Source organism: Syzygium oleosum, unplaced genomic scaffold (assembly GCF_021117445.2).
Source record: "Syzygium oleosum isolate NSW1041296 unplaced genomic scaffold, Sole_v2.1 Sole_v2.03, whole genome shotgun sequence".
Classification (NCBI taxonomy): Eukaryota; Viridiplantae; Streptophyta; class Magnoliopsida; order Myrtales; family Myrtaceae; genus Syzygium; species Syzygium oleosum.
In genome coordinates, this window is record NW_026607487.1 from 8407227 (window position 1) to 8680037 (window position 272811).

Below are 272811 nucleotides of genomic sequence, written 5' to 3' on the forward strand. Positions count from 1 at the left end.
ACCAAATCCGTGGCTTGATCTCAACAACTAATATAGTCTCAAAGACAAGTTTGCACATGTCTGCTGTTATGCGAGCTTGACATTGCTTATACACAATGTCACTAAGAGATATGATCTCGCGTCAAATAAACAGAGGGTGTTATGGTGACGAGCATATAAGGGGGCTAACGTGGAGGCCACCCCATATGTCCAAAAAGTCTTTTATATTAGGTGAAAAAATTTTACCTACTAAAAAGAGTAATTACTCTCTTAAAACTCAAAATTTGAAATAAGAGTCCCCACGACTCATAAAAACAGCGGGACATACCCTCTTTTGTCCTCAGGTGAATCGATCACGTGGCAATATGCAAAGGGCCATAGTTTCCTATAATCTTGATAGGGAGAAACCATCTCCAACCAATTCTCTAATAGATGGGATAAAATGTGTGCGTCGTCCCATTTAAGTTTGTGCATAGGTGATGTCCATGATCCGTGACCCAATAATAAGAAGTATGGATGGCCGTGGAGTTTTTTAAAATCGGAAAATATGTACGGTGAAATTGTTACATTATCTCTCTGTATGTTCCTCTCTCTCTCTCTCCGTGACAAGATCTGGGCGTCTAGAACACAATCGGTGACCTTGGAAACTAACAACGGCCATCTCCTTGATTTCTGCACCGAATAGATCAGGACTACTTGCGTCGTGTCGTGTGGAAGAGTATTTTGGCTCACATATTAGCTAAATTCTCCGGGACGAATCCTTTAAAATACATAAGTCATGGGGCAACCATGTCGGAAGGAGTATTTTTATTCCACAGTAGTCGGCAACTGCACGTTAACCAGACAGCATGCATTGGACGCGCAAACCAGCTTTTCATTATTTAAATGCACGTTTCCAAGACACATATGGCCCCACAAATCTAAGAGGAAAAACAAAACTCTTCAAACGTTTTTGTACATTTGCGTTTGGTTCTTTGAAACATATTACTATACCTAGCATTATCATTACGAGTTTTGTGCTTGTAAGGGTTACCTGAGGTTCGCCTATCCAACGGAAGGGAACGGAAGAGAGGCCGACCTCCTGCTCGCGCGCGCTCTTGTGCCACCAATCGCTGAGCAAGAGGTTGAACTCGCCGTTGTAGTGGAAGGGCTCTTTCTCTCCTTCTCCCGGCAGCACTATCAGCGACCCATATAGACCCGCCGCTCTCTGCATCCCGTAATGCCCATGGTAGAAGTACGTCCCTACCTGCAATCCACTATCACTACAACTCCTCAGTTTTTAATAGTTTTTTGTCATTTAACAAATTGGAGTCGAACGATATATTTCGGTCTGATTATTTTGGAACCTTTCTCGGTATAAATACGGTTAGGCGATTCACTGGAAATGACTTTCTTGATATATATATGCATCATGATTGTGATGTGATCCTTCCAACGAAATAGATAATGTTTTTTTCTAGGGTTCCCACTTCCAAACTTCTGTAGCGGTTTCACCGATGGATAGTCTATATTAAATTCCACAAAGAATGGTAGTCCAAGCAAATTAAAAAAAAGCTTGTATACCTCAGTATACAGATAATCACCCCATCAACAGCAAATGGTGTTCGTTGTCTCGTTCAGCTTCCTACTTTCTCTTTCTTTCATGTAAGCAATTACATCATCATCCAATGGTCGACCCACTAGTGACTCAGGCACAGTGAGGACACTGAGATCAGACCTAGTGGCTAAATGGCGCATTGTTGTGCTGATCTCAGCGGCTTTTGGTTGGGCCAAGCACTGAAGACCAGGCACTTCTCAATGATTTCCTGAATCCTCTAAATGCTTCGTTTATACTCTATAATTATGGTATCAGTGTAATCATATTTCGAAAAAGAAGGTGCACAAAAGCTTGTTATTACTTGACAGACTAAGTGGTTTGTCGTGACATGAGCCTAATGTCACCTTGCATTATTGAAACAAATTGACAACCCACTTAGCCATGTGAGTTTTCTGTACTAAGTACTTATTTTTTGGGTATATTTTGTGTAAAGCTTTGTTTATACAGACTCATCTTGGTAAATGACATGTGTCTTTCCAAGATTGATGTAGTTTTGGAAGCAAAATACACTTCTTCTTTCACAAACTTATGACAGCAACTTCTTTCTCGGTAGGGAAGTTTACCAATGAGCTGGTTGAGAGAGAGCGAGAGAGAGAGAGAGTAATAACCTTGTCAACTTTGAATCTGTAAGTGAAAGTCTCTCCGGGGTTGATGGGGCACTGCGAGATGGAGGCTGTACCATCTGCCCATGGAGTCCCCAACTGAACAGTATAATAAAATAAGAGAGCGAATCATCATATCAAACTCAAGCCTTTCTTTCTACTTCAACTTCAAGCATTCATCATTCGTTCACAAACTTGAGAGAGAGAGAGAGAGAGAGAGAGAGAGAGAGAGAGAGAGAGAGAGAGAGAGAGAGAGAGAGGATAAACAAACATAATGACTAAACAAATTAACTACCTGTCTGATCCCATGCCAATGGATAACAACACCCTCGGTGCTGAGCTTGTTGGTGAGCTTGACGGAGATGGTGTCGCCAACCACAGCACTTATGGTCGGCCCCGGAAACTGCCCATTGATGCTCATCACGATGCCTTCGACACAGTCCGGAGACCAGAACTTGTACTCCACTTCCCATCTGAAGTGCATGGTTTTCGCAGCACAAGTGCTCGGCCCGACTAAAACCACTGAGATCAGCACAGCAATGCACCACTTGGCCACTAGATCTGATCTCAGTAGCCTTGTGTTACTTCCCAGGTCGCCCATCGGATAGTAATGTAATAACCTATGTAAGGCAAGAGTAAGTTGGGAGCTGAACGAGACAATGAAAACTATTTGCTGTTGGTGCGTGAGTACAGATATATATATATATATATATATATATATATATATATATATATATATATATATATATATGGTGTCAACTTTTTGAATTTGCTTGGACAATTATTTCTCGTGCCAATTTAATATGATTTCGTGCCTTTATATTATGACCCTCTTTTCGAAGGTCCATGTGAGGATGGGATTATTTAAATGAACCGTGCATATGGATGGATGCGCCGCTAATCAACGTGGATTAGGTTTTGCAAATTTAGAAGATTTTCCTTTTCTCTTTGAATGATTTCCTTAGTTAAGCAGACAAGTAGGCTCAAATATCTCATCCTGCTGAGTTCTCCCAGGGAGATCTGCCTCGAGCTCCAAAGCCATGTGAAGATATACATATACTAAGATTCTGGCCTTTGGACGAGACTCGGAGCACAGGATTAGCGACAATGATACGTTTATCGTATGCGTTATCCCAAAGATTCTCTCTGTATTAGTTTTAAAATGGGACTCGATCCAAACTCAGTGACCATGTTGCTGTGTCGACCCGCTTTTTGATTCTGAAATCATTAACACATCAAGAGACATACTTGGCGAAGAGGGCAGAAAAGAGCAGCCATGCCAAGCCTTTCTTTCCATGAAACTGTACAAAAAATGGCAAGTTCCTTGTACGTTAAGTATATATCATGGCCATGGGTAAGGGGAAAACATGATTCAGTGTACAATTCTAGCGATGAGGAAGGACCACAAAGACTATAGAGACTTCACCCGGCGATAATGGATGTTGTATTGTTCGAATCCATCACATAGTGAATAATATACACCGTTGACATTGCAATATAGATTTTGATTCCATTGGAAGTAACATGAATTCCCTCTGGCCCAAGACACAATGCTTTTCTTTTTATTGTACCGCTGAGAGTCAGACAAATTTCGTGTCCTAGACATTTGTTTGATCAAAATCAAGTTAATGTATCGTGGATAAGGGAAAACACGGTTCATTGTACCGTATAGGTTTGGCTAGCGGTAGCGAAGGATGACGAAAATAGAAACTTTACTCTAGAACTACTCATTGGGGGAGCTCAGGCTAGGCCTGCTCGGGGCCGAACCTTTAGAGATCCTACCCAGGCTCGAACTTGCGAGCTTGGGCAAGTACTGGAGCTCGCCCAATGGAAAAACATGGGTGGGCCCCATCCATCGGTTCGCTTTTTATTTTTTATTTTTTAAAGTTTCGGCTAAAAGATAAAAGAAGTATGAGAAAAATATGAAAAATTGCCCAAGCTTGGCCGACCCACTAACCGGGTATGGAATTTTTGCTCAAGCCCACCCAATGACCTAAGGAATTCGGCCAAGCTTGCTCATTCTAATTCACTCCCCAAGGTAACTCATTATAATGTGTCCATCACATAGAGTTAATACTAGGAATAGAGGTGATCAATGGACTGGTTCGGTCTGGTTTGGATCCACGAGTTAAGCTAAGATTACAGCCAAGCTCGCCCATCGGCTAGAAAATGTACAATAAAGTGGCCAGCTTAGCTCAAGCCCTACAACTATTGGGGCAGGCCCTACAACTTTTGTGGCTCGCCTAGGCTCGCCCAAAGATGCCTTTGGCTCTTGTGGTTAGGCATAAGCATGGGTAGGCTGGTCACTAGGCTCATGATCAAGTCTAACTAAGAGCGAATTATATTCATGAAAGTAATATGGTTTGACAACCTAAGAGTACCATTCAAAGTATGAGAGAGAGAGAGAGAGAGAGAGAGATATGACTTTGGCAAAGGAGACTTAAGAGCCAAACAACTTTGTTTGTTTTTAAAATTTGGCAATCAAGTCTAACTCATTTTTCGCACACCTCAACTAATTCGTGTTCCTGAAAGGTCTAAAGAGCGCATGCATTCTTCCTATTCGTCAAGCCTTGAAAGTTGATAGATTTACATTGTTCTAGCTATCTGTCTCATTAAATTCAAGTTAAGGGAAGATGTGATGCATTGATGAGAGTAAGTAATTGATCGATTCAATCTGAGGGGAGAACTACCAAACAAAATTTAAAAATATTGCAATTATGCTAATTCAGTCCTTTTTTTTTTTTTGTCAATTGAGTCTTAAAATTTTTGCCTTTGTGTCAATTCAATCCATCAGGCTAACTTTAGCTGAAAATCGCTGACGGGGATAATTTAAAAAAATATATATTTTTTTAAATTATCCCCGTCAGCGATTTTCAGCTAAAGTATATATTTTTTAAGAATTTTTACTATTATTTTATTTTTGTTCATGTTTTACTTTGACACTTAAACATAGACCCTGCAAATTAATGCACGTGTAAGGTATGATGAGCTCCGCATGGTGCACAAAATATTTAAGGGTTAATATCACAAAAAACCCCAAACTATATTCATTGTGACATATTTACCCTAAATTTTTTTTTTGTGACACCAAAAACTCCAAACTATGCCTATTGTGACACATTTACCCCAAACTCTTTTTTCTGACACAAAAAACCTCGAATTATGCATTTTGTGACACATTTACTCTCCGTTACAATGCCGTCCAAAATCACCGTTCATCGCACTATTCATCGTCTTCTTCATGAATTTTTTACTGTTCATCGTCTTCTCCACAGCTTTACAAATACTGTTCATCACGTTTGCTTGGCCAAACTCCTCTGATGCTCTTTGCTTCCCTGCCCACTGCTACCTAGCAAAAAAATTTATTGTTCATCGTCTTCTCTGCGAGGAAGAATGGTACTTTTTTGTCCAGAAAACGAAGCTTTGAGATGGTCGAGCTTGAGTGGGCACCATGACTGCTCTAGCTTGAAGCTTGGCTTGAGGGTCTGAACTCGACCTTCGAAGCTCGCGGGTAGTCGCAAGCGGCCAAGGCCAAGCTTCGAAGCTCGCGGGTGGTCGCAAGCCACCATGGCCAAGCTTCGAAGCTCACGACCGCCATGACCGCTCTAGCTCGAAGCTTAGCTTGAGGATCTGACCTCGACCTTCGAAGCTCACGGGTGGTTGCAAGCGGCCAAGCCCAAGCTTCGAAGTAGCTTGAAGATCGAGCTTCAAAGCTCGCGGCCACCATGGTCGCTCGACCTCAAAGCTTGGATTGACGGTCGGGTCTCACCTCAATCTTCGAAGCTCGTGGGTGGTCGGGCAAGCGCTGACGAGAGCCGCCAGAGGTCGAAGTAGCAGTGGGCAGCGAAGCAAGAGCGCTGGAGGAGGAAGAGCGCGACGAACAGTTCTTCGCAAAGCTATGGAGAAGACGATGAACAGTAAAAAAAATTTCATGAAGAAGACGCTGAACAGTGCGATGAACGGTGATTTTGGACGGAATTACGACGGAGGGTAAATATGTCACAAAATGCATAATTTGGGGATTTTGATATCACAAAAAAAAAATTTGGGTAATCGTGTCATAATGAGCATAATTTGAGATTTTTGGTGTCACAAAAAAAAAAGTTTAAAATAAATGTGTTACAATGGATATAATTTGGAGTTTTTGATGGTATTAACTCAAAATTTAAACATCAATAGGAATTCTTGTGCTTTCAATCAACTATAACTCTTCCGAACCAAAAAAAAAAAAACGACTATGACCTTGAGTAGGTGAGCTTTGAATTTTTATTCTTTGAATTTTTTTTTTGGGGGGGATCCGCCCCTCGAATTTCAATGGAAATACAGTGATTTTTAAATCGGTAGTGGGAGGAACGCGGACCCCTTGCCTTTACACCCTGGAAATGGAAGGAAGGAAGATGGCCACTTGGCAAAGTTGGCCGCCGTTCACTTTTCCCGAGTCGCGTTTACACCATGACCGGATTCAAAGCATTGACCATGAATCAAAATCACGTTATACCTTCAAAAAGACAAAGCAAAGTGTGTAGGGTCGTCGTGGACAGATGTATATAGTCGGTCGGTGGTTTATTCAATCGATCGCGCTTTAAATTGATCGAGTAAAATCAATCATTAAAGCCAGTCTCTGGAGACTTTTCTTACGTTAAACGATGTTGAAGAGACGGAAAAAGGCGACAGCAAATTGCTGTCCCGCGTTCGAATGTCGTATGTCTAGCAAAAGGACTCCGGCCTCGGAAAGTGTGACGTAAGAATTCAAACTGGGGAGAGAGCCTGGATTCCTATCGCGGGGAATCCAAAAAAAACGAGTATCGAGCGTACTTTCTAATAAGTCTCTTTCTTCGACGACGCGTACATGTTTCTTTACACTCGTGCTTCTTTGCGGCGCGAGATTATAATATCGACAAAAAGCCTCGAGATTCTTATAATTGAAGCCCTTGGTCTTGAATGACAATCGGATAACCTAATTAGTTGAGGCGCGAATCTGGCCTCGCGGAGCTTCGATCAAGAAACAGACCTGCACCCACTGATAATGGTTAAAGCGTTCCGGTTCGTGACTCGAATTGATCCTCCGATACTTAAATTGATAAGAGATATGAGGGCGAATAAACTTGATTGTCAAAACATAAATGTCTTGTGCATGTCAGGACATGGAAGGCCAATATATATAATAGTGAGATTATCCTTTCGATGGGAATTTCCTCTTGATGGTAGAAAGGCTTGCCGCCGCCTTATCCTGTCAGTGGGCAGGATGGTGGATGAACTGTCGTCGGGTTCTACATTACTAACTGGACAACGGTCCACAGGGAACTAATAGCCACTCCATTTTTGGATGGTGGATGAACCGTCGTCGGGTAGGCTGCCTACTCGACAAGTAAGAGCGATGTCAGCCATCAATGTAGAATGGCCTTCGAGTAGGCACATGCTATGAGGAAAGGACCTTAATACCATCGGGTCGCCGGTGGACACGTGTCGAATTCCCAGAGTCCACTCTCACCTCAATACAATGGAGAAAAATCATATCCAAACAAGAAGTATTCGAAGAGTTGCCCTCGCGTGCATGATGTATCCATAAGGGGGAACACAGAAGCATAAAAGTCGACGATCTTCCTGGCACGTAGCCTTTTTATGGTATTGGCAGTGGTTCCATTTCCATGGGGGGCCCTTGGCCAAACAAAGATCTGGTACCACCACCAGTTTGTTCATGCGTCGTGTTGGGTTTCCATTATGAACAGCATTTTCCTTCGTGATCGTTGCACTGTCCTCTCATGCTTTGCCGAGTGGGGTTTGACGTAAAGGACACGAGTTCTGGTTGGACTTAAAGCACAGTCGAGTGGTCGTGTCGTGCGAGTCCGTGGCCTTTTTTTTATCAATTGCAGTTTTCACGCCGGACCCCTTTAATTATTGGAGAGTGGATCGAGTCGGATCAAGCCTTTCGAGGTGGTTGGTAGGTTGCTTACGGTGTATTGACAATCATTTTGTTCTCGAAAACTGATTCTACTTAGAAATAATTCTTCTTGATTCCGTGTCCATGAATAATTTCTAAGCATTTGAAAGCGTTTGGTAATTGTTCAAAATTTCTATTCTTGAAATAGAAAAACAACATAAATGCGTTTGGTAACTGCATAAAATTTCTTTTTATTAATAATATTTTGAATTTTTTAATATTTATTTCTTCTTCTTTTTTATATTTTTTTTCTTCCCCTTCCCCATCCTTGACCATGGCCAGGTCGCCGGCGTCGGTGACCGGCCACAGGCTAGGGCCGACAAGGGCTAGACCCTCGTCGTCTGGGCGAGGGCCGCCCTCGCGGGATCTGGCGAAGGCGACGATGAGGGCGGCCCTCGCCCAGGCCAGGGCCGGCGAGGGCGGCTTGCCGGCCCTGGCCTATGGCCGGTCACCAGTGGCCGGCAGCCGGTGACCAGCCATAGGCCAGGAAGAAGAAAAAGAAAAAAAATTCTTTTCCATTTGTGATTCTTGTTCTCAAAATCAAGAATCAACTTTTTTTTGCTTCTTGATTCTATTACAAAACTGATTCTGGGAATAAATTTTTGCAAATTTGTGTCCGGGAACAAAAAATTTACCAAACGAATTTCTGTTCCAAAACTAATTCTGAAAATAAAAATATAAAAATTATTATTATTTGGCAACTTGCCAAACGCGCCTTAGAGGACAAAACTCCCACCTCCATGGATGGAGTTGGTGCGGTGAGATTATGAACGATCGTAACCATTCGCAGTGCACGAGCCACTCAGCAATGATTCGACCCTCATCGGACAGAGTGAGTAATGGGGTATTGCGAATGACGCTGGACTCGACTTGCAGCAGAAACACGTGCTGCCATCAGTTACCGATGCGACCATTAGCAATCCCATGCGATTTGCACAAAGATGGACACGCGGGTGAGCGAGCACGCCTAAGGACCCGTTTCTTGCCATTATGAATTGCCCAGACAAAGGAGGGAAAAGGAGCAGCCCTTTTTGCTGGAGACATTTGCTCGAATCAGAGTGAGTTCACATTCAGAAATCGGAGCCACTGGAGTTGTTGCTCGAGATGAATCTCCTTGTACAAGTGACATAAATTCGATCTCGCGAAATGCAATCCTTTGCGTGTGAGGAGTACCCACAAGGTCAAAGGGCCAGCATATTGGGGTGTGGTTTATACTTCCCATCGACAGGAAAACACGGGGATCCCGCTCTCCGATGAGCGAGCAGGGGTCCAAGGGGCCGCCCCGACGGGGGTCGAAATGAAAGCGACTAATGTTGCTGCACCGCATGACAACAGTATGCACTCGAGGATGCATGCTCAGATAGAATGCAATCTAGGCACTGTACATAGCATCAATCTGAGTCTCAAAAGAACCTCGAAACCTTGAACGCAACCCAGAACATATAACCAACAGATAACGTAGCCATTAACTGACCAGTATAGTACTGTTCGCTTCATGATCGAAAATATTCAGTTGAGCATGCCGATTGTACCAAAATATGAAGCTACCCAAGCCCGATCAACAACACAATTGAAATGATTTGAACTGTGGCTGAATCCTTCCTTGCACGTATTGTATCTTTACAATAAGACATGGACGAACAAAGGGAAAAGTACCAAAAAAGTCCTAAGCCTATTGCATTGGTACCAATTCAATCCTAAACATTTCAATTTGACCAATTTAATTTTAAATATTTTCACATTGGTACCAATTCAGTCCATCCGATCAATTTAGGCAGAAAATCGCTAACATGGACACTGGCGGTTCTACGTGGCACTGTCGGCTCTGACGTAGACAAATTTTATAATAGTTTAATGATTTTCAGATTTTTTTAATGTTTTTTTTCTTTTTTTCTCTTCTCTTTTCTTTTCCCAGAGCTGGTTGGCTGTCGAGGTGTCTGGCCGATCATCACCGGCCACAAGTTGGTCTGGGCGAGGTCCCCCGCGCCCTCGCCAACCACAAGTGAGGGCCGAAACCCTCGTCTGTTGGGTGGCGAGGGCATCGCAGCCCTCACTCAGCAACCCTCACCTACCATGAGTGAGGGCCGCGATGCCCTCGCCTGTGACTGGCGATGGTTGGAGTTCTAGGAAAAGAAAAAAGAAAAAAAAAAGAAAAGAGAAAAAAAATATTAAAAAATCTGAAAAAATTATTATAAAATTCGTCCAATTTAGTGCCGGCGGTGCCACGTAGGACCGCCGACGTCCACGTCAGCGATTTCTATTCTAAATTGGTCGGATGGACTCAATTGATACCAATATAAAAAGGGTTAGGACTAAATTGATCCAATTGAAAGGTTTAGAACTGAATTGGTATCAATACAATAGGTTTAAGACTTTTTTTGGTACTTTTCCCGATGAACAAAGAAACAAACACATGCAAGCAAACCACATCGAGCCCAACAGAGCTCAACACGTAAGATCCTAACATCCAGAAGAGTCCTTGAACTTATAAATGGGCTGGACCAGAGAGTTATTAAGAGAGATGGAATGCACTTTGATGTGAGATTGCCGCGAGGGAGTTCTCGACAGTCAGTTTCGATAGACAATAAGAAGTTCGCGGTGCTCGGCGTGCGCAATTAGATGGAGAGGTCGTGTATCGAGTTAATTAACGTGCTAGATATGCATTCCTCAGTTAGTTCTCTGGCAATCGGATTCTCAGAGAAACGATTTGTCTGACATTGGAGCATGAGTCACGAGTCCAATCGAAGTTCGGAGTGAGGCTAGAGCTCAGCGCTGTTGAGCGGCGCCTAGACCTTCATAACGCGATCTAGTAGGGGTGCCAACGGTTCTGGTTCTCAGGACACCCGAACCAAACCCGTTGGGGAGTGAATTAGCTTTGAACCAAATTGCGACCCGAATCGTATATAACCCGGAAAAACGAGTATCGAACGTACTTTTTAATAAGTCTCTTTCTTCAATGACGCGTACATGTTTCTTTACATTCGTGCTTCTTTGCGGCGCGAGATTATAATATCGACAAAAAGCCTTGAGATTCTTATAATTAAAGCCCTTGGTCTTGAATGACAATCGAATAACCTGATTAGTTGAGGCGCAAATCCGGCCTCGCGAAGCTTCGATCGAGAAACAAACCTGCACCCACTGATAATGGTTAAAGCATTCGGGTTCATGACTCGAATTGATCCTCCGATGCTTAAGTTGATAAAAGATACGAGGGCGAATAAACTTGGTAGTTATGCATACTTGGACATGGAAGGCCAATATATATAATAGTAAGTTTGTTCTTTCGATGGGAATTTCCTCTCGTTGGTAGAAAGGTTTGCCGCCGCCTTATCCTGTCAGTGGGCAAGATGGTGGATGAATCGTCATCGGGTTCTACATTACTGACTGCTGACTCGGCGGCAGTCCACGAGGAACCAATAGCCACTCCATTTTTGGATGATGGATGAACCGTCGTCGGGTAGGTTGCCTACTTGACAGGTAAGAGCGACGTTACTCATCAATGTGGAACAAACCTTGAAGTAGGTATATCCTCCGGGTAATGGACCTAATACTATCGGGTCACCGGTGGACACGTGTCGAATTCCCAGAGTCCACTCTCATCTCAATATAATGGAGTAAAATCATATCCAAACAAGAAGTATTCGAAGAGCTGCCCTCGCGTGCATGATGTATCCAGACGGGGGAAAACAGGAGCATAAAAGTCAACCTCCTTCCTGGTACGTAGCCTTTTTATGGTATTGGCATGTGGCTCCATTTCCATGGGGGGCCCTTGGCCAAACAAAGATCTGGTACCACCACCAGTTTGTTCATGCGTCGTGTTGGGTTTCGGTTATAAAGCGCATTTTCCTTCGTGATCGTTGCACTGTCCTCTCATGCTTTGCCGAGTAGGGTTTAACTTAAAGGACACGAGTTCTGGTTGGATTTAAAGCATAATTGAGTGGTCCTGTCGTGCGAGTCCGTGGCCTTTTTTAATCAATTGCCGTTTTCACGTTGGACCCTTTAATTATTGGAGAGTGGATCGAGCCGGATCGAGCTTTTCGCATCGGTTGATAGGTTGCTTAGGGTGCGTTGGCAACCATTCCGTTCTTGGAAACTGATTCTGCTTAGAAATTATTCTTTTCTATTCCGTACCCGGGAATAATTTTTAAGCATTTGGTAATTGTCCAAAATTTCTATTCTTGCAATAGAAAAAGAATAGAGATGTGTTTGGTAACCGCACAAAATTTCTTTTTATTAATAATATTTTAATAATTTTTTGAATTTTTTAATATTTATTTCTTCTTCTTCTTCTTCTTTCCTTCCCCTTCCCCTTTCTTGGCCATGGCCAGGTTGCCGGCGCTGGCAATCGACCACAGGCTAGGGTTGACGAGGGCGTCGCGGCCCTCGCCGGCTCCGACAAGGGCTAGACCCTCGCCGCCTAGGCAAGGGCAGCTCGCGGCCTGGGCGAGGGCCACCCTCGTCGAATCTGGCTAAGGTGACGGTGAAGGCGGCCCTCGCCCAAGCCGCAAGCCGCCCTGGCCTGTGGCCGGCAGCCGACAACCAGCCACAGGCCAGGAAGAAGAAGAAGAAAAAAAAATTCTTTTCCATTTCTGATTTTTGTTCTCAGAATTAAGAAGCAACTTGTTTTTGCTTCTTGATTCTGTTCCGAAACTGATTCTGATAATAAATTTTTGCAAATTTGTGTCCGGAAACAAAAAATTTACCAAACGGATTTCTGTTACAAAATTGATTCTAGGAACAAAAGAATAGAAATTGTTACTGCTTGGCAACTTGCCAAACGCGCCTTAGACGACAAAACTCCCACCTCCATGGATGGAGTTGGTGCGGTGAGATTATGAACGATCGTAACCATTCGCAGTGCACGAGCCACTCAGCAATGATTCGACCCTCATCGGACAGAGTGAGTAATGGGTATTGCGAATGACGCTGGACTCGACTTGCAGCAGAAACACGTGTTGCCATCAGTTACCGATGCGACCATTAGCAATCCCATGCGATTTGCACAAAGATGGACACGCGGGTGAGCAAGCACGCCTAAGGACCCGTTTCTTGCCATTATGAATTGCCCAGACAAAGGAGGGAAAAGGAGCAGCCCTTTTTGCTGGAGACATTTGCTCGAATCAGAGTGAGTTCACATTCAGAAATCGGAGCCACGGGAGTTGTTGCTCGAGATGAATCTCCTTGTACAAGTGACATTGTTTCGATCTCGCGAAATAAGGTCCTTTGCTAGCGAGGAGTACCCAAAAGGTCAAAGGGACGGCATGTTGGGTGTAGTTCATACTCCTCATCGATAGGAAAGCACGAGGGTTCCGCTTCCCGGTGAGCGGGCGGGGGTCCAGAGGGCTACCCCCATGGGGGTCGAAGTGAAAGCAGCTAATGTTGCTACACCACAAGACAACCGTATGCACTTGAGGATGCATGCTCAAATAGAATGCAATGTAGGCATTGTACATAGCGTCGATTTGACTCTCGAAAGAACTCCAAACCTTGAACGCGACATGCATGTGGCAGCTGCAATACCCAGAACATATAAACAACATATAATGTAGCTATTAAGAGCGCGAATGATAACCATTATGTTTTCCTGTTTTTTCTATCCTTTTATTTCTGGGAATAGGTTTGGAACAGAAATCCGTATGGTAAAATAATTTCATTTTTTTATTTCTAGGGCAAATTTTGGCCCATAAATAGATTTAGAACAAAAATAAGAAGTTAAAATTTTCTACTTTTCTGTTTCTGTTCCAGAAACAGAAATAACAACTCTCTTTTATTGCTCACTCTTACCGCCCACTCGTTGCTGGCCGCCCACGGCCGGCCGTCAGCCGCCGCTCAACCGCCGTTACCGCTCGCTCGCCTCTTGCACGCCGCCTATGCGCCGAGAACAGGAATTTAAGAATAACCTATCAAACGAATTTCTATTTAGAGAACATAAATTTTATGTTATTATCAAACGTAACTTTTTGTTCAGAAACTCATCCGGAAAAGAGAAATAGACTTTTTATTTTCAGCAAGAAATAGGGCCAGAGAAGAGAAATATTGTCATTCGCGCACTAATTAATCAGTACCGTTCGCTTCGTGATCGGGAATATTCGGTTGAGCATACCGATTGTACCAAAGTATGAAGCTACCCAAGCCCGATCGACACATCCGAAATGATTTGAACCGTAGCTGAATCCTTGCACGTTATCGTATCGTTACGATAGGACATGGACGAACAAATAAACAAACGCATGCAAGCAAACCAAATCAAGCCCAACAGAGCTCAACACGTAAGATCGCAACATCCAGAAGAGTCCTTGAACTCGTAAATGGGCTGGACCAGAGAGTTATTAAGAGATATGGAATGCACTTTGATGTGAGATTGCCGCGAGGGAGTTCTCGACAGTCAGTTTCGATAGACAATAAGAAGTTCGCCATGCTCGGCCCACGCAATTAGATGGAGAGGTCGTGTATCGAGTTAATTAACGTGCTAGATATGCATTCCTCAGTTAGTTCTCTGGCAATCGGATTCTCGGAGAAACGATTTGTCTGGCATTGGAGCATGAGTCACGAGTCCAATCGAACTTCAAAGCGAGGCAAGAGCTAAGCATTGTGAGTGACGCTTAGACCTTCGAAACGCGATCTAGTAGGGTGTCAACGGCTCGAATTTTCAGGACACCCGAACCGAAACGAACCGAACCGTTTGGGAGTGAATTAGCTTTGAACCGAACCGTATATAACCCGAATCCAATTTGGATTTCAAGTTAATCCTCGTGGAGCTCGGGATCCCAATAATGGGCTGGACCTTCGGAACGTTGTGCGTCCAATTCGGACTGGGCTCATCCCAGCATTCGGTCCCGACATTTTGTGGCATTACAGAACATGTCACCGAAGTTCTGGATTTGACAGGCCCGTGTAGGAGAGCCAGGCTCTTCTGTCTCCTTCCAAAATCCAAAAGACGACGCCTGATACTTCGAGTCCGGGATCTTCGTTTTCTTCCCGCAAGAGGAGGAGGAGGAGGAGGATCTTCTTCGATGGATCTCTCTCTCTCTCTCTCGTTCGTATTTAGTTCCGTTCGTTTTCAAATTCGAAAGGCGAGGAATTAATGGATTTCCTTCTTTTTTTCTTCGTTTGATTAAGGTGAATTTCGATTATGCTCGTCCACGATTGTATACGAGCATAATTTTGTCAGGACGTAGGGGCGAGCTTTGTATTGAGATATTTTGAAAAAGATTAGACACTTTAAAGAGTATGGAAGTGACTATGCACGCATGTAGCGTGTGCTCGAGAACTAGTTTAAGGAAATATAAAATGTTTCTCTCGTTTCCTTTTCGTGAATTAGGAATAAGGAGTTTACTTTTAGTTATTGATAAAATAGCCAAATATCCAATAAATATTTGCTTTCGATAAAAAGAAACCGTCAAGTATCTTACTATTCCACCTAAGTAAAGCTATTATTTTTATTGCGTTGAATAATAAATGGAAACTAATGGGGCACTTATGTAATCCACGTGGGAAAACGAGAAGTCCATTGGTTCTAATTATTATCCAACCCAAACTAACTAATTTCCATGTAATACAAATACAGCAATACAATATCTTATCCGATTTTTTTTTGTCTATGATACTCTAATTATTATCTCACTCTCTGACTTTTGCTCTACCTCTTTGTAGAGCATGGGAGTCGAACCCCACGCCTAAAACTGAACGCCCTTACCCCTGGTCCCTTGAGAATATGGAGAATCGAACTCCTTACCTCCCTTTTCTCAAGCGAAAGAGGGTGGTCACTGGGGTAGCCCCCAGTGGTTTCTAACCCGATTTATATTGCTAAAAAACACATCCAATATGAAAATTAATAAATAAACCGAGGCGAGAGCATAGAATGAACGAGCGACATCGAGTGAGGCGAGAGAAGAGCGAAGACGGTCATAGAAGTAGGTCATTTGTGACCTGTTTATTATACATAACTAACTCACATAACAACCTAATTTATTGAGTATGGGTTAAGAGATGGGTGTTCGACTTATTTTGACAAGTCCACGTTCACTCGCCCTACCTAATAATTTATCGTTTGGAGGGGCGGCTCATCTTTTTTCAATTTTTTTTTTTCTTGTCCCACGAAGTTTCGGGTACAAATAAAGTATTTATCTTAATCACTTCCGCCAACAGACACCGATTGAAACTTTTCGCGGGAAATAGGAAAGGCATTAGGATTGATAAAATAAAAAAAGAAAAAAAAGAAAAAGGGGGTCGGAATCGGTCTTCGGAATAGAAATTTCGGATTCCCCGCCCCGTTGCAAATTTTTTTTACATCGGCTGCTTCGGATCACATTTATTACCTCGCGGGCCCCACGCGCCTCTTCCGATAATGACCCTCGCTCGCCTTTTTCACCCTGCCTTTTCTTTTTTCCCGTTTTTTTTTTCCTTCTTTTTTTTTAATTATTACTTCCAGGCGAAAATTGCGTGGGCGTCGTCGCGGTCGCTCCCGCGAGCCTCGGAAATTACCATTTGCTCCCCCCGGGGCACCATCGAGTTGTTTTCGCAAAAATAAACACGGATTTTTAGGATTGTTGAATTAAAAAACGTATAAGCCACATTTTATACCCTTTTTCTTTTGAATTAAAGTATTTTAGGATATGGGAATCTTATTGTGAGACCTCCGTGGTCGATCAAAACATCATCCCGGATTAGATATCTTATGGTAGAGATTGAAAATCTCTGCAATGGATATGTTATGGCGCAGATGAAAATCTCCGCAATGGATATCTTTTTCTCGTTTCTTAAATAACCCAAATTTCGAAATGGGCCGAATGAGATTACAATCGCTCGGTTTGAATTCGACACGCGATCAACACTACTGGGCTCTGCACTCTGCAGTGCTCTCGCTCGATGTGGGTGACACGATTCTTGAATGTGAAATAAGAGCACGACTCAAATATGACTTGCTCAAAATCATCATGAGTTGGCACGTGAATTCCTAATAAAAAATCAATTTTCCAGTTACAAGTCGAATCTCTTTTGTGGTAACTAAATTAAGAAAATGACACCGATGGTCCTTAAATCATGACCCAATATGCAACGTGATCATTAAATTTCAAATTTGTTCAATGCGGTTCTCGAACTTTATCCCAACGTGTAATGCTGTCCCTGGACTTTTAATTCGTTTGATGTGGTCCGTGAATTTTTTGTACATATTCAGAGTAGTTATTAGATTATATAAAAATGTTCAATTTTGTCTATGAATTTAAATTAACGTCGGCTATTTTCAAATAATTTAGGGATTAGGTGAACAATCGCTATAAACAAGGTGACAAAATGAATGGCACGAAACGGGGACAAAACGGGCATAAAGGAGATTCATCGGGGGCCAAACCGGCCATCGGAAAATCGGGGACGTTGCTACGGAGGAGACGACGGTGTGACCGAGGCGCAGTATGACGCTGTCAGTGCGCTTTGAGCGTGCGCTTTGATTCGCGGGGGTGACGTGGGGCGCCCGTTATCGCCTGCGCGCGCGTCCAGATTAAGGCTCTGCGAACCTCGCTACCTGATCGTCCGATGAGTCGCGATGGGCGAACGATTAGGGTCGAAGGCAGGCAAGTGAAATCTCGCCGAGAAAATGGAGACGAGCCAGACGAGTGGGAAAAGGAACGGGATGGAATAGCTACGAGACGAGATTAGCTCGCCGCTTTATCGGAGAGAAAGTTGTGACGAACGCTAGGAAAAGTTAAAGTTGGGCCCTTTGCCTTGAAACCTTCTGAGAATTTGATATTCTTGGGGTCAATGAACTATTTATTTGATTTTAGAAGGTAGGTTTATTCCGATAGCTAACATTAACCGGAGGGTATTATTCTATTATTTTTAAAATTGTACCGGAGGTCGAACCATTTTGGCAAGCGGTATTATGTTCAGCCAGTTCAATCGATTGAGTACCGTTAACGACGGCATTTTCTCGTTATGAATGTTAATTTTATGTTGGATATATAGACAAATACCCAAAAATTAAAAATAAAAACATTCAACGGGACCTTATTCCATTAATGGGCCCTTTGGGACCTTGGGTCATTAAGTAAATGGGTCGATGTAAATTTTCATCCAATTAATTATTCTTTGATATGAATTTTCTTATACTTACATCTAGTTCGATTTTGACTAGAAAGAGTAGGAGTATGAACTGTTCCAAAGGATAGACTAGTTCCTGATTGAATTGGCCGTCTCGGTATTGTTTCAAAATGCCGGATTGCAATAACAAATTGTAGCTCCATTATCTAGCTTGGAATTCAAGGAATATAATAAATTTATATACAAATTTTCAAGTGTGTTGAAAATTAAATGTATCACGAGAGAAAACAGCAATGGCTACATTCAAAACTCAAAAGCAATGGGTTTTCGACTCGAGGGTTTATTCAAAGAAATTGATTTAATTTAAGCTATCGAAATCATGACATGTTGGCTTAGTAAATTGTTAAGACGCATTTGACAAGTCATGATCATAAATCGAAAGAATCAAGTTGGGAGATCTTTATATTTAAGGATCTATCAAACTCTCGAGAATATAAATAAAGTCTCATCAAATTTATCATTAGAGCAATGAAAAATCGTAGCGAGTGCTTAATATGGTAAGAATTCGGAGTATCTAAGTATATTGGTAATATCTATTCTTTCGCAAAACAATTGAGCAAGAATTACGAAAAAAAAGGAACAAATCAAAGCAAAATAACAAGCTAGATACGATTTTCCTTAAATTAGTCAAGTGCCCACTCACGGGGCACCGTCTATTCAAGCAGCAAAACATAGATATTCAAATAACATTTTTCGTTCGGATCAGATTGCACATTCAGGTAGATAAAGTTGCAAATTTTACTGAAAACTTTGATGTAAATTTTAAATTTTCAATTGAATAGAAAAACATTTAACGGCGGATTTAGATTTAACACGAGAAAATAATTTATCAACTTCGAAAAGAAGAACACCGATCGCAAGTTGATTAGGCGCCAAAAAATTTAATACGGATTTTCTTGGGTCATCTCTTTCAATATAAGAGTCAAATTCATGCGCTCACCGTTGGATTATGAACAAAAGCTCAAACACACACGTCACCCAAAACTGACGATGTACGTCCCATCCAGTGCAATCGCATCCCAACCTCGAGAATGTCGCGAGCAGAACAGAGAATAATATATCGCGGTACCTATCCAATCTCGAGCCGAGATCTCGCCGCCACGTGGAAGCTGTACGATCGAGGGCGCACGGGAGTCCCCCGGTACGCCGCGCCCCCACCGCAGCGGGCCTCCGACGGAGGGGACCTTAGGTTTTAACGGAGAGACATAACGTCGTGGGCCGTGTATAAAAAGCCGAGCGCACATCACTGTTTGCCCCCTCCCTCTTCAGAGAGTCGCTTTTGCCCAGTATAGAGAGTAAGCGCGGTCGTCAGTGCGAGCGAGAGGGAAGGTAGCGTTTCGGTACGGTCGACGAATTCGCGTCGACACGAGCTCCAGAAAATCTCTCTCCCCGCGCCTAGGGTTTCTCTCCGCCCTCCGCCTCATCAGGTAGCGCTCTTCTTCGTCTCCGGCCTCGCCGGAGAACGCTCTCGCGTGCTCCGAATCTCGCGGATTCCGTGGAATTTTGTGCCGTTGTCTTTGGTTGAGTGCTGTCGTCGGTGGCTTTTTGGGCGCTTCCGAGGCCTGAAATCTGCAATGCCGCTTCGGTCCGTGGTTGATCCGGGGACGGCTTTCGTGTTTCCTGTTCGTGCTGGCTTTTGCGAAAGTTTTTTATGCTCTGTTCGGTGGCTTTGCTTTTTGTCTTTTGTTTTTTTTGGTTGCCTTTTTGACTTCTTTTGAAGCAATTTTTTAATGATTTACTTCTTCTGTTTACCGGCTTTCGTGTCGCGTACGTCGCGCGAGCGCAGTGCTTCGACTGCGTGTATTGAGCACACTGTGGTTTTCGCCGTTCGAGCCGTCTGCATTCGCCGCCTCTCGAAGGGTGCTTCTTCCTCTTCTGTCCCCTCTGATTCCCCCCGTGTTTTGTGGTGTTCTTGGCTTGTTTTTAGGGCGTGCTGTTCTCGCTTGCTTCGTTCCCCTTGTACGCATGCGATGATTATGGCTCTCTGGTCGGATTAGCGCTTTCCTCGTCCTGTGTTTTTTTGGGTTTATTGCTATTTAATATTGGTTTTGTTTTCCGAGACTCGTCTGTCAGATGCGGTTTTTGGGTGACGTGGGTAACGAAATGTTGTTGTTCAGTATCTGTAATATTCGCCTGCCTGTTGGCTAGCCAGAGTAAATAGCTGCAGAAATTGCCCTGTGCATGTGGGTTTTCCTTGTTCTTGGGTTCCATTAGGCGTGATAATATGTTCGTTGCCTAATGGTTCCTTGTAGTGTTTTGATCCTGTCACATTGCTGACATCATCGGTTCTATTATTTTTGCTAAGTTTTGGTTTGGCCCTTTTGTTCGAGTTTTGAGTTACGATTGAGTAGAAAATTTTGTCAACTTGGGGTTTCACATTGATTACGCAACATTAAGTAGTCCTCTCGAGTCGCATGTGCATCATATGTATGGATTTTCGCTGGGATTTATTTGACAGAGAGATGATTAGACATTTGCGTCGATGTAGTAGTCAGTTGATCATTCTGCACTGCTGACATTACTGTCTGTTCTGGGAAATATGTCCCAGTAAAAGCATTTGGTTGCGTCTATTGCTTGTATAGTGTTTTACCCAGATTCTATGACCTGTGTCCACTGACCAGATATGGACTCGTCTGATGAGCCAAATGGAAATGGGGAGCATAATGATTTGCCGCCACCGCCGCCACCTCCTGCTATTATTCCACCAGATATTGTTCCTGAGCGAGTTGAACCCGAGAATCCACCCGAGAATCCGCCACAACCTGTAAAGAAGAAAGTTTCTCGGGTCCCCATTGCTAGACGGGGCCTTGGTTCTAAAGGCCAGAAGATACCTCTGCTAACTAATCACTTCAAAGTGAATGTTACCAATCTTGACGGTCAATTCTTCCATTATTCGGTATGTACTTTCTATTGCCTCTCCTGTTGATTCTGCCTCTGTTGATTTGCTTTGATAATTGAGTTATAGAGCAGTTTCACTTTTTTGTTCTACTGCATTAGGTATCTCTTTCTTATGAGGATGGCCGCCCTGTTGATGGCAAGGGAATTGGCAGAAAAGTAATCGATAAAGTACAAGGTACCTATAGTGGTGAGTTAGCTGGAAAGGACTTCGCATATGATGGTGAAAAGAGCTTGTTCACTGTTGGTCCCCTCCCTCGGAACAAACTCGAATTCACTGTTGTACTTGAGGATGTTACCTCTAGCAGGTATGCATGTGATTAGTAGGTTCTTTCCCTATATGTCCTCAAGTACTAAACTACGCTCATTATGCATAGAAATAACGGTAATGCTAGTTCCGATGGTCATGGAAGTCCCAATGAGAGTGATAGAAAGAGATTGCGACGCCCCTATCAGTCGAAGACCTTTAAAGTAGAGATTAGCTTTGCTGCGAAGATCCCTATGCAAGCAATTGCACATGCCCTGCGCGGTCAAGAATCAGAGAATTCTCAGGAAGCTCTCAGAGTGCTGGATATTGTATTAAGGCAACATGCGTCTAAGCAGTAAGAATCTCTTTGGCATCGACTCTCTGTTGCTTTGAGCTAGTTGTTATATCAAGACCTAAACTCAATTTGCTGTTTCAGGGGCTGCCTGCTTGTTCGTCAATCTTTCTTTCACAATGACCCGAGAAACTTCACAGATGTGGGCGGAGGTGTCCTTGGTTGCAGAGGATTTCACTCAAGTTTTAGGACGAGCCAGGGAGGATTGTCTCTTAACATTGGTGGGTTTGGTGTATTACCCCATTTTCTTTCTTTTCTTAATGGTATTTTTTAACTGAATGCTTGTTTTGTCAGATGTATCAACCACTATGATAATTCAGCCTGGACCAGTGGTGGAATTTTTGCTTGCGAACCAAAATGTGAACGATCCCTATTCTGTTGATTGGGCTAAGGTAAATAGCGTTTCTACATTAGATCAGAATGCAATACCTGTTCTATATTCTGGATTCTGAACATTTGCCTGCAGGCTAAACGAACCCTTAAAAATTTGAGGATCAAGGCAAGTCCTACCAACATGGAATACAAGATAACTGGCCTTAGTGAGAAGATCTGCAGGGACCAACTGTATGGTCCTCGTTCCTTCACGCCCCCTTCTCCCTATATGCTCTCTTATATTTTAGCGTTTAACATGCACCTTAAGCTATCATTTTGCAGGTTTTCTTTGAAGCAGAAAAGCAGAAAGGATGCTGATGGCGAGGCAGAGACCATAGAAGTGACGGTCTATGATTACTTTGTCAACCACCGCCACATAGAGTTGCGATTTTCTGGAGATTTCCCTTGCATCAATGTTGGCAAACCAAAGCGACCTACTTATATTCCTCTTGAGGTATAGGATAGGCTATATAATATACCAGTGGAAACTACAAAGAGTGTGATATTTTATAACCCTGATTTTGATCTTCTTAGCTATGCACGCTGGTATCCTTGCAACGCTACACCAAAGCTCTGACAAATCTTCAAAGGGCTTCTCTGGTCGAAAAATCACGGCAAAAGCCACAAGAGAGGATGAGAGTTCTGTCAGATGTAAGTGCTTTCCAATTTGATTATTGTTATATTTATGTACATATGTAGCGGATGGTAGTGTATTGTTATATTTCTATGTATTAAGTTTAAGGTTTTCTTGACAGGCTCTGAAATTGAACAAGTACGATGCTGAACCGATGCTGCGTTCATGTGGGGTATCGATCAGTACCCAGTTTACTCAAGTCGAAGGACGTGTTTTACCTGCGCCCAGGGTAGAATTGTCTGTAGTTAAACTTTTACTATCTGTTGGAACACTAGTCATCTTCCTCACTCTGAATACGTGTACCGTCATATCTGTGCAGCTGAAAGTGGGCAATGGGGAAGATTTCTTTCCTCGCAATGGGAGATGGAACTTCAACAATAAGGTTCGTTTGGTTCCTGTGGGCTGATCTCGACTTTGCAGACTGCCCTTTGCTCACGTATGAACTGCTTTTTCAGAAATTGGTTGAGCCAAGTAAGATAGAGAGGTGGGCTGTTGTGAACTTCTCTGCTCGTTGTGATGTTCGTGGCCTCGTCAGTAATCTCATCAAATGTGGCGACATGAAAGGAATTGTAGGTTTTATGTTCTGTCTTATTTTTTGGTCAAAAAGGTTTTATTTTCTGTTAGATTGTCGCATTTTGCATTTGCATTTCTGTTGGAAGTCTCTGCTCTACTTTTATGCTTACAGCAGATGCAAATTGTTTTTAAATCCTGAGTGCACCCTAAAAATATAATAGTAAATATGTCCTATCTGATAGTGATGAATGAATGTTTCTATGGAAATGCCCTACCTATTTTTGTTCCAGCAGCGGATGCAATTTTATAGTTCGTTTTGACACTTTGTATTGTGTTCAAAATACATAATCTGATAGTGCTAGGTGAATTCTTTTTCCTTTATGTAGCATATTGACCAACCATTTGAAGTAATTGAAGAGAGTCACCAGTTTAGGCGAGCTCCACCTGTTGTTAGAGTGGAGAAGATGTTTGAGGAGATACAGTCAAAGCTTCCTGGTGCACCGCAATTTCTTCTTTGCTTGCTTCCTGAGAGAAAGAATTCTGATCTCTATGGTTGGGTGTTCTCTTTCGTTAATCTTGCCAGTTTTATCTATCTGCCCTGATTCTTTGATGTAGAGTCTAATTTAATATCTAGGTCCATGGAAGAAAAAGAATCTTGCTGAATTTGGGATTGTTACTCAGTGCATTGCTCCTGTGAGGATTAATGATCAGTACCTCACTAATGTTCTCCTAAAGATCAATGCAAAGGTGAGAGTCCTCTCTCTACCCCCCTCTCTCACTCCCTCTCTCAACACTCACACACCCACCCACCCACCTTGTCATTTTCACCCTAGCTACTGATTAAATGTCATTGCAGCTTGGGGGCTTGAATTCAGTTCTGGCCGTTGAGCATTCCCCTTCTATACCCTTGGTGTCTAAATTACCCACTATAATCCTTGGAATGGATGTATCACATGGCTCTCCTGGGCAATCTGATATTCCATCAATTGCTGCGGTAACATACTGGCTCATTTTGCACTGTGAATATCTTGGATTGTTCTCAAGGTAACTTGATGTTTCCTGCTCCAGGTTGTTAGCTCCCGCCAATGGCCTTTGATTTCTCGCTATCGGGCTTCAGTGCGGACGCAGTCTCGGAAAGTCGAAATGATTGACAATTTGTTCAAGAAGGTGTCTGATATTGCGGATGAGGGGATAATAAGGTTTGTTCTTAGTTTCTTTAACTCAGTAGTATTTTTTCATTGCTTTCAGTTCCTTTTAAATAGAATTGTTCAATGGATTAGTGGCTATACATTCTTCAACATGCTTGTTATTCCATTTGTCTACAAGCTATATATGGTTTCACCTCTATTCTTTACCTCAGGGAACTTCTCCTCGACTTCTACGTGAGTTCGGGTAAGAGGAAACCCGACCAAATCATCATATTCAGGTATGGAGTTGGATGTCATATTGAATGAAATCGTGTATTGAAACCGTTAAAACTAATGTTCAAAACTTTCTTTATTATTTCTCGACTTTTATGCAAGTAGATTTCCAGGTAGTCTCCTTGATGATTGGGTGTGAGGATTCGACTGCACTCTTAGTTTCTTGCTATGCAGCTCACATCTTTCTCTTATTGTTCTTGCTCCAGGGATGGAGTCAGTGAGTCGCAATTTAATCAGGTTTTAAACATTGAACTGGATCAAATTATTGAGGTTAGCTTCCGAATGACTTAAATGCACAAAGTTTATCTGCAGAAATGGTTTAGTTTATGCTAAGAACTTTTCAGGCCTGCAAGTTTCTTGATGAGAAATGGTCCCCCAAGTTTGTTGTGATTGTTGCTCAGAAAAACCATCATACCAAGTTCTTCCAGTCCGGATCGCCAGATAATGTTCCTCCTGGTAAAAGCTTTTCTGCTACTATCAATAGGAATAAAGTGATTTTAAGACGTACCTAATTTTTGTTTTCCTGCAGGGACCATCATAGACAACAAAGTTTGTCATCCACGCAACCATGACTTCTATCTCTGTGCACATGCGGGAATGATTGTGAGTAAAACCAGAACATATTCATTGCGATAGTTGCTTCTCCTAAGAATCGATTGCCTTTCAATCCTGTAAATTTCGTCTCATCTAGTTGAGCTCTGAATTGGAAAGAATGTTCATGTAATAGCACCAACCTGAAAATGCCAATCTTTGTTTCATGTTATATTTCTTTTGTGTACTTTTAATTCTAAAGTAATTACATTACAGGGGACGACCAGACCCACTCACTACCATGTGTTAATGGATGAGGTTGGTTTTTCAGCGGATGATCTGCAGGAGCTTGTTCATTCACTCTCTTACGTGTAAGTAAAAACTCTGAAAATCTGCTTAGATTGATTTTGAGCTTCTGCTTTTGGCGCATCTGTTGAGAAAATTTTGCTCGTCATATTGCAGGTATCAAAGAAGCACTACTGCTATATCCGTTGGTAAATAAACTCCTTGCAAATATTCTTTTAGGAACTGTTCATGATATTACAATGCCATACTTGCCCCAAAAAAAACGCATTGTTTAATAATTTCATGTTGGTAGTTGTGCCATATATCCTAGGATATTGTCAGTGGCAAATGGAACTCTCTGATTGCTTTACAGTTGTTTGAATCACGATCTTAATTGTCTCTCTGTTTCTCCCCCTAAATCCAGTTGCTCCGATTTGCTATGCTCACTTGGCGGCTTCTCAAATGGGTCAGTTCATGAAATTCGAGGATGCTTCCGAGACTTCATCTAGCCAAGGCGGGCTGACATCCGCAGGACCAGTTGCCGTTCCTCAGCTGCCCAGATTGCAGGAGAAAGTGTGCAACTCCATGTTTTTCTGTTGAAGGCTTTACTTGCCCTTTCCTTCGGACACCTTTCAGGAAAGGTGGCTTTTTTTAACCCGTACAGGCTTTTTTGTACTCCGGGTCTTGAAGACTCCTATCATCTTGTTTTGTGGCGGCTGAGCTCCGGCTTTATCCATCTGGATATTTTCCGAGACTTGGCCAGAGATGGTGGTTTCTTTTTCTGTATATATTATGCGTAGGTACTTTAAATGCGGCCTTCCACTAGGGGAAAGTCCAGCCATGAAAACTATATACGGCGGTAAAAGACTGGCATGAACACTTGGTTATCTTATTATCTGAACTTGTTTCTATCACCTAGTTATCACTTGAAGATTCAACGTTGTGGTATGGCTGTTGTATGTTTGGCAACACTTTGCCTTTTTCCTGAGCGAAGGCTTGACCTGGGTAACAAAAAACACCAGCAGATCGAGAATGTTCGGATTCATTTATATTCACTCGGCTTTCTCCGGCCTCGTCCATTGGTCTTGAGCATAGGAGAACGTGTTGATTTTTCTCATCTCTAGACAGTAACGGCGATCGTGTATGTTTATCAATTTCCAGAAAATTAAGGCGACTGTCATCGATGAGACGTTTAAGTTTCATTTTTGGAAGTCTAGAAATATGCCGTGGATCCAATTTAGAGCAGTCCTTTCTTGAAAGGTGAAATGAGGGGAAGGCATGCAAATCATTAACTCTGAGATAACATTGCATCAAACATAACTGCCAGCTAACCCTGGTTTGTTTCATTTAAACGGGAAGAATGCAGTTTCACCATAGAAGGCGAGATCAGCTGTAGGGGTAATTCGATTACCTGGAAAGTTGACATTAGCTTCCAGTAGGAGGCACTTTCGGGTACAAGGTGCCATCATTTTCTATAATTATGTACTGCCAACGGTCATTAACACGAGCACAATATCTAATCGATTAATTTGTCCTTTCACTATATCCGGTCAGATAGTTATACCTATCTTGTTCAGGGTCACATACAAAGGACTCGACACAATAAACCATATTCCGAGAGGAGCCCCAAAGAAGTCGTCGCTAATTGCGAGACCTCTTGCTTTGTCTGCCCCACAATTGAAAATCAATCAAAGGTCCAGAGCAAGCGGAGGACAAGCAGAGCTTTCGGAATGCAAACTAATCTGACGATTCTGCATATAAACCCAACCTCAAGATCACTGATCACAAATGCGTAAATCACAACAAAAAAGCGTGATTTAGGGAAGACTAACCAAAAGAGAAAGGAGGCTACCAAAAACACCAGCATCGCAATCTCTTATTGTTCCATTCTGGACGAGATTTAAAACAGCCTTATTTTTCTTTTCTTTTTTTTTGGTTCTTTTTCTATTTTTTTTTTTTTTTGGGTTTTGGTTTTCGGTTTTTCCCCTCTATATACAAATTACAACCGAGAGGATATGCACAGAAGGGCACCTCTCTAAGCCTGTGGACATGAATAAAGACACGACGTGAGAGCTGAAAGAACTGTCCAAGGGAAAAAAAATGCCTCGGCGACCAGTGACTGCTCATAGCTCGTAGCGGAGCAAAGGCTGCCCCGAGGACACGATAAAAAAAAACCACAGGAACCACTTCTTTGCATCCAAGCCAAAAACAGGAGCTTCCATTTCTCAAACTCCTCAGTCAAAATTCGTTAGCCATGCTCTTTCAAAATTGGATGTTGCCACGCTGGAACACGAGCAAACTGCTCCCTAATGGCCCTCCTCCTTCGCGGTGTTAGCTCTCTCTTTAGTGCGGAAATCGTCCAAGGTGCGGTATTCCTCTAAGAGCAACCTCTCCAAGTCCTGTTGCTTCTTGATTGGATCTTTCTGGTGGCGATAATGGTGAAATGCCCTGCCACACCAAGTTACTTCCACATTATAATTTAGGAAGAAAAGAATTTCTACACCTATTAATAATGCAACGTACAGAACACAACCTCCTGAATTCAGAAGCATGAAGTCACATCAAGGCATATATCCGTGTATTAATGTAAGATAAACTTAGCAACGATACTTGAATTGCACACCAACTCACTATCATTATAGCAAAGGGGGAGATATTTAAGAATATCAAGGTTCGTGCTTCCAAAACAATCAGAAAGCATGTGATTTTCTCATGTTCGGATGAGGATAATCTGGCAACAAATTTCCAGCTTATGATGTCTTAACAAAACAAACTGAGAAAAATGGCCTTACATTAAAAAGAGAGGGGATAAAGAACTGCAGACTTTCGTCTGAAGCAGCCCTACAAATAGCCACTCCACAATTTATCAATTAGAACTTTAGTAAACAAATGCAGATTCTCTTAGCATTTTCTATCTCAGCTTCATTACCAAGGCTAATGTCTCCTAAAAAGGAAAGGTGCCGAGAATGTACTAAAGGCACTGGGAGAGTGCTCTCTACATGCCTGAAGAACTTGGAAATCTAATTTACCATATTCAAAGCTCTTATTCCCCTTGATGTTATTAATAAAGTTAAAGACCAGAAAGATCATTTAATTTTCCCCTGATGATAATTAGTTCAACAACTCCTTTAACAGGCTAGCTCAAGCTATTCCATGACATCCTTGCATGTTAGAAGTTAACAGACCGCAGCTTCCAGCGTAAAAAGTTTCACATCACATCAAGAAATTTCAACAGGTCAGTTTAACTTAGATAATTCTTAAGCATATCAATAATATCCAAGGGGTTGTCATTCCCACGTCTTCTAAAGAGGAGCGAAGCCACTTTTGAAAAATTGGTGAAGGAGAGTGAAGAAAGTGGAATTGTGAACATGGTGACCAAGGAAAAGAAACAAATGGCAGTAACTTGATATAAATATTTCAGAGTTAATCAAATAAGCAAAATAGAGGAAGAAAACCTGTTTACTTATGCAAATTCTTGACAATGCTGATACACGACAGAAGGTATGAAGGCAGAGAAGAAAGCTTCTAACTAACTTGTGCAGCAGAGAAGAAAGCTTATAACTAACTTACGTATCAATTAAGAAGAAAAAAAAGCCTCTTAATAAACCTATTTATGGTGCAATAACTAAGCTAAATATTAGATCGCTTTATTGGTCAATGCAAAGATCACACAATGAGCCAAATAAAAAGGCACAAATAAAGTTTAATATATCTGAATAAAAAGCTAAAGACTGCTTGGGAAAAAAATTACCAGTATTTCTCAAGGCCATAAAGGTTGCCTTTATGGTAAAAGTCGAGGGTGAGCTTTTCAAAATCCTTATACAGATCCTCCCTGAATTCCTTCTCCAAGCCATAACTACAACGGGCAAAGTTTCATAAGACAAGATCAAAGTACAACGTGATTTTCAATGGCCTATAAAGTATAGGCAAGACATGTTACAAGGATGTGCTAACTACCATAGCGCAGTCTCTAGTACACCAATCAGCTGGTTAGGCCCGCTGGATCTTAAATTTTATCAACTCAATAAATTTCAGTACCATTGTAGTTTAAGCAAAGTGACTATAACATTAGAAAAGGCGACTACCATAGATTTCTAGAGTGAGTAAGTGAATCGACACTACTGTCAATGAGTGTCTAATCAATTCAAAAAAAGACAGGTTGAAGCAAAATATAAACAAGTTGCTTGAAACAATTAAAGAATAGAACAAAAGGATATTTGGCAGTAATACCTATAGAACCTGAAAAGGCACTCCAGTCCATAATTGTAGTTAGCTGCAGCATCTTCAAGTGCAAGTTTGCAGAACTCTTCATACATATAAGGGACGAACATGTCTCTAAGAAAGTATGACCAAAACCGGTACAGTGTGTTCATTTCCTGCACATAAAAGTCAGTTGTCTCCAAGGAAAAGTAGTTGAAAAGGCTGCAGATACCAAACCCCAAATTAATCAACTGCATAAGCTGGCACTAAGAAAGCCAAATGATTCGTTCTTAGAGGAATTAAGCTCATGCAGATTGGCCATCACACTGCAGCAAAAGGGTTCTGCAAGTAAAGCTCCTAGAAGCATGATAAAGCATCGAAATTGGGAAGCCATAAACATTGAGTTCCTAGGAAACCAAAGGCGTTCATATAATAACAGACAGAAGGGAAAGCAGAAAAGGCATGATAAGCTAGCCCTTTGTCTTATCTTCCTACATTGACCCAACGTAATTGTGGGTTTCCTAATGAGTTCTCAAAAATAACCTTCGGAATCAGCAAGAAAACCGTGGCTTCTCTACCAACTAATGGGGAAAAGGCCTACAAAAGACAAGGTCAAAGAGGAAAGGTTGCACCATTCTAATCTCAATGTTAAACAGGATAGATAAAACACTCTTCCAACAAAAACATGAAAGTAGGTATATCATAAGAAAGAAGGATGAGCACACAGTTCCCGAGCCTTCACAAACCTGGTCTCAAACGACAATGACTTCTGCAATCAACATATACAGCTCATATTCACCTCTTAAGATATAAAGAGCAAAAAAGCAGACGGACACACCTCACTGCAACCGATTCCTGACTTCTTTCTGTCATTCAAGCACCGTTTGCGATACTTCAGGTACCTTAAGGGTAGAGCAACTGTGTGAGTCAAACCTCAAATTAAACAAAGCATATTTAACAGGGAGCCCTTACATTTGCTGTTTAAAACCATTTTCCTCCAAAAGACGGTGACTCGGATGCTGAAATGGTGGAAATGACTTTGGCATCGAACCAACGGGTGGACTACAGCCAGAGAGATTTCCATGAGGTGAATTACTCAATTTTGAAGACCTGGGCCTGTATTTGTCACCATTAGGTTTGTGTTACACTTGCAAAAACTAGACAACCAGCGAGACCACCAAAACCTCGAGTCAGATGGCACAACGGAAGAGATAAATTTCCTTCCACAACATGCTGATGGAGAAAGTACTAAGAGACCACAAAGATGGTAGCAAAAATTTCAAACTAACCCATGATTTTCAGGAGGAGTAGACCCAAAGAAATAACCAAAGGAATTGCTTGGCGGACTCTCTGATATCACTCCTATAGTGCTTCGAGCGGTACCATGATTTCTAAAGTTGCTGGAAAAAAAACGCTGTTGAAAGGATGTGTGTTGCTTAGAGGAACTCTTATTTTGCTTTCTGCGGGGATTAGTAATGCCAGATTCACCAGGACTGCTGGACGCAGCAAAATGTTCCCCCGGCTTGAAGTTTGATACTCCAGGGCCACATTTTCCAGACCCATTTTCCGAACAGTTGTTCTTTCGACGATTGGATTGCTTTTTTTCTAGTTCCTGTCAGCAATGAAAAAAACCATTATCCGTGATGTAAACTTCAAGTTAGCGATAAAAGACTAAAATACAAGAATTACTCTCCACCTGCTCATAGTAGTAAAGACCCTCATCAATTGCAGAAGCAAGTTCACTAGAGATTGACTTCGATTCATTGCCTCCAGTTTCATAACATCTGCCAATCCTGCCATTCTGCATTGCACAAAGAAAGGATTCAGCAACTTCCAAATCCAGAGCACTGGTCAGAGTTCTTGAGAGAATCATTATCAGATGGTGAAAGATCAGAGAGAGAAAAAAAGAGTTTCTTTTGAAAGGCCGTTGTTTCTAGTAAAATCGATGAACATTTCTCCCTATATGAGGAAAGAGAGACAATGAAGAAAAAGGTGAGCTTCTGTTTGTCTTTGGATACTCACTGCTTCCTATCATGACTATTTCTCGAAAAGTAACACCCCAGACAAAATGGACAATACTTTAGAGCACCAAACACAATCTCAAACTCCTAATAAACTGCAAACTTTCTAATGCTATTTTCCCTGTTATCAACTGAAACCATAAGAGAGAGAGAGCATATGGACCTAGAATAAAAACAACAGTTATATATTTTATTATCTGAAATAAAAATAACATGTAGTTTAGATACAGATAGAGACTTTATAAATACAAGCTAACCTCTCTCAAATTTTCCTGAATCAGACCTCAGCTAGGTGCTTAAAGAAAAAATGGAAGATAACCAAAGCAGCTTCCCAACCCTAAGCTAACAACGGAGTGGGAGACTAAAAGTCAGTAAGATGGTTTCTTTACAAAAGTATGCACTTCTTGCACAAGCACGTCAAAATTGTGTCCAGCTAATGACATCTGTTTGCGAACTTTAGGCACATTTATGCATGAGAAATCATTAGCAAAGGCAATTAACAGCATTTTAAGTCCAGTACTCCATACTTCCAGACAAAGCATGTTTTAAGCAGAGTACTACCGGAAAAAAAACGCAATTGTCTAAAACCACAGGAAACATAGATAAGTGACTGAGGACACCTTGACTCACAGATTAAACAGCAATGCACGTGTTCTTTTTTTTTTGTTTAAACATTTCTTCTTGCTAAAAAAGTAGCATACCTGTGTTACTATCACTAGTCTCTGAACATCATGATCATAGCCTATGTCATCATCTTCATCATCAACTCTGCGAAAACATAAGCCCAAACCAGAAAAAGAAAGTTAGAACAAGGATCTATTACCCAAGATGAAAAAGTGGTCCAAAAATGCCAAACAAAAGGCCTTAAATTTTATTTATCTGACAAAAGTTGTGCGGTCAGAAATATAAGATCGAACAAAGAGGAATTATCAGAACTCAGCTGGTTTAAAGAAACGTTATCTCGATATGGTTAACAAGTACTGGAACCAACATAGTTATTTCTTGTTTAGCACAGAAATAAGTTTGAAAATGACAATATTCAGATGGTGATAAGACATCGAAAGTTAACCATGCTTAAGTACTAGAGGATCGATTTAAAAAAAAAAAAACAGAAACTTTAATCTCTGCTCTTAAGCAGCAGATCCATAAGTGAGAATTTTATATAAAAATGCCTAAGAAAACACCGTAACAAGGTTATTCTGCAGTCTCCATTTTCCACAAACCAAATGAAGTTTCTAAAGTAAGTCCCTAATAAGTTTCCTGAGTTTTTCTTTCCCAAGTGAAAACTAAGATAAACTCAGCCATGGGTCCAATAAGAGCATACAGATAGGAGGGGGTGAGATAAATTCATTGACTAGCAAAACATCATCAAAAGATACTATCTACCATTTCAAGGTTCCAACTTTCCCTTTATAATTCCCAGTCGCTTGTAGCTATGGATGTTTTACTCACTGCACAACAATATATTACATAGTCCTCTCCCAGGTCAAAAGAATTATCATATTTAATAAGACATAGAAACATTGTTTTTAGTTGTCAAGGATATTGAACAGATCACTAGATATAATCAGAACCCCTTGGTGCTGCATCTTATATTATCCATTTAAAAAGTGCTCAGTTTGACCTACTTTTTCTAAAGACTGATGTCAGTTAGCATTAGTTCCTTTCTCACATCTTTCAAGAAAAATAAACATCTCCCCACATATTTGTGTCCTCATAATTAATGCATAGGTGCTCTTTCCCATGGATATGTATCACATAGTCTACTAATGCTTGAGATCCTTTTTAGTTTCATTAGTAACATTTCCAAAAGCGGAATTTACATGCTAAAATCCCTGATGCCTAAAACCATTTCAGAAGACTGCCAACAATCCCATCTGCCGTAAACACACTTTCTTGGGCAAATAATATTTTTGAACTGCATATGAAAGGAGCAAGAAGAATAAAGCATGTGGCACCTTCTAATTAGAGAAAGATCGTCTCTTTTCACAGTATTTTGCTCTAGCTCCAGCTCTTCATCAAGCATAAATGTGCTAGAGAAGTCATCAGATAAGTCAGAAACATTAATGTTTCTAGATGTAATTGATGGCGCTTGGTTTCTCTGTTTCACATAATTGCCCCATGTTGTTGACTCTGTCTCTTGTATATCATCAGGAAAAGGAGAAGGAGTGCCAGTAGCATGGTTTACGCACTTGACAGTTGATTGAGAAGTTTTCCCATTCGAATTACACTCCGCATCACAAGATGGATGTGCGGCACAGCTTCCCTGTGAGAGACTCTCTGCTTTATCCTCAGTTGCATCGCTATCCTCAAAAGAATCAACACCAAGTTGACTTTTAGGAGTCTCAGCTTTTGATGTAAGTTCATTCCTCTTGTGAATCCACTTTGACCACTCATCTCGCTTTCTTATATTGTCACCCTGCATGTTCAATAATGGAAATTGGCCCATGAATTCTCGAAAAAATGAAAGGGCATTAAGCTCGGACAACATGTCCTTCAGAACAACTGAAGAAGAAAAATCAAATCATGCATAACTGTCGGAAAGCCACTTTGTAAGCATTTGAAGTTTTCCGTCATAGTCCAACCAAAAAGAAAAGGTTATCTAGCAAAAAAACCATTTCATAATCCTGTCAGCATACATTTTTCATCAACTATTGAACACCAAAATCAGACCTTCACTTCAATAGTGCTCGAACTTTGCAAAGCATAGAGGATAAATTGTATGTCGGTGCACATTTTCTGTACCTGCAACCACACATCAAACAAAGAATAGCCTTTTCACTATTAAAGGTGTTTCATCCAACAATATTAAGCAAAAACTAATGTGCATTATTTTGTAACATAAACTTAACTGATGCACATTGCACACGCATTGGATACAGCATTAGTGTACCTTCCAAGCAAAATAAAATAGAATTATTGTATCAAAACATACCCTTCTGAAGTTAGCAATTTTGGATATTGAAACCCATCCTTGTTCATCCATCAACTCAATTAGATAGTTGTCATTCTGCAAATTCTCATCACTGCAAGAAGTAAAAGTCAACAATTACACTAGCAGAAACATGTTCTGCAAGCAAGCAAACAATCATGCAACTGCGATGACCATAAGATATTTTAACAGCATTTTCTGGATCAAGTCTGTCATGTCGTGCACAGCACACGGAGCACACCCTCAAGTACATTTCTAAGGCAAGCACACAAAAAAGCAATGTCAAAGGAGCATTAAGAAGATGAGAGCAAATTCCACGTGCTGCTGATTAAATATTATAGATTTCTATGTACACATACTCTGTCATGTGATAGAAATTTTAGTTTATCGGAGAGCACTACTAACAGCATGAACACTGTTAATGTTTGTGCACCTGATAGCAATGGGATGGATAATGCTCAGATTCTTTGTCATAAGAGGAGGAAATCAATGGTCCATGGACAGTGGTTTAATTTGCAAAAGTAATGAAGGATCAATACCTGAAGTAATACTCAATTTGTTTAATAATGCTTGACTTCAACGCCAGTGTTTCTGGGGGTAGTGTGCTAGCCCCTGGATTTACAGGATGGGAAAAAAGGTGTGGAGGATACGGTCCTCGAGAAGCAAAAGGAACATAGCATATGGATGTAGGTCCTGTAACAGAGACAGACTATTTAATTCGAAGGTAATAAAACACCTGGCAAAAATATAATATCCAAATGACCAAGCAATCTAAGTGACCCAAATGAACAATATAAAGCAGATAACAAATAGCATGGAGATAAGAAAGAAATCATTCCCTACTAGGATTTTTTTTAGCTTCATCTCTCATATACTACAGTAAACATCATTTATAAGTCTAAACAAATAAATCTTTTTGATAATGTCAGAGTTTTCTGTGGACCTCACTGAGTATGAGCACACTTGCACTAACTAGAAGCCATTGTTAGAGAAGAAGCCTTAGCTAGCTAAGATCCATGACACGAAGAAGAGGACATTTTGACTAAGCTAGCCATAAGCTAATGCAGAAATGTCGAACCTAGAGGATAAAATATACATCATATAACGCTCTGAAAATTCACATTCACGAAGATTAGAAGAAAGAGGGCAAGAGTTAGTTTCAACTTTCTAAAAAACTTTATATACATCACTTGTTTGAACAAAATGAAGGGTGGACCTCGCTCTTCTTCAAGCTTACGTTTCTGGATTATACATCTTGTATACTTTGATAATGCACCTATTCGTATCCACTGAATCTGTCATGGCTTTATTAAGAAAATCCAGATTGGAAATACAGGGTAAAAGCCAGGTCTTGAAAGGTTCTTACTATTCCAAGCACCTCATAGAAAACAAGAAAGGATCCAGCAACCTATTCCCTAAAGAGATTCCAATTACGGCTTTGGATGACATCTCAATTTTAGCAATATTTCAATTCTAAGTATCATTCATGAACTTCTTTTCTACCATCATTACAGCAGCTGATTACCTCTCACAACAAGGCTCTCCAGGTGCCAGGTCACTGGCCAGTCAAAAAGTCCAAGATGAACTACATGAACAGATTCAAGAACATCTATTGCCACCATGAAAAGGAACAAGGCGTAAATCCATACCTATTTCAATGAAATAACTAGAATATTGCGGATTGACATATAATATACCTAAACCATGCACCTTGACAAATAACTAAGACAGAAATGGGAATAAAAGCCAAACGTCCTTTCTGGGTTCATTCTCTCAATGCTGAATAGATCATCTGATAATCCTTTGCCTTATGCGAGGACGGACTGAAGGATTGATTAACAAATACAGCGAGTGTCTAGAATGACTTTGACTACTCACTTTTTGCTTTTTTTCAAATCTAGCGCTTACACATTTTGACCTTTAATTAAACCCAGAACTTGAAAATTTCGCACCTTCCAAATCTTGACATGTATATTCAGATATAATCTGTTCATATATCGATTTGAATACTATCATAACTTTTGGTAGGATGACAAAACAAGTTCTATTTATTTCTATGACTAAAAAACAAATGCACCAAGATAAAGCTAAGAAACCATGGTTGTATAATTACCTGGGAAGCCTGGACCAACCATAAATCCAGGAGCTGGACCATAGAATGGAGCCCTAAAATACGTTCTTGGTCCAACAACCTGTTGCATTGGAATGGTCTCTCCAGGGCCAAATGCTCGATGATTCCACGGTTGGGAAGGACCACCAGGCTGCTGCATATTAGGTCTTCTATTCGCAAAATTCACAGCACGAGCATTAGGATCTCCTTGTGGTAAAGGTTGACTTCTACTGGGATTAACGCCACTAGCAGCAGGAATAAAAGGCTGTCCAGGTGTTTCACCTCCTGACTTCACCAAAGGAGTCTCAACGCTTGGAAAAGGTCCAGCACACGGATGGCAAACATATCCCGGGATGCCCATATGGGGGGCAGGAACCATAGTATGATATATGGGGGGAGTAGGAAATTGACCATATGGTAATTGTACAGGGAAAGGAGGCCCACCATTTGGGTTGCGCTTAGAACCTGATTTTTGATGACGTGTTGATGAATGCTTCTGTGAGTTATAGTTTCCAGACCCTTGAGACTTAGGCTGCATGAATGGTGAATGTAAAAGGAACAGAAAATGCAGCGGGTTACGAAATGTAGTTCCACCAAAGCAAAGGAAAAGGAAACACTTAGCAATCACACACAGAACAACAAAGTACAATTTTTTTGAAGTACATTCCAGCATCAAAATCACTACATCCATGAGTTTTCCTGCATATACCGGGTGCATGCACTTCTTTAAAACAATAGTTTTGAAAACTTTGGACTTCTCAAGCAATTAGTGATTAAACATTCACACTTTATCATCAGATCAAATTCAAATGTTCAAACACAAAAGGACAGAAACAATAGAAGAAATATTCTTAATGCAAAACCAACAACAGGTCTGTACTGTCACTGCTTTGAGTGCCAAAAAAGACGTCATTGCATGTATAGTTCAAAGTAGGGAGGTGCGTATTACTGAAACCACTGAGAACTAGCAATTTATCACAAGTGTTAATAACAATCTGCAAACCAAAAGAAATTAACACCTTATTTGTCGATCATTTCGTTTCAGCAATCTTGATAAAATGACACCCATTAAATGAGTTAATTATCTCGAACTTATTCCAAATAGGACAATGTATGATCCATGCATATGAATGGCATGGTATATATGAGCTTATATGTTCATTACCACTTTACACTTGTCTAAATCTGCTTATATCCACTTTGTTAAGTGCCAGCTGCAATTCTTTGACTCTTTCCATCCAAAGTTTCTTCACCAATCGAGGCTACTAAAGTACTCGATCACGCTTTGATATCATGATAGATGCCTCTGCATGTAGCAGGAGAGGAGGCAAACACAAACTCCTATTCTCCAACACACACGGTACTCCAAAACTGCAAGCAGCAGATTTTGATATTGTCTATCTACTTAAGAGAAGTCGGCTAATCATAAAAGGAAAATAGGAGGTCACCAACACTTCTACTATGCCAAACTCACTCCTAAGTCCTAACTCCTAAGCAGCACACTAAAACTTGTATTGGTTATCAAAATTACAATCCCCTTACTAATTCGACGTTCCACTGGGAAAGCATCCTTGATAAACCCATACAAAGAAAAAAAATGGCAAATTGAAGGCTTTCTGAGAACGAAATTAGGTAGCGCATAAAGATATAGCCTAAAACTGGAACATCCAATCAAAATCATCATTGAGAACATCTGTCAAGCCATCCCTCGTTAAGAACTTAAGTTTGAGTGTGGTCCCATGTCTTCGCGTTTTACGGCTAATCTGCTCCTAAAATGGCTTCACTTGTCAGGTACGTTTTAGGCGCTCGTGCAAATCAAGAGTGAATATGCTCCAGAATAAAATCCCAAATGCAACGAGCAACTCATAAAACGCCACGTCCAAATGACGCCACTATTAATACCGATCATCACAGCTCGAAACCGAAACGCCGATCAAGTACAGCCAGCGAGCTTAATCTATACGATCAGACAGAAGCTAAACCTGAGCAGCTGGTGGGGGAGCTCCCCTGTCAGAAGCAACCGATGGCGGAGGCTTCGCCGGAGATTCCGCGCTCTTCGTCCGCGGCGGTGCATCGCCGAGAGCAGGCCAAGACTCCGCGCCCATCACCGGCGCCTCCCCGTCGGCCGCCGCCGCCGCCGCCGCCGCCGCCGCCGCCGCCGCCGCCGGGGTCTTCCACGGCGACTTCGGCCCGCCGAGCTCCCTCTGCTCGTCGACGCTCTCGTTCTCGGCCGTCACCATCGCCTCGATCTCGGCCAGAAGCCGCGCAAGCCCCTCCTCAAATCACCCGACCGCACCGAAAATGCGGGATCAGCGTCGCCCCGTCAGCAAGCAAGGCAACGAGCGGTTCGGAGGGGAAGCGCCTTCACGAGTCTCTGTAAGCGAATCCTCCTCCGACGATCATATCGCGGGCATGCTTCGCCTGGTGATCACTAGCCGGACAGCTTCGCGAGGCTTATGGCTTGCAGCAGCTAGAGAGAGAGAGAGAGAGAGAGAGAGAGACGGTGGATGTGCGTGGGAGCGACGGAGACTAGGGTTGAAGACAGCGAGCAAGAGAGAGAGAGAGAGAGAGTGCGAGGGTTTTCGGGACGAGATTGACAGCAGCAGACGGAGTGTGGAAACTATGGATGGATTCAGAAGAAGCACTTCTTGCTCTCTCGCGAGTGAGGACTGTCGCTCTATGCGCTGCCCCGGCTCATTTTTTGGCTGTCTCCAGATACGGGGGGGCGCGCGATTCTCTGTTGCGTTTGGGACCGTTGGCGAGTGAGGGGACCGGAGAGTCGGGGTTTATCGGAGTGGAAGTAGCCAAAAAGGTGGTGTGCTCTCGAGAAAATCAAAGGGCGAACTTTTCTATCGGTCCCGCGTTCGATGCATAAACCCTAGGGACGAGTGGCAGTTGGGCTTCCGAGATGGGCCCGATGGGCCGAAGGCCCAATGCGTCCGGAGATTTGAAGCACTTAGAAGCGGGGAAGAAAATTTGCATGCATCCGATGCATGTGACCTATTGGGTGAGGCAGGCATCTCCCGGAATAGCTTGGAAGCATGATTTGTCAATTTCATTGTACTTTTTGAGCTCTCTGTCGACGAGTCCTCCCCTCTAGTCTTGGACTAGGGTTACCTTTGGATTGTTGGCTGCGCACCAAGCTCGAGCTTTGCTCACTAACAAAAAATTACGATATAGATTTGTTGGCTCGGCGTTAGGCCTGCCAAGTATGCCTTTAGACCAGACCGATCCTGGGTGGACCCTATATTGGCTTTCGAGTTTCTCCCCCTTAATGATGCAAACATATCTTAAAGGTTTACATTTTGATAAGGGAGTGCGATCACAGCACAAATTATTTTATTTTTTTCTGTTCTGATCTAGTTATTCATGCGAACTAATCGAACTAACGACGCTCCATCATTGCTTCGACAGATGAAGGGCCAATATCGGAAATCTCAATTTTTGTGGATTGGGTAATTTGTGTACCTCGTAACAACAACACGTGGAGAACACAGGCCTATCGACGATGGAAGTTGTTAATATTGAAAAGCAAAGTTAGTTGTCAAGCACGAAAGGGAAAAACAAACAAAAAAAACTAAAGAGCAGAAGGGCCAGGTTGCCTTGGACTAAGCCCAGAACTCTCACAGGTGCAGGCCCAAAACGACACACGATTCGGCCCACGGTTCGAGCATCATCGTCCCGTCGACATCGCTTCACGCTCGATTTTTCCTCCTTAGCTCGTGTCTCGCAGTTCCACTTATGCTCTGGCTGTCCGGAAGCACACGACGAACTCAGTCCGCCATCTCCTCGGCCGGAGCAAAACCCTAAGACCCATCAAGCCGACTCGTCGAATTCCATGGCCAAGAAGAGGAAAACCGTAGAACCCGAGCCCCAGCCACCTCCTCCGAAGGAGGAATCCGAAGAAGAAGAAGAAGAAGAAGAAGAAGAGGACGAGGATGAAGAAGAAGACGAAGAAGGGAGCGAATCGTCATCCGAAGAGCAGGAAGACGAAGAAGCGTCGGAATCAGAATCCTCCGAGGAAGAAGACGAGGCGTCGAAGCGAGAAACCATCAAGCAACTCCTCGAGCCATTCACCAAAGACCAGCTCATCGCCATCCTCAAGGAAGCCTCCGCGAACGACCCTTCTCTGCTCTCCGAGCTCATCAAATCGACCGAGTCGGACCCCGTTCACCGCAAGATCTTCGTCCACGGCCTCGCCTGGGACACCACGGACGAGGCCCTGACCTCCGCCTTCAAGCCGTTCGGCCCGATCGAGGAATGCAAGGCCGTAAATGATAAGGCCACCGGCCGGTGCAAGGGTTACGGCTTCGTCCTCTTCAAGACGCGCGCCGCGACGCGGAAGGCCCTCAAGGAGCCGCATAAGAAGATCGGCAACCGCATGGCCTCATGCCAGCTCGCGGCCGCCGGTCCCCCATCGGCGGCCCCAGTTTCGTCGGACGCGAGCTCGCGGAAGATGTACATTGCAAACGTGGCGCCACAGGTCAGCACGGAGAAGCTGCGGGCCTTCTTCGCGAAGTTCGGGGAGATTGAGGATGGGCCTTCGGGTATGGATAAAGTGACGGGTAAGTTTAGGGGTTTTGCTATAATTGTTTACAAGAGCCTAGAAGGTATTAATAAGGCATTGGAAGAGCCTGTCAAGGATTTTGAAGGCACGAGGTTGGAGTGCTCTCTTTTTGTGGAAGGTAGAAATTCCAAAACCGTCAAGAAGGCTGCGCCCGCTGCAGCAGCCGTGGGGGGCGGTGCAGTAGGTGGTGCGGGCGCTTCAACGGCCCCAAACAATATCGGGTTTCAGAATTTTCCGGCTGGGTTCAATCAGGGATTAGTCGGTCAGAATTATCACCCGGCGGCGGTTCTTTTGGGGCAGAATGCGGGTTTGGGTTTATTGAATCCTTTTTTGGGATTTGGCGGGGGTTCCTTAAACCAGGTGGTCATGAACCCGTCATTCCCAGGTGCAATTTCTGCTCCTTTGAGCAGAAACACCGGCGCATCAATGGGATTGAATTCTGGTTTTGGCCTGCAACAGGATATTAATAGCATAAGCCCGAGTGTGATCAGTGCATATAATACTCAGGCTGCTTTGCAAGGGTTGGGTGCTTATCAAAACTCCCAGTTGGGTCAGACCTCTGCTTTAGGGGCATCATCAGTAGGGAGAGGACAACCTGGTGCCGGATCTGGTGGGTCGAATTTAGGACGCTAGGTAGGTGATTAATTTTGTAATTTGGTTTTGAATGTTGTTTTATTGTCATTCTTTGCGTTTGATTTGCTTTGTAAACTTTGTTCTTAGGATGCTTAGAAGCATTGGATATATTTTATTAGTTTGTCATGGGTGCTTGAGAAGTTGATATATTTATCTACCATTTGTCCTTGTGGGCACCCAGTGCCCAGTGTTCAAGAAATAAGAACGCGGTTGGACTTAACTTGTGGGAAGCACATCTAACTTAAAGTGTCAATTTGTATTTTAGAATCGACCGTCGAATGCACACAGTAGTTTATTTCAGTTCATTGTGAAGTCTGAGAGCATTGCACAAGTAGCCATGCAATGTCGGGGCTACTTCTAATAATCTCACGGACCTTTCAGAATTTGTTATCAAATGACTCTTCTTACAAATGAAAAGTTTGTTTTTTGGTCGGATTACAAATAAAAGTTGATGTAGCACATTCTCTATGTGTCACGCGGCATGTACGCTGGCCTTCCATCAAATTTTTGACAGGTGGTTAATGGATCGTGAGTTTAAGTTATGTAAGAATAACCTGGTTGAAAATTTTCAAAGTAGAGTGACCTTTTCAAAGTAATCATCAAAGGATTGCGAAGCATGTGACTTTAAACATTTGATTGATCCTCGTTGAAGAAAGCATTTATGTCACAATTTTCTATGAGAGTTTCTGGCTGCTCGGTTAGGTCATGAAATGAGGGTTGAGATTGTGAATGATGGTTTGAGATCCAGTAATTTGAGAAAATTCATCATGTTGTCCATGGATGTCATATTCCCGAAAGAAATCTTTCCATACGAAATACTTGTTTTACTATTAGTGAGTTGTAGATTTCGAGTCTTTATTTTTCTGTTTGAATGAGAAGCTTTTGCCAGCAGAGAGATCAGTCACCAATTCTCATAGTGGCAGATATGCTAATGAGATGGAAGTATTAGAGTAACACTGTTGTCCTATTTCCAAGTGGCTTTATATGGCAAAATGGCGTTGGAGACGCTTTTCTTTGTCCATTTTTTTATTCGATAAGTGGCGTTGGAGACTTTTAGCACTGCGAGTTGTGTAAGGGCTAGAAATGTTAAAGCATGATAGGTCCAGGCCCTTGTGCACCCTGGCAAATATCTGGTTGAGAACTGTAATTGAACTGATGATAGTTATATAAAAGTCTAAATGCTGAAGTTACTTGAGAGTAGAAAGTTATATTGAGTTTACAGAGTAGCTTCAAGCAATATCCTCAGAGCTGCATCAGAAATTTTAGTGAGATTGTCCTTTTGCTTCAGGAGAGCAATCATGTATACAATTGCCTTTCTGTTGATTACAAAAATCTAGGTTTTGCACATGGCGAGTAACATGATACCTCTTTCAGGGGTTCGGGGTGGTTATGAGTCTGGAGGTCGTAATTTTAGACCAGGAAAGTCCATTAGGTGCTATTTACATTCTTTTAGCTCTAATGGTTATTATGAATGGTGTCTGACATCTTTTGGACAATACCCTAGATTACATTTTCTCCATGTTTGTCGTGATTCAATTTGGATGCTAAGGCATGTAAATAACAACTAGTGAGCAGCTTGTTCAAAGTTGGTTCTCCCTTTTCTTGCTTTATTCGGGATTTTTAATAACCCTACGGTACTTTCCTAATTCACTTCAACTCAGAACAACTCTGCCTCTGTGATTGCAGTGGTCAAAAGGATTTGTCAGTCAATGGGCCTTCACAGCTGCAATGCTGTCTCAAAAACCAACCGAGGAGGAGTCGTCTCAAGATGTTCACAAAATCGATCTGTACATTGATGCGACGATGCTGTCTCTAGTCTGAGGTGAAGATGCGTCGACGGTTACTTATTTGTGTTGAATTTGAAGTGTAGACCAACAATTGGCGAGCTGTTCATTGTGAGAAAGCTATATGATTCTTGTTAGTTCTCATTGGGACTCTCTCTCTCTCTCTCTCAAAAAAAAAAAAAAGGTGGATCTTGATTGACATGTAAACTTGTGTAAGCGGTGTGCTGTGCCGACTGTGCCATGTCGCGTCCAGCCACCTAATATTTTCTCGTGAGTGGTCTGGGACTATGCTGACGTGGAGGTCTTGGATCACCAAATATTTTCTCGTGAATTGATTTAGCCTTATAATGCATGTCTGAGGAATGAAAGCCGGAAAAAATCAGGCACGAGAGAAGAAAAATCGAGAGAGAGAGAGATCTCGCAAGTCTCCGCTCTCGAATTGAGCTCTTTTGATTCAGCCATGGCGGAGGGAACAACAAGTTTCCCCCACCAAAGTTTTTTTTCGGTCTTTCTTTTTTAGTTTTTCGGGTATCGCTGGTGCGGCTGGGAGGTGGTGGTGGACCGGTGGTGGAGGTGGAGGGGTTACTGATTGATGCTTGAGAGTGAACTTCGGAGAGCGAGAGCGACAGAGAGAGAGAACTACAAAAAGTAAGTAAAAGAAAATTCTAACAAAAAAAAAAGGGGAGGAGATAAAGGGAGAAATGTTTCCGTACCTGCGAGAGCACAGGCACACGTGTGAACCCCCGCTAGTCAATGTTAAGTTCTGACGTGGTGCTGATCCATCGACGCGTCTGGGTATCGGATCGATTTTAGGGCGAATAGGTTTTGAATCTAGAATTTGAAATCTATCTAGGATTGGTTCCCAATTTTGAAACATGAAACCTAATCTTATTTGTCCCGAGATGGACCTTATTTTTTCGATCCAGTTTCGAGGTGTACCGAAGTACTTGTGTTTCTTTTATTTATTTTTTTGATTTCATTTTTTTATAGTAGAATAATACGGGTAATAAAACGGTTTTCAAATTAAAAGACAACGAGGGCCAGTGAGCAAAGGCGAATTGAGAACGAGCCCCATTCTTGCACCTAACATTTTCTCGTGAGTGGTCCGGGACCACGCTTGACGTGGAGGTCCCGGACCACCTAATTTTTTCTCGTGAATTTGAGAATTTAGCCCTTATCTTGCATGTCTGAGGAATGAAAGCCGGAAAAAAAATCAGGCGCGAGAGAAGAAAAATCGAGACGTGCGACGAAAGACCGCCCGCAAGACGCCAAGGAGGTGGGAATCGGGAGTCGGGCGGCGGGTAACGTGGCATATCCCAAGTTTTTGACGGAACAGAACGCGACATGACGATCAGCGAAAAGCTCCGTTCTTTGTAGTTAACTCCCGACTTCGCTCTCCGCCGTTAATGTCCAGCTCGTCTTCCTCTTCGTCTTCGTCTTCGTTCCGGTAGGAGAGAGAGAGAGAGAGAGAGAGAGAGAGATATCGCGAGTCTCCGCTCTCGAATCGAGAGCTCTTTCGATTCGGCCATGGCGGAGGGGCCCGAGAGCAGCGACGCCGTCCCTCTGTTCGAGAAGGCTTATCACGCCAGCTGTCCCGGGTGCGAGGTCGACCGCCTCAAGCGGGAGCGGAGAGGGATCCCTTACAGGGACCTCTCTTTCATTTGGATCGTCTCCCTATGCACCGGTCAGCCCCGCCTGACTCTCTCTCTCCTTCGCTTTGACGAAACCCCGTCTTTCGTTCGAGTTCCCGCGGGAGTTTATGGAACCTTGTGGGTTTCAATGGCAAATTGATGGGTTGAAACTGTCGTGGCGCGCGAAACGGTTGTGCATGCTCTCGTCTTGTGTTGAAGGACAGTAACTTTGAGGGAGGTTCGACGCGAGTTTAGCTGTCGAGTTGAGCTAGTTTGCGATATGGCGCGTGTTGCTTTTTTAGTTAAGCACTGGACAATGAAATAGAGCGTGATCAGTTATACCATTTCACGCCCTCTGATGAATTTGAGTCTAACATGACTGGAATCTGTTGCAGCAGCAGCAGCAGTAAGTTTTAAAAAGTCTGTTGTTTTTAAGTAGTCAATCAACGGATTCGGTCGATTCAAATTTGAACGAGTGTCCATGTTAAACGATGAACGATATGAGAAGGTTTAATGAGGCATTGTATTGTTTGACGAGTATTTGAGTACTATTTTGTTTTCTTTACCTTCAACTTGTTGGTTCTAATGTTGTCACATTCGTCTCTTTTTCCCGAATGTGAGTAAAAGCGCCGGTTTTATTTAATTCCGAATCTGTTATCCGCGTTTAGATTTTGGGGGGGGGGGATCATCCTCTCTCCTGTAGTATGAAATGATATAATCGTGCTCTGATGATTCGTCTTCCCGCTTTTGTTTCAGCTCTGCCGATCTCGTCACTTTTTCCATTTCTGTACTTCATGGTACGCATCTCCATTCCTAATAAGAACTCACTTTAGTCATTGTACGATGAAGTGTGAAGCTTTTTCTTCTGCTGGTTTCTTAATTTTGCATGCATGCACAAAAAGATAGATTAAGTTGTTGTCACAGTCAGGCACTTCCTTCATTTTACGACTCAATTACAATTCCTACCGTAAAGTTTTCTGCACATTATTCTTGATCTCGCGTGTGTCATTCTGTCGGTACCAAATGCTTTGATTGGAGGACCTTGGTTAGGGTTGTCTCCACTCCAATTCGAATCTTGACAAAGGCTGATTAATCATGTCTCTGGAAGCTTTAATTAAAGCCCATATGGTCACTGTGATAGTAACTCCAACATGTAGAATTAGAATGAGTTACCTGTCGAGAGTGATCTGCCTTTTCCCATTTCGAGCTAGATCTCAAAGCTCCTCAGGAGCATAAATTTCTTCAACTCTGCCCTTGTGCTTCCCATTCTATATCTTCCCAGGACAATTAATCATGACTTCTACTGTCAGATCAGAGACTTCCATATTGCGAAGAGAGAGGAAGACATTGGTTTCTATGCTGGATTTGTAGGTAATGCTGAGAAATTAATTTGTTTTCATTTTAAGGGATCTTGTTTCCAGAAAAAAGATAGGTTAACCTATCTTGTTCCCAATATTCACTGAATCTTTATTACAGATTGATGAGGATCTTCTTTTTAGGGTCTTCATTCATGGTGGGAAGAGCTCTGACATCTGTTTTCTGGGGAGTACTAGCAGATAGATATGGTCGAAAACCAGTTATTCTCATCGGCACATTCTCAGTGTTAGCCTTTTTCCTCCTTTGGCAACTGCAATAGCAATGAAACTAGCTCATTCGAAAGCCTGTTAACATTCATTTGCCATCAGGGTTGTCCTCAATACTCTCTTTGGCCTGAGCACCAGCTTCTGGATGGCCCTTTGTACACGTTTTCTTCTGGGATGCTTCAACAGTCTACTCGGTACTATAAGGGTATGGTTTCTTTCTCTATGCTTAGCTTTTATTTGCATTATAGATGCTGTAGTGCAGGGTTATTTGGTTCCTTTTCCGCAAATGCTAATTTGCGGCTGTTCCTTTGGTTTGTTCTGATTTAGGCTTATGCCTCAGAGGTTTCTACAGAAGAACACCATGCTCTCACTCTATCAGTTGTAAGAAGTTTCGCCTGTTCTCTGGGTGATCATGACCCAAAACAGCATCTGATGCAGTAGCAATTTACTCAAGGGCTTTTCATTTCAGGTCAGTACATCAAGAGGCATGGGGCTCATCATAGGCCCTGCTATTGGAGGTTTCTTTGCACAGGTGTGGGCTTTGCTGCTGCTCAAGTTCCCTTGTCGTCATGCATGATGGTTTTACAAGCCCTATACTTTTTGCCTTATATATTTGAATTCATCAATAACACTGTCGTGGGATTGAATTACCCATAACATATTTTGGGAAAAACACTTTGTTGGATAATTCTCAATCTACCGGTTCATAATTTCGGAATCCAATGTTCAAGGAAATAATTTACCAGTAAGATAGAGCTCGAAAGGTGGAAGTTGGTGACCTGTGAAATGTTCTGGCAATTTTCGTACTTTTTCCTTATTGCTAATTTCACAAGCACGTATGATTTTCTGTCAATCTCCTTTTTCCATTGTTTTGCATGGTAAAATTAATCATCCTCCGGTGGTTTCTTTTCATAGAATTAATTATAACAAGGATTATTATTCAACAAACTAGGATTGATGAATCAGTGTCCTTCTATCATGCCAGGGCTAGAGCTTCAATTTTATGGAAGGCATCTCTGAATTTTCTCAATCTCATTCTTATCCCCCTTTAGCTGTCTGGAAGTCTTTTTGGACTTATTTCTTACAGTTTATCTTTGGGTGCATCAGCCTGCAGAAAAATATCCGGGTTTGTTCTCTCAGAGCTCTATCTTTGGAAGGTATATGACTATCATCTTGATCAGGATTCCATGGAGAACCTTTCTATCCATCTTTACATGCTGGTAATATAACCTCTCATGCATATATGCATCTTTGCAGATATCCCTACTTCTTGCCGTGCCTCCTAATATCGATTTATGCGGCAGGAGTATTCATTTCTTGCTGGTGGCTACCTGTAAGTTTCAAATAAAATTCTAGTAATCTTATTCATTCAGGAAATGGCAGTTTTCGGTCTTGTAAAGCTGAATCCATCGATTCAATGTCATATTTCAAAAGTCCAGCATGTTTTTGTCCCTTTGAAATTTGAGCAAAAACGAGCAGCATATAGGATTTTTTCCGATATGAAACCAAGAGGTTCATAGACTGGAGTAAAATCATAACTGTTGCGCATATGCATATGCTTTATGCGCACTGTTACTTTGTCCAAGTTGGTCGGTAAAATAATTCCTTTTGTAACTCAAGGACTTGATTTTTCTTTTATTGAATCATTGGAAGTCTGGATCAGCCCATCTGCTGAAGTAGAGTCATCAATAACTTCATTTGTGAGAAAAGTTGAAAGTAGGGGAAATGAAGCTGATAATAACTATACTTGTTTGAAATGGCCATTATTCTTCATGATAGTACTGAACTATGTTGTTTTGCCAAAATTGCCATTCCACTTGTAAATATGTCTCGGTTATAACTTAGAGGTAATTGCTTATGCAAAGTTGTCACAAAATATCTATGACAATGCAGGAAACACTGCACGTGCATGAAAGCACAGATGGTAGGGGCTCGTGTGATGAGGTGGAAATTTCGTGTGATTCATCTGATACTACAAAACATGATACAGAAGTTGAGGAACAGAAAACTTACGAAGAAAATCTCCTCAAGAATTGGCCACTGATGTCCACTATCATTGTTTATTGTGTTTTCTCGCTTCAAGAAATTGCTTACTCAGAGGTGAATTCTGTTCTTATCCGTTATATCTCTCTGATAGTGCTCACAAACACGGTGCATATTGCTATATTGATCCTCTTAAGTGATAGAATCTACTCAATTGTACGATTTGCAAGGTCAATGGTCTGCAACACGGATTGAGGTCATAGGCATCTGAGGCTGATCCTTTTATCTACCTAAGCTTATATAAGGTTAATGATCTGCAACTCAGATTAAGGTCATAGGTATCTGAGGCTGATCCTCTTATCTGCCTAAGCTTATATAAGGTCCAATATAAGTTCATGATTCGGGGTCTAACTTGTGTTTAGGGCATCTGCTTTCTGCTTCTGCGATTGTTCCAGACGTGTCTTTATTGCCTTCAGTTAGTTCATTTTGTTCGATGGTGAGTCATTGTTCGAACTTCGAACGTTAGGTGCATTCTCAGTCTCAAGAATTCTGTCTCGTCAAATTTCAGTCTTGTGGTCCATGACACTGAGCAAGATTGGGATCGGTTGGTTTTTTCGAGTTCTCAGTCTTGAGAAAAAAGGGAAGGTCTTGAAACATGCCATTAAATCAACTGCCCTTTCATTCATTCACAGATATTCTCACTGTGGGCTGTCAGTGAAAGAAAGTATGGAGGGCTGAACTTTTCATCTCAAGATGTTGGTGAAGTTCTAGCTATTTCAGGTACATACTTTTGTAGATCTGCACAACAGCTGAATTTCCCACCAGGAAAAGGTCCTTATGCAATGACAAAGGAAAGCTTCTTATTCTTGAGTAACTGGGTTGCTTTGTCACTGTGTCATCTTAACTTGTCTTCAAATCATTGGAGAAGTGGGAACAACTGGACTTACAAAGAAGGCTGGTTACTATTGGGTAGCAAGAGTGAAAGAGGGTGCTTGTTTCTTTTTTTGGGGGGGGGGGGGTGGGGTTGAATAGATGTCGAAGAAAGAGGCAACAACTTCGATATCATTTTAAGTTTATAATTCAAGTGTGGATTCTGATGTATCATCGAGTTCAGTACTCAATACTGTAAGCTTAGGTTGACTTGCATTTGCATCATCGGATTATATGGTTCAACAGTTTAGCTAACTATTGGGAATGGCAATGTCATCAGGGTTTGGTCTTTTACTGTTTCAACTTCTTCTATATCCCTGGGTCGAGAGAATTCTTGGGCCAGTAATGATCACTCAACTATCAGCTGTAAAGTTTGATCTTTCACCTAGTTTCCTCATTTCATTTTTTAAATGTAGTTTTTGCGATAGAGTTGAAAATTAATGTTTTTGGTTACTCGTTTCCAGGGCATATCTATCCCATTGCTGTCAAGTTACCCTTTTATAGCCATGCTTTCTGGATTAACGCTTCACATAGCAATAAATTTCGCATCCATATTAAGGAATGCTCTTTCTGTGAGTATCTGCTGCTCTTTCAAGTATAGGGGATAATCATTTATGCCTCAAGTCTTGTCTCTTTTTGTCATTTTCTAATTAGCCTTCGTTGTCAAAGTATGTAATCACTATTGTTTCATGTATTCTCTGGTTACATAACAATATTTTCGAACTTACTCAATGTCAAAGTGATTCCTTTCCAGGGAATTCACAGAATATTTACTTAATCAATAGATGTGCATATATGTATTATTTCTACATTTCTTGATGATTTGAGCCATTTATGACGAAGATGGATTGGAATAGCACTTACATTTTCACAATTTCATATCCACTTCATTTTAATTGTTCTATCAGCCTCTGTGTCCTTAGCTTAGTCTAAATCCTGAGGATATTTTGCTGGGCAGTTTGCAGACTAGAAATAATTTGACACTGATAAGGCCTCCTTTGAGAATTTCTTGCGATGACATATTTTGTGATGCTATTGTTCATGTTGTCATTGTAATTGAATGAGTTCTTCTTGAGTAGAAACCTTTTCATTGTATATCACACGATATGAATGTTATCCGACCTATGCAGGTATCTGGTGTCACTGGAATATTCATATTGCTCAACAATGCTGTTGTAAGTTTACCATCCGCGTTAATAAATAATTTGATAGGCATTCTGTTTCATCTGTTTTTTAGCGGGAGAACTACCTAAGCTTAGCACGATTGTTGTGCTTAGGACATTATCTTTTCACCTTCTACTGCTTTGCAGCCCCAGCACCAAAGAGGAGCTGCTAATGGTATTTCCATGACTGCAATGTCTATCTCAAAGGCATTTGGCCCTGCATGCGGAGGTGCCCTGTAAGTCAAGTTAATGTAATTAATATCTAGTTGATATCTGCTCATTGTAAAAAGTATGTATGGAGCTTGCAGTAGAGGCAGCAGCCAATTCACTGAAAGAGTAGTGCTAAGCAGCAGTCTGCCTCCCTTTTTCTTTATCAGATTATTGAGGTGCACCAAGGGGACACCTACCCATTTACAAAATCATTCACACTATATTGAGTCCACAAGGTCCAGAATAGCATTTACATCAGAGGTCATGCTATGTGATACCAAAAAATAAAGTACGAAGCCAAGTGACTCTAAATTCCGCAATCCAGCTCTCAGAATGTCAAAGTTTTTAGCGTTTTCCCTCCGTATCAGCCAAAAAGTTGCCAGAGAGATCAATGATTCATTTTCTCTACATTCCTTCTCATGCAGTGCTTCTGTATTCCTCATCTCCATTACTTTAGTAATTAGGTATTGGCTGTAAATTTTGAGTCTTCATAGAAATTTGTGCATGTTCTCGCAGAGTACTCTGCGAAGATGACTTCTGCAAAGGGGTGAGTAGCAGGGACAGATTTGCACAGACATATATTTTTTTTCTTCTTAGCTCTTCTTAAACATAGGCATCTGACTCCTCCTTTTGGCTTATCAATTGATTTTTTGATTTTTGGTATGTCTCTGTCCCAGAAAAATTGATCATCAGACACAATAAGAAAGCAATTGAAAATTGCCCTGTCAAATCTACGACACCCCTTTAAAAGGGGCATTAATGTACTTATTTTGCTAGCCTAGAATAAATCTAGATGTGACACTTCGTTCAATTAATTGATATAAATATTTGGATATATCTGTCAAAGTTTTAAGGAGTCTTGCAAATGTAATATCAATACTGTGGTATTCAAAAGCAATGGGCAGTGCTCACTGATACTGGATAAAGAGTTGCCTGTGGTAGCATCTGAACATGGACAACTGAGTCACGATGGGTCTGGGATCCACCGTCGAGCGTGTATAGTTCTTGTATTGTCTCTACTGTTAGTGTCTAGCCGGAAAAAGGCCAATGTGGATCTGGGACTGGGATAGCTTTCCTTTTCAGGTAAGAGTGTACTAGTTCCCCCATGTTCTCGTTATAAGTAGCTTCCATAGATCTCATTCATGTTATGATAATTAGATTTGTAGTGAATTCAGGATATTCCTAATATCTCATTTAGCCTTTCTGAAGCTTGCTCTCCTTTGAGTACAAATCATCTCATCTGAATGAACCAGCTTCTCTGGTTGGTGTCGCACATAAGTGCTTGTACTGTAAGTTCACTTGGTCAATGCTCAAAAAACATGGATATTAAGGTAGTATATCTGCCGGTATGTGAATGTCACTGCTTCAGTAACTTCTTTTTCTTAATCTCTTCTCTATTCTGCAGGTTTTCTTGGGCCCAGAGGCGGCAAGTAGCGACCTTCCTCCCTGGTATACACTTGTGCTCACATTGTCTACAGTCTTGTTTAAAACTAAATTCTTCCAGCACTTGTTTGAGTGGGAGGGCTTGGTGTAAACTCAGCATGCACCTTTACTATTGATGGATTGTGGATATTTATGTCCCCATATTCGAAAATTATCTAGTTGCACCGCTTTACGTAGCAGTATGGCAAGTTTAATTAGTTCTTGACTCTGCTTTCAGACAATGGGACGAGAAAACTATTGTTTTTTTAAGTTAGCTGTCCGTGCGTCACATTTTAAAGTAGTTAAAATCCCGTTTGCATCTGAGGATGTCAGTATCCCAAGAGGTAGAGCATAAGAAAGTAGAGATCTTAGCAAGGATCTCAAGCTGCTAGGACCATAAAGGATTGCAATTAAAAATCTCGATTCTGTGCATTTTTTGGAATGTATGAGCTCAGTTTTTTCATGAACTGGGATTACTTAAAATCCAGAGCTTACTTTACTAATTATTAATCTAGTGATTAACATATTTTGAAATTTTGGATTATGTAAATGTAGACTTAAATTCTAGGTTTATGGATGCTATCATCTTTTGTAGTTGCGATCTCACCAAAAGCTCATCATCCTAATTATTCAACTTTCCTTTGTAAGGTGCAAAATTTTCCATGATTTCAAGGATCTCTGTTCTCTGGTTTCCTGCCCTGACTTTGATTGAGCAGAATGCCAGAACATGTGCTGCTTCTTGTTTCAGATTAATCAGTTAATTGCAATATAATCCTATTTGTTCCGTCTCATTTCCACCCTACCACCGTCAACTTTGCTAATATAAATATTTATTATATCGCAACGGCATTTGCGAATGGTGACACACACTGATGTAAAGTTACTGATCAGCTCTTTGAGCTTTAAGATGGTTGTGACTGTACCACGAGTTATATCCGCATCTCTTCCACGGTGCTTCTGCATTCCATATGGCCGAATTGCTTCCTGCAGCCTATGCCTCATATTTCTCTGGAATGCAGGTGATCAAATGGTCTTCTTCGTATTGAACTTGCTTCAGATGATCGGGTTGATTCTCACCTTCAAGCCTTTCTTGGCCCAACCCCGTGAGCGAAGAGCAGCTTCCCTTACTTAAAGAGCAGCTTCCCTTACTTAAAGCAACGGGAGGTTCATATTCAAGTATACAAGCCTGCCCTTCTAGGCCTCAGACTTGAGTCTAGCAGTGGGCTTTATAGGTATAGCATAGCATAGCACACAAGGTCCCAACATGTGATGCACTGGAAAATGTCTAGATTAATAAGATTTACGCATACACGAATGTGTTCATACCGGACATGCCCACTTGTTCATTCGGTGCACATCATTATGCTTATTAAAGAAACACGACTTTGGCACGTTTGTTAAAAGCTGCCTTACATTCGAAGTGTTGGAGATAGGAAGCCATGATCGACACGGTGCGAATAAGGCGGTAGACGTGTTGGCTTTCAGAGGAAGAAGCACTCGAAAATGGGTCTCTTGCGACCGGGTTTCGTGGTTCCGTTGACTTTACCTCCCTTCGAGGGCACGCGCACGCAGCCACTCGTGCCGGTCAATTTGTTCATCTCCGCCCTCTTCTGCCTTCTCCTGCCATTAAAAGTTATAGAGATCGTTAAGGTGAGTAAAAAAGAACAAAAACCAAAGGCCATCTCTTTTCCTGCTTTCTTTCGTTACTTTTTTTTTTTTTACTGTTTTTGCGTCGAGGACAAGGATTGCCTTGGTAGATTTCACGAGGCATTACGACGCACAGCAAACAGAAAAGTGAGAAAGCAGATGTGGAATGACGCGTCAAGTAGCTTCAAAGTATCAAATTCCCCAACCATGAAAGTGGAGAACACGAGAAGCATGAAAGGCGATTGCAAAAGATAAAGACTCCCTTAGAAGAATTTTATTCGGGCGAACAAAAATGTCCTCTCGTATAAGAGCTATCGTATCCATCAAAAGGGGCGTGTCGTGCAATGGCTCCAGGCACCCCTTTTCCAGAAAAGGAGCGATTCTATACCAAGCTTTGATATAAGAAACACGTGATCAGACCAAAGAAAAGAGCAATAAAATATTCAATTAAAACATAAGAAGAAATATGAGATATTATATTCGAATAAATACTACTTACAGAGACTTTCGTCACAATAATTTGCATCCATATCTCTGCACTTAAGTGATTAGACCGTCCTATATGATTAGGCCTCTCGACCGTGGGTTTACTTGGGAAAATATTTCTAGCCTATATGCAAAACATCATTTAAAAAAAAAAAAACCCTTACTTACTTCAACAGTTTTGGACGAATGACATATTGAAATTTTTCTAACACTAATGCAGGACATAACAAAAATCCCAAAACTTTTATATGTTTTTCTCCATTTTCCACTTCCAAGGTTTTTCTTTTGAAGTGCGTACTCCACTGGGCCAATCAAGCTTCTTGTAACCAAAGTGGGCCCCGTCCACATAAAGATGCATTGATTTCTAGCTTATGGACCCCTTTCTTTGTTAACGACACTGATCTTATCACCAAACTTATCATCTAAAACCAAAGAAACACGTCCGCATCATCCCACTATATCCGCAGAGACGCCTTATACGACTCACAGAGGACCCACAAGGACAACACAAGTCTTAGATGTGCCCCCGTGACATCAGAAATGGGAAGAACAGCTCATAAATTTCTGAGGAAGGCGAAACGCTTCATCGATCCCTTGCCATAGATTTCCCTGGAAAATCGTACTTAGAGCCCACAGGGAACAAAGCTATCACGAGATCCTCTATCCTCACTTTCGCTTCTTTAGACCAGACGAATTGCACTTTTATTTGTATTACCGACTCTTTTGTTTATTTTGTGCGGTCATTGTAATTGCATGTACAAAAGTTAAAACTATCCTTAGAAAACAAGAAAAAAGTTTCCAAGGCTAATTAGAATCTCAAGGGTTGGCCAAGATTCACTGATCTTGGTACGCGAGAAAGGGTTACAAACAAATTCCCCAACGGAATTTTTTACGACGACAGCCCAACGAGGCCGAGAACAAAGTTTCACATCACCAAAGTATATTGTTAAAAAGCAACGGAATGAAGATTTAAGACCAGGGTAAATGATGCAATGCATCATCTCGAACGATGTGGCAAGTCTTTAGAAAGATTGGAATCCACGAGCCAGTGTCAAATAATGAACCAATTGTGATGCGCAGATAACTGTACTCTCCCCGTTCCCACCTTCATACGCCAGGAAGACCAAAAACATTCTGAATGACAACTTACCAAAGTGCGCAGAAGAACAGAATTGCCACGAGCCGATGACCGAATTTCCTCTGAATGGTTGCCTCCTTTGTCTCGCCTCTTACGCTACAAGCAAGAAGATGTCATCTAAGTGGCTGTTCTATGCGATTAACTGGACCAATGCTTCCTCTCATCGGAACTACGCATGATAATATCGATTTCCTGCTCATTGGTATCCCACTTTGGTTTTCATTTTAACCTTTATGGGGGTTACTTGAAGGAGACCAATTCCGTCTCACTAACATATTCAACCATTGCTACCCAAAGAACACGTAAAGTCCCTACTCAGCCCAAACGAAACTTACATGCACCTCCATTACTCCACAGAACAAGTAAGCACGTATCTACTCAACAGAACTCGCGACAGTTCTTGGATAAGGAAATCGATATTTTGGATACAGTAATTGGACAAATATGACCAGGAAGAGGATGGTTTACTGTCTCTCCAGCCCTCTATAAAGGTTGGGAGGATCTTGAAACTGAAGGGAATTTCCTTTTAGCAAATAATGTGAGCGCGCGAGATACGGGAGAATTGTGAATGGAACCAATTCTCCATTGTAATGTAAAAGAAGTGGCGAGACATGAAGAGGCAAAAGGTAGCAACCCAAAGTACACAATCGGACAAAGAACGAGTGATACGTATACCAAACGATGTCGGATATATCACCAAAAGGGGATAGGACGATCAAAATAGAAAGGAATCAAATCCAGCTTTCCGCATTACCTTTATCCAAAACCTGCTATTGTACGGCACATTTCCAAAGGAAATCCACCAACAAGTGGTCAACTGCGAAACCTGTTAGATGCCACACTACCACTGTCGATATGCAAGCAAAAGATCAAGCCACTGATGGAGAACATGAAACTCCAATTTCCTATAAGACAAGAAGTATTCACGCAAAAACTGCAAAGATCTAAACTAGCAACCAGAATTGCCATAGACAAGTGGGAAAACATACGGTTCTCCAATTGTTCTAGATTCATGTACCTAACTAAGGGGCATATAAGAAAAGGAGAAGGAAACTAAAGGTCCGACTAAACTAACATAGAAAGCAGACCAAACAAGTAAACATACAAACAAAGAGTGCCACTCAAGGATGCAAAATAAGTAAGAAAGAAACAGCCACCCAACAAAAGCTACTGACACAATTCATGAGGCCCTAGGAAATAAAGTGTCATCAACTTATCTGCCCTGTTCCCTTATCATTCAATCATACGCAATGAGAAGACTGGTTTAGGTGTGTTCTCACTTGGCCATCATGACTCTGACGAACTCCTCATAATTGATTTGGCCGTCACCATCAACATCAGCCTCACGGATCATTTCATCAACTTCCTCATCAGTCAGCTTCTCACCGAGATTTGTCATGACATGGCGGAGCTCAGCTGCCGAGATGAAGCCATTCTGGTCCTTGTCAAAAACTCGGAAGGCTTCCTTAAGCTCCTCTTCGGAGTCGGTATCCTTCATCTTCCGAGCCATCAAGTTGAGGAACTCTGGAAAATCAATCGTACCGTTTCCATCAGCATCAACCTCATTAATCATGTCCTGGAGCTCTGCCTCAGTTGGGTTCTGTCCAAGTGACCTCATTACAGTCCCAAGCTCCTTGGTGGTTATGCAACCTGCAATGAAACTGAACATCAGGCAGGACATCGGTGGAAGGTTCACCACGTAACAAAGAAATTATCACTAGAACTATTTCCTATTGTTGCTCGCATAATCTTCCCGCGCATTCACTTACTTCCAGCTCTGGACATTCCAGACTACGGACGTTCTGACAAAGAAATGTCATTGAATGACAAGAATGAAATGAAAACCCCCTTCCTAAGCAACCAGGTTGCAACAGCAAGTACTAAAGAACATAGGAGTGATGAACAACATGATCAAGCACCCAGCTACACTTTTTAACATCAACATGAACGTGTCGGCCAAAAAAGGAAATCGTGGAACATGACAGAGGCTGATGGCCTTCGGCAAGAGAAGATAACAAACTCAAGTATGGCGGGCACCAAACTACAAAATCGACCTTCAAACAAATTAATTTTACTGCTAATCATCGCTAATAGTTTAAGATCCTACTCCTACTATGTTGTTTTATCGATTTCTAGTCAAAGCACGAGAAGGGCCTACGATCGTCAATTTAGAGTAGATGAACACGTTTTTCTTAAATGGTATAAAGAGATCTCGACGCCATGCCATAAAGTACAAAAAAAAATGCTTCCTACTCCAGAAGATCTTCGAGAGCTAACACAAACAGGGAGACAGAGCTGAAAAGGAAAACACAGTTCGCACAACTACGTCATAAACAAATGCTACAAGAGAACCCCACACGCCCCAAAAGTCCATCTATGCGCGTACTGGAGTACCTAATTTTTCAGCTCGTGTTTCTGCCAATAATTCACGACACGGAATTCAAAGCCCCGGAAATTTTACTCCGCACAGATCGTGAAAGAAAAAGAAAAAGTCAAACTCCACAGCAACACATCAAACGGGAGCCAAATCCAATCACATATTGACCCAACAATCGGTAGACGAAGCGAACAACCTCCCGAATCCACCGTAAAATCACCAGAGATCATCGAAGCCCCAACACATCAAACGGAGCAGCAGGACCTGCCATCCCCTCCCCCCTTAAAAGGACATCAAACGAGCTCAAACACTTCAAAAACTTCAACCAAGAACAAACAACAGCCAAAAAATCAGACGCCGCCGCCCGCACGCCACGCCACGGCACGTCGGACCAAGCCGAGACCGACCCCGAGGAACCAAAAAACCAACACCAGAAAACGGATCCATCGATCGCCCGAACAGCTCCGAAAACCGGAATCGAAACAGTCGAGAGCGACGCAACGCCACAGCACAGCGAGGAAATCGAACCGGCCGCGAGCCGGCGAATCGAACGAGAATCGAAGGCAGCGAGAGAGAGAGAGAGAGAGAGAGACCGTCGCCGTCCTTGTCGAAGAGGCTGAAGGCCTCCTTGAACTCGGAGATCTGATCGTCGGTGAGCTGATCCGCCATGCTTCCCCTGGTCCCGGCGGCGAGATTTCTTCCCCCCGCACCACACGCGCGCACACACAACCCCGCGTCGCCGCCTGCCGAAAACGGGAGGAATTCCGAAAGGGAGAGAGGCGAAGAGCGAAGAAGGAGAAGGAGAAGGAGAAGGAGAAGGAGGAGGAGGTCGTGTCCGCGTCTGGCTCGTCTCGGCAGACTAGACGACGGAGAGTTGAATTAATACTAGTCGCAGCAGCAGCGGAGTGTGCGCAAATTACTCCTAAAATAAATAAAATAAAGTAAAGTGAAGGAAAAAGAACAAAAAATAAAATAAAATAAAAGATAAGGAGGGAAAAAGTTGCCCCCGCCCCCACAGCTTCTCCTTCGAGGAAAAGGCATCTCATTCTCTCGCTCGCTCTCTCTCTTCACGGAATCTTGTCCTCAATTTCCTGTAATCTTGCTTTGATCCTTTTCTTTTCCTAAGTGCCGCCGGCGCTGGGTGGGTGAAGCTTCTTTGCTTTTGCCCTTCTTCTTCTTTTTTTTTTATTTAATATCACGAAATATCTCAAATTAGTATACTTACGATAAATTTACCCCAGATTAATTTTTTAATCACCAAATATCATAAACCAGTATACCTGCGATGAGTTTACCCTCTGATAGTTTCGATTAAATTTTATCGTTAAATTGCTGTATTTAATGACACGTGGTTGTTAACGGGTGTACCGGTTTAGAGTTTTGCCCTCCGTTTGTCACAGGTGTACCAATCTGTGATTTTTCAGAAGGTAAATTTGCCACAAATGTACCAGTTTGGGGTTTTTGATGGTCAAAAAATGAGTTGTAGGTAAATTTGTCACATGTATACTAGTTTTGGGTTATTAAAGGTCAAAAAATTAGTTTTGGGTAAATTTATCGCAAGTGTATCGATTTAGGGTTTTTCATGATATTAACCATTTTTTTACGCCTTTCCTATTTTCCTATAAGAGAAATTTAAATTTCGATATGCCTGATGAATTTTCAAATTTACGGATCAAATTTATAAAGAGGGAGCGTGAAGCCCAGCTAAGAAAAAACCCTTTGGTTGATTCGGAATTTACTCGAACTCGATTGAGTTAGGAGTTAATTAGACTTAATGGATTGCTTTTTTTTTTCATAGCTCCATTTATATCTTGAATAGGTATTTAATATGGTTTCGTTCGCGCCTTGAATTGCACTTAATAAAGCTCCCCCTCGCACTCGTAAGCTTACCGCATTGTGCCGGCTCCTCGTCCATCCAAAATCCGTGATGCATCTATCGGCAGTAGCATTTTTTAACGGGATCGATAGTTTGTTACTGTAAATTGCAATACCAAACATTACATAAGTCGCACTTTTGTTTCTTTTTTTTTTTTTGGACAGAAAACATTATATCATATTCTCATTCAAGTGAAAGTCTGTGACAATATACGGGCTTCAGAACAAAGCAATTCCAAAAGACAAGTAGGAGGATAAGCAACCCAATTAACTGGTAAACATTTTTTGCGTTGGGCTTTGGCGACCCAATCCGCTACATGATTACTTTCTCTTCGACAATGGGCCAGCTTTAAATTGCTGAATAACTTTGCACGGGCCTAGGCTTCGGTGATCAGTGTATAAGCTTCCCAACTCACTTGATCTGCTCCCTCACTTATCATCTCCACTAGATCAATTCGATCTGTCTCCAATATGATATTCAGTTCACTTTTTGCTTCAAAGTGTTTTAGGGTTTCAAGCACAGCAGCGGCCTCTGCCTGGATCGCCGACGAGACTCTTACCGATCAAGCAAACCCATCTATTAAGATAACTTGGTGGTCTCGGCATACACACGTGATGCCCCCTTCCCCTGTTTCTGCAACAAAAGACCCATCGACGTTAATTTTAATCACCCCGAGGGGAGGAAGGGTCAAAATCGAAGGTAATTCGTTCTGTGGTTGCAGTTTTCCATTCATTTTCTCTAACCATCTACTGAAGTTTTTCTCCGCGGCGATGACTGAGGTGACGATGTGTTGGGTATTTAACTTCTGAGCTCTGAACACCAAGTCGTTCCAAGATTTCCATATCTGCCATAATAATAAAGCAAGGAGCTCAAAGGATATGGAGGTATGTTTAAAATTCAGCATCCATTCCTCTATTCGAGTCACTGAGCAACTATCAACTTTAATGTTTACTGATGGGTTGTTCCATATTTGCTGAGTCCAGGGGCATAGAAGAAAAAGATGCTCGATGGATTATGGATTCTGTTGACATATCAAGCAAGTGGCTTCAGGTATTATCTGTCTTCGAACTAGATTCTCCTCAGTTGCTAGGGCATTTTGGCAAACTTGCCAAAGAAAAAATCTGATTTTGGGTTGTAAGTTTGCCTTTCAAATTCTATTCCATAATTCTCCGGGGGTTTGGTGCGACGTTGATGCTTGATTCTAATTTGGTGTTTCTTTCTGTGCTTTGAGATTGTTGTACGCACTTTTCACTGTGAACTGCCCTGTTTTGGTTGGTGTCCACATCAATTTGTCCTGTGGAAGTTGGGGGTTAATGGGAATGGCTAAAATTTCCTGGGTTGTTACAAAGTCAAACAACTCTCTCACCCTATTTTCATTCCATTTGGCTTCCTCCCTAATCATTAGTTCGGATACCTGAGTTGGATCCTCTCTGTTTGCAGGCTCTCCAATCAAACCTCTAAACAACCACTGATCTTCTCTTATGTTGATTTTCTCACCATTTCCAACCACCCATCGAATCGACTGACTAATGACATTACGGCTAAGTTCTGCCATCCCCAGGAGGGACGTGAGCCTTTTTTCTGCATGTAATAAATCTGTACGAGGATAATACAATCCTTTAAAAAGTCGACTCCAGAAAGAGTATGGATTTTGGATTAGTCTCCATGCATATTGGCCCAACATTGCCTCATTAAATGTAATTAATTCTTGAAAACCTAGGCCACCTTCATCCTTTCTTGCTTTAAGAGTGTCCCAGTTTTCCAATGCAACCCCCTCCTGTTTTCAGAATTTTTCTATCGGAAAGCTGCAATTTTCCTTTCAATAGTTCAACAAATGGATAGGGGAATTTTGAAGATGGACATTGAATATTGTGGTAGAACTTGCACCACTGTTTTAAGGACGATTTCTTTCCAACCTTCCAATTTCTTATTGACTCTATCAAGGGTCCAAGCAAACATTTGTTTTTTTTTAGCAACCCTAGTTGGATGGTATTCCCAAATACTTCCCTGTCTTCTCTATCTCAGGAACTCTCATCTCGCATGTTTGATTTATTCTTAATTCACTTGGGCAGTCTTTGCTAAAAAACATACCCTGCTTGTTCAAATTTATTGCTTATCCGGACGCAAAACAGTATTGATTCAGAACCGCTGCCACATTCTGACACTCAACAATCTTTCCTTCAATGAAGAGTATTAAATCATCTACAAAAAGTAGGTGAGATAAAGTTGGGCAAAACTGGTTTAATTTTGATACTTCCATTTTCCACCACTTTCTTTAGCAAAACAGATAGCACATTAGCCATAATGATAAAGAGGTAGGGAGAAAGGGGGTCGCCTTGTCTTATTCCTCTAGTAGGCTGAAAGAAAGGCAAAGGTTCCCCATTCATTTTTACACTGTATGAGACTGTGGAGACACATTTCATAATCCAGGAGACCCATGTTTCACAGAATCCCATTTTCAACATACTCACTTCTAGAAAATGCCATTCCACCCGGTTATATGCCTTTTTCATGTCTAATTTGAGCACTGCATGAAATTTCTTTTTTCTCTTTCGACTTCGTAACTAATGGAGTACCTCCTGCACTATTAATATATTGTCTTGAATTTGTCGCTCACTAACAAAGGCACTTTGCTCCTTAGCTATCAAATCCAGAAGCCACAGTTTTAATCTATTAGCCATAACTTTTGAAATGATTTTGTAAGCGAAATTGCACAAGCTTATCGGCCAAAACTGATTTAACTTCTCTGGATTAGGAACTTTAGGAACGAGGGTGATAAAGGTTTTATTTAATTCAAGGTTAAGATTTCCTTAATTAAAGAAAAGTCTTACCTCTCTGAATACTTCTTCTTGGATGTCCTTCTAGTGATATTGAAAAAAATTTCTACTTAAGCCATCTGGTCCACTGGCCTTTAAGGTGCCTAGCTGGAAGGTTGCCTCAGTTACCTCCTCAAGAGTAACTTCCTCAATTAAAGCCTGGTTGACCTCCTCACTTATAAAGTATGGAATCTGATCAATTACTGATTTGAAAACTCTAGACCCTGTTGTGGTGGATAGCTCTTTGAAATAATTGACTGTCATGCGTTTCAATTGGTTGGGGTTTCGGCTCCATTCATCATTTTCATTTTTCAGCATTGCTATTTTGTTTCTTTGCCTCCTTTACACTGTAGTTGCATGGAAATACTTCATGTTTTTGTCCCCCCATTTCAGCCAATTAATCCTGGATCTCATTCCCCAATAAACCTCCTCCTGCCTCCGTAGTCTTTCCACCTCCATTTTCAGCCAATTCAATCTTTCTTTATCAAAGTTTAGGTTTTGACTATTTGTAATCTCCCGTATCTCTTTTTTCAGCATTGACATTTGTTTTTCAGCATTTGAATACCTCCTCTTACTCAATTGCACTTAAAATATGTCGTAAATTGAATCGCGATGACAATGAATCTCCCCCGACAATCAAGACGGCAATAAGAGATTTTTTATTGGAATACAATATCCACTATATCAGACATAAACATCTAGAGTTGTGGAAGTACAAAGGAAGGCCCCCGACCTTCAACTTGTTATCATACTTCATTGAATCAAAATTTACTTGGAAGTTCTAAGCCATCGAGTTAAGAGCTAAAAAGATGTATCAATTTCTCTTTCTCTTTTCAAACTTCAAACGCATGACACGAGATTGGTCATTTCACTCACACCTAACGTGTAAGACCTACTCTTCAGTGTATACGATTAGTATAATAGGTGGAATGAGCTCCAATAATTAACTGACGTGGACTTTAGGAAATGAAGTGCATACGTGACCTCAGCTTATCAATGAAAGTCCTTTAAACTTTAACTACTCACTTATTTGGGGGAAACTATTCTATTAGCCCAAAACTTATTATGCAGATGTCAATTCAATCAAATTTTTTTTTAATTTTATCATAAAATTTGCGCGAAATTTCGACGTAATCCTTTCCGGCAATTTTCATGAAATCACTAACACGACGGTGTATCATGAAGAATGGTCAGCGACGGCTGGACTGCCACTTCAACGATTTATGGCGAAAATTTACCGATAAGACTGCATTAGAATTTCATGCAAATTTATGAATAAATTGATCAAATTGAAAAGTTTAAAACTGAATTAGCATCCATACGATAAGTTTAGGACTAGCCGGATAATTTTCCTCATCTATTTCCACCTACAAGGATATACTATATAGGTTGGATAGCTCTAGCTAAAAAAAAGTAAAAACCCTAATTTTTCTGTCTAGGCCAAGGTTTTATATAAAGTTTTTGCACAATTAACTATGTTGTTTATTTTGTTCTCGGATGGTTAGAATTTGGAGCAATATTTTTAGATGAACGAGGTATTGAGTTTTATAATTTATGTTTTATATTGCATGTTTGAACCTTTTTTTCGTTTATAATTGTGCGTGACTACGTGTTCATCTTTTGGATTGCTGCTTTTGGCGGATAGGAATTTCTGTTTTTCATCTTTTACATTGAATCGTTTTATTGCTCATGTTATTTTGCCATAAAGAATGAAACCAGAAAAACAGATCGTCGGGTAAATCCTGAAACCGGACCGAAAAAAATAGGGTAAATTCCAGAATCGGTTGCAAGGAAAACATAGTAAGTTAAAGGTTTCACAAATTGAGAGCCAATTCTAGCAACGTAGGTTCCAGGTTTCAGTTCTGAAATCTGCCTACCTCGGAACCGATAACCCCTAATCTCTCTCTTCCTTTCCCTATCACGATTTCGGAATCTCCATTTTACCCCTTTTCTTTCTCTCCTCGGAACACGAAGACACAAGTCTTCTTTGCTTGTGAAAATAAATAAAGGCAAAGAATATTGCAAAAAAAACACACGTAGCTGTCGATCCGATGTCATTTCCTTGATAGATTCGATGTCCGTCGCTCTCGCTCGTGAAATATCTCCCCAACACGGCACCCGAAGAAAAATCGTATAAAATAAGAAGATTAAAAAGAAGAAGACGAAGAAGAAAATCCAGCCCATCTCGAAAGGGCCAAACCCGGGCCCGCCCGCCAAAGCCCGATTACCCGACAGAGATCCGCAAAACGACGTGCCGTTCAACGAAATGGCGCCAAAAATCAGAGCCGTCTTCCACGGTCGTTACGGTGCAAAGAAGTTGCGTACTTACTGTCAGTCGTAGATGCCGTCGGTATGACCGACGAGCTTCGAACGTGGAGTTTCTCTTCCTGTCCGACAGGACAAAGCCACGTCACACGTGTAGTCGAAGTACCGAAATCGGACGTATAGAATGGAAGAAGGAAACTGACTAATCTAGGGCTAGGGGGTTAAAGAGGCCGCCAATCGCGGTCTCGGATCCCACTCATCGCGAACTCTTGAAAACCCGGTGCGCCGATGGATTGGACAAGTCTCATGTCCCGTGCACCAAAAAACGAACGATGTTTGTGATGGCAAATTCGAAGATAAAGCTCCGGCAAATTTTCAACGTGGATGACTAGTGAAAGTTGACCGTTAGACTTTTTCAGTCAGGTGACCCACGAGATAGTACTGATTTAAATGATTGGACGAACTATATGTAATCTACTGGTGAAAGAACGTTTTTACCACCTTTCAAACTTAGTACTCCGTAGTAAATTTACAAGTGTTTTAATAGTCCCTTCCAATAAGGTAATGATTTTACCACACTCATATTGAATATAATTGATTTCCCAGTATTTTGGAATTTACAAGTAAGCACGTGAGTTATTTTGCAAGTTACCATTTAAAAAAGACACAATTTTAACGTCCTAAAATTTTGTGATAGATGACCAGATGTTGTAAAGGTTCATAATTGACCTGTCAAGCAATGAGTAAAATAATATCAAAATAGTGATTTTATCAGCCAGACACATGGTGATAGATCACAATGTGCTTTTAGATTTTACGAGTAGGATACATCAATATATAAATTAGTTCACGATTTATTAACGGTATAATAACTTTACCACGCCCACATGTAACAATAAATTACGAAAAAACATTGTAAATTTACAAGGGGGTAGAAATAAAGTAGTAACCCACCCCGGAAGTAACAGTACTACTGTACTCAAATCTAAGCAAATGTGAATGATACATGCAGAGGAAGACTGGAAACAAGGAATAGAACTGCGCCCACGCAGAAGGCAGTAGTAACACCGGCTGATGAAGTGAGGACTGCTCCGTTTTAACTCACTCATGTGCGACGAGAGATGGGTTGTCGCCGCTCGGCCAGTCGGTCATCATGAATCCGAGGAATTCCTCGTGGTTGATCTTGCCGTCACCGTCCATGTCGGCCGCGCGGATTAGTTCATCGGCTTCCTCGTCGGTCAGTTTCCCCCAGAGAGTCGTCAGGACCCGGCGGAGCTCATCCACGGATATGAAACCATCCCGGTTCAGGTCAGAGCCCCGGAAAGCTTCCTTGAGCTCCTCCATCCTTCGAGCCACGAACTTGAGGAAGTCCTGGAAATCGACGGCGCCGTCCCGATCGGAGTTGAACTGGTTTAAAATATCCTGGAGCTCCGCCTCGGTAGGGACCTGTCCAAACGCCTTCATTACAGTCCCTAGGTCCTTGGCAGTGATGTAACCTGTAAAACGGGTAGAAATTATTGTTGATTGGTCACCACTCGCGACCATACCCATTGATCACCTATGCAGTTAAAAATGAAAAATCGAACAGTGGATAATGAAGAAATTTCTCCGAAACAGCGAGAGCGATTCTCGCAACGAAGACAGTGTGACTTAAGAACGAAAGTTGTTGGAGACCTCTTCGTAAAATGAAGAGAACAAAAAAGCAGTACAGGGAGAGACCATCGCCGTCCTCGTCGAAGAGGCCGAAAGCCCGCCGGAACTCAGAGATCTGATCATCGGTGAACCGATCCGCCATGTTTACCGGTACGAAGTGGACGACAAACGGGCAAAGCTGGGTAGAGAGAGGCCGCACGATCACGCAACTGTGCATGTTGGTTTTTCAGTGACCAGAGGAGAGTGGACATAATAAAGAGTGCTCCGTGGTTGCTGAGTTCTGATGCCTTCTCTCTAGCTTTCTCTCTCTCTCTCGGCCGGCCTTTGGGTTTTTTTGTCCGACTCAAGAAGTGTGAAACCTCTCTTCTCGTCGACATTGCCTAGGATTTCTGTTATTCTCTCCTGTCCTCTCTCGACCCCTTGTCGCGTATCGCCCTTCGCCATTTCCGGCCACTTTCCCCCTCTCAGGATCATCACCTTCGTTCCCCCTTCCAGCATGTATGCGAGTCAGGGTACAGTCACTCGCGCCTGGCGTCGAAAAGCTCGATTCGTGAAAGCGACCACTTGACGAATCGAAAGGCAAATCAACAGAACAGAACCACGACGAAGAAGGAAGAGAGAACTCAGCCTGTCTTTGCTCATCCGGCTTCGTAGTTTTCATGTTCTTGTTCCCACGTCCAACGGTGCAACGGATTCTGCTGGTGGATTGTCGAAATGAATATACAAAGATTCGATCTTTGATGTCCTCGTCGTGATGGATAAAGTACAGTTTCAGGCTTTCAGCACTGATAAGTTCGGGCGATTTTGCAGTTTGGTACTCCGATTTGTATTTTTTTTTCAACTAAGTTCTTTAAACTTTCTTGATTTTTTGAATTCGACCCTTTGCGTTTTATTTCGTACAGCTAAGTCCTCTAGCTTTTTCGACTCGGGCATTTAAATCCTTCGATCAATTGCTCTCGCTAAAATGTCGGATTAATTAGTGACACGACATTATCATTGTGGCAGAAGATATGATACGGTGCTAAGATGGCACCAAATGAGCGCCAAATTAGCGAAAAACAAGTCGGTAAAAAATTGAAAAAGGAAACCTTCATCGCTCTAACGGGTAAATGAAGCACTTAATTGCACAATTCAAGTATGTTAAGGGGACTTGAATGAACAAAATGAAACTAAGAGGATCAAATCACGCAAATCGAGATTGATGGAGGACTTGATTGCATAAAAATAAAATAAAACTTAGAGAACCAAGTCTCGCGCGTGCTTAAACTTATAGGATTGAAATTATATATATTCGTTGCGGTGCAAGCAACTTGTATAGAACATTAAAGAGTACAATCACACCATGTAACGGTGATACATGTGGTGCAACAAGTCAAACAAAATTGAAGTGTCAATCAGGACGAGATACATATTGCATGAGCGGGGTGATTGATTGATCACACAATGTCAATCATGTAACCGACACATAAAATATATTCCCGACATGAAAGTAGTAATCTAATTAGGAAAGCCTGAATAAACACTGTCTAGACTTATTATATATGATGGCCTAAAAAGAAAAAAAAATTACGATTTGAAAATTGTGAGAAATTATACATAATTTTACTTATTAATATTCGTACATTTTGAAAGGTTTTGGATTTAGCATTTAGTCACTTGTATAAAATGTTGGATCAAGTCTAACTAATACCGATGGTGATTAGAGCGATTTCAATGATACCGTCAAGAAAACTTTCCTTACTTTTATGCGACAACAATATGAATAATGCTAACTAATGCCGATTAATAAAATTGGGATACTATTGATGTGTCAAATCGTGACCGATCCTTTAATAAATAAGTGGGACCCGCAAGTCTTGGATTTTTCTAACAGCGCAATACCTTCCTAAGCAAGGCAAAACACAAAAATGATTAAATTAATAAATAAAAAAATAGGAAAAAGTAAAATGTAGCACCCTCAGGCGGGCAAAACCCGGGCCCACACAGAGAGAATCGCAAAGACCCGATTTCGCGAAACGGCAGGCCGCTTTCGAAATTGCGCCGGCCACAGAGGGAGCCCCCGAGTCGCGCAAATGGCGGGCCTCACGAACGCCTTCGCCGTGCTGGGGCTGGACGCCGGCGACGACCGCCTCGACGACGGTTCCCCCGCCGCTCCGACCGCCGCGCGCGAGAAGAACGGCAGTTCAGGTGAACGTCACGCTCCCTCTCCTTGCCTGATCGCAGGTAACAGGAGCTCCCGATCGCTACCGCCTGGTCCGCCTCCTACTGCCTGCTGCAGTGGAGTCGCGTAGGGTTCCTGAGTGTTCCGAGCTCGACGAAGTCGCTGGGTGTCGGCGCCTAGGGCTTGGCGACTGCCGTCGTTGGTCGTCGACTAGCTGCTCTAGATGCGACGGGACTGTTTGTTTAGCAGATTCAGCTTAAAAAACAATGAAGTTTCACAAAGTTAACTTTTTGATGGCGACAAGTGAGAATTCGGATACAAAATTAACACTTTACATGAAGCGGTCGGTGAGTTTTGATGATCACTAGGATTTAGCCATGATCGAACTTCGGCAGAACACCCTTGTTCTTAACAAGGTATCGGAAGTGGCATGAACTTCAGTAGATTCTTGTCCCACGATGCATAATGCATTTTTTTTTTTTTTTAATTTACAACCTTTTTGTCTGCCGATAAAACTGGCAAGAGGTTCCTACAAATGGCATGAGACTCAAGTGAGTCAGTTCTAGGTGATGTGTTAATTATCACTAGATGTTTGCTAAGTTGTAATTGTTCCTACGGGATTGTTGGAGATTGGTGTCCTCACAATGTCGACTGCTGAGGGGTCTGTGTGTGTAAGTGGGGTTTCGGATGCATGTACAGTAGCTGAAGGCAGTAAGAGGAGCGAGACGACTATTAAAGTCGAACAAGAGATTGCGGATAGTGCTATCTTTTAATTGTCGTGATATGCAGATGAGGCAGTTTCAGAAACTTAGCACTTGCTTATACGTTTTTACACTATGTATGTATCAATTTCCACTATTATCTAAATCGAAATCGAAGATACTAATTTGAAGTGGTTTTTCGAATGATATGTAACTCTTATATTCAGCTAAGAAGAATAAAAAGGCTAACGGTTCTGGTAATGGTGTGCCAATGAAGAACGACAAACCAGACGAGGGAAGTTCAGTGGTGCCTTCGACTGAGTACAGGATGCCTCTTGTGTGGATCGACTTGGAAATGACTGGTAAGTTATGGTATAGTCAATAGTATTAATAGCAAAAATCGGTTCTGCCTCTGCTGCATTACCATTTGCTTAAGTCAAGACACGTGTAACCAGAGTTGCTCTTGTTCTTCTCTAGCTTTGGACATTTGTGGTGATTATATGTTGCTAATTGTATTTATTGACACAACACACTGGCTATTCGAAGAGCATGCTGAAGTTACTAGACGTTTGTTACTTCTTCCCTCTCACCCCTTTAGTTCTTCTGCTATGCAGGTTTAGATGTCGAAGTTGATAGGATTCTAGAAATTGCTTGTATAATAACGGATGGAAGTTTGAACAAATCTATTGAGGTACTTTGTTTCCCTCAAGTGGGTTTTTAAGGCTGGTGTGGCTTTCAAAGATACTACTCGCAGTCCATTTTGACTTTCTTGCCGAGTTGCTTATCATCATTAGCATCACATTTGTCATCCATGTTGGTATTAGAGCCAGAGAGCAAATGATGTTTACTATATGCTTTTTAATCTCGACCTGCCAGACAGGAGATTCTTCTCAAATCCTTCTTTCTGACTGCTTGCATTAGTCTGATATCTATCTCTCTTAGGTGCTTCTTTTATTCTAAACATTTCTCTCTTGTTAGGGTCCTGATCTAGTTATCCATCAAAGTAAAGAATGCCTGGATAGAATGGGAGAATGGTGTCGAGATCATCACGCAGCTAGTGGTGAGCACTTAAAAGACTGGCTTCTTTCATTGGATTTTTTTTCAGGTTCTGAAGGGAGCTGTCTGTTTTTGAGAAGTGTTGGGTTAAACCAGACTAACAAAATTAAACTTTATGCAGGGTTGACAAAAAGGGTCCTTGATAGTACGATAACAGAGAGAGAAGCTGAAATGCAGGTTAGGAAGATATACTCAAATTTATACGCGATGCAAACATAGGAAAAATCTTGGATTGTTTGCTTCAGTATGTTCAGATCAAACTAGTGCACTCATTACAAAATAGGTGCAAACACTTCGATTCTTCACCTTATGAACCCCATAGGAAAAATCTTGTCATTCTCGAATGTTGAAGCTTAACTTCAAAATTTTAGGCTTATCAGGTGTCATTAATGTGAAATATAGCAGATTTACTGAGCTTTTTGCTCCTTATATTTGACTTTGTAATGAGAAAGAAGACCGGAGGGCATATGTCATAGAAAATCATCCAACCAACATGAAAGTGTCACACTGGTGATATTGAAGGCTGCATCCTTAGTTATAAACAGAGTTCTATCTTTAGTTTACAACTCCATGCATAAACAGGGGAAGCATGAATTCTTGTGTTGCCAACAAATGTTTTTTGGTGGTATAACTTTATTCGTCTCGAGGACATTGTGATACAAATGGCTTATGGGTGGATAACTTTGCAAGTGTGAGGACATAAATATGGTCCGGCCATTTCCTTACCAAAAAAAAAAATATGGTCCGGCCATCTATAACAGTCAAGATTATGGCTCCCTGATTTTTTTTTTTTAATTTTGAATTGCGAGTCATATGTGATTGATGGCAGAACTATGCTTTTCCCCCTTCTTTATTATATGGATAGGTGCATATTAATATCATGATTTCTGATGGTGCAGGTTAAAGAATTTGTGAAGAAAAATGTGGGAAGTTATACACCCCATTTAGCTGGGAATTCTGTGTATGTTGATCTTATCTTTTTAAAGGTATAGTTATGATACGTGTATTGGCTGGAGTAGTATGTCAAGAGGCCATTGATTTCTTGCATTATGTATAAATTACTGCATAAGAACGTATGGTATAGATAGTGCTTTTCTTTGTATAACATCGGGTACTTTTTGCTGTACTTTTTTCTTTTAAGTTTCGGCATGATAATTCTGTTGTTTAAGTGCTCATCAATATTTATTGGATGCCAGTAATTAGAAATCTGAGTGACATGCACATGCTCAAGGCTGTTGCAAAGTTTTTTCAAGATACACGTTAACCTTTTAGTTGTTGACCCTTGATCTCTGGTCATTGGGCTCATTTTAAAACTTATTGTAGTAGGTGAAGAGAAAACTTGTCTTGTAAATTATTAGTCAGTTTGAAATTCTGAGTCACAACTAAATTTGGGGAGAGAGTTCTACCCAATTCCATATGACAAACCAATCATAGTAAAAAAATGCATCTGAGTGACATTTATGGATATTTAGATTCAGTGGGGACATCCTCTACAGAGGAATTTGTTCTTACGTATGAAACTTTTTTGACCCTAACAAAAGTGGGTTCCCCTCTAATTAACTACATTAACTTCTCAAAGGATGTGTAATAGACCATGATCATGAGCAGCACCACACGAATGACGTCTAGAATCCTCACCTCTTTTGCTGTATCCCGTCATTACCTAGTCAAGGTCTCCTTCTGCCAGTTTCATACTAATCCAGAATGACTTGGCATGTAAAATATTTCGTTCTTTTAAGTGTCGCCAATCTTGGAAAGAGGTCTAGTTTAATCTTGCTGTTGGGCTTGTTTTCTTGTTGGTTTGTTCTCAATGCATTCTTTACCTGTTGAATATCATCATCTTAAGCTCCTGTTCTTATTCTCTGAAACATCTAGTTGTTTTGTCTGCAGAAGTACATGCCTGATTTGGCTAGTCTTTTTCCCCATGTACTCGTTGATGTCAGTAGTGTCAAGGCTCTGTGTATCCGATGGTATCCTAGAGGTAATTTTGTGTGGTTCCTCTACATTTTTTAAATGCATCTTGTGGCTTGTTCACAACTTAAAAGTGAATTTGATACTTCATACAGACCTCAAGAAAGCCCCTTCGAAAGAAAACAGACACAGAGCAATGGATGACATCAGGGAAAGCATCTCGGAGCTGAAATACTACAAGGAAAATTTATTTAAGGCATCCAGGTCCAGAAAATGACGTAAATGATGTCTGCACCATGCAGAGTGCTTCATCTAGAGGTGTGATTTCTAAGTACCTCCCGGATGACTTTTATAATTGAATAGCATGTCCTCTTTGTGATTGGCGCAACTGTCTTTCTTCAGGGGTTTTTCATATCAATGTTTTACATGCAATATCAGGTATGATCCAGTCATTTGCCATGTAAGCCGATGTACTATAGATCTTGCCAACATTCCAGCGTCAATTATGTATAATGCAATTATTTATATTGGTGATTATTGGTCTGACAATGGGTGGATGAAGAAGGTTTCACATCCATACTCATGGCTGGCGTGTCAAACATCTTGGAGTTGAGCATCATCACATTGTAAGGAACAGAATACGATTTTACTGAAAATTTATCTACAGAGAACTCTGCACCCTTGATCGAGCGATACTTCAAAATAGCAGTAACGTCTTTAGACATTTCATGTTTTTCAATTTAATACAATCTTCCCGTTAAGGACAGTGAATTTGGATTCTTTCAGTTGCTAGATAAGAATGAGGAGTTCCATATCATCTCTAAAAAGACCATAGGCCCAACTTATGATTGATATTGAGTGGAGAGACTGGATAATTCTCGTTAGTCATACAAACAATACTTTTGTAATTGGTATTTTGGCGTGAAAATCTGAATAGTTTTGAGCTGAAATCACAAATTTGTTTGAAATGATTGGTAACTTTTCAATTATGTTAGTGATTTTCATTATTCCTTTAGTAAATTTCTAAATGCGTTGGTTAATCCCGGATTGTTATAGTCGTCCCTCATCGACCCGATCGATTTTTTGATAGTAAATTCATCGGATATTTGGTTATGATAAGTCCAAAACTGCTCTAAGTGGAATCGAACCAATGCCTGGACAATGCGGCAGTATCAATACCAGAATTACTGGAGAATTTCTGGCGATTTACTTGGGACAAAGTTGAGGTATACTTAAGCTAAAAGAAAATTTCAATAGAAGAGCTTGACGAGGGGAAGGAGACTTACATGTTCGAAGCGGACACCTCCTCATTGCCCGACAAGGATTCTATTCATTCTTTCGCTAACTCGCTAGGCCAGCGAGGGCGGCTTGGCCATTGTCGAGGCCTGGCGATGACCGCTAGAGAGAAAAAGGGAAAAGGAAAAAAAAGAAAAGAAGAGAAAAAAAGAATTACAAAAATTATCCATGTCAGCGTTGCTGTTCTACATAGGACCGTTGGCGCTGATTAGATCGTCACGTGAGCGATTTATGGTCAAAATTGGTTGGAATTATTAAAAGATTTAAAACTAAATTGGCAAATCATCAAAAGTTTTCTGACTAAATTGGCACAATTGAAAAGTTTATAACTGAATTGACCGTCGTATAATAAGTTCAGGATTTTTTGGACAATTTTCCTATTGAAAGGGGACGCCTCCTCATTGCTTAACAAGGATTCTATACATTCTTTGGCTAACTCGCCGTGGACTACTCAAACAATAAGACAGGCTTCGAACGAAAAAAAAGACGAGGACACCGAAGAAATTGTGACACCGTTTCTTAATCATGCAACATGATTACAATGATACGGCTGAAGTTTAGTTTTGTCTGATGATGCAATCCAAGAACGAAGATACAAAGCAAAAGCATGACAGTTGGGAAGGTGACAAGATGAAGTTAATCTCAAAAATTGTATACTCCGCCGAGCTTCTCTACTTCGTTTCTTGCATATCTTCCTCAGTTTTCCAAACAATGCCCTCGAGGCAGTTCGTAAGGCTCTTGTAGAACTGCAGGAAGTAAAGGAAAATCATGAGGTTCATAGCAAAATCTCAAATGAGACCAGATTTCCAGCATCCCTCTTCAGCTATTGATATAGCATGCTATTTGCAGGAGCCATGCACAAAGAAGCATCAAAATAGCATTATGAGTGACCAAGAAAAATATGAGTGGAGAACCTTATGGAACTCCAAGGTGTCTCCTTTTGCCTTTCGCACTTCAACCATATGAAGCGACGGTGCGACTTGGAAGATCTGAAAGCCATGTAGATATTGGAAGTTATGATAAGATATCAGCTCCATGTGTACCAAAATTGTAGTTCAGACGACGATACCTCCGTTGCAACGTTTAAGTTCCCCTTCCTCCCAGCTTTTGAATTTTCGAGCCGCATCTGAGGGACACAAGCAGAAAGTAGATCAAAATTCATCCAACTACTTCTAGTTTTTACTTGAACCACTCTATTATTGGGTATGCAGCATTATCAAATAAATCAGTAGCATCATGAACCTTGTAATTCTTCTTGTGAACACCGAAACCAAGGGGCTTTGCAGCTTCTTCAATCTTGTTTATGATCTCATTCGCAGCGCATTTGGATGTGAACCTTGTTTCTCTTGTAAATCCCTATAGCCATTGAGATCATAGACATTCTTTAAAATAGAAAATGATGAGGTAAAAAAAAAAAGAGACTACAAATTCCACATTGAGCTAAGTTACTGTGGAAAACAATACGTCTGATCCAGCTCAATCATGAACAACGATCCAGTCTGCTATTTTTTATATTCCTTACTCTACCTTTCCCCATCAGGCATCGAGTACAAAATAGGATGGTGTAATTCTTCCTCTCTACTACAGAGTTTTCAATGGCAAAAGGAACTCAAGTTTCAGATGGAACTGGACTTTGTGCAACTTCATTTTTTGTTTAACAAATGTGTATTTTTGAAGCACACAGAGGATTGATGATTTCATCATTTTTATATACATTATGCACTCTGTCTTCCATCAATTTCTTCTCAGAACATGGTGGAGAAGCATAACAAATCATATCATGGAAATTGCTTATCTGCGGACCACTTTCATCTAGTTGACACAGATTGGAAAGGTAGAAAAGAAACAAACCTCGTCTCACACACCTGTTCCCCATCAAATAAATTCCCAAGGTTTAGCCCTTTAGACATCGAAATCAAATCAAATGCATTCATGGGGGTTGGCGGTTCCTCCTTCTTCTCGGTCACATGGTGTGCCTGTATTGACAGATGCACTCCTCATCAGGCCACTAATCGAAAATGCCACAGGCACTTTGTCTAGATTATGTGTCCAACTCATAACATTTCAAAATTCCTGGAGGTCCACTCACCTCTGAATCCATAAAAACAGCTTCAACATCATCCAAGCTCGTGTCTTCTTTCTCGTAAAAAACGGCGGGCTTGTAATCCTTCTTGAACCATTCATCCTCCAAAATTTCAGGAAAGATAATACGCTGCAGTCAGAAAATAACATCTTTAAAAATGGTAACCAATCCAGCAATTTAAAGTGGAGCTGGAGCTACAGCAGATTCCATAGAATTGCTGATAGAGGTAGACTACACAAAGGAAGCGAAGCATTTGGAGCTGAAGATGAGTTTTGACACTTTTTTAGAGCCTTGGTGATAAATGAAGCTAAATGGCTTTAGCCAGTTTCAACACAGTCAGAGTTCTAAGGTGTCAACTAGTGCTATGTCGAACCAGTCCAAAGGGTATGGCTTGTAAAATGTAACAGAGGCAGGTATAGTCAATCTAACCTGCCTTATAGAGTTCCTCGAAAATGTTCTGTTTGCTGAGCATATTATAAAAAAATGTGATCTTTATGTCTCAATTTTCACCAAGTAATTAACCTGCCCTAGTTCTATAAATTGACCATACAATGGTGGCAACTGGCAAGTATGATACGATGGTCCTTTAATATCTACCATCAGGTATCCCCAAATCCTGAAAGATGATGGATGAGATTGTCATCACTCGTCTGAAAACTCAAACAAAGCTCATGCTTTGAGCACCATTTCAGAAATTCCTATATGCTTCATGAGATGCATACAAGCCTATCCCCTAACGGATGAATCAAACAATGAAAAGTCCAAAAGCATCGTCACTCACGGTCACGGGATTCGGGTCCAATAGACGAGTTATCAACTTCATGGCACCAAAAGAGAGCCAGGGGGGACAAGTAAACTCTGCAGCCAAAATCTGCAGAAAAGGGTAGCAATAGTGAGACAGTAAAGAAAGCTGGATTCATGGAGAGTAAAACTGTTAATTGTAAATAGAGCACAATGCTCACTTTTTTGTACAGATTCAGAATATTAGCATCATCAAAGGGCAAGTAACCTGCAAGCAATACAAAGAGTATTACTCCACATGACCACAAGTCTGCAGTTGCCCCATCATAGCCTCTATCATTTAGGACCTAAACAGCAAGATGGTAGATTACTACAAGCCTATTAATCAAAGTTTATCGATAATATAATACATCACAGGAAAGAAGTGAAGGTGAAGACCTCGGGAGCAACATAGTTTGGAGTTCCACAAGCCGTGTGAAAAAGTCCATCATCCTGTCAAGGCAAATGAATCTCAGATTGAAAGTTCTTCTAGGAGACATAAAGTGATGTCCCTAACATTGGTTATGTTCAGGAAGGGGAGAGAAAAACAAACTAAACTTCAGGAAAGCTAGAGCGCTCTTGGAATTGCTTTATCGTGCATAAAGAAAGGAGCAATATAACTATACCACAGGGTCTTCAAGTACAAGACCTCAGGTTACACTGATAAGACCACATAGATCATAAAAGAATGGAATTCTCAAAATTTAAGAGGTCAATATTACCCTGACTTCTTGTGACAATGCACTCAGTCCAAAATCAGAAACTTTAAGATTTCCACAACCATCCAGCAGCAAATTTTCTGGCTGCAATGAGAAAAATCAGCACAAGTAACATCATTAAGGTCTTTTATAACAAATTTCTGAGAAGACCAGAGGAGGCACCTTTAAGTCTCGGTGATAAACACCACGGCTATGACAATAGTCAACAGCATTAATTAGTTGCTGGAAGTACTTTCGTGCTTTATCCTCACTCATCCTTCCATGTTTGACCTTTATTGAAAGAAGAAAAGATAGTAAAGAAAACAGCAATGCAGGGCAGAAAAACAATCAAATTAAGATGCCCTTAGTTTGTGTGCCTCATTCAATTAACATCCTATGCATAGAAGAATGCTTCTGCATAGCCACAATGTCGAGCATAAGAGATTAGTATAGTTAGCATGGAGGTTTGTGGAAATTGACAGAGTCGTGAACCAAAAACCAATTAATTATAAACATAGATCATTAAAACATAAAAATCACACACGGAAAGCAGGACAACTTACAATTTTGTCAAAAAGCTCTCCCCCAGTCGCAAATTCTAAAATGATGTATATCTTTGTCCTGCTACCCATTACCTGCATTAGCAATTAAAAGAAAAGGAGTCTCTGAAGATCAAATTGGTTTGGATCAAACCAATCATTTGCTTTCGGATCATTTTCTAGTTTCTATTATGATGTAATCAAATGCCTTAGTCCTCCGGTGAATGCCCATCTACAGTCATTCCCCCCTTCTCTCTCTATTACCTTTCAACCTCAATCCAGGGGTTCGAGGTAAATCTCAAAGCCATATTCCAACTTAAATGACACAAACCACCCCACCCATCGCTTCCCTAGACCACAGTATGAACTCGCGGGCATGCAGAGAGAGAGAGAGAGAGACCTCATATAAGCGGACAACATTTGGATGCTTTATTAGCTTCATTGTTGCTATCTCCCTTTTTATCTGGAAACATAAGTATAAAGAATCAGAGAAAAACTGTCCAAAGACGAATTCAGATAAGCATTTCTGCTGAAAAAGCCAGGTGAAATAATTGAGTCACTTTTTTTTAGAAAAATGTCATCGTGTGAAAGTAAGGATTAGGAAGTCTACGGATATAGCAGCGCCATTGACCTTCCAAAGAATATTTTGAGATGGATAATGATTTACAGGGATGCAGAAGGGCATCAACAAAAGAGCTTAGAAGAGCAAATGCTTTTGAAAAAAGGAACTGTAAAATAAAGAGAACCATCAGAAATGACCTGCTCTGCCATTTTGTGTTTGAGGACCATCTCTTTGTCGAGGATCTTGACAGCCACAGCTTCCCCTGTCTCAGAATTCCGGGCGAACTTCACTTTTGCAAATGTTCCCTCGCCAATCGTCCTTCCCACTTCGTATTTACCGATCCGACGCTTGATTTTAGATGCATTCATCATTGATTTTTCTTACAGAGAGTGGTAGTTCCACTACTCTTATTCACCGTGCAAGCAGTGAAGTTTTTATCCGAAGAATTGCTGATTGTAAGACTAACCTTATCTGAACAAGTAGAATGGAGGTAAAATAAGACTTGATTACCCTAAAAATCAGATGGCATGATACTCAAATCCCACTTGATGACGATGATCATAAATGGGTAATCAGGGTGAGATAAACAATCACCAATTGTTGTCGAAGCTATGATATTGTGGTATGAACTATAATCAAAATATAGCAGGCAATATGCCAAGTCTCACCAGATGGTAATCCGAAATTGGAAGAGCAAATCAACGAGGACTCTGAGAAAAGAGCTCAGAAGACGAAGCTCTGAACATCAATTCAACTTCATAATTCAACGCTCAAGTAACTACAACAATACGTTTTTTATGGTGGCAATATAACCTTCAAGTGATTGGTATTTCCGTGGTCCCCTTACCATTATTTTGATCTATATGGAAACCTACTCTGGTCACTAAGTTACCATCAACCATCGTCAGCCAAAACCACTACCGCGCGTTGCAGAAGTTACTATGACGGGATACCATCTCCTTTTTTCAACATGGTGACGATGCATGAAAGCGAGTAAGACAGAGGATATACCTGAGCTTGGCGGAGGGAGATTCTGGATGCGGAGGAGGAGGAGGAGGAAGCCTAAAAGCACGGCCAATCAAGTTGGTATGAAAAGGGGGAGTGAGATTATGATAACCATGAATCATTGTCGCTGAGCTGGATCTTATGAGGCTGAACCCACAAGACAAAATGGGCACCCATCAGCGTCACTCCCGTTTCCCTGCACTACGGTCTGGAACAGAAGATTATTCGTACAGGTATGACGACAAAAGTCCGTTCCTCCAAACTACACAGACCACCCGATTAAAGTTCCATCATCGTTCTTGAAAAGCAAAATCGGATTTGACTACCCAGTTATCCATATCGGACGCAGAAAAACTCCCGCCTTTGGCCCGGCGAACATGTGAGGAAAAAGTCACGTTCGGAAGCCCGAGGAGGCTCGAGCTGAAGTAGATCAGTCGAGCTATACCGTGGAACGCGAATTTGTGTAATCAAGGTGGAAACTTTGAAGCCCAAAGAAGAAGAAGAAAACACGTGTTGGATATACACAACTGGTGTGTGGGCGGGCGTGAAAATGTGGTCCATGATCCACGTGACTGTGCTGGCGGGAGTCTGGTTTTTCTTTTTTGTCTCCGTCTGCTGTTGCTTTCTTACGGACGACAGAAACTAACGTTCGATAATGACCGGAGACCAGTCGGTTCCGTTTTCCTTACGGTTCTGTCTCTTTCTCCATAATTTGCATTTGGCATGTGTTTCGTCCCGGCGACTCCCCATCTTCATTAATTTACTCCCATCTTCATACGAGCTTGACCCAGTGGACCGATACTTCTGTTTCGAGTGGTTATTTGAATCTATCACTGCAAATTTGTAGGCTCGACGAGAGGTATAGTCGGGAGAAAACGCTTTCGACTCGCGGCCTTCGGATCACGGGACCCGTATGATATTTATTCGAGCCTCGTCTAACATTAGTAAAAAGAGAATTTGAATCAAATTTACTCCATGAAACTTGAATTTGATTCATTCGCCGAACTGATTGGGTTCTGAAAGACCCTTTTGTCTTTTTTTCCGGAACATGTGAATTGATCTCTCCAGCTCACAATGATTGAAGGTGGTCGTTTAAAGAGAGTTGACTGGCCTCACTGGAGACCATAAATCTTCACGTAGGCCCGCCAATAATCTCCATCTTTAATAATTGCAGCTCTTCATTTCTCTGTTCCAAATAATGCGATTGACGTTATGAAGTTAGGCGCACCAAAATTGGGGAGAGACTAGAGAAAGGATCGAAACGACCACCTGAAACTTTTGTTGTTCGGAGACACCTTAGCCAGCTTAGAGTATAGATTAAGATGGATGGCGCCGAATAGTCATCTGAGGAACAGGAGAAAGAAAAGATACAGCGAGAGAGAATTCCCAAAAGCTTCTGAACAATCGACAGTTTTATCTGTTCTACAAACAACTTTCAATTTTTATCACCATCAATCTCTTGCAATTAGTCATTTTGTACACATGATGCAATTACAAGAAGAGCCATGTCAAGGGCGATATCAAAACAAGAATCTCCCCATGGCGCTATTGAACAAATCACCCGATATTACAACTCCCCAAGTAGAAAAGCAGAAAAATTCAACCTCGACTCAAGCAAAGACAATATCGCTCAAAATGCCGGCCAATCGTCTATGCAGCAAAACTCAATACACTCTGTTGTTTATAGTGTGGTAGAGAGACTTCAGCTGTGTGTTCCACTTATCAATGGCAGCGTACTTCTTCATTCCCTTTGACCTGGTTTGGATTTTGGAAACAGACATCCAGGAGTTTCAGATTCAAGTACACAGGAGAATGGCATAAAAGACAAACGACTTGTAACATTGCGAGGTGCACCAGAAAGATGAAATGGTACCTGTCACCACGCTCCAACAACCGATTTACTTGATCAATGTGCCCATCAATACGGTTGTCCAGAATTAGAGAAACCAACAACTGCTCGACATCCTTCTCTGGCACGTTAAGTTCCTGCAAGTAACAAGTTTCAGTAGGCCAGTAAGTAGGAAGGTAAAGAGAATAAAAGAGGTAGATACAAGTAAAGATATATCATTAACATATTGATTGACCAATTAAATATCACTATGGTTATCAGCAAAAAAGGACTTGCTTACAAGTTTGTATCTACGTAAGTGAATCTGCAGCTAAATCATATTAGCAATGAAGATCTAACACCTATTCTGAAGAATAAAATAACCAGTGAAACTAAACCTGAGCCTTTACCTTCGAGATGAAAGGGATGCGGATTCTGGTATAAGGCTTGATAAGTTTAAGCAATACTTGAGTCCTGATATTCTTCAGAAGATCTTCAATATAATTCCGGATGAATGGGTCATCCATTATAGTTCTTCTGTTGCTCTGGAAAATGTGCCAATGGTAACTTAATTAAGGAAGAAAGGAACCGGTGAAAAACATGAACAAATCGTTAATAAATATAGACAAAAAAGTTAAACATACCTTAAGGATTTTCTCAAATTCTAGAATCTCATTTCGTTGATATGCAGCTATAAGATTTGTCATGGCTAAAATTTCAGGGTCATTCTTATACCTACAGAGTGCCAGACCATTAAAAAAAGTGAGGGAGGAACAGAGGCATTGTTTGGCGGAGGGAGGATGTAGTGAGAAGAAAGAGCACTTACGGCTTTGCTTCTTGGCCATCAAATGGATTAACTTCAGACTCCATCAGCATATTAGCCAGAACCAAATATCTGCCACATAATGCAAATAGACACTATAGTGGACTCAAGTTACACAAAAGCACAAACTCGGCACTCCACAAAAATGGTAAAGTAACAGTAAGCTAAGAAAAGAGTATCTTCCGTTCTTAATATCTGATCATCAAGTGGTTTCTTCTTGCTTATACAAGGAAAAAGTTCATAGCCCACAAACAGCGGCAGGGTAGCCAAGGATCACAGTTCAAACTATAGAAACTTGTGAAACAAAACAAAAGACATTTATATCCTAAATTTTTAAATTTCCTCCACTCTCTTAATGGAAGACTTTCAAACATATAAGAAGGTGAGGTTCAGTTGATAATCTTATTTAAGGTCCCCCCTCTAACACTTCTTTCAGAAACATCAATTGTTGCGTTCCTACTAATTTGTAGGGTGAAAAAAGTTTTTCCTCCTCACCCAAAAGTTCCAATTCAATCCATCAACTAGCAGTGGAAGGATAGCCAAAGTGCACTTTGCCTAGATAACCAAAGGGACACCTATGTTTCCCTCAAAAAAGCCTACCATACTTGCTCCAACATGAGCCATCCAATGAGACAAATGAAAATAATTCCTACTGAATCCATCGAAATCATCAGCAATTCAATCAAGAGAAGATGGAAGGATAAGTAAACATACTTTAGACATTGGATTCGCCTTTGGTTCCCAGCTTCATCATAATTTTTGAAGGCTTCAAAGAAATCGGTTGCCGCGTCAGCCCACTGGCGCTCGGCCATATGCATCTTACCTCCACATTCCCGAATTATACCCATAATTCTTGGATGGGGTATAGCTGACTTGATCGCAAGTGCCTTCTGATACAATTGCTGCAGTCATCAATAATTTCAGTAACTTAATGTCCAAGAATAATTTATAAATGGACAATTTACAGAACAGCTTACAAGATAATTACCGCACAAGATTTAAAAGTGGTAAAAATAATGCCAACCAGCATAGATCATTAATCAAAAGAAATATTAATTTTTCTGGTCATTGCTCGATTGCTGAAAGAGTTCCTTTTATCGGCTTGATAAGAACGCTGACATTAAATAAAGATGGAAAATCTACAGCATTGGAAGGTCAAACCATGAATAGATGAACCATTTCACAAAAACTTTGATGCACCACTAGGAGAAAGTAGAAATTACCTTAAGCTTCTTATTATTCTTAGTCTCAGTGTACATTTGGATCTCAATAGCGTACACTTCAAGAAGCTGACTTCCTTTCTTGTGGTCATCTGTACCATCCTCTCTTTGGCAAGATTTGTGGAGCTCCTTCAAAATCTAGTTGTTTACAGAAGATTATAAGCATAGCTTGCCATTGACAAATTATGTCAGCCATACTGTGCTAATACTATCCAATAAAATGGCACCTTATTCATTCTTCCATATTCACCCATATCAAACCAAATCTTGCAAAGCTTGAGATTTGTCTTGAACCAAAGTCTCTGCAGAATTATGAAAAGCATAAATTTTACAAGAAAAATGGCATTGTAGCAGCAGAGAGTGGTTAGACAAGATTGGTGACCTCATTCTTTGCCTCTTCAAGAGCCTTCAGAGTGGTCTGATAAAACTCCTGTAGAAGACTAAAATTCTGACTGGCTGATCCCGAAACAAAATCCATCACATTGTTTATACATTTTTCGCTGTAATTTCTTGTCACCGCCGATTTGATGTATGTAAGCATCACTCTGTAAGAATCCATCATTTCTTTATACTTCCCCAACCGATAATATAGCTTGACAGTTTGCTTAAGAGCTTTAAATCCCCTATAAAACAAGTTAAGAGAAAAAATGATCAATAACACAGTAGAACTCACAGTAATTGAGAAGTGTGAAAGGGAAATTCTTGAACTGCAAAATTGAAAGCTATAAGATTTATGTAGACATCTCCTATCAGTTCATCACTCCACTAACATCGCATGCAAAATATGGAAACCATGACTATGGAACACCTAGAAACACGTGCTTTGCATAGAGGAAAGTGGTCACAGTCCAATGCCCTTCCCTTTACCCAAGAAAAACCTCTTCAGACAAAATGACGGACAGATATGGAATGGATCCTATATTAGAGCTTCCATTCAACTTCTAAAATCTTGCCTTAAGTTGTTCTCTTTTATTCATTCATATAAAACCAATGATCTTCCAATTCATCGGAGAGCAGCTTTTCTCCTGTCAAATATCATTTCAAGAAAGCTGACTCGGGGTATGTAAAAGAAATTCTTTCTTCTCAATGTTTTAGCTGTTATTTGTGGTTTGCAGGCTCAACGCTGGCTAAAAAATTTTCATCTTCGTTTTATTTTGTGCGTGTGAAGTTGAATATGTCTGCATCATCTCCAAACTTGATGGAAGGAACCACATGTAACTTCACTTGCAATTTGAAGTGAACTGAAAGTTTCTTCTACAGAATTGATTGTGCCGCAAGTATAAAAAACCTATAGTACTCACCATTCAGCCTTCTCAGGTTCCATGCGAACAACCTCAGCAAAGCCTGCAAGTGCTCCTTCTGGATCAGTTTCTATGAGGCCTACATTGCAAAATCAAACAGTCAAGCTACATTAAGGATAAAGAGTTAAAAAATATTAAAAAAATTTGCACGTTATTTGATCACGTACGTCTCTGCTAACAGAATAAATCTAGATATTTTAAGTTTCCTTAAAAGCAAAAAACTTTCCCGAGTTGAAAAAACGGAAGTATGCTGCTGTTGATACAAGAACAAATTGGAAACCTTAACAAGGACAATGAATGAATAATTAAATAAGAGTGCAGGAAACTAAAATTATCTCCGCCCATCACTTTTGGTGACATGATTATGCTCAAACATTAATCTAAAGGACGTTGCCAGTAAAGGGACATGGCTCCCCAACTCTCCCGGAAAATAAACAAGGGTGTAATCCGAGCTCCGTCGCAGAACGCACTGCAAATGATTCATCTCCCGGAATAGAAGCTACGCGCCACGGAATCCGCTAATCCGGTCAAATGGGCGGTAATCAAAACATTCCTCTTTCGACAACAAAGATTCACCTAATCGGAAAGAACTCCCCAAACGACATAAAAACGATGCAAAGCGCAAGCCAATTAGGGACACGAAAGAAGAGTGCCCAACAGACCAGGTTGCCTAAAAGATGTCGAGAATACCTTTCGAGTTGTAATACTGATTCTCAATGTCAACGTCCTGTTCCTCAGGCTCCTCATCCGAGTATTCAAAACCATAATCCTCCATATCTGCATCTGGGAATCCAGCAAACCAGTAAAATAACCAACACCGACCTTAAAACAGTTAGCCATAGCCAGAAGAACAACAACGCCAACAGGACTCCCCTTAAGCACACAAATTAAAAAGAAAAAGCAAACATTCACGACACCACCGAGAACATCCGTCCGTCCCTTAAACGTCATCGAGAACGAAAGCGTTAGGACCAAACCCTAGTGCAACGATTATTTTTCTGTTGTCCCCGTTTTGTCAGGAGAGCGATCAGACCGAGGCAGTAAAAAACCGACAATCAAAGAACCCTAGGCGTAGGGAGGCCGGACCTGAAGCCATTGCTGCTTGGCGAAGGTAAAGAGAAATCCCCCCAGCAATGAACCGCGATGAGGAGTAGAGCTGTATGATGATTTGATTTTCGTTTTGCTCGGGACAGTGGTGGAAGCAGAAGAAGATGGAGCCAAGTAGTAGAGTCGATTCGATCGTTCCGATCCAGATCCAGTACTTTCTGGGTCCATGAAGTGTTTTGGTCCAGAGATTTTCAAGCCCAACAGACCGAAGAAGAGGGCTAAGACAGCCCATGAATTGGCATCTTGGCCCAGTGTTTAAGAATCGTCTTCTTTGTATCTAGGGTTTCAAGAGACTCTAAAGAGATGATATGAAAAATGTATCCGTGAGAATTCTAGAGTATTCCGAGGAACTATATGTGTAATATCCACTGGTATCTAAAGAGATGATTAGATGTTTATAGCATAAATTAGATTCTTTTCTTTCATTTGGATAACCAGGGAGATAAACAGTTGCTCTGTACGAGTCTCTCCAGAATTACCTGTGTTCTAATATGGAAAAGAGTTTCATTGCACAGTAAGGAAACACTAGAATAGCTTGTGACAAACGAGAGACGTGATGGCATCTCGTTCTGACATGATGTCCAGCCAGCAGTAAGGTCATTGACAAACAAGGTGAGAAGGCCGCGGATCGACAAGGCGAAGAAGGGCCACGGGAGTTCGAGGAATGTTTTGTTGCCCGCCTGGCGAAAGTGGAACTTGCCATAGACAAGGTCGAGGACACGTTCGGTAGCATCAAGTGCTCCACTGCCGGGATGGAGGAGCTCCGCAAGCAGATGCAGGGCACCTGGAGCTAGGGCAGGCCACATGACTGGAGATTATGGAGCTCCAGGCAGAGCTACGTGCAAGCAGTATGATAGAGAACATTCGATCGTTGCTCAAACAATGGAGAAGGAAGAAACTAATGACTTCACGAGTTTAGCTGATAGTTCGGCTTTGAATTATCATCCTCAAACAATGTTGGAGACATTGTTATCTTCTAGTTAGGTTTTGAATGTTTAGGTGACCGTTTGCAGTAACTAATGACTTCGCGAGTTTAGGCCCCCTAAAGAAAAAATGGCGAGAGAGAGACAGGCCGCAATTCAAATTAAAGAACAAGTAGAAAACCATAGGCCTCTCAGATGAGAAATTCACTTAGATGTTGATCAATCTCTGATCGTTCCTTGCACGAAACCACCCAAAGAATTCCTTAAAAGACCATCCCTCGTACTGTCAATATCACAACAGTAAAATCATGCATTGAAAGGGTGTTGTTCATCCCATTGAATATTTAATCAGCATCCATCTCTTCCAATGCCAATCGAGCTGCAGCCTTTGCTTCCTCTAGGAGGTTGTCAGGAACCTGTGATTGGGTGGGCAATGGTGAACGACTCAGCCAGACAACATGCGAATTTAAAGTAAGGACGGTTCTGAGAGCATCATATAAGTAGAAGGCAATGTCCTTCCGCAAATGAAAAGAAGAATGGAGAGAGATGATAATACCTTCTCATGCTGCCTCTTTGACTCATCGCAGACCCAGCTCATTTCTAGTTCAAATGCCTTGTCCTTTGCCTCATCGTGCACCTTGTAGATGCTGCTCAGAGGCAAACCAAGAATATAAGGAATTTACCATTCTTGATTTCCCATAAAACAAACTTCACATGCTCTCTTCCCAAAAAAGAAACAGAAAAGGGAGAAAAAAAAACAGGCCATCTCCCTGCTTACTATTTAAACCCTCTCCCTCTCCACACACAACTGCCAAATCCCGGGTCAGCTAATTTCTAATACCACTATGACTGCATATACCTCTCCATTATATTTAGGAGTGATGTGAGTTAACTACTTGTGCTTGGTGAAGATATAGTTCCAGCAAATTGATCCTGCTGCTTCACTCAAAATGGATAGTTCTATGGGATTCTAGTACTTCATCTGCAGTTAAGCTGCAATTTCAAATTCAAGCAATTATACTCTAACACAGCAACTCACTAAGCCAAGCCTGAGGGGAAAAAACTAAATAATTCATGCCATGGAGCAAGAGTCAAGGATGGTGCAGTGAGGTTCACTCGACGTCAAAACAGAAACAGTACAAAAGGGATATATTTCAACATATTAATCAACAGCTTCGAACAACATAAACAGAAAAGAAGCAGGCTACAAACTACAAAGGATAAATTAAGAGAAATTCGAACTTAAGCACTATATGAGAAAAAAATTCAGAGTATCTATACCATAAGAAACTAGGAGGAAAACTTACATCTTAGCTACTTCAATAACTCCTTCCCTGCACGTCATCTCTGCGAGCTTCAACTTTTCAATTTCTCTGTTAACACCAATTAAGTCACATTAGACAACAGAACCTTAAACGAGTTCTTTCAGTAAGATTATTAAAACAGACTAGCATAGCCGAACACAAGTGGTAACTTTTTTTTATCAGAAACACAAGTGATACTGTTGACCTGATATAAAAAATGAACTCTTTATAATATTCCCAGGCGCCCCCCCCCCCCCCCCTCCAAAAAAATAAAATAAAATAAAATATAAAAGAAAACAAAAATTTGCACTATAGAGATGTAATGATAGTTTACCACTTATATATCAATTAGATCCAGGGGAATCATATGCTGGCTCCAAAGTTCTACTTGGCAAAAAGGGAAAAGCATTAAATGAAAGAGTACGAGATTAACTTTGATCCCATAATTTTGCCTCTCCCATATGACATCTTTCAATAGCCAGCAAAAGTTTGAAGTCTCATTACCTAATAGGCCATAACAGGTTAATAAAATTGGCCACAACATAGTGCAATTCGTGCTAATAGGTCACAAATCCACTCCAGATTATTATGCGAAAGGTGCTACGTAGAGGCTTTCATAACAGAGGGACCAAACCAATTAAAATAAAGAGATAGCAGTGGCAGCTTTGGGACAGTTGACTCTTGCCCAAGCCCGAAACCCATTAGTCATGAATATAACCCTAATCAATTAAAACAATGTAAGGTATAGCAGCAAGCAGGTTTGGGACAGTTGACCCTAGCCAACACATGAACCAGAAAATGAGCTACACCCGCCACAAACCAAATACAAGATTTCAAATGGAGTCCCAAAACCGAGAAAATGACACATGTCATAACTTTCATACAGTGCTCACTTGAGTGCCATCACATTTTTTTCCAATCATTTAGTGTCATATAACTTTTCAATCGATCACTTGAGTGCTATAACTTTTTGAAAACGGTCACAAAAATGCCATGCCATGTCAGATTTTGGCACTTAGGTGAACCCTTTTTAAAAGTTATGGCACTCAAGCGGTCAAAAAAAAAAAGTTATTACACTCAAGTGAGCACCGTTCAAAATTATGGCACTTTTGCTATCCTTATCCTCCCAAAACCTGTACAATTGAGTACAAGGGAAACCAAAACCAGCATAATTGTGTCCAATTTGAATATTCTGAATTAATAGATATATCAAATGCAAATTAAATAACAAAATTACATAAACAGCCTTAGTGTACTTCTCTAGCAAGTAAACAACCTTGGGTACTTTTCGAACAAAAAAAAAAAACAACCTAGTGTATTTGAAAAGATTATTGTATTAATGATTAGCCAAGTTTCGGATACCCGCCATCTAAATCTCAAACCTATTCCAAACCCTATAGAGTCTTGTAAAAGGAAACCAAGCACATCAATGATGCCCGCCCTAGCAAAAGTATGAAATGCTATTTATTCCAAACAGAAGTAGAGTTTGAGTGAACACATTGACATAAAACACTATAGATATCATTGCAGAAGTTAGACACATAAAAATAAAGCCACAGAAATCTCTCTTTCATTTGCTTTTCCATTTAGTTGCTAACACTTTTCCTGCACAAATGAGCAAGAGACTTACGTCTTTGCAGCTTGTTTTCCCTTGCCGATTGCAGCCCCGAAGTATCTCTACAACAAAATTCAAGAGTAAGAATGTTCAGAACAGAGTGACTAACAAAATGAACCAGGGACACATTTATATAACATTGAACAAGTAACCATAAAAGCAACTTGGAGGAACAACGTGAAAAAAAAAACGGGAGAATTTGGAATGGGGCCACTCACATAGGAAATACCAGACGGTTCAATCATGTATAATTGAGGTCCGTCTCTGTCATAACCTCCGAGAATAACTCCACAACCAAAAGGCCTGCAGAAACAACAGAGAAAATCTAAATATCCTGCACTCATAAGAAAAGGAGCCATGCACAGGAAAGAGGCAGAAAAGAGTACGAGCAACTCCAAGGGCGTCATTAATCTCAACCTGAGCCACCAATAGAGGGTGCACAGATGCACATAATTAGCAACACGTTCGGCGAGCTCCTTTACAGGAATGGCGTCACCATAAACACTGCACTTGAGGACATGATGATGATGAGTTAGCAAACCATCCAATCCACAAGGAAAGGCTAATCAGCGATTAATTCATGTCTACAGCTTAAAGCAACACATTCACCAGAATTTAACACAGTTAGACAACTATCTGAATCATGAGCCCAAGAAAAAACTTTATTTCACTAAAGAATCCAAAGACGAGGACTAGAAGATGATTAGAAGTTAGAATCAGCACAAAATTATTCATTCATATCTGCAGCTTCATTACAATCATAAGCCGAAATTGTATATGCTCATGAACAATCTGAAAGTCTCTTGCTCTAACACAATTTTACAATATTACGCAACAAGAACATGAAAGAGTACCATAAGACCAGTATGCAGCTCAGATTTGATCATTAAGAAATTTGCACCGATACTTGAACTCTCATCTACCTTATAGAAAAGAGATGCTCTTTGCAGCTAACTACATCATCGAGAGGAGTTAGTCTACTTCTAAGAAGCTACCACAACGTCAGTATGACAATGGGAAAATGTCTGAAAGCCGAAAAAAGGAGCCAGAAGATTTCAATTTACTGAACGACTTATGCATCATTTTCATCCTCACTGTATTTTCGTATAATAATTGTCGCTGCATGCATTTTACAGCCTCAATGATACATGTGCTCCGGAAATTTAAACCCTTCTCAAATATGGAGCTAAATCACACCAAAGGACCAACAAACAACTAAATACTTGCTAAAACAGGAGGTAAACTGATAAAGCTGTTTCTCAATAAATATAAGCAGCTCCACAGCGATTAAGGTTTCAGATGGGCGTGCATCCAGTGCAAACCTCTCATAATTAGTTGCCTCGGACTTTGCTCGTGCAACAATTTGTCTCCCATCTGCTGCTAATCCGGCAACAGCCTGATTCAGAGAGAGAGAGAGAGAGAAACATAATTAGCAAATTACCCTTAAAACACATTACCAGTGGATTACACACAAGATGCAGGCATGTGATTCTAAGAAACGATTGTCCCAAAAGGACACGGGCTTATGCTTGACACTTGGTCATTTTAAGTGATAGAGACTACAAAAGCACAAGGACACCTTTAAAACATTAATTACTACCAAAAAGAGGACAATTTAAAAAATGACAGCACTCTTTTTGGAAGTAAAAAGAACGGTTGATCACTTGAACAGCAGCTTCGTAAAGGTACCATATGGAGAACATGATTACAAAAAATCGTTTCCTCTCGCAAAGTATGAGGTGGTACACAAGCTAAATTAAAAAACCTCAAAAATGCATTTTAATGCTTTCAAAATGTGCTCTAACAAACATGGTTTTGCCATCCGGATCAATATGGTAGCCCTTGGTCGTTTCGTGATATCATGGTAAACTTGCAAATTCCCTCTAATCATATGGGTGGAATGTACATATGATCGCAGGAAAAATAGTAATAATACATCGAACAGGGTGAACACGTCCGACCCCATAATTTGCATCAAATCCTACATGAAAAGGCAGTCTTATAGACAGCTTAATTAGCATGTTAGAAGTCTTAAAAGTATCTTCTTGTTCTCAATTCACACAACAGAAGTCTCATCCAAAATGCACCAAACTAGTTATTGAGAAGCAACGCTGAGAAACATTTTAATGTATCAAATGCTCAAGCTACAGATGTTCAAATCCAGGAAGAAAGAAACAGAAACGATATGTATAGAAAAGCCATAGTGGCTGTATGTAACTAAGTCGACAGCAAGAAAGCGTAGAAAATATGCTGTTTTGACACCTTCTAAGTCAGATAATGAAGAAGATTGAAGCGTGGCCAAGAGTTAAAGCGAAAGTACCATGCCGGAATGACGGTGGACGGAGTGGATGCGCCGATTGGAACCGGGCAACATCATTTTCGACGTTATCAGCTTCTCGACGCCCTAATCGAAGCCCCAACACATTCAACCAACACCATCAATTTCCACAAATTGTACGGGATTGGCAAGAAAAATCATCGATAAAGAACATGCTTCGGCAAAGAAACCTACCATGACAATCCCGTCCTTGCACTTGATACCAATCACAGTACTGCGAACCGCGACGAAAAAAAACCCCAAATGTAACAAATCCAAACCGAAGAGAAACCGAACCACAGAATGAAACAATCTAGAGAGAGAGAGAGAGAGGGGAGACCCGCTGTTGTCGACGGCCTTGGCGGCGTATTCGATCTGGAAGACGCGGCCATCGGGGGAGAAAGTGGTGACCGAGAGGTCGTAACCCGTCCCGATGCTGCTCATGCTTCTTCCCGCTGGAGTTCAAGCTCTGCGATTTTCTTCGTTCCGTTCCGTGTTTCGCTGCGCGGAGTGGTGGAGGAAGAAGAAGAACAAGAACAAGAAGCAGCAGCAGCAGCAGCAGCAGGAGGTGTTTATGAAGCTCCTCTTGCTTGAATCTCAAGACAGCGATGAAGAACGAAGCTTTAAGGGACCCCCTTTTTCTTTTTCGTTCCTTTTTTCTTTTTCCTTTTCTATTTCTTTTTGGGCCTGCGACTCGGTTAGTATGGGCCTGAGGAACGTGGTGCTTAAGAGGCCCATCTAGCTTTGGCCCAAGTATCAATAGCCCGTTTTTCGAATGAGCAACGAGTCTCAAATCAAACCACCACGAGAAATGGAGATACCTATACTTCGATTCTGCCCATCGAAAAGGAACGTCGGAAACCAATCATTCAGAGTTCCTAAACCTCCTTGGAAGGCTTATTGGAAGACTCGTTGTCAGACTTGATTGGCGGACAAGGTATAACTAGAAGTAGACATGTCAAAATGGGTGATTGAATAACCCATGTTTGATGGACTGAGTTTACTTTAATTCAGTATATAGATTATAAAGGGGTTTAAAATGATAAAGCAAGCAATAAGTTGGATATTAAATGGGTTCACAACTCATTCAAACCCAACCCACCTCTATGACTCTCTCTTCACTCTCTCTCTCGTCCTCACGCGATTTCAAGCTTGCTCACTCTGCGCCCTAACCTAGATTTTGGTATGAGTTTTCCTAAATCGAGTTAAATGTTGAAGTATGTTTAGTATTAATGGTCAGGTCAGTATATGTAGGGTATTGGTAACTAAATTTGTATTGCACAAAAATTAATCAATTTGAGTTGGACTATTTTCGATTCGACCCGATCCACATCTTTGACGGGTTTACAAAGAAGTGTGGAGCTTCCGGTGGTAATTGAAATCAATTTCCATAAGGAGCAATGATCTCAAGATTCAAAGTAATACTTCAACTATTCATAATTGTTTAATGTAATTCTTAAACTTTTAATCTATTCAATCCAATCCTCAACTTTCTATAACAACGTCAAATCAATCATTCGATGCTATTCACAAGCTTTCATAGTTATATGATTACTCGGATTTTACAAAATCGTTTTATTTCAATTTATTTCCAAAATCAACAAAAAAAAAACTATCTTTTTATTAAAAGTCAAAGGATAACATTGCGCAATCACACAAATTTAAGGATATAGCGTCATTTTCCTGCCAATGTTTATACTAAGTATGAAGCAAAATTTTGAATTTGATGTCAACTGCCATATTTGCAAAAACGTCCTTAGCTTTTCTATCTTTTATCATTTTGCTAAAAACTTTTATTGGAATCAAACTCTTGCCACCAGCCAAATGTTCACAAATGTAAAATAAGATAACCACCCACAATTCTTGACTCTACTTATCCATTCGTTCCTCTCATTCGCTAATCCATGAGATGATAGCTGCACAAAATTTCAGGTAGGGATAGGTTGCTACCAACCTATTGCTTCATAATGTCTTTTTATGAGCTTTGAATTTTGATTTACTATTCGGAAAGTTTTCATCGTCCACAAAAATAATAGACATAAATTGTTATTGATAATAAAACATTTCTCATTGACTAATTATTTCATGCGATATAAGTGATTACTTTTAGAAAAATGTTTTCCGAATTATTCATTTTTCGTAAAACAAACGGACTCTCAATGTCTTCTAAATTCACGCCATTCGCAGTCATTTGCTTTTAAATTTAACCGTTCATCTTCTATGTCACGCTAATTCAATTCTTGTCCAAAATCAGCACGAAACCCATCTAACAAAAAAAGAAGGGAAAATGACACAAACAGTCATTGAATTTTGACTCAATATGCAATTTGGTCCTGAACTTTTAATTTGTTCAATGTAGTCTCTGAACTTTCAATTTGTTCAATATAGTCCCCGAACTTTTAGTACATGTTCAATATAGTCCATGAACTTTATAAAAATGTTCAGTGTAATCCTTCAATTAATTTAAGTTCATGGACTATATTATACATTTTCATATAGTTCAGAGACTAAATTGAACATGTATCAAAATTTTAAGGACTACATTGAATAAATTAAAAGTTCATAGATCACATTGAACATCAGGCTAAACTTCAGAGACTATATTGAACAAATTAAAAGTTCATGGATCACATTGAACATTAGGCTAAAGTTCATGGACTATATTAAATAAATTAAAAATTCAGGGATGAAATTGTACATTGAGTCAAGTTTAGGGACTGTTTGCTTCGTTACTCAAAAAAAAAAAAAATAGAGAAAAAAGAAAATCAGAGATCAACTTACCTATCTGGGTCAACGCCCATTTCCAGTGAAACAATGGCGGAGAAAATATTTCGCCTTCTTCGCTAAGAAGAGGCTTGTCTTGTCTGGACCCACCGGGCATTAACCAGCCACGTTGCTCAATTATCCGTTTTGACGGGGAAGCAGCGGCTAAGCGCAGGCGGGTCAGCTTGTCGGGGCACGTCGACACCGTCTGCATCGCCGGTCCACCTCTTTCCCCTCCTTTTCACATCGATGCACGGCTTTGAATTTTCCACAAGAAGCCTCGCTCCACCCATTACATAATAATAACAGGGGAAAAACGTGCAAATTCCATTCTCTTAATAAATAATCACTTAAAAAAATGAAAGCGACGTGGAAAATCACAAATTAGTTAGATCACTATTCTCGTGATAGTAAAAGTACATTCGTCGATAAACGATTATCGGAACCATCTTGACTTCCCTTTTTGGATATGCAATACGAAAAGTACCCGTTTTCGCCATTAATATTTTAGACTTCATATTTTTCGACATTAGTCTCGTGATCTTAGATCATTTGCAAAACCAATTGATAAGTATTTTTATAATTTTTAGGTGCCATATAAGACGAGAATCATATAATTCGAAAAAAATGTGATTGGTCGATCATGTCAGTGAGCCTCGACACATAAAGTTAATGAACGCTCGTGGGGTGCTTGTGATATGCACTTTTCGGATAAGGTTTCGATTTCCAAAGCACCGATCCTGTATTCTGTCGATGCATTAAATTTCATGATCAAAATTAGTTCGTTGATGCTGATTTTATTAGTTCAGAGCTTATGATTGATAATACTTGCCCTACTTTACTTAAAGATATCATTAAAAATAGTGCCGTATGTTCTTATTTTGAGTTTAAAGTGCATCATAACTTTCGAGAAGAAAATCGCTTTGCCAATTAGCTTACTAATCTTGGAATCCATACGCTAGTTTCTTTTCATCATCTCCTGCAGAGTTCATTCGTGTTTTATAAAGTGGTAAAATAGAAATAGTAGATTTATTGTATTCGGCTTGTCAAGCCTTTTTCACACTCAAAAACAAAAGGAAGTTCGTTAACTAAAGCGACCCCTTAGCACATTCCTAGAAGGAAAATACAAAAACCAGTTTGTCAAAAGGAAACTTGGAAACGTAAGTCGCTTTGAACGGTCCCGAAGCGCACAGGATGCACGACCCGGTCATCGTTCGCCGCACGAAAGCAATAATCATGAACCTCCATCACCGTCGTCGTCGTCGTCGTCGTCACAGTCACCATCATCTCCCTCCCCCGAGTCAAACGAAGCCCTCAATGTCAGGGAGCAGTGGGACCAGAGATACCGTTCGGAGTCCGATCTATCCAGGAGCAATGGAATCCTCAACCCCGTCGCTTTCGATGGAGAATTCCCATCTCATCTTCCTTGACTCACCGCCCCCCGGCTCATGCACAGGCAAAGTCCAACACTCATTATTTTTACTGTCAGCGGCCTTTATATGTCCGCTGCTCGAGCGCCTCGGTTTGACCGTCTTCGTGCTGGGGGGTGTTATTTCGTTCCGTTCTTGGAGTTTTGAGAGCAGCAGATCCTCCTCCTCCTCCTCCTCCTCGCTGTTGGGAAGCCGCCCGGCATGGGAATCTGCGGTGGGAAGCCTGCGAAGTGTGCTCATGCTTCGTCCATCACCTTCGCCGGTTTGTGCTCGAGGTCTTTGTTTCGTCTTGTGTTTCTGTTTGCGATGGTCGCGGTCGCTGCGCGAGTGATCGAGCTGCGTTGGTGGTGATCAGTGGCCGTATAGGGATGTTGTTATGCCGTTTAATGTGTTGGAAATGCGGGTTTGTTGGGTTATTCTCGGGTTTTGATCGAGGCGCATTATTGGCGAATTAGTGCTTTTCTTGTTTTGATGGACCAGAATGTTTACTGATTTGCAAGGTGAATATAGTTCTAGGTAGGGTGCTTGAACAAGGCTATAGTTCTCAATCTTCCCGTTGTTATTCCTGAATTGGCTGTCATGTTGTGGGAGTTTAATTTTGGAGTTTGTTCTTGTTCTGTGGTTCTGCTTACATGATTAATCGGTTCAGAATTTTGCGTCTGGTATACCTCTCTGGTGTTTGATAAATGCTGCAAGCACCATTGAACTGTAGAAATGTGTGACACTAGCGATACCTTTTGATTAAGGTCACGATCTCGACTGCATATTAAATTTCTATCCGATTTTAAGCTCTTTATTATTCTGTTATGTGGCAACAATATTGGGCGTCTCTTTATGTTATAACGTTGAGCTTAACTAATGGCTTCCTTGGTAATTTTGTTTCAGAAGCTAAAAGATCTCTTAGCAATGTTAGGCGGGATCCGCCCCCTCTCAACTGGCAAAAGGCTATACCGGGCTTGGAGAAATCTCTGATGATTACCAAGCTTGATTCCTCGGTCTCCAACAATCTCAAGTCCTTTAGCTTCAGCGATCTCAAGAATGCCACCAGAAACTTCCGCTCTGAAACTATGCTTGGAGAGGGAGGGTTTGGTTGTGTGTTCAAAGGATGGATTGACGCGAATACACTATCTCCTGCTAAACCTGGAAGCGGGATGGTGGTGGCTATAAAGAAACTGAAGTCTGAGAGCTTTCAAGGCCACAAAGAATGGCTTGTATGTGGATTGCTCTTCTGATGTTGTCTTCGCTATCTTCTTGAGTGTCTTGTTCGTTTCGCAGTTAACTTAGTTCTGTTTCATTGGCAGGCAGAAGTAAATTATTTGGGCCAACTTCACCATGAGAATCTAGTTAAGCTTATTGGCTATTGCTGTGAGTCGGATAACAGACTACTCGTGTATGAATTTATGCCAAAGGGTAGCTTGGAGAATCATTTATTCAGAAGTAAGTCCATATTCTTTAAAGGCCCAGCGTTTTTTGACTTCTGGACTTCTCTTCCGGGAAAATTGTATGTACGATAACATTGGTGGGTTGGAGAAAAGACAGAGAACCAAATGTTAAGGAAGGGTCTGTGAATTGTGCCCCTTCTCTTTTCTATCTCAAATGCTTATTCCACTTGATTTGTCAACAAGGCCTAGAAAGGCTGGGCAGATTCCTGCTTCGTTTATGTCAAAGGATGACAGTTTTAGTTTTTTAAGGGCTGGACATGTTATATGCGGAACATAGTCACTCGATGAGGAAAGGAAATATGACTAGAGAGCACTTGTTAAACACCCTGAATTGTCCACGAGATCCTGAAGACTGGTTGGAAAATTATTTGGGAAAATCCATATGATGCTGTTTAATTTCTGTATTTGGGAAAACTATTTGGGGAGCAAGGTTGAGGATTATTCTAGGAGAGTCACCACAGACGGCTAACAGTATATCTGAGTTACTAACACAGGAAAATTTCATACCCTCTAATCTACATCTTAAAATGTGTTAGTGGATGGGATGTATTATTGGTTGAACTTAATTTGGAAACATCAAGTTTGGATGCACATAACTACTTGCTGAGCTTTATCTATTTCTGCAGAATGCGTTGAACCCATTCCTTGGGCTACAAGGATGAACATTGCCATCAGTGTTGCACGAGGATTGTCTTTCTTGCATGGCTTAGATGCTAATGTCATCTACCGTGATTTAAAGGCTTCCAATATTCTGCTTGATTCGGTGAGCTGAAACTTACTAAATGTTTTCATTTGTTAATCATATAAGTGGGTGGTTCCAGTAGAAGCTTTTGTTTATGCTTAATGAAGTTGGGATTAATTTTGCAGGATTTTAATGCCAAACTTTCAGATTTTGGCTTGGCAAGGGATGGGCCTACTGGGGATAAAACTCATGTTTCAACACGAGTAGTGGGAACCCGGGGCTATGCAGCTCCAGAGTACGTGGCAACAGGTTAGTCTAATCTTCCTGTCATGTTGGACTTTTTATTTATAAAGAATTCATGATTTCATGGAAAATTGTACAACCAGTACAGCCTGCCATGTTTGAATTGAGATACAGACAATGGTTGGGTGACTGGTCAACTAATAACAAATAAATGCTGTGTATTTTCAATAAAAAATTCTGTCTTGCCAGCTTGGCTCGCTTATCTTGAGACTTTGGAAGCTTCAGCTTCTACACCTGATTCATTCTTGCTGCTTGAATGTCTGAAGCTGTTAATGAATCAATAGTCCAGATTTTTCTTTTTTTTTGGGTTGTAGCAATTTCAGGAAATAATGATTATAGAGCGCTATTCAAGAAGTGGAAAAATATGTGTTGAATGAAGAGTTTGGATGTTATTGAGTTTTAAGAGTTCCTTGTCTATTCCTCTTCCATTATCTGAGAGACATATGATAACTTGATCTGTTTGTCTAATGACCCCGATTAACATGAAACAGGTCACCTAACACCAAAGAGCGATGTCTACAGCTTTGGTGTTGTTTTGTTAGAATTACTCAGTGGAAGACGAGCTCTGGATGACGAGAGGCCTGGATTTCTCGAGGAGACCTTGGTCGAGTGGGCAAAGCCTTTCTTAAGCGACAGCAGGCGGATCTTTAGAATCATGGACACAAGATTGGGCGGTCAATACTCTAAGAAACAAGCCCAAGCTGCCTCTGCTCTTGCTTTGCAATGCCTCCATACGGATCCGAAGAGTAGGCCACCGATGGTTGACATTCTGGCGACTCTAGAAGAGCTTCATACAACGAAGGAAGGGCTGAGAACGCCACGTTCCAAGCTCAACCGCCATGGGAATTGGAGCTAAGCATCTCGAGTCGTGCTTGCAAGTAACGATATGAGGTCGTCACATCTGTAGCCACGTTCGCATTATTAGTTTGAATACCTGCATCAGTGTGAGAACCCAATAATTTAGGCGACACCATAGTTATTCTGGACGCACCATGTGATTCTTTTGTATAGGCGAAGGTTTTCTCTTCCATAAACTCGGGGTCGTCTTCAGTAAAACAGAAAGACATACTGTTGGACACTTGTATATTACCGTCAAAGAGTTAGTTAGCTGAATGAAATCGCAACATCTCAAGAGACCCTGATAAATTTGAGTCGAAACATTTAGACGGGCAAACTGAATTTGGAAGCTAAATAGCTGATAATGTTTTTGTGTCTATCCCTGAAGACATTATTCATCCGTTTAGTCATGATCGGCGATGGCGGACTTATGCTGCAACAAACCATCGACGAAGTCCGATCGCTGACCTTGTTTGGTTTTTGGGACGACGCTCGTGAACAGAGTTTTGACTAGAAAATGTCTGAATGGCCCAACAACACGTTCTTAAGTCAAGCTTAGCTAGCTTTCTGGGTTCTAGAGTTTAGGGGAGACATGTCAAAAGATCATCAAAAGTACTTCGTTTCCCTACTACGAACAGGAGAAAATCAGAACCGCGAGTTGTGTGGACTCGAATTCGCACCTCAAGAAATGCTGGACCAAGAAGAGGTCATGGGACGACTTGGGCTAAGATGCTGACTCCCGAAGGGTGGTCTGAAATCTGACGCACACCCAATCACAATCGCCGCAGATCTTGAAAAAAACCCTTTAAGCTTTTCGTATTCAAGGTCCTTAAGTATTGTAATCTATAGAAATCTGAAATGTGAAACGAAAAGGGTAAGCTTTCGATTGACTTTTTCGTTTTGTCTGCATGAAAGTAATGGCCTAAATATTCAATAGGCCTTGTGGTCCAGTTCTCTCCAAAAACTCGCACGTTCTCTGCCCCTACTCCAAGTGGGTGCGACTCGGCGACCATCGAGGCAGCTCTCCCTTGACCCTTCTGGGTCTCGGTCCGAATCAGCCGGTTGAGCTGAGTCCGCTTCGCATGCGTTTTGAGAGATCGGCAAGCGCGACTACATCCTGGTAAGATTGGTTGATGTCGAAATCAGTTGTCTCCCCATGTTTAGCGCCTCGGTATGCCGATTTTTAGCTCTTTTTTTTGAGTTCTCCTCGTTCCTCTTGGTCGCTGCGTCGGCATGTTTTGATGAGCACTCGTCTATCATTCGTCGGAAGGGGCGGTGATTTCGAGATAATTTGTCTGGGTTGTTGCCTGACTTGACACTTTACTGTGATTAGCGGAGGAAGGGAATGAGATTTGCTGCGACTGTTTTGGAAAAAACCTCGCATCATTCATGTGATGTGATTCGCGATGATTTGTAAACGTCATCAACGTGGGGTCGAGTTTGATTTGATGAAAATGGTCAAAGGCTCCATTACGCGCCTGTCTAGAGATCTTTGATGAATAAATGAATCGGTTTCGTTGTGTCTATGGAGGACCTGGATCTCGCAATCTGTTTTGTTAAGTAGTGCGGAAGAGAGTTTGCTGAAACATTTTGAAGTTGACTTGTGTCCGAATGTGGAAATAATTTTAATCACTCGAAGCTCTTGTTCTGAGAATCATAAGCACTTGTTTTGGCAGAAACGGGTATAATCTGGGGCCTCCTTATTCCTTGTGTTAAATGTAGCATATGCTTTCGATTCTTTGTTTCCAGAATGACGACTCTTTGTTTCCAGAATGACGACGATGGAGATTGATATGGAAAGGAACAATAATCGGAAACGATCCGCTTCTACCAACTTGCCCCAACAGTGGAGCCAGTGGCAGCTGCTTGATTCCATCCTTCCGACAGGGGGATTTGCGCATTCGCTTGGTCTAGAGGCGGCAATACAAACCCGCGTGATCAGTGGGCCTGAAGATCTTCATACCTTTGTAGTACATGTGTTGGAGAACACTGGCAGTTTACTTCTTCCTTTTGTCTACACTGCAAGCAAAGAGCCAAGTGCAGATACATTGTGTAAGCTTGACAGAATGCTTGATGCGATGCTAACTAATGAAGTGGGCCGAAAAGCATCTGTAGCTCAAGGTTCAGCACTTATGAGGGTGGCTGCATCTGTGTTTTCTGAAATCCCATTGCTTAAAATGATGAGAGAGAACTTTTTGAGTTCGGGAGTCGTTTCTTTTCACCATGCTCCAATCTTCGGGCTTGTATGTGGACTTCTTGGGCTCGAGAGTGAGACATGTCAGAGAGCCTTCATGTTCATTACTTTGAGAGATATTATTTCTGCTGCAACTAGGCTGAACGTAATTGGGCCGCTGGGAGCTGCTGTGTTGCAGCACCAGATCGCTCATGCTGCCGAAGCTATTACAGAGAAATGGAGTAACCGTGGTGTTGAAGAAGCATGCCAAACAGTTCCTTTGCTTGACACTGTGCAGGGATGCCATGGCTACTTGTTTTCGAGGCTGTTCTGCTCCTAATGACCATTCGTCCAAGTCCATAATGATCAATTCCTTTTTTATGCTCACCTGCTGATATTGGATGTTGAATTAGAAATGCTTGCATCTTCTTCAGCCAGGAGGATCCTTGCTCATGTTTGATGTCAAGTGGGGAAATGTAGATGGATCCATGTAATCATTCGATTGCTTTGACACCGAATACTTTCATGATGTTTTTGAAAGTTTAAGATGATCTCAATTTCGAATGTGGTTTCATGGCAAGTCAATTCTGTTGTTGTAGTGGACTGAAGCATCGTCTAGCTCATTAGTCACATCTCTAACTAAATTTTTGCTTGTAGAGTTGGCAGTGTGACAATTTCTACGTCATCTGATATGGTTTTACATTGAAGATACTGCATCAGAGACCCAATGTCCAAAAAGAACTTCCCCAATCGAAGATTTCCCGATTGCTCTGTGTAAACCTCGGATCTGTAGTTTGCTTTGTTCCTCTTTCTTTGGTGCCATGCCTTTCATCTAACAGCGCAGACATGATGTTCACTGAATTTCTCCGTGTTGGCCAGATTCTCCTGTTCGGCGAGGTCGCTATCGTTGTCAAAGGAATTCTTAACAGAAATCTTGTCTTCCCCGCTTGGAAAGTTTTCAGTGGCAGTGATAACTGGTGACTGTCAAGGGGTGAGTGCTCCATTTTTTGGTACTGGACTTGCAGTACTCGTTTTCTCTTGTGCAATTCGCAAGTTACCATTTCGTTGCCTGTCTCGGCAGGCCATCGTCGCTCTCTATGTTAACTTGGTTGCCAAGGCATTGGATGGCGATCATTGACATTTGTTTCTGGCATCATGTGCATTCGGGAGTGACCTCTGCGCGCCCATGGGAGACAATCCCGTTTGCCATTTGCCTTGGAATTTGAAAAGTTTGACACGGTCGAGTTGGGTCTGACATGCCATGCCTTTTCCTATACTCTGTGGCTTGATCGAACCAAGCCTCCGCAATTTCAAAATCTCCCTGTCGAACGGCCTGTTCTCCCCCGTCGGAGTAGGTGGGTCAATTTCGCCCTGTTTCTTTGTCAGCTCACATGGAATGGGTAGCCTTGAAATTTGTGTTTGGGCTAGGATGAAGCTGCAATGAGAAATACCCAAAGAGAATTTATGAAGGTCCGCCGTGTTAATTACTCCATGAATGAATTTTCCAAGCCCGATGAAACGCCTATGACAAGTCGAAGTTGACGAGATTTGCGTGGATCTCACTTGATCTAATGGCCGTGATCGACTATGATTGTCTCCTATTTGTAGACCCGACATAGGCTGTTAGCTCCCTTGATTCATAATAAGAGGCGTGATGGTAACACGAGATATTACTATGAAAAATAAAAGACCACTATGAGGTAAATAGTATCTGCCCCCCTTAGGCATTAGCCAATAATTACACATTTACTAAGTCGAGAGTCCACATTCGTAGGTTGGTTGACGTGTAATAAATTTAAACTTGTTTTTCTCTAATTTCCTCGATAATAGATATCTTCTCTAATTTTGAAAATTTTTGTTACAATAATCATTGACGATCACTGATTTGACATCAAGGTCACCCAAAATTGCGAATCAAGTTTCAAATGGGAGGCGAGAGGGAGTACTAGCACCATCAACTTAGGCACCTATTTTCTCATCAAATCGCCGTGAATTATATGTACTATTCATTGTCATCTTCCACATTAGTCTTTTGCTTTGTTACTTATCGTTAAAACTTAACAGATTAAAAGATAATGCCGGCTTAGCTCGAACTTATTAACATAATTTAGGGACTAGCTTTGAATATTTAGAAATAATCCAGGGTTCAATATATAAAAAATTCAAAAAAAACGATAGGGATTTAGTTTTGTTTTCCTCCAAAGAATAATATCCTCCCTTCAAGTCGCCCTTTTGACTTGGCTGAGAAATCGCCGCTCTTTTTCTGCAGCTTCGGCGTACAGATAGCAAGACTCAAAACTCCCCCACGCTCCACGGCCCGCCCGTGCGTGCCACGGATCCGCCGCGATCCGCCACCTGTAACCCGCGCAGGCCACGCGCCACCTCTCTCCTCCTCCACCTGCGCCGCGCTTCATTATCGGGAAGCAAAGCGCCAGCCTCTGACTCGATCAAATGATTAGCATTCAATTTTTTCTTTCTTCTTCTTTTTTTTTTTGCCTGCTCGCTTTCGGGGATTAATAATAATCGAATCGAGGGATCATCGCGAGGCTCGAGCGCGATCGAGATCAGGTGGGGGCCAAGAAAGATCTCCATCGATCCATCACTGATCTGCACTCCCCCTCTCTCTCTCGCTACTCCGCAAAACCTCCCTGCTCGCCTTCTCTCTCCTCGAGCTCAGAGAGGGAGAGCAGTCGAGAGCGTGCGCGAATGGCGCGGAGGCGACGCGGCGGTTGCCCGGAGTTTCCGACGGAAGCGTAGATCGGAGCGCGCGCGGGGGAGAGGTTTTGGCGCTCGTCGCCGGAATCCGGTGTCTCTGGTGAAGTTGCGCGGGGGTTCGTTTCTGAAACCGCTGCTGGTTTCTGTCCGCGCGCGAGGGAGCCGGCGAGCTGATTTGATTGGCGAATCGAGTTTCGTTTTTTCTCTGGTAATCGGTTTTCTGGAGAGGAAGTTTCGCGAGGATCGGGGTTGGGGTTTTCTGGGAGTGAGGCTCGCTCTCGCTCGCTTGCTCTCAAGATTCGAGCCGAGTGAGCTTCGAATGGGCGCGAAGGATTATTTCGAGGATGCTCTGGACGCGAAGGCCAAGATCATGAGCAATGATTAGTTCTCTCGGTGGAATCTGACCAGGCGCCATTTCCTTCTGGTAAAGTTTGTTTTCTTTCGTGATCGTGCTAGGTGGCTTCGATTCTATGGCTGACGAGAAGTGTGACATCCGATTGCTATTGTCCAAGTGGTGATTCTGAAGAGGATGATAGTGGATGGCTCTGATACTATGACTGACTGGAAGTATGCCTTGCATATTTGATGCTTTTGGTTACCATTGGTACTGAGGGCTGGTCGTCGTGTTTCATTTCTGTTTTTCATGTTGCATTAATGATCATCCAGGTACGAATGCTAGGTTGCTAAACCAAAAAAAAAAAATGTTAGAAAAGAAAAGGAAACAGTCATTAGGAAGAAGGGAAGAAGGATTATCTAATGCACAAGAATTGCTAGGTCGTGTTATTGCTGATAGTAGTGGTGTACAATGTCTCTGCTCTACTGCTTTTTCTAAGTTCATTTGTTAGTAATGTGGAAAACTTGTTGTTTGTAGGCAAATTGGTCGAGATGCGAAGTACGGCAGATGGTGGCAGGGATAAAAAGGTGCGCAAGATTCGCAGGCACTCGCCATCCGGTGAGGAAGCCAGCGATGGAGGAGGGGTTCCTTTGAAGAAAGGCCCTTGGACAGCGGCGGAAGATGCAATTTTGGTCGACTATGTCACTAAGCATGGGGAGGGAAATTGGAATGCGGTCCAGAAGCATTCAGGGCTTGCCAGGTGTGGGAAAAGCTGTCGTTTGCGGTGGGCAAATCACCTGAGACCTGATCTGAAGAAAGGTGCATTTTCTCCCGAGGAAGAGCGTCTTATTATTGAGCTCCACGCGAAAATGGGAAACAAATGGGCTCGAATGGCTGCAGAGGTTCTCAAAATGTTGTTTTTTTTAAAATTTTTCATGTTGACATTATCTGTTGTGGCTTTTGGTGCTTGTCTCGTATGTCTTTTGCTGCTTCTGAAATGCTGCCGTAGTATTTCACGACATCTTTGAAGGGAATGGTTGGGAACAGTATGATTTATATATCAGATAAAATGAGGAGTCAAAAATAGCAAAAAGGATTGAACCCCTGGCTAATATTTTTTTCGGGGACAAGAGATGAAATTTGGAACTTTGAAGTTCTGTTTACAATCTAGGGAGGTATCCTTCTAGCTAGTTTAAGTTGGAGGATTAGGGGACAAGTTTTCACTAAATTGGCACGTTTGTTTTTCCTGCTTTGGCAATGGTGACTTTGTGCATCTTATTCTATTTCATGAAGTATTCTTTCTGGAAATGGTATCTTGATAAAATCTCACTGGTCCAGTAGACATGATTTTTATCTATCATGAGTTTTTGGGTCAAAAGCTTGTAAGTTTTGCAATCACCATCTTATAATTCTTGTGATATTTGATTATTTTCTGAAAATAAATCAAAATTTGAAAGTCTTATGGATTGGAATAGGATATGCGTGAAAGAATTCCCCTCTCCATGGTTCTTTGTTGCTGAATATAGGGTTACTGGGTTAGAGATGTGGCCTGGTGTTTGATTGATTACATCTTGTCTCTTGGATGACGTGGCATTTTGAAAGTTACCGTGTCCAATCTCTTGCTACCATTGTTGTAGCAGAACATGAGTAGTACTATCTATGATTTGAAAGCTAATCTTGGTCCTGTAAACAAATGGAACCTTCTATTCTTGTCTTCTTGCGCTGCTGATGCATTTCTTCCTTCCCTCTTTCAGTTACCCGGACGTACAGACAATGAGATAAAGAACTACTGGAATACAAGAATTAAACGGCTGCAACGCACTGGCATGCCTATATACCCAACTGAGGTTTGTCTGCAAGTGTCAAGTGGGAATCAAGAAATTCATAACATGGGTAACTTGCATACTGCAGGCGAAGATAATTGTGATCTCTCACAGGCAGAGACACTTGAGATCCCAGAGGTGGATTTTAGAAAACTGGAACTGCATCTAGGTTTCTCGTCTTTTTGGTCTACACTTTTGGACGTTCCTCCTTGTGGCTTTGGGAGAGAGGCAATGTGTCTATCTGATGCTTACTGCCTTCCAATTCCATCAATCCGGTCTCCTAAACGCCTTCGGGGGTATGAAACCCCATTTCCTGTTTTGGATGCCGGAAGCCATGACAGTTTCTCTTCATTTGGTCAGTATGCTGACTATTCCTCCGAGATCACCCCCGAGTCCTTTGTGTTGTCATCGCCATATGATGTCAATCCTGACTCAACTAACCAGTCTCTACTGGGCGATCTCCCCGGCAGCCATGCCTTTCTAAATGGCAACTACCCTTCTTCTGTGCCCCATTTGGAGGCCATGAAGTCGGAGCTCCCTTCACTCCAATATACAGAAACTCAGCAAAGTAGCTGTGGTACTCCTGCATCCCCATGGCCTTCCCTTGAGTCTGTTGATCCTCTAATACAGTCACCTCCATGTGAGCACTATCAATCGGATTGTCATTCACCGCAGAGGTGCGGCCTACTGGAAGCAGTTATCTATGAAGCCTGCTCTAAGCAAAAATCTTGCGCACAGACTACAGGCGTTTCTGGCGATGTAGCTTACAACTCTTCTCCAGTTCAGCTTGGGACAAAGCAGGAAATACATGCTGCCCCAGACTCTCCTTTTGGTCATAATGCTACATCAGTGCTCAATGATTGCGCTATTGCCAGTGGAAAATCTTTTGAAGAACCCCGATCCGCCGACACCATGCCTGGTGCGATCACTTAATATTGCTTATAGTTTGTATGCCATTGTTTCAGTGCCATAATAAATTTCAGCATTTTCTCAGTGGAGTTTTTGGTTTGTCTTTCATGCAGGATTTGACATTAAGCCTGAGGAAGATAGCAAACCTTTCACTGATTTTGATGGAAAGCAAGAGATCCCAGATCAGATGCACATTAACGAGCCAGATGCTTTGCTTGATTTAGATTGGTGCCAGCACAAAAGTCAGCCTAGCGAAGACAAAATTCGGGCAGATTATATAGGAGCTCTTCTCGGTACCGATTTTTAGTGAGTCCCCCCGGAATACGGGTGATAGGACCGCATTGCACTAGTAGACAACACGACTATGATGTGCCTTATCGTCAGCCCTTGGGAATAGTGAGTTTTTAGGAATTTTGAAATTCCGCCTCCTTTTCCGGCCTATGAATTTTGCAACTTCCCCACCTTACGTTTGGGATTTCTGCCTTCAAAATTTGAGTTCTCCTTTTTGGGTCCTCTGGACACTGTCATGTGAATTCTTTTGGATGCTTATAATTCGAGCTAATTGTCGATTTGTTCTTCCTGTGTTGTTCTTATTGCTTAGTCGCACTGGAAGCATCATGTTGGACTGGGCCCTTAGCTCTAGACTTGCAACTTCTTGTTCTCTTGTGGTGTTTTATTTGCTAGTGTTTTATCAATCCATGGGCATGACACCCCAGACTAGGAGAAAGTGTTGCATGGAGCAGCTGCAGCACCAACCTGGTGGGGGCGAAGGAGTCGATCTTCCACCTAATGATTCTCGACTCTTTGCTTGGACTTTAATATATGCCAGAGTCATGACAGGTATGCTCAGTGACCATAGCGAGGCCAGGCCATCGGGCAGTTCCTCAGAGGCTCGCGTCCATCACTCATACTGTCTCTCCCGTTAAAGAGGGCTGTATCCACATCCTAGACCGGTGAATGCGAGGGAATGTTGCTTCTGAATCGAAGAAGAAAAATGGATGAGATGGACCAGTCTCAGGCGATAAATCTTTTTGCAGAAAGCACGAACCGTTTAGTTGCCTTCCAATGCAGCATGCCGCTGATAGCCCCTCTCCTGGTCGAACGCTGGACGTACTGATGAGTTGGTTAGTCGACCATGCAATAATTCAAATGCTTCATCGACCCTAAAAGTAACCAAAAAGTAGAAGATCGGAATCAATCTGGTAACGTGAAACGGCTCGTGATAAAGCAATCACTCGTCGGATCGGGGAGGAGCTGAAACGAGAAAAAACCGCACCCGCATAAGATTGCGAGCCTGGCCGTCAAGCCCTGATCAGGTCTACCGCGATTGATTATTGCTATTATTATTATTCTAAAAGCCATACATTTCCTTAAATGCGGATTTGAGGCGCTGTCTATTTTAGGTAGAGTGTGCACGCTCCTAACACTGCAATAAATATAGAGCGAAGCCACCGACTTATTACTTGCCGCCTCCATTTCGCAAGACCAACCCAAAGAATCTTGAGTCTTCAAAAGAAAAGCCAGCAAGGACGATATTATTATTTCATTTTCCACCTGGCTTTACTCCCCACCTGATGAAGTAAAAGCTCTCTTTTAATTTCATTTCTTGGGGGAAAAAACATGATTTAAGCTTCATCTTCGTAAATTTCAGGCGTTTATAAATTATTTTTCCCCCAAAAAAGACTCCAGACTTTATTTCAGCGCGGTGAAAATGACAAAGGGAAATGAAGAAGAAGAAGACGAAAATAGAAAGGAGATAAAACGTGGGAGTGTCACTAACTTGAGATTTTTTTGTGCCTTTTTGTCTCTCTCTCGCTCTGGCTCCGCTACCGATAGACCCACTTTCTCACTCGCTCACTCGCTCACTTCTCCTTTTTCTCCACCTTACAAAAAGCGTGGAAGCTCAGCTCTGCTCCACTGAGCTTCGTCTTTGTGGGGGAGGTGGCGATGCGGAGCTTTTAGGTGGTGGTGTGGTTCGCTAGCTTTTTCGGGGGCGTCCGTATCTGGAATCGGATCTCTCCTTCCCCTCCCTCCGCCTTTACCTCCTCTCCGTCTCTTCGGTGGGTTTCGATCTTCTCCTTTTCCAAGAACTTTCATCTGTTGCCCCCTTTTAATAGCCCCCGGGCGGGATCGGATGCTGATAAGTTGTGATCCTCTCTTCTGGGTGTTGAATATTCTCTGGGCGAAGTATCTTCTCGCTTTTGGGGTGCTGACTGTTTTGACCAAGTTGATCCTGTTTATTCCCTCTCTTGTCGGCCTTTTCCGGTCGAAAATTTCTTTGTGGTTCTTGTTTGTTGGGTTGAGATGGCGACTGGATCCTGAAATTCGGTTTCTTTCTGGGTTTTCGAATTGTTGTGGGATGCTAGCGACGAAGGTCCTGTTCTCCGCGATTAGCCCGGATCAGGCTTTTTGTTTTGGCTTTGCAGAGGAAGAGGAAGAGAAAACTTGTGTTCTTGTTCCTGGATTTTGTACCGTAGTTTCCGCGCCTATGCTTCTGCAATAAACAAAAAGAAAGAGGGCATTATCTGCGATATGAATCGGCAGAATTTGTTGATGTCCACGCATCAGCATCTCTCTTTTTTTTTTTTTTAGATAGATTAATTCGCCACTAATCGTGTGAAAGTGTCGCCGTCGATTGTTTGCGAGATTTCGTAGTAGACCCAGTCAAAGCTCTGAAGTGTGGTTGTTATGTGTAGTATTGTACTTGTCTTTGATGAATTCAGCTGCTCTTTTCATTCCTGCTCTGGCTCTTCCAGTTTCCCGTTGGGGTGCAATTGGCTGATTTAATGATTGGATTGAATTTTCATTTTGAAAATGATGGTAGTAAATCGTTCTTTCCTGAATAAATCATAAGCTCTTTGTGTACTATCGATGAAACAAAGATGTATGCAAATGGGTTTTGTTGCCCCTTCCGACTTCTGTGAAAGAGACCCCTTTTGTCGGTGTTATATACGTACTTTCAGAAATTATTTGGTGTAATGCAACCGTAAATTCTCTAATGCAGAAGGAAGCGTGTCTTTTGTTTTGATACTTGCGCTTATACAAAGGAAGGATGTCTGATGGAGAAGAGACGCATTGGTGCTATCAGTGCAACTGGCCATTCAGGCTTCAAGGCGGAGAAGTAATTTGCCCTTCCTGTGATGGAGGATTTGTGCAAGAGCTTCAGGAGGTACAGGCTCTGACGTCAGCAGATGTTTCAGCGCCATACCCGCTGGATCTCTCTCCTCAAGTACCTCCAGTATTTGATGCTGTATATGCTCTGCTAGGCGATAATGGTCTCGACTCCAGAAGAAGATTTCTTGGCTTAGTTGATTTGTTAATGAGGGATGCAGTTGCAGGAGGCAATCCTAATTTTGATGTCAGAGGACGTCCAGGTTGGGACCTAAACATAGTTTCAGTGTTTGTACTTTCCTTTTCTTCATCACCCCCGCCCCCTCTATCTTTTTCTAGTCACCACATGCATCATTAAATAAGATATTCAACCTTTACCATAATACAGCAGGAAGAAGACCAAGGTTAGCTGAGTTGGATGACTATTTCATTGAACCGGGACTTGAAGAAATGATTGAACAGCTCCCTGTTGATAGAAGGGGTCCACCCCCGGCACCTCAGTCGGCAATCGCTGCATTGCCCACCGTCAAGATCACTCAGACGCATCTTCGGGCTGATTCAGAGTGTCCCATCTGCAAAGAGGAATTCGAGCTGCAAGCTGAAGCAAAGATGATGCCTTGCCACCACATTTATCACCCTGATTGCATTGTGCCTTGGTTGGCACGGCACAATTCCTGTCCTGTTTGCCGATTCGAGATGCCTCCGGTGGGCGCCAGTTCTGTTTGGGGGGGTCAAAGTCGGAGTGACCAGAGTAGAAGCAGCAGCAGCACTCTAAGGAGTGGGGATAGTGGCAGGGACAGTGGGAGGCAAAATCAAGGGAGGAGTCGTCGATTCCCATGGCCTTTTGGTTCATCAAATTCTAATACCCAGCAGATCCCTGAAACAGGAGGAAGCCACTCGAGAACCATACATGAACAGAATCACGAGATGAACTACTCTGGATGGCCATTTGATTACTGAGTTCCGCCATACTTAGGTTAGTGATAGCGTTCCCGAATAATTGTGGGTGGGTCTAAATACTCAATGATCGCTCTTGTTTGCATTGGGACTGTAGTGAAAGTTGTCTCCGGGTCAAACTATCTGTGTTTCTGGAGTGGATACGGTCTTTGAAGCCACGGCTTGATTGAATATCAGTCACGGCTTGATTGAATATCAGTTCTCATAACATTTTCCTGTGCATGGTCTTGCGTGTTGTGACCTCCACTGTGCAGTCGCTCTGCATTTTGCATTGGAGCTGATCGAAAAGTCGACGGCTACAACATGTTTTTGCTTTCCTTTTTTTTTGTGTGGGTGTTAATATAAAATAATGGCTGTTAATCTGAAGAGTGATATATGGATATTTGGATGGAGCATTTTTTTTCTTGGTCAAATTGCTCTTGATGTACAAAAATGGTTGTGCTAACGATGCAGAGCAAGCATGTTTAATAGAGAAAAATTTTACTTTTCAAGGCGAACTTTAATTTTCAAGACACTAGTTATACACACTACAAGAAAAGCTACCATATGGGATGTTTTGGATACTCAATAACAATGAGAGGGAGAAGTTATTACATCATCGTAGTTATGTGAGTCTTATTGCGGGTCACACTTTCAAAGTAACATCTGACCATGGGGACCATCGCTTGCTGTCCGTTGTTTGTACATTTGAATGAAAATAATAACTCGAAGGAAGACAACCTAAGGAGCTTCGACAAAACGAGAAACCTTGTTCACGCAAACACCATGAAATTAGGTAATGGTCACTAGCTGCTAGTGTTAAAAAAAAAAAATGTTGTGCTTGAGTTGTCCATTCAAGTGATCATTGCTTGGATATCCGGCAAAGATAAATGAATCCTTGAATCTTTATGTCTTCCCGAGGTTCTCTAGTAATTCAGATACTATCACCCATCCCGCCCCTCCGCCGATTACCGCAAGAGTGAGCTGTCCACCAGGAACCAGCTTGGGTAGTTTCATTGATGTAATTGAATTCGACTGCCTATCTGACCACGACATTGCAGCAGGGAGGATTCCAAACAGCACCAGCACTAAAATGAACATGGAACAGGGGATATAAGAGAAAACAAAACAAATGAGTTCGCCAAAGCGACAATCTCTAGCCGCATGCAAGGAGATTAACCCTGCCATCAATTTGAGCTAGAAGAGTTAGGCTTACCTCCATAAGTTCCAGCAAAATCCAAGGCTTTGAAGAAAATTTCTGGATCTAGCAATGAGAGTATGAGCGGAGGAAACAAGGTCAAGAGATATGGTAGAGGTTTGCTCTGACCAGAGGGGAGCTTCAACACTGCAGATTCAAGATTACTAACATCAACGATGGTAATATAAATGTTTATCTCGAGATTTTGACTTAAGTCATGTCTCGAACAAAGTGTTGAGGTGATGATTTGAATTAAGATTGTACGCATGGGGTGCTATGCACTCTCATATGTTTTGGTGAAAGACATTTGGGACTGGCATGTGCTACATACTCTATTGCAACGCATTACCCAACACTGGTTTATTGTCTATTTAAGAGCTGCCTCTCGCATCTCCGCGAGGGACAGTAAAATTTAGGCTGATGAAAATTTCAGAATTTCCACAACCATGTACATATAGGTGCAATAGAAACTTCGCGTATGAATTCTCTATTAGAATTCAACACAATTGACTTTGGTGGAGAAATAAGCCTACTTACAGTCAGCCAAGAAGTCGGAGAGGCCCAGAACAAATCCGATATAGGATGTTGCGATTGCAAGAAGCGAGAATACCTCAACTATAGGCTGTGGAAACAACAAGAGGCGTAAAGAGCTATGAACTGAAAGTCTGTTTTGTAAGGTTTGAAACTACATTGAGATGGATGTTGAAACTTGTCTAAAGAAAGTTGAAATGGTTGAAGCCAGACTTACGCCTACGACTCCATTACTAGATCGTAATTGTTGTAGTGGGTCAATGAAGTTATCAGAGCTCACATCAGCACTTGTAATAGTTCCTAGTATGACAGCATTCCATACAAGAAATAAACCAAGAGGTATAGCTGTGCCCAGGACAATTGCAGTCCTACAAATAGTGCAATGTCATCACGGACAAATTAAGTAAGTCTCAAAAATAATTTATCAAGAAAAGCAAATAGGACCAGAATTATGACAACATAAGAGAAGAAAGATGCACTCTGATTAGGGAGCGAACAGCAAAGTGACCACAAGAACCATGCAAAACTTATTTGACATTGTATTTATTTAACCAACTCAATAATCTTAAAAGTTCCTAAATTTTCCATCTCTTTTGCTAAATTCATGTGCAAAGAGTGAGACTTGAAAAGTGACATTTTGTTGGGACGCAGTTGGCCACCACATGATCTTTAGCACAAAGGGCTGAGCCGCCATGTACACAAAGACTGCCCAGGTCTCAAACTAAAAGTAAACCCAATTCCTTGGAAGCAGGATTCAGAGATTAGCATAAAAAATAAGGATGAGGAGTGTTAACTGAGATGGACGATCTTGAGATGCCAGAAACCTGCCAGAACAGATGCATCCAGTAAATTTTATTACCTTATTTTTGTCAGATCTCCTTCAAGATTTGTACAAACAACAGGCACTACGTTCTGCACAAAAACGATACAAATTGATCAATTAGATCTTTCCAAAAAACTGTCACGATTTCAAGTGCTCCAGTCTGGTGAAGTTACCTGGTACACAAATGATAGTGCAATAACAGGTATACTCATTGGAACAGCTTCAAAGTTGGCTTTGAGAAGAGCCTCCCAGTGGAGATCTCCGCTTGCAACTGCCTAAGGAAACACACTCTACTTCAGTAGACATGAAAAACACACCCTGCTTGAATCACCAGTACAGTGCTCTAATTGATACATACAAATTGAAAAAGTCAAATAATGCAAACAAGAAAAATCTAAGTTTTTTCCAAAAAAAATTTTGCAGCATTGAAAGAAATTTTTTTATGACTAAAGCTCATGATGATAGAAGCAGTAAAATTTCACAGACTTTGAACTAATTATAGGAATAAATTATCTTAGAAGCAGTCCAAAGAAAATATATCTGGAAAATTTTCAATAAAAAAGAACATATCTTGGAAATTTGTTTATTACCATATAGACAATTCATAGTTCAGGAAAAGTATTAACATTGCACAGCTGAATCTTAACTGAAGCTTACCACAAGAGCTGCGAAAGACAATAGGATAGCAAGTACCAAAACCCCGTTTACTGCACCAATCAAGCGCTGGCTACAATAGAAGATGATTAGAGTCATTTCATTCAACCAAGTGGTGGCTACAATGTTTATATAGAAAATTCCCCATAATCTCTCTAAAATCTACCCAATAATGACAAACTACACAAACAATTATAAAGTGCAACTATCTTGGATCTTAAGTGAGACCATATAATTTTAGGCGATGTCAAGGTAGGTCTATCATTTGGCAGATAAAATGAACCAACTAGAGCACATGGAAGTAATTAAAACACATGCAGATATCGCAAAGGAGACTGGTAGTGACCAAAGTCGAGATTTGTCTGTAAATCAAGCATTCTTTCAGGCTATGCAGGCATGATCATATGGCTAAGATAACAAGAAATAACATCTGCTCGTCAGTGGATTTGACGATGAACAAGTCTTTTTTATCGGTACCTTCCATCCAAAGATCAGTTTGAACAGGAAGGACCTTCTTATAGTTAACACCAATATTAAGCATTCCAGATTATCATGTCTGGCTAATAGACAAGTTACTTGAAGAAATGAAATCATAAAGCTACACCAACCTGCCAAAATAGCAGATTCCCCCCATTACCAGTGAGAATAGGGTAGCGCTCTCCCATCTGCAACCATAATGCTGCCCATCAACACCTACGAAAGTACAAATTGCACTTAAAAAATGTGCCTCATAAATACTAGTAAGGAACTAATCATAAGAAAATATTTAGCATGAAAACTAGGAGGAGAAAAGCTAGAGTGATGATCCATACAGTGGAATGCCGAGAGAGTTTGTTAAAATATCTGAAGAACGAGCCACATAAGCAACGAGGAGGGCATAATGAATGAAAATGTACGACCAACTGCAGGAATGAATGTAAAAATCAAAAAATCAATATAATAAAGTCATGTATATATTTAAATACATGTTTCTAAGAATGCTAAAATCACATGGTCTATCGTCACTTGATGCCCTCTTAATTTCAGAGTTTGTACCCAGTCGAGTTTACAAGCTAGTGATGATAAAGTTTTAAAAACAATTGTAGCATGCATTATTAGAAATAAACCTCCTAAAACAATAGAATGGAATGGTGTGATGGCCCAATAGATAATCCCTTATCTGAGCTCATTACAAAAAAATGAGTAGTGCCACATACATAAAACGTTTACAAAGACCAATGAATGAAATCCTTCTTGGCCCATAACCATTTTGTTGTGGTACTATGTCATTATTACAGAGACAACTAACAATGGCGGGCGGACTTTACGTTAGTATCAAACACTTTGTATACCAAGATCATCTAAAATACATTGACTTCACTTGCTAAGACATAACTCAAGGTGAAATCGTAATAAGACAGCACTCTCACTGAAAGTGTAGCCAAAGAAAATTCTTTACCAAGCGACTTGCACTCCAAACTTCCCTATAGTTCTCATGGCCATTGATACCTGAAAGTTTTTTTCGCGTAAAGTTAATTGCAATTTGTATAAAAGATCAATGTTCTGAATGCTGCAATAAAGTATGTTGACATTAAATGTCATAGAACGATCCAAGTTTAAACTTCTTCCTGGGTTTGGGATAATCACAAGAAAATGCATCAAATAGTAGCTTTTTTGGAAGTGCAAGTGGTTACTCGAGAGCGGATTACCAGCGATACACCTCCAGATCCCAGTTCACACATTGTGTTCACATTGACTTCAGCAATGAGCAGCCCTGTTGCAACCTGCAGTGTTTCAACACCCAATAATCGCTGTCGTGAGTGATAATTTGACTAGCTTGTTGTCAATGATGAATTGACCAAGGTTCACAAAAGAAGGAGAAAAATTCACAACGTGAATATGTTTAAAAAGTATCACACAAATTATTACCATGAAGATCCAACAGAAAATGCAGGTAACTGCGGAAGCTATGAATCCAGATTCTCGTGTCACGGCAGGTATGGCGAGAATCCCAGCTCCTACCTATCAAACTTGGAATCATTAAAGCAAACATCGCAGCAAAAATGAGCCGCTAGAATTCCTCGACAAATACGACCAGACTTAACAAGCAATTTGTCATGCCCAGAATTTGCACCAGGCAGTGAGAGATCAAATTATCAGAGAGTCCTTGATCCGGACAAAATTGAACATAACCTACGTACGAAATTCACTCTGCACGCAACGCGACGCGATGCTAACTTAGGCCAGTCACTGCAGAAATCGCACACAAATCGGTAATCGAATCCTTACCGTAGTGCCTGCCACCAGAAAAACCGCACTGGACAAACTTCCTGAAAACAGCAAAACAAGAACACGAACGCCGTCACACTAGTAAAGAGCAACATCGGACAACGCAGGCACTAAGAAACGCGCGCGGATACCGTACCAGGTTCCCGCTTGAGAGTGGCCCGGTTGAGATTCGAGAACAGCCGCTCGACTTCGAGTTCGCGCTCGCTCTCGTTGGCCGATGGCCCCTGCGAAGAGCATCTGAGCCTCACCGTCCTCGAAAGCTCGGAAGAAGAAGAAGACGACGACGAAGAAGAGAGGCGGCGAGCACGTACGGACGGTCCGCATCCGGGGATCCGCGAAGCAGGGGGCGGCGAGCGAAAGGAACGGCGGTTTCGGGGATGGACCGAGAGAGGAGGCGACGGAAGGCAAAGGAGCGAAGACGACGACGGCGCCATCGACGGCGCCTCCTCTCTTCTCCACTGTGGTGAGCAATGCGACGGTGGTTTTTGGGCGGAAGGGAGAAGCTCTCGTCTGCTTTGATCATGGCGAAAATGGTGGTGGTCGAGGGAGGGAAGGCGATAGCGTGGGCCCGCGCGTGCCATGCAACGCATCGTGCGTCCATGGAAATTGTTAGCACGTGACCCACCATGGAAGCGGCGTTTGGTTCGCAGAAATTGGAGTGACGTCACGCGGCGAAACAAATGCCAAAAATTAGTGTTTGGGGGGACATGTGATTCGCCCCATCTTTAATCATTCAAAAATATGATCAGAACAACTCACAAATTATTAATTATATTTAATAACTTGTAGTTTACAAGAATATGCTTGATGTTAAATAACCATTCTTGACTATAATTAGGAATTATTAATTGTTATATGTATTCAAAATAATAAGTTTTACTTAGGTTTTGGTTTAATAATCTTATAATATAGTTAATATATTACAAATGAAAATTAGGCAATAACAACTTATGAATATTTTAAATTATGTTCACTCAATTAAAATTAATGAACAATGTGAATACAATTAAATAATTAATAATTCCAATTTATGTTTAAAAGTATCAATTAATGTACTTATCATGCATAAATAGAATTTTTTTTATTTTGCAATAGTTCAATATAGTAGAATTATCATCTAGAAAGTACGATGTAGATTAAATTTATCAGAAAATCTTCATTTAATTCTCCATTCCCGCGTGTTTTTATTCTACGAGCAAATACAACTTTCATTCCATTCCATTCCAACAATTTATCAAACAAAGATATTAGAATGGTCATTCAATTCCATTTCATTCCTTTCCCGTTCCATTCATTTCCCGTTTCATTTTCCGATTTTGGTTCGTTTCGCCGTATCAAATGCAACATAAAAATATTTTTGGAGCAAATACCATGCTCATTAGATATGAATCTCAATTTTCTTAAGGATCCATGATCATTCTTTCTTTCACGCATTCGTTTGAACGATTCTAGTTCATCAATAAGAGTTACCCAATTAATTTATTAACCCATGTTGAAGAAATCTATTCTAGTTCATCAATAAGAGTTACCCAATTAATTTATTAACCCATGTTGAAGAAATTATTAATATATAGAGACTCTTACCATCCTGAGAATCAACATAGACGTCCCTACGACTCGACGTTAGAGTGTAATGATGTAGATGGATATGGTACATTTATAAAGATTTATTCATCTGATTGTAAAGCCAACAATAGAGAACGTTGATTTGCTGGACACTACGGATATAACGGGCTAACTTTTACAGCATGTATATATTATAGATCAAAGTTTAGTTTTTCTTTGTTCTGACAAGAAACTTCATTTGCTCGTCTTCAATGTTCACTTCGCCCTTGCTTTGAGCACAGAAGGCCTACGCAAATTCCTTTGCGAACCTGAAATAAGAGCAAAATGTTGAAGACACTGTCATCTGACAAGACTAAAATCCGATGTTATGCGTCTGCTCGACTCTACTAGCTTTAGTCTATTGTCGACCCGCTACGAAGCATAAGCTTCAGAATGTCTTTAGGATGCTCACACAGGATTCGCTAAATTCGACATCAACAAACTCGAGCAGCACGCAAAGTGCTCTTCCTTTTCCGAGGCTCGACGGGAAATCTTCAAATCAATGCTTGGACAGAGTCATAAACAGTGCCTAACATACCTATCTTTACTAGCGGAAGAGCCGAAAGTGAGTATTGTGCCTCGCATTATCATCTCTAATCAATAATCATAACTTATATAGGCATGTGAATTGCTCATGCTGTCCTATAAGAAACCCGAATCAAAGATACTGACTACCCATTACCATCTCCTAAAAGACCACCTCCAGCATCATCGACTCGAGATGAAAACAGAGCTGCAAATGCAATTCAAGTCAATCGATTCATGCAGATGTGTATTTTCTCGGATGAGTGATCAATGGGCACTCATTTATCTTCTTCATGTTCTTCCCTTCCTTTACATCTAAGCAGTAATCGCGACCATGATGATGCACTCATCGTTTTTCTCCAATCCATTATTGAATAATCATTTCGACTTAACATCTCAGGATTCTAGGTGCATCCACATGGTCCTCAACAAGCACAGTTTTAGGAATAGGCGACTCCCATCAGGCCTCTCAGTAAATTCAGGACCACATCCTGTTCCCTAGATATTGTATAACTAAGAAAAACAAAGGCTCAAGCAAAGTTCTTGGAGTCTGCAGCACTAAAGCGTCACAACCATTTCTCAGGCTTTACAAGAAAATCAAGCAGAAACATCTCTAACTCGTCCGCTAACATGTCCGCACAAGACAGAGCAGAGAGCAGATGACATACCCCCGAAACTAAGCACTAGCCTCAGCAGGAGCATCGCCGACGAGCTTGAACTCTTGCAACGACTTGAAATTCATCCATGGCTTCACCCAGATCTTAGCATCATACACTTTCTTGACGCCACCATGAGCCGCCTCCAAGGTAATGTAATACATGGTACCCGAAACCACCTGCTGCTTCACATTCACCACTTTCCTAAGCTCCAGAAGACCATTCTGCACCACAAATTCACTCAATCCATAAGACACAGCTCATAACTCACAAACACCAAGACCACATTAGCTAAACAAGTCCGATGAATACTTTTCACGGAATCTCAAAAGAAAACCAATTACACAACCGACACTGATCTCCCCTGCGACAACAGTAACACCATTATCTCTCTCTCCACCTGTTCTTGGCCCAAATTAACCTATTCCTCCATCACTTGTCTTCTGAACGTCACGTTATTGCAATTTTTCTTGCGCAATCATGTGACAACCCACCAAAATTTCATGCAAATTTTTCCTCTCGCCCCGGACTAGAAATCGCAACATATTTTTTTGCATCGCCCCACTGAGTCCTGCGTCATGAAGGAGCGAAAGAAAAAAAGGGAAAGAACAAGAAGCATGCCTGCTTCTTGTTTTGCTCATCGACGGCGAAGCGAGCGAGGCCGTCGATCTCGACGCTGTTCTGGTTTCCAGCAACTTGACGGATATCACCGACCCTCTTCATTATCCCTTCCTCTCTTTTCTTCACCTCTTTCTGCCTCGGATTTGCAGGCGACGATTGAGAATTTCTCGGTAGCTGCGACTGCGAGATGTGAAGAGACTCTACTTCTTGGCCGCTTTCTTATAGGCGAGGCGATGGTTATATTACCGTCACCGCCGGGGCCTCTGTCAAGGAAGGAGCCTTCGCGCCTAAGTCATTTGGTCACGGACATTGGCTTGGGCTGTGACGAGTGTGTTACGTATGCGGTTTTTGCTTAGTACCTACGCTTTATGTTTGTGCACGTTCGTGTGAGTTACGCTGTGGAAAAAAAAATATTGTAAACCAAAGTGAGTCTCCATTCAGGTGGGAGCCACAACGACACTCGTATAATTAATAATTAAGGATGCATTTATTTTATGAAAAAAGAATAATTTAAAAAATATTTTCTTAAAAATGATCGTTTGTATCTCTTATAAAAATGAACCAAGGAAAAATATTTTCATTATTCACGAAAATGTTTGGATATAAATTATCGCTGATAGTTTTTATCAACTAATTATTTTAAATGATACAAGAGATTATTTTTAGAAAAATATTTTATAAATTATTCATTTTTAGTGAAACAAACGGAGTGATATTGGTTCACATAATTATAGAACATGAATAGCTTATCTACTTGTGCTGCCATATTAACAATATTTGTTGAACATGTTCCATATGAAATTATCTATCTTCAAAATATTTATCGTACTTTTTTGAAAATTGTAAATTCTATCTAATTCATTACTTATTTAATGGCTTTGAAGTGCTTTTTCAACAAAATCCAAGAGCATGTATTTGTGCATTTCCTTGAAACGAGCTTCCTTACAATGGGGAAAGCTAATAATATCCTACGCGGATTATGAACTGATCTGACTTTAAATGCGCAGGATAATTATAAAAACAAGACAAATTAGTTCACTATTACATGAAAAATTATCAATTAAAGTCGGATAATACAGATGTAAACCATTGAATATAATTGTGCATGGAATACTTGAAAATCGAACCAAAGCAGATGTAAGATTGACTAGAACTTTGAACCTACTCAATTAGAGTCGATGCTCGATTTGTGAAATCGAAAACCAACACTATTGACCCTGTAATAGGACTGGCCAGTTTCGAGCCAGTTACAGGGTTAAATAAGGCTGCGAATGATAACCATTCTGTTTTTCTATTTCTGTTCCAGAAATAGGTTTGGAACAGAAATCTGTTTGGTAACGAAATTCCAATTTCTATTCCAGAAATAGGTTTGGAATAAAAATCAGAAGTTAAAATTTTTAGCTTCTCTATTTCTGGAACAGAAATCAGAAACAAAGTTTTTTTGTTCTTCTCATCACTTTCCCTCACTACTAGCCGTTCGCTCACCCGCCGCCGCCCACCGACCGCTGCTACCCGTCTCTGGCCGCCGCCGCCGGCCACCTTCTCCTGCCGCAGCCTACCCTCCTCCCCCTACCGGCGGCCTACGGCCGCCACCCACCACCAACCACCATCTCCCGCCGCCACCCGCCTTCCACCCCCGGCCTCTCTTGTCCCGCCACCGCTGCCCGCCTCTCACCGCCAGCCGCCGTCCACCAGCCACCATCTCCCACCATCGATCGCCCTCCTCCCACCGTCGGCCGCCGCCCGCTGTCCACCGACCACGATCTCTCGCCAGCCGCCGTGGGCTGCCGTCCACCGGCCACCGTCTCTCGCCGCCGGTTGCCCTCTTTTGGCCGCCACCCACCTCCCACTGTCGGCCACCGTTGGCTGCCGCCCGCCGTCCATCGGTCACCATCTCCCACTGTCGGCCATCGTCCTCCTGCCGCCGCCCGCCTCCCACCACCGGCCACCGTCTCCCGCCGCCCGCCTCCCACCTCCCGCCACCGTCTCCCGCCGCCCGTCGACCACCCGAGAAGAAGAAATTTTGTGCCGTTATCAAACAAATTTCTGTTTATGGAACAGAAATTTTGTGTCGTTATCAAACGTATTTTTTTGCTAAGAAACTCCTCCAGAAACAGAAATAGAAAAATCAATTTTTGGCCAGAAATTGATTTCTGAAATAGAATGGTTACCATTCACAGCCTAAGGAATCCGCCGCTTTTGTTTTTTGCTTTTAGTGACATTTAGTTGGATTGAGAAGCAACAATAGCCAAATCTCCGTGCTCAAGGGCACTGACCTGTCAAAGTGAACAATCACTTTTCAAATAAAATTCAATGCAATTGTCGAAACTTTCGAGTTAGATTCGATGGACATGAAATTTTTGTCCAAATTTCTCGCGTCAAACTCTATACACCCACCATTTCCTTCTCAACAGTCTAGCGACCTCTATGGCGATGCATCATGGCATAGTGCGTCTTCGCTTTCTCTTTGTGGCTGGGAGCAGTTTGTGAATTTCCATAAAATCAAGGGCCTTACGCGCAAATTGCAGGGTCAAAACATTCAAACGCTTCTACTCCTCGCACTCCAGAGAACATCTTCCTCTCCGCCGCACTGCAGAGTCGCAGTCGGCTCCGTCGGTCGCGAGCCGAATCCACTTCCTCCCCATAGCTCAGACCAGAGCGCTGCCTCATTCCCCGTGCATCCATGGAGGCTCCGGCGCCGGAAACCGGATCGAAGGACCTGAAAGCCCTCGCCTCGCTGTACTCGAGCTACGTCTGGAACCGCCTCTTCGGTTCCTCTCCCTCCCCCGGCGGTTCCGGTTTCCTCGGGAAAATCTCCGGCCTGTACCGCCGGACCGCTCGCCCGAGGTCCCGCAGGCGCACGTCCCGTCTTCCTCTTCCGCTGCCTTCCAATTCGGCCGACCGCTCCGTGTATGGCCTCTCTCTTCGTAGATTTTCTCATCCGTTTGCCGAGGAATTGCCAAGGAAATGGGAGGACCTGCGACTTTTAGGGAGCGATTGGAAATGTAGCTTGTCGCGGTCTGCGCAGTTGATTTGAATGTTCGGTTTTGCAGGCTGTGTAGATTGTGCGAACTGTAGTCGGTCAATGTGTTATGCACTTCGTTTTCAGTTTGATCGTATGTTGTGTGAATCACCGTGATCATGTCTTAGTGGTTGGAAGGTATATTCGCCGTGGAAGTTGCACGGAGATTGAGCAAGTATCTGAAAATCTGCTTTAGTGGGGAATCGATTGCTTATTATGGCTGATGTCAGTTGGAATTACTAGTTCTGGTTCGTGCTTCCAAGCAAAGGCTCTTAGCTAACTCTCGAACGGTGTAATGCAGGGTTTTGACCGAGGCATCTAGAGTTTACGATGTCCTGGAGGATATTATGGCACATATATTATCGTATCTGCATGACATTCAGAAGCATTTGGAGTTTTGGCAAACGCGAGCTGAGGTTATACTTTGCCACTGTTCAGCTGTAGTGGTTGAGAGCTTGCTTCTAATTTCATCTTTCTGAATTCAGGGTTCTAATGGTCGAAAGATGTACTTCATGATTTTTGAGAGAGGGCCTCTTGCTTTCGTAGATGAAACAGTTCGGTTGTTACAACAATCTGTCGCAGAGGGTTATTCATCGCAACACCTTTGCCGCTCTGCATCAGCACACATATCTGAGAGGATAACCATTTTGACTTACTTGAGATGTTCGCTTGCTTCTTTTCTAGCCGAGGTTTGCATTACTCGATTCTTACTTTTAGCTTGATTGGTTAATACTTTCTCACGTAAAGTTCTGAACGTTCATAGCACATTGATAGCCATTAGCTGATCACTTAGCAGTTGTGTAGTAAATGGTTAGCAAACATTCTCTATCCTTCTGGACTCAATATTGATCCTATCCACCAATTAGATGATCCTGAGACATATCTTTTTCATTAGTAGGTCGCACTTGTTATCATGTGTTGATTTATGAAATGACTACCACAATAATTCCTTGAAGGAAATGGGGAATCTCACATGACCGATAGTGAGACCCTATAATTTCATGAGGTTGGCTATTGTTTTCTATCCTTGCTTTGACAAGTTACCAGAATTAGGCGTAATCAGTATATTTAAGTTCCTGTCTATCTCCTGTATATAGTAAGGATGCTGAATTAGCTGGCGTCGGTTGGGAACATTTGAGTTTGCTTTCTTCTAGATTTTTTGTATTTGATAGTGATTTAGAATTATATTAGATTCTCATATTATGCTGCATTCTAGTCGCTTTACAATCTTGGCTGGTTTTAGAATGTATATTTCCTGAGTGTAAAGGATGCAAACAATCATTTTTTTTGTCTGGTTTTCTTCTTGCCTCCACCTGTTACCTCTGTGAACTCAATATCTAGCTTGAGAAATGAATATTTTGAATGCTTGGAATTTAATGAAGGATGGCTTTACACTGATGAAAACATAATTGGGATTTGTGATATAAAATTTTCATCTATTTATCTATCATATGTGTCAACAATCGATCTGTTAGGATGTCTCAGGCTCTTAGCTATTAAATTCGCATCTTGTCATCATATTCGAGTCACTTATATTATTTTTGTGTCATTTGTAAGTTGGCAATGAGCACAAATTTAACCAATCTAAAAAATAGGTGTCTGTAAGATATTCGGTGATTTTACTCATGTTTTTGTCGTGCATGTCTACAGCTTTTGCTACCATTGTTCATTAGATAGGTTGCTTTGGACATGCTTATTGTAATTAACCCAATTTTTATGCATAACAATGTCCATGGATGCAATGACTTATTTTTTAATTCGTCCTAAGGGATTTTAGGTCTATGTTGAAGTTGACAAACGGGGAGAAGAATTGGTCAAAAGCCCGGAGAAATCTCTTCCATCTTTATTGGTCGTTATGGACGGTTTATTTTCAAAGTTGGAGGAATCCATTGGCTCTTTGCCCCTGCATAATCAGGTGTGGGCTTCTGTTACTAACCCTTTCCTTCCCCGTGTTACTTATCCTTGGTCTTCAGATCCTCTCTAGAAGTTACCTTGGAATTTTGCTTAGAGTTTTCCCTTTTGTTTTACGCCAAATGCTGAAACCTACAGAGGCTGATTCTCTTTATATACCAATATATGAAAAAGTTTTCATTTCTTTTCACATGCAGAATAATTCTTCTCCCGATGGAAGCTATTCTCATCGGCTTGCATTTCATAGTTTGCCCAAAGTAATTCAGGAGGGATCTCAGTGGACAGATTGTGAAATTAGTGATGCTATCAATTTGATTTACCAGAACATACAGAAACTTGAGTCTTACTTATCTTTTGCGGTAAGTCTTAGTTACTTTTTACACCAAATAAACTGCTTACATTACTAGAGACAATAGAGCTGTGCTGGTAACTCAACGCTAAATATCAATATGAGTTGAAGTATAGTTGATGCTTGCCATTACAGTTATATATTATTTACTTTACATGTAATGTACTACTGGCATAGTCCTTGCCTTTACAAAAGTAGTATGTTAAATTTCTTTTTCTGTAAAAAGAAGAAGGAAATAAATAGTTGATATGGAGATGGAGATTGGAATCTTTTTACGGGAACATTTTCCTTATCATTCTTTTGGTGAGACTGCCACAAGGTCTTAACAGTGGTCAGAGCTGTTTACAACCTCCCAAAGTCTATCTGTAGTTATCATTTTGCAGAAAGGACTGGCTAATTTATTGACATTGATTGAATGTCTTCTTGCCGATTGGAGCATTCCCCCGTGCGAGTAAATCTCTCTTTCTTTCCTTAGGTGGCCAAGTACAAGAAGCCAAGAAAAGTTACTCAGTACTGGATTAGCTATACATGTGGAGCAGTTGGATTTGCTGCCTGCTCTATGTGGCTGGTCAGGCATAGCAGCTTGGTGGGGAGTTCTGATATTAACAACTGGATTCGTGAAGCGAGGGACTCTACACTTAGCTTTTTCAATGATCACGTAGAGCAACCGGTATAGTTCCTTGTGCTTTTCTTGTTGGTTTACGTATATATTTAAATCAGTATACCATAGATATCAGGGATTTGAATTGCGCATATAGTTTTTCAAGATGATGGAGATACAGAAAATAATGGAACTAATAATTAATAATACCTCATCAGCTTTTGTCCATCAGAGACGAACTCTTTGAAACATTCAGGAAGAGACATGAAAGTGCGATGGAGCTTGAAGAAGTACATTTAACTTCCAAATCTCTCCATAGGTTAGTTTTCTGCTAATTCTTTTTTTCCCAACACGGAGAAGATTGCACATTAAAGTAAGAACTTGGTATTATATACTTCAGTTTTTTATTTATGGGAAGACTCCGATGGGCTTCACTTTCGGAGAATGCTTTAATGAAGTTTCTTTTGGTTCTGTAGACATAACATAGGTATGTGTTAGAAAGTCCAACCCAAAAGCTTAAGCTATTAGGTGAAGAGAGACCACATAAATATAAAGAGCATTTAGAACCCGTTGTCAATCGATGTGGGATAATACTTCAACACTTCCACCCACGTGCAAGCCGGATTACGAGCAACACGTGAAAAGAGATCATATGAATATAAAGAGCATTTATGATCCGTTGTCAATCGACACGGGATAATACTTCAACACCCCCACTCACGTGCAAGCCGGATTACGAGCAGCACGTGAAACTTTGACACCACACATTCACATGAAACTTTTACCACTCACATTCGCGAAAAGGATAGCATTGGCTCTGATACCATGTTAGAAAGTCCAACCCAAAAGCTTAAGCTATTAGGTGGAGAGAGACCACATGAATATAAAGAGCATTTAAGACCCGTTGTCAATCGATGTGGGATAATACTTCAACAGTATATGAGAGGCAATGCCATTTTTCTTTTGATATACTTGTCAAACTACACATGGAACGGGAAGGTAAACAGACCTTGAGAAGTACTACACATAGGGAGAAGCGAAGTCCATTGCTTCAAAGATTGCCTCTACCTAAGCCCCAACAACAGAATAAGCAACAATTCATATAGATTGACTTGCGAATGCCATTTTATTTGAAAGGAATACAGAAACTTACCACGTTTCTTGGCTTTTGGTTCATGATTTGACTTCCAAATTGATTTTTCCCCCTTCATTCCTTCTTTCTTTTCTGCTAACATCTTCTATCATTAGCAGAATGTTGAAGGCTTTCAGCGAGCAGACTGAGGGCCAGAAGCTGCCAGAGGATGCATCTGATCAGCAAATGCTAGAAATAGTTATGGCCAGGTATATGATTAGTAAAAGACTATTTAAAGGGATGCCGGACTTGAAACATTGCAGTTACAATTTCATAAGTGTCAGGTCTTAAATCGATTCTCTGTGATTTTAATATCTACTGGACAGAGCTTTCATCTACTTTTGCAAATGCTGTTATTTTGATACTTTCCTTTGGCTGATAAGCTCATGAAATTCCAAATCCCATTCTTCATCTCATTATTGTAGATATGAGAAGGAACTGATGCATCCTGTGAAGAATCTTCTTAGTGGAGAGCTTGCCCGTGCTTTGCTCATTCAGGTAGTACAGATAATGCTTAGTGGTTTTACTTTTTTGGTTCAGGTGACCGTACCATTTATTTTTGTGGCTGCAGGTCCAGAAGCTAAAACTGGATATTGAGACGTGAGTTCTTTTATATGCTACTTTTGGCCAGTTGATATTTATCAGCTTCTAATTCACTCACTTTCTCTTACTACTTTCGTCTCGTGATTTCCTATTGTCATCAGGGCAATGCTTGAGCTTAACCAGATACTTAGAGCAAATGAAATCAACTTTGCAATTCTAGCTGCCTTGCCAGCATTTTTCCTCTCTCTTATTCTGCTAATGATAATGAGAGCTTGGCTAAAACAGGTGAGATGACCATGTGGTGTGATTTCACAAGCAAGAAATGTGCTTTTTACTTCACTTTGATGATCTATAGTACTTACTAGCTGTGTGAGTTGTTTGCTATACAAGCAATGGTGAACTGTCGTTATATATCTCACTGTGATGGCATTTGGATTACATAGTTGGCATATTGTTTTCTAGCTGCACTTTGACCAATGAGAGTGACTAGGAACATTTTGCAACTATTTCTTGAAATTGCCGCATCATGTATAAAGACAAGTTAGATTGCTCCAATCTTACTTTAGTCGAATCATATATAGTTGCAAAAACATTTTTGTTTTGGCATGCATGCACTCCATAAAACTCTAGTGTACCTATATGATCACGTTCATCTACTGAAAATTGCCTGCGATAAAGTTAATGTTGTAATAGCACTTCAATGTGGTCTAAACGCGAAACTTGTGTATGCTGTGGCCTCAAAAACCTCCTCTGCTTTTCTTAGCTGTTTGAGTGTCTGAGTTAGGTGCTGATTTTCTATTTAATCATTTATTTTCCAGGGCACTTTGCACTGTTTTCTCATGTCTTGCTTGCTATTCAGTGCATATGTGAAAGAAAAGGATGGTGTCAGGACTCACCCATTAGATAGAGGTGTTGTGTGGACTTATTGTCTGTGCATGTGTCCACTGTCCGCCATGTGTTTGTGTAATTGTTAAAGCTTTTTCTATTTTGTCCAGGATACTAGAGCTGAAGGAAGAGGAAGAGTTGCTCGTCTGCAAAGGAGGTTACTTTTGGTGGAGATTGAGAAACGAATTATGCAGTACCAGAATTACATTGACCAAGGACTAGTAAGGCTCTATTATTCTTACATATTTACCGCCAGTATCAGCTACACAAAAGTTCCGCAGTAATAACGAATTGGATCGTATTATATGCATCAGATTGAATGCAATGCATATTGCATATTTTCTGTCCTTAGTGGTGAAAGAGATGCATTTCTTAATTTTTATAAATTTCTTGATGGACTACAGTATCAAAATAGTATAAAAGTTTTAATTACTGGGATTATTATCAGTAGCAATGATAGCATCCATGGTAATATTTTTAGTTGCTGGTCATTTCTTTTCTCGTGGTTTCTCTTTAACAGTTCAGGAAAATGGAGGAAAATGCTCTAAGCTTCTCCGTAAGGAGTCAGTCAGTCGTTAGTTAGATTGACATTGAACTTGTTAGTTCTCTATGAAGTAAGAGCACGGCAACATTATCTTCTTCATGGTTTGATAATGCTTCGCACTAGATTTCGCTTCTAATAATCGAGAAATGTTTATGTTACTCTATATGCAGAGTGCATCTCACACGACTTCACGATAAGGAAGAAAAGAGCAATTCATACACTGATTCTTATTCAATTGAGAGAAAGAGAGAGAGCTTCAGTATGTTTTTTTTCTCCATCCATCAAAAGGTGCTGATTTATGCATATACAGGAAAATGATGCACGGTGCATGTATGGCTTGATGTTGTACAGTCTAGATCGCCTATACCTTGCTGTTGAGAGGCATGCAAGAGCAACTGGGGAATGGCCATGGTTAGTTGTTAATCTTTTCTTACGAATATATGCTCTCTAACTATTCATAGTACCTGCTTGCTATGCACATTCACCATTTGGTACATGTATCGAGAGAGATTTTAAGTAGAGTGCATGGTTTGGAATCTTTTGCATAATCCCAAATCATGCACATCCCACATTTAGTGTGGTTTTGTTGAGCTTGATAATTTTCTGGTCAGGACGAGAAAATTTTATTGTGCTGCGATTGAGACGCTTTTTTGCTTAAGGATATCTAACTCTACTATGTTAAAACTATAATGTGGTTAGTGAATGAATTTAAAAAGATTGGTTGGATGCCCATAATTTGGGATAGTGTGACTATCGTAATGAGAGATAAATTGCCAGCCCTAGTCTAGAGCGTTAAACTATTATCTGCAAGAGCATCCTAATATTCCGAGTTGAGCAGGTTGAGACAAGATATCATCGACTTGGCAAAGCCTGGCCTTCAGACGACGTACAAGTTCAAAGTGACATCACGGATGGAGCGGATGTATGACTGCCTGCTCCCTTCACCAAAACGCAAGTAGCACCTTTGAGCGTTCCACAGACCCAAAACTTTTTGGAGGGTCTGACAATTTTATCTTCACACAGGATAAAAGCGATAGGCAAATGTATTGAATTTTGTTTGGCTAATTTTAGGAAGAGGAAAGTGATTCGCTCGTCATTAGTTCCTTGCCTTCAATTTGAGGAACTTCTTTTTCTTTGTTTCTTTGTTTGCTTAGAAGGTGTCGGACTTCGTGGACATAGATATGATCTCCATGTACTGGCGTAGTCACAGTAAATTGCGCGACATCTGGTAATAAGAGACAATTTGCAAGTGGAGCACGACTTAATGCGACAGGGCTTTCCTTGTGTTCTTTTCCCCTAGTACTATGCTTTTACCACAATCTGAATGCATTACACAAGAGTCCAGTCGTCCTCATCAGATTTCATGGCTGATGGGCATTTGTCTGACGTGCAAGGACTGATTGGCAGTGTCCCAAGTTGTCTGACCGATTGGATGAATTACACTAACAGGCACGTATTGCTTCCGGCATTTTGTTCGATTTCACAGAGAATGAAATCATTCCTTTTAAGAAGGGGAATAGAAGATTATGTCGCAAGCACGACCACCTCGAGCGTTATTTTCTTAATCCACAACAAAGAGGGGTGAATTGTGGTGACCATTTGTCAAAGCCAGAACTTGCGCCGATTCATCACTTTATTTCAACAAGGGGAACGTAAGTTCTAACTTGACACTAAAAGAATTTTGATAGTAACTCGCCTTTTTATCTAATAATTTTAACATTTTGATAGTGATAACAATCAAATTTGACGAGAGTAGATGTGAGCGATGAGTAGATTGATTATTAAAAACGTTTATGTCAGCGCCGGTCGTACCACGTATGATGATTGACGTCCATAGCATCAATTTCCAGTCAAAACGTAAATATGTTTGATTTAGAATTAAATTGGCGTAATGTACTGCTTAGCAAATTAGTGGGAGACTCGAAAAGAGGCCCAAAACCGGCCCAAAAGGGAGGCTGCGCGCTCGAATGGCGTCGCCGCTCGCACTTCTCGGCCACGCCCGACTAAACAAAAAAACCCGAAGGGACTCTCCGAGACAAAAACTGTTCTGATTCTCTCGATCGAAGCTTCCGGTTTGATCAGCGTTGATTTTCTGGAGAGGGGGGTTGAAGCGGAAGACAAGATGAACAAATCGAAGGTGTTCAAGCTGGCGAAAGGGTTCAGAGGGAGGGCGAAGAACTGCATCCGGATCGCGAGGGAGAGGGTGGAGAAGGCGCTGCAGTACTCCTACCGGGACCGCCGCAACAAGAAGCGCGACATGCGCTCCCTCTGGATTCAGCGCATCAATGCCGGCACTCGCATCCACTCCGTACGTTCTAAGAACCCTTCCCCCACACACCCTCTCTCTCTCTCTCCTCTTGTTCACTTGGTTGTGGAGGTCATTTGATGAAAAGCTTTGTTTACCGGTGACTGTGGGGTTGGCTTATTTGCTGCGGTCGGTTTGCCTGCGTGGATTCTCGGGTTGTCTTGTCGTGGAAATGGGTTTGCAGCATGGGGAGTTGTTGTGATGGTTGGAGGCTTGCCTTGGGAGTCGCTGTTGTTTGTTTGTCCACCAAGTGCTCGATAAAATGACGCTAAAGCTCGAATTCCTTCGAACTCGCAAATTTTATGAAGTTTCTAAAGCCCATCGTCCCCCAAAGTCTTGAAAGCTTGGCCAGTCTGTTCTTGTTTTTGGGTTTCTGTTTATTGATGTTTCCGATGATAGTTTTCCTCAAGTTCTTCACACCTGACCCAAGATTGCAGCTATCTTTTGTTTGCAAGAATTAAGTGATCTCGAATTCATAGAATGTTTATACGACGATCTGACTCCATCCTCCTACCTGTTCTATGAAGGATTAAGAGTGCATTCAGTTGTGCTTCTCCAAATTAGAACTACCAATAGGTTGTAGTATGAATACATGGTGTTTTTCATAAATGTTGCTGCGTAATTTTTGAAAACCCATTTGATCTGACCTTTATCTTGGATGTGTTGTTTCACTTGTTGCCTGTTCGCTTTTAAGTCTGATTTTCCAGTATTCACTTTTTTATTTCTTCGTAGCCTGCAGGATGTCAGCACTCTGCGGTCCTTTTTTCACTTTAGCGGTAGTCAAGATAATTCATCTTAAACCCTCCATCCATTTACTAATGTACAGAATGGCTAGTAGTTTGAATTTCTTGCCAAAGCAATGCCCCTGTCCCTTTCTTTAAACCCAAAAGCCCCTCGAGAATATGGTTTCCTTCTAAAAGTAGGATGGATAGTTACTCATATCTCTGTCCCAAACTTCTGATAGATGTTCCAGGCAGAGAACTGAGCCAGTTCTTGTCTCAAATGAAATTCACAATATGTGTCTTACCAAATAAATAATAAACACAACGCGGGAGCTAACTGCAATAGCTGGAGCAAAACTCCTGGTTCATCATAGTTCTTCAACATGTCTTGCTTGTGGGCATGCAGTTGTATTCATCCTTATGATTGTACCCGTTGCTATTACTTCTAAAACAAAATCGTGGTGCTTTTTTTACACCTAGAAATGGCAATGAGTCCTACTCAGGAACTTGGGAATGCGATGATAGAATTCTGGTCATACTATTATTCAATGTTAACCTAAGTTCTTTAAGTCTCCAATCTCGTCACTTTTCTTATTGACATGGAACTGGAGCATTTCATATGCTTGTGAATTTTATGCTCTGGCACTATAGCTTGTGTCTTCTATTAGTGTCATTTTATCTATTGCTGAAATACTCCTTTTGATTTGTTTCAGGTCAACTACGGCAACTTCATGCATGGACTAATGAAGGAGAACATTCAACTGAACAGAAAGGTCCTGTCGGAGATCTCAATGCACGAACCGCATAGTTTTAAGGCCCTCGTGGACATTTCTCGTAATGCCTTCCCTGGAAACAAGAATGTGGTTCATGCACCTAGGAAAGTGGCTGTGCCACTTAGTGTCTAATAGTTGACTTGTCATTCCTGTCTTACTCTTAGTCTCATGGAAACAAAAGGTGCTTGTTGTTCCTGATGTACCCTTTTGGGGGCAGCGGCAATGGGAATGGAAGTTATCAATTTTATTTTCGTATCTTCTTGCCGGTGCTCCTTCTCTCTCTTGCTTGTATCTCATAGAAAAAGATTCTTTGGTGATCCTTTCCATATATATGAAACATTTCCCTCTGCATTAGTGCCGCATTACTCTGTTGCTGAATGTGCCTGTGAGATATGCATACCAAGATTATGCCCATATCTATAAAGGTGAAACCAAGTTGGTGATATAACTGTTCTCTCTTTTGTTTTTTTCTTTTGGGGTCTTTCTCTAGCGTGACAGTTCAATGAGAGAAAATAAGAGGTTTTGTCTATCTCCTTTTCTCATGGCATGATGTCTGGCATGGGGTGAGGCTTTGGTTTATGTTCTTATGGCAGACGGAGAGTTCACTTCCTGGTGTCTGTTATTTCGCGAGTTCAATCTGCCGTTAGCCTCTCCGCTTTGTTGTTAAAGCCGGTGACTTGATCACCTGTTGCAACTTTTGCAGGCATTATTCCTCTTTAGTGTGTCTTAATTCAGACTGGAAAAAATCCCCAGGTGAATTTGGAAATTTCATAATAGAACTAGGCATTTCAATGTCTGAAACTCCGCTAGATCAGAGGGAAATCCAGGATTATTGCAGGCGGATTCATTTCTAGTTCATTTGCATCGATTCTGGCTTCATATCACGAGTACGCATTTTAGAAGTTCAATTTTCATACTTTCTGTAACATAGAAGAGGGGCTTCATTTGTTATATCAATATGGAATTAGTAGATATCTCGACCATGCTTATGGGGCTACAAGATAAAGATACGTGGAAGTAGATGCTAGTTCTGGCGGCGGCTGAGCAAGGAGTTTGGAGGTACGTTTTGATGTTTAGGATTTGGATGTGGTGGATTTGAGAAGATAGGGAGTGCGTTTTTGGAAAGTGAAATGACGGTCTTGTAGATAAATGCACAAAATTTCCTAAGTTGAGGTAACAAACTTAGGTATGTCTTTATAATAGAGTGAAATTTGAGTGCGTTTTTCGTTTTTTTTTCATTAAGTTCAATTGTGGAACCATAGAGTTTGTGGCATCGCTAGTTAGTAGTCACTTCTTGAGGCTAGTTGGTACATTTACGATTCGATTAGGGACCATTTAACTTCCCATGACAATAATAGTGGTGGCCCTATTACGAGTGATGTATTGTATTTATATTAAATGATGTGGTAGATTTTTATGGAACGTTATATATGGAGCACATGTTTAAATGTCTCTCCACATTAATATCGATATATCTCTTATCACTATAGAAAGTTTTTAACTCGGAGTGACGAATGCTATCTAGGATTTTTTAGCACAAAGAAGAAATTAGAAGGTCATTTACTTATGGGTAAGAATACATAAAAAAAAATGAAAGGAACAACAGCACATTTTCTTCATTTCTGGTATGATTTTCTTTTTTCCTCTCTTTCATCTAGAAAATTAAATATTTAAAATCAAGTCATGGTATACTGAATATGTAGGGGTAATAATATCGGTAATCCTTTTATACTGAAGATGTTCCTCGTGTTAACATGACATGTTTATTTACATTCAGAAATGGTTACAAATATAAATACAAGTAAAAAAATTTCATATATAATAATTTCATGTCTTCAGGGTTCTGTACTATATTATTCCTTTAATTAACATATCATATTTGGATCTTAATATTGCCACATAATCCATAAGCATTTTATGTCGGGATTAAATCTAAATTCGACACAGTGCAATTGTGAGAGAAAAATAAAAATACAGTTTGGAGACTAATAAATCAAACAAATAAACAAAAAATAGGATGAAATTGTACAAATATAACGAAAGGTCACACGTTCGTTATAAACAGAACGTTCCGGAAATAGGATGGTGCGTAGCGTGCTGTGATCTTCGGCTGCCCTCGCACTTCCTTCCCCGTCGTGTCCCGTCTTCAACGTTTCATCATCTCTCTCCTCCGGCGCTTCGCTTCTCGCTCCTTCGCGTTTCGCGCGAGAGAGACGACGGCGATGGCGGTGGCGGAAGGAGCAGCTCTGAAGCTCGCTCCTCTCAGACCGTTTTGCCCTAATTCCACCCTCCTCACCCTCACCACCTCCTCTTCTTCTAGGGCTTCCTTCCGCAGGCTCTCTTCTTCCTCCTCGGCCGTGCTCGCCGACAGCCACCCCTCCGCTTCCGGCTCCCTCTCCTTGGGCCACCTCACCCGCCCCGATTTCCCCATCCTCCACCAGGTTCTCTCTCTCTCTCTCTCTCCATCCTCCGCTTCTTAGCTGTATCGACTTCTCATTCTGCGCTACGGCGGCGGCGATCTCCGGCGCCGCCTCGTCGCTCGCGTCGCCGTGGTCTTGTTTCGTCGATCGATCGAATCGGATTTCTATTTTGGTTGCCTCGACTCTTTTTAGTAGATCTCGTTGGCGGTGAGTGTGTGCATGTCGGTTGCCGTTTTGATTGCCGCGACTTTTGCGCTCCTCAGGAGGTGAATGGCTCGAAGCTCGTCTACTTGGACAACGCCGCGACGTCGCAGAAGCCTAGCTCCGTCTTGAAGGCCGTGCAGAAGTACTACGAGGCTTACAATTCCAACGTGCACCGAGGGATTCATTTCTTGAGGTAGCTCGTTGTATTGCATTGTATTGTGCGTTGAGTAACTTTTTTTTTTTTTTCAAGCTTCTGTTTGTTAAATGATTCTGTTTCTTATCCAGTGCAAAGGCGACGGATGAGTACGAGTTGGCCAGGAAGAAGGTGGCCGAGTTCATCAATGCGGCAGAATCTAGAGATATCGTTTTCACGAGAAATGCTACTGAAGCTATCAATCTGGTGGCCTACTCCTGGGGCCTATCGAATTTGAAACCGGAAGATGAGGTAGGACTGTAATTAGGGAGTGTGCGATTGTTCCTGGGAGTGCAATAGTGATTATGTGGCAACTCCTTTGTGATCAAATATTCCTGCTAATTCAAGTGAAGATCAGATCAATGGCGAACTAAAATTTATCGAATGACTAGTGACAGGATGATGTGTCGACATGGGTCAATTTGTTGAGTCTCTGTATCTTCTTAAATACCGTTATGTTTGTTTCTTCGAGAAGAACCTATGGAATTGCTGAACATGATGGCGCTATTGTTAATGTCATGCAATCTTCTCGCAGATCATACTCACAATTGCTGAACATCATAGCGCTATTGTCCCTTGGCAAATTGTCTCAGAAAAGACCGGCGCCATTCTTAAATTTGTGGACTTGGATGGAGGCGAAGTACCAGACGTGAGCAAATTAAGAGGAATGCTTTCGAAGAAGACAAAACTGGTTGTAGTTCATCATGTATCAAATGTGCTTGGTAGGTGAAGTCCTTGCATGTTATATAGTGATTCTTTACTTTGCACGTGTTTCAGTTGCGTTTAATATAGATAAGGTGGTTATTTGATTGTGGCTACTATATAGTGTTGGTGAAGAAGCATTGAGATGGTTTATGTGATAATTAAGGATGATGATAGTATCTTTAGATGCCATTAAATATGATGAGTGTAACGTTGAGTAAACTTTTTTGGTGCTTACAATAGTTCCTATAACACCTGGATTGTTTCATCTGTCCAATGGAAATGGAAAAGGATCTCAAATGATTATGGTTTATCATAATTGTCTCTTGGCAGCTTCGATTCTGCCTATCGAAGATATTGTTCAATGGGCACATGATGTTCAGGCTAAAGTCCTTGTGGATGCTTGTCAAAGTGTGCCTCACATGGTGGTTGATGTCAAAGCCCTTGATGCTGATTTCCTTGTTGCCTCATCTCACAAGGTTAGGTTCCTCCCTCTGCGTTGAAATGTTTACTTCATTGATAAGTTTGTGAAGTTCTGGAATGAACATCCTTCAGATGTGTGGGCCTACAGGCATTGGATTCTTGTATGGAAAGAGTGAGTTGCTGACTTCCATGCCTCCATTTTTAGGTGAGATTTCTTTATACATAGAATGTAGGATTTATTTTTCCAGGGATTGCTCTTTTGTGTGTGTGCGCGCTGTGGGCATGTTTGTTTGAGATGTGCAAGTTGGTGATATTTCCTCCAAATTCTGTTGTGTAGGTGGTGGAGAGATGATTGCTGACGTCTTTCTGGACCATTCCACATACGCGGAACCTCCGTCCAGGTTGGCATACTCGACCCATCATAACCTAGATTCTGCTGATGACAGGTGGATTCTTGGGCTCTGGGAACCTGTTGGGTTTCTGAGCATTGCATTATAAATAATGTGATGTAAGAACTAGTCTACATACGTTCAGTTTAGAGAGATTTTGTTTCTCAGGAACTCTTAATTTTGTCAACCATCTTCCTTAACACTTTACCTTCTAGTGCCCCCTCTATTTTTCCCTTTTTCTGCCTTATAAATGATGTTGATTTTACTTGGAATAGGTTTGAGGCTGGAACGCCTGCAATTGGGGAAGCAATTGGACTAGGAGCAGCCATTGATTATTTGTCTGAGATTGGCATGCAAAAGATTCATGATTATGAGGTGATAGTCATATTGCTGTGGCTTAGGGAAACTGGTGTTCTCTGTTTCATGATGGACATTTGTTTTTGAGAAGGAAGCATGTTTATGAAGGAGACTTCATGAATGCATTTAGAATTTGCCTGTACTGCAAGAGTAAAGTGGCCGTAGCATATGAGGAAAGGGACAGTGCTTGTTGTGTCGTGCGGGCTTGTTTTTGTGTGTGTGCACATGTAAAGTAGCCATAGATATTTTGCACGTTAATGTAGGAAGAATCTCTTTTCACAACTTGTTAAAAGCAACTTATTGGTCTCCTAAATCTGGTTGAGTATAAGTCAAAAGCTTTTTCGTGAAAGCTTGTTGGTTTGCAATGTTGCGGAGATTAGGCACATGATGGACTCTGCGACTTGAGATGTTGTTTCCTGCTGTTCTAGACAAATTGGGACTAGAGTCAAGATATAGTTTTGGCCGATGTATTCGTCACTTGGGATGGTAAATGATTATTTTTCTCCCGTGTGTAGATGGAACTTGCAAATTACTTGTATGAAAGCCTTCAATCAGTTCCAAGTGTTCGTATATATGGTCCAAAACCTTCAAGGAATATTGGTCGTGCTGCTCTGTGCTCATTCAATGTTGAGGGCATACACCCCACTGATATTGCAACATTTCTCGACCAGCAGGTACAGAAACAGTTATGGTAGCCAGAGTTGTCGATTTCCAGTTCTACCATCTTGTAGTAATCTTTCTTTTTTCTGTGATTTCTCTTTTCACTGCTATGTTTCTTATTTTCAGCATGGGGTTGCCATCAGATCAGGTCACCACTGTGCTCAACCCCTCCATCGCTATCTAGGAATCAGTGCAAGTGCACGTGCCAGTCTCTACTTCTACAACACTAAAGAAGATGTAGACAATTTCATTCAGGCACTCAACGATACAGTCGTTTTCTTCAATTCTTTCAAGTAAAAGTTGCCTCCCTATATTATTTTTTTCAGGGACTTGTGCATAAATATGTGGAAGTTGGAGGTGGATGGGTTTTCTTTTCGCATCTTTCCTTTTCTTCCATGACTTTCTGGATAAAGAGGAGTCATGAGTGTTTAGATATTCCTTCTATCATGCCATTGTCAAAGTGCTTACTTCAGGAATTCTCTGGGGTAACACTTTGCTTCTAAGTTAATAAAAACCTACATTGTATCCATTGTAAAATAGTGTCGGCCGAGTTTTTAAGTTTTGGTCACTTGATTCATGTATAAATCCAAGTTAATGTTTCGGGAGTATGCATGTGGTGGTCGATTGTCTAACCCTCTGCATTGAAACTGTAAGTTAATTGGATTTAGCATCATGTCGACAGGGTCTAGACAGAATATCAGAAGAAAATCTGGTAAGTTTCAAGCCAAAAAATTGTATTTCCTTGCAATTTGCTTGACATTATGCCTCTCTCACTCTTAACAGAGCTGAAAACGGTAACATTTTTCATTCTTCTCTGTCGTGTGCAAAGCGGGATGCACTTTGGACTGTTAAAGAGGTCGGTTCTCGGGTACAAAACCCGGAAGCCCGCCCCGCCCTTTTTGTGCCTAAAAAATTATGGCGACAGGGTTTATTCTTGCGCTGGCCCGGCCCAACTCTTTGGGCCTAATTTGGGTTTGGCCGTAACTGGGGCCTGGGCTGGCCCAGTAACGCGCCTTAACTTCGGCCGATCAAGGCCTAGTGTCCAAATCATTGGGCCTAACAAGGGCCTGGACGGCTCCAGTAATGGCCATAGCCTGGGGATTGGCCCAGTTTCCCAACTCTTTGAGGGCTCAAAGGTGGGCCTCGATAGGCCCAATGCCGACCATGTTGGGCTACGCCCGACCTGGCCCAATTTGAGCCAAATTTAGCCTAGTGGCTGGATTGGCCCAATATATACCTCAAATGGGCCTTAAATTTGGCCAGGTCGGACATGCCCGGGGTGACCCAATAGCGACCATAAGTGGGCCTGGATAGCCTCCTTATCGGCCCCTAACTTGCCAAGCCCAATATGGCACAAGTTTTTGGGCTAATTCTGGCCCAGTGGGCCTTAATGGGCCCAAAATGATCTAAGTTGGGCCAAGCCTGATATGGCCCAACCCAGTGGGTTTATTATGCGCCTGATTGGCCCAATATGAACCTTAAACGGGCCTTAACTTGGTTAGGGCCTGGCTAAACTTTTGGGCCTGTTGGGCCTCTATCATGGCCCCAGTGTTGGGGCTTGAGTTGTGCCTGGCTAAGCCCATTATTATTCGGCTTTTTTGGGTCAAATATAATTTGGCTTAACTTGGGCCTATTTTGCATTTTGGGCCTGGCCCGTTCCACTGTTTGGACCACAGAACGTCTTGGGCTTAGGCTTTCCCAGCTTCTGTGGGCTGGAAACCCAAATAGGGTCGAGGTCGATCATTAAATTCGCCCTACCCGATGTTTTACCAAGAATTGAATGACACTCCCGGGTACTTAAGATAGGCATTTCCTGACCACATCATCTATTTGGGTCTGGAAATTTTAACGTTTGCATTGAATGGCTTGGCCCCTAATTTGTCCCTCTGGTGATTAACAAATTCGAAACAAACACATTAATATCTCGGGTAGAGCAAATTTTGTCGCTAGCGTCGAAAAGCTCTCATATCGAAGCATAAATCGAGAAAAGCAACTGTTGAAGCAACTATAAAGGCTTGGGCGGTATTTCGCGACACACGTCCTCAGGCTACAGAATCTTTTCATTTCCTTTAAAAGATGGGACGAGCATTGTGCTACTTTCAAGCAAGCAAGGTATATTCCCAAACATCACGTGATGTCGAAGGGCCAGGCCCACCGGTTTAATCCCAGAAAACAGTGAGATTCCGTAATGCCCTTATCAATCGGAATCTTTACTTTCAGATTCTCTGGGAGGAAAGCACGAGAGACTGTCTATTCACCCCTTTCCATCCAATTCTTAACCTTCGAACCGCATCTCTACAGCTGCAAAAGCATTTAAAAAGAAAAAAAGACATGCTAAGGCAATTATAGTTCCCGGAATAAACTCCGCCAGTGGGTGCTTTTTGTTAGTGGTGAATGTAGTGGAGGGCACAACAATCACTCACTCCCGAAATCAAAAGCCTAGATCATCTTTATCCGGATTTCCCTTAAAATGATTAACCAAATAGAAAAATCACAAGGTAAACTGAACAAAAACCTTCAGATTTGGGAGTTCGAACTTCAAATAGCAGCGAAAATATCAGCTATACTGGCTCATCAACCCTGCAAGAGTAGGACCAATAAGCATCGGCCATTCTCATTGGATTGCCACTTACCAAATGCCCCACAGTTTGAAACTGGATATAGGATAGACCAACAACAGTAAGTCAAGATCCGGACAATAAAGAGATGAGTTGAAGACAATGATTCAACAAGGCACCAGAGCAAGCCTCACTGATATTGATACTTTTGAGCATCTTCATAAAGTAACACAACCTTATTCGACCAAAAAAATAAAAAGTAAATAAAAATTTAAAATAAACTAACAACCTTTCGCTATATGCAACAAGTACGAGATAAGAGTAACGCCAGGTACAATAAGACGTGTCTGCACAATTCGTACACTAAGTAATGCGAAAGAATGCAAACGGCAATTAAATTACCGAATCACATTTCACACTTATCAAGAGTGTCATATCACTTGATATATCAAAGTAAATCAGCTTCCAAAAAGGCAGATCACAGAAATTGCCAACAATTGCACATGAGAAACTTTTCACAGATGCCTTACAAACAGATTATCTTCTTTTTTTTTTTTTTTTTTTTTTTTATGACCCAGGGAACCCCCGCACGGCCGACAGCCGGGAGGTAAACCCTGGGGGCGACACGTGCTAGCCACCACACACGTGCGCCGGTTAAGTCACCCTGCGGCACCCGGGATTCGAATACTCAACCTTTTGCGAGAGGAAGAGTGCGCGCTCCAGTAGCGCCACCCAGGCGGGTGGTCAAACAGATTATCTTTGATAGAGAGAAATTTCAACAAAACTGATCTTAATCTATTTTGATATTCTCTAATCAACGGAATTTTTCTCCAAAATTCAGTATTGGAAACTTCAATGAATTAATAACGGTCGAAACAAACAAGCACAAGGATAGAACAAAAAGATTGGTATTTTCATCCCCACTGACAACCCTCTCTATATTGACTGCAAGCACAGCAGTCATCACAAAATCTTCCCTCGTGTGGATTAAGGAAAAACTCAGATACCTCAGTTAAGTACCTCAATACTAATTGCTCTTCCTAGTTAATAAGTACCCATTTTCTCATTTCTCCTTCTTAGCCAAGGACTCTCCCTTATACTCACCGCCTGCAATAACGACAAAACCTGCTCCAACCTGGAATAAAATGCAATGAATCGATGAGTTGATTTCAGCCTACCACAGGACTACATGGCTATTAATGGACATGCAGGCTTTAGCATGCACATGCGGGCTTGCGTCCATGTGCATGCACGCGCGCGCATGTGAGAAAGAGACCAAGAGAGAGAGAACCTGGCAATCTTTCAAAACAACACGTTCTTGAAGCTGTACGTTACTGCAAACTACAGACCCTTGTATCGAGCAACCATCTCCAATCGTAACATGGTTCATAACAATTGAATTAACAATCTGCATAGAGGAGAATAGGGAGAAGCAGAGGAGATCGTCTCAAAAACAATAATTTCCAGGAACTTCTTATATTTTTGGCTGCTTTCAATACTTAGCTAAATAAAGAAGTTACAGAAAGATGGAAGACATTGTTTAGCTTTTTCTTTATTATTTCCTTAGCTTGATCTTCCAGTTCAAGTAGAATTACCATACCTTGACATTGGAACCTATCCGGCAGTGACGGCCTATGACAGATCGCTTTACGCTACATTTATCCCCCATTTGAGATCCTTCCCCAAGCATACAATGCGGTCCCACCTATCACAATAAAACCACTTCAGGACACTCATACATAAACTTGCAATATACATGAAACAATATGATTTTCAGCCAAAAATAGGCATCTTGTAATCACCCTTTACTGATTAAAGGAAATACTGATGTTAAATCTGCATTGGCTTCTAGATGCTAATAGGATGAATAAATTGAATTAAAGTAACAACTCACAGTAGTTTTAGATCCCAGCTCCGCTGAAGGATGGATAATATTGTTATGAGCAGAGAAAGAATAGCCTGAAAGATGATTTACCTCTCCAATGACCTGAGACATTTTAAAATATCAACTCAACAAGACGAAGCGGATAATATTTCAAGTTGAAATTGGATAGGTGGAAAAAAATGAATCAAACAATAGACGCTCACATCACGATTGATATCGCTAAATGCTTGGATGGAGTTCAAGCGGGCGCAATACTTGCTTTTGCTGGCAATGTATACACAACATTTATGCGTTCTTCGAGCGGGGGCAGAACCATATGAACCTAACTCATGGAGTTCATGGAAATTTGGCCTCGATGAATTAGACAGAATTTGTGACAGCAATACTTGGTTGTTCTGGGAAGCAACCTTATTTCCAATCTCTTCGGGTTGCGGTGCACCATTTAATAATATTTCGGATTTCTAAGGTTCAGATAGGAAATGAATCAACTCTGGCCATATGTAATTATCCAACCAACTGATAACAATTTACCTAGGGACTTCAGAAACTAACCAGCTGGCTCCGCACTAGATAAGGCAATAAATCCTCCTTTAAGCTTTGGAATGTATCCTTCTGATCTAGAATCTCTTGCAGTACAGTCCTGGGAGGAAAAAAAGACCGAAGGAAGAATGAGGGAAAGGCGTCCACTTATTTATACTTGCAAAATGAGGGGCAAAAAGTTATCAAACCTTTTGAAGGCATATAAATGGGCATCAATGAGATCAGCACGGATTTCCATCTGCATTAGAGAGAAGGATGACTAGTTGATGCTAATACCCGCAAGACATTAAGAATGTAATCAATATTCCTTTTAGTTCCCATGCATAAATGCACCATGCATTACAATGGAGGCTTAAGGCAGTGCAGAACCAGAGTAGACTGCTCTTCCCTCTTTTGTGACATAATGAAGGCATGCATGAGGGTATCAGTGTCATCTTTATCAAGCAACAGGTTTCTGGGCATTATGCAATTAACCAGATTAGCCATAGGAAAAGTTAGAAGAAACATTGACTACCTCGCCTACTGCACGAAGTGTACTCTTCTGAATACGAAGATCGTTCTCAAGTTCAGCACCTGCAATTAGCAAAAAACGCCGCCATATGAAGTTTCTAAGTATGCAAGCAAATGTCTCCGGAATATCCCTAATTTGTTGTTACATTATATATATATGTTGAACCTGTGGCAATGTATAATAGGAACTGCTTTGAGCGGTCCAACCCTATGAGGTTGTAGCGTCCTGCTTTCTTGGTTTTGTCCTTTCCCCCAGAGGATCCTGACTCTGCAGGACCACTTACAGGAGCAGAGCAAAGCATTGCAGTTACCACAGCATTGTGTCGTCTATGTGCAGCTGCCACAGCTCCAGGAGGCACATCAGAAACAAGATCACCACTCACGACCTGCCGAAACATATGTAATGGAATTAATCATTTATGTTGCGTAAAGAAAATTTTAAACAGGTATTACCAAGATGTCTTTTGCAGTCAGATGATGTGCAATGGCTCGAAGGGCTCCAGCTGTCCCAATGTCCTCAGGTACGGCAGCGACCTGTAGCATAATAGTATATCCCTAACTCTTCATAAAGAAGATTATTACCAAGAATTGGTTTACTTGACGCATAACTTAGATTAGGAAAGGGGAGCATAACAGGATTGTGTTATTGGCATGACACTAGTGGTCACAACTAATAGTATGTTGTCTGAGTGGCTGGATTCCAAAAAAACCACATTTATATAAATGGTCCCGCTAGAAGGCCTGAAGTAGAATAAATAATCAAAAGATTATGCTATCGCACAGTTATGTACCACAAGCTGCAAGATATCTTGGTAAAACAATCAGCATACGATTCAATAAATTTGATTATTTGCTAAATTAATTGAAGGGCAAAACCTGAAGTACATAAGACAGTTGCATTCTTCCAAGTCCCAAACAAAATACTTTCCGAACTGAACAGTATAAGCCAGACATATAAGTTATAAAGAAACTAGATGGGGATATTAATCTAAATGGTCAAACTCTTCAAATCTGGGGATTTCCAAACAGTACTGCCAGCTCAAGTCTGTATCATCATACAGAACATTACTGGCAGAAATCGATTCTCAGAACTTAATATTGTGGGTGCATCATAACTAGCTATGCTACTCTACTTTCAGTGGCCCCATCCTAGATGGAGAGCCATCAGCCAAATCTATGTCACTAGAACAGAGAAAATGAGGCGACAACCTCAAAAGGGGCAGCTAATCACTTGAAGAGTAAAATCAAGGAAAGTCAAAATCAGATGATCACTAGGCCATGCAGAAGTTTTCCCAGACTTTTAGAATAATTTGGTCTTGATTAGAGTTTCCACTCCCTTATACTAGAAATATGTTTCAGAAAAAGTTTTTGCAGTACTTAACAGTACTCAGCTTAATCAGAATGTAAATCATCAAGACGCAAACTAACCTAGGATTATAATGCCCTGCTTTCAGGAAGGATTAGGACCATACATTGCAGGCAGCAAATGAAGCTGTTTTCAAGGACTCGAAACAGATGATTGAAACTTCAAGGGAAAATCTTGCAACTTTGAAATGCTTACCATCTTTCAATCTCCTGAATCCATGTACTGTACAAACAGGAAGGGGCCTATTTTCGGTTACTATAATGTGAGCTCAGTGTAAAAGCATTTGCAAAAATGTTTCAGCAACCCCTTTACCCTCCAAAGCACAGCCTCAGCGCTTAAACATTTGTTACGAAAAATGTCCAACTATGTCAATTAAATTAAGCATTACATATCATAACACTATGTCTCTTCTCTTGAAAGCTATTTTAATGTTGTTTCTCTCCTCCTCATCTCAAATTGGCTAGGAATAAGTAAAGGTAAACTACCATGATTGGAACCACTCGATGCTATACTGCAGTGAACTACACTCACATACCTCAACATGCAGACGGTCCACATAAGCGCCCGATATCCAGCCTCCAACAAGGAGAGCCGCATCCTCTCCTTCAACGACCTAAAAACCACAACACGTACACACGCTAGCATCAGTACCAGAAACAATTAGAAGCACAAGATAAAAGACGCAATCAGCAATCCTGACCAATTTCACATCACAGGAACAGGAAGAACAAACTCATAAACCTATACTTGAGTTTAGATCATCTACTGCAATCCAATTACCCTTGGGAAGCCCCTCACAATGATCTCGCGAAGCAAAAATCAAAGCTAATTTCTCTTTCCGAGAGAAGAACACGAAGCACCAAAAAGTGCTCGCGAATGGCGGACCGCAACATGCCGGGAACCGCGATTAGGGCAAAAGAAAGAGAACGAGCGAGAGAGGACTCACGACGATGAGATCCTTGAGGTTACTTTGCTCCAGGAGCTCGAGGACGTAGGAGAGGACCGGGCGGTTGGCCACCGGGAGCAGCGCCTTGGGCACCTCCTGCAACGAATCCGACCGGGGGAAAAAAGAACAACGAAGAAAGATGAGAAAAGCCTTCGGGAATGGTGGAGCGAGGAGGAGGAGGAGGAGGAGGAGGAGGCATCATCAGCTCCTCGAGGGAAAATCTCCGCCGCAGAGAGGTGGGAGGGATTGACCTTAGAGACGAGAGGGACGAGCTTCTTCGAGAAGCCGCCGGCTAGCACCACCACCTGGAAATCCATCGGCGGCGGCGGCGAATCGGAGAGCTCCGTCGGTCCGCTGGTGCGAGCGAGCGAGAGAGAGTGTCTTCGAATTGAATTGAATGTTCCTTTCTCTTTCTTTTCAGTTTTCCTCCAGGACTGGAGTAGAGAGAGAGAGAGAGACGAATTTAACATCGCAATATTTATAGTAATATATTAAATATTGGGGAATATAAATCAGTTGGGGATGTAGCTCAAATGGTAGAGCGCTCGCTTTGCATGCGAGAGGTACAGGGTTCGATCCCCTGCATCTCCAAAAGTTTTCTTTGCTTTTTTCCGCTTTTGATACAAACACAATCCAAATATCATTATATCAGTTCCCGCAGATGCTGTTTCGGTCATTTTTCTCGTGGGCATTGATGATGGTGTGCTCTTTTGATGTCTTGAAGCATAATTTTATCGCATTGAAACAATGAATCTTCCTCTCTTTTTATTTGTGGTCTTGTTGTCGGTAGCATCGGATAACTGCTTGGAATCCATGAATTTTTTATTTTATTTTTTTGGTCGAAACTTAGAATCCATGAATTCACTTGATCGGATTTTGCATACTTCCATCTTGCGTATTCAGACTTAGCAAATGGGTATTATGAAACGTTTCGACTTAGCCGATATATACCTATGCGTCCAAAGTGGTCGCACACAGGCCCTCTTATAGCTTCTTACTCCATTGGTCCTATCTATAATCTATCCAGCGCATCACGCGCCAAATCACTTTCAAAATACTGCACCAAAACAGATCTGGCATAGATAGGATACAGTCGCCCAAAGCCTGAAATAGTCTCTTACAGGGGACAAATGCTCCACCGTGTGTAATCAGATTTGTTACAAAGAGCTCAAACGGCAGAACAACAGGATACAGGAAAGTTGGGTTAGAATCACCCAAAACAATGACAAACGATGGGAAAAGGAACACAATCCCACAAGGCGTACGATGATCGAAAGCGTGTCAACGTACAATACGATAGACAAAGAAAAGGGCGATGTAATTACACTCTACAAAAGGCAAAGATCTGAACAGATTATCGGGTACCTATAGGTGCTCTGTCATCTGGTCCAGCAAGCATGATCTGGCAAGGGCAATTCGAATAGTTACAGAAGAAATTGGGGAGAGAAGTAAGAAATGAATCGAGCGGCATGGACTGGACAGCAGAAGGCAGCATTATAGTCAAAGGCATTGTGCAGCTAGAAAAAGTTTGTAGGACTTACATTACAGTCATAAGCAAATCTTCTGGCAAGCATTATGGCAGCATTCCTTTCTCTCTCTGATTCAAATGCTAATACAAAGGAAACTCCTTGCTTAGCTTGCCAAAACAATGCCTGAGCTGCAGCATTGCCACCACCTCTAACCCCGCACAGCTAAAGAGACAGTGAAGGACATTACAAGTGGCACCCAAGATACATGGGTTTTTTAAAAAGAGAAAAGAAAAAACTAGCATGGCATGGGGGAACGTCAGATGTAACTGACCAAGCTTGTTTCCAAGGCATAAACTAACATACCTAAATACAGAAGTTAGGTCAAATTTTCTCGTCTAAGCCAACAGATATTTACTTTTACAGAAATACCACCAACAAAATGATATGATTATAATTAGAATTTGGAAAGTTGTCAATCATAACACTCATAAAAATCAATAAATACATCTGTTGAGTGCAACCACAGCGAATGTCATAAGGGTGTACCTTTCCAAAGCCACATAAGTGCATAATACAGTGAACATGCGGAAAGACAATAGTCCCTCACAGTAAGTGTCAGACCTTACAGCTGATAATTACTACTCCTTGGACCGCACAAGAATAATTACTGCAAACAAAGAATAACTAGCCACACCGTTTGATACCTGCATTGAACTCGAATAATATTCTTTGGCTACGGTTGTCTTTTCTTTAGAAAGTTTCATTCTCATTCTCCCGATGTGAAGAACGTGAATAGATTCTAATGGATGTTCCACACCATTAGTCTGAGCAACCACCACCTGCAAAGCCGCAGCCACAAGGACCAATAGAGAGGTGAATGAATGAGAGTATTACATGGGCAATGATAGGCCTTTTCTATACATGTAAACTCCCTAAATATATCTAGTTGAAGCTTCCAGACCAAAATCTATTCATTTTCATGCAGTTTGGGAACTTTGTTAAAAAAGCAAGGGTGAATTTGGAAAATGAGTTAGTACACCAATTTCTAAGTTTTCTTCACAGCTGTTGAGAGAACACTCACGGTGGGCTTAGAAGATTTTAAACGCCTTAAATTTCTACACCTAGTTTTTCCATAGCCATTCCAATCAGATGAGTTTTCAAATCCTCAACCCAAATCTTTCCTTAGCTATTCTTCGCCCCACTTTTCAATGCATCCAAATTCAGTGTTAGTTCCCACACTTCCAAGTGCTGTAATACCAATCCTATAATGACCTAAACCAATCTCAAAAGGCCAATCCCGTAAGAAAAAAGCACCCTCAAGTGGTGATATTTCGGAGGTAAACTTTATAATACATCACTTGACAAGCCCTCTACCATTAGATGTGGGACTGAGGATGTAACGAAAATAGTTGTCCGAGCTATGGACGTTTTCGCCTGTTTCCGATTTCATCAGTTTGTAAACTTTAAGGAGAAAATATTTGTAAACTTTGTTCAAAAGTGGATAGGATGAGCATGGCATACCTTAAACTGTGTGTCATGTTTCCGCACAAGTGCTTCAACATAACTTCCCAAACCAGCGGCTGCATGAAAAAATTAAACAATGCTGAATGAACAGAGGCAGCATTAAGCATTAAAGAAGATAAAACCAAAACAGTGACCTACATGGAAGGAAAGAAATAGAGAAACCTAATCAGACCTGGGTCAATTGGACCAGTGGTTGTCAAGGCAAAGCGTTGGTCATCAAAAACAATATCAACTTGCAGTAGTCGCCCCACATCAAAAGGCTCTGGAGCATAGATAGGTTTGGTAGCTCCTAAAATAGTACCAAATAGTGACACCAAATTCAAACAATGGTACCCAAGAGAAATGGTCTCTGAAAGGATAAGTAACTGAGTTCCAGCATACACAGTGATTACGATACATTCAACTTAATCAAGGAACCACAAAGGAAGCTTTTTTGCTTAAGACATCCATAGAACATTACCATTGACAAAAGATAGAGCACATGTTGCACAAAATGTAATTAAGTGGGAGAGCATCTAGATAGCACATGACATACAAGGTTAAAATAATTAGGATTGACCATGCATCTCAGAGAAAATGCAAGTCTCCCTCAACTTTTCTCCATGCCATTTTAATTTCTGTTCACATCTCGAACAGGAAGAAAAGAATAATATTAAGAAGCTTATTCAATTCTGTGACCCTCATGATAAGAGATGGGGTCAATCAACATTTTGAAGTTTCTGGGAAGTACCAAAGAGAAGCACTATTGCAAACCACATAGTACACATCTTACGTTTGACACCTAGAAAAGGATATTTGCAGAATTGATCATATCCCACTTCTAAAAGTAGTCCATGAGGGAGATGTTTCATAAAGTTCACATCAAAATAGTCATTAAAGTCATAAAGCTGAAGCGAAGAGCTTGGGATATATTTAACTACATGAACAAGTTGGCCACATGCTTTAGTCCTCCGCCTTATGAAGATGAGTTTTTAATAAACCAGAGACAAAGCAAAATGACCATAATACAAACTTCAGTAAAAGGCAAGCAAATTTAGATTTTTAAACAATAAAACCATGTTACGTAAGCTAAAAACCATTAAGCATGAGCAGTAGCACTATATATATACGTAATCCCAACACAACCATGTTGCATCATTTAAAGAAAAATATTGAAATTTTGAGTTCATGCTACAATTGAATCACATGATATATGCACGTCAACCTAAAGATATACAGACATACCTGATATAAGTTCCTTACTGCCACCTTCACATGACATCCGGTGCCACTGAATTGTACATTCAGATAGACCTGGAGCACTGTCAGAGCATGGCACAATCTGCAGATAGGAACCCAGCGCTTCAGCTCCTTCTAACTCATATAGAAGCAAGCTCATCTCTCCCTTTCTCATCATTGCAAGCTGGATGAAGAAAGAAAGCAAAAGGAGAAAGGGAAAAGGTAATTGATTACTTCGCTTCACAAAAACAATTTTACATTTCTACAGTGGCTCTACCCAGAGGAAAAATATTTTAGAAGAAAATTCCCACTGAATTTGGAAGTTGAGGAAAGAAGGAATTGCAATCTTTTCACATCGGATCTGCAAGAATAAAGGTAAACATTGGAGCAACCTCTTTTTGAAGCTCAAGTGAACGCTTGGACTTCTCTGCAAGTTGATTCCTCAAGGCGTGCAACTCATATTCCATGTCCATGACCTAAGTCATGAGATAAATTCAATCGCCAGAAACACAAGGAATGAACATAGACAAGGAAAGGCACACTAAGAATAACCAGATCTGTAAAATACACCCAGCCAAAGCAAAAGCAAGATCTCATCTCATATCCGAGAAACAATCTATGAACTAGTTGCGACTCCACGATCCTTGGAACTTTTCCCATTTTCATAAATTAAACAACAGGTATTCCCTTTCTACTTTTATAAAGAAAAGAAGCATACTCTCCTCCATGTACATAATATAATTGCATAGAGTGGCTCTGCTTTTAATATTTTAGCTGCGGTTGCCACACTCTGCAAACTATACCAGGGTTCTATCTTTGACCTCTTAAGCACATGTGACTGGTTAATTTTCCTTTCTGGTCCTAGCTTGGCTATGCGATCACTATTTAAGAAATCTTCTCTTCTTCTATCAATAGCAATTTGAACTATATCCTCAAGTGTTTAAGTTTTCACGAGCAAATTGTCCAATCAGTCCTAAGCCTATTGTATGGACTCTAATTCAATCCTAGACTTTCCAATTTTGTCAATTTAGTTCTAAATCTTTGCGCGAAATTCCAATATAGACATGGTGGCCAATTTTAATTGGAAATCGCTCACATGGCGGTGTGCCACGTAGGACGGCAAGTGATGAATAGACCACCACATTGACAATTTCCAAGGAAAATTGACCAAAAGGACTACATTAGAATTTCACGTAAAAATATAGGATTAAATTGGCAAAATTAAAAAGTTTAGAGGTGAATTGGCATTCGTACAATATGTTTAAATTGGCACATTAAAATGTTTAGAAGTGAATTGGCATGCGTACAATAGGTTTAGGATTGATTGGATGATTTTTCCTATTTTTTACCTTTACTATCCGGAGAAAGTTATTCTTTCTATATCACAACAACAACAAAACTGATCTTGAGGCAATCTATAGCTGTTGAGCTTGGGATATAACCATTTTTCTTTTTTGTCTTGCTTATCACTTCCGATATTCCCCTTTTCATGCATCAACTGAGTTTTGTTCTTTTTTCCCCTTTTTTACTTTGACCGTGACAATTAAACACAGCGATGATATAGAAGATTCACTTAGAAATATAGAAAAAGAAATGGCGGATACATATATTAATGTGAGAAATCAATGTTGAAGACCAAATTCCTTCTTATGAACTTCTTCTATTGCAGAATTCATGCAGATTGAGTTAGATAGAGAAGAACAGTGGCCCATCCCTATAATCAGATCAAGAAACCCACATTCGCCATCTACGCAGAGCCACCTAAAGGAAGTCTTTGCTCCTTAGAGAAATTTCCTCCTCATGATTGCATACTACCATCCAAGTTACCCATTCCTGGAAGTCATTCCATCCCTCCACTTGAGTTTCTCGGTCTAGAAGTAACACAGGCCCTTTCCTCTGGAACTCATATAGGGTCATAAATCGTAATTATTTGCATCTAAGGACCACCCAAACTGAAACAAACCTACTTTGCCGCAGTTATAGAGTGAATCTCTTAAATTGCAGAAACTATTACAAAAGGGAGTACGCATCTTGCCCGCATGCATCAAGGAAAACAATGTAGGAGAGATGCTCATTGAGGCAACAAATAAGTGCAGCTTGAGAGTGCATCAAGCTGACTCATTTACCTTACTTCGCTGATGCAACATAATGATCCGCCTTGCCTCTTGAACCTCTTTCATTAATCCTTCCAAGTCCTAAAAGATCCGAAAGAGTTCCGTCAGTTAGACACTGCAAATACAGTGTCAAAGGCCAACTTTCTTGAACTGCTTGGAAAAGTGAGATATGCAATTAACAATAGATTCCGAATGCCACTGGCCATTTTATCGTAATTTTAATTTCCAAGAGACAAGCAACAAAAAGCTCAATTTTGGGCAATCGTGCAAAAAATATCACAGTGCCCCGAGAAACTGTTATCAGAGAACACACAGATAGCTTCTGTAACTCATACATGTTTCCCTGAGGCTCGAGATGTACGTTCATGCTCCTGAAGGGCCTCTTCTACTCTTCGAACGGCAGCTTTGGCACTCTCAATTTCAGCACGAGCAAAAGCCCTTTCTTCATCAACAAGTTTTCTGGCATCCTCCGAAGCCTAACATGGAAGCAAGCAGTCAATATCAGAAGGAAATTTGCACAGAATAATCACAATAAACCAATAATTTACAGACCCTGAGTCTTGAAGGTCCTATTCAAATAGATAATTTTCTTCTTGTCAATTTTGAGCTGCTAACCACTTTTACAGAGAGTTCTTACACAATCTAGCAGCTTCTACTTAAAAGCAATTTCATCACTCTGAGACTTGACGGTTCTAAATACACCGGGCCAAATTCGTGCAGTTCCCAGAAAATTAAGGTGGTAAAAAGCAATTATGTGAAAAATGGATCTCCCACAATTATTTTCTCATAGTAAACCCACACTGTCATTGATTTCTTGCGTGGTATTCTTTTAGTGGTGTGCAGCACAGAAACCTATATCCCAAGAAAATAAAGCCTGTGTTTAGTATCATCTCTTAGGAGATCTTGTCGACAAACCCAATCCACCCTTTGGTCCTGCAAAATCAAACAATGTTGTATAGCCCGTAGCCCCATATTACAACAAGATGCACAATAACTGCCTAGAGAAGTCCCCTCAATGCGGTACCTTAAACATCAAGCCCAAATATAACCCTGTCAACAAAAAAACGTGTCCTCAACTTTTACTTAATACCCATCACTCCTCCAAATATATACTTCATCTCTCATTCGGCAGTTTTAAATAGGCAGTCTTTCCATCACTCGTCATTTTTCCCTCAAACAATTAAAACTGCAGACAACCTCTTCAAATACCGGGTACCATTATATCATGATCCTCTTCAAAAACAAAGCCCAGACTTTTTTTAGTTATGTGATGGTATCATCCCAACGTTCAAACCAATTACCACTTAAAGCTCTCAGATTGAGTGTTCATATTTTACTAGCGGTTGTTTTTAATGGCTAAAGGGTTCATAAAACAAAATTTCACTGGAAAATGTGTAACAGAGCCTGATATTTACAAAGAGAGTATCATGTGAAAACCCAACCATATGATAATGCAAGTAGGATCCATCAACACTCGTTGATAAACGATATATAGATTGACAAACTTCCATTAGAAAGAAGTGCACCTGCTTGAGGAAATTTGCTAATTTCTTTACTTCAGCCTTCTCCTGGATTAACTCTCCTTCTCTTTGAGTCAACTGAGAAGCCAAAGACTCCACCTACAAAAAGCCAACTCCATTTAATTCTTTTGCGTTGCAGCACTCACTTTACTAAAAATATTATACTGTGCTTTCCAAAATTACAATGGGATTACTCATTCCTACAACTAACATGTCCAACGAACAAAATCTACTGCTGAAAAGAAATTACAAAAAACACACTCCAAGAGTTAAAAAAGAAAGGGATAAGTGCACTAGAAGTCCTAAAACTTGTCACAAAAGTGCAATTGAGTCCTAAAACTTTCAAAAAGTGCAAACAAGTCCTAAAACTTGTCATGAAAGTGCACTTGAGTCCTAAAACTTTCAAAAAGTGCAAATAAGTCCTAAAACTTGTCACGAAAGTGCAAACAAGTCCTAAAACTTGTCACAAAAGTGCAAACAAGTCCTAAAACTTTCAAAAAGTACAATCAATGGAAGGACTTGATTGAATCAATTTGACAAGTTTTAGGACTTGTTTGCACTTTTTTAAAGTTTTAGGACTCAAGTGCACTTTCGTGACAAGTTTTAGGACTTGTTTGCACTTTTTGAAAGTTTTAGGACTCAATTGTACTTTCGTGACAAGTTTTAGGACTTTGAATGCACTTATCCCAAAAAGAAAAAATTACCGAGCAAATCGACGGTGTGCATTTTAGTACTTTCTTTCCTGGTTAAGCAGGGATACAATTATTAAAATACTTAACTATATTCTACAATTTAAATTTCCACCTGTACTTATCTTTCTCTTTCATGATGGTGAGCTAATTGTGACTGGCGAGACTCAAAGAAGGGGCTGTGGGGGAGCCTAGAACCACTCATGCAGGAAACGAAAAAAATTGTTGCTACGTTATATAGCCTGCAATTTCTGATGAACGGTGTGTAATAAGCTCACAGGAGTCAACGAGTCAACTTCAAATTGCTTTCCTCTTTCCAAGGGATGAATATATTTGCAAAAGAAGATAATGTTGGAGGATCATGCCATTGAAAGAGGGGGGAAGGGGGAAATGCAAAGGATGTAGACAGAGGCCTTACATATACCAGAGTGACTGTTTCAAAAGGAGAATGTAATATCAGGAACAGAAATGAAAACTGACCATGGCTATTGCTCCTTCGACATCATCCTTGCTTCTACCTGACACCCGTCCTCGCAAGGATTCCAATGCATCTCTAAGCTTCTTCAAAAGAACATGTTTCTCCAAGGAAGCAGCTTCCCTGAGTCGAGCCTATTTACGTGCATTCATTAATGACTTTGTTAGTATTAAAGGGCAGAGAAGAGCTCCTGTGAAGCAAATTTGATGTCCAAGTTATATATTCACCGCTTGACTGGAAGGTAAAAGTTAACATCACATCTGCTCTATTCAGCTAGTTGAATCAGTATGACAGGAAAAATATTCAGTGAAACAACCTGCTCATGTCACCTCATTTGTGTAGGTACACTGAATCAAACAATTTCACAGAAAATAATAAGCAAGAATTCCCTCTGTTCCGTAAGAAAAAACAGCATGATGCGTTAACACCACTACAGAGGGACAATTACAACATGCAGCAAAGATTTTTAATCTCTATGAGAATCACTTGCAAAGAGGAATGTGTACATTTTAGTTTCAATTTAAAAGAACATAAGCAAGGACGTATGAAAGGGGAAATCATTGTTTCACTGTAGAGTATATTGCACATTAGTCCTGAAATGGATTGCAGTATATCCTAAATTCATCAGTTTAGATTACAATGGGAAACAAAAGGCGAATACTAAATCTGCTAAATCTACCTACCTCGTCAGATAATTTAGCAGCAGCAGCCAGCCCTTTCTCAAATTTACTAGCAAGATCACGCACTGATAGACGCTTTTGCTGTTCTAGCAACTGAGCAGTCTCGCGCGCGACGACTTCTTTCAGAGACAGAATCTTTGCATCGTCTCTTGCATCTATGATCTGATTGTTGGCTCCAATTTTATACTTCGGAAACCGAGTAGAAGCAAATATCACGTCAGCAGACACAGCAGGGACCGGTCTTTGGATCGCAGTGCCAAAATCACGAGTTATCCTCGTCATGTTTGGGAGCGGATCACCCCGTCTAAAACAATTAGCAAGCTTTATGAATAAGGAACCCAAAGAAATTGCTGAAACAAAAAGGGCTTCTCAACCTACAAAAAGCAATGTGGGACAGGGGATACCAAACCTAATCAATTCCATTAGGTGAACAACAGCAGGCATTATGCACTTGATGACCGCAATACACAGCGTAACTAGAAGAAAGAGGCCAAGTTGCCAAAACGGAGCTACTATTCCGGACTACCCTCGAACTACTCGGCAAAGAAAACGATACCCAGTAATTTTAGCCGCAATGCCCATCGGTGCTGAAGCTTAAATCCCAAAAAAAAATGATAAAAATCCGAATCTTACATTTTAGGACAAGGTTTACTGTGGCTTTATTTCCATATCCATGCACACCGGGTTTTGATTCCCAAAATGGGAAAGAAGGTTATTGACCATAACAGCTAAATGACAGAGATCAAGAGCAAAATGCCGTGTGCACAGCACAGCTATCGAATTCAAGTCCCGAACAGAGAGAACAAGCAGACGAAGCTGAATCAAATGCTCGTTACAGTAACTCCCAGAAGGGAAGCAAAAGTAGAGAACAGGCGGTTGTCGGACCTACGAATCTCGCGCGAATGACCGGAAAACGAGCCGGGCTTCAACGTCGAGATGCTCGGATCAGGAGCGAATCGGCTCGAGCTCGACGATCCGGGAGCGGAATGACATTGCGGCAGCGAGTCGACTGAGAAATCAGGAGCAGAACTGAGCGATGAGGAGAGCAGGAGGTGTTGTACGGAGCAGTTGCTCTGCTCCGTGCTTGCTTTTCGACAAGGAAAATGACAGGGGAAAAATAAATAAATAAATAAATAAACCGCGTCCTATGTTGTAATGGAATTTTCGGACATATAAAAAATATTTTGCGCCGCGAGCATTTTAACGGTCAGGCCAGAATCTTGACCAATCAGGAGATGACAATGGGGTAATTGGATTTTGTCCCCCCGTATTTTCAGGATTTGTCTCGATCAACCCTCGTGACGCCAACTCCTTGAACTTTACTTCTGTAAGGCACGTAGCATTTTACACGAGCAAATTTTATAGTATTATTAAAATTTAAAAGATTGTGTAAAAAGTATTGGGGAATCTACCATCAACGCTCGGGGGTTCCGGATTGAGAAAAAGCCAAAGTGCACTAATAGCAAAATTTAGATTAAGCAAAAAATGAAGATGCAAAAAGTAAATCCAAATTGGGTCGTATTTCATCAATTTGGGCCAGTGTCCCGACTTGATGATAGGCTTTAAGCACGTGACACCACATGTCGTGGTTTAATGGCTAGCGCAATTCTTATTTCTCCTATGCCAGTTCGGATTAAATCAATTTTTGTTATCCTCATCGAATTCGGAATTTATTAAAATAAAATGCATGTAACTTTTGAATGCCTTTTCACAAGAGAAATGATATATGACAATCATTTCAGTCTCATCTATTGCTTCAATCAGCTCATTTGATTCAAAGTGCTGCAGATATCATCATGTAGGAATTAAATCTCTAACATTGGGCAAATTTTGAGCCAAAAATAAATTTGTAGCAATTTGACTAGACAAAGTAAATTATAGACATTAACTTAGACAACTCCACAAAGGAGGCATCTCCATCTTTTTACCCGGACGAATATAAAGGAGAGAGAGAGCGATGGCATAATCACAATTCTTTTGGGTGAAGTTGCCACGACATCAAAGGAGGCTAAGCCAGTGGCCGAAGACATTGGTGGCGGGCGGAGGCAGCGGGACTATGATGGCTGAGCTGAGGTTTGGATATTTTACTTTGTTGGCTAGGTTTAAAGTCGGACACGATCCACCTTTACTAATGGGCAATAACAATTTTACATAAGCCTAGCCCGATTTCTCTATTGATTATCTGGAGTCGACTCATGAACTCCGCGTGTTGATGCATGATTAACTTAATGTCCTGCCCATCCGGATTATCAAGGCAAACTCATGTATGCAATTCGATGTCACTGGGAGTGACATGCTCATCGATTCGTTTATTTCGCCTCAGTAGATGGAAGAGAAAATGATCGGGAGTGGTCTCAAACGTTTCACTCTTTTTTTCGGTGATTGACATGATTTAGAACAAGCACATTGTACGCGTCAATAAACATTTAAAAGGAAATTGTATACAGCTCGTCATGAAATATAGAGTATAGACATCATATATTCGATGCCCGCCATGAAATAACCTATTACTCATACTAATCCTTATGCCTTCCGATCATTGCCTAGAAAGTAATTAAGGGAAGCAGTAATTTGCTTGATGCTAATTAGGACAAGTTTAATCATGGGCCTTCATAGTCGATGGGCTTGGGCTAGGCCTGTTCTCGTAAGCTTCAAGAAGATGGATTTAGCATTTTTATTTTTTTTTTGTTAATTTTCCTTTCAACAAACACATGCTATCCTCATGATTATTAGTTGAAATTCACTTTCTTTAATATTAAAAGATAAAAAAAAATTACCAAATATTAGTATTTAAATTGAGAACCTTTTGCTTTACCAACTGTAGCACCATGTTCGGAGGGGGCAAAAGAAAAGATGGAGAGAGACAGAGAGAATGGTGGGTATCGTGAATGAGTCCAAATTCATCTACGCAAGACTAGAGAAGAGGTCGGCCCAAAGGTTAAAAAGCAATTTGATTTCCGATCGCATAGGTATCTTGAAAAGGGACTTGCATTAACTTTGTTTTTCAGCTCCTATTGTCTTGTCATTCGGTCAAAAAATAAGAAGTTCGCATTGATTTTTTCAATTTTTTAAACGCTCCCGACATTTTTGAATTTTGAAAAAGAGCAATCGTAATTGAGTCTCCTTGACGTCTTTTCTTGATATCTACCCGCGACACGTGTGCTTCGACAAATAGTAATAACAACCACAGCAACATTAATAATCATGAAAAACCTACATCCGAGTGTTGTTTTGACTGACCATTTCTCAATTCAGCTCCGCATGTGATACGGTCTCTTCAGTAATTTAGATCAAGGAAGTTGTCCGAGTACTCAACGTGGCACAAGCGTTTTTCTTCTGAACTTCAAAAGGCAATTTTTTTTTTCTGTGAGAGTATCGGAATTCTTGACGACTTATCTTGTCGGAGAGAAAATAATTCTTCTGTATGCATTTGCTCGAGTCAAAAGACGTGCAAAACACGACTGTCACAATGGCTACTTCTCACTTTCGACACTTTACATTGAAGGATCATATTATGGGTCGCTCATATTTAATGGACTTAATAGGATGTGATGTAACAAGATAATCAAGTCTCGTGTTTGGTGAATGATATCGGAATACAAAGTTGGTTAATGGGATCTACCGCTATGCAGAGTTAGTGTTGTGAAATGTGAATAGCAAGATTTGTATCCCTATTTCATTTTTCTTTTTCCCTTTCATTTACCTATTGAAAATCCGACGGTCCAATGAATGAAATTGTCACTTCATCATGGTAAAATTCCATGTAAATTTTATCGGGGGAAGGTGTACGTTGCATGTGAAACATGTCATGTCATGTCGGCGGTCGAAGAAAAACGTAGTGGAAAAAAAGATGAGGATGAAAGGAAAGTAATCCATTCGGGAATCTAGCGGAGGAAGGACCAAAAGGTGGGGACACAGAGAGAGAGAGAGAGAGAGAGAGAGAGAGAGAGAGAGAGAGAGACAGTATCTAGTGACTCACTCCGGCTCCCAAAAAAAGCATAGGCTAGCGGTCAAAGACTCCATTATTGCAAAGTCAACAATTCTGATTGATCTTGTAATATATTTTTGGTCAAAATTGATCTTGTAATTGAAATTACACAAGACGCTCCTAATCCCTAGCCAATCACCTCCATTATCGTGCTGGTTCTCGTTCTTTATTACTTAAATATATGTAATATGTCACCTGGCATGAAATTTAGGATCCATTTGTTTAAAAAAAAATTATTTTCGGAAAATTATATTTCGACTTTTCAATACTACGGAAAATTAATCGATTTATGAAAAACATTTTCCATGAACTATAAACAACAAATTTTGAATTAAGGGAAATCAACTTCCCTTTTTAGCAAGAAGAAAATCACTTTATCTAGATCACTAACCAAACGAAAGCTAATTATTTTCCTTCAAAATGATTTTTATGAAAATATTTTCGTTTATCTTGACATTTTTTTCTTTTATTATTTGAAGTTTATTATGAAATTTTACAGGGAAACAAACGTATCCTTATATAATTTTGCACTTCACTGAAAGGAAATGCAGGCCTCAAAAGGGTCGCGATATGCTCCTCTGTAGTGCGACGAGGGACGATCACCGTAACGTAGGAGAAAAATAAGAAAAAAAAAGGCCAGAGAAAGGTCGTTTTCGATGGTTGTCTTTACGATCTTTTAGGCTGGACAAATGGAGCATCTCGAGTTGACGATCGAGACTTGCTTTTTTCTCCTGCAGATCTTCCCGTGAACTCATCTCCTTGGCAGCATCCTCTACCGTCCGGACAAAAACGCCTCGATCTTTCAGAAGCCGGCCCAATTTGCCCGGCCGGTTCCTTCGGAAATCCTTACATAGAATTGGTCGAAGTCGTGAATTAACTAATATCGATCGTCAATCTTGGATCTATTGTACTTTTCACTTACAGGTCAAACCGAACCGCTTGTTTTTCGTCTTGTCTAGTTGACATCTTAGCGTCCTTTTTTTCTTGGGTAAGCAGATAGATTTATTGATAATCAAGCTAACTCACAAGAAATTAATTTTGTCTTGGCTCATTATGCATTCGGTACCGGCCTGTGCATATTAATATGAACTGCTAGTACCGGAACGGAAACAGGTGCACATAAAAAACACGTCAATAACTAAAAAAGTGCTACTAAAAGATTCAATCTCGTGATCCAATTTTAAAGGTTTCGAAGTTGAAATGAGCGTTCAAGAAATTTTAGAACGAAATTGAGCATCGTGCGAATGTCTTGACACTTCAATGTGCTTTTCCCTGTTAAGTAGAAAAAAAGAAAGTGTATATGATGAATGGAAATCCAAAAAGAAAAAATGAATTAGGATGCTAATCCCACCTAATTATCCATGTTAGCACTGTGTTCTCCCTCCTTCATTTACATCCGTGATCATTCATTAACCCGAGCTGCCAATCTATACAGTGCAACAATTATTGAGCTCCCTGAGGACATGACAAAGGCTGGTGGATTTCGGAGTAATTTAGGTCATATTCTTTCGTTTTGATAATCGATTCGGGCCAGATTACTCCTGGGTACCAGACAAAACCACAGACAAACTCGCCCCCAAGCCCTGCCAAACGAGATTGATTTCCTTATTCCACCCAACACAACCCAACCCAACCACGTCCGCTTGCACCAAAGGTGCGTGTGGACCAGTGCTACTGTACAATTAGGAAAAAAGAATTTCTCAAACCGATCTTAATATCCCCCCATAATGATTCTTCCTTAAAAAAAAGCAAGGGGATCTCATCGCAATCCCACCGACCCCCACGCTGATTTATAATTTCGCTTCTGTCGCTTGGATCTGGCGCAGAACCCGGCTTCTCTACAGCCTTCACACAGAGGCAATGCGGCGTTTCTCAGCATAGTTTTCGAGTGTACAGAGAAACCCACATGATGTGTTTGGACATAATTGCAATGTCTAAACAAACAAAGAGAGAGAGAGAGGGAGAGGTTTCCATGACCACGAGCCAAGAAAATTGTCCGATTTGCCTCCCTCCCTCCTGAGTGTTAAGTAACAAGCGAGAAGGACCACATGGATGAGCCATTCCTCTCTTTCATTAATGCGAGATCCTGCCTGGTGCTTGGTGTTTTCTTGTTTAATCTAAGCACCATGCACTGCACAAGGCACATGCCGTGCCATTATCCAAGACACTCCAACCCCCTCTGTCTTAAAAGAAATTCGCGGTCATTACACGGGGTTTCCGAAATACTCGAGCTTTTGGTACAAGATCTATGAAGTGCAATGTTGACCCATTCGGGCTAGAGATCAAATTCTGTCTTTTTTCATGAAGTCGACTCAAAATACTATCCGATAACTGAAAAATATTTATTTCCTACGTGCTGATTTTCCGAGGATATATAGTTCATACTAGAGGAGTCTATTTGAGAAATTCGGAGGATATTTGTTACCAGTAGAAATGTCGCAAGATCTTTAGACATGTCAAGCTGAAAAATGTACCTTGAAACTCTTTTAAGGAGCACCGGTGGTCCAAGAAGCAGCCTAGTTGACAAAGAATCGCGTTTCCAAGAGCCAAGGTCTAAGCTTTTTATCCTTGCTGTTGGGACCATGTACACTATCCCCTGATGCCTCGAGATCAAATCACTCGTGCATTGGAAGGAAAAATGAACTCGATTATCCCAAGATCGATTAAATAGGCTAATTGCATGGTACTAGCAAGAGACTGCATTAGCTCACTTAGTTTTGATTAAGCAGTTACTCATGGATGCACATCAATATGAGCCATGAATCTCAGATAAAATTCATTTTACCCAGCAATTTAGACAAATTATGTTACACTTGACGAGTTAGAAACTCTTTCACCACTTGGTTCAGACGATATCACGTGCTTGCGGAGCTGTGGTTGAAAAAGAACCAGTATAACTAGGTAAAAAGTGGTCACTAAATCTCGAGAACCCTTTCACAAGCGTTATCATATTGACGATAAATTCGCTTTTGATGATTACTTAGGCTTAGATAGAGACGTGTAAAGTATAATTATCAATCAAGAAACCAAATTTATACATAGTTTAGGGAGAAATTGCGGAAACAACCCATTAGTCCTAGAAGATAACCCTATCGCCAGGCAAATAGAGACTTAATGCCATCATATCAAAGCAGTCCACATCCGCGCATAATAGCTCAATCGGTCGACCCAACGCTCCATTGTCCATGGAAGTGCTTGGAAACCCCCCCTGAAGAGACTTCAAACTCAACCCTCCCAATGCCCCCGATGGAATTCAGAAGCTGTTGATTCACCGCTTTCAAAGCACGAATTCAATGGACCTTTCCAATCTCGTTCTCACTTCATCTTCCTCCCATCAACCTCAGCACGAATCGCCATTTGTACCAAGAATCGAAAGAGACGCTTCACCGAAGCGTGAATTTGGTGGGTCGAATTGAATGCGGGTGGGGAGTGAGAGTGAGATCTTGGGGGCGAGGGGTAGTGGTTGGCTGGTCACATGGCCACATCGCTATCGTGCGACCCCATCCGTCCAGCCCAGCACTCTCCCACTCTGTCCGTCCCTCTTGCGCCCTACCCCATCCATCGTCTAAAGAAGCAAGAGAAAAATATCTCCCATGCGATTTTCCCCGGAAGAAAAGATACCAAGAATACATATATCATCTTGTTGCTTGCGTACTATTATTTTTGAAAAAGAGTATAAAGGCATCGAAAGTCCTGAAATTTATCAAGAAAGTACAATTGAGCATTGAAACTTTCAAAAGATGCAATCAAGATCTAAAACTTGTCACAAAAGTGTAATCATGCCTTTTCGTTGTACTTCCAAGAAAGTACAATTAAGCATGTACATTTTGAAAATTTTAGAATTCAAGTTAATTTTCGAAACAAATTTTATGACTTAATTGCACTTCTTGAAAGTTTTAACATTTTATTGCACTTTCATGATAAGTTTTAGAACTTCAAAAAGTACAATCAATGAAAGGACTCGATTACCCTTTTGTGACAAATTTTATGACTTGATTGCACTTATTAAAAGTTTTAAGGGTCAATTGCACTTTCGTAACAAGTTTTTGGACTTTTGATACAATTATCCCTTTGTATTTGAGTTTTGCCACTTTGTTCCTTCGCATTAGCTCATCGAGTGGATCAATTTGTGTTTTTCCCTTGAGAAAATTGGTAGGGCACAGGGGAGGGGCAGAGAAACCTGCGGCCTGTGATGTGGAACATTGATCAAATTCTTAAACTTCTCGCAAAAGTATAATCGAGTCCTTTTATTGATTGCACTTTTTGAAAATTTTAGGACTCCATTGCACTTTTGCAACAATTTTTAGGACTTAATTGCACTTCTTGAAAGTTTTAGGAGTCAATTGCACTTTCATAATAATTTTTAGGACATCTAATGCACTTATCCTTTTTGAAAATATCAAATACTTATTTGAGTTTTGCGTCACTTTGTTCTTTCGCATTAGCTATCGAAATGGTGGATTGATTTGCTTTTTCCCTTGAGAAAAATTGCTAGGGCATATGGGGCAAGGCGAGGATTGGGGAGAAAAAATTTGCGATGTGCGACAAGGGCATGGAACGTCGATCAGCACCCCATCGAGCCTTGTCCCTTCGCGCCATTGCCATGTCTAGATGGGGCTTTAGTATAAACGTGATGATTTCTGGGTACTTTACATGAGATTAGTTAAGCCAGAAGTTCGATTGTCTTTCATCCCCAACGAAAGGATTTACAACTCATTGACTAGAGATTCGACTGTATGCATGTTCATATATCATATGATTATCAATGCATACAAGAGATTCAAATTTGATCGGTCAGCGAGATTTAAAGGGTGTCGTATAAAAAGTGATCTGATCTTAGAAAGAAAATAGGAAAATGACACGGATGGTCCTTAAACTTTGTCCAATGTGCAATGTTATCTTCAAAATTTTAATTTATTTAATATGATTCCTTAACTTTTGGTACATGTTCAATCCGGTCCTTAAACTATATGAAAGTGTTTAACGTGGTTCTTGAACTTTTGGTAAATGTTAAATCCAATTTACGAGCTATATAAAAAATGTTCTATAAAATTATAAATTAAGGGACAATATTACATATTGGACTAATGTTCAAGAACTATATTGAATAATTTAAAAGCTTAGAAACGATACTACACATTGAACCAAGTTTAGGGTCCATTTATATAATTATTCCAAAAAAATCGTCCCTAAAAAATCCAAATCGCCTCTCATCAAATGCGCAACGGTTGTTCATCCGTTCAGCTATACCATTTCTTGCCATAGGTGAGCCATCCCTTTTTGAAATAAATAAATTATTATTATTGTTATTTTGCAAATAAATTAATTACTTAACAAATCCGAGTCACCTACAGGGCACAGTGGCAACATCGTCATTTCGGACAAGGTCACTAACGTCAACCACAGCCGAACGTCCAAATATTTCAAAAAACCAAATAATGCGCCCTCGCCAGCCCAAGCGCCATCCGCACCGTTCAAGTCGCATCATCCGACGGCATCCAGCGGTCCGCAACGGAAAGGGAGGGAAACAGCCATGCCCGTCCGATCTCACAGCCTAGCCCCCTCCTTCTCTCTCTCTCTCTCTCTCTCTCTCAACCCCCCTTATAAAACTCCTCATTTCTCGCCATCGTCCTCTGCAATCCCTCAGTGTTCCCTTCCTCCCTCGCGCAACCCGATCGGGCCTCGCTCTCGGTCGCTCGATCGCCGTCGCCTTATCCGCGTTCCAGCCTCGCCTCGCCGGGATCTCGCCGGTAAGTTCCGCCGACGCGTCTCTCGTTTTCCGTCGCTGTGCAGTGCGTTCTCTGGTTCCGCCGGGATTTTGAAAAGATCTGCGTCGAACTCGATTGTCGCGGTTTTGCTTCGCTATTTTTGACCAGTTGGAAGTGAGATGGAGAGCTTGAAAGAGATGCTGATTGTTTTGAGCGATTTCGTTTGTTCTGATGGAGCTGTGCGAGAATGTCACTGTTTCTGGCTTTTTGTCGGTGAGAAAACGGCCCGGATCTTTTCATTTTTTGCTCGATTAGGTGATTTTCTGGTGTTTGGCGCTTTGTTTCCTCCGATTTCGTGCTACATTTCTCGAGGACTTTGAGATCTGCGCTTTGAATAGGCGCCTACATGCATGGTAAGGATGTTATACTGGGATAAAGGAGGTCTTTCGCTGGCGAGATAGTGTTGGAATAGAGAGAAATCGCGAATGTCTTGCTCCGAGATTTTTTTCAGTTGGCGCATCTGATTTTTCTTTTGAGACTCGGTTGGATTGTCGTTTGTGTCAATTTACTAATTTCTGGAACCTGCTTGATTTAGTTGCTGAAATCATTTGTTAGATTCGTTTAAGGGTTTCTATTGCCAAATTGGTCTCATCCGTGGTTTTTTTGAGTTTTGAGGCATGTTTTTCTCGTGATGTTCTACCAGATAAACGAAAATGAGAGAAATCTTGCACATCCAAGGTGGACAATGTGGCAACCAGATTGGTGCCAAGTTCTGGGAGGTTGTCTGTGATGAGCATGGCATCGACCCGACTGGACGCTACACTGGCACCTCTGAACTCCAGTTGGAGCGTGTCAATGTGTACTACAATGAGGCTTCATGCGGGCGCTTTGTACCTCGTGCTGTTCTCATGGATCTCGAGCCTGGTACTATGGACAGTGTACGGACAGGTCCTTATGGCCAGATCTTCAGGCCAGACAATTTTGTGTTTGGGCAGTCTGGTGCTGGTAACAATTGGGCCAAGGGGCATTACACAGAGGGCGCAGAGCTCATTGATGCCGTTCTTGATGTTGTGAGGAAGGAAGCAGAGAATTGCGACTGTCTTCAAGGTACATCCATAGCTTTCTTCTTGATTTTAGCTGCGGGCTTATTCATTATTCGTGCTGGATCTAATCTGCTTTTGGTAAATACTAATCCTTACTGTACATGTAGTGCAGAGGCTGAGATTTAAAGTTTTGTAACGAAACTTCGTTTTGCAGGGATGTGGCATGTGCTGTTTGATTTATCCACTTTACTTGCAAAACTGTCTTACCGAGGATTTGTTTATTGTGCAGGGTTCCAAGTCTGCCACTCGCTCGGTGGTGGAACTGGTTCTGGAATGGGAACCTTGTTGATTTCAAAGATCAGAGAGGAGTACCCTGACCGAATGATGCTCACTTTCTCAGTGTTTCCATCACCAAAGGTATCAGATACAGTAGTTGAGCCCTACAATGCCACCCTGTCTGTGCATCAGCTCGTGGAGAATGCTGATGAGTGCATGGTCTTGGACAACGAGGCTCTATATGACATTTGTTTCAGGACTCTCAAGCTGACAACTCCTAGTTGTGAGTATCATACTTATATATATAATTCAGTCTAGAAGCAGTGGATTTATGTAGCTTATTGGCCGTGATAGAATTAACATTGGTTGACTAACTTCATTACCGCTTTGCTATCTAGTATTATTCTTGAGAGAGTCAATCAAGCATCTTCTGACTGTCAAATGCCTTACAACTGATAACTAAACTTGGATGGTTACGATCTCTGTTTGCTTTTATTCATTATTTGTCATTGGAGTCAATTGATGAATAATAGGGGACATAGGCTGAAGCTGAATTTGGATGTTGTCACATGCTGACATTTTGTCTTGAAGGACTATCATTGATTATTTGGATATGTAGATATGTTTTCGTTGTAATTTGTTGATATTTATTTAAAATCTTTTAGTTGGAGTATGGCAGGCCATGGCAGGTCCACTTGATATGTAACTATGATTTACAACATTTGATTGGATTAATCATGGGGATTGGATAGCCATCATCAAAGCCCTTACTGTAGGAGTGACTTTGGTCTGAGAATCATATATTGTTCCGTAGTATTTTGTGAAGAAATTCTGCTTTGGACATTTGCTTCCGAAGTATTTGATCTGCTTCTCCATATCAGTTGTGATATTTTGATGCTAAAGATTGTGTGATAATGTGTACTGGTAGTTATACAGCATGTAAGTATAATTTGTTTGCATTTGTGATGTCTATTGAAGCTTATACGGGTTTACTTATATTGCAGTTGGTGATTTGAACCATTTGATTTCTGCTACCATGAGTGGGGTTACATGCTGCCTCAGGTTCCCTGGGCAACTGAACTCTGACCTCCGAAAGCTTGCAGTCAATCTCATCCCCTTCCCTCGTCTGCACTTCTTTATGGTCGGATTTGCCCCTCTCACTTCCCGTGGCTCTCAGCAGTATCGTGCTTTGACTGTCCCAGAGCTCACTCAACAGATGTGGGATGCAAAGAACATGATGTGCGCAGCAGACCCACGCCATGGTCGCTATCTCACTGCATCAGCCATGTTCAGAGGCAAGATGAGCACCAAGGAAGTCGATGAGCAGATGATCAATGTCCAGAACAAGAACTCCTCTTACTTTGTTGAGTGGATTCCGAACAATGTGAAATCCAGCGTCTGTGATATTCCTCCTAGGGGACTCTCCATGGCATCGACTTTCATTGGTAACTCGACCTCGATTCAGGAGATGTTCAGGAGGGTCAGTGAGCAATTCACGGCTATGTTCAGGAGAAAGGCTTTCTTGCATTGGTACACTGGCGAAGGCATGGACGAGATGGAGTTCACTGAAGCCGAGAGCAACATGAACGACCTTGTGTCAGAGTATCAGCAGTACCAGGATGCAACAGCTGATGAGGAACTCGAGTACGAGGATGAGGAGGAAGCTGAGCATGATATGTAAATGGTAATATCGAGAGGGGTATTACACCGTTGTTTCAGCAATTTATGCTGGTTGATGCCTAAGTACTTAATCCGGAGAGCATCTGGAGAGTGCATTTTCTTTTCAGTTTAATCTCAGTACTTGGATATGCAAAAGTTACATTGTCACTGTTCATGCTTGCTTGCAGCTATTAATAGTATCTACTTTGCTATTACATTTTAGTAAAACCTCTAGTTATTCACATCTCTCGAGTATTGGGCCTTTAACCATGAGCGACAAATGATCTGTTCTTCACTTCTCATATTCTCGATGAAAGTGGTTTCTGATTCCAAGCAAGCGAACGGCAGTTTTCACTTGGACAGGTTGCTGTAGAAATCCGGAACTCGCTTTCTCAGCTTGATGAAAATGATGATGATATTTTAACCGCAATCAGATTTGATTTTGATATCTGTGAACTGAGTAGCTGGCTTGCTTGTGCAATGATAGATAGGTACATATGATTGCGATGCGGTACTCTTTTGGTATGAATTCGCCCAATGATTGTGGTACCGATTTCAATTCAGTTCGTCCGTGATGGGCATGGAATACAAAACAAGTACAGCAACCACCGCCCTTCTTAATTATCTGTTTGAAATTTGATGCCTTCAACTGGGGTCAGAATTCGAGGAAGCTGGTAAGTGAGAACGTTTGGCGAGTTAACTGGGAGATGAAATCGATGACAATCTCAATGGGACCCGGACAATATTTACTTTTTTATTTTTTGGGTCAGAGGACAAAATTTACGTTAATTGGCCGTATTCACAGAATGTAACTCACCTGATATTTTGCATTTCGTAATTAATGGAAAGGATTCAAGACGGGACGTTTATGTCCTATTGATAGAATTGATGCAGATGAAAGGTCAAGTTCAACGTACGTTTGGCATCTCCACGTGAAACAGACCAAAAAGCTATCAACCCCATGTAATTGGACCCCACCCCACCCCACCCCACCCCACAGTACCGACACTAACTTTTTCGACACTCTTTTTTTCCTTCTTTATAGCAAAATAATGGAGTGAGGTGAGCCAGCTACCGACTTCTTCTAAACGTCATCGTTTAGGAAATTTTAGATTTGAGTGGTAATAACTTTGCAAATTTTTTATTTGAGATTAACGGGCCTATCATCATAACCTCATATATGGCAACCGAAATATCTCTTTACTCAGATATGTCATGTTTAGACAACTTAATACGTGTCGTTCAAAGGTTTGCTCCCGACACATATCAAACTTGTCATTTTTTTTACCGTCTGATCTAGGTTCACTGTCGAGACCACCATAACCAACCTGCGCAACCATTCCACGACCATTGATTTCACGGAAACCATCTGATCTGACCCACAAACATTGGTTCTTGATAAGAGACCCCAAAGTAATCAGCAAGCGCATGTGATGCCTCGCGACCGTAACATAGCGTCCATTGCAAGTCGCACACCTTTCTCCTCCCTTTTCTACAATCTTATCTTTTTAGCTCGTAACATGCAAAATGCAAAGCCCAGATCAGCCACCGCTTCAGAAATTATACCCGCACCGAAATGCGTTCCCGTCAGAGCTCACATGGCTTGTTCATCGCGGGTCGTGACAGGGAAATTGCTTGAAAATGAGGGGACAATATTTCGGATGCAATAATGGATTAAGCTCGTTATCGACGCAAGGCATCTCCCATGACCTTACTCTCTCTCTTTTTCTTCTTTTACGGGTCTGTCTTTGCTTTTTTTCCTGTGCAGAGGTTTTTGCAGTTCAGCTGCGTTTTGGTGGGGTTACACGAAAGATCTATTCCTTGCTCGATTCTCACTAAAATGGGTTTCACTTGCTATGATAGAACAAGATAGTAGCTGCTTTACACGAGTGCGGATTGTTGGATGGTCCATTCTTTTTTCTTTAGGCCTTCCTTTGAGTTCATGTGATTGCCGACATTATCTTTGTGTATGCGTGAAACATTCATATGAGCATATTAAAGAAAAAAAAGGCACAACCATAAGCTGAGTTACTTCTTTCGCGGGGTTATCTCCTGAATTATCTTTGTTTTTTCTTGTGAAACTCAACATGATTTGGACAGGATAAAGCATCCGGACAATTAGTCACTGGTCTTATTCTAAAAAGAAACCGAATCCTCCCACATTAACCTCTCCTGACTCCATTGGAAATACCACAGTGGTTTGGAAGCTAGCACGCGAATACGGACACACACAAACAAGACTGATTTGGTAATTTGAGACTGAAGTGGGGTCATATTAGTCACAGGAAAAAGCTGGAAACAACTCAACCTCAACGCCTACTCTCTCTCTCTCCTTTTCTTGTCCTAAAATCGACTGTCCTGGTCCACACTCAAACATAAACATTCAGCAACTGCGACTTCCTATGTTCCACAGATCCCAAGACACAATGGCACAGAGAAGGTACAGTTTTGGGCTTGTGACATTTTTCTTCTGCATCTCCTGTATTGCTCTCATTTCGCTCTCAGGATGTGTTGAGGCTTATCAGAACTACACTGTGGGTGGCTCTCTCGGTTGGTATGAAAACCAAGAAAAGCCTGAGATTGATTACCAAAGGTGGGCTTCTGGCAAGAACTTCAGCTTGGGAGATTTCCTCAGTAAGCTCTCTCACACCCACAACAATCTCAAATATCATCTTTCTTTGGTGGGGTTTTCTTGTTTGTACATTAAAGCTTCTTGTTCGCTTTAAGTCACAGTAGGCATAACTACTCCCCCGCCACTGAGGTGAGGCTTGTTTGGCTTGTGAAACTTTTGGAAATTGATTATGGTGCCACCGGAGTTGTTGCCTTTATTTGGAGTAGTTTTATTTACAAGTGTTTGATCACATCAGTTGTGATCATGGCTCTGCAAATTAGACAATTTGTGACTTGTCAGGATCTGCTCGAACATTAAGCAAAGGGTCTGATTTTTACTGTTCACGCCAAAATGAATTCAGTAATAAGACTCACGGTAGTTAAGAGATAAGCCCCAACCTAACTGATCAAGTGTTATTCCCTTACTGGTTTTAGCTTTTAAATATAGTATAATTGCACAGGAGTTGTGTCTGAAGTGGATCTGTTCTTTCTTTTAATTATCGAACCTTTGTGGGTTATGCAGTATTCAACACTGACACCAACCACTCAGTTGTGCAAACATACAATTTCACCACATACAAGCTCTGTGACTACGACGATTCCTTGGAAAAGGACACTGTCCTATGGTCGTCCGGCGATCCGTCCAACACCGCCACTCACCCAGTCACTGTGGCCGTTCCGCTCATGAAGGAGGGGACGAATTATTTCTTCTCTAGCGATTATGACGGTGAGCAATGCCAGAACGGCGGCCAACACTTCATGATCAATGTGACCCATGGGCAAGGCCTGCCTGAAAGTCTGAAGAACCCATTGGACCAGTCGCCGGGTCCGGTGAGTCCTGATTCAGGGGATGACTCGGCACCCGACACTGTGGTTCCGTCCAATTTCAACAATCCGCAAGAACAGAGCACTGATGACAATGAGTCATCTGGGTCTGTTACTCTAACAGCTTTGGGTGATAAGGTCTTCAATGGAGTGCTCTTGATGTTTTTGGGGACTACATTGCAGACCCTGATGACTTGAGTTCTTCATACACTCTGATCTATCGATCTTCTTCTTCTTTTTTTATACAGATTTTTATTCAAACTGTTTACTAGATACGCTATACAGTATTCTTGGACAACATGGAGCAAATGATTCAAGGATGATTTTACCCAAAAAAAAAAAAATGATTCAAGGATGATTAGATAGATAAAGTAGAAGCTCTTTGTTTCTAGAAGATATGCAGATCAGTCAATGATTGCAACACCAATCGTCTGGAGAAATTCATACGCATTGCAAGAAAGGTGAAGCAGACAAGTATGCATTAGAGCATAATGAATGATGGGCTGGTGCACAAGGAGAGTTGTTCAGGGTTTCTGTCATCTCTCCATGATTTCTCCATTTAAAAAAAGTTTTGGGACGACATAGCTTTTGCTTACTGAATTGAACTGTAGTGAAGTGCTTTGATTGCTGACTGAGGTGCTGCGTCATATTTAACTCATGAATTATGAGGACGCACCAAACAAAAACGAGTATATATATGAATAGCAGTTAATCGGTCCTTGTGGCCATGATCTTGAACTTACTATATAAAAGAGAGGCAATGATGATAATGTCAAGGAGAAATTTGCCAACACCAGCTAGCGATGAGTTGGCGGTTTGCACTGCGATAGTCAATTCTTGCAGCATAAAACATTCAGATGATAGCTCTGCTTTCATGCCAAGGAAACATGGTGAAACAACACCGCGGCTTATTAACAAGAGCAGGGATTTGATTTTGTTAGGAAAAGGCTAATCAATTGCCTGAGTTTCATTACCTTTTCCCCTTTTGATATTTAGTTTCTAGACAACGAAGAAATTTCTTCAGGCGAAAATCGTTGATGTTATGGGGTGTACAGAAATCCAGCTTTGTACAGATCACGAAATTCATTGTTACCAACATCAGACCGAATACCCTGACAAGATTTCATTAGTGGACGCCTTGGAACTCTTACAAGAGCTTAAGTTTGTTTCAGCATGAGCTGAGCTTGTGACAATTGAAAGCTACGGGGCCATCGGCTAGTCAAGTACCTATGGATGTTTATGAGGCTCGTTGTTTGGTGATGTGTCTGTTGAAAACTCTTATGAGGCTCGTTGTAGGCGAAATATTCAATAAGCAAAATGAGGCAAAACTTCAGTTGTTGATACCCTACAGCAGCAAATTCCTGCCTTCTTCAGGGTCTGAGCACCGGACATTTTTGTAACATCATGCGACATCGCCGGTTTCGCGTGCATCTCGCAAAAAAAAGACATGTAAGGCAAGGTCTGGTCCATTACCTAAAGTTTGCTAAAGTTTCAAGACTTGTGCTGTGCTTTTTCTCTTAAGCAATATTCTATCGACAGGTCATGCTAGGAAAAGGCTGAATTCACATGCTAGGAAAAGGCTGATGTAGTTATGTTATACAGGGGTTGATGGAAAGACCCACTACGCCTCAGTTGTAGGAGGCAAGCGCCTTGAGAGCCTGATAGGACACGGTCCCAACGGTGTCTGAACACTTGACCAACTTCACACTCGAGTGATAATGTTGCCAATGAGTCACTGACAACGATGACACAGAAAGACTTATGTAATGAGAATTAATGGCTTTCCATTGCAACGTAGGCTCAAGTGTTCGTGAAAGCCCAGTTCGAATCAGCTCTAGCTAAGGTTTGAAGTCTCATGGATCATTTAAAAAAGAAAATCAAGTTGCAGAACAGTAGTACTCCTTGACAGTAATTGTTTCATGCCTCTGAGAGTAAATGAAGAGCACGCTTAATCATGAAGAGTCCCCAAGATGTCTTCATCTCTGTACAGATGAAACCTGCATCATCGAAGGTGACTAAATGAGAAATGTAAAGCTAACACAAACGATACCTTGAAGCAGCTATTGCAAAAACAGGAGAAAGAAGCACTAGCATGCAATTTTAAAAGCAAGCCAATGAAAAAATTTAAGGTTATGCGCAAAAAAGCAAGCCAACGAAAAAATTTCTGCCCCATGGTCAGTTGTCACTGGCTCAGTCTAGCAGCAAAGTAGACTATGATTCTACCACCAAAACAAACCTTAAAAATATGACCAGAGGAGGACATGATATAACGAGTTGGGATTGGCAAAAATACGAAAGTCGTCCTAGTAGCCAATCTTTAAGGGGGATTACCCACGGAAGGGTATATTATCAGCCTCCGCCATTTCATTCATTTGGAGTGGCAAGTAGTTGATAAGGCACAATTCAAGAGGGAGATCACATTGCGCAAATGAAGAAACGGGTTGTTGCAGAAATTAACAGTACAGAGGCAAGATGTACAACTAGGATACATCCAAAATGTACACTAACTTCACAACGAAGAGTTGACTGAACCGGTTGCAACTTGCAAGCAGAAAGTCACACAAGATTATGAACTTACTCTTTCTCGCCAAGCTTTACTTCAGTTCCACCATATTCAGGCAAAAGAACCATCTCTCCTTCCTTCACGCTAACAGGAATAATCTTCCCATCCTTATCCCGAGCTCCAGGACCCACTGCTATAACTTTTCCAGAATTCAGCTGCACCGCAAGCATTGGGAATAATAATAAAACCAACCAAGAATTAAAATGTTTCAATCGCGACGACAGACAGCAACATCAATCCTAACATAGATAGAAAAGTCGGTTGAATGACAATGCCGTAGATTGAGTCATGTCAGGGCTTTGATTCCCAAAATCTTCATTTCCGTAGTCTAGACAACCCCATCTATTGTATGCATATCCTGATATGCATGCGCATGTGTGTGTAGAGAGAGAGAGAGAGAGAGAGAGAGAGAGAGAGAGAGAGAGAGAGAGAGAGAGAGAGAGAGAGAGAGAGCACCTATCTTTACTCACTCTATTGAGAAAATATGATGAATTTTCTCAAAAAGGACAGAAGACCCACGTTTTTAGATGGGAACTACGAATGACCTTAATCCTACCAGAAGAATGCATGGCAGTAGAGGTAGAGCATCGTGCCAACAGAACCACGATGTGCTCAAGTGATATGAAAAATGCTCAGTCAATGTCTTCCGACCATATTCAACACATCAGGAATTAAGAACTCATACAAGGTATGACCTAACCACTATTCTCGCTCACAATCTTAGAAAGAAAAGCCTCCTTTAATCCTTGCTAATGCCAAACCTTGTTCTAGCTAGGAGTTGAAAGATCGCATTCCCAATACTCGGGGAAATCTTCAGAAAAAGGGCCTATTCTGAATGTTACGATCGCCATTTCATTATAACAGCAAAAGAAGGTGAGGGAGAGTTTGAGCAAACTTGGTTAATTGCACAAACAATCCTCGAGCTCCTTATAGATGGTAAAAGGAGGGCCAAAAAGAAATGAAAAACCAACAGCATTGCCGCAGCAGGCAAATCCGGCATTAGCATATAGAACAACTCAAAAGTGAAAACAAATATCAGCAACATCAAGAAGAACTCATGGACTCGGAACGGGCATCGAAGAGAGGATAAAGCACTTACTAACTCAAGACGTAAACTTACTCTACACAGGGCATAATTCATTCAACAGTGAAGCTGCTTTCTACACTCGAAATTTACTCAAGGAACTGGAAAACAAGAGCACTAGTAGCTGCAATTACAAGGTTCAAGACTGCCACCGCAGCTCACGATGGCAGCAGCAGAAGCTCAAAAGGACTCGTAAGAATTCGACATCCCGCGACACCCACGAACAACCCTCGTAAGACGAGACATTTCCCGTCCTCCTCCTCCATCTAATTCTAAACCGAACGTTCGGACACGGCGGAGCAGCATGCCATTGCAATGGATCCTAGCTGAAAATACCATTTCAAGAAAAGGAAGAAAGGGCGGACCTTGGTGGTCTTCTCGGGGAGCAAGATCCCGGTATTGGTTTTGGACGGAGGGACGATCTTCTCTATCAGGACGCGATTGAGGGTCGGGATCAGACGCTTCGCCATGGGAGGTGGGGGGAACGGGAGCGACCAGAAGCTTCTGCAACTGAAAGCTCGGGGGAGGATGATGGGTCTGGGAGAAGGAGGAGGAGGAGGAAGGTAGGGTTTTGGGAGGATTTATGGGCGCGTGCAAGTTCGAAAATGCCCCCGCGATGTATGGCGTTGTTTTCTCCTTTCTTGGTCGCCAAAATTTGCATTTAGCCTGATCTTCGTCATTTACAGCATTTTTCTTGATTTTGCCTTTTGGTTATGTGAGGATTTAATTTAGGTTAGCCGAATAAATAATCCCCGAAAATTTGCCAGAAATTACTTCCTAATCACCATACTCTAAAGAAGCCCTTCTCGGCAAGAAATTCGACTGTGTAACTTTTAAGGCGGAAGATCCCGTGGCCTCATAAAATGTGTAACTTCGTTTTCCTTGAGAAAAATCTCAGGCGCTGTTGCTCGTGCCTATTGCATGATAGGTGAATAGGATTCGTATCATGTAAGTTTGAAATAAAGTCTCGAGATACTCGTCGTTAGAAAAAGGTCATCAGATTGTTTGGTCTACTCTTATTTTTTCTTCGGTGCATTTTTCTCTCTCTGGTGCATTTTTCTTACTCTTTAAAATTTGGGAGATGAAGTAAATATATTAACCCAAAAAAATTCTCCCATGTTTTAAATTGCTACGATTTCAAAAGTTTTTAGATATTTGACGGTGAAAGTCACGTTTCAGCGGTCACAAAATAAAAAGAAGCAGGGGGTTTTGTTAAAAAGTGTATCTAGACATTCATTGACAAATCATTTTAAAATAAAAGTTATAATTTTTTAGATGCTTTTTTTCTCGTGTTATCAATAATCGATAGTTTAAAAAACGAAATAATTCATATTACAAGTTTCTCGGGACACTCTTTAACAAGACTCAAAAATAAAATGCAGATTGATAGCAACCAGACAATGCTTGATTTTCTTGACAACGTATGAATGCCTGGGATCTTGCACACACTTCAAGGCCCAGCCATTGTTCTGTCGGGGTCAAACCAGGCCCATTTTTTTATAGCCCTCGCACAAAAATTTCAGAAGGTTCAAGTCTTCTGACTTTCTGAATTTTGTACAATCGATTCATTCAGTCAATTGCTCTCACCAGACCGCTAGATTAATTAACGACATGGCATTGTGATTACGGAAGATATCGTCACATGATGCTAAGGTGGTGTCGAATGAGTGTTAAATTAGCGAAACTAGGAGAAAACGAAAAGAAAGAACAAATCCTAATTTGATAATATGAGTTACAACGCGTAAACGAAGCACTTGATTGTACCAATCAAGAATGTTTGAGCACTCGAATGAACGAAATAAAACTTTACAGGACCAAATCGCACGAATCGAAAACGATAGGGGACTTGATTGCATAAAACAAATTTTAGAAGATCAAATTGCACGCACACTAAAACTTAAAGGGAGAAATATATCTGCACTTCACCATTGCATGCCAGATTTTCTTGGGGTGCAAGTGTAAACATCAGCCAAGTGAGCATCAGGTGGTATAATTGCTCAGTTGTCTGCGAGAAAGTTCTGATGCAACACTAATTCCAGCTTCAGATTCAGATGGAACAGGATCAGCTACAATTCCCTTTCTATTTTTCTTTCCTTTTGTGGCTTTTTCTCCTTTTCAATTTCAAATTCACAGCACATGACTCACAGACATATTGGCATGCAGAGATGTAAATTTTCGAAGCATAGATACACCGTTTTCGAGTCTACCAGTGTCACACATCTTCTTACCTGCAGCTTGGGGACCTTTGTCTGCCAGAACTTGCCCCCACTTCCCCCTCCCTCTCTCTCTCTCTCATGGAGGAAACATTCTGGCTAAGTGAAAATTCAAGAAAACAAAAGCAGTACGTTTTAATGGGGAAATATCTAAATTCTGACAGGCAATAAGCAACAACCCTTGTAATGATTTTCCATTGGCGACAGTACATGGATAACATGGACAAATTCAAATCACTCAAAACAGATGAGCTCCATTCTTTCTTACCCGAGTTGCATAAGATTTTTCACTGTTTCTTTTTGTCTCTTTGTTGTTTTGTTGAGTTCGAGATGAAGCAACACATCGATTCACCAGGAAAAGCTCGAACCGAATTAAACACAGCTTTCAGCTTCAAAAGCCTCAGAAGAAAATGACAGCTTAATTAACCCCCTTGGCCATTAATCCACAACCACCGAAAAGTAAAAACGCCAAAACCACTCGTAACGAACACAGCCCAGTTTACTCATTACCCAACTACTCCATTTATAGCAGCTATATCACCAGTTCTTGATTCATCTTCTCTGTTGATACTTGACAAGCTATCACTACTCAAAACTGGAGATCAAAACTTTTACATGAAATTCTGGATATATAGCTCAGGGCATATTTATGGACAGTACATACTCAAACCTCGGATATCATGAACAGAGATATCAAGAAAATATATAAAAAAAAATGAAATTTCAAGATGGAGACACCTTCAATTCAAAGCTTGATGCAGCACAGAAGGCAAAACTCTGCCTCAAGAGTTCATCTGTTATGTAAAGGATTTGGACCTGTGTAAACTCTCCTCTTTTCATCACCAAAAGGGCCATCACCCTCTTCATGTCTTGCTCCACCGAAGTTTGCATTGTCTGGCTTCACTGGACTCAACCCGGAAGGGCTGGGCTTAGTCTTGAAGCTTGCAAATCTAGCAGACCCATCAACAATAATGGAAGTTTCCAACAGCAACAGCAACAAAAACAGCAGAGAGAAGCAAGCAAACTCCTTTCCTGAGCCCATCAACTTCAAGAGTATTGCCTGATCCGTACATGGAATGTTGTCAGCCTCAAGATACTGGAAAGTGGGAAGCAAGCAACTTTTGCATTTTTTTGGATCTGATTCCAAGAAGAAGCAAAGCAAATTCAGAGTTTTCTTTTGGGGGGGTGATAGCATGAGAAGGAGACCCTTTTCGTTTTTCCCCTTTTTGTGGGTTTCTTTGCTTCGGTTTTCTGGTGATTAGCCTTGGAGTTTGAGCTTATGGGGATTGAAATGGCGGAGGGTCAATGAAGGGAGAGAGTCAACTTTTGCATAGGGCTTGGTGCCTGAAAGGAGGTAGTAAATGAGGTTGCAGAAGGTGCTTGCTTTCTGATTTCAGAGCCTGTTTTCAACTTTGGGAAGCCTCTAAAAGCCAAGCGAGTAATGGCACTGTTGGCGTTAAAAGACAATTCTGTTTGTTTGTTTCTTTTTCTTATTTTGTCAAGACGTTGAACAAATGTATTGCATATGAGAGAGAGAGAGAGAGAGAGAGAGAGAGAGAGAGAGAGACATTGATCTCATGTCACTTTCCAGGTAGTAGATGCCATTACTCATTCACTGCTCTCACATAATTATGAATCGTCTATAGTCTCTCAAGGTATGTATGGAAGTGAGGACATGAATACATTTTAAAAAAAGAAAAAAGAAATTCTTAATCATTTTATTTGAAAGTTGCTTCATTTTCAGATCGAATGAGACAGAATGTTAGTGGTTCTCTCTCTCTCTCTCTCTCTCTCTAACTCCTCCCAGTATCAATCAGGGCAATATAATGGGATTAGCATTCCAAAGTTGTAGCAGCTCCTTTACTTTGTTAATGAAGTTAAAAAAAAAAGAATACTTTCACTTTCTTTCTTCTTGCTAGGTATCTTGACATTGATATCCAAGAGCAAATGAGCTCTTTTTCCTTGGTCAAAAGAGAGAAAAAACATATGCTCGAAATAGTCAAAATATTAGGAGCTGATAGGTGGGCCATGAGGGAGTGGGCGGTGAATATGTGGGAGCATTCATTTTTCTTAGGGCAAATGATGTTGTCTTCATTCACTCTCTCATTCACAATGGAAAAAGGAAGTCTCGAGTGTATGAAAGTCGTGGACAATTGATTTTTGCACACTCCTCAAATGGCCCAGTGACTTGTTTAACAACGCCATTATAAAATCTTACTTTAAAGATCACCTCCTTTTCTTTGCCTTTCTCGCTTTTGCCTTTTGCCCATCTGATCTTCTTTCTTTCAATCTTTTTCTGGTTTTTTTTTCCCATCTAATTCTCTAACTTCCCCATCTCTTTTCCAAAAACTCAGAGATCTCAAAAGGAGCTTAATCTGATTTAAACCCACATGAGCCCAAAATTATAACATTGCCAGTTGTGTAGGCCACCACAAACCCAGCTGACGAGTTCTCCACAAGCAAACCAGACTTGCTTCACACAAACGTCCCATATGATCGTAGATGCACAGAAGCCAAATAGAGGGATCAATAGATTCATGGGGTCTGCTTATATTTCTGGGCAAGAATATTGTAAATAGCGTTTATACACTTCGGGACAGGGCTATTGAATTAAGATTCAAACATTTGCGAAAATTCATCTCGCACGCGAAAGCAAAATTTAGCGTACTGATAGCGTTCTCAAATAATGGTCCAAAATTACTCGAGTTTCAAAGTCAATACTTATCATTCGAGAGACTTTTGGTATGTGGATTTTTAGACATGATGATCTAATATCATACAACAAGCAGCTGATTTAGCAGGAAAATGCTTTAGCATCAGTCGTCGTCCATCACACTGCATGCAGTACTTTTAAGATGTCTATCACGTTGATTTTTTTATTTTGAGTACAGCATAATAATCCACCCAAAGAAAAGACAGAAAACCCATAAAGCTTCCTCTTTCGTACAGGATAGACGATACAGCAAAATTACAAGAAACAGTGCCTTAGTGCTCCTATTCAACGACACAAACTTGAGCCCTCCAGCTTTTTCATAATGAGTTACAACAACTGATACCACAAAAGCAAGAGGGTTTGGGGCAGATCAGTGAAACACATCTTGATGGATTTCATGAGTGCCCAAAATAGCTTTGACTGGGAGGGAAGGACACTGTTGAGATGAGACAATGTGGCTAATTGAGTACCCTGAGGCATCATTAGGGCAAAGAACATGCATTTTTGGTGGACTAGCAATTATCAGTCTCTTTTTTCACCACCTCTTTTCTTTCACCTTTTTATTCTCTCTTTTGCTTAACTGGTCAAGGTCATGGTGCCACACATCATCATTGGAAATTCAACTACTCCCATGAAAAAATTCACACCGGGGACTCTGTTGAAGTCTCAACGAGATATTGTGATCGAGTTAATAAAGGATGATGTTAACAAATTTGAACGAGTCATGATGCTATCGCTATCAAGTTTTTGGCAGGTTCTTTCGTCTCAAGTTGAATGTCACACATCCGGTTGCCGTCAGAAACGATTTGAAAATGCAACGACAGATCCAAGAAAATTAGCTTTGGGATATACTTTATCTCAGTTTCTAAGTCAAGCGAAGAATTAGATTATGATGTTAAATTTCTATATTGAGCATCATCGAAAAAATACACTTTCTGGTCTCTTCTATACTTATCTAGACACTAGGAGTGTACGATACTGACCAGAATACATATATAAATCATCTTGCTTTGGGCAAGAAAATGATATAGAAAACTTAGCACTTTAATTTCTTCATATCTTAGAGGCATCTGCCGTAGCACGGCATAAGGCAACGGCTGTCTTCGAACCAGATGGCCGGCACAAATGTTTGCTTATGAATTCTCCAGCCACCAAGAGCTTTGCGAGGTCCACATTGGTCTTCACGCCAAGCCCGTTGAGCATGTACACCACATCCTCCGTGGCAACGTTTCCTGTTGCTCCCTTCGCATAGGGACAACCGCCTAATCCCGCAACGGAGGAATCTACTGCGCTAATTCCCATCTGTCAAAGTTAAGTGCAAGAATTAAATTGCAAATATCATCTTGAGCACTAAGGTCTATCATTGGGCTAAACAGCAACAAACTCGGTAAGATATATCATTCTGAGGTAATATTCAACCAAACAAATGACTGAATAGTATCGTGCTGGAAGGGGATGAAATTATGCATCAAGATGAGAGACTTTCAATGTCCTCTTTTGAGAAACTTATTACGAGGATAAAACCAAAATTATCTGACTCGCATTATCGAAAATGAGCTGCAAAATGGAAAAAGAAATGCAAGAAGATGCTTTAAAAACCGCAGTAGTCCAATTCAAGTGAACATAGGTATACCAAGATGCTTCTGGCATTGCATTCCAATAGAGAAGTGGTTTTCCATATTCAGCGAAAGGCCATAATATAACGGGAAGATCCAAATGCAAAGAAAGCTCATGTTTGCTGGAAAGAAAACCACTCAGGCAAAGCCAGCTTCCATTTTTGCCACAGACGGAATGATAAACAGATTAAAGATAGACTGTAAGCTGCTTTAGGCATGATATATGCGCATTAGAAAGATCAAAGGCATAACAAAAGATGGTTTTTTAGCAACTTACTTGGAGGGAAATCAAAATATTAGGGAGAGACTGCCCATAGGTGTCATGAAAGTGAACAGCAAGTTTGTCAGCTGGGACAACAGCCATTACAGCTTCAAGCATTGGAACAACAGTTCCTGAAACACACGTCGACAAAGCGAGAAGATCAATGGAAAGTTGAAATCATGTGGACAAATGCTTCAGACTAAAAGAAGGTGAATAAAGGAGACTCCCTTTTATTTAAAAATTAGCTAAGATTACTAATAGCAAAGATCAAAGAGCTTCACAAACTGTTATGTTCTCCAGAAAGTGAATGCTACTCAGGGGATTACTTTAAGGCAGTTAATCAACTGAATAAGTGTCCTCAACAAACATAGCATCTTAATCACAAATCGAACTTTGAATATTCACCTAGTAAAAATATAGAATGATGATGTGCTTTCATCGGAGAAGACCGATGAAGGTAAGACAAATAGAAGAAAGCTCAAGTGAATAGTTGAAGATTTTCAATACATCCCACGAACACCAAATTATCACACTTTCATCTTCATCCAATTTGCTTGTTGGAAAAGTACATCTTTGTTGATTACTAGACATAACTCAAACTCAAGATTCACTAACATCTCTAAGAGCTTTCTATCAAGATAAAACCCAGAGACCTTACTTAACTGCATCATGTAACAAAAAGAAGTTTATCCTAGGCAAAACTTTCTGCAGCTAAAAAACAAGGACAAGCACTTGTCGCTTCTGAAAATTACCAGGAGTACCAACCCCAATCGTATCACCGAGGGAAATTTCGAAGCACCCCATGTCATGTAGCTCTTTTGCCACATAAGCAACTTTTGAAGGTGGAATTGGTCCTTCTACTGGACATCCAATGGCACACGAGACATACCTAATGTTTTTCAAACAGCTCATTCAATTGAACAGCCAAAGCCTGATGAAGTGAACTGCTGCAACATGCCAATGTAGATGAAAGGAATCGATACGGTAACTCAAACAAACACCACAATAGGGATTGAGAGCATATTTAAAGTAGCCCTGAAAAAGTAAGTCTCACACTTAATAGCAGGTTTTCAGGACAAAATCAAGAAAACAGGATTTTAGGACAAAATCTAGAAAACTATTTCCACTACTTCTCCCCTTTTTAATCATACTGCAGCCAAAAACATTTTCAGTTTCCAGCAACCTCCTTCCTTCACAGCTGGAGTAAGTAGAAAACCAAAGCAATCCATAAAGGGATTCACCAAAAATCCTAACAAAGGGATTCGCTTTTATTATCATCTAACAACATAATTCACAGACAGCAAAATTTTCTTTGCTACACCAATTTTGATACCGGAGTTTAGACTCTAGCAATCTTATAAAGCTTCATAAGGTTGTATCTAGTTTCAATAGAACAAAACAGACACAAGCATATTTGTAGAGAACTGCTCACAACATCAGCACAGTATAATATAATAAAAGTTAATACTCTGTAGATCTGGATTGTGCTGTTTGGCTTCTCACTCACACACATGAGAGAGAGCACTTACCCACGGACAGGGATCGAGAGCGCTTTAGCAGCTTGAGTAACAGCACGGTAACGTGCAAGACTCTCTTCGATGCTACAATTAATGTTCGACTTCGAAAAGGATTCCGAAGCAGATGCAAACACTGCTACTTCCTTAGCACCAGCTGCTACAGCTGCTTGAAAACCCTGAAAGAAATGTGCTAATTTATATAGGAAAAATATCCATGATGCATCTTTGCATTCAAGTAGCATAATGTTAAATAATTTCATGATTCGGCCCATGACTACCTACTTTCATATTAGGAGTCAGAACAGGCAATCTGGCATCCTCCAAGTCACGTACTGCTTCCATTACATCCTTTGCATCCACCAGCTGAAACCAAGTTCACAGATTAGACAAATATAAATAGGCTTTCGGGAAGATGAGTAAGAAAGCTTCACAGAATTGAAAGTCAATGAGCTCTAGACATTTTGACTGATCTTCATTCCAAATATGTAGTATAATAGGTAGGCATAACTGCTGAATGGAATTTATGGACTAACAAGCACCTAGAACTGTAGATAATACTGCAGTAATTCCTGAAATGTGAACAACGAGGCTCTCAACAAGGAACACTTTGAAATTATGGCATCACTTGGAATCTAGAAGCCTACTAACCTGGGGAACCCATTTAGGTGATACAAAGCTTGTGGCTTCAACCACAGGCAACCCGCAGGACACTAATCTTTGTATCAATTCCACCTTGATTGCGGTAGGCACCGTATTTTTCTCATTCTGTAATCCATCTCTTGGACCAACTTCCACAATCTTCACAAACTTCGGAATACCTGTCAAAAACTGATCAAGCACGACAATGTTCAGATGACCAACACTTGACAATAGAAAGAAAGATTCTCTTGAGCTTAGATGCTAAGACAATTTATAAGCATGTGGGCTGCCAGTAGGTCACCTTGTTCGATGTGGTGCGTGTGTCTTTTTCATCACACTTGGATCTATACTGATGGTCCGGGAAGTACCAGGAAGTGCATATACTCCCAGCCACTGAGTCCTTCCTGCCTCCATTTGAAGATCGGGTGTAGGAGTCATTTTTGGACCCATTTCGGGTATACCTTTTCCATGGGAATGAATCTTCTGTATACTCATCATAGTCATTGCTGAATGGAAGAAGAAGAAGTCAGCTTTCGATATCAAGTACCTATTTTAGAAAGAATGACTATCCCAAATTTCAGCAGGATTTTCTTCCCAGATTTCCTAAATAGTAGGTGTTTCTTCTTCCTTCATGGTTGATACTCCCAAGCCAATAGATTCAAGCTCCCATAATCTAACATGAACTATTCTAGGCTCCTTAGATATTACCTAAAATACAGGAATGCACTTCTCACTCTCAAATACAGAAAAGAGGACTTGTGGGTCGCACTAATTCTTTGCTCATGATCTAATTTTTGTTAAGCCCTCACCAAGCCGAAAAAGGAAAAGAAAACGATGTTACAAACCCTTCAAAAACAAGCAAGTCATTCCTAAATCAATTAAAAATTTCCTGTTTAAATCGTATTCCTGATAAGAAAATACAGAAGAAACAGAGAAGACAGCTTAATCTTGTAGGTCATCTTCAGCAATTCAAAAGAATACCTGCAACTGTTGGATGAGCTACAATTCCTTCCTTCAATCCAGCAACTCCCCATTCCCATATCATCCATTCTCGGTCGACACGCACCGGATGAGAACCTCTGAATCCTATCAATAGTACTCATGCTGGGCAACTTGTCAAGACCAAGTGGCTCCTCCAAACTTGACATCGTACAAAAGTAATTGGAAATCCTGCATAATGATTACAAGTATCAGATACATCTGAACCATTAGAACACTGGATTTTAGTTCGGGCAATGCAGCTTCAGCACTTGAAGTTAACGCACAGATTACAGTACATGTTGTTCAGCTTACCAAGATAACAGAGTCGGGCAACACAAATATCGGTTACTCAATACATTGAGTTCACATCTAAAAAGGACCACATTATGCTCCTCTTTGATATCATTTTAGCTCCCTCTAGTTACCATCTTTTGTTATGATAAACAGCTTTTAAACTTTCATGCAGTGTAAGCATCAAACCTCGTGACCGATACGTCGTTGAATCTATGCCACCCCTACAGGATTAATGCTCACAGATCAAAGTATAGATACATTCTGGTGGAACGGCACTGATGCGAAACATAAAATCCTTGACCAATAATGTGATAAACAATCTTTACATAGATGGTGTGCAGACCTTCCTTTTGCAAAAACTTAGGTTCCTGCTTCCTCTGTAAATTCAGCAACTCATTGAGACACGACTGCAGGTGACTTGATAAACAACGAGCAAGTGCATCTAAAAATAGCAACACGACATTCACCGATACGACTTCTGAGCCACAACAGATCACACATTACTCCTAAGACACAAGGTTTCGTCAAAAAGATCTATAAAATCAGCCAAATTGGACTGATCTAAGAGCATTGTTTCTCACTTATTACTTTAGCTTCCAAGCGTGGATCACAAAGCCCCAACTAGCAATTCGCTCTTGTTTTCCATTTATTACTTTAGCTTCAAAGCGTGGATCACAAAGCCCCACACATCGAAGAGAACTCAAATCAAAAGCAGAGCAAGTAAAAGTTCGCAGACACAACAGAGCAAAGAGAACTCAAATCAAAAGCAGAGAAGACCAAGAAAAGTACCAGATCAAGACGAGGCAGAGCAAGGGGTTTCTGCTGGATATATAGAAACCCCAGAAACAAGATTTAACTTTTCTGGGAACCCAATCAAGGGGACTCCGAAGGAGCAAGGAAAAGTTCCTAATTTTTTGGTTGGGCGCGGTGTTAGATGGAAGAAGAAGAAGAAGAAGGTCAAGAAGAGAAGGTCAAGAAACGTGACGGGGTTGTTCAAAAAGCCTTTTTGTTTGTGTTTGGTGGAAGATGTTAATCTGGGAATTGCCTTTCTTAGATTTTCCTTCCGTTTTTCTCTTTTTTAGAGAGAAATAATTCTGGAGTGCGTCTGCGTCAGAACGGCAGAGGCAGAGAGACATGAATTGAATCGCCCGAAACAGAGAAGGTGGGAAAGATGGTGAGAGAAGGGTGGTAGGTAGTTGTCCGTTGGAAGTTGGCCTCTCTCTCTCCACAATATATTTTTTTCAATTCTTTAATGAAAGTTTGGCTCTCTTTCTCTCTCCACACATTTTTTTTTTAATTCTTTAATTAATTTATTGATTTTTTTTTACTTCCTCTCGAGCAAATTCTTTTTCGTTTTTTGTTGGTACACCTACAAATATGTTCGACCAGTCTTATTCTGGAGCCAGTTTAAAAAGATGAGAACTTTATCGTTCGCGTTTTGTGAAAGAATGTCTTAGGAGAATTTGTAAAGTGGTGTATTAAGACAACTCTGAAGTTTTTAATGTACCGATCGTTTTCGTATTGTACACAATCAACGTCTTGAAAGTTATATTATTTTGAACAAACTCAGCATAGACCGGAATGAGCTCGCGTGAGCAAGCCCCGTGATAGAGCTTGAGGTGGTGGCCATGCAAAGCTTTGTCATAGACTCGTAGGTTTGCCGGGGGAAACTAGGCCCCAATCTGGACCACATTGGATCACCCAATCTCGATCTAGACCAAATGTGAGGCAGCAACTGTAGCCGACCTTGAGTATGAGGGCTAGGCCCAAGGGTGGTCGGTGATAGGATGCAAATTGATATGAAAAATCACAAAACTCGAAATACAAGTTACGAGTGGATGGCATTTGATATGCGAGTGCAATGTTCTTGAGATTTTTAGCAATCATCCTTCATCTTAGTTTCGCTCTTAGACTGGCAAATAGAATTCGACCAATGCTCCGGCCAATCATATAAATCGAATTTCCAACTCAATGACAAAAGCCATACGAGAAAAAAAAATCCATAAAATCTCTCAAATTGCTATTGATGATTTCTTCTTTAAATGCACGGAAAATACGCCAAATGTATGTTTTGTTTTTCCTATTCCCAATAACAAGAAATTCCTGGCCCGAAAAATAGAATGAGAAGTTTGTCCTTTTGACTAACATGCGACGCAACTCGTGAATTCCGGAGATTTATCACGTGTTTTTTATTTTCCAGCTGCTGGGAAAAAAGAGAAAAGGCGAGTTCGATCAAAGCAGGTTCGTTAAATTAGTTGAAGAGAATTTACATCTAGTTGAATTCTGTTGACCACGGTTGTAGGAATTTACATGTACATAAGAAAGCGATCCTAGAATTAGATTCTTCTAGGATCCCTATGTCCTCCTAACTTTGGTGTTTTGCTGGCTCTAAATGCTAAGTTTCGCGCCGGGCATATCGCTCTTACATGGTCGACTTGGACTTTAGACTGGTTGGTTGGTCCTTCTCTTCCTAGTTTTCATCAAAGCTTTACCGCTACAAGCCACCGTTTCCTTCCTTTTCCTTTTCCTTTTCCTTTTCCTTTTTTTCCCTAAAAACTTTTCCTCCTAATAAATGGGTTTCGAGCTGTCCTCGCATTCGATTAATTTTCGCAATTTTACGAACAATTCCCGTCCCAAACGTCTTAGATGACGATACAAGATTTGCATTGAAATTGCGCAGTTCGCCAGCCTCGTGAATTTGGTTCTACAATGTCTTCTAAAGACAAATTTTATATTTTTTTCAATGAGAAAAAGTGCTCATCTTTTTCAACTTCATTGCGTTCGATATTAGTCTTCTTCTTTTTTGTACTTTTCAGACATAGTGAGTGAATGTCCTATGATGTCCGGTATTAAAATAGGAGAGAGCCACACGAAAATAGAGTCCATGTGGACCCTAATTTCGAGGGTGTGTGGAAGAAGCTGTCGTCCTAACACGACCGGTTCTCTAGGAAGCTGCCGCGTCCCACGTTCAACCAAAAATCGGTGGTGGACGTCAAGAAGACCGAGACGTGGCAGCAGAAAAGCGACAAGCAAGCGCCCTCCAATGGGGAGGCGACAGGTGTGCGAACGGCCGTGCACCTACCCCCTCTTGACATGGACTCGGCTCCAAACCAGAACCACCACACGAGCTTTCCTTCTTCTGCTTCCGTGACAATCCTCGGGGCTTTATCGTTTTATTCCATTTCAATGGAGGTTTTGTTCGAGACTGACAGATGATTGAAAAACTCAGTAAATCATCGGAACGAGTAATTTGGAGCGAATTTGGACCATCTATTTCGGGAAAAGAATGACCCATTTTCGATGCGACTTTGCTGAGAAATGAACCCATTTCTATAGATTTGGAGACGTACCAATGCCACTCATTCTCCGGTCTCGAATCAGGGCGGTCTCGAATCAGGGCAAGACCTCAAATGCACGCCTCACGAAATGTGAGGCTTCGTTCCTGATCAGCTACCAAATTCCGAACCATGTGAAGTGTATAGCGCGGGCCAAATTCATGTGGAGCTGTCCTGAACGATGTGTCCAAATTATGAAAAGAGTTGTGGTCGTTTGGCATCATCAATGCAAAGAGCAAGGGGGCTAGCTTAGCTACACATCCGCGGTCGACACCCGTACGATCATCGTTCGGGTATGTCTGTGCCAAGTGGGTGGTCACCGTGTAGTTTTCTAGTTAGTTTGTACGTGTTTCTACGAAAGCCCGTGAATCTGGAGATGATGGGCTTGAGCTGTTAGATGATGGGCTTGAGCTGTTCACCCCCACTCAACAGCCCATTGACCTCAAATTCAGGGATCTAATCGAACCTGTCCCAGGCACTAGCTCTCCTCCTTGTGCATGAGCCACGAACCAGCCACGAACCGAAAGCTTCAAGCAGCTTCTCTACCTTCTCTAATGTCATATTTTACATCCTGGGCTTGTTACAAATGAGAATACGACCTGGAACAATTGCTATGGTGATCAAAATCCTTGCAAGTTATGAGACGAACTCGAGAAGCGGTGCGTTTGACCGGCTTTCGGGAATCAACCCTCATCATCTAGTCTTTCGCCTCCCGATATAGTTTGATCTTTGGTGCAGAAGTTTGGAGCTTCTTAAATCATGAGTGCATGAAGCTCTTGACTGGTGGAATATGTTAACCGAATGCTCGTCAGAGAATTCTTTGAGGTTAGATTTCCCCCCAGAAAAATGAATCGGTGAAAACAAACGGAGCGACGAAGAGAAGAGCTAAGAGACCAATTCCTTGACAAATGATAATGAATCTGACTTCAACTTCAAGCCTTTTCCGTAGGCGGCAATAAGAAGAGCCTCAGCTCTACCTACATCATGGCAAATCAAGAGAACACTTGAGACAAATCCAATCAAATATACTCAGTAGGTTGCTGCGACTGAATCCACTCAATTAGTCTCAGCTATGGGAAAGTAACTTCTAGTGTTTTATCATGATAGTTTTGGTAGAAACGAATTTCTCCAATGGCGGCCGAGGCTAGATAAGCTTTCCCACGTTTCAAATTACCCACGCCTTAAACTAACTCTATTTCCATAATGCATGGTCCGTGGCTCCAGCTAAGTTAATATTACGAATCGATTCCCATTTGGCGTATCTTTAAAAGCATTCATGTCACTCAACGCAGTAATACGATGCAAAAATTGTAGGGCACAACCAAGAAGAAACAAGAAAATAAGGAAAAGATCACATACCGTGGTCTTTCTTCCTTTTAAGTTGATCATCCAAAGAAGGAAACAAACTTGATGCAACCCTCCGGCTGTCATCCTGTCCCGATCAGCATCTCAAAGGTAAACATCTAACTAAACAGCTCGATAATATAAAAAGCTGCAATACTTTCAGGTTGACTATCACAAAAGAGACTCAGTCCACCAGACGAAGGGATGATGGGGGAGACATAATATTCCAAAGTCACAAGAGTATTGATTCACTATGGGAGTTCCATATAATATAGCAACCCGACCACTGGGGCTGCAGCTAATATGAGCTGCGATTTCATCCATATGGAACACTAGCCAGGGGGGCCTATTTCTCACAAGATAACTAGCCAAAACTGAACTAGCAGGGAAGATGATTTTATGAATAAGACTTGCATCTTAGTGGAGAGCCATAAACATTTCAACCAGTAGAGTCACCATTCAACATTACAGAAACTAATTACTTTGCAGATAGATTTATCTAAGCGTCAAAACCTGGAACACCAAACTAGAACCCTCTTGAAAAGAAAACTGGACACTTTTTTGTAGGCTTGAATTCCCAGAACAAATCTAGTATGTAATTTATGTCAGTGATAGAGTCAAAACCAAACCTACCTTTGTAGAGCCACTCCCAGAGAGCTCGAATACATTTTTCCACAGTGAAGATGCAACTGGAACCACGGAAAATCCTGACGAAACCAAGGTTCCAATCCACAAGCCATACCCAAAACCTCCACTCCACCATCCCTGAAAAGTATAAAAAGAGAATCCTTAAGAACAATCGCCTTACTCCTCTATGCCTAAACAACAGTCACTCTAACAACGTCACCGGTATGAACCGAAGCAATTAAAGAGGTATTCAAGATAAATATACACACCAAAAACTACTTAGAATAAGTGCATGCCCTAGATTAGAAAGAAACAAAATAACTGGAAGAATTGGCACATATACCTTTTTCCAAATAACAACAAGCAACTTGCTTACAGTCACGAATTTCACAATTGTTTACAAACTCAAAGCCCTCTAGAATAAATTGCTGAACTACGGATCATTCTTAATCAGATTGACAGAGCATGTTTAAGATGCACTTTTTTTAATCTTTAATGCAGACTTCCTTGTACTGAACAGGTGCACTATATTCATGTGAATGATCCCAAATGTCAAGACATGACACAAAGTCAGTACATATTAGTTCACTTCAACTATTCTCCCACGGTGGAAATGTAGCCACGAGAGAAGAATGAAAGAAGAGACAGATGATATGTGGTCAGTAGGCATGCATATGAACATCACAAAAAGTTCAGAAAATCAATTTTATTCAAACCTACCTGTTTACCATCATTAGGAAACGGAATTGACTGTTCTATGTATGCCTTTGTCCCTAATTTAAGAAGCTCCGAAAGTTAGTAACGTTAAGTAAAAGGGATAACCAATACATATAGGAAAATGAATGTGCTCCTTTGTGATGGCTTAAAACTGAACTCATAATGTTATGGAAAAAAAAAAGCAGAACATCTGCATTGATTTCCTAGCACCAAAACAGAAGAAACATGATAAGCCCTGAAATTTTACTTCCAGAGTACCAACAATGCAAGCTAAAGATACTCACTTCAAATAGATCCAGCCACCATGCCACAATACAAATGCCAAAAAGTTTCAACCCAAGTGGAAGCATAAATAAAAGCTCTTATGCATTTTCCATTCCAATTTCACCAATCTGCCTCCTAACATTTTCCATTTTTTTCCATAGTATATATCAAGCAGATTGACTACCTATAAAGTCCAGAAGAAATTACGTGCAACCTGCAGCCAGCCCAAGACCAGCAAATTAGAAGACAGTGAGGATAACCTTTACCAACAACAACATGACCTAGTATGACAAGTTAACAACTACCACAACACCCAACAAAAAGCTGGCACAACAGGCTACAACTTAATCTTTACATCACAACACAAACAATGAGACGCAGGATTCACTGATAAAAGAACGTGAAACGCAGGATTCAAACTTCAAAAAATTACCAATTGGAGCATCCAAGCTCCGAAGCAACTGAACGATAGATTTGGGATCCAATCGCCTTCGAGTTCTTTTACCAACCAGTACTGGAACAGCAGGACAATCAAACACCTATACCAATTAAATTTTCTAGCTTAAGAACAAGAATCTTGCAGTCCTTAGCGGATAAGAATGACAAATAACAACATGAGTAACAGAACCAAAAGATGAAACGAGTACTGAAATAGTTCACCAGATCAGTATAAGTTTGAAGAAGTCATGATCAAGTGCAGTCTCTATCTCTAGTCTAGGATAGACAACTTGTGCACGTTTTGAAGCTACGGAATTGCATATAAAAGGGAAAAACAAAGTAGATCAGATAGGCAAAATTATTATGCAGTTGACAGCTTCTCATAAATTGCCCCATTATTTCTACTCTTAAAGCTTGTCATCAATAGGCTCAACATAAACACTATGCCTCCTACAGGGGGCTTTTCACCCATCCTTCACAATACTGCTTCAACCAATCACCAACAAAAACAGACACCCCCTTTCTTTCTTGGATAATGAAGGGGCCATTCCAGTAAGACATCATTTTCGAAAACGTAATAACTTTAAATTTAATGTCTGATTGTAAGCTCGATAACCTGATATTTACTACCGAAATTCCAGAGAAAAACCCAATATTGTCCATGTATCAAACACCTAGGACCTCAAAGAGCACTCTGTTCCGTGGCCAAAACTACACTGACTACCTACTCAGCTGCACATTCAAATTGACACTCAGTAATCGAGAAAAGAACTCAACACGCACAAAAGAGCACAACGAAATGGCCATTCACAATCCCAGACCTGAGCTGAAAACCCGGACTCGTCGGGTTTCAAGAGCGCCAAAGCACCCGAGAGATCCGGATCGATGCCGATAACCCAATCCGAGCCAGACCCACTTCCATCACAATCTCCCTGCCCGGAACTAGCGGCGACAGGGCAAGTGAGCGAGTCTAACCACCTCTGCTTCAGCTGAGCATCGGCGGACTTACCCTTAACCCTAATTCTCCCATTTCCACTCCCATTCCCACTCCCACCAACGCCCTCATTCCTCTTACCGGCACTCCGCGAACCGGGCGCGTCCAAAATCGGAACTTGAGCCTGCTTTGCGGTCGGAGCGGAAGAACAGAACAGCGAGGCGAAGCGAGGCCCGGCGAAGGAGACATTGGGTCTGAGAGCGAACCGGAGAGGGTTCATGATATGGGTTTGGAACTGGAACGCTTGTCGTTGTTGTTGTTGGTGAGGCTGGATTTGGAGGGCTGCCATTACAGTGCCTGGGAATGCTTGCGGTTCTTGGATTGTGTTCGCATGTCTGCGGAAACCAGCTCGGAAGTACGAGGAGGCTAAAAATTAGCGCGGTTTCCGAAATTTCGACTGTCTGTCTCCCTTCCGCTATAGCTGGTCGGAGAGATCTTTTCGTGCACTTGGCCTGTCGCCCGGCGCGTAGCCTCACGTGGCAGTCACTGATTAGTCGAACCTAAACGAGATTCATATCTATTAAATGATTGTGATTATATTAATTTATATGATTTATGGATTATGCAATAATTTCTCTTAACGGTGCGAGATTATATTCGGTTCAAGGTCTGTATAAAAAGATCGATATGGAGAAAAAAATTTTGCCCTCACTTTATTTATTGAGGCGGTAAATCGAGCTATCGCGTCAAAAAGGAGAAAATCATCGTATGACAACATTAATGTAGAATTCATCTTATTTATGAGGGTATTTGTATGTATCCCATGCCATGACATCCTACAACAATTTAACTAAGCTTTACCTGGTTCTTCGAGGGAAAAAAAATGGGAGAAATCTCTAACACCGTTGACTGCTTGGGGTGTTAGCTTTGGTGTGTTTATCAAGCTAAGAAGAGAAGCGACACTCATTGTGAGTAATTTGTTCTTGTTTCAAGAAATAAGTAGAATTTGAGAGCTTGCTCGTTTAGACTTTTGATTATTCAATTCGGTATAGGAAATCACTCATATCTTGTCTCGCATCGTCAATACACACGACACAATCCCTTTTTTTTTCCAGTAAAATTGCCCATTGTCCACGTTCATGAGATAGAATCCCATGATGGTCATTTCTCAATATATTTGCATGATCAAGTTGGTAATTTTTTATGTCCAAAAAATAAAAAGTTGGTAACTTTTTCAATGGATTAGATAATGATCACAAGCCTGTAACAGAATCTCATCAGGACGAATTACTTTGGTGGCTTTTCTTGAACCTATCAGCTGCAATCTCAGTGGGCTGAAGAGGGCGTTCATCCGTTCTCTCTTGAAGTCTGTCTTGACCAACTTTTCCATTTTCTTCCTGGCGACCTTTTGGCTCCAATTGGTAGGACTCGTCCCGTGGCATTTCGTGCTTTAAATCTTGCGTCCTCTGCCAGAATTACAAGGCCTCGCATCTTCAACCTCTCCGGCATATCCCCCCCTTTTGAAACCCATCAGCAGGTCACAACACTACAGAGACCAATAAACAATCATGCACGATCCGATATGAAAGAAAGGAACCGGACAAGAGCATGTGGCGTGAACCATTCCATGTCGTTTTCGACCCACAAAGTCTGAACTTAACGCACAAGAAAGATCATGCGACACCCGCGTGAATAAGAACAAAAACAGAGATCTTCCATCCCTTACTTCCATGGCATGGAGGAACATGAACCCCCCTCCTCCAATCAGGAGGAATAGTATCAGCTGCATCGAACCGGCCTACAGAATAAGCTTAAGACCGAGGAATGGGACAATTTACAAGCGGACTTGGATCAAATGAATCTTATTCTGTACCTAGTAAAGATCCGGCTTATCAGATACCGTTTTGTTTTACAAATCAATCTTAGTATTCGGAGCACAAAACATGATTTTAATAGTAATTTAATAGCAGCTTACAATGCCAAACTTTGAAGATTGCTTTGGCCACAAAAGCAGGCATACGAAACTCTCTCTTATATTAGGCCAAGATTTCCCTTGTATTCAGGATCAAGAAAAGGGTTAACCGCAAGGTAGCCTCCAAAACCAAAGCTCCTTACAGTACTCGGCGCACACATTTTCCCTCCTTATTTTCTCAGCCGAGAAAGTTTCGAGAAAATCATAGCGATGGAGATCGTGGTTTCCCACGACGTCGCCGCCACCAACATCCATCTGAGCGCTCCCGCAAGCCCAGACAGCTGCAGCTTCGAGGGTCTGCTTTTCTACAGCGCCCCTGGGAGCCCCAAGACTGAGCCCCCCACTCCTAGAGCCTCCTGGAACGACGGCGGCGACTTCGAGTTCGAGACCAGTCGCCGGTTCGACGATGTCGTGCTCGAGAGCCCCGCGAAACGACAGCAGCATCCGCAGCGAGAAGAATCACGACCACGAGAGAGGCCACGCGAGCGACCTTGCATGGCGTTCGCGGACGAGCTCTTCTGCGACGGGAAGGTCAAGCCGCTGAAGCTCCCGCCGCGGCTCCAGAACGACGGCGCCGACGGGTCGCGGGCTCAAACGCCGGTGGCTTCTCCGACGTCGTCGCCGCGTTATGCTGGCGCGAGGAAGAGGCTCGCGAGGCAGAGGAGCTTGTGGGACGACGACTTCGACCCGTTCGAGGTCGCGCTGGAGCGGGTGAGGGCGGAGGAGAGAGATTCCGGCCGCCGGAGGAGCAGGTCCTTGTCTCCGTTCAGGGGTTTTGGCGGCGCGGGAGGCGACGGCGACAAGGCGGTCGGGATGAGGTCCAGCGAGTCGACTCGGTGGACTCGGCAGGGGAGCGTCAGAGAAGAGAGAGCCGACGCCGGCGTGCAGTTCTGGCGGGCTAAAAAGAAGGTGGAGCCCGTGGAGCAATTCGACCCGGTCCATGACAAGAGCACCCAAATATGCTCCCTTGAAGAAGAAAAACAGGTATTTGTCTTTTATTTAACCAAATTGAAACATCGAGATTTTTCGTATTGGATGAAGATTCGTGTCTGGGCATTGCTAGTATAATCGAGTCACGACATTGCCCGCATCTACCATAATCGGGCAATTCCGACCGTTGGAAGCCCCTAGCAATGGCATAGAAATGTTGCATTTGTAGGAGCTCGAACTCACACGATTCCTCAAAAGCAATCGAGTATTGGGTCTAAGTCAACTCGGTTAACTCTTGAAGTTTATGGATGATATATTTCATCACGAGAAATGTGATATATGATTTAAAACATAAATTAGGTGTGTTTGGATCGGCTTTTATTAGTAATTTATCGTTGTATGTCTTACTTTAGCTTTGAGATATGAATTTCGTTCAGTACTAAACAAGCCATATCCTTGCTGCCTTCCAAGTAACGTGGAAAAGTGATTTTATCCCAAATCAAAAGAAAATAGTTATGTAACAAATCTTCTCATTAGGAGTGTAATTACCCAATAGTGCTTTTGGTCGTATCTGTGCAGAGGCAAACGAAGCTGGCATTGGCAGAGCCAAGAGGAGCGGACTTTGCAAGGAGAGTGAGGCTAGTGAAGATGGACAACCATGCAAGTCCACGCAAGCCAACCTTGACCGCCGTCTCAGTACCTGAAGTCACAAGCACACCAGATCAGGGGAAAGAAAATGGAGGGTCTGTCAGCATCACAAGAGAATCGAAGAGGCAGAGGATGAAGAAGTTCATCCTAAGGAGCACGTCCCTGGGGAGAGAGTTCGGGACGAAAGAGAAAGGGGGAGATTCTCCATCGGCTGAATCAGCGAGGAAACCGAACATCTTGAGAAGAATGAGCTTCAGGTCAACAGGGTCGAAGCCATCAGGCCAATGCAGCGAGGGCAAAGAAGTGAGCACAGTGGGTCAGATGACACCTGTGCGCTACAGGCCCAGGATGCTGCTTTGTCTGGGCTTTGGGGTCAAAAGCTCCATGCATGGGAAGTGAAGTTTTTGGGATGTTTTTCAGGAGCACTGGTTGCTAAACAGTGCTGCTAGTTCAGCTTTCATGGCGTTTGTTCTTTTTGGGTGAATTCATATTCATATTGGATGTGCTCTTTTTTGTTGTCAATTCCACCTCAGTTTAAGGTAAATATCTTCTGTTCAGTAGGAGCACGTACAGCTGTTGATTCGACAAAATGCGTTACTTCTCTCGCTATGAACTGTTCTGAGAGGTATTTTTCTGTGTCATTGTATGAAAATCCCAGCCATTACAATGGAGGAATGAAAGGTGTTACAAAACTTTCGCCAATTGATATCTGTTCAAGCTGTTGCAGTAAATTCAAATTGGCATTAGTATAAATATTACGAACAATACAGAATTGTAAAGAAATGAAATTACAATAACAGAATTGGAATCGATACAAATGGATACCGAGGCCTGTGTTCGACACAGTTTCCTTAAAACAGATTCGTTCCCTCCAGTACACGATTGAGGTTTCGTGAACGTATGTTTCTCAGGATACAATGGTTGACAGCAAAGAAGAGATCACGGCACTTCCAAGCTTCCGGTGAACTTGAACAAACTAGAAATGAACACTACTGAAAAATAGTGCAAATGCAGAGAAAATTTTTTAAACAGAGGAAGAATGATTTTGATAAAAAAAAAGAACAGAGGGGAGAGAATTTCGGGAATAATAACGGCCGATTAAATCGGTCGTTACAAAATTAATATGCATCGGGAATAACGGCCGATTAAATCTGCCGTTATAAAATTAATTCCATAACAGCTTGCCGTTATAAAATTAATTCCGTAACAGCTTGCCGTTATATAATTAATTCCGTAATGATTGCCGTTATATAATTAATTCCGTAACAGCTTGCCGTTATATATAATTAATTCTGTAACGACGCCATTAACCTGCTATTAATCATACGTTACAAATTGAAATTTGTAACAGCTTGAGTTGAAAAATAAATCAGAAGGCAAAATTGGGCTCGTCGCGAGGCCCACTTTTCGGTCCTGCAATCGTATACATGGGACGTGCGCTCGCACCCAAGTTTCAGCTTGTCGAACGTCGGATTTGCACCCTTCTGCGCCTGCGCACGAGGCATAGTGTTTGTGCTATGATAGTTACCACTTCAAATGAGTGTAACTGTATATAAAGCACTACATAGCCTTCTTTCTTTTCCAATGTGGGACTAGTGTTTTTCCACTTCCCACTTCCAACTCAAGGGTGTTCTTTGAGCATCAATTTCTCATTCATTCACCCATCAATTTATCCCATATTTCCAACAATCCCCCACATGAATGAAAATTGTTTTAGTTTTGACTCTGTGATAGTGTTCAACAATTGAAACCTGCATAGGATAGGTAGGTGTTACCTTTTGAACCTTCCCTTGTGAAAGTATATTTACTTTACTAGTTGTCCAGTAGACATGATGTCCTTGAACTGTCCAGCTTTCTTATGTAAATAAACCATACACTTCACACAGGAATCATCTATACGTTTGTTCAGTTCTCATAGTTATGTTCGTTTTGGCCATGAACATCAACCTGGTTCTGCAAGAGTTTCTAAAGAATTTAGCCCTTAAATAATTCTCCTTTGAAGCGGCCCCACTTCTCTCTCACATAGGTGATTACTTAATTTTTGAGTAATTTGTTTACTCCACTTAAGAATCATTAAAGCAAAATTGCTATCCTTTTCTTTACAATATCACTGATATTTTATATAGGAATGGTTTTAGGGATAACCCCCACAGTGACATCATTAAGTTTATATAATTAGGTTGTCTTTTTGAACCTAGATCTTGGGATCTCCAGTCAACTAGGTTGGGTTTCCTTTATACCAACTTATTCTTTCGTGGGCTTCAGTCCCATTCCTCTTGTCGATTTCTCAACTAACTCTCTGTTTAACCCTTTGGTTAGCGGATCCGAAATATTATCCCTTGACTTTACGTAGTCAATAGAGATAATTCTTGTTGAGAGTAGTTGTCTAATGGTATTATGTCTACGACGTATATGTCTAGACTTACCATTATACATATTACTCTGTGCTCTTCCAATCGCAGATTGACTATCACAATGTATACTTATTGGTGGCACAGGTTTTTGCCATTTTGGAATATCCTCTAAGAAATGGCGTAGCCATTCAGCCTCTTCACCACATTTATCTAAAGCTATTAAATTCAGATTCCATTGTGGATCTGGCTATAACAGTTTGTTTACAGGATTTCCAAGATACGGCTACTCCTGCTAGTGTGAATACATATCCACTAGTAGATTTTGAGTCTTTTATATTAGATATTCAGTTCGCATCACTATATCCTTCTAGAACAGCTGGGTATCTGGTATAATGCAGGCCATAATTCCGAGTATATCGTAAGTACCTAAATATTCTCACTATTGCTTTCCAATGGTCAGCACTTGGATTGCTCGTATATTTACTCAATTTACTAACCGTATAGGCAATGTCTGGTCTAGTACAACTCATTAAGTACATTAGACTTCCAACAACTCTAGAGTACTCTACTTGAGAAATACCCTCTCCTCTATTCTTGGACAGATGAAGACTATTGTCTAATGGTGTTCTAGCAATACCAGAATCATTCATGTTGAATTTTTCAAGAATCTTGTCCACATAGTGTGACTGGTTTAAAATAAGACCTTCTGACGTTCTTGTGATTTTAATTCCTAAAATCATATCAGTAGGTCCCATATATTTCATGTCAAATCTTGAATTCAACATATACTTGGTAGATTTGATCATTTTATCATCACTACCAACAATTAGTATGTCATCTACGTAAAGACACAAAATGACATAGCCATTTGTTGTCTCTTTAATGTAGACACATTTATCACATTCATTAATCTTAAAACCATTGGTAATCATTGCATTATCAAACTTTTCATGCCACTGCTTTGGTGCTTGTTTTAGGCCATACAATGATTTCACCAATTTACAGACTTTCCTTTCTTGTCCTGGAACTATAAAACCCTCAGGTTGTTCCATGTAGATTTCTTCATCCAAATCACCATTTAGGAAAGCTGTTTTTACATCCATTTGATGTACTTCTAGATTTCGCAATGCTGCAATTGCAATTATCATCCTAATGGAGGTTATTCTCGTCACAGGAGAATAAGTATCAAAGTAATCTAAGCCTTCTCGTTGTTTGTATCCTTTGATCACAAGTCTGGCTTTATACTTATCAATGGAGCAATCTGCTTTCATTTTCTTTTTAAAAATCCATTTGGACTTTAAAGGCTTACAACCAGGAGAAAGATTCACTAGCTCCCAAGTATGATTCTGCAAAATAGAATCAACTTCACTTTTTACTGCTTCTTTCCATAGAGGTCCCTCAGAAGAATTCATAACTTCTGCATAATTTAATGGTTCCTTTTCTAACAAATAAGTTAGAAAATCATTTCCAAAAGATTTTTCCACTCTTGCTCTTTTGCTACGTCTTGGTTCTAGTTCATGATCTGAGTCATGAATTTCATGAGCCGAATCATGACTATCTTCATTCATAGTTTCATTCTTTCGTTTAGATGAACTTGATTCATCATTGGATTTATAAGGAAATACATTTTCAAAGAATGATGCATTCCTAGATTCCATGATCGTATTCTTGTGTATATCTGGAATTTTAGATTCATGTACAAGAAATCGATATGCATTACTATTATGTGCATAGCCTATAAAGATACAGTCCACCGTTTTAGGACCTATCTTTGTCTTCTTTGGTGTTGGAACCACCACTTTTGCAAGACAACCCCACACTCGTAAATGTTTGTAGGATGGTCTCCTACCTTTCCATAACTCATAAGGGGTTTTATCCTCTTTCTTTCGAGGTACCTTATTTAAAAGGTAATTGCTTGACAAAATAGCTTCTCCCCACATATTTTGAGGCAAACCTGAATTTAGTAATATCGCGTTCATCATTTCTTTCAATGTGCGATTTTTACGTTCAGCAACACCATTTGATTGAAGAGAGTAAGGCGCAGTTACTTCATGTATAATTCTGTGTTGTGCACAAAATTCACCAATTGGTACTTCATACTCGCCACCTCTATCACTTCTCAATCTTTTAATTTTCTTATTGAGTTGATTTTCAACTTCATTTTTATAGAGAACAAATTTCTCTAAGGCTTCATCTTTGCTTTTAAGCAAATACACATAGCAGTATTTGGTGTTATCATCGATAAAAGTAATAAAATATTTATTACCACCTCTCGTTTGAATGAATTTCAAATCGCATGCATCACTATGAATTAATTCAAGGGGTTCGGTGTTTCTTTCAATTGTTTGAAATGATGATTTCGTTAATTTTGCCTCAACACAAATTTCACATTTATGTTTTGAATTAATTTGGAATGAAGGTATATGTTCCAAGTTAATTAATCTACGCAATGTATCATAATTAACATGTCCTAGTCTACCATGCCATAAATTGGAAGACTCAAGCAAATAAACGGAAGACTTATTATCTTTATTGATAATTGTCATTACATTGAGCTTAAAAAGCCCATCAGATACATATCCCTTCCCCACATACATTCCGGATTTAGATAAAATAACTTTATCTGACTCAAACACCATACGAAATCCATGCTTGTTCAACAGAGACCCAGAAATCAGGTTCTTTCGGATTTCTGGCACATATAGGACATTGTTTAGAGTCAGCTCTTTTCTAGAGGTCATCTTCAGCAACACCTTCCCTTGGCCTTCGACAGCAGAAGAGGCAGAGTTTCCCATAAAAACCTTTTCCCCATTAATTGGTTCAAGATTTGTGAACAAGTCCTTATTAGAGCATATGTGCCTAGTGGCACCAGTGTCAATCCACTATTCCTTCGGATTGGACCCAACTAAGTTTACTTCAGAAACCATTGCAGAAAGGTTTATGTTTGACACGTCTTGAGCGATGCCATTCACCATATTTGCCTCATAATTCTTCTTCTTCGGAAGTCTGCAATTCATAGATCTATGCCCCATCTTGCCACAGTTGAAGCATTTTCCTTGAAACTTGTTCTTGGAAACTCCTCCTTTTGGTCCCAACTTTGGCTTGGCAATCTTCTTGTTCTTGTGACTTTGCCTAAGCTCCACAACATTTGCCTTAGCTGTAGTAGGATTGAACCCTTTGCGTTCAGATCCTCTATTGTCTTCTTCGATTCGAAGTCTAACAATCAGCTCTTCCAAGTTCATTTCCTTTCGCTTGTGCTTGAGATAGTTCTTGAAATCCTTCCACCCAGGAGGTAGCTTTTCAATAATAGCGGCCACTTGGAAGGTTTCACTCAAGTTCATTCCTTCAGGCTGAATTTCACGCAAGATCACTTGAATTTCTTGCACTTGACTGATCACAGTCTTAAAATCCACCATTTTATAGTCAAGTAATCGACCGACAACAAATTTCTTTGCTCCGGCATCCTCTGTTTTATATTTCCGGTCCAAGGCTTCCCATAACTCCTTTGCCGTCTTTTTTGCACAATAGACATTGTACAATGAGTCATGTAAGCCATTCATGACATAGTTCCTACACAGGAAGTCAGAGTGCTTCCATGCTTCAACAGCGTTGAAGGCTTGCTTATCCGTTTCTCCATCGGATAACTTAGGAGCTTCCTCAGTCAAGAATCTCGCAAGATTCAAAGTTGTTAAATAAAACAGCATTTTTTGCTGCCACTTTTTAAAGTTCGATCTGTCTAACTTTTCAGGTTTCTCACCATGGTGGATAGAAACCGCCGAAGGAACAGAGGATGAGCCAGGCAGTTGGACAGCTGAGGCATTGGTAGAGTCTTTGGTGATGTTGTCAGCAGCCACATCCACAACTTCCTTTCCAGTAGCCATTTGAATTTTAAAACCACGAATCTGTTTTAAGATTGTTGCAGTAAATTCAAATTGGCATTAGTAAAAATATTACGAACAATACAGAATTGTAAAGAAATGAAATTACAATAATAGAATTGGAATCGATACAAATGGATACCGAGGCCTGTGTTCGACACAGTTTCCTTAAAACAGATTCGTTCCCTCCAGTACACGATTGAGGTTTCGTGAACGTCTGTTTCCCAGGATACAACGGTTGACAGCAAAGAAGAGATCACGGCACTTCCAAGCTTCCGGCGAACTTGAACAAACTAGAAATGAACACTACTGAAAAACAGTGCAAATGCAGAGAAAATTTTTTAAACAGAGGAAGAATGATTTCGATAAAAAAAAAAGAACAGAGGGGAGAGAATTTCGGGAATAATAACGGCCGATTAAATCGGTCGTTACAAAATTAATACGCATCGGGAATAACGGCCGATTAAATCTGCCGTTATAAAATTAATTTCATAACAGCTTGCCGTTATAAAATTAATTACGTAATAAAATTAATTCCGTAACAGATTGCCGTTATATAATTAATTCCGTAACGATTGCCGTTATATAATTAATTCTGTAACAGCTTGCCGTTATATATAATTAATTCCGTAATGACGCCATTAACCTGCTATTAATCATACGTTACAAATTGAAATTTGTAACAGCTTGAGTTGAAAAATAAATCAGAAGGCAAAATTGGGCTTGTCGCGAGGCCCACTTTTCGGTCCTGTAATCGTGTACATGGGACGTGCGCTCGGGCCCAAGTTTCAGCTTGTCGAGCGTCGGATTTGCACCCCTCTGCGCCTGCGCACGAGACATAGTATTTGTGCTATGATAGTTACCACTTCAAATGAGTGTAACTGTATATAAAGCACTACATAGCCTTCTTTCTTTTCCAATGTGGGACTAGTGTTTTTCCACTTCCCACTTCCAACTCAAGGGTGTTCTTTGAGCATCAATTTCTCATTCATTCACCCATCAATTTATCCCATATTTCTAACACAAGCTTCACTTCCCCTACTGTTCATTTACTTTTCGTTCAATTTTTGCCAGTTTGATTCGTTTTTATGGGATTGAAACAAGCAAATGTTCAAGAGTAGGGAAAAGTCACACTTTATACCTTCATTTGTCTGTGCTATATCATATGTACATCAATAAAGAAAGCAATTCGTCAGAATTGCTGAGATGCAAATTAATCTTCAATCATACGTGGAGAGGGGGAAAAAATACTTTCACATTCATCCAACTGACTGAGTTTCAGCTTCTACTGAGCCACTTTTGCCGAGTAAAAGATTCGACAGACCTCTCCTTGAATGGGGAACCGTTCCATGACTTATTCTCGCCCTGTTGCTCGAAGCAGGCAGTTGGGAACAAAACCTATTCTAATAATTCAGTTGGCCAGAGCCGCTTCCACACGGAAATCTCGTCGTCGTCGGTCCTGAGCTTTCTGATTCCTCCGTAGAATCCGTCCGCCTCGTTTCCTTCCTCCCTGTGGTTTCTCCTGTCTATGGTTGTGCGACTCCACCGCGACCCTGCTGAATACTGATTAAATTCCAGAACCACAGCATCTGTTTGCCAAATCATCAACCAACTGTCAGGTCATCCGTAAAGAGCTAACAGATGAAGCGGTATTGTTTTATGGAGCATCACTGTAAGCAGATTGAAATAATTAAGCATGGTTTCTGAATGCATTTCGACCCAGAATGCACCCTTCGTTTATCGTGACCAAAATTCTTACAAAATGCCTAGCAAAGATAGTGAATTGGTCAGCTTTCTTATGTTCTTATCAGTTTATTGGATCTTATGAGAAAGAATCAGTTCCTTAGGATCTGTTTGGATGACGTATGACGCTGGTACATCGAAGAAAACTATACCGATCATTATAAAAATATCAGCCCCACAAAACCACGAGATTCCAACTTGAGTAGAAACAAGAGTCTTAAAGAGAGAAAAAGGTTGAGATCTTTCGACATGGTCGGCCATTGATATTCCACTTAGACACAACTTATCACGTTGTTGGTGGAAAGCATGACACGCTGATAACCATTTGTCTAGAGCACCAATCAAAACTCGCCCAAAATGGTGGGTGGTCCATACATTGGAAAGATGGGAATCAAGAAAGCTACCGAGGCAGCTGAGACATCGGTCTATTTCTCTGAAAGTTTTAGCTTTGTGATCATCATCTCATCCACATCTTTGAAAGCTTCTCACATTTAATGAAAGATTTCATTGAAAAATTTTTCCTCCTCTAATAGTTTCTTTCTCTAGATATTGTTTTCAAAGCGGTCATTTTGAGAAGTGGTGGTGTCTGGTGCTGATTTTGCCAACACATAGAATCGGGTTCCACTGCAGAAAAAGAGGGCTAAATGATGAACTCACCGCTGCTAAGACAACGACAGTAATTTTCGTTCCTGTCACACGATTCCAGATGACCGACGACGCCATACCACCAACCTGCAGTATGTGTAACGACATTCAGTCATGTACATTGCCATTCAGAATCTGTCTCGGTAAGACAAGATGCAGTTGAATGCTGTACTGCATTGACCAAGTGTGAGGATTTAGACTTGAAGAGCCTGATGGAACCAATCCAATTAGAGCAAGTATCTCAGAATTAGGTATAATGAATTCGAATTTTAATTTCAACTACCAGGGTAGTGTGGTACCATGATGAAGGTTGAATAGCTCCTCTTTGATGGAGTTTGGCACAACATAGACATGCATTCAGATCGTTTGTCCTTGTCTTCTCATTAAGTATACTAGCTAAAAATAGGATTGCTTTTTTCTTGTTATAAGTTTCTTCCAAAAGCCATGTTTACTTCAATTACCAGTGACAAAGACCCAATCAAGAAAAGAATGAATGATCAAATGAAAAGAGCCCAGGCAATCTACTAAAATATAGATTGAACTTCTCGGCAGAAAGTCGATGCAGCGAGATTGAAAAACTATCACTTTTGATGAAACAACATACCATATGGAAACTCTTTGTTTCTTCTCCACTGAATCTCCACGTGGTCACCGGGGCACAGATCCTTCAAACAATCAGACAGGTGAAGGTCATGTGGAGAAGTATCGACCGGAGGGGACCTCAGCCTTTCCCATGTCACCCCGGTCTCCAGCGCAATCGCCCTCCTGCCATGTGGGGGATACCTGCAAGAACCAAAGTTCAGATGATCCAAACACTCAAGCCTCTAAAAAATGAACTAAGGAATTAAATCTTCCAGGAACACAAGAACCAACAAGATTGTGATAGTACCCATACTAGTATTATACAGTAAGAATATGTCGATTAAGCAAGCGTTGGAACGATTCATGGACATGTTTAAAGGAGGTATATATCATCAGCAATATACCTGGCTCTGAAGGCATCGGTTCGAAAATCATAGCTGAGCTCAGCATCATAGCAAGACAACATAAACCCAGCATGCCCATTCTGCATAAATTGGAACAACAAAAAACTCTAAGAGAAGATCACAGAGAAAAACAGAACAGAAGATTCAACTGAATCGGAGGGCAAAATAGGACAGCAGTTTGCACAGAAGAATACTTGAATGAGCAAGACGACTGAATCTAACAGACTTGCATAAGCAAACCCAAGTATATCAACAACCTTGGATATTTCGAAATCAAAACCAGAAGGATACCATATGGAAAAGCAGCATCCAATACCTCACGGTTATAGACTTGAGCAGGGAACCAGAACCTCCCAGTCTCAAGTGCAATATACCAAGACATGACCGATGAATCATGTGGCAGAGAACATGTCTGGTCTTGACCGATATTGATTTTCTCACCAGCCCATGAACAAGGCCAAACAAGAGAAAACAACCTCAACAACCCCTTTTGCTTCCCTTGATTTGAATCGCCATTATCCCTTCTTGAAGCAAGGCACAATTGCCACACCTTATAAGCTGATGGACCAATCACTCTGCCCCACTTCTGCTTCATGTGCTTGTCCCAGAAATAGTCGCTTCTGCACCTATCTCTCAAAGCTGTGCACACACCAGACATGCTCAAGAGCCCATCTGGGGGGAGCTTCTCGAGAATGCATTCCAGAGCAAGCTCTGGCAAGTCCAACAGCGATGACGCTCCTTCTTTGGACTCCTCTGCATTGTCTGCTTCTGAAGCTGGACTCATCTTCTCCTTCGTGGACAATCTCGGGGGCTGAACAGGAGTAGGACTATGCTGGTGACTGAGGAAGAGAGAGACGCAGACGCATGTCCATGAAGAGAGAATCTTGAGAGGGTGGGACTTCAATAATAGGAAGAGGAAGGAGAGGGAGGAGGTGATTTAGAAGCAATCAAGCATCACAGAGAAGGTTGAATCGAATGCCCCCTTGTAGGGTCAGATATCAAAAGTTAGGCACAAATGATGAGCCGGAACAAGATGAGTGGATAGAGCAAATGGCTAGGAGGAAACTTGCTCTCTTTCTCGTGCCGTGATGAGTTCCTTTATCAAGAGAAATTACAGTATGATGATCTTGCAAAAACGTGGAATCTTATTGGATGATCTTGCAGATATGTGGGATCTTATTGGCTTGATGACACCCACCCACCACACAAGTAGGGCCTCATTAGTATAATAACTTCAGAATGTGTCAAACGTTGGCACGCGTTTGGCACATCAAAGAAGAGAAACTTATACAGGAAATTGCCTAGTACTAAGTCCAGAATCAAGGAAGCTAAACTAGAAGAGGTCCTTCCTTTATAATAAAGCTAAATTGGCTGCGGTCGAAGCAGCCAACTTTCAAATACAAAAAGAATTTTATGGTCTGAAATGCTATAAACATGGTGAGCAGTATCATTAATCAATTACAGTGTACAAAACCTTCCATAATCACGAGTGTTTTCTGTCGGACATGGTCTAAACAAGAGGTGATCATGTGCTTTGCGGCTTCCAAGCCCTTCCAAGCTCGTTCGTCCAAACCCGTCCAGACCTATTTAATTCTCAAGCTCGACCTGTCTAAAACCGCTTAGGATATACGTGTGTACAGTCTTGGAAAAGGGTCTAAATACCCACCGAGTCGTATATGAACCGGGGCGACGTCAACAAGTGCGTAAGTCGTAATTGATTCGGACCTTTACATCGGCAAGAAATCCATACGAGGTGCAGTAAAGATCCGACAGGCTGCGATTGAGTGAATCCATTAGAGCATATGCTGATAGAGCCGATGTCCTTTTCTAAGCACATGAATAATCTCAGGGGAAAATGTAAGATGAAGTAAAAGCAAGTCCAGGTGCAGAGACCCGTATCTCCCTTGTCTCCAAGATCTTTGAATTCCTAACGTGGGACTCCCAAAAGAAGTGCTTGGAAGCATCATGGCGAGGCACAGTAGAATTTAGGTGCAATCCCACCACCGACTGTTTTTAATATTTTTGCAAGCTAAGAACCAGAGTACAATAATGCAATACATACATACATACATACATACATATTTAACACGTTGCCGACATTGCAAGATGGGGACCGGTTCCTTAGACGATCGTATCTCGAAAGAATCTTTTGGGGGAAAATTTCTGTCGTGGGTCGTGTATTTTATTATTATTTTTGGAGAACTTTATACCTTCCTTTGCTGTTGAGAGAGAGGAAGAAAAATGGCACAAATGACCCCTAAACTTTGACTCATTATGCAATATAGTCCCTGAAATTTTAAATTTGTTCAATGCGATATCTGAACTTTAGCCTAATATGCAGTATCGTCCCTGAACTTTTAAATTATTGAATGTGGTCCATAAATTTTTTATACATATTTAATTTAGTCCCCGAACTATATGAAAACGTTCAACATTGTCCCGAAACTTAAATTTATGGAAGAATAATATTGAACATTTTCATAAAATTTAATGACTAAATTGAACATATACAAAAAATTCATGGACCACATTGAACAAATTAGAAGTTTCACGATCATATTATACATCGGGGTAAAGTTCATGAATCACGTTAAATAAACTAAAGGTTCGGAAATTTTATTGTAAATTTCATGGATTATTTATGTCATTATTTATCTAGAAAAATATGAATATACATTGCCAACGATTGCGAAGGGGATGGGGCGAGAAATTGAGACCGCTGATGGCAGACCCACTTCGACCGTGGCACAAAAGAAGCGTGCTTTCAATTTTTATAATTATTAGCGATTGACACGAAGAAAGGCGACACTTCGTGTGATCGTTTTGAGTTGGTGGGCATAATGGTGGCGACGTGGCTCGACGACGGCTATGCGGAGGGAACGGCCCCCACGGGTGGGCGATCGCCGCCAGCCCGAATGAATCCCGTCCCGGGTCATGTTATTGGATAATTTGATAGAGGGACCATTGTTAAGAATATGGACACTAATCAAAATCACTTGATAAGCACCTTTTTTTATTTTGAAATACCGCATATACGCGTTATCTTATCGAGATTCGTTAATGTTTGAAAAAGCTAAAAGAAGCTTTTTTTTATTCTTCGACTGTTGTTGCGATCGCTCCGACTGGGTGCGCTCAAGATAGTGGCTGACAGCGCATTCTGTCGATGTCACGCAAACTCTCTTGGTGCATCCCCTTGTATGATTATAACTTTTTAAGATGTGATTAAGAGGTCATCTTTATCGTCCAAATTCAAATCTCTTAACCTTCCATTTTCCTAAGAAGCGATCAGGATAATATTTGTATCGTCGGGCAATTTTAGAAGTCTTTAGGGTCGTAATCCTCTTCTTCTAAGGCGATGATACCTTAGCTAAATAATAACGGTAAGACTTCAACCGTTTTTAATGTGGAATCAATATTTCAAACAAAATAAGCTTAAAATCGCGAAAATTATCCAAAAAAGTCCTATACCTATAGTACAATGGTCAATTTAGTCATAAACTTTTCAATTATGCCAATTTAGTCATAAACTTTTCAATTATGCCAATTTAGTCCTAAACCTTTTAACGATTTATCAATTTAGTCATTCCGGTCAATTTTGGCAGGAAATCGCTGACATGGTGGTCTGGTCAGTGTCGACGTTAATGTGGACAATTTTTATAATTTTTAAAATTTTTTCCTTTTCCTTTTCTTTTTCTTTTTCCTTTTTCCCTCCATCGACCTTTGCTAGGCTAGGCAAGGCGATCCTCACCAGCCCAAACCCGATCGTCCCTCGCTCAAGGGCGGCCCTCGCATGAGACCAATAGAGGTAAGGCTCGGTGATGGGCGGTGGAGGAAAAAAGGGGAAAAAGAAAAAAAGAAAAAAAAAGAGAAAAGGAAAAAAAATTTGAGATTATAAAAATTGTCAATGTCAAGGCTGGCTATGCCATGTAGGGCGACCATCACTGACTAGACCGTCATATTAGCAATTTTTATTCAAAATTGGCCGCCAGGACTGAATTGGCAAATCATTAAAATATTTAGGACTAAATTGACATAATTGAAAGGTTTGGACTAAATTGATAAGTTGTCAAAAGGTTTAGGACTAAATCGTTACAATTAAAAAGTTTATGATTGAATTGGCCGCCGCACGATAAGTTTATGACTTTTTGGATAATTTTCTCGCTAAAAATCGCTCTTTTTCTTTAGCAAATGATACCATATGAGCCACAGAGTCTATTTACAGAATTTAGGAAGCCAATTCCAAACGTTCCAGATGACATATAGTCTCATGAGTGTACATGTGATCCCTAGAAATAGGTATGTACTGTTATTGATAGACTTGGAGAAATGAACTTCGCATGATATTGCACAAGGAGCTAACTATAAAATCGAAGGGTAATGACACTTCAAGTATTTAAACTTTTGGCCATTCTATAATCGAGTTATCCAAACTTTTTTTTTTTCAATCGAGTTCCTTGACTTTTCAATTGTGAGTCAATGCGAGACATTCTTTAAAATCCTTAAAAGGAAAATGCCAAACTAGATCCTAAATCCGCTAAATAGACATCAATTGTTTTCTGTCCATAGTAGCATCGGGTGTTGTCTCTTGAAATGATCCCTCTTTCCTCATCACCCAATACCAAAACGGAGACTACATAATTTTCTCTCGGCAAGCGAGTCATGCCAGCAATCGAGCTTAACCCTTGCAAAGTAAGCGAGCCACGAACAAAATCACACGACACGACAATCCATCCAACGGAATGCCTCGCATCAAGCCAAATTTGAAAAGCCGAGTTACCCAATCGAATCAAGAGAAAGAAACCGAAAACTTCTTATCATCAAACGGATCAAAGTTTAAGTATTTGCGATGCCATTGTCCCCGCCAAGAAAAACATTTCAAGGAAAATTCCAAAAAATGACTTTAAGTGCTATCATTTTTTTTTAAATAAGGACATGAAGTGGATATTATCTCAAATAATAACTTGAAATGGACAAATTGTCTCAAATAAGGATTTCAAGTGGTCAAATCGTCTCAAACAAAGACCTTTGGCCAGCCGGTGACTATTCCGTCGTCGGAGAAGGGGTATTTTAGTCAAAAAAATTATAAGTATATTTTTAAAATTTTTTTTACTTTCCTTCTTCTTTTTTCTTTTTCCTTTTTTCTTCTTCTCTCCCAGCCATCACTGCACCTGGTCGGCGACCACCGCCAGCCTCAGGCAAGGGCCACCCTTGAAGGCGTCAGGCGAGGGTCGCCCTCGCCAACGTCGGGCGAGGGTCGCCTCGCTTGGGCTAGGTGGGCAAGGGCGACCCTCGCCCTCGTTGGCGTCGGGCGAGGGCCACCCGGCCCATGTCGGGCAAGGGTCGCCCTTGCCCGCGTCGGGCAAGGCCACCCTCGCCTGGATTAGGCGAGTGAGGGCGACCCTTGCCAGATCCGGTGAGGCTGGCGAGGGCGGCCCTCGCCTGAGGCCGGTGAGGCCAACGGAGGTCACCAGCCCCAGCCAAGAGAGGAAAAAAAAAGAAAAGTAAAAGAAAAAAACAGAAAAGGAAAAAAAGAAAGAAAAAAAAAAGAAAAATATTCAAAAAAGTTAAAGACGAAAATACCATTTGGCCAGTGAGGTTAGGTCCTTATTTGAGACTGATATGCCCACTTCAGATTCTTATTTGAGACAAAATCCACTTCAAGTCCTTATTTGAGAAAATAAAGACACTTCAAACCCTTATTCAGAAAATAAAGGCACTTCAAATTTTTATTTGGAATTTTCTCGACATTTCATGACATGGTGTACAACTCTCTCGTTCTCTCTTAACAAAAAAAAGTGGGGAGAAAAATAGCTAATAAGGCCCCAAAATTCATGAGCTGACCAGTCGAATAGATGCTTTGTCTCCTAAAGTGGAGGCAGGCTTTTTAATATCTTTATCTCCAACCCATTTTTTTTCCTCTTCGAAATTATTAGTTCAAAGCCATGTGATTTGTACTTATAATTGGCTCCATTGATAGAAAGACTCTTGTTTTCTCTCAACTCTTGTTTAGGGGTCCCAATGCCCCATTCGTCGCGTCTCTCACCCCATGCCAAGTGTCCCACTACCACCATCCAATCTTTCAGAAAATTACTTACGTTTCATCAAATTTTCATGATAAGTGACCACATAATCAAGCTTTGAGAATGTGGTGGAAAAATAAGAAATAAATTTTTAAAAAACCACTAAAAAAACTCCAGACTAAAACCCACTTAAAACAATTATAAAAAAAAATGATGTTGTTTTGGCCGGAAAATCATCTAATGAAGGGTGAATGTATTTCACAAGTACAGAATTTGAGGTTTTTGATGTCACGAGAAAAATTTTAGGTCAAACATGTCGCAGCAGGCATTGTTTAGGACTTTTGACGTAACAAAAAAAAGTTCAGGATAAATTCAAAAGATTCAAAGTTTTTGACCGCTTTTTTCCTAAATCGTAAAAGAGCATCCCATTAAAAAGATTGAATTATTCCACGACTATAAACATTTGGACTGGACCCAGATGGGTTTCGTTTCATGGGCCTCGCCAGTCATGTGAACTGACTGGCCATGTAAATGCTTCATAAACAGCCCAAGTTCTCAAATTCGAGGTGCACTTCACAAGCCATTGCTTTCATCATCTCCATAGTCCTTCAATCGATGCATTTGCGTCTACTGCATATCATGTTTGAAGATGGATGATCTCGACGAACCATTTACGTGGGTAAACAGACCCGTGGACCACACCGTCTTTGATCAGTCTCAATTGGCGAAATACTATGATTCACGAACTAAAATCGATCCTCTGACTTCGAACTTTGGTATGAGGAGCAAATTTGGGCACAATGTGCAATATTGTCCATGAACTTTTAAATTGTTCAATGTGGTCCCTAGACTTTTGGTACATATTCAATTTAAGTCCTCAAATTACATGAAAATGTTCAATGTTATCCCCGAACATAAATCAATGAAAAAATAATATTGAACGTTTTCATAAAGTTCAAGAATCATATCGAATAAATTAAAAGTTCAGGGACCACATTGCACATTAAAATAAAATTCACAGACCACATTAAATAAATAAAAAGTTTAGGAATCACATTGTTCATTGAGCAAAAGTTCAGAGACCATTAATATTGTTATCTCGATGAATAATTGAGAAACAGAAAAAAAAAAAAAAAAAAAAAAGACGAAAGTAGACGAAATCGTCAGCCATTTTCGGGAAATTTTCCATTTCCCCGGAAGGGAAAGTCATCTCCGATCTTTTCATTAGGCAACGTACGATTCGGTGCTGCAAAAGGCAAGCAGGCAACCATCGCGGGCAATTTCTCGCGCGGGCACGTACGATTCGAACTCGATGGGGGCGCACGTACATGTACGATCTGAACTGATACTGCGAAAATCCCACGAGCATCGTTTCGCCATCGCACTCGTACGCACATTTGTACTGCAACTAGCGCGGATTTCTTGCATTATTTGCATACGAAAGATTCGTTGATTTTCCAGTACAATGTTGTTGGAAAGTACACAGTTGTACTCGTGACTTTGCTTGAACGCGTGGGAATCCGCACCGCAGGCGGTCAAATTTGCAGTACACTTTGGCGCAGTACCAGATCTTTTTTGGGTCCTCGCCTATTAAAGTTCGAAGGAATCCACCACCGGAAAAGAACAGCGTCGTTGCGTGGTGCATCCGGCGGAGATTGCCCGGGGGCTCGAGTGCGGAGTTTGGCCGAGGGCCCTACAGGAGCGACCTGAGATCACATGCGGGCGCGCGTGCGTCGGTCGGCGCCCGGTGTATGCCGTCGCCTCCGTGCATTGCGTTTGATGTGTGTTCTCAGGTCGCCCCTGCCGGGCCGTCCTTGGCCGTCAGCCACCGGAGTGCGGTGGCGGGGGGTTTGGCGGCGGCGCATCTTGGTTGGAGTTGGGGCTTCCTCCGGCAGGTAACCGTTACGCAATTTCTGATGGTCAATATTGGGCTTTGAATTCGTTGAATTTGCTGTGTATTCAGATGTGGAAGATGATGCTCCCAGACTCGTGGGCTTTTGCGTGGTAATAAAAATTTGTGAGAAGGATTTTGTTGAGGAGTGACCCTGAGCACTTGTTGAGCGAGCACAATTTACGGTTTCCGATGTACTTTACGGTTTCGCAGTAGCTAGATTCAGCTTCTCATTATATATTTTGGCCAAAGAGACATCCTAATTTGGGATCTCCGATAAAAATAAGGTTCCGAATAAATGGTTGTGATTGTAATTTTTTCTTTGTGTGCGGTACGAAACAGTATAGCTAGTTGGCCATCGTTGGTTGGGCAGTACTCCCCGTTATTCTAACGAGGCGTATTGAAAATGTTCACGTCAAAATCAGTCGTACAGAAATAGTTTTTACTTTTCGAGATAAGTGTGACATGAGGCCCGACTTTTCAAAACCCATTTTGCTCTTGATCGCAACAAATGAATGCGGAGTGGTAGGCGTTCAATCATTTTCAATCCCGGCCCACAAAATAAAATAAAAGAAAAGATTAATACCAATAAAAATTCTAAACTAATATATTCGAGTCGCATTTACAATAAATTAATTTTTGTGACACAAACTCTCAAAGTAGCAATGTCGCATTTACTTTTAAATTGATGCACACATTTGTTTTTTATATTACAAAAAATTCCAAATCGGTTTATCCATGCCATATTTAACGCTAAAAATTCGAGAATTACCACAATTTTGAGGTAAATGTGGCACGCATATATCGGGCCACATTTTCCCCAAACCTGTTTCGCTCTTGATGGCAACAAATGAATGTGGAGAGGTAGGCGTTCAATCAATTTCAATCCCGGCCAACAAAATAAAATAAAATAGAAGGTTAATACTAACAAAAATTCTAAACCGGTATCTTTGAGTCACATTTACTTCAAATTAATTTTTGTGACACAAAAACTCTCAAAACGGTATGGCAATGTCGTATTTAATTTTAAATCAATGCACTCATTTATCCCAAATTATTTTTTATGTTACAAAAAATCCAAATTGGTTTACTTGTGCCATATTTTCCCCAAAAAATTCGAGAATTAACCTAATTTTGGAGTAAATGTGGCACACATTTATTAGGCCGCATTTTCCGCAAACCGATAGATCCTTGCTTATGGGCGTGGGATTTGTTGTGATGCGAAAATTAATTTGAGATAAAACATTAGTTTGGAGTAGTTCGGACGTACCAATTTGAAGTTTTGGGTGGCATTGACCCTAAAATAAAATAATCTCATTGTTAAACAATGCCAGCTCTGTTAGCCATGGACGAACGGAAATTAAACAGGTACGTGATACGGACGGATACATATTACTACTTTTCTTACAAATGCCTGAAAAAGAGTTGGGTAAAATGTTGTTGGCGCGAGTTCACATTGATTCTCTCTCTCTCTGTTTTTTTTTTCCTATTTTTCTCTGCCTGGTCGACATGGCCTGATTGGTAGAGGGAAATAGGAAAAAAAGAAAAAAAAAAGGAAAGAGAAGAAAATGAAAAAAAATTAGATTTCCTACTAAAATTGTATCCTTCCATAATAAATGCGGTAGGTGGGGTAGTTGGGGGAGTACGATCTCGACCGTTGAGATCGGGGTGAGATCTACGGATACGGTCAGCCCGATACTTGTATATAATGGGGTCTCCTCCCCCTCATTTTATCATCTCTCATTTTCAAGAAGCAATACAAAGTTGAGAGCTTCTCTCGCTAAAGTTCTTGTGAGTGTTAGTGTAGGAAGGCTTACTTGGGGAGAAATTCCTAAGGCCGCACGGGTGTGGGAACGCTAGATCGATCGACCCGTGACAAGTGGTATCAGAGCAACGATGGGTAGAGGCGCGACGGAACCACGATCCGATGTATCATCCCAAACCGAGAAGGGTGGAGGCGATGATCGTGGGAGGGCTCCCGAGAAGCAAGGTGCCAAGGCGAAGAAGGACCGTGCTAGCTCAAGTTTGAGGGATATGGTTGGTGACTTGGAGACCCGCATGGCGAAGGTGGAGATCGCCATGGCAGACGTCCAAGGAATGGTCGAGGATATGTCCGCACGCATCGAAGGAGGTGAGACCGGAATAGGGGAGCTTGAGGCCGAGGTGCTAGAGCTCAAGTTCGGGTTCGGAGAACTCCGAGGGGAGATGTTGGGCAACCTGACCGACACCACCAATGAACTTCAGCAATGGGACGATGCCTTGGATGCCTTGGTGGAGGCCATGCGCGCGGAGATGGCCGAACTTAAGGCGAAAGTCGCCGAAATGGAAGGAGCACGCGTGAACGGGGTGATCACCATGCAAGCTAGTCCACGAGTGGACGCCCCGAAGCCAAAGGAGTTCGAAGGCTCACGGGTGGCCAAGGACGTGGACAACTTCCTATGGTACATGGAGCAGTATTTCCTAGCGATGGGGATCACCGACGGGGCGATTCGGGTAAGTACCGCGGCTATGTACTTGTCTGATAATGCACTCTTATGGTGGCGTCGTAGGAGTGACGATCGGAGTGGTGAACCGATCACTACATGGGAATTGTTCGTCGAGGAATTCCGACGACAATACTATCCCGCTTATGCGGAGGAAGAAGCTCGAGATGAACTCCGTCGCCTTGAGCAAAAAGGAGGTGTCCGTGATTATGTCCGGAAGTTCTCAGAGTTGCTACTCCAAATTCCAACCATGAATGATACGGAGGCCTACCACCAATTCATGGGTGGCTTGAAACCATGGGTTAAGCAAGAGTTAAAGCGATGCAACGCGAAAGACCTTTCAACGGCCATGTCCGTGGCCGAGGCCTTGGTGGAGTACAAATCGACTCCCGTAAGCAAGCCGGACACCTGACCGAGGGACAAGGGTGTTGGTGGGGGAGAATGTCACGGCTCAAAGAATTAGATCGTTCCTGAGGTTTTCTGGACGATGGATCGTGACCGACCACCCTTGGACGAGAAGGCGGGCCCCGAGTGTTCTAGTACTAGGGTTTTCTTGATGTCTTCTATAATACTCCTGGGGGCGGGCGATACAATAATTGTACCATTCCGTAATAAATGCGGTAGGTGGGGTAGTTGGGGGAGTACGATCTCGACCGTTGAGATCGGGGTGAGATCTACGGATACGGTCAGCCCGATACTTGTATATAATGGGGTCTCCTCCCCCTCATTTTATCATCTCTCATTTTCAAGAAGCAATACAAAGTTGAGAGCTTCTCTCTCTAGAGTTTCTCTCTCTAAAGTTTTTGTGAGTGTGAGTATGGGAAGGCTTACTTGAGGAGAAATTCCTAAGGCCGCACGGGTGTGGGAACGCTAGATCGATCGACCCGTGACACATGCATATGCCAAGAGAAGAGCCTTAGTGTTGATCAAACTAAGTTTCTCGCCCTCGGAGTTCTCTCTGTTGGCTAGGAGAACATCGAGGAAATCAGGTTTTCCTTTACGCTCATGAGCAGATACTGAGTGCTGCTCGATCATCTTCGTCAACAGCGCGTCGAATTTCTGGTGCAAGCGCTTCATTCTGCCTTCAATCCCTTGTAAATCCATGCAGGCAACTGACGGGATGAAGTCACCGATGTTGAAGTACCCTACATCAATCAAGTGAAAATGGTAACCCCTGTGAGCGTGCCATAGACTCTGGCATTAACAGCTTGTTGCGATCGCTAAGCATATACGGGTTTTGTTTCGAATGTTCGCTGAATCCCCTGATACCTGCGCTTCCCATAAACTCTACCACCATGTCTCTGAATTCCTTCGACTCGAAGCCCTTCTTCTCGAACACCGTTCGGCTTACGACGACTTGCCCCATCATGTTCGACATGGCATAGGTCAACATCTCCAGCACCACCACCGGCTCACCTCGCTCGCCACACTCGCACATGAATCTGACCGTGTACTGTAGCTCGGCCGACCAAGCATTAGCCCAGTCCTCGAGGGCCTTCCATCCGAGCATGTGAAAATTACTCAGCTTCCTAAGCAACTTCCACCTCGGGCCATAGTCGGTGAAGACCATGTCCTGACCATTATAGGTCATTTGGACTGCACCCAGATCTAGAGGCCTATTGGAGAAGTTTAGGTCTAAGGTTTTCAAGAAAGCTCGGGCAGCATCGGGGGTCGACGCCACGACCATGTCCCGCGAGCCCATTTTCAGGTACATCATCGGCCCATACTTCTTGGCCATCTTCGCTAGGGTTGCATGGGGCATGTTCCCCATGAGCGGGAGCACGCCGACGACCGGCCACCCTTTCGGCCCCGGCGGGACCTGACGGGGGTTCAAGCGAAGTAGGAGGGACCTAAAAAAGAAGCAGGTGATGAGGAAGAGGAGAGCCGCCGAGGCGATCTCCCAGAGCAGGATTTCGTCGCGGAGAATGATCATCTTTGTGTTGCCAACGTTGGGATTCGACTCCTAAATTTGTGAAGAGAGTCGACGCTTCTTAGTGTGTAGTATGCTGTATGAGAATGAGCATACTATGAATTTATAGATATATAACGAGATGGATAGACAGGATTGTAGATGGAGGAAGAAATAATTAATCTTGGTGGGTCGCATGAACACTGACTTCTCACCAAACCAAGGTCTCATCGAGCAATATGACAATCTATTACGAAAAACATCACGTGTTCTACTACCATTTGTATGATTCTACAACTAGTTTAAAGCAGTCAAGAAGAGGAATGAAAGAAATGTATGATAGAGAAGCGATTAATCTAGCTGACATTTGTGATAAAAGAGAGAAAAATAATTACCAAGTGAAGAATATATGAGCCTATTTTATATATTTTATATAATGGCTATCTAAAGTAACAAATTATTAAATACAATCAAGCAAGACCAATCAAGAGAAATATATAGAATCACAGAATATCCTAAATATGTCCCTAACATCCCCCTCAAACTTAAGATGTTTGAAAGATGTCAACTTAAGTTTAGAGAATAGATTTAGAGAACGCCCAGGTGGATGTGTATTGGTGAAGACATCAACCATCTGTTCAACGGATGAAGTAAAATCAAGTCGAATAGAGCCATGAAGAAGGTAATATCGGATGAAATGATAATTTATTTTTGTGTAGTCGGTGCGTTTATGAAAAATATTCCAACATCAGGCAATGAGAATAATAAAACCAAAACACGTACTTTATTTTCAAAGTCAATCTCAACTGAATTTAATTGACTAATGATAACATTAAATTCATCGATATGATCAACAAGTGACGCACATTTGCACATCTTCAAGTTAAAACATTGAAATGGCCATGATTTCGGGCTTCACTATGTGTAGCCTAAAATGGCCCAGCCCGCCCCAGATTTTTTTTTCAGTTTCATATAGTTTCTACATTTCTAGTATTATATCATTAATATTCCTAATAAACTTTTAGTTCATGTCGTGAGCGGAAAAAAAGAGCATAATTCGTAAGTAATTTTCCAGTTACAATCACTTATATTAGAACGTACAAATTTTGAATACTAATTACCGTGTGAATAGAATACCCAGAAACATCTCGGACCACATAAAAAGACAGAACACCCTCATTTACCAAGTTCGATTAGATGGGGTCGGTTCCCACTTCCACACGCTAAAAACCAATCCTGATCGGGTTGGTTCTGAGTTTCGGGACGGCAACCGATTACCCCTGGAAAATACATAGATACCTTCTTGTCTCTAACCGGCCGGGGCCCGGCCCGGATCCACCAGCGCACCAATCCCTCCGACCCGGCCCGAGTTCGCACCGACTCGGTGGCTACCTAGGAAAATCGCCTCTCTCTCCTCCGCAACCTGCCAATTTTCCCAAAAGCCAAACCCTAACGCTTTTCCCGCACTTTCTCGAGCCCCGCCGGCCCCCAATCGACCGGCCTCCGCCCCACGAATCCGATGACGACGATCACCCTCCGCAAGGGCAACGCGCGGCTGCCCCCGGAGGTGAACCGGGCCCTGTACGTCCGCAACCTGCCGTTCAACATCACGAGCGAGGAGATGTACGACATCTTCGGCAAGTACGGCGCGATCCGACAGATCCGCATCGGCACCAGCAAGGACACCCGCGGCACGGCGTTCGTCGTCTACGAGGACATCTACGACGCCAAGACCGCCGTCGACCACCTCTCCGGGTTCAACGTCGCGAACCGGTACCTGATCGTGCTCTACTACCAGCCGGCGAAGATGAACAAGAAGTTCGACCAGAAGAAGAAGGAGGAGGAGCTCGCCAAGATGCAGGAGAAGTACGGGGTCTCCACCAAAGATAAGTAGACTTCAATCCTGAATTGCGCGGTTTTTCTTGGCAGTGTTAGGAGGCTTTCGATGTGTAAAATTACCATTAGTATCGGCATGTTTTGTGGTGTGAATTGGTGTAGATGTATGACAGATTATGCAATGAAGCCCCTCATTTGACTTTTTCTGTGGATATGCGAATTCTGGTGGTCGTGGTTTAGCTAATGTCTGTGCATTTGAACGATATGTTGAAATTCTCTGAAAGAATTCACTAGTGACGTCTCGATGAAGCGATTTATCGAGTGATTGCTCATTGTAAACTGCCGCGCTGCACTGTGCTAATGCTGAGAAGTTTAAATTTTCCTGAATTCAATAGAGTAAGGGTGTAAGCTGTGTAGATGCAGATATATTTGCTGCTAGGAGCCAATCTGTGTCATGTGTCACAGAGATTGCTTTACGTTGGAATGTGTATAAGAGCTGAGAACTAGACAATTTATGATTTCAATTTGTGTCTGTCAGTGAAAGAAGATAATGGGTGCTGCGAGGTTATATGCAGCGTCTTGCTTCTGCAGGAGGATCTGCATTGTCCAGATTGCTTATTCACCGACTCTATGCTAGAATTACAGATGAGATCAATGTCTTACCATAGTGGTTGTAATAGGTAGTTGATCTGTTGTGTGCTAGTGAGAGTATTGTGAAAGATTTAGAGATTCAACACCAGCCAGAGAAGCGGATTTTGTAGGGGCTTCTTTGCAGTGATTCCCTTTTGGTTGTTAAATGATCTTGAATGTGTGCTTGGCTAACATTGTCGAGAGTTGTTTGTTGGAGCTGTCCTGCTACTGTCGTTTTAGGGTTTGAAGTGGGGAATTGCCATTTTTACGAAGGTACTTGGAGTAATGTACTGTTAGGCAGTCTAGGTGGATGTTTGCGAATCTTATGGTTCTGTTTTTGGTATACAAGTTTCCTGGAAAGCTCATTTTTTATGAGCTCATTCTGTTTGATCTTGGCCGAAAATTTTTACTGGTTTCTCCAAGGAACCTAGTCTACTGAATCAACTCATTGATAAGAATACCTCGGGAGTTTTAGATGTAATTATCATCCTTATCAGAACATGTAGATGTTGTGGGTTTGCAACTCAAAGCCGTTCATGTAGTGATGTAATTCTCATTCTTTCAAGTGGTGATTCTTTCCAGGATGAGTTCTGGGGGATCCTACCACACATCCGTGCCCCCTTTCAATTGCCATTCACAGTCAGTTGACTTACTAGGAATGTAGCATAGCCATTTATTTGATATACTTGTTGAAATCCTCCTACTCATTGACTTGACTGATATGAAGCTATATGATATCGCGCAATGTTTCAGTTCAGTAGTTGAATCTATGATTTATCATTGAGGGAACATAGATAAGATCCTTCCAATCAGAGCCCAGTATCTAAGAGCATTGCCTCTGAGCATGGGTAGCTTGCTGAAATTTGTAAGTAAGCAAACGAACGTGTTCCCTAAACATCAAGCCTTCATCCCGACCCATTATACCCCCTGTGAATACCATCTGTATCTAGGTTTGTGTTCAAGAATTCGTGTCCAGAGATTTATAGAGGTGGCGAATGGATGTGTCAAACCCTCTTTTTTAACTTGAATTCACCCCGTGCAAGTGAAAAAAAAAACTCGGATTTATCATGGTCATACAGAATAAACAATTCAGATTATCTAAAAACCATTTTACAGTTGGAAAGAAGAAAGATGAAGTCCGGAGCGTTTCTAGAGTACGCTTTTGCCAACATTTGTCGGCCTTCCATATTGTTTCCTGAATTATCAATTTGATTACTTGAGATCATATGAATTGCTGCTGGTATAAAAGTTTCGTTTCTCTCTGCCTTAAATCTCTTCATTTTTCCTTTCTTTCAGTTATTTTTTAGAACGAAGCTTTCATTTTCATTTGCAGCTTACCGTAGCAGCAGAGTTCCAAAGCTCTTTTGTCTGCGTGTTTCTTGTCTTCCTTTCTGGCCTTTTTTTTTACTCTTGTCAGGGTTTCTCGTCTGCTTGCTTAAAGTTATTTTGTTCCTCGACATTCTCTGTCCCTGTCTAAGCCACCTCCTACGGCGAAAGAAAATGGAGCATACAAGAAGTAGTCTGGCTTAAATGTCCGACGGAAACATGGTTTCAAGTACACGGAAAGTGTTCACCGTGGCCCTCAAGTATACATCTCTGGGTACTTCTTAGTTATCTACGCATATGATTCGAGTTTTTCATTGGCTAAAGCCCTTTCTAATGACGCTAAAAAATCACAATAACGGATTAAATTATCCCAACGGAAACCAAAACCAGGTCGATCCGGTGAATGGCTAGTGCAAAAATGCTGTCTCTTGATCACGATCATTTCGTGCCGGTCCTGGTAACGTGATGTTCGCCTGAGATTAGCGAAAAGCTAGTGCACGTCAAGCTTAGAGCGAACTTTAAGATTGCGAAAGCATGGTGGAAAGTTGTAATCCCAATCGTGAAGACACAAGCCATCCAATTGGCTTGTAGCTTGTGCTCGCTAGCTTTTGAAAGCGGTTCTATCAATTTTGGTATATTGAAGTACAGTCGAGTTTGTTACAGTTTACTTTTTAATCCTATGAACACAAAATGGTCTAGTGAACCTTACCAAAAAAAAAAAATGGTCTAGTGAAAATGTGGCTGCTCCATGACCCAATTCGTATCTATGGTCGGGAGATTCTTAGGTTGCTCGCGAAAGACCACTTCGAACTTTTACCCAACTAACGACGAAACACGAAATGGTACATCTTCTAATCGATCTTCCTAGTACTTTTGTACTTTGTGATTGGTTAGAGGGTTAGTGATGATGCGGCGCGACATGAGACCGAGCAAAACATATCAGCAAGGAGGAAGAAGATTATAGCCAGTCGTCTTCCTCGGGACCCCCTCTTTCGGATGCTGGTGAGCGCATGGGCGTCGTTGTTCAGGACACCATCTTCTTAAAATCCGTCTGCTGTGGTCGTGATTTCGACCATGCACGAGGAAAGCCTACTCGAATTTTAACGAGCTTGTCCTCCTTGGGGGGCCGTCTTCGTTCTAGCGGCCCATCGAGAGGATTTATCCCGCATCCTCCAAACGCAACCGCAGTGTTTCGAGAGCTGGTGTTGCTTGCTCCCATCTCATTGGCGGTCAACCCCATTATATATATAATTTGACAAGATCGGGCCTCCGTAAGGCTCCCGGCATGTGAACCGTCCATGCGATTCCATGCTTACACGTATTGGCAAGAGGCAGTATGTTTGTCCTTTATTTGATAAATATAGTATCGGTTGCTTCCCGTGCCCGAGAGCCCCAATTCGGTTTTATCGAAGCCAGGTGTGATCCGGGCTCAAGTTCTGATATGACGACGACTCGAGACCCTTGCTCACTTTCAGGAGTTCTAGGATCTTGTAAATTATATATTTTTCTGCTTACGAGTACGAACGTGCGTGAGAAAAAAGTCTTCTTTTCAGTACTATTCGATGTACGAGATGCCTCGCTTCATCAGATATCGAGACTCCTCACAGACAATGTGACGTGTTTTGAGCGATACAATGCTTCAAGAATCATTCATCCGCACGAAGCGCGCAATAGCCGACAAAATGCTGAGATCCTCGAGGCCAGTTCATAAAAAAAATTGCTCGTTAAGCGCGTAATAAATCACCACAACTTATTCGATCAGCCGGGGTCATATATCCGACCGTCCCAAGAATTTTGCCACGTCGTTTCTTTATTATTATTATTATTATTGTTGTTATTTCTTAAAAATGGAAAAAGAAATGGGACACGTTAACATTATGTCGTCTTGTGCGTAAGATTATACTTTAGGATTAGGTTGAGCTAGTCATGGCCACGGTTCGGAACCGACCGGTTCCGGTTCTGAACCGGCAGTTCCGGTTCGTGGCCAAGTATGAACCGGAATCGGAACCGGCCGGTTCCGATTCCGGTTCAGGTTCGGAACAGGTTCCGGGACGGTTCATAATTTTTCTTTTCTGTTTTTTTTTCTTTTTCTTTTCCTTTTCTTTTTTTTTTCTTTTCTTCCTCCGCCGGCCATAGCCGGGCCGGCGGAGGTCGCCGGCCTCAGGCGAGGCCACCCTCGCCGGCGTCGGGCGAGGGCTCGACCTCGCCGGCATCGGGCGAGGCCGACCTCGCTTGCAACTGGCGAGGCCGGCCTCGCCCAACGCCGGCGAGGCCGGTCTCCCGAGGCCCGCGAGGTCGAACCCTCGCCTAGATCCGGCGAGGCCGTCCTCGCCCGGTTGCGAGGCGAGGTCGGCCTCGCCCGACGCTGGCGAGGCTCGACCTCGCTCGCACCGGGCGAGGCCGGCCCGCTGACGCCGGCGAGGTCGAACCCTCGCTAGATCCTGGCGAGGCTCGACCTCGTCGGGCGTCGGGCGAGGCCGGCCTCGCCGGTTGCCGGCGAGGTCGAGCCCTCGCCCGATCTGGCGAGGCCGGCCTCGCCCGGCCCGGGCGAGGGCGGCCCTCGCCCGACGCCGGCGAGGGCGGCCTCGCCTCGAGGCCGGCGACCTCCGCCGGCCCCGGCTATGGCCGGCGGAGGAAGAAAAGAAAAAAAAAGAAAAGGAAAAGGAAAAGAAAAAAAACAGAAAAGGAAAAACAGAAAAGAAAATAATAAAAAAATTAAAAAATTACTGTTCCGGTGACGGAACATTATTCAATATAAATTGTAATCAAATTTGGGGACAAAAAAACAAGAGAGAAAGAAAGGGCTTGAACTTAATAAATTATCATTAAGCACATTACAATTCGTTACAACAATCTATAAAAAAAAGGAGCACAATATATATGCCCTAAAATGATCCCAAAACCTAAGCATTCCGTGCGCAGGGGACCAAAGGTCACATGTCGTCGGATTATACTTCGGTTTCCCTAAGCTCACGTGGGTGTACTCGGTATGAGAAACAAGGGTTCCCGAAATATTTGTCAACTCCAATAGTTCTTTTATTCTCAATCGTCACTACCCGTTCCAGTACCGGTACCGGTAGCGGTAGTATCTCCGTCGTTAAAGAATTCGGATTCATTATTCCGATCTATCTTTTGTTGCCGGTATTGAGCCTTCGTCCAATCAGCAACACAAGCTTGAATCTCCACTGATTCTGGAGCTAATCTTGAACGATGTTCGTCCAAAATATTACCTCCGGCACTGAATGCTTGTTCGACCGCAACTGTGGAACAAGGGGTTGAAAAAATCTGTTTTGCAATAAGAGAAAGGATTGGGTATTGGCTTGCGTGCCTCTTCCACCAATCCAAAATTAAAAAATCTGTACCACCTTCGGATTCAGTAAACTCAAATGAAACGGTTAGATAAATCTCTAATTCAGAAATATTTCCTATTACTCCCTTTTGTTTTTTTTGTCTATGTAATAAAAGTTGGTACCCTCTACTAATTTTACCTGTACTGTCATTTTGTATCTCCGTAGATTGAGAAGATCCAATATCACCTAAATTACATTTAGTATAAAATTCATTATATATTTCTATTACTACGTTTTTAACCTCACGTACTATGGTTGTAACATTTATCACATCATAATGTAAACATTGATAATACGTACGCAAAAAATCATTTAAGCCATCCAATTTGCAACGCGGATCAAAAACACAAGCAACTAAATAAATAATGGGAATTTCGCTATAATAATGTAGCCACTTCATTTTCATTGCAACTATAGTATGTTGTAATTCAACATCATTTTCATATTCATAAAAAATTTCGACAATATTAGTACACTCTACTAAAAATAAATGTGTAGTAGGATAATAAACACCGGACAAAGTATAAGTTGCATCATTAAAAACCTTTAAAACATCTAAAATTTTTTGGCAAATATCCCACTCTTGTGGGTATAAATTAATCTGAGATATATTATTAGAAATGAATGCACATAATAAATCTTTATATGCTAAAGATTCACTAAGCAAGTGGAAAGTAGAATTCCAACGAGTTGGAACATCTCTTGGAAATCTTTTTGGCTTTTTGCCACTTTCTCTACAAAATCTACCCCATTCTTTCATTTTTTGGAGATGTTTCCATAAAAATTGAATCGCCGTTTTTATTGGTTGAAGAAAAATATCAAGAGTTTTCAAACCATCTTGTACACATAAATTTAAAACATGACAAGTACATCTAACGTGAAAAATTTTTCCGCCAAAAGCGGGTTTACAAATATTTTCTAAATCGGCAATTGAAGCGGTATTTGCTGCGGCAATATCAAAATCAATTGAAAAAATTTTGTTAAGCAAATAATATTCTTCTAAAACTTGCCTAATTATTCTATAAATATTATTTGCCGTATGCTTATCATCGAAAACTCTAAAAGCAATAACTCTTTTTTGAATACTCCACTCGTCATCTATCCAATGACATGTTATGCCCATGTAAGAATGATTTTGCCAATGATCACTCCAAATATCACTACCTATATGCACGCATCCATTAAATTGCATAAAAAAGTTTTGTAAATCTTTTTTTCCATTTTTGTAAAGATCTTTAATTACTCGTTTAGTTGAATTTCTAGGAACACGTTTTGCTTGTGGAGCACATGCTTTTTGTACAAATTCATTAAAACCAAATCTTTCTCCAAAATTAAATGCTAAATGCTTAACGGAAATAAATTTGCCTAATTCTTCCTTATAAGTTTTTTCATTAAAACGAAATAAAGGGGAAGTGTTAGGATTGACGTACCCGGAAATTTGTTGTTGCCCGATATCGATTCCCGTTTCGGTTGGATGTTTGCTCCTAAGATGTCGTTTAAATGTTCCATATCCTTGTCCACCTGTATATTTATATATTTTCCCACAATATTTACAAATTATATCATACCTTTTTTTACCAATATCAAACCTTTCCATTTTCGTGAAGTGATTCCAAATGTCAGATGTAAATTCCCGTTCCGCTTCCTTTGTTGTAGATATTTCGGCAGGAGGATGAAAACTTTCTTGCGTCGGGACGCGCTCCACATCGGGAAAAATGTTGATTTCATCATTTTGAAAATCTGCATATTCACGAGGATCAAAAGAATGATGGGATTCCGTCATGATATTCTTACCTTTGCCCGTTGGCACTCGACCTCCACTTGCCATTTTTTGAGTGGATTGAGAGAATTGAGCGGATTAATTGGGAGAATTAAGAAAGAATTGCGTGGATTGAGAAAATTGAGAGAATTTAAGAGAATTTGACAGAATTTCGAGTATTGAGAAAATTTGAGACTTGAGAGAAGAGAATTTGAGAGAATTGTGAGTATTGAGAGAATTTGAGAGAATTTATAAGAAAAAAATGAGAAGAAAATTTAGGATTAAACAAAAAGAAAAGATAATCGCTGCAATTTTGCAACGGTTATCTTTTTTTTTTTTTATAAATTTTTGCCCGTTTGGGCGTTGGCCTTGGCCGTTGCCAGGGCAGCCTAAAGGCTGCCCTGGCAACGGGCCGCAAGGCGCAAGCCCACCGCCCGCAAGCAGGCTCGCGTGCGGTGCCCCGCCGCGGGTTTTTTTTTTTTTTTTTTAAATTTGCCCGCAGCAGGGCTGCAGACGTGTAGCCCTGCTGCGGGAGGGTTTTTTTTTTTTTTTTTTAAATTTTGCCCGTTGCCAGGGGCTGCCCTGGCAACGGGCCACAGTAGTAGCAACATGGCCTGCACCTGCAGGCTATGTCGCAGCCTTCTTTTTTTTTTTTTGGAACGGCCGAACCCGCGGTTCCGGCAGGTTCAAAATTTCGGAACCGGAACCGGGCCCGTAGGGCACGGGCTGGTTCCAAACCGCGGGCCCGGTCAACGGGCCGGTTCCGGTTCCAAACCGCGGGCCCGGTCAACGGGCCGGGCCCGGTCAACGGGCCGGGCCCGGGTTTGACCGGGCCGAAATCGGCCCGTGGCCATGACTAGGTTAAGCTGATGGGATCTTTTTCCTTGACTTCGTTCGTAGGAAAGGACATAATAATAGCGGTAACAATCGCTTTCGCTATCACTTCCGTTCAACGTTGTCAAATTATAACAAACACTTGGGAATAATCTCGTACTCGGTTGAATTCTCAACCTTTGGGAATAGTACCAAAAAAGTCCTAAACCTATTGCATTGGTACCAATTTGGTCCTAAACCTTTCAATTGAACTAATTTAGTCATAAACATTTTCACATTGGTACCAATTCAGTCCATCCAGCTAATTTAGGCAGGAAATCGTTGATGTGGATGCCGGTTTTCCTACGTGACATGACTGGCGCTAATGTGAACAATTTTTAAGATTTTTTTGAATTTTTAATATTTTTTTCCTTTTTTTTCCCTACCTTCTCCTTCCTTGGGCCTTGCCACCGGACACAGGTGAGGTCGTCGTGACCCTTGCCGGGCTGGACCCTCGCAGCCTGGGCGAGGGCGGCCCTCGCTGGATCTAGCGAAGGCTGGACCCTCGCGGCCTCGCCCAGCCCTCACCAGATTCCGGGCGGCCCTTGCCCAGGCCGCGAGGGTCCAACCCTCGCCCAAGCCAGCGAGGGCCGCGATGCCCTCACCTGTGGCCACAGGCCCAAGGAAGGAGAAGGCAATAAAAAAAAAGAAAAAAAATATTAAAAATTATTCACGTCAGTGCCGCCCGTGCCACGTAGAACGTCCAGCGTCCATGCTAGCGATTTTCAGCCTAAATTGGCCGGATGGACTGAATTCGTACAAATGTAAAAAGATTTAGGACTAAATTGATCCAATTGAAAGATTTAGGACTAAATTAGTACCAATATAATAGGTTTAGGACTTTTTTGATACTTTTCCCCTCAACCTTTCGTTTCGCTTTTGAGTATATGGATATTGGGCAGCTTACATTTTTTAAAACCATGCATGGGCGGGCTGCCCCTTTTTTAAGGAAGGGCTCTTTAGATAATTCGAGAACTTTCCTTCTTTTTTTTTTTGGGAAGAGATTAGGACAATCTCTTATTTTGATGGATAAGTCGGTAATAACATTTTATTTTCACCAAATAAGTTATCCCAAACGGGATGATTAATCTGGTTAAAGGAAAAATCACCAAAATATTCTTCGATGTATCGTATCGGATGCCAATTCAATCCTAAACCTTTCGATTTGGCCAATCTATCCCTAACCTTTTGAATTTGCTCAATCTAGTCCTAAGCTTTTTTAATGATTCGTCAATGTAGTCCTTCCGGCCAAATTTGGCCGATAATTGCTGTCGTGGATGCTAGTCGTCCTACATGGCATGGCCGGCGACAATGTGAACAATTTTTTTTCATTTAAAAAAAAAATTCTAAAATTTTTTGAATTTTTTGAATTTTTTCTTTTCTTTTTCTTTTGATTCTTTTCTTTGTTGTTTATTTCCTTCTTCCTCCATCGGTGAGGTCGACCCTTGTCGGCCACGGCGACCAGCGGAGGAAGAAGGAAAAAAAAAATTATAAAAATAAAAAAATCGTCCACATTATAGTGCCAGCTATGCCATGTAAGAGGGCCGGCGTCCACGTTAGCGATTACCGGCCAAAAGTCGCTGGAAGGACTGCATTAGCAAATTTTCAAAAAGTTTATGACCACATTGGTAAAATTGAAAGGTTTAAGATTGAATTGGTATTCATACAATAGATTTAGGATTTTTTTTTTTTTATAATTATTCCTCTCATTAATTGGCAGATGTATCCTTTTTGGTTGAAGCTAAGTTATGGGAAGCAAAACATTGCTCCTCACTCATCAAGCAAAGCAAGGTAACTGGGTCGTGTAGGTTCCTTCTGGGATTCGCACGTCCATGCACGAGAGAAGTGTCTCCTAGTTTTAAGGGGAAGTAATCAAGGCGAAGCACACACGTATACACAACACTAAGTTCATACTATCAGAATCACATGAACCCCAACAAGAGAAAGATGATTAAATAAAAGACAACCCCCCTCGGGCCTCGAAAACACCCTATTATTCAAATGCATAAGAAAGAAACCCCAATACCAAAGGACGAGCGAAAGTGTTACAGCGCATTCATCATAGAAGACCATGTAGCGACCCATCACGAGCCTGAAGTACTTTAAGAAAATATGATGATAGCGTCGGATTCTCGTAGTGGAAAAGCTTTCGAGTAAAGGCTTTAAGATGCGTATGCGCTGGCGGAGAGCCTTGGGGTGACGATGGCCGACAAGGGCACGGCCTTTTGCAAGGCCAGACCAAACGCCTCGTCCATGTTCAGCTCATTGACACCGCCCGGCAACTTCCAATCGAACGAGTGCACCAGCGTCCCCAGTATGTACTCGACCAGCACGATCCCCATCCTCGTCCCGGCGCAGATCCTCCGCCCGGCCCCGAACGGGATCAGCTCAAAGTCGTTCCCGCGCGGGTCGATCCTCGCGTTCCTCCCGCTCAGGAACCTCTCCGGGGTGAAGTCTAGAGGATTCTCCCACACGTCCGGGTCCCGCCCGATCGCCCATATGTTCACGCTGAGCCTCGAGTTCTTGGGGATGTAGTAGCCGTTCACTTGGCACGCCTCGGTCGAGACTCTCGGTAGGTTTAACGGTGTCGATGGATGTTTTCGGAAGGTCTCCTTGCATATGGCCTGCAAGTACGGGAGCTTCGCGAGGTCGGATTCCTCGAGGCGTCGGTGCCGCCCGATGACCCGGTCCATCTCTTCATGGGCCCGCTTGAGGATGCTAGGGTTCTTCAACATCTCGGCCAGCGACCACTCGATTACGCTTGACGAAGTATCGGTGCCCGCAGTGAACAAATTCTAGAAAAAGAGGTAACGAGATCAGTACTAAACAGTGTCACAAGTTGATGAAGAAGCCTAGAATAAACATAACAGATTTTGTTAAATTCACTTAAGACATATATATATATATATACCAAGAGAAGGGCCTTAATGTTGGTCAAAGTAAGCTTCTCGGCCCCGGGGTTATCTCGGTTGGCCATGACAACATCGAGAAAATCCGGGTTCCCTTTACGCTCGTGAGCTGTTGCCGAGTGTTGCTCGATCATCTTCGTCAACAGCACGTCGAATTTCTTGTGCAAGCGCTTCATTCCGCCTTCAATCCCTTGTAAGTCCATCCACGCAATTGACGGGATGAAGTCGCCGATGTTAAAGAAGCCTACATCAATTAAGAGAGTAAGGTAACCTTTGTGAGCGTATCATAGATTCAAGCATTAACAACTCGCGCGATAGCTAAGCGAATTCGTGTTTTTGTTTCGAATGTTTGTTGAATGCTATACCTGCGCTTGTCATCAGCTCTACCACCATGTCCTTGAATTCGTTAGACTCGGAGCCCTTCGTCACGAACACCCTTCGGCTCAAAATGACTTGCCCTATCATGTTCGCCATGGCATAGGTCAACATCTCCGGCACCACCACCGGCTCGCCTCGCTTGCTGCACTCGCACATGGCTTGAAGCATGTACCCTAGCTCGGCCGACCGGACGTGAGCCCAGTCCTCGAGGGCCTTCCCTCCGAGCATGTGCAAATTACTGAGCTTCCTAAGCAACTTCCACCTCGAGCCATAGTCGGCGAAGACCATGTCCTGCGCGTCATAGGCCAAGTGGGTTGCCCCCGCGTTCGGAGGCCTGTTGGAGAAGTTGATGTCTAGGGTTTTCAAGAAAGCCCGGGCGGCGTCGGGAGTCGACGCCACGACCATGTCGCACGTGCCCATTTTCAGGTACATCACCGGCCCGTACTTCTTGGCCATCTTCGCCAGCGCTACGTGGGGCATGTTCCCCAAGAGAGGGAGGGCGCCAATGACCGGCCACCCTGTCGGCCCCGGTGGGAGCTTACGGGAGTTCAAGCGAAGTAAGAGGGATTTGACGAAGAATCGGGTGATGAGGAAGATGAGAGTCGCCGCGGCGATCTCTCGAACAAGGACTTTGTCGAAGAGAATCATCATCTCTGTGTTGCTAGGGTAGGGATTTGACCCAATATTTGTGAATGGACACCTTCTTGGGTGCGTCGTATGCTGCTTGTTATATAGACGGATGAAAACGTATAAGAAGTGCAATCTGGGTAGGTCGCATACGCCCTGAGCACGAGATGTCTCACCAAACCACAGAGTCTCAATTATGTAGAGAAGGCTTTGAAGGACACAAGTGTTTTCACCGTGAGCTCTTGGAGATCTACCGTTCTCCTTGAAGAATTTTGGGAATAGATCGGCACATAATATAAAATGATATCAATGTCGGGGAAAGACAGGGTTCACGTGATATGATGTTGAGCAGAGTGTAGATATTCATGGAATGTATAATGCAGCATCTGGTGCATCGGTCGGACAACTTATTCCCCCCCTGAAATGACGAAGAGAAACGGCCGTTAGCATTGTTTATCATTTGTCAGTCCTTGAATAGTGTACCATCATCGTAAACATGTAAAAAGAGAAAAAACATAACGTGTGGAATGCACCTCCATTTGTTAAAGTTTACACGCGCACGGTGTGAAGAAAATCATGACGGAAAGAAGATTTCAAAGCCCGACACGTATCCAGAATTTATTAGCACAGCAGTTTTTGAGTCACCGCGAAAGTAACGCCATATCATGAGTCGCAAATTATTAGAAAGATGGAGCCCACAATAATTTATAATTATTCGTTATTTATTTTTTATGATCTAGAATCTGCTGTTAATCTTACAATAGATTAAAGACCGTTATTTAATCATTTCTCTGTCTTTTCACACGCGAACGAAAACTTTCGTCTATCAACAGAATGAATTTCTTATGCGGGCATCAATCTTGTTCGTGTAATGATTAATTCCGCGGTAGTGTACCGAATAAAAGCAAGGCGTAACGTCACGAAAGCCGTCGCGGAGGGAACACTTCATCTACTATTCTCGCTCTGATCTGAAGCGCTTTTAAGCTTATGTAGTATTAGAATAAATAGGGATAATAATGAGCGGCAATGACAAGACAGAGAAAGTGGGTGGTCGAGTTACGCGAATCCTGATTGAGATGGCTATTCAATTTATTTCATCAATAATTCCGCCGTGCAACTTGCTTATCACAAAACAGGTAAAAAGAAAAGAAAAGGAATGACTCGCAAAGATTTAAGAAATGGCCCGGCAAAGACTTTTGAGCTGTGTCCAAGATTCTTGCCTATTCAAATGAATATTCAAATCTTATAACTCGACTAATCCCATGGACACGAAGGAACCATCCTGTTCCCATGAATCGGTTGCCACGTGTTTATCATAGCGCCAATTGTTTTTTTGGTAAGGTAAGTATTATATTGACTTTTCAACACACAAATTACAAGGGAGTAGCCGAACACAAAAATCTCGAACCTGAAAAGACAAAAGATGTCCCGACAGGTGCAAAGGTGTTGCGAAAGGTGTTGCCAATTGTTAATTACTGACGGTTGTATAAACGAAAATGACTATAACATAATCGCGATCAGCTATGGTTTGTACTTTGTGCTATGGCTGCCGTGCCCGAGATGCATTCGTTCATGTGGTTTGCCTCGTTCACGCGTTTTGTATGGTCTAACAAGTAACCATGCCACTAGGGTGATGATCTAGAGAGATCGTAGTGCATCTGCCAAGTGCGCTTAAACCCCAATCCAATTTTAATTAGACTTTTTTGTACCGAGAGAAAAATCTCAGTGGACCTTATGGGAAGTTTTGCAGAGGTGTTTGCAACAGAAATATCTTTCACCGAACCGAAAGCCATTTTTCGGTTTTTAATTAAAGGAGACGGGTTTTGTGGTGACTTTGGACAAAAGATAACACAAGTAAATGAAGAAATCAACTACTTTACTTCAAACAGAACTATTCAAGCATAAACCGTACCCGAATTTAATCGACGACGGGGCTTGGGAAGTACAATCACTACAATGGAACTGAACGTAAATAAATTATGCCGAAATTTAATCGACGATAAAGCTTGAGAACGGGTAGATGCTATGCCGGAATATAATCGACGATGTGAATTTGGAAACTAGAGATAAGAAACACGTCGGAATTTAATCGACGATGCGAGTCTGGAAGATAAAAGTACGATACAGGGAAGTAAAAATAACTGGAAGACAGTAAATTTATTTGATCTGTGAACGGAGGGAGGGGGAAGGGCTTCTAGTAGATGATCGGTAGCATTTATAGTGGTTGTACCATAACTCTCCAAAGCGGTTTTCTAGCGGTTGTTCTCATGTTCCTCCATCTCCGGAAGTTCTGCGCCTATACACTCACAATGCCATGATCTTTTCCTTGAACAGTTATTCCTTTAAAAACGTGTGCCTATTGCTCCACGACGTCAATTACTTTGTTTTTTTCAACAACTTCCCTCCTGTAACTGCAACTTGATACTCGCTATGCGTCTAACTTTCTCTTGATGCCCCGACAGCTCGCTAGTCTCATTCATTGATATCTTTGTCGACCATCATTAGCCATACGTCGCCGTATATCGATAACTGATCGGCAGTGATCATCGATGTGCGTCAATACTGATATCAATCCTTGTGGTCATCAATATGGGTCACATGCTTGACAATATTCACGCTTAGTTACGTGTCTATCCATATCGACAACCTAAACATTTTTTGGTGCAAACAAGAGGATACACACGTTAGATATTTGAAGCCAAAGAAAAGAATAACATATCAGCTTTTTGGGTCATTCCTGAGACTTCAATTAACCTAACTATTATTTGTCAAGTTCATTAGAAAATTCCAACTTGAGGAGATATATATATACACACACACACATCGTCAGTTTAAAAAAAAAATTGCACGTGTAATTTTAGAAAGGAAATATTAACCTGTTTATGGAATTAAACTACGTGCTAAAAATAAAAATCGTATATGTACATTGAAAGAGAGAGTACAAAAAGTACATTGAGTGAGGATAACACTAGCAAGATTTTGTTGGAAATTCAACGTAATTCTTGACCAGAAAAATGGTTTAGCTCTAGCATTATTGAATATTTATTTGCTTTATTTATTTATTTTTGTCTTTTATTTGATTGTTTCCTTTTGTGTAAATGGCAAATGTAGTAAACTGTTAAGCTCTTCGGGGGCAAAAAAGAAGTAATCAAGGTCATGACCAATTTGCAACAACCTGATCAGTTTCACGTGGGTTAAAATTAACTTTCAAAAAGAGTACTCAAAATAACCATTCAAGGGAGGTTTCTATAATCCCTCAAGAGACCGATGTACCATCCTAAAAACCTCATACTCAAGTGCAAATTGTTGTACCTTCTATAGAAAATGTCGTATTTCATAAACACCTCAAAGGTTTTAAATCATCAATCAAGATTGGTTCTTTTGTAATCCAACGGTCACCATTTCGGCAAGATGATGACCATTTGGGGTGTTAACTAATTGATCACTCGATGTGCATTTCCCATATATTTTGGGACTTGGGACGTCACATACTTGCCCACTTAAAGAATCAACGTCCTTGTTAGTGTCGGTTCGTATTGCCCGGTAACAATCCCGGAATAGAGTGTAATATCATCATAATCGTACGTGTAAAATGCAACTCCATTTTTCAAAGTTTACACGGCTTGCCTCTCAAAAATCTAATTTATATATATAATATATTTTTCGTTTTTATCGGGTCTTGTTAATAACCATTCCGGAAACTAGTTTAGTTTATCAAAAGTAGAAATAACATGGTCGAGAAGTCTTCAAATGTTTTTTTATTTTTTTTGGGTCTTGGAGGTCTTCAAATGTTAGAAAGCACGTCTTTTAAGGAAGTTACTTTTACGGCTTTTATTTGGTACGCCGATAGTATAAAGATAATCGTGACCGAAAGAAGATTCGAGCGCCGAGGCGCATTCACCGGCGTATATTATCTTTCCACGCATGCAATCATGGAACGAAACCTCTCGTAATCTTGTTCGTCTAATGATTTTTCTGCACGGCATGGGTGCCGAATTAAAAGCCAATTGGACGTCGCTATCGTGACACAGAGCCCCACGAAGGGAGAACTTCATCTACCATTCTCGCTCTGATCTAAACCGCTTTTTGTCTCGTGTAGTAAAAAGAAGTGGCCGGTTGATTTAGCTGAGCTCATGATTGAGATGGCTATTTAGTTTTTATTTCATCAATAATTTCCACGGTACAACATCCCTAGTACAAAACAATACTTTCGAAATTGAATTAAAGTATCGGAAAAGTACTAAATCAATTGTACAAAACAACACTTTCGAAATTGAATTAAAGTGTCAGAAAAGTACTAAATCAAAAATTGGTTTAGTACTTTTCTAACACTTTTCCCTTCGTGTAAACCATATAACGAGAATCTCACCTTCATCGCCGTTGACGTTGATAGTTTTACTTTTAGCCGGGTTAGTAAATATACATATTGCCGGTTGAAAAGTATAGACCGTGCGAACAAAATCAATTGGGCAGGCTATGAAGCCGAAGATCAAGTCGAATGAATGATCAGACTTCGCCTAAAATTTTAAGACCTGATAATATGGATGACTTTAGGGGATTGAATTTGTATTTCATAATCCTAATTCAGAATCATCTGGTTTAGGTAAATCACCAGCATTGTCAATCACATGCTTGTTGCTTAATAACACCGTCTCTCTGTTTGCATAGATTTCTGATCCTCTCTAGAAGACAAAACAGATAGAAAGAAAAGGAAAGGAAAGTCTCCAAAGATTATGAATGATCGTACAGAGGCTTGTCACCATCTCTCCGTTTGTACTTTGCCATTTTAACGACTTTAACTGCATAAATGTTCATTCAGACCACGATTTGGTCGGAAGAAAGGATATTTTTACGGATGGCTTTTCCACAAAACTTCACTTTTAGTACACCCGAAAAAGTTCATTCTCATCTTTTACTAGTTAGATTGTTTTTTTGGTCGAATTACTAGTTAGATGAGAAGCCTTATCTCGTTGACTCTTTGCCGATGTGATTATCATAGCGCCAAGTGTTAATCCCTCACGATTATATAAACGAAAATTACTTAAAATAATCTTGATTAGCTACAGTTTGTGCTGTGACTGCCGTGCCCGAGATGCATTCATTCATGTGGTTTGCCTCGTTCATGCAGTTTATATGGTCTAACAAGTAATCATGTCATTAGTGTGATGATTTAGAGGGACCGCAGCGCCTCGGCCAAGTGCGCTTAAACCCTAAATGGATCTTTATTGGACTTTTTTGTACTAAGAGAAGAATCTCAAGGGACCTTATGGGAAGTTTGCTGAGTATACACATGATAGATATTCGAAGCCAAAAAAAATTAAATAAATAAACAAATCAGCTTTTTGGGTCATTCCTGATACTTCAATTAACCTAACTATTATTGGTCAAGTTCATTAGAAAATTAGAACTTGAGGATAATACACATCGTCATCTTGAAAAAAAATAAGATTTACAAGTGTAATTTTAGAAAGGAAATATCAACCTGTTTATGGAATTAAACTGCGGGCTAAAAGTAAAAATCGCACATATACATTGAAAGAGAGGAGTATACAAATTGTACAATGAGTGAGGATAACTCTAGCAAGATTTTGTTGGAAATTCAACGTAATTCTTGACCAGAAAAATGGTTTCGCTAGTATTACTGAATATTTCTTTGCTTTATTTTGTTTTTCCGCCTTTTATTTGATTGTTTCCTTTTGTGTAAATGGCAAATGCAGTAAACTATTAAGCTCTTCTCGGGGAGGAGGGGGGCCGAGTTTCACGTGGGTTAAACCCTAAAAAAGAGTACTTGAAGTAACCACACACGGAGGATTTCTATGGTCCCTCGAGGGACCGATGCACTATCCTAAAAATGTCGTACTCGAGTGAAAATTATCGTACCCCCAATAGAAAATGTCGTATTTCGCAAACACCTCAGAGGTTTTCAATGATCAATCAAGATTGGTTCATTTATAATGCAACGGCCATCATTAGTAGAAGTGCCCGGCTAAATGGTGACCATTTGAGGTGGGTGTTAATTTATTAATCACTCTATAGGGCTTTTACCAACTGTTCTGGGGCTTGCAATGTCACAGGCTCGCCTACTCAAAGAACCGACGACCTCATTAGTGTCAGCCCGTATCGTCCGGCAACCGTCCCCTCACACAATGTGTCGGTTCTTTGAGTTCTATGCAGCTATGACTACATATCCTGAAAATTAAATTGATGAAGCAGTGAGTAGAAATACATCATCAATGAGGGAATATATCTTAGCAAAGCAAAGCTTTTGATTCTGTGCTTCGTCATCACGGAAAAAATCAGGAGCTTTGAGAACACAGTGGACGCTTGATCCGAAGTAAGCTTTTGTGCTGCATGTGCAGTTGGATGCAGTGTGATGTGCAGCGAGAGGAGCTTTTGAATTGACAAAGCCAAATCCCACTTGGAGGGACTCGCCAGATTCGCATTCTTTAGAAAAATCAGGTCAAATGTGTCCGGCGTCGAATCTCGTATAAGACCGGAAGCTTCAAACATTCACTGTCGGACGGCTGAAACCTAGCAGTAGTCCACAATCTACTGGCTGTTTGTTATAGCCTCTCTCCGAAGATAGGACACGTAAACATCTCGATGGAGCCAAAGCAAGCAAAAACAAAAGCCAACCGCTTTTCTCCTGGACAGCCGATTGTTGGAGTTAGTTGACGGAACATGCATGCACGTGTCTATCTACCGCCAACCTCCACGATTCTTGTTGTGCTTTGCGAATAGCCTCTGCCCGTCTCTAACGCGAGACCGCGATCGATGGTGCATCGGATCAGATGGGGAAGACCCAGCTCGCATTGATGATGTGGGCCCCCGTGGTGGTACCGACCCGACCATTATTTCAGTGGTCCGCACGAGAACCAGGCTGTCTCAAACCCTCCCTCTTTCAGCCATCTTCTTGCTCATTGCGCCATTACCGAACTTGAAACCAAAGTCTGTAGCTCCTTTAAGCTCTGCCCGACAAATCTCACAGCTAGTAGTGAAGATCAGTCGCTCATTATTTTAGATAGTGCTCCATGTATCGGCTTAGAGGGTTTTGTATCGTTTGACTGGCCGGTCATACGATCCCGCGTGATATGCATCCCAATTAACTTCATATTTAAATTTTAAAAGATTCTCGTTTACGTGCAGTTAGCTTATTTTTCACCCGTGTCACTACCGGCCACTCGTTGTATCCGGTATACAAACAATTTTTCCTACCTTACAAGTGAACCTTAAAAATGTCGGACAAAACTCTTGGCGAATAACAAGGATGAGAATATACAGCTTTGAATCGGAAACTCCCCTAACAACGTATTTTCTGTTGAGCCCACAACTAACCACCCTGTATGCTCTTCTTCCCTTTAAGCCAATGATGTGTACATGTATTTGATGTGGGCTAACAGTGTCATCTAGAGGGGATGAATAGTTGATTTCAATAAACTTGACAAAAAATGTAGAATGAAAAGCGTCAAGTGTGATATAAGCGTGACCGGATAAAACAAACTGTTAATATAAGCAGGTTCTGGTTATATCAAACAGTGCAATGCTCTTCTATCAAGTAATAAATGAATATAAGCAAAAGAGACGGAGAACGATACACTCGGAACTTTATAGTGGTTTTAATTGGTGTAAGCCTATGTTCACTCTATCAGATTAACAGCCTACTAGCTAGATTTTACTAGAAATCTTCTTGAAGTTACGGTAGATCGTGCCACTTATACTCAAGCACTTCTACTCGAAGCTAGTGTTGCTTATAACCAAATTGATAGATCTCACTATCTCATACCTAAGCACAAACTATAACATTGCCAACACTTCTCGAAATATTACAAATTTAATGCTCTTAGAAAACAATGTAAAGATGTAAAGCTCTCTCTAACTTGGATTAAATATACATAACATATATACATCGTCAGTTTAAAAAAAAATTGCACTTGTAATTTTAGAAAGGAAATATCAACTTGTTTATGAAATTAAACTACGTGCTAAAAATAAAAATCGTATATGTACATTGAGAGAGAGAGAGAGAGAGAGAGAGTACAAATTGTACATTGAGTGAGGATAACTCTAGCAAAATTTTGTTGGAAATTCAACGTAATTCTTGACCAGAAAAATGGTTTGGCTCTAGCATTATTGAATATTTCTTTGCTTTATTTATTTTTTTGTCTTTTATGTTATTGTTTCCTTTTGTGTAAATGGAAAATGCAGTAAACTATTAAGTTCTTCAGAGGAAAAAGAGAAGCAATTAATGTCTTGACCAATTTACAATTACTCGGTTAGTTTTACGTGGGTCAAACCCTCAAAAAGAATACTAGAAAAAACCATTCACAGAAGGTTTATATGGTCCCTTGAGGGATCGATCTACCATCCTAAAAACATCATACTCAAGTTGTAATGACCTCACTTCGGGGGTTATTGATGCGATGTCCCAAGCGCGTTGCCGACCCAGTTCTTTTTCTTTTCATCTTGCTATTATGAGCATGCGAAAGCGTGTACAACAACAAACACTTAGACAACACAACAAACAAGCAGCCAGGAAAACACCATACAGAACACACTACTTCCATATTGCCTCAGTACATTTACAAGCCCCTTTTTTCTACGAGCACTTCTTGTTTACATTATCCTCCTATCCAAAAACGTAAGCCGGGGGATTCCTATCTCCTCTAGCAAGGCTGCAACTCCAAAATTGGTATACCATGATGAAGAGGAGGTGAGACGTCTATACCTATAAGTTTGAAAAGACAACGGAGTGAGTCAAAGACTCAGTGAGTAAAATCACTAATCTTAAGTTAGGAGGATGTCTCGTCGTCGAACCCAGCATGCGAACATCACTTGCACCACAGCATCGATGGCAGATCAATAGTAATACTATTGCTGTATCTCGACTATATGCATGTGATCAATTTCGGCTTACTGTCAAGATACGATTTACCTTCGGCTTATCAATAAACTTAATAACAACACACATCAACATGCATCAAAGGTTCATTAACCGTCTCACACGGTTCTTCCCATACTTTCAAAGGCTTCCAGCCTCAGGCTGGGCATCCGGAATCCACCGGGCATCCCATACTCTCAGGGGCTTCCGGCTTCAAGCTGGGCATCTGGAATCCACCAGGCATCCCACACTTTTAGGAGCTTCCAGCTTCAAGTTGGGCATCCGAAATCCACCAGGCAACGTCACCAAAATCCATTAGCGAAAGCTATTTCCTTTATGTGACCACACAACAAGCATTCACGCAAGTCGGATTCTTATCTTTGTTTCTTAGCCAATGCAAACAAAGCCCAAAGGCATGCTCATACAGGTGTGTATGTGTGTCATGGCCTATAATATCACAGCTAAACTGATGAACCGAGCGCGACACGTGACTCGTGGCTTGAGCCGACACGCATTGATGTCTGTCTAAAGTCGAACGAGGCTTGAGCCGACACGCATAAATGCCGATCTAGTGCCAAGCGAGACCCGAACCATTAAACCTCAACGCCGATTCCCATAACAGAACGAGACTCGTTCATGACCCAGGCCGTGTTCATCCTCATGAATGCAAGACATGAGCAAACCAAACAAAAGCATTCCTGATCATACATACGACAAAGTACAGATGAGCACACGTCCAAATTCAACAACGTAGGATATCGTCCTAGCTAAGGGTTAGTAATTTCACTAACTATTTGACCGAGTGGCGACAAATGGCTGAGTGGTGAATAAATGATGAAGGCGAACGGCAAGCAAAGCCAAGAAGGAGAGAGGGCGCAAGAGGAAAGGAGAAGAAGAAGTGAGCCAAGGATGGTGAGAAAGAAGGGGGTGGTGCCTTATTTATAAGCCTTTCCCTCATTAAATGCCCTAACAAGTGGTCCGATGAGTTTTCTTAAAGTGGCTTGGCTATCTTGGTTATGTGGCGCCCTAAGGTCCTAGGAAATGATTAAGGATCCTTGGTATATTTTTCCTATTGGTTCACTTGGCTAATGAGTCACCAAATAATGATGACTTAGCCTAACTTGTTCTCCAAGTCAAATCTCATGGTAATGATTATCAAATCTCTTATTGGCCATCTAAGAGGGTGATTCATCTTCTTCATTAAATGCCCACATTGATTGCCTAAGGTAACTTGCCACATAAGTTGCCACTTAATTCCTTGTCACCCAAGTTCCTTGCCACCTAAGTTGGTGAGTCACCATCTTCATTTAATTACTAACATCCAAGGAACATTATGTGAGCATGAGAGAGAAGTCGATGTAAGTGCCTACATCATTGGGCAAGAGTTTCTCCTGTTCATCCATGATCGACTATCTTATTTAGACTTAGATTCGTGGCTAATTCGCGACCGGGCGTAGCCAGACTTGGCCGAGCCTGACCGACGTGGCTGGGTCCAATGGTCGAAACTGGATAAGCGCAGGGCTGGGTCCAGGGTCAAAACTGGCAAGGCATAGGGTTGGATCCGTCGCCGGAACTAACCATGCGCACGATTGGATCCGTGCCTGGTCCATAATCTCTTGCAAACGATCCAAGGCCTGGTTCGTGACCAAGCCATGGTCGAGCATAGCCAATCCATGATCGACCCTCGGTTATCATGTAATCGCGTGGAATCGATCGATTCGTAACCTACGCATGGTCGCATGGAATCGGTCCATGGTCGCCCGCAACCGATGCATGATCGAGCGGAATCACCTGCGGCTGATGCATGATTGCGCGGAATCGATCCGTGACAGTGCGTGATCGTCCCATGACCGACCCTCATGGTCCAGTTGCCGATCCACGGCAGAATAGCTTTGGTCGACTTACGTTATCAGTGGATCGATTCACTGCTGTTCCCTTGGTCAACTCATAACCAATCCTTTGATTGGACCATAGTTGGTCCTCAGTCGCCCTTTCCAGTCAGGTCAATCGGTTCATGGCCGATTGTTGGATTGGTCCATGGCCGATCCCCACTATCGGCACATTGATTTCCTGGCCGTTTCCCACGATCGATACAGGGACCAGAACCGTGGATGTTACACAAGTCCAATTTGTTGTACCTCCTATAGAAAATGTCGTATTTCACAAACACCTCAAAGGTTTTCAATGATCAATCAAGATTGGTTCTTTTGTAATCCAACGATCACCATCCCGGTGAGATGATGACCATTTGGCGAAGGGGTCAGCTAATTAATCACTCGACAATGCATTTCCCAACTATTTTGGGACTTGGAACGTTACAGACCCGCCCACTTAAAGAACCGACGTCCTCATCAATATCGACCCATATCACCCAGCAACAATCCTTGAATAGAGTGTAATATCAACGTAAACGTATGTGTGACATGCACCTCCATTTATCAAATTTTAGACAGGTTGCTTCTCAAAAATCTAGTACTTCACATATATATACACATACACAATCGTGCTTTTTCTTTTTTATCGGAACTTGTTAATAACTATTCCAGAAACTAGTTAAGTTTATCAAAAGTAGAAATAACATGGTCGAGAGGCCTTCAAATATCTTTTTTTTGGTCGCAGAGGTCTTCAAATTTTATAAAGCACATACTTTGAGGAAGTTGCTTTTACGCCTTTTTACTTGGTACGCTGATAGTATAAAGAAAATCATGATCAAAAGAAAATTGAAGCCCCGACACCTGTCCACCAGTGTATAATATTTTTCCACACATGGAATCTGGAATGAAAATTCTCTTCCATTAATAAAATGAATTTTTTCATGGATGCTTCAATGTTGTTCGTGCAATGATTTTCTTACATGGCATTTCACCATCATAAAAAAAAAAAGGGTTAATACCACGAAATACTCCAAACTGATATATTTGTGATAAATTTACCCCAAACTAATTTTTTGATCACGAAAAATCCTAAACTGGTACACCTATGACAATTTTACCCTCTGTTAATTTTCGTTAAATTTTACTGTCAAATTTTTTAGTTGGATGTCACATGATAGTTGACGGGTGTACCAGTTTGGGGTTTTACCCTCCGTTTATCACGTGTGTACCATTTTGTGATTTTTCGTGATATTAATCTAATTTGAAGAAGGGTAAATTTGTCATAAATATACCAGTTTGGGATTTTTGATGGTCAAAAAATTAGTTTAGGGTAAATATATTATAGGTGTACCAGTTTGAAATTTTTTATGACTAAAAAATTAATTTAAAATAAATTTATCACGAATATATTAATTTGAAATTTTTTATGATATTATTTGAAAACAAAAAACGTCCTCGCGAAGGGAAAACTTCATCTACCATTCTCGCTCTGATCTGAAGCTTTTTGACTTTTTGTAGTGCAAAGTGAATAGGGATAATAAATATTAGCGACAATAACAGGACAAAGAAGTGGCCGGTTGATTTAGCTGACTTTATGTAGTGCAGAAAGATTAGGTATAAATATTAGCGACAATGACAAGACAAAGAAGTGGCCGGTTGATTTAGCTGAGCTCATGATTGAGATGGCGATTTAGTTTATATTTCATCAGTAATTCCACTTTACAACTTGCTTATTACAAAACAATAATTTCATTAGTTAGATAAGAAGCCTTGTCGTTGACTCTTCACCGATGTGATTGCTACAGCGCCACGTGTTGATTACTATTATAAGCGAAAATTACTTAACCTAATACGATTCGCCACGATTTGCACTGTGGCTGTTGTGCCCGAGATGAATTCCTTCATGTGGTTTGCCTCGGTCATGCGTTTTATATGGTCTGACAAGTAATCATATCATTAGTGTGATGACTTAGAGAGACCGCAATGCAAGGGACCTGATGGGAAGTTTTGCATAAACCCTAATCCGATCTTAATTAGACTTTTTTGTACTGAGAGAAAAATCTCAGGGGACCTTATGGGAAGTTTTGCCGAGGATACAAAAATAAATAAATAAACAGATCAGCTTTTTGGGTCATTCCCGAGACTTCAATTAACCTAACTATTTAATTTTTCGAGTTCATTAGAAAATTAGCACTTGAGGATAATATACATCGTCATTCTGAAAAAAAAAGATTTGCACTTGTAATTTCAGAAAGGAAGTATCAACCTGTCTATGGAATTAAATTACGTCCTAAAAATAAAAATCGTACATGTACGTTGAAAGAGAGAGAGTACAAATTGTTCATTGAGTGAGGATAACTCTAGCAAGATTTTGTTGGAAATTCAACGTAATACTTGACCAGAACAATGGTTTCGCTAGCGTTATTGAATATTTCTTTGCTTCATTTTTTTTTTATTTTTCTGCCTTTTATTTGATTGTTTCCTTTTGTGTAAATGGCAAATGCAGTAAACCCTTAAAAAGAGTATCCGAAGTTACCACACACGAAGGGTTTCTATGATCCCTTGAGGGACCGATATGTTGTCCTAAAAACATCGTACTCAAATGCAATTTATCTTACCCCCTATAGAAAATGTCGTATTTCGCAAACACCTCAAAGGTTTTCAATAATCAATCAAGATTGGTTCATTCATAATGCAACGGTCATCATTTGTAGAAGTACCCGGCGAGATGGTGGCCATTTGAGGTAGGTGTTTAACTTATTAATCACTCTATAGGGCAATTTCCAACTGTTCTGGGGCTTGCAATGTCACAGACTCGCCTACTTAAAGAACCGACGACCTCGTCAGTGTTGGCCTGTATCACCCGGCAACCGTCCCCTTATGCGATGTGTCGGTTCTTTGAGTTCTATGCAGCTATGACTACATATCCCGAAAATTAAAATGATGAAGCAGTGGGCAGAAATATACCAGTGAGGCAAGATATCTTCGCAAAGGCAAAGCTTTTGATTCTGTGCTTTGTCATCGAGGAAAAAATCCGGAGCTTCGAGAACACAGTGACGCTTGATCCGAAGTAAGCTTTTGCGGCGCATGTGCAGCTGGATGCAGTGGGATGTGCAGCGAAAGGAGCGTTTTGGATTGACAAGCCAATCAGGTTAGCATGTGTCGGGCGTCGAATCTCGGACGTGACCTGAAGCTTTAAATTATTCAACGGAGGACGACAGGTAACCTAACAAGAGTCCCACGATCCATTGGCTGTTTTCCTCGTGCCTCTCTCCATCCTTGCGTTGCATGTGATAGATTATCGTAACGATGTCGCGATATCCGAAGAGAGAACACACGATGACGTCTCGACTCGATGGAGCCCAAGCGAAAAGAGCCGACCGCTTTCTCCTGGACAGCCGACGGTCAGAGTTAGTTGACGGAACATGCACGCGCGTGTCCATCTGCCACCGTCCTCCTCCACGATTCTCAGCGTGCTTTGCGAATAGCCTCTGCCCGTCTCAAACGCGAGACCGCGATCGATGATGGATCAGACCAGATGGGAAAAGATCAGCCATTGAAATTCATACGGACCCGGCTGCATTATTTCAGTGACCCGCGCAAGAGCGACCGCTTTCTCCTGGACAGCCAACGGTTGGAGTTAGTTGACGGAACATGCACGCGCGTGTCCATCTACCACCGTCCTCCTCCACGATTCTCGCCGTGCATTGCGAATGGCCTCTGCCCATCTCAAACGCGAGACCGCGATCGATGATGGATCGGACCAAATGGGGAAAGATCAGCTATTGAAATGATGATGCGACGCCCCGTCGTACGGGCCCTACTGCATTATTTCAGTGACCCGCGCAAGAACCCAAGGCTGTCTCAAACCTTCCCTCTTTCAGTCGTCTTCTTGTTCATTGCGCCATTACAGAACTTGAAACCAGAGTTTGTAGCTCCTTTAAGTTCTGCCCAACAAATTCTCTCAACTTGTAGTGAAGACCGGCCGCTCACATTTTATATAGTGTTCCATGAATTAGCTACAAGGGTTTTCTATATTTTGACCATTCGGTCATTCGGCCTCAAATGGTATGCATCCCAATCAACTTCATATTTGAATTTGAAAAGGTTCTCATTTGCGCGCACTTAGCTTATTTTCACCCGCGTCACTGCCAACCACACGTTGCATTTAGCATACGAACAATTTCTCCTACCTTACAAGCGAACCTTAAAAATGTTGGATAAAACTCTTGGAGAATAACAAGGATGAGAATGTACAGCTTTGACTCAGAAACTCCCCTAACAACGTATGCATTGCTGAGCCCGCATCTAGCCACCATGTATCCTCCCAAGTTCTTCCCTTTAAAGCAGTGATGTGTACATGTAACGCCCTGTATTATCAAAATGTCAGCTTTAATGGTCCACGAACTACTCCAGCTGAAACAAAAAGATACATTAGGGTTCAAAAGGATGAGATTTTTGTTCTTTTTTCATTACGTTTTTCCGAAATTACATCGTCAGACAAATACATCGCATTGCTTCTTCGGATTCACTTCTGGATTCCCCTTTCTCATCATTGCAACAAACTCGTCGTAATTGATTCGGCCATCCCGTAAGAATCGCATGTCATAAGTACTCAAACAGAGAGCGATCGAGAGTTTTTGCATAGTCAATGCAACGATCAATGTGTTTTTTGCGACTTTCATTGTCGGCATCAACTTCCGAAATGATTTCTTTGATGTCCCTTCCGTCGTGCATGCCGTATTCTCGAAGAGCTTGTTCAAGTTCCTCTGTTGTAATATACCTGTACGCATCATTAAAAGAGTTCAACTATAATCTGCGAGATTATAACCTTCTGTAACTTTTGCTGCATCCAAAAGCAACATTCGATGCTTGATCTATAAAACATACAAGATACAAATGTTTTTCATTGGTTCTATAAAAGACTTAGCAGTAGTTTTTTGTGGGTTTCACTCACTTAAACTTACACATAGCAATGAGCCTGTACTGTTCTTGTGGTTGGACATTGAAATGCACTTATATAAACCTTCTTACGACTCATACCCGCTATTGTCTTTATCGAAAAACTGGAAGGCCGTGTAAAGATGCTCTTGTCTGTCCATCCGGTTCATGTGCATCGTTGCTGTAATAAACTCATCGTAGTTTATGGTTCCATCACCATCAGCATCGGCCTTCATCCAAGGAAACAGAAAAACAGAGAGAAGAGAAGGTATTAGCATGTTTATGCATGCGAACATGTATTCCGGTTGCATGAATAATTGTAGCCCCCTTATTCGACGTGATTAGTCTCCAGGGATGCCGAAATATTGACAAATAAAATAGAGTTGACTTACAGCTTCCATCAATTGTTTAACTTCGTACTCCGACAGCTTTGTCCCTTGCTTCAAGAGCCCTTGCTTCAACTCCTCTAGTGTTATTGTACCGCTGTTGTCGGTATCCATGCCCCTGAACATCTCCTTCAATCCTCTTATCTCTTCCTCTGAAAGACATCCAGCGATGACCTATTGTGTTGCATTTAGAGAATCTAAGGATCAGTACTAGCAGAAACATCTAGCCTCTCAATTTGGTAATTTGGCACCCTCTTTCCGTCAATCACTCAATTAGTACCCGAAGAGCTACTTTCTTGAACTTGTTCATCGCTCTGAATTGCTTGAGGCGATCCAACACCGCATTGTTGAGAAGGGTATCGGGTGCTTCTCCATCCTTCTTAATCCATGGGTGATCTATTAAAATGTTTGGCGATTCCTCAGAATATAATGTCATTAGAACAAGACAGTGTCGAAATATTTCTAACCCTGATTCTTGCAGTTGCAGCATATATAAACTTACTGAAAATCAAAACATTCCTTCGCAAAAATACTTACTAAGAACTTCAAAAGCCGTTAGCCGCTGCTCAGGGTCGGAGTTCAACATCTTGCGGATGAGATCTTTTGCCCCCGGCGAGATCGATGGCCACGGATCACTGCTAAAATCAATGTGGCCACGTAAGATCGCATTGAAAATCCCGGTTTCTGACTCTGTCCATGCAAAGCATCTCATTTTAAGCATCATAACGAGAAATTCTTATTCCTAGAACTGATTGCCGACTCAGTCAGACAGTCTTGAAATTAATTAGTTTAAGATGTGAAATGGACAAAAAGAACAGGAAACAATGGAAATTGACAATGGCCATCTTTACGTGCCCAAAAAGGGGGAACTCCACAGAGAAGAATATATAGCATCACGCCGACACTCCAAATGTCAGCCTCTGGTCCATATTTCGTCTTCAGAACTTCCGGTGCAATGTAATATGCACTTCCAACTACATCTTGAAATGTATTTCCTGCCCAAAGAACAACAAAACGAGCTAATGTCAAACTTGCTTCTCTAATTAGCCACGCTCAGCGAATGGAAAACCGGTCATTCTAGCACTGATTAGCTAGAGGACCATCTACTAGGGCCTGAGCAAACCAGAAATTCGCTATCTTTCCCACTTTGGAAATCATTAGCTTTCATCAGGAACATGTAAAATGTGACTAGAGGATTAAGAGGCCAACCTGGCTTGAAGAACACTGATAGACCGAAATCGGTGGCCTTAAGTGGCGAGTCCTCGTTTTTGTTCAACAGAAGGAAATTCTCGGGATTGAGGTCCCGATGAATGACCCCCATAGAGTGACACGTGTGCACAATCTGAACGATTGTCCTGAGCAGCGACGCAGCGGCACGCTCCGTGTAATTCCCCTTGGCTATGATCCGGTCGAACAGCTCCCCGCCAGCGCACAGCTCCATCACCAAGTGAACCGAGTGCTTGTCCTCATAAGCCCCCTTCAGCTCCACAATGTTGGGCTGGCCAGTCAAGTGGTGATGATCTGGACTTCCCTCCTCACATCCTCGATGTCCTCCTTGCTCACGAGCTTCCTCTTGGCGATCGTCTTGCAAGCGAGCTGCTCACCGGTCGCCTTGTCGGTACACGAGTACGTGACGCCGAACTGTCCCCGGCCAAGCTCTTTCCCTATCAAGTACACAGCCCTGACGTCCTCCATCGGCCGGTTGAGGACGGGGCCAAGCGGGGCCAGCTTGGAGGGCTTGGAATTAGGGGTTGCCAACTTTGGCGGGACAGACACATTATCGTTCGGGGCGGCTTTGCCCTCTGGATTGCTCGCGTTCTCCGTGGCAGACCCCACTTTCTGTAGGTTCCCCTTCGGGGCACCGCGACCAATGCCCCCCGAGCAGCGGTTGCCCATGCTGGCGGCGGCGACGCGATGACCAGGCAGGAACCGGACGGTGTCGGGTCAAATTTGGACTTTTAATCTTTCCTTCGGATAAGTCGATCTAGATTCCATTAAGGAAAGGATTGTCCAGGATCAAGAGAAAAAGAAAGGAAAAAAAAATCAAGAAAGGGAAAGATTGCAGCTGAGGAGAGATGGGGCTAGGGGACAATGAAGGGTTCTTGCGTGTTTGGAAGCGAAGAGTCGGGCAATTCTTGAAGGGTAAAGGTTTTTCGTCAGGGCAAATGGTTGAGAAAACTAACGGTATTTTGTAATTTCTGGGGCCGCTCATCAACGGTTAGGACAAGCTTTTCCCCTCCGGGTTCAAATCGTGTATTCGGCGAGAACTGCAATCTTGGTTTCCAACTTTTATCTTAGTAGCGAAAGTCGAATATCTTTACTCTTCAATCCCGAATTTTAACGACCAGTTATTTCGCGAAAAACTTACCGCGGGAGGGAATATTTGCTTTATTGTTTGGCGCTTGAATTGTTTCAAAATTGACGGAATATATTTCCATTCTCAATGAAAACTTGTCCTTAGATTTGGGGAAAATGATTATCTCTTTTTAGCAATCCTAAACTTCAAAAAAGAAAAAGGAAAAAAAACAAAGGGCTAGAATGCATTTCAAGCATGACACGTGCTAATATAGCGTGACCCGTCCTCATTTCTTTATTGGTTTTCTACTTTAAACAATGTTGATAATCGAAGTTTTCATATCCAGTTTCTTGTAAATCAAGTGACTTGGCACGCGAAGAACTTCGTTTATTCGCGTCTCGACTTGATCAGAACACGTTCATTGTCTCAAGGAACCACTTCCCGGACTCAACACTTGCTTTTCCACAACAGCCTCGCGCAACATCACTCGTTCGCTTGTTTGCGTTGCTGCTCGTCACTGCAAAGGCAGCAGATTTCACAGCATGCAAGGATGACCTCGATGTCAAGCTCGAGCCCTTGATTATCGATACGGAGGAAGAAGTAGGAGATCCGGGAAAGAGCTTCATTGCGGTTGAGGAGCTCAAGCATCTCCCATCCGACCCGATCTGGCTCGACTAGTTCAAATCCCCACTTCTCGTGGCTGCTCAAGTCCAACCTCCGACCCAAAAAAAAGAGAAGTCCAACCTTTTTGCTGTCCTCACTGAGTTCCAGAGGAAAGGATCGGGTCTCACGAAGGTTCATCGGTTTTTGTTCATTTGGAATTGGATTCGGAGCATTTCGAGAGTATTTTAGCCAATGATCAAAACCGGTCTTGAGTTTAGAGAGGTAGTAGCGGACGCAGATCCTTAGATTAGGGAGACGAAATAAATTATAAACCCTAGCATGGAGGGGCAAAACAGAATAGTTTTATATGAAGTTCAAATGGTTGTAGTAAATTACCACTAAAATGTGCACCGAGCACCTAGTGGTTGGCCGCCACCGCCGCAGGCAACAGATTTTCAGAAGACGCAGAAGAGAAGCAGTTCTTTACAATGAACTACTTTCCATTTTACATCAACGCAAAGATGAAAATCAAAAGCTATTACCAAAATGACACTCAAGAGAGAACAAAAGTTATCGTTTTCTACCAAACGGAATTAGAAAATTCCAGGAAGACAATCCGTTGACACGAGTGTTAGTTAAAAGGATGAAATCGAGCAATGAGAGTACCTTAGGAAGACTCATTCTGTAAATAAGAAAAAGGAGTGATGAGTCCAAAGATATATAACACCACTTCATGAAGAGCGCCTCTAATCATCTTCACTCTCCTTTATCAATTCTTCATCTTCGAACAAGTCTTCAGGTGGGTCGTACACAATCATGCTCGGAAAGAGCTCCAGGAAGTCGTCCTTCACCCTCTCTCTCAATTCTGGGTACGGAATAAGCCCTTTCAATATCACGCGGAAAGGCAGCGAGAGTGGAGGATCAGGAGACTGTCTCATTTCGTCGTATATCTCCATAGCCTCCGAGGGCAGTCCGCTATCCAAGAAGGCCCTCATTATGTCCCCAAAAGTGTGCTGATCAAACAGAACTTCCTCCCTTTTCAGATCTTCCCACACACGCCTCAACTCATGCACATTTTTGTTCCTTGCGAGCATCATCAGCATGTCCCTGTAGAAAAACATGTCCGGCCGGTACCATATCTCTTTGCGCACCACATTATACAACTGAAAAAACATATAAGACATCGCTAAAATCCCAATCAAATATGTTCTCTTTTAACATGAAAAAAAATAAAAATAAACACAATGCAAACACCAGTGACATTCGATGATTCTATCATAGGGACAACATCGCTCAGCAATACTGTAGTCAAACGGTTATCATGGCCTGGCTAGTTCGAGGCAGTTACAATGATCAAGCAGTTGCTAATATTCCACCGACAAGTACACTGAACCTTGTATGTTTGACCTTTATCCAGGCAACCTTTGTCTGACAACGTATTAAATCTTGCACAGAGTTTCACAAGAAGTTGGAAAGACCACTCAAGTGACAAAGGACAGAATGATTCTCCAGTTGTCAAAATGAAAACTTCACCGCACAGAAAGTAGCTAAAACTAATGATCACCTTCACGGGACATGACCATCTAGCGTCTTAGCATCTCATTCATATTGAATCTTACAGACAATATGAAAATTAAACACCTTCCATCACTTCTCTTATCAACAAACAGGAAGTTGACTGCAGGTTCAACCACCTTATATTGTCTCTCCTCTGAAAACAGACCAAAAGGAGCTGTCAGGATTGTCGTCCCCTGGTCGCGGCCCCCAATTACTAGGTGCTCGGTGCACATTTAAGTAATATATTCTATAACCATTGAAAGTTCACATAAAAGTTCTTTATTTTCCCTTCCAAGCTAAGATTTTCCATTTGTTATTTTGGCCTCCCTAATCTATCTGCATCTGCTTTTGCCTCTCTGATCTCAAGACCAGTCCAGTTATCAACTAAAACAATGCGCCAAATCCAATACCAAGTGAACAAAAATGACAAACCTTCATGCAGAGAAAGACCTGATCCTGCCTCTGGAACTCGGCAAGGACAGAGACTAGGTCGGACTTGAGCAGCCGCGAGACGTGGGACTTGATGAACCGGTCGAGCCGGACTGGGTTGGATTGGAGACGCTTGAGCTCCTTGGCCACAATCAAACCCTCTTTCCCGATCTCCTTCTTCCTCCTCCATATTGACAGGCTAGGACTCGAGGTTGTCCTCACATACTGCGATATCTGCTGTGTTTGCGGCGACAACAACAGCAACGACAGTAAGCGATGCTTCACGAGATTGTTGTGGAAAAGCAAATGTTGATTCTGCAAAGCTGTTCTTCGTCGAAGAAGAAGATGAGAAGCGAGGTTCAACATCAATGGAAGTCATCAGAACTGCAAGAGGACTTAGGACATGTCAAACTTTACTAAAAAGTGTTATGTTTGAGATATGTTTTGGGCTTTTTTAAGTTCAGGATTTGGAAAACCTCAGAAAAGTCAATCTACAATGAGATACTTCACATTAAATAATGTGAATGATACTAACAGTATCATTTTTGAAGAAAACCAAGAAGAGGTGTGAGGATAAACCAGCTTTTCCAGGACTTCCAGCCTATTCCTATAAATATTGGGCACTCCTGTCAGTACTCGGTAGAGGTATATAAGCATATGCAAAGATCAAGTTATAATACGATATTGTTAAAGAAAAAGACAGAATAAGATTATAACCAGCAGATGATGAACATATTATGGGAAAAACAAAGTGTGTATCCTCACTTTACATCATGATATAGGTAATAAGCAAGTAACAGAACTTAGAAATGAAGTGGTGCAAGCAAACTTGACAGTTGCTCGAAGGAGCAAGTAGACCATCATCCTTGTCTATTTCAATCAAAGTAGGATGGGTATAGGTGCATATTTATCCAATTACAAGGATTACTGCTAAATAATTACCAACAAAATTCGCAAGACTCACATTTGTGTCAGAACAATTTGACTTTCCTTCATGATATTGTTCTGTTTCCACTAGTCATCGTTTAGCTCATCGATTATGAGAAGTTATTAACTGATCAAATTTTCGATACAATGTTTATGATACATCTTCCAATGTATGAAGAAGATGCTTTTTATAATTAGTCCCACCTCAGAATAAGTATATTATTGCAAGTGCAAGTACAAACATACTTAAACCTAATGAAAGAAAACTTGTTATCTTGACTGACCTTTTGAAGATATGAAAAGAGGGGCACTCTTAAACACCTGCCAAAGCTTCAATGTAGCAGAAGTTAGAACCGAACCTACTAAACCATCAATAGCAACAGTCATTCAGAAAATTGAATTCCATATACAAATGAAAAGACCAAGAAAACTATTAATACATGAGCAACCATACATAATCTCACTTTGGTGCTTCAACAAAACTCCAACTAAACACAAGCTATCAATAGCCCTTCCAGAAATAAGATTGTGCTGAGAAAATTCAGGAAGAGATTGGATGCAATAAGTAATGGAGCAATTTAAAAGTGTCACTCGTGATTGATAAATCTACTTGAAAGCCGGTATATTCTAGGACATAGAGGAAAAACTGGTGATTGAACTTGGCAATTTACACAACCTACGACATAAAAAGAGAGCCTATCAATGTCCATAGATGAGTATTCTATTTCTGTTTGGGACGCTATGATTTGAATTCTATAGTAATGAGCAGCAACTTTATCTCGCAAACAGAACAGCATAAACATGCATTGCCAGCATCAGTCAGGACCCTGCAAAATTATAGTTATGCGGAAGCATCCACCGGAATAGCTTAGTGCGCTTTTGAAATTAGAAGCATCAGAACTTCGCAGTGACAAAGGGCATTTTACGGGGATATGGAAAATTGTTTTAAAAGGACAGAACAACTGAATTACTTATCACACCAATAGGCAGTAGCAATGGAACATTTTACAGATTATGTTCTTGAAAATCCTTTTTCAGGGGAAAAGGGAAAGAGAAAAGAAGAATGTTCTTTCCTGTTCGAACAAGTAATATCCTAGACAAAGATCACCAATCTTGGATCTATTTTAGGTACCTATAGATAAAATTCTGAGAAGTGGAAGACGACACACTTCACAAGAGCAACATGTCATCCTATTAAACAAAGGTCTGAGAGGAAATTAAATCAAATCTAGGTTCAAAAGCATTTCTTCTGAAAACTATCGATGCCTCTACAGCCAGCACTCATACTAGAAATATCAACTTTGCAGCTGCCATTATTTACATCAATTAACGAGGGAAAAAAAGGACCAAATCTAGATGTCGAACAAGGAGAGTAGACGAGACCGTTGAGATGTCCAAACACCACTAAAAGCCTCGAGGTTTGTTTTGTGACGTAGCCTTCAGCAAAACCTATGGAATTGGAACCTATTCTGGTGATTCAGACGTTCGACTCTACATTTAAACTGGAGATAAAGTCAAGATGGTATTCAATAACATGCCAGAAACCCACATCCGAATCCTGCGAAAGCACAGCTTCGTGCAAACCCCAAACAGATTTGACCAATGAATCAAGTCCCTGATGGCGGCTAAATCGGAAAAACCCGAAGAAAACCGAAGCGCCGAGCAATCGCACCCCGCCAATATTCAGAGAACAAGCATCAATTGGCAAGAAACATGATAAATCTCTTGCCAATTCCTCAAAAGTCACACCTAGAACTCGATAAATCTCTGCATACGAAAGCGCGAGCAAATACAAAAACCCCCCTATTCGTTCCTCGTCAACAACCCTATGGTAAGCGAGCAGAAATTTATATCCGAAGGCTCGGTGAGAATGCTTCCACCTTCTTCGACCCGGATTCAAAATCGCCCAACGGGCCCAAACCCCTAACTACCGGTGTAAGCAAAAAACCGAAACGCCACGGAGCACGGGTGAACCGGCTCGCCGCCGGCGAGAAAGCAATTGGAGACTCCAAGAAAAATTCCCGGCGCTCCTCCACAAAACCTCCCTCGTCTCGCCACTGAAGCGGCGCACAAAAGCTATAGCTCCTCCCCACACGAGCGCGCGCGCGCAGAGAGCGCAAGGAAACTCGAAGCACTTCAATGCAAGATCAGGAATCGGCGGCAATCGAACGAGACCCGCCTTGAGCTAGGGCCGGCGCGTGGGGGGGGCAGAGAGAGAGAGAGAGAGAGAGCGGGGCGGGGGTGGGGTGTACCTGGCTGCGACGGCCAGCGGCGCGGAAAGAGGGTTTGGCTCGCGGCGGTCGACGGAGAGAGAGGTCGCTCGCGGGTAGCGAGTTTCGAGTCCCCCCACTTTTTATTTCGCCGCGGGATTAGGGAGGGGGTGCATTTGCTAGAATTTTTTTAGTCTAATTGCGGGAGACTGCGTGAAATGGAACGAAAATTGAGGTCTTGGTGCTTTCTGAAATACAAAATTCCATTCTTGGTGTGCTATTCATTCATGTAGGGGCTTTTACAGATATTATGTTCTTGTGTTTGCTCGGCTTGGTCGTTACGACACTAACTGCACCGGCCGCGTCGTGCACCAGCCGATTCGACCGTCTGTTCAGTGGCCATTTCCGCAAAGGACGCATGTCGTTTGCCCCTTGATCCACGACCTTAAGCTGCTCATTTCGAGAAACGGACATCACCATTGGATTCGCCGCCCTCGGACGAACCACGTGCTAAATTTTTGCTGTGAACGAATGACCGTAGCTACCACACGAATCTGTTAAAGCTTTTGTTGATGGAGAGAGCGTTATGCCCACAATTTCCTGTGCTTGTTGCACGAAATAAACACCACCGGCCGCCCGGCCATCCTCCGGCGAGTCAGACCCAAAAACCCCGTCAAGAACGGAGATCGAACGTCACCGCACGCTCCACCACCCCCGGCGATTCACTGAGCCGGAGCCTTTGGGAGCTTCTTTCATCCATTTCCGCGGGCTCATTTCCACCAACGACCACCATCAGCCTCCTCAAAGCTTCGACGAGTCTCCCTACTAACTCAATTGCATCGCCTCCGGCGGCCGCACGAGCCAACTTTGCTCTCCGCATGTGAGGTCCATGCACCTACGGACGCTCCCCATGTGGCTGACGTCGTCCGCGACAATGGCTTAGCGGCCTGACCTGCTGACTGGACCGATTCAGTCGCATTTCCGACCGGTTCAGCCCTTTTCCGACTGATTTTGCCCTTTTCCAACCAATTCGATGCTATTCTAGATCGGCACCATTCGGACCGGTTCTAGGTAAAGTCAGGCGATTACCTATGTTTTTGGGCATTCTTAGTCCATTTTTTGGGTTATTTTCAGCATATCGACTCTCCGGCTCACTAATTTCACAATATTTCAAGTTAATGTGGCGTTATTCAATTTACTTTCAATCTCAAAGTTAACTTGTTTTAACTTACCTTGAGATTTGGAAAACCTCGTAAAAGTCAATCTACAATGAGATTCTTCGTCCATTTCCACGGCTCATTTCGAGAGGCGATATTTCATCGCTCAGGCATCTTTTTTGAACGATCTTTTTTTTATTCAATTTTGTGTACACGGGAAGATTCATCTCGAAATGTTACACAAATTCAAAGAACAAATCGCCAATCAAAGATTCCTTTTTCTTCGGAAGTGACTAATCCTTGTTTTTTTGTTTTTTTGTTCGAATGACTAATCCTTGTTTTCGACGAGTACAATTGTCCATTTCGCAAGGCCACGATCAGTGATGCTATTCGTCTCACGCGCCCAAAACAGCGCGTGTCCTAGCCCGGCATCTTATTGAGCGGCGGTAAATTCGGAGGACTTGTCTTTTACACTGTCCGTCGCGGATAAAAGGGTTTTGACTTCTTTTTACCGCGGGTAAAATTGCTCCTCTGAAGCCGCCTTCGTTCTAAGATGCGGCGGGCCGGCCAATGAGATCGCGCCAGACAAGCACGCTTCCCATCGGACGGCAGCAGCGGTAAATTCTCCAGAATTTCAAAACTAGTTACCGTTTGCTTGCTGGCGTCCAGAATTTGAAAATTGGTTATATTCGGTACACCGTAAATCACCCCATTAAATGAACCTTTCCTATATGTTGTTATGTATCTCCCGTGGCTCGTTTCATTTTGACTTGTAACTTTTAGCAAGGTTAATACCATTAAAAAGCCTCAAATCCGCAGATTAATTTTCATTTGACTAAAAAATCTAAATCGATATCCATGACACATTTACCCTGAATTAATTTTCATATCATAAAAAATCTCAAATTTAGTATCGCTAACTAGAATCTATTATTTGTTAAAATTATGAGTGATTGATTATAAGAAGGGAGGAACCGTCCACTGAGGACCGGTTCCACAAAATGGGAACCGAAAATCTCTTATTGATTTTATGGATCCACTCGGGACCTAGACCAACCGATCTACTTCGTAGGAATGGTGATTCGGTGATTCTTGAAGTGCGAGCAATATGACCACCGCAATGACTAGAATTGACCTTAAATCAAGGAGCAACGAATCAACTGACCAAAGCAAGGAGCATCAATGAGAAGTACGAGCGATATTCTCATCGTGGGTCCTCTGCATATTCCAAAATATGCTCAATGATGAAAACTAAACAGCTCAAGTAGACAGCTTGAACTAGAATAGAGAGCTGGAAACTTGCGAACTGACCGACCAGAAAGGCGGAGACTCGACGATCCGGCTTACGGCGAGGCGATCGAGAGGCTAGAGCGAGAGGCGAGAGGGAGATAAGTGACGTGAGAGCGAGATGAGGCGAAGGAGGGCTAGGGTTTGCTGTGCGCGAGGAGGTGGAGGACTGAAGCGAGGAGTTGAGAAGGGAAGGGGAGTAAAGCTAAAAGGTTTGATTTCTTTCTTTCACTGAAAGGAGAGAGTAGCGGTCCGGTCCGAATGGGCAGTTCCACATTTAAAATCGGAAACCAGACTTGTACTCACTGGGTCTAGGCGGTCCGAGCGGTTCTAATTCTTTTGCACACCCCTAGTTAAAATGGACACGGGTCAACACACGTCGGATTGGTCGATCTCCACGTCAAATCTGTCTTGTAGTTTTTTTCATGTATGTTGACACGTATGCGTTTTAATTAGACATTACACGGAATGCCAACTCATGATAGATTTTGGTGGGGTACAAATTTGGATTTTCTTGTGAAATGAAAAATAGCATGAGGTAAATGTTTCGTAGAAGTATCATTTTTGAAAAATAACATGCCATGTTGACCATAAATTATTTTGTCTCATAAAAAATCCCAAAAATGATATCCATGACATATTTACCCTGAATTAATTTTCATATCGTAAAAAATCTCAAATTTAATATCACTAACCTGAATTTATCATTTGTTAAAAGTATAGATGATCGGTTCTAAAATGGGAGGAACCATTCGCTAAGGTTTGGTTCCACAAAATGGAAACCGGAAATCGTTCATTGATTTTATGGATCCACCCCGGACCCGGATCACCTGGTCTACTTCATAGAAATGGTGATTCGGTTATTCTTGAAGTACGAGCAATATGACCACCGCAATGACTAGACTTGACCTTAAATCAAGGATGAGTTTAGAGTAAGGGCGCAAATGACAACCATTCTGTTTTAAAAATAAATTTCTGGCCAGAAATAGATTTTTCTACTTCTATTTCATGGATGAGTTTTTAAGTAAAATTACGCGTTTGATAACAACACAAAATTTCTATTCCCAAAACAAAAATTTGTTTATTAACAACACAAAATTTCTCTCTTTTGCGACTAGCGAGTGGGCGGCGAAGGACGGCGGTGTTGCCAATGCGGAGGATGACGGCAAGAGGTGACCGACGTCGGGCGACATCGGGCAACGGCCGGAGGAGGGCGGTGACGGGATCGGGGCACGACGACCGATGGATGGCAGGAGGTGACAAATGGCAGGTCAGTGGTGGTGAAGGTGGCGGTTGGCGGCGGGTGGCAAGCCACGACAACCGATGGACGGGGGGAGGCGACAAATGGCAAGTGGGCGGTGGCGAGAGGTGAGCGGCAACGAGAGGAGGATGGCAACGAGAGGCGGCGAATGGCAGGTGGGTAGCGGCGAGAGGTGGGTGGCGGCGGCAGGAGGGTGGCGGCGGGAGGCAGCGGGAGGAGGCAGGTGGTGGCCCACGGCGGCTGGCAGGCAATAGACGACTGGTGGGTAGCAGCCAGCGGTGGGCGGGCGATCGACTAGCGAGGGTGAGCGATAAGAATAATTTTTATTTTTAATTTTTGTTCTAGAAATAGAAAAGTAAAAAAATTTTACTTCTCATTTCTGTTCCAAACATATTTATGAAAAATAAAATTTGTTCTAAAAATAGAAAAATGAAACTGCGTTACCAAACGGATTTATGTTCAAAACCTATTCCCAGGAACAGAAAAATAGAAAAAGCAAAGAAACAAAATGATTATCATTCGTAGCCAAAGGCTCCATTTGTTTCGCGAAAAATTAATAATTTGTAAAATATTTTCTTAAAAATGATCGTTTTTATTGCCTAAAATAATTAGTTGATAAAAAATGATTTCCTTATCGAAAGTAATTTATTTCTAAATATCTCCGTAAACAATGATAAAAATTTCATTTACTCATTTTTGTAGACGATACAAATGATCATTTTTAAGAAAATATTTTCTAAATTATTTATTGTTTCGAACAAACGGAGCTTAAAAGTGACATGGGGTTCTAGTTTGAGAATTTTAATGGTATTATTCCCGAATCCCATGACGTGTCTAAATAAACTTTTATCTTTCACTCAATTTAAATCTTGCAACGCTCGATTTTGGCTTCATTCTAATGTGTGATGTATTATTATCAATGAAGTTGAAATTCAAACAACAACAGTGATATTCTTCTATTAGGGTCCATTTGTTTCACGAAAAATAAATTATTTTAAAAAAAAATTCCTAAAAATAATCGTTTATATCTCTCAAAATAATTAGTTAATAAAGAATATTTCGATATCAATAACAATTTATGTCTAAATATTTTAGCTGATAATAAAAAAAAATTTCGTTCATTGATTTTTGTAAGTGCTACAGGTGACCATTTTTAGAAAGTAATTTATTTTTTGCGAAACAAACTAATCCTTAGCATGTCAAAGTGAATAATTCCTAGAATACACCGAAAATTGTCCCTTTTGAAGTATACTCTCAAATAAACCACACAAACAAGGTGGTCCAACTTTTAACCAAACAACTTTTTGACCCCTAAGGCCTAAATTAGGAATCCCAAGAAGTTTAAGGGTAATTAATTAAATTATCCAGACACTCCGTGACGGAGGCATGGCGCGCATGTAGAGGTCGAGGGTCTTCTGAACTTAGTAACCGATGAACGTTGCGAAAGAAGGAAAAAACGTGCGATTTCAAATGACGATTCGTCGATTTATAAATGTAATGAAAGTATAGTTTATGAGATTTCTACACGAATAATAAAACTCACGACAGAGCGAGAGAATCTATATATTGAACTGAAATCCTAAATGGTGTATTGCGCGCATTGCCACGTGGTGTGTTTTTCATAGGAGTTTAGTCAATTTAACGAAGGAAGGTAGCAAATGCGCTTGACGAGGAATTTATTTTCTTTTAGAAAATTTTAGGAACTTAAAAAGTTCCGGCACTAAATTATAAGTCGCATTTGAGTACGAAGGCTCATGATACAGTTTTTCTTACGGGACTACATCGCTCGAGAACATAGTCCTTCAATTCCGTCATATCAGCACGCACATGAATTTACTAGGTTAAAACTATTCGACCGGAAAATGATTCTTGGAACAAATTTACCAAATCACTCTTTTTTCTTTTTCTTGGTCGTATACCAAATCGCTTTATTTTGGCAGAAAACACGTACTTTCCCTTTTCACAAGATGCTATTCAATCAACATGCTCGCGAAAACAGTCCGATCCACCCCGGGATTGACCCGGCGTGGCAACGATGGTCGTGGGTTCCTATCACGGGGAACTCGTATCTAAATAAAGACCTATCCCAATGGGGTTATCGTGTTAGTTTTCCTCTTGACAATTGGCTAATCAGGCATGTACTGCTTAAACGTTACGTGCAGTCGTGCATTGCATGCTAATGGGAAACATGCGATCGGGTTAACGGCCGTCGCAAAACGAAAGTGTCGAGGGGGGAACGAGCAACCGTCAGAAAGTTTCGGGGCAAATGTGTAATTACCCTAAAGTTCGGGGGAGTCTTGTGTAAGTTCCTCCGAATCAATGATAAGTCATTCCATTTCTCTGTTGTTTTCTTCCCTGGCAAGAACAACAGACTAAAACAAACGGCGGTTAAATTTTTTTTTTTAAAAAAGACCAACGTTACTATAAATCGACGTGGCGCTTCCCGATTGGACGGCGACTCTACCTTGGACTAGAGCTGACTTCACATGACTCCCTCCTCCTCCTCCTCCTCCTCCTCCACTGAAACAACTCTCTCTCTCTCTCCTCCTTCTCTCTCTTCGCTGCTGCTGCTGCTTCACGGCCAAAAGTAGGTGAAAAGCGAAGCCTTCCTCCTCACACCACCACCACCGCATTCCCACGACAACCACTATTCTGCTGTACCTAATCCTGAGCTCTCGAGCCATTAGAAAAATGGCGGATTCGCCATTATAATACTCACGCGTGCTCGGTACACGCGCGCGCCCCCCCGCGCACAACGCTCAGTCGCGAGAAAGCAAGGAGGAAGAGAGAGCACGCAGGGAGGAGGGGCGCCGGTTCAGGGTTGGCGTTCGCGCTCCTTTCAATCCAGCCGGAGCGAGGACGGGAGGGGCGGGGGAGGACCGAGGGGTTCGCACGGGGACGGGGATTGCGGAACTGGGTCGCCGCTCGTTCGAGCGATTGGTGCTTCGCTGCCCGTCGAATCGAAACCCTAGGCTTCTTTTCGGACTGCTCCGGCGCGGTCCAGATCTCGCGCTCGCGGATCTGCGGGTTGGGACGATCGCCGGCTGACCCGGGGGCGGCGCGGATGGCGGGGCGAATTCGGGCGGCGTGAGATGTTCGGGGGATGTGAGGTATGGTCGGACTTCGATTGGGCGCGGGTACGGTGCCGTAGCTGCGGAGGCGCGTCTCTGTCGCGGAAATGTCGGCTTCGCTAGCGGCGTTTGACCGCCCGAGACCTGGTGTTTCGAACACGGTACGAGTGTCTAGCGTTTCCAGAAATGTCGAGTGCTTTTAAGTTTCCTGTTTTGCGCGTGCGCGTAGGAGGAGTTGGTTTTTTGTGGGTCTCAGCTTGAGTTGGGAGACGAGGAAGTTTGTGGCGGAAAACTAGGACTTCTTGTTAGAGCTCCGTTGCTTTTTGCGGACATCTGTCCTTTGTGGTGTTTGATCTTGCTTATACCATTAGCTCGCAAACGACCGTGGAGGTTAGGGGGTTGGGTATGTTTGGCGATTTAATTGAGCTAGAAAAGGTGGAAGCGTTTTGACGGAGCGTTCTGATGTAATTTCTGCTTGCTTAGGACTCTTTTTTGCCCTTTCACTTTCTTTTTTTGTAGCTTGTAATTGACGAGAAACGAATAGGATTTTGTTTGGCACTTTCATCTCCAGAGATTTATGACGGGGGTGCGACTTTTGACGAATTTTCGCGAGAGTGATATTTCTCGTTGACCGATGCTCGTGTTCCGATTAGTGATGTGGTGCAATTTCTCGGTGCTTAAATTCCGTTTGGGGTTGCAAAAATTGTACTTTCACAGGCTACATATGCGGGGTTTTGGCATGTTAGTGAATGCCACCTTTACTTTATCTCTGGACTTAAATTTAGAGTTCAACATCTATATCACAAGGATATGTTCCGAATCCACAGGGTCGCTGAAGGCTATCCAAATACTGATAGGTTCTTGATATATACGTGCGAGTTGGCTTCAAAACAATCTTTGAGTATGCAGTGGTGTTTAGACATTTCGTTTGGCTCTAGTTGTTCAGAAACTAAATTTAGCGTTTTCTTCCTCTTTTTTTTTTATGTGAATAATGGTAGCTGCAAAGTTTATATTCCTAATAAGAATGCTGCTTGCCGAGCCATCAATAGTTTTGACAATAAATGCTTTTGAACCTAAATTTCATTTTCCATTCCGCGCTGACCTTTGTTTAATAGGATAGAAGTGTGACAATAGTGAAATTTTTGATCTTCCACTTCTCATTTATCTATCAGTACCTAAAATAGAAGTGAGATTGGTGATCTTTGACTAGGATAGTACTTCTTCGACTAGAAAACAGCATTCCTCTTTTCTCTTATTCTTGTACCCTGACAAAACTAAGTTCTCAAGGATCATAATCTGTAAAATATACCATTGGTACTGCCTATCGGTGTAACAACTAACTCCGTGGGTATATTCTTTAAATTCATTTTCCAAATTCCTGTGAAATGCTCCTTGTTGCTGAAAGGATCTGATGCTTTTGTTCACAATTTCAAAAGCTATTCCACTGAATGCCTCCATATGATGATAATTTTGCGGGTCCTGAACTATTCCGGCAATGCATGTTAAAGCGTGTTCTGCGCTGTTCTGGTTGTAAGATAAAGTTACTGCTCATTGTCACACTTATAGGAGCCAGCATGGACGTCTTGAACTGAAATATGATACTCATCTATGGACAAGGCTCTCCTTTCATGTTTTAGGTTGCGTAAATTGTAGAATTCAGTCACCAATTTGTCCTCTATGTTCTAAAATATGATGGCTTTTGAGTAGTATTGTTAATCATAAGTCACTTTTTTAAGTTACTCCGGTTCTTAGTGCTGTCAAATTCTTCCAAAATTTTCTCAGTGCACTCATATTTCTGGAAGGATTATTGATAGCTCGTGTTTTATTGGAGTGTAAGGCTATATATGGTTGCCCCTTCGGTAATAGTTTGTCTTGGTCTTTTCATTTATTATGGAATTTAATGTTCTGAATGGTTGTTGCTAGTGATTGTTTAGTGGTTTCAATTCTCATTTCTAATACATTGAAGCTTTGGCAGGTGTTCAAGAGTGGCCCTCTTTTTATATCTTCCAAAGGTCAGTCAAGATAACAAGTTTTCGTATTGTCAGGTCATTTGGTTTGAGTACTTCTATACTTGCACTTGCGATAATGTACTTATTCTGAGTTGGTACTTCTTTTTAAACACATGTTCTGATCATCATCATACATGGGAAGATGTTTTATGTTGCAAAGGACTTTATCAAAATAGATCTGTTGATAATTTTTCATAACCGATGAGCTAAATGATGACTAGTGGAAACAGAGCAATATCGGGAAGGAAAGTTAAATTATGTTGGCACGAATGCTAGTCTTACTGAATTGCTGGTAATTGTTCAGCAATAATCCTTGTAATTGGATAAATATGCACCTACACTTAACCTATTTAGATTGAAACAGACAAGGATGGTCCACTTGCTCCTATAAGCAACTGTCAAGTTTGCTCGCACTGCTTCATGTCTAGCATCTTTTTCTTGCTCATTACATCTATCATGATGTCAATTGAGGATACACCGTTTGTTTTTCCTTATAATATGTTTATCATCTGCATGATGTGTCTGCTTGTTATGATCTTATTTTTACTGGTTTCCTTTTCTTTCAAATTATCATGATATAACTAGATCTTTGCATGTGCTTCTATAATTAGTGACAGAATTTCCTAATGTTTACAGGAATAGGCTGGAAGTCTTGGAAAAAGCGCTGGTTTATCCTCACACGCACTTCTTTGGTTTTCTTCAAAAATGATCCTGTTAGTATCTATTTTACGTCAGTACATGTGTAGTATATCATTGCAGATTGACTTTTCTGAGTTTTTCAAGTTTTCTTGATTTCTCCTTTAGACAACATAGCCACAAGAGTCTCTCTAACAGCTATTTCTTGAACTAGTGCTTTCTGGTGGTTTGGCAATGTGTGCTTATGCTATTTGTTGGGCAATTGTATGAAGGATGTTGTAACATACTCCTAATCTTAAGTTTAGCAGATTTTTCCACCGAGCAGTAGCTCTTGAGTTTGTATCCAAATCCAGGGTACTTATGGCAATGTTAGATGTAGCCCAAATTCTAGTCCTTTTAATGTACTACATCTGGTTAGTATTCCTTGAAATTGTTACCTTACAAGCACCTGTTATGCAAATTTTGCATAAATAGGGATAAGATGTGTAGATTAAAGAAATCATTAAATTGCTACTTGAAAGAACAATTATGTTTGTCTGTTGTCGAACAAGTTTTAGTTATCTGGGAGGGTAGGAGGTGCTTTGACGAATTTCACTGAAGTTCTCTAGTTTTCCAGAAGAGGAAACCAATCGTGAGATGTCAAATTTTGTGGTAATGAATTTCTATTAGCAATCATTGTCACTGTTAATTCTAATTGCTGTCAAGATTGCTATGCTTTTATTCTGATTTTCCCAATCTCCGCATGCTTCCCCTCTAACTTATGAGATTCCTTGTAAAGGCGGCACTTGATCTAAATTCTTGGAGTTACACCAAAGGGCTCTATCGACTATTCAGATGGATCTTCATGTTTACCTGCACTACATCTTGTTTTCTGTTTCCTCATTCTGTTAACTAGGATCTATTTGAGCACTTGCACCTCCTTCAGATTCAAAATGCTTACCCAATTTCTTTACTTGTAAAAATTTATGTATTTTCTGTCCTCCATTTGATGATTGGTCGAAATTAGTGATATCAGCCTTATGTTGTTTTGTTTGATCTGGCGTGTTTCAAATTATGCCTTTCCTTGCATGTAAGGTCAGGTGTCGTATCTAGATGATTAGATACAGCATATGCTTATTATGTTGATTTTTCATGTAGAGTGCACTCCCACAGAGAGGTGGAGAGGTGAACCTGACTTTGGGTGGGATTGACCTGAACAACTCTGGGAGGTATGTTTTCCTTTCTTGGCAGCTGAGGGCTTTACTATGGTTTGAAGAGATTATCATGCCTGATATAATGGTTCATTTCTTGCACCTGCTTCAGCGTTGTTGTTAGAGAAGATAAAAAGCTGTTGACTGTCCTGTTTCCTGATGGACGTGATGGCCGAGCATTCACTCTTAAGGTGCTTCATCTTTTTTTACTCCTAACAGTAGCTCAATTTTCTCTGACACAGTGAGCATGTTCTATCATTATTCAAAGTAATTATTCTCAGACTGAAGTTCTCAGATGTTGCACCTTCCTCTGTTTGCTTTGACGCTCTTTTTCCAGGCGGAGACATTGGAGGATTTGTTTGAGTGGAAAACAGCCTTGGAACATGCTCTTGCCCAAGCACCAAGTGCTGCCCTTGTCATGGGACACAACGGAATCTTCCGGAATGATGCGGGTGATACAATGGAAGGCTCTTTTCATCAATGTCTGTACTTTCTCTTATCTCTGTACATTTTGCTTGAACCTGGTTCTTTTGCATGCATAAGGAGATTCTAGGTTCTTTCTCTCTGCCTTATGATGCTTTAATGCAGGGAGGGAGAAGCATCCTGTAAAATCTCTGGTCGTTGGGAGACCAATTTTGCTTGCTCTGGAAGATATTGATGGAGGTCCTTCCTTTCTTGAGAAAGCTCTTCGGTTTCTAGAGAAGTTTGGTGAGTTTTTTAACTGTAATCTAGTCTGATCTTTAGCTTTCTGAGTTTTTAATTTACTCTTAAAGCAAGTTACCTTGTCATATTACTCCTTAAGGGTCATTTAGTATACTTGCCCTGCGATGGTCTGGCAATTCATCTTGACATGTTTCCCTAGTTGTTTACCTACTTGTGCCAAAGGAGCTCCAAGTTGGTCGCACAGTTGGGTTGCCTATGCCCCTCATGCCTTCTCTTTTGATTTTCAAAACTGGAGCCTATGCAGGATAGTTCTCCTTGGCCTATCTAGGTATCTGAATATTGCAAAACAAAATCTCAAAAGTTCTCTACCTGCGTATGCTCTGTATTGGTCATGTGGCCTGTATACAATTGGTTGGGTTTACTAATTGCTTTGCCTATTCCCTCCCTTTCCCTGCTGCACTTCTCTGGATGTCTTTTCTGGTTTAAAAAGGTTGTTGCTTAGCATTTGGTTGTAAGTGTCCATTATTAGGGACATCTCTGCGGTAAATTGGCCATTTCTGGAAAATATGGACTGTGTTTGCGAAACATATGAGAATGATATCTTGTTCAATTTGTTTGTGTGGAGTATTGTACTGTCCAAAAGATAACAAATTGAAAATTCTAGGCTAGACCTTCTCAAGCACTTGATGCTTGAAGAATGGATATGGATGAATGCTTCATGTGCTGTGTTAGGTGATAAAGATGGATAACAGTTCTTTCAACTACACGATTCTTCTTGTTCTTAGATTATTTCACTTTAAATAACTGTTTTCAAACAGGAACGAAAGTAGAAGGTATTCTACGACAATCTGCAGATGTCGAGGAAGTGGACCGCAGAGTCCAGGAATACGAACAAGGTACATGTTGATTCATTTGTTACAGGCAGGGTGAGATGTATAAAAGAGCTCTAGTTCTTTGCACCTGCTGTTGTTCATGCTAAGTGTGGTTAATACTCTCTTTTAACTTACCACTTGCAGGCAAAAATGAGTTTGCTCCTGATGAAGATGCTCATGTTGTTGGTGACTGTGTGAAGGTACTTTTGTTGCTGCCAGTTTGGATATATGGTTATTGAGCTATTACTTCTTCATCTAAGTCGTTCAATATTCACATGCTGTTTGATTTGCAGCATGTTCTGAGGGAGCTACCTTCCTCTCCAGTTCCAGCATCTTGCTGCACTGCATTGCTAGAGGCTTATAGTAAGTTGAGCCTTCTCTTTTCTTCTCGATTCTTCAACCTATGCTCAATGGATTCCAGGGTATCTCTTGTTCACTGTACTGAAGTATCTATTGTCCTTATAGAATATCGATCTCAAGTTGCCTTTCACCGAATGATCATACTTCTTGGTGTGAAAAGTACACAAATCAGGCATTTTCCTACTTAACGTGTGGATATACTCTATTTCAGTCAACTTGCTTTAGCCTTTGAGGAGATGCTGTAGACGACCACATCTTTTTCTTCTCTCATTAGCGTCAAACCCCATTTTTCGAGTGCTTATAAATGATTATTTGCTGTGTTTACGATCAATGAAATTTGCATGAAAATTAGCCTCAAGAAGAAAGTTGATATTTGAGGACAGGGGTTCTCAGCTGTCATGATCCAGCTGATTCATTCGGTTTTATGTTCATGCATGAGTATTTTAGGGGCAACATGTGCTCTAAAACATGACAAACGGCAGCTTTGGATGTCAGAGCTGCTTAACTCATACTGTTTAGGACCATCCATGGTGTAATGCTGTTAGTATTTTGTGATGTTAATAGCATTTTATGGTCTTTTCTTCTCCTTCAGTTTTTGTTGTGTTGATATCTGGATTTTTGTGCTTCGTTCTAGATTTTAGCAGACATGCTGACATAGTCGCTTCATGTTGTTTAATGTCAGAAATTGATAGGAGGGAAGCTCGTGTTCATGCAATGCAGTCTGCGATGCAGGAGACATTCCCTGAACCAAATAGACGTTTACTGCAGAGGTATACACTCTCTCTTTACCTCGGACATCTTTATGTTATTACTTTTAGCTATCAAGCTTATTTGATTGGGAAAAGTTTCCACAAATAGTAAATATGATAATGAAACCACATGAAGCAGAGTGCGAGTGTAACTCATTCCAATTTTATTTAAGTCTGTCATTTAGTGAGATATCTTTGTTTTCCTGTCTGACATTTTGTGGATGTGCTGCAGAGAAATTTTAAGTTGCATAAGGAAATGAGATAATGTTTTCTTTTCCCCTGAAGATGATTGAGTGAGATATTTGTGTTTTTCATTTTGATAAATTCTTGGTAAATGTCAATGAAAACTTAGGACCTTGACACGGTACAACCGTGCGATTGAATGGCAATGTTATGTGGTTTCAGCAACCGACCACTCACGTGTCCATGTTTATTGCACCTTTATACATGGAATAGTAGTAAACGAAGCCATGTGAAATTGATAAGACTTGATTGCCTGGTAAAATCATGTCAGCACACTTCGAACACCCCACCATTACCAGGATTACTTATATTGGTTTGTAGTGGCTCATATATGGTGAACTACATATTATATGATTAGAGATTCCTTTTTTCTAATTTGTTTTGTGAGCAAAGAGCCGTGGTAATGAATTTTTTTGTAAAAAAAGAAAGAGAAACGGAGTCAGTTGTGAATTTTCTTTTTTCATCTTGTTGCTGATCGTCCATTTCAAACTGAATTTCTACTTGCCTCCTTGTTTTGCAGAATCCTGAAGATGATGCATACTATTGCCTCTAATTCTCTTGAGAACCGGATGACTGCATCTGCTGTTGCTGCTTGCATGGCTCCTTTATTGTTACGTCCTTTATTAGCTGGTGAATGTGAATTGGACGATGATTTTGACACTAATGGTGATGCTTCTGCTCAGCTTCTAGCTGCTGCAAATGCTGCCAATAATGCACAAGCCATCATCACAACTCTTCTGGAGGAATACGAGAATATTTTTGATGTAAGAGTCTCTCAATCTGAATCTTTTCTCTGCAGTTTTTAAACACTTGTCACTGGACATATATGTCGTGGGTCATTTGTTATACCAGGTGCTTTTTACAATTTCATTTGTCTAGAACCGGAAACCTGAATTTATAATGTCTTTACCCACCTCTAACTATAATCAACCGGATACTTGTCACTGCTGCAAAGCATTCTGCATGATTTTTTTGTTAGTTTAGAATTCAGAAAAACTGTAATCGTTCAGGAGACAATACCTATAATATTAGGGCTTGCATTCATTACAATGTGTATTATCTGCAAACCTTGCAGCTGCTGTTATTGAGAAACTTAAATCTCAGACAAAGGAACCTTCGTAAACTAACTAGTGCTATTACTTGCTGTTATGAAGGGTTCTCGTTGAAAATAGTGGGAGTGACGATTTGGAACCCTCTTTTCATTATCCTGGTGGTTTCATTAGGTGCTTATATTGTTTTACAAAATTTCAGGAAGAGAATCTTCAAAGATGCTCCATATCTGCTGATTCTCGGATTGAAAACAGTGGGAGTGACGATTCATCTGATGAAGATAATGTGGATGTAAAAGTCAATGGTTACCATGATGCGGAGAATGAAGTTGATCCAGAAACAGATGATGATCCAGAACGCACGCTTAGTGGAAAACTTAGTGAAAGCAGTGGATGCAATGGAGCGGATCTGTATGACTATAAGGTTCATATTAATCATGTGCTTGCCGTTTGTTGCTTCTATTTCTGCTTGTTGTAATATTACAACCATTGTCGCACTACATCGAGTGTACTTCTCATGTTTCTTACCAAATCTTGATTAAGACTAGCATTAACCATTTTAGGGGACAATGATTGACCTGCTTGATTTGGTAATTATTGAAGAGATTAGCATTAGTAAAGTCCTTAGTTGTGATTAAGATTATTTTTATTCTATTCACTTCCTTTTTTGCAATTTGTACTGGAAGGAATTCCAGTTCCCTTTTGTTTATCACACTGAGAGGATAACTGATCTTAGAGATGGTTACCTAGATGACTTGCTGACGTACTTTTCACGTTAATGACTCCAGCTGTGTAACTCTCCATTAAAGGCTGGACATTCATTGACAGTTGTATGGTCCTTCAAGTCATTGAATTTTTTTTGTACGTCAGTGTATGCTCCTTATCTTCTGTTTAATCTTTGTTTACATGATTATCTTATCAAGAACTTGTGACAAATCTGAAATTGGTACTCTTTAATTGATTTAGCTGTGATGTTCAGAACATGTCCGTTGACTGTTTTCTTTTATTCTGCATGCAGGCTTTTGGCACGGATGATTCAGATGTTGGGTCGCCTAGGGATAATTCTGCTTCAATTGGCAGTTCAAACTTACATACTGGTTCTCAACCTAGGGATTCCAATATTCAGTTAGTTGAGCAACAAGGACAACTGAAGAAAGAAATCGACAACTCTGCCAGTGAAGTTGAATCTTCAACTGTCGCACCTTCTGGTGAGCAGTTCCAATCTGTGGGTGAAATTTTGTCTTCAATCAGGCCAGGCCAGAGCCACACTCTTC

At 41.4% G+C, this 272811-nt stretch overlaps 33 protein-coding genes, 1 long non-coding RNA gene, 1 other non-coding gene and 2 pseudogenes across 78 annotated transcripts in view; 18 read left to right on the plus strand and 19 right to left on the minus strand.

Annotated features, from left to right (window-relative positions):
* Positions 1–2850, minus strand: part of LOC115665072 (L-ascorbate oxidase-like) — a 5004-nt gene extending 2154 nt beyond the window's left edge. Inside the window, exons 1-3 of one of the 2 annotated variants that reach the window (XM_030586956.2) lie at positions 2474–2850; positions 2185–2277; positions 1013–1225 (exon numbers count right to left, since the gene is read on the minus strand). In XM_030586956.2, coding sequence (XP_030442816.1) covers positions 1013–1225; positions 2185–2277; positions 2474–2779 — 612 coding nt within the window. In that variant the 5' untranslated portion in view covers positions 2780–2850. Of the gene's footprint in view, positions 1–1012; positions 1236–2184; positions 2278–2473 lie in introns of both variants that reach the window. The other variant, XM_056310078.1, reaches the window with a different exon arrangement.
* Positions 2851–19480: 16630 nt separating this feature from the next.
* LOC115679136 (protein argonaute 4-like) lies at positions 19481–26381 on the plus strand. 2 transcript variants are annotated; one of them, XM_056310277.1, is made up of 24 exons: positions 19481–19644; positions 20004–20077; positions 20839–21113; positions 21215–21420; positions 21490–21714; positions 21796–21932; positions 22006–22103; positions 22178–22275; positions 22366–22537; positions 22618–22734; positions 22839–22946; positions 23037–23099; positions 23173–23286; positions 23617–23782; positions 23865–23977; positions 24087–24224; positions 24299–24429; positions 24591–24656; positions 24858–24921; positions 24996–25107; positions 25181–25254; positions 25459–25553; positions 25645–25676; positions 25892–26381. In XM_056310277.1, exons 3-24 carry the CDS (start codon positions 20841–20843, stop codon positions 26065–26067), a joined length of 2778 nt encoding a protein of 925 aa, XP_056166252.1. In that variant the 5' UTR covers positions 19481–19644; positions 20004–20077; positions 20839–20840; the 3' UTR covers positions 26068–26381. The 2 variants fall into 2 exon arrangements, with proteins under 2 accessions (XP_056166252.1, XP_030458575.1); XM_030602715.2 differs by lacking the exon at positions 20004–20077.
* Positions 26382–27190: 809 nt separating this feature from the next.
* On the minus strand, positions 27191–39445 carry LOC115679137 (la-related protein 1A). Of its 5 annotated transcripts, none has more exons than XR_008816293.1 (15): positions 38713–39444; positions 36734–37262; positions 35160–35313; positions 34624–34714; positions 34362–34433; positions 33647–34107; positions 32390–32456; positions 31364–31468; positions 30957–31279; positions 30640–30783; positions 30506–30569; positions 29698–29843; positions 29219–29323; positions 27300–27915; positions 27191–27218 (listed from the first exon to the last, which is right to left on the minus strand). XR_008816293.1 is itself a non-coding variant. In XM_056310280.1 (15 exons), the coding sequence occupies exons 1-15, from the start codon at positions 38968–38970 to the stop codon at positions 27774–27776; spliced, it is 2502 nt and encodes an 833-aa protein (XP_056166255.1). In that variant the 5' UTR covers positions 38971–39444; the 3' UTR covers positions 27191–27773. The 5 variants fall into 5 exon arrangements, 4 of the variants coding, with proteins under 4 accessions (XP_056166255.1, XP_056166253.1, XP_056166254.1 ...); XM_056310280.1 differs by having other exon boundaries at positions 27191–27915; positions 36734–37015; positions 37175–37262; XM_056310278.1 differs by having other exon boundaries at positions 27191–27915; positions 30640–30802; positions 30979–31279; positions 38713–39445.
* Positions 39446–40431: 986 nt separating this feature from the next.
* LOC115679139 (UBP1-associated protein 2B-like) lies at positions 40432–43856 on the plus strand. Its single transcript, XM_030602724.2, has 2 exons — positions 40432–41930; positions 43617–43856. Exon 1 carries the CDS (start codon positions 40569–40571, stop codon positions 41928–41930), a length of 1362 nt encoding a protein of 453 aa, XP_030458584.1. The 5' UTR covers positions 40432–40568; the 3' UTR covers positions 43617–43856.
* Positions 43857–45030: 1174 nt separating this feature from the next.
* Positions 45031–53631, plus strand: LOC115679138 (probable peptide/nitrate transporter At3g43790). 6 transcript variants are annotated; one of them, XM_056310012.1, is made up of 17 exons: positions 45031–45398; positions 46102–46142; positions 46656–46716; positions 46845–46947; positions 47031–47133; positions 47256–47309; positions 47398–47460; positions 48036–48085; positions 48186–48261; positions 48822–49028; positions 49604–49691; positions 50122–50183; positions 50306–50413; positions 50972–51016; positions 51119–51240; positions 52620–52663; positions 53285–53630. In XM_056310012.1, the coding sequence occupies exons 1-17, from the start codon at positions 45242–45244 to the stop codon at positions 53395–53397; spliced, it is 1497 nt and encodes a 498-aa protein (XP_056165987.1). In that variant the 5' UTR covers positions 45031–45241; the 3' UTR covers positions 53398–53630. The 6 variants fall into 6 exon arrangements, with proteins under 6 accessions (XP_056165987.1, XP_056165990.1, XP_056165991.1 ...); XM_056310011.1 differs by having other exon boundaries at positions 45033–45398; positions 50122–50207; positions 53285–53628; XM_056310013.1 differs by having other exon boundaries at positions 45035–45398; positions 50122–50207; positions 51152–51240; positions 53285–53623.
* Positions 53632–53903: 272 nt separating this feature from the next.
* LOC115679143 (calmodulin-7-like) lies at positions 53904–59099 on the minus strand. 3 transcript variants are annotated; one of them, XM_056310018.1, is made up of 4 exons: positions 58878–59099; positions 57188–57557; positions 55920–56003; positions 53904–54256 (listed from the first exon to the last, which is right to left on the minus strand). In XM_056310018.1, exons 1-4 carry the CDS (start codon positions 58951–58953, stop codon positions 54118–54120), a joined length of 669 nt encoding a protein of 222 aa, XP_056165993.1. In that variant the 5' UTR covers positions 58954–59099; the 3' UTR covers positions 53904–54117. The 3 variants fall into 3 exon arrangements, with proteins under 3 accessions (XP_056165993.1, XP_030458589.2, XP_056165992.1); XM_030602729.2 differs by lacking the exon at positions 55920–56003 and having other exon boundaries at positions 58878–59088; XM_056310017.1 differs by lacking the exons at positions 53904–54256; positions 55920–56003 and adding an exon at positions 56342–56754 and having other exon boundaries at positions 58878–59088.
* A 7016-nt stretch (positions 59100–66115) lies between these two features.
* On the minus strand, positions 66116–67194 carry LOC115679261 (calmodulin-7-like). The gene is made up of 2 exons (XM_056310019.1): positions 66961–67194; positions 66116–66737 (listed from the first exon to the last, which is right to left on the minus strand). Exons 1-2 carry the CDS (start codon positions 67109–67111, stop codon positions 66343–66345), a joined length of 546 nt encoding a protein of 181 aa, XP_056165994.1. The 5' UTR covers positions 67112–67194; the 3' UTR covers positions 66116–66342.
* A 1678-nt stretch (positions 67195–68872) lies between these two features.
* On the plus strand, positions 68873–73272 carry LOC115679142 (oligoribonuclease). Of its 6 annotated transcripts, none has more exons than XR_008816264.1 (9): positions 68873–69081; positions 69984–70118; positions 70371–70447; positions 70735–70816; positions 70934–70989; positions 71712–71773; positions 72703–72793; positions 72879–73041; positions 73126–73272. XR_008816264.1 is itself a non-coding variant. In XM_056310124.1 (9 exons), the coding sequence occupies exons 1-8, from the start codon at positions 68967–68969 to the stop codon at positions 72998–73000; spliced, it is 765 nt and encodes a 254-aa protein (XP_056166099.1). In that variant the 5' UTR covers positions 68875–68966; the 3' UTR covers positions 73001–73041; positions 73126–73272. The 6 variants fall into 6 exon arrangements, 4 of the variants coding, with proteins under 4 accessions (XP_056166101.1, XP_056166099.1, XP_056166098.1 ...); XR_008816263.1 differs by having other exon boundaries at positions 73162–73272; XM_056310124.1 differs by having other exon boundaries at positions 68875–69081; positions 71712–71798.
* Positions 73273–74514: 1242 nt separating this feature from the next.
* LOC115679140 (CBL-interacting serine/threonine-protein kinase 3-like) lies at positions 74515–79052 on the minus strand. Of its 2 annotated transcripts, XM_030602725.2 has the most exons (14): positions 78879–79052; positions 78520–78582; positions 78144–78215; positions 77764–77871; positions 77605–77685; positions 77282–77335; positions 77065–77190; positions 76884–76973; positions 76109–76231; positions 75885–75995; positions 75262–75375; positions 75089–75145; positions 74934–75008; positions 74515–74765 (listed from the first exon to the last, which is right to left on the minus strand). In XM_030602725.2, the coding sequence occupies exons 1-14, from the start codon at positions 79050–79052 to the stop codon at positions 74691–74693; spliced, it is 1323 nt and encodes a 440-aa protein (XP_030458585.1). In that variant the 3' UTR covers positions 74515–74690. The 2 variants fall into 2 exon arrangements, 1 of the variants encoding a protein (XP_030458585.1); XR_004005471.2 differs by lacking the exon at positions 74515–74765 and having other exon boundaries at positions 74958–75008; positions 75871–75995.
* Positions 79053–81119: 2067 nt separating this feature from the next.
* On the minus strand, positions 81120–86097 carry LOC115679015 (COP9 signalosome complex subunit 2). 2 transcript variants are annotated; one of them, XM_030602539.2, is made up of 12 exons: positions 85945–86097; positions 85549–85641; positions 84859–84937; positions 83940–84180; positions 83785–83859; positions 83561–83695; positions 83052–83239; positions 82341–82409; positions 82159–82249; positions 81925–82059; positions 81560–81672; positions 81120–81441 (listed from the first exon to the last, which is right to left on the minus strand). In XM_030602539.2, exons 1-12 carry the CDS (start codon positions 85952–85954, stop codon positions 81351–81353), a joined length of 1320 nt encoding a protein of 439 aa, XP_030458399.1. In that variant the 5' UTR covers positions 85955–86097; the 3' UTR covers positions 81120–81350. The 2 variants fall into 2 exon arrangements, with proteins under 2 accessions (XP_030458399.1, XP_056166249.1); XM_056310274.1 differs by having other exon boundaries at positions 85549–85635; positions 85945–86080.
* A 976-nt stretch (positions 86098–87073) lies between these two features.
* On the minus strand, positions 87074–92696 carry LOC115679020 (proteasome subunit alpha type-3). Its single transcript, XM_030602548.2, has 10 exons — positions 92465–92696; positions 92320–92359; positions 92128–92211; positions 91130–91203; positions 90225–90311; positions 90026–90110; positions 89823–89869; positions 88196–88261; positions 87445–87535; positions 87074–87304 (listed from the first exon to the last, which is right to left on the minus strand). Exons 1-10 carry the CDS (start codon positions 92566–92568, stop codon positions 87233–87235), a joined length of 750 nt encoding a protein of 249 aa, XP_030458408.1. The 5' UTR covers positions 92569–92696; the 3' UTR covers positions 87074–87232.
* Positions 92697–96021: 3325 nt separating this feature from the next.
* Positions 96022–99918, plus strand: LOC115679018 (probable serine/threonine-protein kinase PBL18). 3 transcript variants are annotated; one of them, XM_056309885.1, is made up of 6 exons: positions 96022–96592; positions 97203–97528; positions 97619–97754; positions 98386–98522; positions 98627–98750; positions 99287–99918. In XM_056309885.1, the coding sequence occupies exons 1-6, from the start codon at positions 96082–96084 to the stop codon at positions 99598–99600; spliced, it is 1548 nt and encodes a 515-aa protein (XP_056165860.1). In that variant the 5' UTR covers positions 96022–96081; the 3' UTR covers positions 99601–99918. The 3 variants fall into 3 exon arrangements, with proteins under 3 accessions (XP_056165860.1, XP_030458404.2, XP_030458403.1); XM_030602544.2 differs by having other exon boundaries at positions 96026–96592; positions 99236–99918; XM_030602543.2 differs by having other exon boundaries at positions 96032–96579; positions 99236–99918.
* Positions 99919–100485: 567 nt separating this feature from the next.
* On the plus strand, positions 100486–103569 carry LOC115679021 (urease accessory protein F). 3 transcript variants are annotated; one of them, XR_008816161.1, is made up of 4 exons: positions 100486–100701; positions 101353–102220; positions 102412–102528; positions 102634–103569. XR_008816161.1 is itself a non-coding variant. In XM_030602549.2 (2 exons), the coding sequence occupies exon 2, from the start codon at positions 101354–101356 to the stop codon at positions 102092–102094; it is 741 nt and encodes a 246-aa protein (XP_030458409.1). In that variant the 5' UTR covers positions 100486–100701; position 101353; the 3' UTR covers positions 102095–102398. The 3 variants fall into 3 exon arrangements, 1 of the variants encoding a protein (XP_030458409.1); XR_008816162.1 differs by having other exon boundaries at positions 102421–102528; XM_030602549.2 differs by lacking the exons at positions 102412–102528; positions 102634–103569 and having other exon boundaries at positions 101353–102398.
* Positions 103570–104195: 626 nt separating this feature from the next.
* On the plus strand, positions 104196–109001 carry LOC115679016 (transcription factor GAMYB-like). 2 transcript variants are annotated; one of them, XR_004005454.2, is made up of 5 exons: positions 104196–104893; positions 105341–105705; positions 106558–107545; positions 107649–107931; positions 108137–109001. XR_004005454.2 is itself a non-coding variant. In XM_030602540.2 (4 exons), the coding sequence occupies exons 2-4, from the start codon at positions 105355–105357 to the stop codon at positions 107840–107842; spliced, it is 1533 nt and encodes a 510-aa protein (XP_030458400.1). In that variant the 5' UTR covers positions 104196–104893; positions 105341–105354; the 3' UTR covers positions 107843–108115. The 2 variants fall into 2 exon arrangements, 1 of the variants encoding a protein (XP_030458400.1); XM_030602540.2 differs by lacking the exon at positions 108137–109001 and having other exon boundaries at positions 107649–108115.
* Positions 109002–109356: 355 nt separating this feature from the next.
* LOC115679019 (probable E3 ubiquitin-protein ligase RHC1A) lies at positions 109357–111774 on the plus strand. Of its 3 annotated transcripts, none has more exons than XM_030602546.2 (3): positions 109357–109599; positions 110543–110909; positions 111038–111774. In XM_030602546.2, exons 2-3 carry the CDS (start codon positions 110588–110590, stop codon positions 111604–111606), a joined length of 891 nt encoding a protein of 296 aa, XP_030458406.1. In that variant the 5' UTR covers positions 109357–109599; positions 110543–110587; the 3' UTR covers positions 111607–111774. The 3 variants fall into 3 exon arrangements, with proteins under 3 accessions (XP_030458406.1, XP_030458405.1, XP_056165137.1); XM_030602545.2 differs by having other exon boundaries at positions 109359–109595; positions 110540–110909; positions 111035–111774; XM_056309162.1 differs by having other exon boundaries at positions 109360–109599; positions 111035–111774.
* Positions 111775–112131: 357 nt separating this feature from the next.
* Positions 112132–117575, minus strand: LOC115679260 (uncharacterized; the record flags this gene model as incomplete). The annotated part of the gene is given in 15 exon segments (XM_030602869.2): positions 112132–112670; positions 112799–112927; positions 113318–113402; positions 113529–113679; positions 114171–114223; positions 114308–114409; positions 114792–114861; positions 115397–115453; positions 115601–115690; positions 116227–116276; positions 116477–116551; positions 116697–116789; positions 117057–117097; positions 117193–117353; positions 117355–117575. Coding segments are annotated over 15 exon segments (1560 nt in total), but the record flags the coding sequence as incomplete, so codon positions are not given.
* A 1130-nt stretch (positions 117576–118705) lies between these two features.
* LOC115679023 (cysteine proteinase inhibitor A-like) lies at positions 118706–120794 on the minus strand. Of its 2 annotated transcripts, XM_030602552.2 has the most exons (3): positions 120464–120794; positions 119855–120066; positions 118706–118929 (listed from the first exon to the last, which is right to left on the minus strand). In XM_030602552.2, the coding sequence occupies exons 1-2, from the start codon at positions 120563–120565 to the stop codon at positions 119863–119865; spliced, it is 306 nt and encodes a 101-aa protein (XP_030458412.1). In that variant the 5' UTR covers positions 120566–120794; the 3' UTR covers positions 118706–118929; positions 119855–119862. The 2 variants fall into 2 exon arrangements, with proteins under 2 accessions (XP_030458412.1, XP_030458411.1); XM_030602551.2 differs by lacking the exon at positions 118706–118929 and having other exon boundaries at positions 119717–120066.
* Positions 120795–123013: 2219 nt separating this feature from the next.
* Positions 123014–130715, plus strand: LOC115679014 (protein DGS1, mitochondrial). Of its 2 annotated transcripts, XM_030602535.2 has the most exons (14): positions 123016–123373; positions 123787–123901; positions 123971–124174; positions 125263–125400; positions 125594–125755; positions 126221–126415; positions 126565–126665; positions 127598–127687; positions 127904–127976; positions 128050–128078; positions 128183–128306; positions 129017–129127; positions 129761–129861; positions 130289–130715. In XM_030602535.2, exons 1-14 carry the CDS (start codon positions 123147–123149, stop codon positions 130407–130409), a joined length of 1791 nt encoding a protein of 596 aa, XP_030458395.1. In that variant the 5' UTR covers positions 123016–123146; the 3' UTR covers positions 130410–130715. The 2 variants fall into 2 exon arrangements, with proteins under 2 accessions (XP_056166152.1, XP_030458395.1); XM_056310177.1 differs by lacking the exon at positions 125594–125755 and having other exon boundaries at positions 123014–123373.
* Positions 130716–131387: 672 nt separating this feature from the next.
* Positions 131388–133604, plus strand: LOC115679022 (uncharacterized). The gene is made up of 2 exons (XM_030602550.2): positions 131388–131758; positions 133191–133604. The coding sequence occupies exons 1-2, from the start codon at positions 131573–131575 to the stop codon at positions 133380–133382; spliced, it is 378 nt and encodes a 125-aa protein (XP_030458410.1). The 5' UTR covers positions 131388–131572; the 3' UTR covers positions 133383–133604.
* Positions 133605–135315: 1711 nt separating this feature from the next.
* Positions 135316–139198, plus strand: LOC115679017 (cysteine desulfurase 1, chloroplastic). Its single transcript, XM_030602542.2, has 10 exons — positions 135316–135691; positions 135934–136067; positions 136160–136319; positions 136603–136789; positions 137103–137248; positions 137325–137397; positions 137530–137593; positions 137857–137956; positions 138454–138612; positions 138725–139198. Exons 1-10 carry the CDS (start codon positions 135473–135475, stop codon positions 138893–138895), a joined length of 1413 nt encoding a protein of 470 aa, XP_030458402.1. The 5' UTR covers positions 135316–135472; the 3' UTR covers positions 138896–139198.
* Positions 139199–140947: 1749 nt separating this feature from the next.
* Positions 140948–146823, minus strand: LOC115679126 (uncharacterized). Of its 5 annotated transcripts, none has more exons than XM_056310056.1 (14): positions 146655–146823; positions 146404–146499; positions 145993–146070; positions 144545–144625; positions 144258–144477; positions 144096–144154; positions 143770–143819; positions 143594–143681; positions 143245–143502; positions 143051–143143; positions 142757–142861; positions 142448–142564; positions 142177–142291; positions 140948–141178 (listed from the first exon to the last, which is right to left on the minus strand). In XM_056310056.1, exons 1-13 carry the CDS (start codon positions 146718–146720, stop codon positions 142220–142222), a joined length of 1383 nt encoding a protein of 460 aa, XP_056166031.1. In that variant the 5' UTR covers positions 146721–146823; the 3' UTR covers positions 140948–141178; positions 142177–142219. The 5 variants fall into 5 exon arrangements, with proteins under 5 accessions (XP_056166031.1, XP_056166030.1, XP_056166029.1 ...); XM_056310055.1 differs by having other exon boundaries at positions 140948–141252; XM_056310054.1 differs by lacking the exon at positions 140948–141178 and adding an exon at positions 141323–141391.
* A 98-nt stretch (positions 146824–146921) lies between these two features.
* Positions 146922–146994, plus strand: TRNAA-UGC (transfer RNA alanine (anticodon UGC)). Its single transcript has one exon. It is a non-coding gene; the product is annotated as a tRNA-Ala (tRNA).
* Positions 146995–147463: 469 nt separating this feature from the next.
* On the minus strand, positions 147464–157200 carry LOC115679127 (stomatal closure-related actin-binding protein 1-like). 3 transcript variants are annotated; one of them, XM_056310042.1, is made up of 14 exons: positions 156978–157200; positions 156726–156820; positions 156096–156396; positions 155418–155546; positions 154255–154347; positions 153064–153204; positions 152741–152809; positions 151007–151090; positions 150621–150798; positions 149569–149685; positions 149394–149452; positions 148577–148711; positions 147945–148094; positions 147464–147805 (listed from the first exon to the last, which is right to left on the minus strand). In XM_056310042.1, exons 3-14 carry the CDS (start codon positions 156372–156374, stop codon positions 147758–147760), a joined length of 1482 nt encoding a protein of 493 aa, XP_056166017.1. In that variant the 5' UTR covers positions 156375–156396; positions 156726–156820; positions 156978–157200; the 3' UTR covers positions 147464–147757. The 3 variants fall into 3 exon arrangements, with proteins under 3 accessions (XP_056166017.1, XP_030458558.1, XP_030458557.1); XM_030602698.2 differs by lacking the exon at positions 156726–156820 and having other exon boundaries at positions 156982–157200; XM_030602697.2 differs by lacking the exon at positions 156726–156820 and having other exon boundaries at positions 156978–157199.
* An 8473-nt stretch (positions 157201–165673) lies between these two features.
* LOC115679087 (tubulin beta-4 chain) lies at positions 165674–168994 on the plus strand. Its single transcript, XM_030602639.2, has 4 exons — positions 165674–165830; positions 166492–166895; positions 167121–167390; positions 168112–168994. Exons 2-4 carry the CDS (start codon positions 166502–166504, stop codon positions 168786–168788), a joined length of 1341 nt encoding a protein of 446 aa, XP_030458499.1. The 5' UTR covers positions 165674–165830; positions 166492–166501; the 3' UTR covers positions 168789–168994.
* A 2067-nt stretch (positions 168995–171061) lies between these two features.
* LOC115679167 (uclacyanin-2) lies at positions 171062–172499 on the plus strand. The gene is made up of 2 exons (XM_030602756.2): positions 171062–171400; positions 171900–172499. The coding sequence occupies exons 1-2, from the start codon at positions 171169–171171 to the stop codon at positions 172397–172399; spliced, it is 732 nt and encodes a 243-aa protein (XP_030458616.1). The 5' UTR covers positions 171062–171168; the 3' UTR covers positions 172400–172499.
* A 1461-nt stretch (positions 172500–173960) lies between these two features.
* Positions 173961–176409, minus strand: LOC115679170 (10 kDa chaperonin, mitochondrial-like). The gene is made up of 3 exons (XM_030602757.2): positions 176214–176409; positions 174780–174919; positions 173961–174198 (listed from the first exon to the last, which is right to left on the minus strand). The coding sequence occupies exons 1-3, from the start codon at positions 176316–176318 to the stop codon at positions 174150–174152; spliced, it is 294 nt and encodes a 97-aa protein (XP_030458617.1). The 5' UTR covers positions 176319–176409; the 3' UTR covers positions 173961–174149.
* A 5247-nt stretch (positions 176410–181656) lies between these two features.
* LOC115679100 (hydroxymethylglutaryl-CoA lyase, mitochondrial) lies at positions 181657–187290 on the minus strand. 2 transcript variants are annotated; one of them, XM_030602659.2, is made up of 9 exons: positions 186873–187290; positions 185790–185978; positions 185110–185314; positions 184818–184997; positions 184452–184532; positions 184182–184345; positions 183405–183541; positions 182668–182783; positions 181657–182076 (listed from the first exon to the last, which is right to left on the minus strand). In XM_030602659.2, the coding sequence occupies exons 2-9, from the start codon at positions 185954–185956 to the stop codon at positions 181828–181830; spliced, it is 1299 nt and encodes a 432-aa protein (XP_030458519.1). In that variant the 5' UTR covers positions 185957–185978; positions 186873–187290; the 3' UTR covers positions 181657–181827. The 2 variants fall into 2 exon arrangements, with proteins under 2 accessions (XP_030458519.1, XP_056165674.1); XM_056309699.1 differs by lacking the exon at positions 186873–187290 and adding an exon at positions 186665–186785.
* A 2646-nt stretch (positions 187291–189936) lies between these two features.
* On the minus strand, positions 189937–194238 carry LOC115679103 (Holliday junction resolvase MOC1, chloroplastic-like). Its single transcript, XM_030602666.2, has 6 exons — positions 193630–194238; positions 192804–192909; positions 192110–192162; positions 191396–191527; positions 190778–190850; positions 189937–190395 (listed from the first exon to the last, which is right to left on the minus strand). Exons 1-6 carry the CDS (start codon positions 194089–194091, stop codon positions 190304–190306), a joined length of 918 nt encoding a protein of 305 aa, XP_030458526.1. The 5' UTR covers positions 194092–194238; the 3' UTR covers positions 189937–190303.
* A 1212-nt stretch (positions 194239–195450) lies between these two features.
* On the plus strand, positions 195451–197994 carry LOC115679102 (uncharacterized; annotated as a pseudogene).
* Positions 197995–204642: 6648 nt separating this feature from the next.
* On the minus strand, positions 204643–208207 carry LOC115679222 (F-box protein At2g32560-like). Of its 2 annotated transcripts, XM_030602821.2 has the most exons (5): positions 207215–208198; positions 206899–206978; positions 206517–206695; positions 205925–205999; positions 204643–205113 (listed from the first exon to the last, which is right to left on the minus strand). In XM_030602821.2, exons 1-5 carry the CDS (start codon positions 207680–207682, stop codon positions 204923–204925), a joined length of 993 nt encoding a protein of 330 aa, XP_030458681.1. In that variant the 5' UTR covers positions 207683–208198; the 3' UTR covers positions 204643–204922. The 2 variants fall into 2 exon arrangements, with proteins under 2 accessions (XP_030458681.1, XP_056165945.1); XM_056309970.1 differs by lacking the exon at positions 205925–205999 and having other exon boundaries at positions 207215–208207.
* Positions 208208–218162: 9955 nt separating this feature from the next.
* On the minus strand, positions 218163–219303 carry LOC115679259 (flavonoid 3',5'-hydroxylase 2-like). The gene is made up of 2 exons (XM_030602868.2): positions 218562–219303; positions 218163–218437 (listed from the first exon to the last, which is right to left on the minus strand). The coding sequence occupies exons 1-2, from the start codon at positions 219223–219225 to the stop codon at positions 218163–218165; spliced, it is 939 nt and encodes a 312-aa protein (XP_030458728.1). The 5' UTR covers positions 219226–219303.
* Positions 219304–220605: 1302 nt separating this feature from the next.
* LOC115679110 (splicing factor 3B subunit 6-like protein) lies at positions 220606–221281 on the plus strand. Its single transcript, XM_056310243.1, has one exon. The coding sequence runs from the start codon at positions 220721–220723 to the stop codon at positions 221093–221095; it is 375 nt and encodes a 124-aa protein (XP_056166218.1). The 5' UTR covers positions 220606–220720; the 3' UTR covers positions 221096–221281.
* A 9587-nt stretch (positions 221282–230868) lies between these two features.
* Positions 230869–233136, minus strand: LOC115679109 (flavonoid 3',5'-hydroxylase 2-like). The gene is made up of 3 exons (XM_030602671.2): positions 232250–233136; positions 231887–232128; positions 230869–231770 (listed from the first exon to the last, which is right to left on the minus strand). Exons 1-3 carry the CDS (start codon positions 232911–232913, stop codon positions 231138–231140), a joined length of 1539 nt encoding a protein of 512 aa, XP_030458531.1. The 5' UTR covers positions 232914–233136; the 3' UTR covers positions 230869–231137.
* A 12942-nt stretch (positions 233137–246078) lies between these two features.
* Positions 246079–247752, plus strand: LOC130137602 (uncharacterized). The gene is made up of 2 exons (XR_008815987.1): positions 246079–246862; positions 246939–247752. It is a non-coding gene; the product is annotated as an uncharacterized LOC130137602 (long non-coding RNA).
* Positions 247734–251132, minus strand: LOC115679060 (calcium-dependent protein kinase 17-like; annotated as a pseudogene).
* A 1294-nt stretch (positions 251133–252426) lies between these two features.
* On the minus strand, positions 252427–257142 carry LOC115679131 (pentatricopeptide repeat-containing protein At1g62350). 7 transcript variants are annotated; one of them, XM_056309825.1, is made up of 5 exons: positions 257033–257142; positions 255065–255101; positions 254389–254460; positions 253875–254237; positions 252427–253030 (listed from the first exon to the last, which is right to left on the minus strand). In XM_056309825.1, the coding sequence occupies exons 4-5, from the start codon at positions 254217–254219 to the stop codon at positions 252614–252616; spliced, it is 762 nt and encodes a 253-aa protein (XP_056165800.1). In that variant the 5' UTR covers positions 254220–254237; positions 254389–254460; positions 255065–255101; positions 257033–257142; the 3' UTR covers positions 252427–252613. The 7 variants fall into 7 exon arrangements, with proteins under 7 accessions (XP_056165800.1, XP_056165797.1, XP_056165798.1 ...); XM_056309822.1 differs by having other exon boundaries at positions 252499–253030; positions 253857–254237; positions 257033–257140; XM_056309823.1 differs by having other exon boundaries at positions 252499–253030; positions 253857–254248; positions 257033–257140.
* Positions 257143–263245: 6103 nt separating this feature from the next.
* Positions 263246–272811, plus strand: part of LOC115679292 (rho GTPase-activating protein 7-like) — a 14232-nt gene continuing 4666 nt past the window's right edge. Inside the window, exons 1-14 of the mRNA XM_030602895.2 lie at positions 263246–263927; positions 265742–265778; positions 266412–266488; positions 267549–267619; positions 267714–267792; positions 267939–268083; positions 268190–268309; positions 269083–269160; positions 269281–269336; positions 269430–269499; positions 270179–270266; positions 271009–271252; positions 271740–271961; positions 272556–272811. The exon at positions 272556–272811 is cut by the window's right edge and continues 98 nt beyond it. Of these exons, the coding sequence (XP_030458755.1) occupies positions 263874–263927; positions 265742–265778; positions 266412–266488; positions 267549–267619; positions 267714–267792; positions 267939–268083; positions 268190–268309; positions 269083–269160; positions 269281–269336; positions 269430–269499; positions 270179–270266; positions 271009–271252; positions 271740–271961; positions 272556–272811 (1597 nt within the window). The 5' untranslated portion in view covers positions 263246–263873. The remainder of the gene's footprint in view (positions 263928–265741; positions 265779–266411; positions 266489–267548; positions 267620–267713; positions 267793–267938; positions 268084–268189; positions 268310–269082; positions 269161–269280; positions 269337–269429; positions 269500–270178; positions 270267–271008; positions 271253–271739; positions 271962–272555) is intronic.

Coding starts and splice junctions, on each gene's coding strand:
- LOC115679136 (XM_056310277.1), top strand. CDS start 20,841: ATGGACTCGTCTGATGAGCCAAATGGAAATGGGGAGCATAATGATTTG. Junction 25,108..25,180: donor GCCAGATAATGTTCCTCCTG/GTAAAAGCTTTT, acceptor GTTTTCCTGCAG/GGACCATCATAGACAACAAA. Junction 25,554..25,644: donor GTTCATTCACTCTCTTACGT/GTAAGTAAAAAC, acceptor GTCATATTGCAG/GTATCAAAGAAGCACTACTG.
- LOC115679137 (XM_030602717.2), bottom strand. CDS start 38,970: ATGGTGACGGCCGAGAACGAGAGCGTCGACGAGCAGAGGGAGCTCGGC. Junction 35,314..36,733: donor GGTTGGTCCAGGCTTCCCAG/GTAATTATACAA, acceptor TCTCTGTTACAG/GACCTACATCCATATGCTAT. Junction 31,280..31,363: donor GTCTTTACTACTATGAGCAG/GTGGAGAGTAAT, acceptor CATTGCTGACAG/GAACTAGAAAAAAAGCAATC.
- LOC115679139 (XM_030602724.2), top strand. CDS start 40,569: ATGGCCAAGAAGAGGAAAACCGTAGAACCCGAGCCCCAGCCACCTCCT.
- LOC115679138 (XM_056310011.1), top strand. CDS start 45,242: ATGGCGGAGGGGCCCGAGAGCAGCGACGCCGTCCCTCTGTTCGAGAAG. Junction 49,029..49,603: donor AAGAAATTGCTTACTCAGAG/GTGAATTCTGTT, acceptor ATTCATTCACAG/ATATTCTCACTGTGGGCTGT. Junction 51,241..52,619: donor CCTGCATGCGGAGGTGCCCT/GTAAGTCAAGTT, acceptor TCTATTCTGCAG/GTTTTCTTGGGCCCAGAGGC.
- LOC115679143 (XM_056310018.1), bottom strand. CDS start 58,953: ATGGCGGATCAGCTCACCGACGATCAGATCTCCGAGTTCAAGGAGGCC. Junction 57,558..58,877: donor CTTCGACAAGGACGGCGACG/GTCTCTCTCTCT, acceptor GTTTCATTGCAG/GTTGCATAACCACCAAGGAG. Junction 54,257..55,919: donor CTGTTCTTCTGCGCACTTTG/GTAAGTTGTCAT, acceptor TTTTAATGGCAG/GAGAAGGCAGAAGAGGGCGG.
- LOC115679261 (XM_056310019.1), bottom strand. CDS start 67,111: ATGCACAGTTGCGTGATCGTGCGGCCTCTCTCTACCCAGCTTTGCCCG. Junction 66,738..66,960: donor CTTCGACGAGGACGGCGATG/GTCTCTCCCTGT, acceptor CCCGTTTTACAG/GTTACATCACTGCCAAGGAC.
- LOC115679142 (XM_030602728.2), top strand. CDS start 68,967: ATGGCGGGCCTCACGAACGCCTTCGCCGTGCTGGGGCTGGACGCCGGC. Junction 70,119..70,370: donor GATCGACTTGGAAATGACTG/GTAAGTTATGGT, acceptor TCTGCTATGCAG/GTTTAGATGTCGAAGTTGAT. Junction 70,448..70,734: donor GTTTGAACAAATCTATTGAG/GTACTTTGTTTC, acceptor CTCTCTTGTTAG/GGTCCTGATCTAGTTATCCA.
- LOC115679140 (XM_030602725.2), bottom strand. CDS start 79,052: ATGATGAATGCATCTAAAATCAAGCGTCGGATCGGTAAATACGAAGTG. Junction 78,216..78,519: donor ATGTTGTCCGCTTATATGAG/GTCTCTCTCTCT, acceptor TTGCTAATGCAG/GTAATGGGTAGCAGGACAAA. Junction 77,872..78,143: donor GAGAGCTTTTTGACAAAATT/GTAAGTTGTCCT, acceptor CTTTCAATAAAG/GTCAAACATGGAAGGATGAG.
- LOC115679015 (XM_030602539.2), bottom strand. Junction 84,181..84,858: donor GAACCTGAGAAGGCTGAATG/GTGAGTACTATA, acceptor CTTGTTTTATAG/GGGATTTAAAGCTCTTAAGC. Junction 81,442..81,559: donor TTGTTGGAGCGTGGTGACAG/GTACCATTTCAT, acceptor AATCCAAACCAG/GTCAAAGGGAATGAAGAAGT.
- LOC115679020 (XM_030602548.2), bottom strand. CDS start 92,568: ATGAGCAGCATCGGGACGGGTTACGACCTCTCGGTCACCACTTTCTCC. Junction 89,870..90,025: donor AACCGTCTGGTATTTCCTAT/GTGAGTGGCCCC, acceptor ATTTTGTTGTAG/AGATACTTCGGGGCTGCAAT. Junction 87,536..88,195: donor GTTATTGAAGTAGCTAAGAT/GTAAGTTTTCCT, acceptor GCCTCTGAGCAG/CATCTACAAGGTGCACGATG.
- LOC115679018 (XM_030602544.2), top strand. CDS start 96,082: ATGCACGACCCGGTCATCGTTCGCCGCACGAAAGCAATAATCATGAAC. Junction 96,593..97,202: donor TTCGCCGGTTTGTGCTCGAG/GTCTTTGTTTCG, acceptor ATTTTGTTTCAG/AAGCTAAAAGATCTCTTAGC. Junction 98,523..98,626: donor CCAATATTCTGCTTGATTCG/GTGAGCTGAAAC, acceptor TTAATTTTGCAG/GATTTTAATGCCAAACTTTC.
- LOC115679021 (XM_030602549.2), top strand. CDS start 101,354: ATGACGACGATGGAGATTGATATGGAAAGGAACAATAATCGGAAACGA.
- LOC115679016 (XM_030602540.2), top strand. CDS start 105,355: ATGCGAAGTACGGCAGATGGTGGCAGGGATAAAAAGGTGCGCAAGATT. Junction 105,706..106,557: donor GGGCTCGAATGGCTGCAGAG/GTTCTCAAAATG, acceptor TCCCTCTTTCAG/TTACCCGGACGTACAGACAA. Junction 107,546..107,648: donor ATCCGCCGACACCATGCCTG/GTGCGATCACTT, acceptor TCTTTCATGCAG/GATTTGACATTAAGCCTGAG.
- LOC115679019 (XM_030602545.2), top strand. CDS start 110,588: ATGTCTGATGGAGAAGAGACGCATTGGTGCTATCAGTGCAACTGGCCA. Junction 110,910..111,034: donor TGATGTCAGAGGACGTCCAG/GTTGGGACCTAA, acceptor ACCATAATACAG/CAGGAAGAAGACCAAGGTTA.
- LOC115679023 (XM_030602552.2), bottom strand. CDS start 120,565: ATGAAGAGGGTCGGTGATATCCGTCAAGTTGCTGGAAACCAGAACAGC. Junction 120,067..120,463: donor ATGAGCAAAACAAGAAGCAG/GCATGCTTCTTG, acceptor TTTGTGGTGCAG/AATGGTCTTCTGGAGCTTAG.
- LOC115679014 (XM_030602535.2), top strand. CDS start 123,147: ATGGAGGCTCCGGCGCCGGAAACCGGATCGAAGGACCTGAAAGCCCTC. Junction 125,756..126,220: donor AGTCTTACTTATCTTTTGCG/GTAAGTCTTAGT, acceptor TTCTTTCCTTAG/GTGGCCAAGTACAAGAAGCC. Junction 126,666..127,597: donor ACTTCCAAATCTCTCCATAG/GTTAGTTTTCTG, acceptor TATCATTAGCAG/AATGTTGAAGGCTTTCAGCG.
- LOC115679022 (XM_030602550.2), top strand. CDS start 131,573: ATGAACAAATCGAAGGTGTTCAAGCTGGCGAAAGGGTTCAGAGGGAGG. Junction 131,759..133,190: donor CCGGCACTCGCATCCACTCC/GTACGTTCTAAG, acceptor GATTTGTTTCAG/GTCAACTACGGCAACTTCAT.
- LOC115679017 (XM_030602542.2), top strand. CDS start 135,473: ATGGCGGTGGCGGAAGGAGCAGCTCTGAAGCTCGCTCCTCTCAGACCG. Junction 137,594..137,856: donor TACGCGGAACCTCCGTCCAG/GTTGGCATACTC, acceptor TACTTGGAATAG/GTTTGAGGCTGGAACGCCTG. Junction 137,957..138,453: donor AAAAGATTCATGATTATGAG/GTGATAGTCATA, acceptor TCCCGTGTGTAG/ATGGAACTTGCAAATTACTT.
- LOC115679126 (XM_056310056.1), bottom strand. CDS start 146,720: ATGGATTTCCAGGTGGTGGTGCTAGCCGGCGGCTTCTCGAAGAAGCTC. Junction 143,682..143,769: donor CATTTATATGCCTTCAAAAG/GTTTGATAACTT, acceptor TTTTCCTCCCAG/GACTGTACTGCAAGAGATTC. Junction 142,292..142,447: donor TTGTTTTGAAAGATTGCCAG/GTTCTCTCTCTC, acceptor ATTTTATTCCAG/GTTGGAGCAGGTTTTGTCGT.
- LOC115679127 (XM_030602698.2), bottom strand. CDS start 156,374: ATGACGAGGATAACTCGTGATTTTGGCACTGCGATCCAAAGACCGGTC. Junction 153,205..154,254: donor TAGCAAATTTCCTCAAGCAG/GTGCACTTCTTT, acceptor CTTCCATGTTAG/GCTTCGGAGGATGCCAGAAA. Junction 148,712..149,393: donor AACATGACACACAGTTTAAG/GTATGCCATGCT, acceptor GCGGCTTTGCAG/GTGGTGGTTGCTCAGACTAA.
- LOC115679087 (XM_030602639.2), top strand. CDS start 166,502: ATGAGAGAAATCTTGCACATCCAAGGTGGACAATGTGGCAACCAGATT. Junction 166,896..167,120: donor GAATTGCGACTGTCTTCAAG/GTACATCCATAG, acceptor TTTATTGTGCAG/GGTTCCAAGTCTGCCACTCG. Junction 167,391..168,111: donor CAAGCTGACAACTCCTAGTT/GTGAGTATCATA, acceptor CTTATATTGCAG/TTGGTGATTTGAACCATTTG.
- LOC115679167 (XM_030602756.2), top strand. CDS start 171,169: ATGTTCCACAGATCCCAAGACACAATGGCACAGAGAAGGTACAGTTTT. Junction 171,401..171,899: donor CAGCTTGGGAGATTTCCTCA/GTAAGCTCTCTC, acceptor TGGGTTATGCAG/TATTCAACACTGACACCAAC.
- LOC115679170 (XM_030602757.2), bottom strand. CDS start 176,318: ATGGCGAAGCGTCTGATCCCGACCCTCAATCGCGTCCTGATAGAGAAG. Junction 174,920..176,213: donor TCCCCGAGAAGACCACCAAG/GTCCGCCCTTTC, acceptor CTTGCGGTGCAG/CTGAATTCTGGAAAAGTTAT. Junction 174,199..174,779: donor GTAAAGCTTGGCGAGAAAGA/GTAAGTTCATAA, acceptor TCGATGATGCAG/GTTTCATCTGTACAGAGATG.
- LOC115679100 (XM_030602659.2), bottom strand. CDS start 185,956: ATGTCAAGTTTGGAGGAGCCACTTGGTCTTGACAAGTTGCCCAGCATG. Junction 185,315..185,789: donor AGCTCATCCAACAGTTGCAG/GTATTCTTTTGA, acceptor TCTTCCATTCAG/CAATGACTATGATGAGTATA. Junction 184,998..185,109: donor CACGCACCACATCGAACAAG/GTGACCTACTGG, acceptor GTGCTTGATCAG/TTTTTGACAGGTATTCCGAA.
- LOC115679103 (XM_030602666.2), bottom strand. CDS start 194,091: ATGGCAGCCCTCCAAATCCAGCCTCACCAACAACAACAACGACAAGCG. Junction 190,851..191,395: donor CTGGGAGTGGCTCTACAAAG/GTAGGTTTGGTT, acceptor TGATCGGGACAG/GATGACAGCCGGAGGGTTGC. Junction 190,396..190,777: donor TAAAAGGAAGAAAGACCACG/GTATGTGATCTT, acceptor GCCATGATGTAG/GTAGAGCTGAGGCTCTTCTT.
- LOC115679222 (XM_030602821.2), bottom strand. CDS start 207,682: ATGAGTCCAGCTTCAGAAGCAGACAATGCAGAGGAGTCCAAAGAAGGA. Junction 206,696..206,898: donor ACCGATGCCTTCAGAGCCAG/GTATATTGCTGA, acceptor TGGTTCTTGCAG/GTATCCCCCACATGGCAGGA. Junction 205,114..205,924: donor CTGTCGTTGTCTTAGCAGCG/GTGAGTTCATCA, acceptor TTTGGCAAACAG/ATGCTGTGGTTCTGGAATTT.
- LOC115679259 (XM_030602868.2), bottom strand. CDS start 219,225: ATGATCATTCTCCGCGACGAAATCCTGCTCTGGGAGATCGCCTCGGCG. Junction 218,438..218,561: donor AGAGTTTATGGGAAGCGCAG/GTATCAGGGGAT, acceptor TGATTGATGTAG/GGTACTTCAACATCGGTGAC.
- LOC115679110 (XM_056310243.1), top strand. CDS start 220,721: ATGACGACGATCACCCTCCGCAAGGGCAACGCGCGGCTGCCCCCGGAG.
- LOC115679109 (XM_030602671.2), bottom strand. CDS start 232,913: ATGATGATTCTCTTCGACAAAGTCCTTGTTCGAGAGATCGCCGCGGCG. Junction 232,129..232,249: donor AGAGCTGATGACAAGCGCAG/GTATAGCATTCA, acceptor TAATTGATGTAG/GCTTCTTTAACATCGGCGAC. Junction 231,771..231,886: donor ACATTAAGGCCCTTCTCTTG/GTATATATATAT, acceptor CTCTTTTTCTAG/AATTTGTTCACTGCGGGCAC.
- LOC115679131 (XM_056309822.1), bottom strand. CDS start 254,219: ATGTTGAACCTCGCTTCTCATCTTCTTCTTCGACGAAGAACAGCTTTG. Junction 253,031..253,856: donor AGGTCTTTCTCTGCATGAAG/GTTTGTCATTTT, acceptor ATGTTTTTTCAG/TTGTATAATGTGGTGCGCAA.